The following is a 239,018-nucleotide window of genomic DNA, read 5'->3' on the forward strand; positions in this document are numbered from 1 at the left end:
ATACTAACCACAAGAATGGAGATGCAGACTACAAACTGGAGATGTGAAAACCAGCAACAGGACACACATGTTGATGAAAAACAGAGAGGAAAATGATGGTGAACAGGCTGTGGGGAAAGCGTTTCCCAAAGAGCCATATGCTATAATGTAGGGGAGACGCTGACCAAAGGGGCATACCAGACTCGGACCCATGCTTGGCAGGGGGGACCTGGCCAAGAGGGACCAGTCTGAATGACTCGATCTGTGGCCCCCCAAACCCACACCTTCCCTGTGCCACAAAATGCCCATGGAGCTGTGCATCTGAGGTTTATTGAAAGGGGAGGCCCGCTGACCAAGGGGTGACCCATGGGAGACGCATGCCAAAGTGATGGAGACCTGCTAATCAACCATGGGAGACGTGATAATCGGAAAATGAGGAGATACTCAACAGCCCCTTGAGGATGGTGCTAAGCGAGGAGGATGCAGCTGCTGAGAGGCACACACCATTCTCAGGGCTGAGCCCAACCCACTGACACAGCCATGGGGTTGGGAAATGAGGATATGAGTGATGGGGTGAACATAAGGCAATGGGCTCAAAACATGGATTTTAGAGGGAAGATAGCCCTGTGGCCACTCTGAGGGAGAGAGGCAGGCTGAATTAGGGGAGTTGCAGACAGCAGGAAAGTGGGAGTGGCCTAGCAGAAGGCCGGAGAAGTGACAGAGGGCAGCCGGTCTGGGCGGGCATGGACTGAGACAGCCTCTGACCACAGCTTTCTGTGTATGCTGAAGAACCAACAAGAAGGAGCACAGCTCTTGTCATATTAGGACAGGTAGAAGTTGGATATCAGAGAGAGTTTCCCCACTGTGAGGGTTGGAGAGCCAGCAAGTGTTACCCAGGGAGATGTAAGGGTGTGCACTGTGTGTGTCCGTGTGTGTATCTGTGCACGTGTCCCTCCGTGTACATATAGGTCTTTGTGTGTCTTTCTATGTGTGTCTGTTTGCGTCTGTGTGTGCTTGTGTGTGTTTTTGTGTCTGTGTATGATGTGCATGTGTATGGACAGGAGGCCAGGAGAGACAATGTTTTGAGATCTCTGCCAACCCAGTACAGGATTGGAACCAGGATCTTGTCTTCTCTTCTTTCACCCTACACTCTTTATAAGCACACTGCTCTGCCCTCACAATGACCCCGGAGAGCTGCAGATGGAGGGAAGTTACTCAGGCTGGGTGTGGGGGAGGTGGAGAGCAGGAGAGTGCCTAAGGTATCTATGGATGGCGTGGGCACTCCATGGACCTGTCTTGCCTTGGGATGGGATAATTCCCCAGGGTGCCTGTGTCTAGCCACAATACAGGGGCCAGTGTGGTAAAGATGGTAAAGGTGTGGCAACAACCTTCAACAGGTCGTGGTGTGCCATGAGGGCCATGTAGAGAGGGGATCTTCATGGGGAGGGACACTGTCACTTTTTTTCGTCTTTCTTCAGATGACTCAGCTGACTTTCCTCCAAACCACACAGCATCAGAGGATCGGAACCAGGAGGGTGTCAGCCAGGTCTCTGCCCTCCTTCTGCCAAAGTGGCGCAGGGGGCATCAACTCAGAGGGCAGCGAGGGCAAGGGCAGGGTGAAGGGAGAGACGAAGGGAGAGAGGGACAGGGGGTCCTGGAGTCAAGGCGGAGGAGACAGGTTGACAACAAGACTGAAGAAGCAATTGAACCAGGAGAGAGGGAGTCTTAAGGAGTTGAACTGGGAGACCTCTGGCGGGCCTTCCAGTCCTGTGATGGTAGATTCTATAGGTTAATGAGGAAAGTTTGGGCCCTGCTCCCATTTTATAGATGGGCAAACCTGGAAGGAACAGGTGAGCTGAGAAAAGGGAGAGTGGAGGCAGGAGGATGACGAACCTCTCCCTATCCACTGTCCTTCCCACTCTGCCTCCGAGGACTACGCTTAGCTCAGACCAGGGTTGGACGACAGAAACACAAAGATTTTGGCTGTCCCCTGAGGACCCTTTGGGTGTGTGGAGGCTTGAGAGCGTAGAGGGAGAGGGCTTGTGGAGGAGGCTTTTATGAAAATCTGTCAGAGAGTGTGCATATATGTGAGTGTGGGGCTAATGTGTGTGTGTGTGTGTGAAAGAAAGAGAGAGAAAAGAGAGAGAGAGAGAGACGTATCTAAGTGGTTAGGAGCTCATCATGGTGTGTGAATGTAGGTGTTGATGTGTAACTATGCAAGGTGTGAGCCAGGTGTGTGTGGAAATCTGGGAGCCCAGGTAAGGAGAGGTGATGTGACCAGTGAGGGGTAATGGGAACAGGTGAAAAGAGGTATGGAGGGGCAGAGGGGAATGGAAGGGTCAAGGGATGACAGGATCAGAGGAGGGGGCTGAGTAAGATAGAGACAGAGAGATCATGGTGACAGGTGAGGAAGTGACATGACCACGAGAGGGGTTTCTGGGTGACAGTTGAAGGGGTGAGGAAGTAGGTAAGGTGGCTCATGGGAGCAATGGAGGGACTGAGGACAAGGGAGAGAGGCTATGGAGCCAGCTGAGAGCGACTTGTCAGGGGTGACAGGAGAATGAAGCCATAGGGACAGGGGACAGAGGTGAGAAGTGAGGAGCAAACCCCCTGGAGGACAGGTTGGAGAGGGTGGGTATGTGTGCTAGGGGGCAGGGAGCGGTTCCAGGCCTCGGGATGCGGCCCAGGCTGTGTAGGCCAGCGTCCCAGCTCGGGCGGAGACGGCACAGGGAGGGGGAGCTGGAGAAGGCTGCGCTGGGAGGTGAGCCAGGCCCGGGCGGGATGAGCCCACAGGAGGAACCCCCTCCCGGACCCCCGCTCGGCCCGCCGGCCGGCCCCGCCCCGCCTCACCTGCTCTGTGCCCGCTGCGGCTGCGGCTGCGGCGGCGGAGGCAGTGGCTCTGGGCGGCGCATCCCCCGGGGCCGGGGCGGGGCGGGGGCGGGGGTGGCTCAGTGCGGCGCTAGGCGGCCCGCTCCCTCCGGCGGCAGCGGCGGCGGCGGCAGCCTCCCGACCGGGACCATCCCGGCCCGGCCCGGCCCGGCCCCGATCCTCCTCTGGTGACGGCGGTGGCAGCGGCAGAGCGGGGAGCTGCCCACAATGCACTGCGCCGCCAGCATCAGCACCAGCCCTGACATCACCGCTCCACCGCCCCGGCTCTTACATCACCGCCCTTTCTCTGACATCACATTCTACTCTACTCCTTTCTCTACTCCTGCAGCCCTAAGGTTCTCTCTCGGATGATCCTGCTCTCCTCGCTGGTTTCTGCATTCCCTTGACCCCCATCCCTCAGCAGGGCCCCATTATTCCTTACCTGTCCCTGTAAACCTCACCTGTCTCTATCACCCTTTATTGTCTCCACTCCCAGCATGTCCCTGTCCCTCCTCACCTGTCCCCATCAGCCTCAACTGATTCCCCCACTCCATCCTCCATATATGTTCATCTGACTTTCTTCTAAACTCATTTCCCCTCACCTGCACCAATCCTCCCCTATGTCCCCACCCCCGTTTCTTGTAACACCATCTCTCACCTATGATGCTCACTTCACCACATATACGCCTTACCTCCTCTATCAACCTGGCCCTCTCTTTCTTTGGCCCTTCCTCCTATCTGTTGACAAAGTCTCTCATCGTTTCTTACTGATTACCAAATAAGATGCACACTCCACTGTGACATTAAAAGGTCTTCCCAACCTGGGTAATAATACCATATAGAGGCTCCCACTACTCTTCTGACAAGTTAGATTACTCAGCATTCCCCAAACATACTTTCCACTTTGTCTCTCTCAGGTCCTTCCTTTCATCCTTCATGCCTGCAGCAAATGCATACTGAGCACCTTCAATAACAACAACAATAATAATAACAGCAGCAACTATTTACTCCTGCCAGACACTGTTCTAACTTTACACATATTAACTCACTTCATCCTCATAACTCTGTGGGGTAGCAGTACTGTGTTGTACCCATTTTATAGACGAGGAAACTAAGACACAGAGAGGTTGAATAATTTTTCCTAGATTACACAGCTAGCAAGTGGCAGAGCTGGGATTCAACCCCTGGTTTCAGAATCCACGTTCCTAACTACTCTGCTTGGGGGAGTGATCTTTGAGTCTCCAAGAGCAGTAAAAGGAGGCTTCTCAGAGGAAGTGCATTCAACTGTGATTGGAAGTATTAGAAGGAGTTTTCCAACAGACAAGTGAAGCCAAGGCCAAGGGTGGGAGAGACTTCCAGGCTGAGAAGACAGCATGAGGTGAGCTGGGAATGGGCATGTGCAAGATGATGAAGGGCCTTGTGGGCAATGCTAGGAAGATTGGATTTTCTCCACTTAGTTTTTGGAAGCGTAGTGGATAGTGTGGTGAGCCATCCAGATCCCCTTCGGAATCTGGAAACTCATTCCCCCAGCTTCCTGGCATGCTGAAGACTGACTGCTCTCAGCTGACTCTCTCTCTGGGAGTTACCCTTGGCCAACAGAGCTGCCTCACCCAAGATCATGCACCCTTCCTGGGGCATCCCATATCCAAATGATGATCAACCTAGGAGTACAAAGGCCCCCTCACCCCAATTTGGGACAGATCTGAAGGGACTTCCCATTTTCAAAACTCCTGATAGGGTCAACTGAGGCTTCTGTTGAGACTGTATCAAAGTCCAACTTTCCCTCTGCCCAATTCTCTTTCTTCACTCCTCCACACATGTTGATCCCCAGCGCACTTCCCAGTAAATCTACTAACTTACTGCACAGTAATCTCTGTCTCAGAGTCAGCGGTCAGGGGAATCGGACTTTTAGACAGGAAATCACTGAAGAATTTTCTTTTTTCTTCTTCTTCTTTTTTTTTTTTTGGAGGAAGATTAGCCCTGAGTTAACATCTGCTGCCAGCCCTCCTCTTTTTTGCTCAGGAAGACTGGCCCTGAGCTAACATCTATGCCCATCTTCCTCCATTTTATATGTGGGACGCCCACCACAGCATGGCTTGCCAAGTGTTGCCATGTCCACACCCGGGATCTGAACCAGTGAACCCCAGACTGCTGAAGTGGAACATGCAAACTTAACCGCTGTGCCACCGGGCAGCCCACACTGAAGAATTTTGAGCAGAGATAAGACACAATCTGATCTGAGTATTGGGTTAGAATTCTAGGTTGACAATTTTTTTTTCCAGTACTTTAAAAATGTTGCTCCACTGTCTTCTACCTCACAGTGTTTCTGGATTTATCTGCAATTATCTTTATCTTTGTTTCTCTGTATGTAATGTCTTTTACTCTTCTGGCTACTTTGAAGATTTTCTCTTTATCATTGATTTTAAGCTATTTGATTACGATGGAACTTGGTGTAGTTTTATTCATGTTTCTTGTGCTTCGGGTTTGTTGAGCTTCTGGTATCTGTGGATTTATACTTTTCGTCAAGTTTGGAAAATTTTGGCCATTATTTTCTCAATATTTTTTCTGCCCTCCCCTTTCCTTCAGGAACTCCAGTTACCCTGTATATTGTCTCATAGCTCACTGATGTTTTGTTCATTTTTTTCCCAGTCTTTTTCTCACAGTATTTCATTTTGATAGTTTCTACTACTATGTATTCAAGTTCATTGATCTTATCTTCTGCAGCATCTAGTCTGGTATTAATCCTATCCAATGTATTTTTTATTGTGGTTTACATCTCTAGAAGTTCAATCTGGATCTTTTAAAAATCTTTCATGTTTGGGGCCGGCCTGGTGATACAGTGGTTGAGTGCGCACGTTCCACTTTGGCAGCCTGGGGTTTGCCGGTTCGGATCCCAGGTGCAGACATGGCACTGCTTGGCACGCCATGCTGTGGTTGGTGTCCCACATATAAAGTAGAGGAAGATAGGCATGGATGTTAGCTCAGGGCCAGTCTTCCTCAGCAAAAAGAGGAGGATTGGCAGCAGTTAGCTCAGGGCTAATCTTCCTCAAAAAAAAAAAATATCTCTCATGTTCAATTTTTCTTCTAATTTCTTCAACATATGAAATTGTTATAATAGCTCTTTTAATGTACTTGTCTACTGGTTTTATTATCTGAGTAATTTCTGGACCAGTTTCAATTGATTTTTCTTCTCACTATGGGTCATATTTTTCTGCTGCTTTCTGTATCACATTTTTTTATTGGATGCCAGATTTTGTGAATTTTGCCTTGTTAGGTCCTGGATATTTTTGTGTTTCAGTAAATATTCTTGAGCTTTGTTCTGGGATGCAACTAGTTTACTTAGAAACAGTTTGCTCCTTTCAAGGCTTACTTTTTTAAGCTTTATTAGGTAGAACATGGGCAGCTTCTAGTCTGGGCATAAGTTCTCCCCACCACTGAGGAAAAGCCTTCAGCAGAATTTGCCCCATGCCCCATGAATTATGAGGTTTTCCAGGTCAGCTGGAGGGAACAGCTGTGTGAGCTCCAGAGATTGTTTGCTTTTCTCCTTTCAAATGGTTCTTTTCCCACCTCAGGGTTTCCTCACACACGTGTGCTGATCAATCCTAAGCTGACTGTCACAGGGAACCCTCTGAAGATTCCAGAGCTCTCTCTCCTATCTTGTGCTCTGTCCTGCAAACTATCTGCCTTGGCCTCTGTGGACTCTCCACTCTGCTCCCTCAGCTCACGGAGACAGCGGGGCTCAGCCTGAGTTCCTCCTGGCTGAGGCCTGGAAACCCTGCAGGCAATACGCTGGGGCAAACGCAGAGCTCACCCAGCTTTTTTTAGTCCTTCGGGGATTGCTGTCCTGTGCTGCCTGATGGCTGATGTTCAAATATCATTGTTTCATATGTTCTGCCAAGTTCTTTTGTTGTTGTTAAACATGGAAGGGTATACAGCAAAGGCATCCATCAACAAAATGAAAAGGCAATCTATGGAATGGGAGAAAATATTTGCAAATCATACATCTGATAAGGGGTTCACTTCTAAAATATATAAACAACTCATACAACTGAATAGAAAAAAACACAATCTACTTTAAACATGGGCAGAGGGAGCCAGCCCCAGTGACCTAGTGGTTAAGCTCTGTGCACTCTGCTTCGATGGCCTGGGTTCAGTCCCCTGGCGCAGACCCACACCTCTTGTCTATCGGTGGCCATTGTATGTGGGGGCAGCTCACATACAAAATAGAGGAAGATTGGCAACAGATGTTACCTCAGGGTGAATCTTCCTCAGGAAAAAAAAAAGGCAGAGGATCTGAATAGACATTTTTCCAAACAAGACACGCAAATGGCCAATAGGTACATGAAAGTATACCATACTACACAAAGCCATCCATAGATTCAATGCAATCCCTATTAAGATCCCAATGGCAATTTTTACAGAAGTCGAAAAAACAATCCAAAAATTATTTGGAACCACGAAAGACCCCAAATAGCCAAAGCAATCCTGAGAAAGAAGAACAAAGAGGGCGGCATCATACTTCCCGATTTCAAGCTATACTATAAATCTATAGTAATCAAAACAGTATGGTACTGACATAAAAACAGACACATGGACCAATGGAACGAATCGAAAGCCCAGAAATAAACCCATGCATATACGGTCAACTAATATTTGGCAAGGGAGCCAAGAATACTTAATGGAAAAAAGACAGTCTCTTCAATAAATGGTGCTTGGAAAACTGGATATTCACATGTAAAAGAATGAAAGTTGACCCGTATCTTACACCACTTATAAAAATTAACTCGAAATGGATTAAAGACTTAAATGTAAGACCTGAAGCCATAAAACTCCTAGAAGAAAACCTGGGAAAAAAGCTCCTTGACATAGGTATTGGCAATGATTTTTTGGATATGACACCTAAAGCACAAGCAACAACAAAAAATAAACAAGTGGGACCATGTAAAACTAAACAGCTTCTGCACAGCAAATGAAACCATTAAGAAAGCGAAAAGACAACCTATGAAATTGGAAAAAGAATTAATACAACTCAATACCAAGAGAAGAACAAATAATCCAATTAAAAATGGGCAAAGGACCTGAATAGACATTTTCCCAAAGAAGACATATGAATGGCCAACAGGAACATGAAAAGGTGCTCAGCATCTCGTCATTAGGAAAATGCAATCAAAACCACAGTGAGATATCACCTCATGCCTGGTAGAATAGCTATTATCAAAAAAACGAGAGATAGCAAACCCTGGTGTGGATGTGAAGAAAAGGGAACATTTGTGCATTGTTGGTGGGATTGTAAATTGGTGACGGCACTATGAAAAACAGTATGGAGGTTCCTCAAAAAATTAAAAATAGAACTACCATAAGATCCAGCAATCCCACTTCTGGGATTATATCTGAAGGAAAAAAAAACACTATGTTGAAGAGATATCTGCACCCCCGTGTTCACAGCAGCATTATTTACAGTAGCCAATACAGAAAAACAACCTAAGTGTCCATCGACAGATGAATGGATGAAGAAGTTGATGAATGGAATATTGTTCAGCCATAAAAAAGAAGGAAATCCTGACATTTTCAACAACATGGGTTGGATCTTGAGGGCTTTATGCTAAGTAAAATAAGTCAGAGAAAGACAAATACTGTATGATATCAATTATTTGTGGAATCTTAAAAAAAAAAAAAAAAATCAGGAGCCAGCCCAGTGACATAGTGGTTAAGTTTGATGCTCTGCTTCAGCGGCCCCAGAGTTCACAGCTTGGAACCCCAGGCATGGACTTAAACACCACTTGTCAAGCCAAGCTGTGGAGGTGTCCCATATACAAAATAGAGGAAGCTTGACACAGATGTTAGCTCAGTGACAATCTTCCTCAAGCAAAAAGAGGAAGATCGGCAACAGATGTTAGCTCAGGGTCAATCTTCCTTACCAAAACAAAAAACAAAACAAAAAAACCCCACAAAAACAAAAAATCATAGATACAGGGAACAGATTAGTGGTTGCCAGAGGTGGGAGGTAGGCAAAGTGGGTGAAGGTGGTCGAAAGGTACAGGCTTCCAGTTATAAGATAAAAAGTTCTGGGGATGTAATGTACACCATGGTGACTAGAGTTAGTAATACTGTATTGTATATATGAAAGTTGCTAAGAGTAGATCTTAAAAGTTCTCATCACAAGAAAAAAAAATTGTAACTATGTATGGTGATAGATGTTGACTAGACTTATTGTGGTTATCATTTCACAATATATACATATATCAAAGCATTACGTTGTACACCTAAAAATAATACAATGTTATATGTCAATTATATCTCAATTAAAAATATTTTTAAGAATCCACATAAGAGAAAGCATGACAAACCAAAAAAAAGGACTGAGGAAAAAGCATGTTAAATATGAAGCAAAAAGAGGATAACAGGAAAAAATCCAAACACGTAAGTAATCACAGTAAATGCAAATGGATGAAATTCATTGATTAATAGAGCATCGACTTTTTAAAAATGCAAGTTTAAGCTGCTTACTAGAGACACATTAGGAATACAAAAAGGCTGAAACTAAAGAAATAAAAATATATACGTCCAAAAGAATTTATTAGGAAAAAAGGTCAGTCACATCCTAAGTACAAAAAAGTATGCCACCAAGAACATGTAACAATTCTAAACTTGTGGTCACCTAACAATAATCTCAGAATACAAAGTAAAAATAGGCAAAATCAGAAGGGAAAAATTTAAAATTCATTGTCAAAGGGAGATTTTTACAAAATTACCTCAGTAATTGATAAATCAAAAGGGGGGGGAAGTAAAGCTATAGAAGATTTGAAAAATAAAAATATAACTAACAACTTGGATCTAATGTATATGTGTGTATAGACTATTATATAAAATATAAATAATAAATTATCTATTATATCTATTAAATTATAATATAATTTAAATATATTATCTATTACATACATAGATATCTATTATACATATCTATTATATATGTATACATAATAGATAATATATGTATATAATAGATACATAGATCACATTATATTTATAATAGATATTATAACATATATAATATACATATATAGATCTGAAATAGATATAAGAAAATTTTAAGATTTGATAAACCTGGGTAGTTGATACAAGGATATTTGATATACTGGTCTTTATACTTTTCACATACTTGGTATGTTTTGTAATAAATTTTAAAATTAATAATTATTCACAAGAAAATCTGAAATTGAGCACTAAGGCTGAATTCCTTGTTTTGGCCTCTACAGATGGCTGGCACAGAAGAGAGGACTAGGAGGCCAGATGCCCCCCTCTTTCACAAAATTCCCATCATAAGTGATGTCACTAGCAAGAAAACGTCCTAGCAACTGGGGAGGAGATCAGCCTAAGAACGTACGTAGGTAAGGTGGACAGGGTGCACATGAGGGCGGAGATGCTCAATTCTGTCTCCTCTAAACACATCTGGGAAAGGAAAGTTACATTTGGAAAACAAACAAACAAAAAACGTAGGCGGGTAAATCTGGTCCCCGCTACTGCTTTTCGGCTGGAAGCAGACGTCTGACCTGGGTTTTAAATGGCAGGAGTGTGAGGACAAACTGGAAGGGATCCTCCACATGCTTGATGTCTGCTTTCTTTGAATCGCTCCACCTTTTGCGCGTCCCAGCACAGCTTTAATCTGACTTCTATTCCTGAGCTAAGTCTCAAAGCCAAACGAGGTCTAAAGTCTCAGACACTTCTTGACTCCTTTTTGTAGCTTGTTTAGTGCCCACTGAGTGTCTTGCACAAAAATGCTTTAAAAAATGTATCGCCGAAGCTGTATATTAAAAGACACTTAAAAGGCATATAAGAAAAGAGTAAGGTTAAACCATATGTTAGGGATATACATTTGGGTATAAAACCACAGAGAAACATAAGGAAGTTTATTTCTGTCCTTCTTTGTTGTCTTGACTATAACACTAAGGGCAGTGGTTACTCTTGGAGGGAGTAAGGAGGCTGTGATCGGGATGGGGCTCATGGAAGCTTCTGGATGGCTGAAGGTCTATTTCTTGACATGAGTGATGGTTACAAGAGTATTTATCTCCTAATAATTCATTTGCTTTAAGGTGGTGCTTTTAAGTTGTCTGCAGGTGGGTTTTACTTTACAATAAAAACATTTTTATGAGTGTGTCCCCTGAATGACTGAACAAATGAATCAATCTGGGCACAAGCATCAGTGGCTGCTAATATCAAAAAAGAGCAACATCCAGACATTATGCTCCCCGTGACGGGAGGACACACCAGCGCCTGTGAAGGAGACTGGCCCAAAACTGAACCTGAATCTGATCAAGCCTCTAGATCCAGTTCCAATTAACAGGACAGAGGAACACTTTAAATGACACTATAGGGACAAGGTCGGCAAACTCCAGATTTGGAGTCAGGAAACTCTGCAGTGGGGGACAGAGTATACAAGGGGAGATTAAAATAGACTTAAAAGACACATCGACCAATCACAACATGTAGACATTATGTGGCTCCTGCTTTTAAACAAATAAATTACAAACAAACATTTATAACATTTCTGAGACAACTGGAGATTTGAACACTGATGGAATATTTAATGATGTTTAAAAAAATCTTGTTAAATTTTTTAGCTGTGATAATGGTATTTTGGTTAGTTTTTTTTTTTTAAAGAGAGTATCTTGTAGAGATACACATTAAAATATTTACAAATGAAATGATGTGATTTTGAATTTGCATCAAAATAGTACAAAGAGGAAATCGGATATGGGTACACATGAAACAAGATTGGCCATAAATGGATAATTGTTGAATCTCACTATATTTTTTTACTATTTTCCATACTTTATTTTTGCTTTTTTAAAAAAGTTTTATGAGGTATAATTTACATATCAATAAAATTCACCAGTTTCAAGTGTACAATTTAACAATATTTTGTACATTTATAGGATTGTGCAATCGTCACTACAATCCAGCATTAGAACATTTCCATTACCCCAAAAAGTTTCCTTGGGGCCTCTGTAATCAATTCCCACTCCCACCCAGCCCTCCGCTGGTGTGCTTCCTGTCTCTCTAAATATGCCTTTTCTGCACATTTCATTTAAGTGGAATCATATAGTACGTAGTCTTCTGCTATTGTCTCTACTAGTATATAAGTTTGGTATTTTCCACAGTGAAAACAATTTTCTTGAATTGAACAATGACTTACATTTCTATAGCATTTCGTGGTTTGTAAAATGCTTTCACATACTTTATCTGAATGGCACCACACTCAAACAAAGGGCCTAAGTAAGGCAGGATAACATTTCTTACTAATCTTATAGATGAGGAAACTGAGGCTCCGATGGTTTAAGGACCCCAAGGTCACAGAGCTAGCAAGTACCGAATTAGGACTCAATTCTGGCCTCCAGTCACCTGGTGAGATATTTTCCCCTGTCATGCTGCCTTGCTATACTGCCCACCGCCCTTGTCCCCCCATCCCATCACTTAGTGCCCCATCCCTCCAACTCAGGCCTCTCCGCATGGAGCCGGAGGATCTGAGCTGCAAGCCTCGGCTGGCTCTGCATCCACACCCAGCTAACAGTGGATGTAGAACCAGTCTCAGGGCCTTGTTTCCTATCTGGAGAAAAAGACAGAATCTCTCTTCTACTCTTTCTTCTTCAGCCTGAGGTGGAAAGGGGATTCCAGCCAATCAGAGGTGTGGACCCTAAGGAGATGAAGGCTGGTTTATCTTCTTTAAGACAGAGGCAGAAACAAGGTGTTCTGTGTGTACACGTGCATGTGCATTCCTCAGCAGTGGGGAGAACCAGAGGGAAGGCATGAGCGAGGACAAGGAGGGTGCAGGATCAAGCCAGCCGGCACATGAGGCTTCCTTCCTGAAGGTGCGTGTGTGAGTGTGTGAGCGGGTGCCTGGGGGCACTAGTGCACAGCTCTGTATACACGTTTGCCCCATGGTCTGTATCTTTGCAGCTAGACTATCAGAGGATGGAAATATCCTGAAATCTCTTTGCCTTCTCTTTGTGTCTTTACATTTTTTTAAATGATTATTGTGTCTGCTCTGTAACCCCATTCTTTGGCATTTTATAGTTAACACTCAGGCAGAGCTCAGAAGAAACTACCAATGGCGCCTTCCTCTGGGGAATGGGACTGGGGATCTCAGGACTCACTTCCCACTGCAAACCCTCTTGCTTCATTTGAACTTTTTGTCCTATATTTGTGGTATTTTCATAATAAAATGAGGGGAAAACCATCGTTATTACCAGTAAGCAGCAGTGTTTCCCTGAAGAGCCTGCTTCTGTCAGCCTACTATAAGGCTGAGCGGATTACAAGTGCTGTCAAACGTAACTTCTCATGTAATCCACTCGTTCATTCAACAAATACTTGATGTTTCCTATGTGCCAGGCAGGCACAGCTCTAGAAGCCGGAATACAGCAGTGAACAAAACAGGTACAAATTCCTCCCCTCCTGGGGATCTACATTCTACTGGATGCAGAAAGACATACAACAAAATTAATAAATTACATGGCACATGAGGAGAAAAGGCAAGGCAGGGAAGGCTGGTGGCAGTACTGGGGATGGGAGGATGTCATATTGAGGCGGGTGGTCAGGGAAGGTGACCCGGGAGCAGACTTGGAGGAGGTGAGGGAGTCATCCAGGGAGCTAGGTGGGAGAAAAGGGCTCCAGGGAACAGCAAATGCAAAGGCTCCGAGACAAGAGTGGTGGCCAGCACGCTTCAGGAACAGCCAGGAAAGCAGGGTGACTGCAGAGTAACAGGAGCTGAGGTTGGAGGGGTTGGAGAGTCATCAGATCATGTGGGGCCTGGCGGACCACTGTGGGGTTTTTGAGTCTTACCCCAAATGAGATGGGAGCCACTGGAGAGTTTGAGCAGAGGAGGGTCATGACCTAATATGTGTTCACAGGGTCAGCCTGGCTGCTGCGTGGAAACCAGCCTGTAGCCGGGAAGTGGGGAGCCCTGCGAGGAGATTGTTGAGAGGTGGTGGAGGCTTGGAGGGTGGGGGCAGGGGAGGTGGGGGGTGGGCATCCAACTCTGGAAATAGCTAGAAGGGACAAACGACGAGAGTTGCCGATGGATTGGATGTAGGGTTTGAGAGAAAAAGCAGAGGAGAATGACTCCAAGGTTTTGGGCCGGAGCAGCCTGGAGGATGAGATGGGGAAGACTGGGGGGCGGAGGGGAGCAGAAGTAGGTGACATGGGGAAGACCACGAGCTCCGCCTGAAGAAGTTAAAGTTAAGAAGACGGAGGCGATGGGTTGCCGCACATGGGTGTCGTCAGCGTGTGAATGGTAATGCCATCCTCCGAACTCGTCCCCATCTCACAGGTGTGGACGCTCGGGAACCAGGGCTCTGAGTCCGGGGCGGCCCAGGTCACGTGGCCGCGAGCTGGCGCCCCCTGGCGCGGGAAGGTGGGCGGCGGCGGCGGCGATGGCGGCGACGATGGCCGCAGCGCGCGAGCGCGGGGAGCCGGGCCGCAGGGCCCTGTACTTCTGCGGGAGCATCCGCGGCGGACGCGACGACCGGGCGCTGTACGAGCGGATCGTGTCGCGGCTGCGGCGCTTCGGGACCGTGCTCACCGAGCACGTGGCGGCTCCCGACCTGGGTGTGCACGGTGAGGCCACCGGGGCGCGGGGCGCGCGCTGCGGGGCGGACCGGGGAGGGCTCCGGCCCGGGTCCCTCCACCAAAACTGCACACTCCCCGGCGGCGGCCGCCCGCAACCCTGCCGCGCGCCCCAGCGGCGCGGAGCCCGCCCTCCTGCCCGAGAAAAGGAGCCGCGGCTCAGACTCCGTGTGTCCGAATACGCCAGCGGCTGTGAGCCCGGTCTCCGCTTTCAGTTATTATCTTGACCTGTGGTTCCTTCTTGGAGAACTTTCTTCAGCTCTTTCCAGGGGCGTTTTGTAGGGAGGACCAGCATGGGAGTGGACGGGGCTGCTTCCGTTCCCACCTCACCTGCTGCACCTTCTCCCCAACCTAAGACAAAACTTCTTCTGCTTCCCCCTTTACGTCCGGATATCCGCCCTCTCCTAGACGGACAGACCCCAGTGCTCCGCCCACCACCTGTCCCGCCCTCTGATCAGGCTGTTACTATAGTGTTCTGCTCCTTCTGGCTTCTGGGTCTTTCTAATGCCTGGCTTTGATCTGCTGGTCCGGAATCTCGCTGACTCTTCTAGTTTGAAAATTGTGCCTAGAACTCTTGTATTTCTTCTGCTCAGAAAACCTTAAGTGGGGGGCTGGCCCCGTGGCCGAGTGGTTAAGTTCGCGCGCTCCGCTGCAGGCGGCCCAGTGTTTCGTTGGTTCGAATCCTGGGCGCGGACATGGCACTGCTCATCAGACCACGCTGAGGCAGCGTCCCACATGTCACAACTAGAAGAACCCACAACGAAGAATACACAACTATGTACCGGGGGGCTTTGAGGAGAAAAAGGAAAAAATAAAATCTTTAAAAAAAAAAAAAAGAAAACCTTAAGTGGTTCCTCGTTGCCCGACTCAGGAGCAGATTCAGGATTTGTGGGACCTAATGTAATTCTGGGAGACTTTTTTTTTTTTTTTTGAGGAAGATTAGCCCTGAGCTAACTGCTGCCAATCCTCCTGTTTTTGCTGAGGAAGACTGGCCCTGAGCTAACATCCATGCCCATCTTCCTCTACTTTAGATGTGGGACGCCTGCCACAGCATGGCTTGCCAAGTGGTGCCATGTCCGCACCCGGGATCCAAACCAGCGAAGCCCGGACCGCCAAGAAGCGGAATGTGCGAACTTAAGCTCTGCACCAGCGGCCCAGCCCCGGGGCAGACTTCTTTAAAAAAATGAAATCACGAAACAAAATTGCTAGGGCCTTGGAAAGGGCCTGTGCAAGTGAGGGACCCTGAAGCTTAAGGTTCCTTGGTTTCAGGTCATATCCACCCTTGCCTAATGATTCTCGAACCTTAGTGTGCTCAAATATAATCTGAGGGAGCTTGTTTAAAATGCCGATTCTCTGCGATGAAGACTTAGACTGTATTTTTTAACAAGTTCTCCAGTGATTCTGCTCTGACGCCGGTGGCTGTGAGCCTCAGGTCCCAGTGGGTAACGTTTAATCAGGTAGGGTCACCGAGCTCCTGACCCTTGGACCCCAGCATGCCTCTCCTACCTTAGCTCCCACCGCCTCCTGCTGGTCACGCTCTGCATTCAGGCAGTGGCTCTCCAAGGTCGGCGCGTCTCAGAAGCACCTGGAGAGCTCATGAAGCAGCCAAGACTCAGGTTCTCAGGCGATTCTGCTCCCACCAGAGCTTGAAGCCAGTCTGTTGGGCTCTAGTTGTTCTCCAGCCTTTCCTTGCACGGGCCTCTCTTGCAGCTGCCTGCCCCTTCCCCCACCTGGGATGCTCTCCTCCTTCTCTTCTCCTCTAGTCATCCTGACCCAGTGAGTCAGTCCTTCCCTTCACCTCATCTGCATCACTCATCTGGCCCTAAGCACACATCCCACCTTGCACAGGAGTGAATTTTTCTTGCGGCTGTTCCGCTTCCTCACTCCTTTTCATGGAATCTTAGTGTTGGGCAGGCCCTCGGAGGTCATCTAGTACGTCTCCCTCCCTCCCTGAGCAGGGTGGACATAGGGGTGGCGAGGGCAGGGGAGAGGGGCTGAGTGCTGAGGACAGGGCCGGGGTGTGGCCTTGACCAGCTTTCTTTCCACCACAGGGGAAGAGGTTGCTGGGGGTGACAAGCTCATCCATGAGCGAGACCTGGCCTGGCTGCAGCAGGCTGATGGTGAGTGGCCCTCCCTCCTACCCTCCAGCTCCTCTGGGGTGTTAGATCCCCTGGACGTGCCTGGCCTCCCCACCTAGAAGGGATGCCCTGGAGCTGCCTCCTCACCACACCCAGACTCTGTCATCTCTCCCTCACAAGCGTTCATCTCACCTTTCTTCCCAGTGGTCGTGGCAGAAGTGACCCAGCCATCCTTGGGTGTAGGCTATGAGCTGGGCCGGGCCGTAGCCCTCAATAAGCGAATCCTGTGCCTCTTCCGCCCGCAGTCTGGCCGAGGTGAGCACTCCAAGCCCTGGATGGCCACACCCTCCCTCCCCAGCTTTCTGAGGACCCAGCCCTCAGCGCCTTCTTTGGGGCCTCTGAGTACAGTGCCTACCCGTAAAAAGGGAGGAGGAAGGGAGCGGAAAGGGGGGAGTATGGAAGGGAGGCCCCTTCACCTTCCTCCACCCCTCCTAGTGCTTTCAGCCATGATCCGCGGAGCAGCAGATGGCTTGCGGTTCCAGGTATGGGACTATGAAGAGGGAGAGGTGGAGGTCATGCTGGATCGATACTTTGAGGCTGATCCTTCTGAGGAGGTGGCTGCCTCCCCTGAGCCAATCGCTTGACTTAACCTCACTTCATTAAATTCTTCGAATCCCAGACTCTGCTCTAGTACCATTCCTGCCCCTTAGCCCCAGTACCAAATTAAAAGGTATGTTTAAAATTCACACGTTACATCGGTATGTGTGGCAGGGCGGGGCAGGTCCTCAGTAATAGCCTCTTCCCACCCCACTTCACGTGACGATGGAGAGACCCTTTAAAAGGCTATGGGCCCCCAGGAGGAAGACCCTTCCTAATACCCTCAAGCCCCTGCAGGGACTTTCAAGAGTTTGGAGGAAGGCTGCTCACGGGGGAGAGCCATTCCTCTCTGTCTCCTCTGACACTGGGCTGACTCTGGGGCAAGTGGACAAGCCTGCGCCTGGCCCTCCACCATGTGGACCTGCATTTCCCTTTATCAGCTTGGGGCAGATGGGTCTGCCTTGGGCTTTCTCTGAGGACAGAAGAGTCCAGAGGTCTAAAGAAAACAGTAAAGAATGAGGAGGGCTGGGGTGAGGGGAGTTGAACCTGGCCTTTGGGGAGGCTGCCCAGCCAGCTTCCAGAGAAGTGTGTGAAAAAAAAGACGTTTATTCAGTAAACAGAAGAAGGAGCTGCAGGTGCTGGGAATCGCCTCCCCCCACGATGGTGGGAAGGGGTGAACTCCCCACCCCCGAGGCCCATGACTCCGGGGTGGCCCCAGGTGTTCCCTGCGTCCTGCCCCCTCAGTCATAGGCATCATCATCATCCTCCTCATCACCAAAGAAGAAAGTCTCCCGGTCCAGGTTCTCAGACTCCTCATCATAGGAAAAGCTGTCATTGTCCAGCTCCTCATCAAACTCATCCTGCTGCCACTCAGGGACATCCTCCTCATCGTCCTCCTCCTCTTCCTCCTCCTCCACCTCCAGCCCCGAGGAGCCCTGGGGCCTAGGGAGAGAGAGCCACACTCAGCCCCACAGGAAGCCTGGCATCTCCCACTCCCCGTCCACGCTTCTGCCCAGACTACTCACTGATGGCCAGGCGTGTTGGATCCTTTCGCCTCCCAGGCCTCTGATGATGGACTCTGGAGACCAACCCGGAAATCCTGGCCAGAAGAAGGAGGATGTAGGGAGTAGGAGAGCAGAGGACATGGGGCCTCTGTGACCAGCATTCCTTCACCCACGTTCTTTGAGGGCCTACTAGGTGCCAGGCCCCTGGGAGGAATGCTCCCTCCTCTTCTCCCTCCCTCGCCACAGCACTTCACAAGCCCCCGCCTGTGTGTAATCTAACTCCGAGGTGTCTCCAGGAACACAGGACACGCCCGTGAGCACACCACCCTGCGCTTCAGGAGCCCGCAGTGTATGCTCACGTCCTTCCTGTCCAGGTTACATACTAGTCCCTGAGCTCCCTGAGGGCAGGCTTCATAGGTTAGACTCAGCGTCAGTGTATCAGAGCTAGAAAGAACCTCAGAGATCCCTTACTCCAGTGGATCCCAATTCCCTGGCCCCTATTCCCGGGATTGTGAATCCACCTCTGGGAAATATGTCTGAAAAAGTTACCCAAGTGATCCTGACGAGCAAGCATTTGGCCAAATCTGGGCTAACTCCTTTATTCTGTAGGAAATGCCAGGTGGTTAAGTGGCAGGATCCAACAGCATCCAGCAGGCTGGCCTAGGAGCTGGAACGCACACCCAGGTCTCCAAACATCCCTTCGCCCTTGCTGCCTTTCCTTCTGGACTCCCCCAGGCAGGGGCTGTGCTGGCACAGGAGGTGCAGGGCCGGGGTAGCATACCTGGGCGGAATGCTGCAGGATAGCGAGCAGCCTCTCCTGGATCCGCCGCAGCAGCTCCAGGCCTGTGTTGAGGCAGTCTGCCCGAAGGAGGCGCAGGGACGAGGCCAGGTCTCTGCACCGCAGCAGGGTCTCCTCTGCAGGGGGGCAGGGCACAGGGGCTCCCTCCCTTCTTTCATTCCTTCCACTCCTTCCTTCACCCAACACCTACTGAACATCTACCAAGTTCTACTAACGTCTACCAGGCACAGGTCCAGACAGGCCTTCTCCTGGGGCTCATGTACTAGTGGTGGGGGGCAGATGGCAATGAAATGAAAGGTCAAGGGAAGATCTGCGCCTTGGGCATGTACTGTATACCTTTATAAGGGAATTGTAAAGGCCCGTGGTGATAAGGCTATGAAGAAGCAGGAGGAGTAAGAGGACAGAGTGAGGGTGGGGAACTGGGGGGCGCTGTTTCGTCCACTTGTGTGTCTGTTGGGATGGGCCGCTCAGAGGGGAGAGGTGGGCAGGAAAAAGGACTGACCAGGCGGGGGCCAGGCCTCACCGAGGAGGATCTGCAGGGCATTGGTGTGCAGCTCCAGGTTCTCGGTCTGCTGCTCCACCACGTCCATGTGCTCCGTGTCCTGGTTGTAGAAGCTGTACACGCAGGCATAGGCCAGCACCTAGGGGAGCCCAAGTCAGCCCTGCCCCTGCTGAGGGGCGGGCCTCCCCTCCACCGCTCCCTCCTCATTCCTTCCATTCAGGCAGGTGAGAGGAAAGTGGCCCAGCCCACCAGACCCCCTTGGCACGTCCCTCTCCTCCCTTATCACCCCGCCACCACCTTTCGAGCCTGCTCCAGTCCTCGGCAGGCATCGCTGAGGAAGGTGAAGGATTTGGGTGGGGGCACCTCATGGATGGCAGACACACGGTTCCGCAAGTTCACAGCAAACACCTGTGCAGAGGAAGGTGGGTCAGCACCCGTGCCTGCAGCCCCGCCCCAGCCAGTCAGAACAGCCCCCATCCAGTTCGGGCCTGGGGCCCCTGCCCAGCTGTCTACCCCAGCCCTCTGACCTCATGGACCCAACTGTTTCCTCGCTGCTCACCCGGGCCTGGTGGTGGAAGGTACACCTCTCGTTATAGTCCTGAAACCGCTTCTCCTGGCGGGCTGCTTTGCTTACCTGGTGAGGACACATTGAGAGGGCTGTCGGGTACTTTGCTGGGCAGCACAGGGTTAGTAATCAGACTAGCTACCAGTCAGGGAGGCCTTTGATGCTTCACCCAGATTTCTTCATTTAATCCTCGTAACTCTGTGAGGGGGGGTCACATCCTTACCCCTTTTTACAGATGAGGATGCTGCGGCTTGGACAAGTAAACTGGCCCAAAGCCACACACTAAGCAGAGAAGCGAGGCTCTGACTCAGAGTCCTTGCTCTCCTCCTCTCTGTCCTGGGGCCTCCTGAGAATGCCTAGCCTGCCCCAGCCTTTCTGTAGCCCCCTCAGTGTGAGCAGTCCGATCCTGGGCTGGAGGTCCCTATGCAGACCTCTCATGACAGAACTCTGTAGGTGCAGGTGGCTTCTGTCTTCTCCCCACTGAGCCTCTGTCCCAACAGCTGCTCTGGACACAGAGCCCTCTCTGCCCATCCTGCTGCCCTTGGGCCTCCGCCCTCCTCCCGGGGCCCGGCCACTCACCATGGCAGAGCAGTTGTAATAGTCCTTGTGATTGGGCTTCCAGGACTTGAGGCAGCGCCAGCAGAAGCCATGGTTACATTTGGCACAGGTCATGCTATGGAGGAAGCTAGCTGGTCAGAGGGCTCCTGCCTCTGGCCAGGGCCACACCAGGAATGCCAGGGCCTGGAGGTTCTACTGAAGATGCCCCTGGCCCCTCCCATGCCCTTACTGTCTCCTTAGCCTTACCAATCCCTACGACACGCACCCTTGCTTCTGAATTCCCCCATACGGTATAGACTGAAAAATGGGGAAAGGAACATTAAAACCCAGGAATCACTCTGGAGAGTGCTAAGAGAGGGGTGCCTGAGTAACTGCCCTTGTTTGCTGAGCTTTCCGGCAAGCCCCACTGCCGCTTCCTTACTGCCAGGTCTCCCACCCTCTCCCGTGCCCTCTGACTCCCCGTGCCCATAGCACCCCCTTCTTACTGTAGACACCCCTCGTTCTTCTCGATGGGAGCCTGACAGCTGGGACAGCGCTTGGAGATGAGCTTGGCCAGGTGCTTGCTCTGGGCCTCCACGCTCATGCCGTCGTAGTAGCCGCCATCATCGACCCACTGAGACATGTGGCCACAGCTGGCAGGGTAGTGTGCCTAGAGTAGGAGCGGTGGTAAGGACACAGCTCAGCCCTTACTGAGGGTGGCACTGCTGCTGTGCATGCGAGAGGGAGGGAGGTCACATCTGGAGGACTAGAGGAGGAGGAACAGAGCTCACCTGGGTGGCAGAGGATGAGGACAAGGCAGAGTCTATGTGTGGGAGGCAGGAAGGGGTGTTGAGCAGGGGAGGGGTGTGATTCTGGCTCAGGGTCAGGGCCCACCTCAGGGAAGCTACAGTTGAAGCAGGAGGCCCAGCCACACTTGGAACAGGTGGTCCCACAGCCCAGGCCCTGGCGGCACAGGATGCGGTCACAGCCCTGGGGGTTGGTGCACCAGGTCAGGTTGGAGCAGCTCTCCACATAGCCACGTAGGAGGGCCTTCTCGTACTGTGGGGACGTAGGTGCCATGAGGTGAGGGCCTGGCTCTCCAGGGTGCCACACCTCCAGGCCCCTCAGCACCCCACATGTCAGTCCATTCCCTGGGGCCCACTCCTTTGGCTGTGCACTGGCACTTCTCTCAGAGGGTGGGGCTACCTTGGAGATGACCTCTGGCGAGGAGACGATGGCACGAATGAAGGCTCCGGTAGGCTGGGCAGGGCAGTCGGCAATGGGGCAGGTGCAGTTCAGCACGAGGTTCTGCTCAATTCGAGTTGTCAGATACTCATTCCAGCAAGACTGGGAGGGAAAAGGAGGGGCCGCTCAGGGACAGCGCGGGAGCAGCACAAGAGGACGGTGTCCTGGTAACTAACCCAGTGCCACTCCCCAACAACGTGGAAGGCCAAGACAAGCCTGCTTCTAGATCAACCTCGAAACTGACAGTCATCTTTCTGGCTTCCATAGGTTTTCCTGGGATTGGCCCAAATTACAGTTGTCTTTGAGGATGTGTAGGCCAGGATAGTAGCCTAATTACAATTATTGTTGGGCTGGACATGGAGGGAATGGGTAAAGAGGATCACAAAAAAGGAGAAGAAAGATTCAAGTTCTAAGAAAGAATTAGAGAAGGCAAGAAGCTCAGAGAGAAAGGAGGCCTGGGGAGGTGGGAGGCCTTTTCCCCAGGGGGTGGCTGGCCTGGGACACTGTAGCCTCTCTTCCTCGCTCCACTGGCTCACCTCAGTGCTGTCTTGATGGTCCCATCTCCCCAGACTCAGCCTCTTCTCCACAAAACAAACTTGCCCATTGATCCCCCAAATCCTGATCCATGGCACCAGCGCTCCCCCAGTCACCAGTGTCGGAACCTTCACGTCTCTTGAATGCTTTTCTTGCTCGCGTGTCACCGCCCCACCCTAAACCAGGCCATGATCCCCTGCAGGAGCCTGTCCCAATAACAGTCTTCCTACCGCCATCTCTCCCCACGCAGTCCACTTGGTACATGCACGGTCAGCAGCCTGAGCCTCCTAAAACCCTCCACTAACAACCCCCTTCCTCACTGCCGACTGCCGAGCCTTCCCAAACGATGCATCTAAGCCCCCAGGAGAGTATGCATATCGGTGGCACCAAAGCTCCAGAGTAAATGGGCAGCACCTCACTGGACTATTTTACTCAGAGGAAAGTACTAAACAAAACAAAACAAAACTCTTTTTATAGTGAAACAAGCCCACATAAAATGGGAAGCTGAATGCAAAATTCTTGCATTGTCAATATAAAACATCTTCCCAAAGATGTAAATCAGATCATAGCACTCTCCTGATTAAAACCCAGCATGGCTTCCCATAAATTAAACCGTCTGCCAGTCTCAACCCAATCGGGCCCTTGTCCACCTCCCAAATCTCCTCCTCTTCCACTGTCCCACCACTTTACTGTGCTTTAGCCACTAGGCTCAGCTTCTTTGCACTTGCTGTTCCCTCTGTCTGCAACACTCTTCCCCCGGATATTCACCTCCTCAGACTGGCCTTCCCTGACCTCCCCAATCTAAAGTCCCTGACAATCCCCCTCATCCCACTCTCAGCCTCAGTCACTTCCTATGACATGAGCCCTGTATCTTCTTCCCTACACTCATCATGAGAGTGTGGAGGGCAGGCCCTGGAGTGAGACTGCCAAAATCCAAATCCTGACCTTGGGCAAATTACTTCTCCTCTGAGTGCCTCCATCTGCCATCTGTAAAATGGGGACAGTTAAAATACCTTCCTCAGAGAACTATTATGGGAATTAAGCAAGATAATGTATGTAAAACAGCAGAATGGCCCAGAGGGAGTCCCCCTAAATATCAGCTGTTGTTGTTATTAGCACCCAGGTCATTTCTTGCTTGGATTTTCCCACTCCCTCATATGGCACCCAGTACTATGCAATAATACAGTAAGTCCATGACAAGTATTAGTTGATGAAAAAATGGAAGTATAAAGGAAATAATTAAGAACCTGGATAAAAGGAAGCACAGGCAATTATGTGAGAAGAGTAACTTGAAGCTGAGCAAAAGGGAAGGAGAAAAAGCACACGTACACACGCATGCAAGTGCGCATGTCCCAGATCACCCACCACTGGGAGACGCTGGTGGGAGAGGCAGCTAGAATTCATGGCAACCAGGGCGCTCATCCTGTTAAGCTGATGTGTTTGGGCTTGGCAGCAGTTCTACGAGCTGTGAGGCAGGGAATATGAGACACTCAGCACCCTGGGTCCCCGCGCCTCAGTCCCTCCCCGCATCCTCACTCCCCATCTACAGCCTTCTCTGCTTCAGCCTCACAGCAGCAAGCCCTGATGTCCCATAATTCCCTTCATTTTTGTGTTATTTTCTGGTTTACACCATTTCTTTTTATTTTTGTATTAAATGAGAGCACATGATAAAAGAAGTGATGATGTTCTGAGACAGAGAATTGAATGGTGATAAAGGAACCATAAACTATAGTCATCACCAATTTAATAATACTTCTCATTTACAAAGTATCTTGACGTATATGTTATATATGTGTGTGTACATATATTCTTTCTATCTGTCTGTCTTTCTGTCTATCTATCTATCATCTATCTGTAGTTCCCAAACTTGGCTGAACACTGGAATCACCTGAGGAGTTTTTAACTCTCCAGATGCCTGGGTTTCACCTCCAGAGATTCGGATTTAATTGGTCTGGGGTATAGTTTGAGCCTCAGGATTTTTTGAAAAGCTCCCAATGATTATAACATGCAGCAAAGTTTGAGAACCAGTGATACATATCGCTGGATTCTAACAACCACACTTCAGAGTGTCAAGGCAGGTGGCACCACTTACTGATGACAAAACTAGTTTAAGAGGGACTAAGAGACTTGTCCAACACTGCCCAGGTCAGGAAATGGCAGTGCTGGGGCTGGACTCGAGTTCCCAGGAACTGTGCTGGGCCGGAAAGCCAGGGCAGGAGAAGCCGGCGGAGCCTCACCTTACAGCAGTAGTGCATGCAGCAGAGGGACGGCAAGTCGTCGTCGGGCTCCAGCGTGCTGACACAGACAGGGCAGTGGTCTGGGCGTGTGGGGGCAGCTTGGGCCTGGGGTACACACAGCCCAGCCGCCAGCAGCAGTGGCTCTGGGTTATCACTGTAGCTCTGCAGCAGCTGTTCGGCACCCCAGTGGGAATGAGCCAAAAGGTGCTGAGCCACATCTGGCTCTAGGTTCAGCGTCTCCTGCACCTGCCGCACTGTCTGCTCCATCAACCCTTCTACCTCCTGGGGGCTCATGGTGCGGCCTGCAGGCAGCTGTAGAGATGCCAGGGCAGCCACGGCTTCTGGGCTTGTGGGGAGAGAAGAGGTAGCAGTCAGTCTCCCTGCTCTGCTTATCCAACCTACTAACTGAACCCCACCCTGACCCCAGCTTCCTGCTTGAGCACCCCTGCTCACACTTGCTTAACCAGCCTGAGGATAACCACTCAAACCAACTGTCAGCGCATGGCCCTCCACGTGGGGCTGTGTGTTGCAATAACTGGAGCACTACAGGAATCTAGTGGGCGGTGGGCAGGATGCTAACTGACCCGCAGTGGATGGGACAATCCCACTGTAGGTCTCACCCAAAATGCTACCAATGTGTCTGGTGAGAAACAATAGTCTTACTACTGCAGCCTTACTACCCCAAGTGTGCTCTATGGACCAGCAGCATAAGTATCACAGGGAACTCTACTGAATCAAGATCCCCACATATGGACAAAGAGAACTGATCGGTGGTTGCCAGGGGAAACGGGGGTGGGGGGAGGGCACTAGGGGTGAGGTGCTGTACCTACAACATGACTAATAATGATGTACAACTGTAATTTCACAAGGATGTTAACTTTCATAACCTTAATAAAAAAAAAAAAGATCCCCAGGTGATGTATCTGCACGTGAAAGTTTAAGGAAGATTACTCTAGAGAACTCACTCTACACACAATGCAAATAGCAGGCGGAAAAGTAGTGCGATAACAACTTCTGGTGAACTGGATCTGATGTAAAAAGCTTTACGGGTGCCAGCTACTCAGGGGAATCTCATGGCAAATTCTTCTGTAGAACAGGCTTCCTGAAAACTAGTTTGTATATTTCACCAAAAAGAGTGCACAGTTAGCACTCAGTACACATTTGTGTAACATTCCATATTTGTTTAGAATGAGAGTTGTCTATAAAGAAGCTTACATGTCTGGGTCCCTTGCCTAAGGGTTGGTTCTTGGAGGATGGGGCCAGCAAGGCTCCTGATTGGGAAGGCAATGCTGGGGGCAGGAATGAGGACTAGCAAAGTGGGGGAAATAACAGGGACAGGTAAAATGGGGTGAGACAAAGAAAGAAATGAAGTGTTCTTCCATGAGGAAGCTGAGCTTTGGCACTGCAACCCCTCCCAGGTGACTGCTGCATCTGTCCTGGGGAACCCATCCCTCTCTACTAGTTTGGAGCCCTTGCAGCAGAGGGAAGGAGCTGGGGGCCTACCTAGGCTTGGAGGTCTTGGTGGTCTGGGTGCCACAGAAGGGGACCTCTGCCTGACCCCGGCAGGGCCCCATGGGCTCTGGAGTGGCATACATCAGGATCTGGGGCCGGTCATCACGCCGTTCCACGTAGCCCTGGCCCAGCAGATGCAGGATACAAGAGAGGACATCTGTACTGGTACAGGGCACGCCCCCAGCAACAGCACAGCCCAGGCTTCCAGGGGGATTTGGACCCTTCTGCCAAGCCTCCAGCACCTGGACAGGAAAGAAAACAGGCAGGCCACTTTTTACCTAGAGGAGCCAGCATGCCCGGCTCTGACTATGGATAAGGTACTGACTCTCTCATGCCTCACTTTTCTTATCTGTCAAATGGGGATAATAATAATAATAATATCACCACCTATCTCCTAGGACTGCTGTGTGGATTAAATGACTTAATCATGTAAGCTCTTGGAACAGGGCCTGGCACATGGTAAACACTCATGCCTTGTTTCTCCCTTCTGTCTAACTGCCCTATCGGAAACAGAAAACGCAGATGGGAATGTCACCATACACAGTCTTATACTAAGAGAGTTTATCTTCCCTTGTGATGATCCCTGGCTCCAACGCCCATCCTCTAGCATGACTCCCTCCCCCTGCAACCTCATGAGCCCCTCTCTGCCTACCAGACAAACCAGCTGATCAATGTGGAGGCCCTTTTCTCCATGGGCTTTGAGAATACGGACAAGAAGACAGCTCAAGAGGTTTCTCTTCTGTTCCAGGGTTCGGCCCTCATCCTTCTCTACATTCAGGTACGTCTGGGGAGGTATCAGCCACAGGGCCTCCCCACGGGGTTGGAGCCGAGGCTCACGAAGCCGCAGCACACCTGGAACTCAGTCTCAGTCAGTACCGGAGGAGGGGAAGGAACAGAAGAGTGGGGACGAAGGGGCCCCATTTGCTCATTCCCTACTATACCACACCCCACCCCCGAGAGCCCCACCCCCTAGGAGCAAAGGCTCCATCCTGCCCCCATCGACCTACCCCTGTGTGGAAAGTCCGGACCCTCATGCAGGGTCAAAGGGCCATTTTCAGAGGTGAGGGGCAGAAGGGCCTGAAGCAGCAGCTCTGGGGTGAGGTCAGAACTCTTCAGCAAGGTCTCTACTGACACCTCCTGGTGACGAGAAACAGGGCCAGTCAGGAGTAGATAGTCAAGGGAAAGGAAAATAAGAGGGAGGGAGGATGGAAGGAGGAACAAAGTTCAGGAGAACAGTGACAGAGAGAGACTAAGGAGCTGAATCACCTCCATCTGATTGAAATTCAACAGCAGCCACATCTGCACGGTGGACACATGCAGGGTCTGGTCCCCAAAATGCAGTTCAGCCCGGCCCAGCCACGTCCACTTCAGTCGTCGATGTGGTCCCATGTCCAGGACTGGATGGTTCTGACCTGGGAAAGTGTCAAGCAGAAGGATGGCGACAAAGAGTAGGGAAAACAAGCGGGTTAGGGGTTGAAGCGAATGTGCGCCATTAGTCAAGCTTCGCTCCTGCTAGTCCTTGTGGGGAGGAGGGCCCCAGCATCTACAGACATAGAGGTGCCTTGGTAAGCTTCCAGAGCTCAGCCTCCTCTGTGTCTGCCTCCCTGGCAAGCTGCAAGTATCTGGGAGCCCACCCTGTGCCAGGCAGGCTCCATGGAAGACGCACAAGAGAGAGGAGACCTGGGTTCTGCCCTCATGGAGCTGACAGTTTTAAAGACCAACTAGGCTGGGTCTACTCCTCCTCCCTCCTCTTCTTCCTGCATCTTCCTCCTCCTCCTCTTCCCTCTTTCCCACCTCCTCAGGCAAGGTGAGCCTGGGATGTTTGCTCATACTAGAAAGCAAGGATGCTGTCAAAGGGAGAGTATCAAAAGGAGCCAATATGAGGGGTGCTCTCTAGCCAAAGATGGGGCAATTTGAACATCAAAAAAAATGCCAGCTGTGATGGATTGAAACACATGAAATATTTAAAAATCCATGAGTTTCATAATGATATTTTTTTTAAAAGACCTCATTGGTCATCTTGGAAGGATGCTAGAGAACTAACACATTATTTTGAAAACTGGTTAAAAATAAGGAGGAGAAGGAGGAGGAAAGAATCAAGCCTTTCCTGTATAAACTGTATTTCAGTGTAATCAAAAAGGTGATGAGAGGAAATTTTCCCTTTATAGAGAAAGCATTCCAGCTAATACACGAAGAAGGATTAACAAAACTAGACTACCGCTAGTTCATAACCCCTGATGAAATGACATACCTAAGCAATGATAATGAATGACTCCCTAGTAAAAAGCTGGTGGGAAACTATATATAATGTAGAGATTAGACTGACAACACTGAAATCCACTGACCCATCTTAACATCACAAAGCAAGATGGCTAGAGGTAACAGACCTCCTGGGGGAAGTACACAATACCACCTATCAAGTGATCTTGCCCAAGAAATCAAACCCGAATCTGAATAAGCTTCTACATCTATCAGTTTTCAGGAAATAAAGGAGACAGAGGAACATGCTAGAGGACACCATATGGATACAAAATCCAGAAAAATTCAGCCTGCGGGCCACTCTATTTGGCAAACAACCCAGTTTCCTCCATAAACAACTAGAAAGGGGACAAAAAGGGAGGCAGGAACCTACAAACTAAGAAAACAAAAGATACAACTCAATCAAATGCAGTATGTGGGCTTTGCTGAGATCCTCAATAAATAAAAAAAACTAATTTTAAAAACTCAAGACAATTAAGGAAATATGAACACTGACTGTAGATTTGATATTAGGAACTATTAATTTCTAAAGGGTTGATAGTTGTAGTGTCCTTGCTTTTAAAAAGAGAGTCCTTATCTTTTAAATTTGAGGGCTGGGGAAAGTGGGTGGGGGTATAGATGAAACAAGATTGGCCATGAATTGATGTATGTTGATACAGTGGAGTTTATCTATTCTGTCTATTTTTGTATATGTCTGAAATTTATCATAATTAAAAGATTTTTTCAATGAGGGTGAAAATAAGCCATTCTCAAATAAAAACTGATTAAGTTTTTCACCAATACTCCCTCAATGAAGAAACTTCTAAAGGATGTACTTTAGGAAGAAAATTGACCTTAGAAAGAAGAAGCAAGATGCAAAAGGAAAGATGACTAAGCAATTGGTATGATGGCAAATCTAAACATCAACTGAATAAAACAATAATAATGACTAATCGGGAGGTAAAAAAGACAATTCGAAAATACTGAACAATGGTAACAAGTAAGATGGGAGCTGGATCTGTTAGGATTTTCTATGGTCCTTTTATGGTCAGGAAGGCGGGAAGTGATATGAACAAATCAAACACATAGCTTAAAAATATAAGCGTAATCACTATAGAAACAGAACATGTAACTTCCAAAACTGATAGAGACAAAAAAGGCATTAAAAAAACAAATCCAAAAGAAGAAAAAAATGCACAAAAACCCAGGGTAGAATCATATTGATAAAGGTGTTCAATTTTTTATTCTTCTTTTAACTGTACATGTTTTGTATATTCTATTATATGTCAAATAACTAAAATTTAAAATTATAAGAAGGGTAAACTAAAATATGAAATAAGAGGTTAGAAATAAAAGTCAAATATATCATTACTCGTAATAATTATAAATAGGTTAAAACTGACGACTCAAAAAGAGACTTCAGGTTGAATAAAAAAAAATTCTAGGTATTTACAAGACACATGCCTAAAATATAAGCACATGGCAAAGTTGAAAGTAAAATAATACTGGGAGATTTGGATGAGAGTAGAATATTGGCATGGTATTGAACTATCTCCCCCGACAGACTGCTTATTAATTGTAGCAAGGGGAAAAAATATTAACCATACAGTGGAGAATCAAACCACCTCTTGACCAGGTTGTCAAAATTAACATCATAAAACGGGCAGGTGGAAATTGTGCACTTCCAAATACAACACCCTGAGAAGCATACACAGTCACCGAGTATTCTGGCCAGGAATGCTTAACCTGAATCCAAATGAGGAAACAGCATACAAATTTAAAATGAGGAACTATTTAGAAAATTTAAAAGGGCTGTATTCTCTAAAAATGTCCATGTCATAAAAGACAAAGAAAGGCTGAGGAACTGTTACGGATTAAAGGAGACTAGAGACATGACAACCAAATGTAACAGGTGATCCTAGACTGGATCCTGCCCTGGACTTAAAAAAAAAAAAGACATCATGGAGTCAACTGACAAAACTGGAATATGGGAGGTCGACATAGCAGTGCTAAATTTTTGAGACTGATAAATGAACTGTGATTATCTGAGAAAATACCTTTATTCTTAGAAAATATGTATTAAAATATTTAGGGCAAAGGGCCAACACATATACAATTTATTCTCAATGGTTCTGAAAAGAAAAAGTGCCTCTCTCTACATACATATATACATATACATATACACACACGTTTATATATGTGTATATATACAGAAAGAGCAAATGATAAAAGCAAATGGGGCAGAATGTTAACAAAAGGTGAACTTGGATAAAGAGTATGTGAGTATTCTTTGTATTATTCTCACAGTTTTTCTGTAAACTTGAAATTATTTCCAAATAAAAAAAGATTTTAAGTAAAAGGATAACTGAATTGTACACTTAAAATGGTTAAAATGGTAAATTTTATGTTATTCATATTTTACCACAATAAGAGAGACCGAAAAGAATTATCAAAAAAAAAAAAAAAAACCCAAAAACTAAAAGGATAGAAAAAGATAGGCTAGAAAGATGAACAAACCAAAGACAGCTAGTATGCTATTAAAACCAAAAAGACCTTAAGAGAAAAACCTTAACTAGAAAGAAATAAGGTCACTTAGTAATAATAAGGTTGAATTGACCATGAAGATTCTAAACCAGCATAGTCCATTATGGTAGCTACTAGCCAGATGTGGCTATTTAAATTTAAACTGGTTAAAGTAAATAAAATTAAATATTCAGTTCCTCAGTGAAACTAGTCACCTTTCAAGTGCTCAATAGCCATGAATGGCCATCATATTCAACAGTGCAGAAAATAACTTTTCTATCACTACAGAAAGTTCTATTGGACAGCACTGTTAAATGATTTTAAACTTGTATCTAATAACATAGTCAAAAAATAAAAGCAAAATTGACATGATGAGAAGTTTAAAAATTCATTATCATAATGGTAGATTTTAGTACACTTCTCTCAGCATAAATCAAGCAGACAAAAATGAGTAAGCCTATAGAAGACCTGAACACAATTAATAAGGTCATTTTAGTGGAATATGTAGAATCCTGTATGCAGCAGCTGAAGTATATACATTTTTCTTAATCACACATGGAACACTTATAAAATTTGACCATCTACTAGGCCATAAAGGAAGTCTCAATAAATTGCAAAGATTCAGAATCAGACAAACCATGTTCTTTGGCCACAATGGAATGAAGGTTGAAATATAAAACAAAAAGATAACTTAAACCAAGAAAAATTCATTTGGAAATTTTGAAAATATACATCTAAAAAACAAATAAATCAAAGAAGAAATAATAATGGAGATTAGAAAATTCTTAAAACAATAATAAAATACTACATAATAAAAACTTATGCAACATCCCAAATATCCATCAACAGCAGAAATGGTAAATGGTGTTCATACAATGGAATATGACTCAGAAATACAAAAGAACAAAGTAATGATACAGCTGACAACCTGGGTAACTCCCATAGACATTGTGTTGAGTGAAAGAAATTAGACATAGCAAAACACACACTCTGTGATTCCATTTACATGATGTTCACATACAGGCAAAAATCTATGGTGATAAAAGGAAGAACAATGGTTTCTCTTGGAAGAAGATACTAACTAGAAAGGGGACATGAAGGAGGAAGCCTTCTAGAGTGCTGGAAATGTTCTGCATCTTGATCTGGGGTGGTTATGGGAGTTCATACAGATATAAAATTCATTAAGTCATAATTAAGACATGCACTCTACTGAATACTAATTATACCTCAATTTAAAAAATCTAAAAAACAAAACCAAAAAACTTACAGAATGCAGCTAAGGCAATATTGAGAGGGGAATGAATAGCCCTAAACACTTCTACTTGGAAAAAAGTCTGAAAAGACTAAAAATTAAGTAAGCATGTGACTTCAAGTTAGAAAAAGAAAAACAAAACATATTCACCAAAGTTGAAGGAAATGATAAGAGAAATTAATGAAGATCTAACCCACACTTTTTCACCCTTCCCTAGGAGACTGTTGTCCCTAGACTATTTGTCTTCATATCTACACATTTCTGTCCATAGGTCCTCTCCTCTTCCTCTCCTGCCACCCCAAATCTCACCCCGATCTCCAATTGCCTGTCCCTATCTCCTCACTCTGGCTGTAGAAATTGGAGAAGCAGTCAAGGGCATCACACAATTCTGTGGGAAGGCACTTTCTGGGATGGTACATGTAGCAGAGCGGGGAGACTGGCCAGCAACGTGGTGACAGGACCAGTACAGAAACTGCTGGACTTGGATCTTCGATAAATAGTTCTTTCTCAGCCTCCTCTTCGTCCTGAGAGAGAGAAGGATTTTTAGGACTCCTGGGCTCCCTTCTTTGGTCCAGTCTTCTCTTGCCAGCCTGTTCTCTCACTCTTTTCCCTTGCTCTTACCTCGTCTTCTTCCAGGCCCTGTTCCTCATCATCCTCCTTGTCCAAGAGCAGCTTGTCGAACCACTGGAGCTGGAAGAGGTGGAACTGGCGCTGCAGCTCCTCGGAGGTGCTCAGACTCCGCAACATCTGCTGGGGGAGGCGGTTGGGGAAGCAGAGGCCGATCTGCTCCAGCACGGCCCCCTCCAGCCAGCGTGAGCCCAAGCTCAGGAGACGGTCTGCCATGTAGTGCCTGCAGCACACACAGCCCGGGCGGAGCCTCAGTGTGGGCATGCGGCACGGCCTAGGTCCAACCTCCCACTCCAGAACATAGGTCCCTCTGTTGCAGCCTGCTGAGTGACCGGCCCTACCTTCCCACTCCCTTTCCACCGGTGCCACAGCCATCTCTGTATCTTAATCTCTCCTCCCCACTGTCTCCTCCCTCATCTGCCCTCTAAGACTCAAATCTTCACCCTCTTTAGACTCTAGGCCTCCCATCCCCTATGTCTCCAGACCTGCACTTACTGGTAGAAGTGCTCAAAGGTAGTGGCCAGCTCAAGGCCAGAAAGAACCATGATGGGCTCCAGGTGCCGCTGAAGCCGCCCCAGCACTTCCACTCCAGGGGCTCCACCCATCAGGCCACCCTGGATCTGTTGGTCAATGTGCCTGGCAAACTGTTCACTCATCTAGGGGCAATGGAAAGGGCAAACCATGAAGAGAGAGTGGAGTAGGGGAGTAGGAGAGTAGGGAGTAAAAGGAGGTGAAACGGCGGAGAGAAAAAGAGGAGCATCAGCACGAGCTTAGCCTCATTGACTGGGAGGCTGGTTGGTGCTACTCACGTGAGCAGCGGTGAGGAAGGACTGCTGCAGCAACGCGCCTGAGAAGCCACTGCGCAGAGCCAGCGTGAAGGCTGCCCGAGGCCCGAAGAGCTCTGAGCCTGCTCTCTGCAAGTGCTCATAGAGTTCACAGTAACGAGGCACAAAGTCTGGGGCCCTCCAGGCTGCAGCCAAGAACCTGCTGACCTGAGAAGAAAGGAGAAATAACATAAAAGGCACAGTCCCAGCATGTGGACAGTTTAGCAGCCTGGCCCCCTCCCCAGATGCCAACTTCCCTCTGCCCACCTGCTCCTGCACCACACTCAGCCAGCACTGGGTTATGTTCCTCAGGCTGCTGCTTGGAAGAACTGGTGAAGGCACGGGGCTCCGATCCCGACCCTTACTGTTCTTGCTGACTGTGGAGACAGATGGCAAAGGAAGAGTTTTCATCTCAGTCCCTGTGTGAGTCCAGGGGTCTTGGGTACTGACCCGCGGAAAGGCCCATAGCAAGGCAGTAAGGAAGAGTAAAACCCAGGATGGGGAGGAGCCAGGTATCACTGTTGCCCAGATTCTTAGTTCAACCGGCCACAGCTGGGACTCACAGGGCCGAGTGGATGGCTCAGGAGAAGGCCCCGGGGGAGGCTCCACATGCACCAGCAAGTGGCAAAGGCGACGAACTCGAGAGGCAAAGGACGCTGCTCGACTCAGGGGGTTCCGAGAGCTCTCCCTGTGCTCTAAGTACTGATCCAGCAGCCATCCCAGGGAGCTCACACCTTCCGCATCTAAAAGAAGACAGGTCAGGAACAGGTCTCCATGAGAAATAGGGATACATACACCCTGGGAAGAGGAGAGAGAAGGAGCAATTGTACAGAAAGATTTAGGGGCAGCAGGGCCCTCGCCCCCCCCCCCCCCCCCACGGCGGACTTCAGCTGGAGTCTGGGGATATGGTGACAAGCTGGGGATGGGTTGGAGGGGAAGATTCAAATACCAGAGTCTCAGGGAGCAGTCCCTGGGGCAGGAAGGAGAGGAACAGTGAAGTGACAGGCCTTCAGGGATAAGACAGGAACCCAGAGCACCAAGAGCATGAACTCAGGTGACCCCCGGGAATAATTACGAGGAGCTGGTTAGTGGGGCCAGGGGTCGGGCTGGTTACCGGGGGAGGTGATGTTCTGCACCAGGGGGCTGACCAGGGCCTCCCAGCAGGTCTTGCCCAGTGCTTGGGCGGCCTCATCGTCAGGGAGGAAGCGATCAGCAAAATTCTGCTCATGGCGCAAAACCCTGTTCAGTCTGGGAACAAACAGTGTGTGCTTAGGGATTAAAGGCACAGATTTCTCTGAGGCCTCCACTCAAGTGCAGTCAACTCCCACTCTCCCCATGCTCGGGCCCTTACCCAGCTCTCCCCTCTCAGCACGGACTTCTCACCTATGTTCACTTTCCCCTCATGTCCTGGCTTTACCTTTCAGACTCCACAGAAGTCTCCCACCACCTACTTATTAACAGTGTCCTGCTCCCTTAACCATCTCCCCTTCTCCCTTCAGCCCTGCCGATCTCCTGCCCCACCCACCTGGGACAGAGCTGGAGGAGACGCTTGCGGTCCTCTGCTATGTCCTGGCTCCAGGCTTGTGCCCGAATTGTGTAGAAGAGACATGTACGGCGACATAGCTGTTCCCGGAATAGTGGCCAGAAAGTGGCCTTGGGGCCTAGGACCTCCACACCTCGAACTCGGGTGTCAATGCCGCCCTGTAACATGCAAAGACTGATCTGTCACCTAAGCCACCCAGCCACCGAGCACTACCAAAGCCAGGCCTCACACCCTGAGCTCCCTAGGGCCACTGGAGACATTCCCACATCTCTGGAACTCCACAAGTTCCCGGGCCATCTTCAAGCAGACCTAGGAGGAACTGTGCCTTGAGCCTGGCCCCCAAATGCTAGAAAACCCAGCCACCATGGACACCTGTGCTATCTCCTGATCCCCAGCTCCAGCCTCTTCCCTCGCTCTACCTGCTGACAGCGCTTTATGCGGATCTGGATGATGGGCCAGAAGCGGTTCAGGTTCTCCAGGAGGATCACACGGCTGGCAGAGGGCATCACATTCACCTAAAGGGGCAGGGGAGAAGAGGTAGAGAGAGAGCTGTCACCTCTAGAAGTGGGGTTGGAAGGACTATCGACAACAACCAAGTTCGTGAAGGTGCATGCCCTTCACTTCTCCTGCACTGAGCCCATGGATCTACTCAAATCCACATCCCAAATTCCATGCTCCCTGCTTACAAGGCAATGCCTGCCCAGGAGGAAGGAATGTGGGAATTCTCCAGGGACTGGGTCCTTCTGAGAAGGCCCTGAGACAAACAGAAGGATGGGGGTTGAGGGGTAAGGTGAAGGAGGGCACCAGGATTCCCACCGTGTTGAGCTCCGTGCTGATGCAGCTGGTGTTGTCACCTCCAAACACCACCACCCTGGCTGGCATGTAACTTGAGTCCTCACTGGCCACCAGCAGAGTCAGCTGCCTGGGAGAGGAAAAAGGAATCAGTCAAAACCAGGACACTTGTCTTTGTTCAAAACAGTTTCAACCCACCGAAACTCAGACTCCTCAGACTCCTGTCCCTCTGCTGGCTCCTTAAGCATTAGTCTTCTCCAGACCCTCTGCTCTTCCCTTTATCTTCCCCCAAAGGGACTTCATTTAAAACCATAGTGTCAACTGAAAATTAATACCCTAATGAATCCAAATACACATCTTTACCCTAGACCACTCTCCTGAGCTTTCAAGCTGTGTATCCAACAGGCATTCCATGTCATGGCCCACAGGCACCTCAAAGTCAACATGCCCAAATGGAATGATCATTCACCCACAGAAACCTGCTCCTCTTCCTGGATGTCTCTCCTGGGAAAGAAAACTGCCATCCACCCAGTACTTAAACTAGAACACTCTCTCACTGTGACGTCCCCCTCTCATGGCTTCCCTCATTCAGTCAATGGTAAGCCCTGTGGATTCCACCTCTGAGATCTCCCAGTCCATCACCTCCTCACTATTCCCATTCCCTCTGCCTAACTAAAGATATTCATCATCTCTCAACTGCATAGGCCACTGCATAAACCTTCCAACTCTTTCTCAAAACAAATGTCCATAATTGCCAGAGTAAGTTTTCTAAATAAAAAATCTAGTTTTGTCTCTTCCCTTCTTAAAATCCTTCAATGACTCCCTAAGTTTCAGAATAATGCTCAAACTTCTTAGCTCACAAAACTCTGTGATTTGGCTCTGCCTACTTTTCTGGCTTTACCTTCTGTCACTTTACTACACACACCCTTCTTGCAACCAAACAATGACTTGAAGTTCCCCCAAACACATCACTGTGTTTCTTACTTCCATTATGCACATATGCTATCCCTCTGCCTGGAATATCCGTTGCCCTCTCTTTATCTAGCTAATTTCTACTTCAAAACTCAGCTCAGTTGACCCCTCCTTCTGGGAGCCTTCTCTGACCTCTCAGTTGCCCTCAGGATCCAGTGCACATGTCAACCATAATGCTTTTTCATACTCTATGCTCTTACTGATTTTCCAGCCTGGCTCCCCAACAATACTGCAAGTTCCCTGACGACAGGTACCCTATCTTATCGTCATTAGAACTCCAGACTCATGCGCAGTGCCTGGCACAGAGTGTACATTAAACAAATGCCCATGGGAAGAGTGGATAAGTGAGTTGTCAATCTCCCTCAACACCAAGCGCAGGCAGCGACACCTGTACCTGTGAGGGAGCACGTCACCAGGCTTAAGGAGTGAGGGGCTGTCTATACTTCGCACAGGAAAAGTAGATTACTGTCTCCAACTGTTCACCGCACAAAATGAGTCTGAGTGTGTCCCTCAGGCACAGGGGTTACAGATGGGGTTGTGTGCATGTGGGTGCTTTGAGGATGCATACTGGGGTGTATCAGAACATTTGTGTGTGTGTGCACATGTGCACATGAGTGGGTTCACACCTAATAAGAACACCGCGATGCATGTGCAAGGTGATGTAGTGGGAGCCGGTGCTGCCATTGGACTCCCAGTAGGTCTTGGGGTTGCGGTCCGTCAGCTTGCTGGCCCGGTGCGGGTTGGAGGACACCTCCACCTTCTCCCAGCACTTCTCCTCCTTCACTTCCACACTGGAGCCTGGGGGCAAGCGGGAGGGGGTGGAGGTCACAGCCTGGTAGGTGTGGAGGGAAAACAGACGTAGGTGTGGGGATGTGGCGTAGTGTGGGGACAGGCACGAACCCTGGCAGAGATGCCTGAGGAACACGTCAAAGAAGGGGATGTTGATGGGTCGGTGGGTTCGTCTGTGGTCTTCGATCTGGCCCAGCACCATCTGCAGCCGGGACATCAGAGAGGAGGGGTGCGGGGAGGAACACGGAGAAACACAGAGAAACATGTATGGAGAGAGTCAAGGGACAACAGAACACTCAACTCCTTTCTTCCCAAATTTTGGCAGAACAGGACCGTGTCAGGTAAAGGTTGGGGAAGAAGTGCCCAGATGTGCTACCACTGATGGCAAACAGGGATACCAAATAGGGCCACACACTGAGTCCCGTTCTTCTGCTTCTGGCTTATGTTCTCCCTCAGCTCCAGATTGACAGGTCTCCTCACCTGAATGCAGCCAGCCAGGATGCTGGAGGTGAGGTTGCTATAGAGCTGGGCATGTTTTTCACACTCTGTCACCAGGTCCCGAAGCTCGCAGGCCAGCACCAGCTGAGCTGAGTGCTTGTCCAGGACTTTGGAGAGGGCCTCTTTGGCTCCCAGGCAGCAGAGAACCACTGCATAGTCCTTATGCATTGAGGCCAGGCGATGCAGGAAGCAGAGCAGCTCCTGAACAATCTGTGCCCAGAGCCACAGAGATTAATGTATGGGAAACAAAGCGCAGGCCACACAAGAGTTGAGAGTGGGTTTAGTAAAGGGAATGTAGTGGCTGAGATTTTGGAGAAACTTGAACGCCCAGGAAAAGAATACCAAAGACAGGTGGGAACAGAATATTGGGGTGCTGCAACTGTGGCACGAGTTGGCAGGAGTAGAGCCTGGGCAAAGCTTCCCAGGTTTCTTCCTGTCGGGACCAAGCTCTCTCAGGAATCAACCTGGGTGCCTGAATCTCGCTCCTGAAGGCACAAGCCCCAGAGGGCAGAGAGCAAGCAATGTCTGGATTGGTGACTGAGGGCTTCTCCTAAACCCAGAATCTAAAATCTAGGTACAGCAAAACGGTTAATACTTCAAACGCCTCAGTTCTGGAGACTCTTAGATGACATTAGCCTTCTCTTTCCTACCTACCCTTCCAGTGTCCAGACCCATCCAGAAAGGCTGTGCTGTGCCCTCCAAAGCCTCCAACGTAGCTGGTGCCCCAGAGGCTGCTTTCCCCTCCCCTCCCCTTGCCATGGCTCTGGTACCTCAGAGTCACTGCTGGGGCCACTCAGGCAGTTGAGGCAGGGCTCCAAGACCTCGTGCCAGGGGAGGACCATTGCCTCAGAGTGATCCAGCAGGCGGGTCATGACTCTGGTGAGGGGATGGAAACGAGTGAAGCTCCTGCAGTCTGCCACCTCCCCTAGAGCCCAATGCACAGGTGCCTAACAGGCCCCTCACCTCAGCGCAGTCAGCAGCAGAGTTTTGTTGGGCCCTGGGGCATCTAGAGTCCGCAGCAACAGGAGGAAGGGCTGGGTCTCCTGCTGGAGGCGCTTGAGGAGGGGCCTCACAGCGCCCCCAGGGCCGCTCTCACGGCACAGCACGCGCTCCAAGTCCAGGAGGAGTTCCGCAGATGGGCCCCCCACCAGGGATCGGATCAGCAGCTCAGGGGACCCATCCAGGCCCTGGACACTGGGGGTCTCCAGTGTTGCTGCCCAGACATACAGGAGGAAAAAAACATTTATGAAGAGGAGTCATATAAGTTAGTCAAACCAAAAACTGGGCAGGTCCAGAAAAATCACCCCCAAATTTTCCTCCAGTTTGAAAGATGTCTGCAGTTTCTACCAAACTGTGGGGGATTTTCTTTTCTGGCCCCAGATATAGACCTAGCTACATCTAAAAAAACGTCTAGTATGGCAAACACTATCAAGTTAAACGTAATACATTTTTAATCTCACATAGTAACACAATTACCTTTTACTATTAAATGGTAGCTATGCTGTTACATAAGCCAATAAATATTAGCTATTATAATTACATTCCTATGCTATCTAGCATGGTGGCTTTAGATATAGAGACTAAAAGACACACATTGCTTATTTCAGTCTCCCCTCATACTTCCAGGTTTTCACTTGCTTGTTAAACACAAAGGGTTTCTTCCCTATGACATCAGTATTTCATGTTTCTAGGCACAAACTTTCTGTACCATAAGTTACAAATTCTCCAAAGAAGGCCTCTCTAGAAGTCACTTGAACCAATTTCCAGTGTCCAATAAGGCTAGACCAAATCTGCCCCAGAGAGATGGGAATCCTCATATGTTTACAGCCATTTAGAAAAGCCAATATCCTTGTACCTATTTTAGACTCTGCCTCCCTCTTGGTCAGGAAGTTATACTTAAGACCTAACTTGCACACCAAAACCCTCACTTATTTCCCAAAGATTCATTGTGTCCTTCCAGTAAGGTACTAGTCATAAACCTAAGCCCTCCTGGCCACAGAGTGGCACTGATTCCTGAGCAGAACCACCCCCTATGCAACAATACCTGTGTGCTCAGGACTGCCCGGTGGCTCTGAGTAGCGATTGAGAAGCATCATGAGGATGGTGTGTGTGGTGGGCATGGGTTCTGTCCCCGGTGCTATCCCTGAGTGCCTAAACAACGTGTCTCTCAGCTCTCGGGTTATAATATGGTCTCCCAGAGTGTGGTGGTTGCACAAAAGCAGGTTGAGCAGGAGCAGGCCATTTCTCACTGCGGAGGAGCACCTGCAAGGAGGGAGGTGATCCAGGAAGAAATTGAAAGAGAGTGAATGCAATGGAAGCGGGAAGGAAGTGCAGAGGGGTGGAGCCCTGCGGCTCGGGAGGACAGGGTTCCAGGGGTACCTCTGAGGCCAGGATATCTGCCCCCGACCTCAGGTCACTCCTCCCAACCCCAGGAAGGAAGGTCAGGCTGTCCCTGCTCTCTCTGGGAATCTCCCTACCCCCAACCATTTGGCCTCTCTTCCAGGGGCAGTCAGAGAGAGCCACCAACATTTCATCCAAAGGTAACAACGTGAATGGAATTTCTGTGAAGCACATGAGGCTTAGGCAGAGGAACAGTGGGGCTCGGAGTTTGGAGGGTGATGCCCTGACCCCTCAGTGTTCAGCATCAGGATCACAGCTGCAGGGAGAGTAAGGAGCAGACTCTCAGAGCCCGGGCGGGTGGCTGAGTCGATGCTGGCAAAGATCTCTCTGGTCATCTGGGCATCAAACAAAGGGTGGATAGATTCTCGGCCAGTGACAAAAGTAGGGATCTCCGAGGAGCTGGCAATGGCCATCATCTTCAGTGCCTATGAGGGGAATGTGGAAGCAGAGTTAGAAATGGGCACAGCCACCATGCAGAGGAAAAGGAGAGACAGGCCATCATTCTAGACCTCAAACTTTGGGGCAGCTGAGCTGTTTGCAAATAGCTCAAGTAGGAGACAGAAATGGACATGTAGTCATAGGAGATCAAATGCTTAAAAAAAAGAAAGAAAGAAAAACAAAGCAAACAAAAAAATCTAAGACTCAGTGGTAAAAACAGCCCACCACTTCTCTCTGCCAGCACCAAGGCTAACCAGGTGGGATCACCCTTGAGTTCCATGACTTCCTATCCTCCTGGTTGTCCTACCTCTCTGGAGTTCCTCTGCCTGGTCCTTCAACACGGAAGTTCCTTGTTCCCTTCTCTTCTCACTCTGCACTCCCTCTCTAGGCAACCTCATCCACTCCACAGCTTCAATTACCACCTATATGCCAACACTCCCAAACCTAAGTCCCCAACCTCCAAAGCCAGCATCCAGCCCTCCTTAACAAGACTATCTGGGCTGTCTCACAAGCAGAGTGGTTGGAATCACAGGAAAAACACATGAAATTTGCAAACTTGTTTGCTGATACTATAGAGAAGATTAAATTAAGATGCACACTATACCATTAGAATGGAAAATGTCTCTCCCAGTGAAAGGATTGACACTTGAGAAGAAACCCTCTAGGAATGGAGTAGGTTAGAAATAATTCTCAGGACAATCCCCCTAATGAGGCCTGGACCCTCCAAGCAAATGCTACCTCATAATGAGGCTTTCTCTCTTTGCTTACCCCAGTCTCCCCTAATTAGCTGAATTCTGTAGACCTTAAGTTATAAACAAGATGATGCAATGTTGTTACAGGGCAAGAGTTTGAATTTAAGAGCAAATACTGTATTTTGGTCATGCAATTTGAAAGGGTTAGGGAATTCTTTGAGCAAACAAAGCCTAGACTATGAATGCTTGGATTCTGTTGGGAGGAGCAGCACCTAACTGGCCTCATACAGGAAAGAGCCTCCACCCTCTCCCTGGACAGCCTGCTCCAGGAAGACCTGTGCCCCCGTCCATGCTGTTGCCATTATACCACTGGAATCCATTCTCAGAACTGCTCTGGACGAGGCCTACCCATCACCCTCAGGAACCCTCAGGCTATACAGAGCACACCCTGCCCATACCTCCTACCAACCAGCACTTCTGTCTGGAGTAGTCAGGAAGCCAATTCTTCTGTAAGCTCCCCTGGGGGAGGGCCTCCCTTCCCCATGCTCTGGGTTCAGGGTGATAAGGCATTGGCAATGCTGGCTCTATTTTACCCACATCTGGTAAGGGGATATCTTCTGTGTAAGAGTACCACTCAGATCAAGGTTAAAAAATTACTTTGTCACATACAGAAAATTAGTCTTTAACCAGATACCTAATTGTAACTAAAAAGACACGGGAAATTCAACACAACTAAAAACTCAACTCCTGACTTTCTCCCCATACCTCTTCCTCTTCCAACATTCTCCCACTTGGTAAATGGCCACCTCATCCACCCCGCTGCTCCATTTTAAACCTGAGAGTCATCCCTAAAAACATCCTTTTCCTCTTCTCCAAACACATTCAATCTCCAAGACTGTCCAGTTGGAACTCTTCAATCCACTTGCATCTTTCTGTCCCAAGGTCTCCTCCTTGGTCTAAATGACCCACAGTACCTCCTCAAGATCAAGAGTCTCCCCACCTGCCCATCTCACCCATCACTCTCTTTCGCCAGGCCCAGTCCACTCACCGCCAGGCCTGCCTGCTGCACCAGGACGGAAGTCTTATGTTCTTGCATGCAAACCAGTACAGCGTAGATGCCACCCTCCCTGGCAAAGAGTGGGCGCCACTCATGCTTGGTCACGAGCAGGTAGAGGAGGCGCAGGGCCAGCACTACCACCATCTTCTCTCCCACCTGGCTGGTCAGCAGCTCCACCAGCGTCTTCACCATCTTCTCTCTGAGAGAGAAAAGACATTGGAGTTCCCCATCCCAAGAGTCAGGCCTGAATCCCTGCCCCGCCCTATTGACCAAGACCCAGTCCATCCTCCCCACCTGTCTCCAACCTGCTCTCCTTGCCTTAGTCTCACTCCTGATCCCCCTCTCCTCTGTAACCTAACTGCCTCTGGTTCCTCCCCTCCTGAAGGGAGCAAAACGGTTACGAACACTACCTCATCTTCCCAAATAAATCTATAAATTCAATGTAATTCTAATCAAAAGGCCTAAAAGTTTTTTTAAAAAGTGACAAGCATGGCGCTGGCCCCATGGCCGAGTGGCTAAGTTCTCGCACTCCGCTTTGGCAGTCCAGGGTTTTATCAGTTCAGATCCTTGGTGTGTACATAGCACCACTCATCAGGCCAGGCTGAGGCGGCATCCCACATGCCACAACTAGAAGACTCACAACTAAAAATATACAACTAGATACTGGGGGGATTTTGGGAGAAAAAGAAAAAATAAAGTCTTTAAAAGTGACAAGCAGATTCAGGCACAGGAAGAGAAAATATGCAAGAATAGTCAATAAATGTTCGGAAAGAAATAATGGTAGACTTGCCTACTAGCTATCAAGATATAAGTATAAAATTATAAAAATTAAAACTCTGGAAATCGGGCTGGCACCCTGGCCAAGTGGTTAAGTTGGCGCGCTCCGCTTCAGCGGCCCAGGATTTCACCAGTTCAGACCCTGGGTGCGGATCTGGCACCGCTCATCAAGTCACACTGAGGTGGCGTCCCACATGCCACAACTGGAAGGACCCACAACTGAAAATATATATAACTATGTACCAGGGAGCTCTGGGGAGAAGAAGGAAAAATAACATCTTAAAAAAAAACCAACTCTGGAAATGACACAGTGCAGAGGGACAGATCAACAAATGAGAAGAGAGATAAAGGACGTATTTCAGCCCATGAGGACAAGAAGGACCATGCAAAACGCGAGGTGGAAACACCTGGCTATCCACCTGAAATAAAGCTGGAGCTCTTGGGGCCAGCTCCAGGGCTGAGTGGTTAAGTTCGCACGCTCCACTTCAGCGGTCCAGGGTTTTGCCGGTTCAAATCCTGGGTGCAGATATGGCACTACTCATCAAGCCATGCTGAGGCGGTGTCCCACATGCCACAACTAGAAGGACCCACAACTAAAAATACACAATTATGTACCGGAGGGCTTTGGGAGAAAAAGGAAAAATAAAATCTTTTTTAAAAAAAGCTGGAGCTCTGCTTCACTCCATTTGCAAAAATAGACTGCAAAAAGATTTTAAAACAAAGGTAAAAAACAAAATCATATATATTTTTAGAAAATATAGGGAAACATTTTTATAACCCTGGAATAGGATAGACCCTCCTAAAAACTAGAAGCCTTAAAAATGTTGAAAAATACAGCAACGTGAAAATCTAAAACTTCAGCAAAAGGAAAGACACTATCCACCAAGTTAAGAGATAAGCAACGTGAGCTAGCGGTTCCAGCAGAAATGCTGATGTGCAAGAAAGGAAGCAGTGCCTCCAGAGTCCCTAGGTCACAGTGAGTGTCACAAGAGGAAAAGAGCCAGAACTGACATCTTTCTCCATAGGAACAGAGATGCATATTGAGGAGGTGGCCTGGGAACTATGAAGGAAAGGAACACAAAAGGAGAAATTCTGGGAAAGAGGGCAAATAAAAGTACAAGGAAAGCTCTGTCTTTTCTCATGAGTTTTATGATGACTACAACACAAATCAATATACTTTAAATATGTATATCCCCTTCTGTAGCCATGACTTATTATAAATAAGGTGATATACATAAGTAATATATATGAAGAGATATAGAAACATAAGGATTTTGTTTTTTTAGAATAGACTTTTTTATTTATTTATTTTTTGGAGGAAGATTAGCCCTGAAGCTAACATCTGCCACCAATCCTCCTTTTTTTGCTGAGGAAGACTGGCCCTGAGCTAACATCTGTGCCCATCTTCCTCTACTTTCTATGTGGGACGCCTGCCACACCATGGCTTGCCAAGCAGTGCTATGTCCACACCTGGGATCCAAACCTGCAAACCCCGGGCCGCCAAAGTGGAACATGTACACTTATCTGCTGCGCCACCAGGCCAGCCCCCATAAGGATGTTTACCAAAATATTAACAGTTAGCATCTCTGCATTAAACGATTTCCAGATGATTTTTATCTATAGATAATTTTCTAATTTTTTACAGTGAGCATATATTATTTTATAGTCAGAAAATAGTTAATATGATTTTGAAAAAAAAGACAAGCAAATATTTGATACATAATAGATTAATATCCAGAATGCCTATAAATCAGTATGAAAAAGATAAAGACAATAAGAAAGTGGGCAAAGGATAAGAAGAGATTATTTATAGAAAAAGAAACACAACAAATGCATGCAAATATGCCTAACTTCACTACAACTAAGAAACTAAAACAAGGAGATACCAATCTTTTTAAATTTTGCCAATCTGATAGATTAAAAAAATGGTAATACCCAGTGTTGGCAGACGTGAGGAAAACAGATCCATTAGAACACTGTACTGCTTGAACTTGGATGTAATCATATTGCAGCGTCCTACACAGCAGTGAAAATAATGAGGCAGCTCTGAGGACTGACATGCAGAGCCCTCTTAGACACATTGAGTGTCGGGGGAAAGTTGTAGAAACATGTAGAATGTGATTACATATATTAAAACACAAACTCAGAAAATGTCCTCTATCCATACACACTAACAAATGTAAATCTACAGAAGGTCTGAAGGATACATGCCAGACTGACAACAGCGCTAAAAAGGAACATTGGCTTTTCCTTCTAGGTTCTTCTATATTCTTCAGATCTCTTAAAATAAGAATGTATTTGTGTATTATTTATATAATTAATAAGTAGTTAAAAAAAAGCCTTTAAAATAGAAAGAAAGTAGCTGGGGAGGGAAAAAGAAAAGAAAAAAACTCAAGCTCTAGAGCCAGAAGGACCTGGGTTTGAATCCTGGCTCTGCTCTCTGTCAAACTCTGGGCAAATTACTTAAATTATCTAAACCTCAGTATCCTCCCCCGACCATGGGATAAGAACAGTATCAACTTTTCCTCAGGTGATAGGAAGATTATTGAGAAAATGCATTTAAAACTTTCAGCACAGAGTAAGTGCTCCAAGAACATTAACCGTGATAGTAATAGTCCATCCTCCCGTTCAGCCGCTCCTCAGGCTGACCCTTCTTTCCCCCCTAGCCTTTCTAATGCCTATCTCATAGCTCCTTCCCTCCCTCCCACCGCCCTCCCCCGCCACCACCCTCCCCCGACACCACCCTCCCCCACAGACAGCTTAAACCAAAACCTCTTCCATCCCCTCCATTCTAACCTCAGGGATCTGTCAGGATGGACCAGGGGGTGGTCCCGCTCCGTGACCTCCTCCACAGCCTGAGAGAGGGCATAGAGCCCTGAAAGCTGCAGGTTTGTGTCCAAGCTGGATATCTGCACAGTGGCCACAACCGCCACCACGTGCTGATCCAGGGAGCTGCGTGGACCAGGACCCCTCAAGGCTCTGGCCATTTCTGAAATTGGTGAGGGAAAGGCAGTGGCTTAAAAAATTGCAGCACCTTTAAGTTGGAAGTCTTTATAGGTCAAATCCAGTTATGCTACTGACACTTTAATACATTATCATTACTGTAGCTTGCATTCAGACTTTTCCAATTCTATGTAAAGGATTTAATAAGCAAACAATAAAGATGAAGATACTCTGGAAAACAGATCCTCCTTTTCCAGGGATACTGAAGAAAGGGAGCAGCGACTGATTAGATATAATCAAGATCAAAGGAGGAAGATGGATGCATGCTTCCAAAGTGTTTTCCCATGCAAAAGTGACCTTAGTCCACGGCTTTCCCTCTCCCCTGACAATCCACTTCTATGGGTACCACCCAGGACTTGTTCCAACTTCTTTGCCCTCCCCTCCCAGCACTTGACTCACCACGGGCTGCCTCCTTCATCTCAGGAGACAGAGCCATCCCCTCAGTCACTAGAAGCTGGTTAAACAGCTGTGAATCACTCTGTGCCATGGGAGGCTCAGTTTTTCCCTTGGCAGACTCTGCCTCTGCCTTAGGGGGCTCAGCCTTTGCTTTGAGGGACTCAGCCTCTTCCCCTGAGAAGGTGACCTCTGACTTGGACTCCTCTTCTGCATCTGGGGTACAGGAGTGACTTCGTGAAGAAGATGAGCTGCTGGGTTCATCAGGTAGCAGCCCATACTTGGTGTAGATTTGGGAGTTGAGCAGGTCACTGAGGGTGCTGCCCTCAAACCGATTACTGAGAACCTGCAGCAGACCCTCAGCCATCTCTATGGGCACAGAGGTTTCACCTAGGGCCTTTTCACTCAGACTCTGTCAACAGAAGGGGGTACGCATTTCAGGGACCAGCAGACATAAAGGTCCTGGGGACAGTAATAGGAAGGGTGGCCACTTCCTGCCATGCCTTGCACACCTTCTACATACTAGACCCTCAGAGCATTTGTCTCCTCCCCCTGCAGGACCCCTCATACCCTCTAACCTCGAGCCCAGCCTCCCCCTAAGCAGTCCCACATCTCTAAGTCCCTTCAAGAATCCCACCTCTAAACCCACTACAAACCCAAGTACCTCAGGCCTATATTACCTCATCTAGGTTCTCCCGAAGATTCTGAAAAATTGACTGCTGCTCACATACATCTAACTTCTTGATGAAGAAGAGCAGCTCCCACCACTCAGCCTGAGTCAGGTATCCCAATTCTTCCTTCTTCTGAGGCTCGGGCTGGAGGTATGGCAAAGAGTAGAGCCCATCCACCGGCTTCCAGTCCCAGGAGGGAAGAGCTGAGGATACAGGCATAGGGGTCTCAGCATCCATCAGGAACAGAGTGGCTTTCTGAATCTCTGGGGCAGCTCCTGGTCAGGAGTGACTGCATCCCAGTCACTACTCCTCTATTCAGGGACATACTGTCCATGTCCCCTCCAAGGCTCACCTGTGCCCAACATAGTAGCCCCTGCCCCCTTCTCCACAGCTGCTGAAGCCCTATCCTCAGCAGCTTCCTCAGGGCCCAGGATCTCCAGCATGTGCCAGTGCACCCAGTAGGTGCGGCCTGTCGACTGCCAGAAGACCTGGTATGGAGGGAGGAAGAAAGAGGGGAGAAGAATAGAGACAGCTCAGCTCTCTGAGCCCTGGGCTGTGCAGGCTTGAGGGGACATGGCCAGGCCCAGACCTGGGGCACACAGCCCTCAGATACACACTCAGCTAGGCTTGGAAAAGCCTCCATAAAGCAAAAACCTCCCTTCCCCATTGGGGTCGGCCCTGCCTCTCCTCTCTTCCTAACCCTGATGGCCTCTGTTCCAACACTCCCTCCTAGCCAGCTCCACTGGGTAGGGAGTGAGGGCTGTCTCAATATATCATTTCTGCTTCCTGGGTATGAGTCTCTCCTTGATCTCACAGCCCACCCACTCCCGCCAGGTTTTCCCAGCCCTCCAAATGACCCCTCTCTCAACTTCTGATCCCCTGTAACCATTCCAATTCCCTTGGGGGTTTTCCCTATGGATGGCCTGTCAGAGTCCCAGACATGGAAGCCCCAGCTATGCTCCAACCAAAAAAGATCCCCAGCAGCGTCCCACCACCATGCACTCGCTCACCTGCACAGGGGGCACGCCATTGTTGCTCTGACGGAACTCGCCCTCGTCCCCAGCACTGATCTCCTCGTAATCATCCAGCATCCGCACTCGCATCCCTGGCCGCAGGGTCTGCTGCACATACTCGCCGTAGCCACTACGGCTAGAGAATTCAGAGCGCTGGCGGAAGGCCCGCCCTTGCCTTCTGGGAGTGGCAACGATGGTGGGGAGCAAAAGGCTGGGGCCTGAAATGCAGGGCTGAAAGATGGACCGGGTTGGCCGGGGCGGCGATGTGCCCTGTTGGCTGAGGTTGCGGGTCCAGCCCATGCTCCGCACCAGCTCTGAGATGAGGTTGCCCACAGCCATACTGAACTCCAGTTCCCGCTGCCCACGGCTCTTCTCCTGGCTGAACTCTCTTGGGGACGGGGAGCCTCGGTCTCCAGTCCCTGGCTCTGGACTGTTATTCAGCTTATCCAGCAGGGAAGTGACACATAGGTAGCGCTTCACCAGGGAGAAGAGCAGCTTTCCCGGGATCTGTAGGACACAGTCCGTGGTGTAGGGTCATCTTCTCCCAGCTTTACACACCTTTCCTTTCCCCTCAATGTCATCCTCTACAGAAAAATATAAAGGCCTCATCCCCACACCTGTAGTTCTCAAACTTTGATTTATATAACACACAAGGAGTGTCTTAAAACACAGATTCCTGGATTCTAACCTCAGAAATTCTGAGTAGGGGTAAGGGCCTTTAACCTTCACTTTAACAAACTCCCCAGGTGGCTCTGGTGCTGACGCACAGTCCTGAACCACATTTTCAGAAATGATGCCCTAGGCCTTGTACGCAGCATTTCCCCAACAGCTGCCAGAGTACCTGAGGCAGATGAATGCCCTCAAAGGCCATGCAGTGTTCTTCAGAGGACGTAGTCTCTGCAAACAGCTCCAGCAAAGTATAGCGGCTGTCGAAATCCATGTGCTGCTCGATGCCATCTTGCTGGCTCAGTGACAGAAGGACGTGAGCCCGACTCCCTGTAATCCACACCCAATCCGTATCTTCTCTTCAATCCCCAATACGTTCCCCCTGCCTTTCCTAAACTCTCTGTCCCTACTCCGGTGGCTTTCAAACATCTTCGTGACTGAGACTCACAGTAAGATATACATTTTACATGGTAACCAACACAAACATACACATGTACAACTGAAACCGATATTCAATGCTACAAAACTTCCCTTACTAACTGCTACATACTGGCTATTTTACATTACCGAAAAAACGTTGGTTGTAACCCACCAAACTGATGGCACAACCAACTAATAAATCTCAATCCAGTTTAGAAATATAAACCTATCCCATTCTCTTCTCTGCCACTGCACTGAGAATGGAAAGATAAACCAGGTGCTATCATTTTATCCTGTTTATGTACCTGGAATAGCTTATTAATCTTTTAGCTAATTAATACTTTTCCTTTGCATTGAATTGATATTCACCAAATACTCGGTGCTCTTAGAGAGTTGAGAAATCCCTCCTCTTTCTGTTCTGACTCCTTGTGGCCCCATTCTCTCCAGCACTTTCCTTCTTCCCCTGCCTGTCTCTTACCAGCATCGTGGGCAGCCAGAGCCTGCAGCATCTTGCCCGCACTCCGACGGATCTGAGGTTCAGGGTTGCACAACATGTGCATGAGCAGGTCCAGAGCTCCCGTCTCCCTGAAGACCCCAGTGAGGGGCCTGATGCTGGCATAGGCACTGAGTACGTGGATGGTGTGGAGCACAGTGGCTGTGAGGCTCGAGGTCCCGCCTTCTGCCAGCTGCCTGGCAGCCCTGCGCACCAGTGCCCGCACATCAGCCTCCATCTCTCCCATTGCTACGTCATCCAAGCCTCCTGGATCTCGAGGAAAGCTTCCTGAACCCCCAGTTGGTTCATGCTGAGGTCCCTTAGATACTGCCGGCTCACCTAACAGCATGGGGCAGTTGGCGTAGACCTCAGGGGCTGACAGCCACATAAGGATGTGTTCTGCCTTGCCCTCTTCCACACCCACTCTGCCCACTTCCCCACACTTCAGGACACTCCATCGGATCAGGTATTCAGGACGTCCATCGTGCCCAGGCCGCTGTCGAATAAGTTCTTCAGGATATGCCTGCAGCCGGGGCCCCAGGGGCACCATGAGGTCCCCAGTGCGCCGTTCCCCCACCATCTTGACCTCCTGGGACACACAAGAAGAAAGATAAAGGCAATATGGGAAAGGAAGAAGACTACATGGAGGGGGTGGAATCTTGAGACACAGATGGGGTGGGTGATGACCAGTAGGTTGCATGGTGGAATTCAGAGGCCAAATAGAAAAGGCCAAGAATAGGATGGAATAAATAACTTGAACATACTTTGGGATTTATAAGAGAAAGAGAATGGAGTGAAAACAGCGAGAGGATGAATTGAAGGGGTTTAAGAAATGGAAGAGGTTACGAGAGAGGATGAGAAGAATAATAGCTAAGGTAACAAAAAGAGTGCTAATTAATAGGGGCAGTATGAGCAGAACAGAAGGGTGGCTGAGGGATACAAATCAGGACTTAAGGAAGAGTTATATGGGTGAGCAGGAAAGACAGCAGCATGTATGATAGTGGGGCTAGAGCAAGTTAGGAAAGTCAGGGTAGGGGAGAGGTAGGACAGGGAGTATAAATGACAGAGTAAAGCTGGTACGCGGCTATAAAGGGGTGGGCCATGGCAGATATGGAGAAAAGAGATGAAAGGAAGGCCAGGGTTTGGGTCCCCACATCCAGATGGCTGGATGGGAAAAGGGTATGAGAGTGAAAGGGAGAGGCCCAAGAGGCCAGATAAAATTACGGAAAAAAAAAGACAGGTCCCACTGTGCACTTGTGCTGTATACATGGCGAGGGTCTAAGCAGGTGTATCCAGATGGAGGTGGTAATCATGGAGTTAAAGGGTAGGGAATGAGGTCAGGAGATGGTGGAAGTATTAGAGAAGCAATATAGTACAGATTACAGAGTCACATAAATGTGACTCCGAATTCTGGCTCTTTGACTTACTATATTCATAGTCATGGACGTTACTTAACCTCTGAACCTCAGTTTCCTCCTCTGCAACATGGTAATGATATTCATACCCATCTCATGAAGTTGTAATAAGATCATGTATGTAAAGCATTTAGAACAGCCTCTATCACATAGTGAGTGCTCTGTAAACACAGTCTGATACTACTACTCTTAAATGGAGAAGGTAGGAGCAGTCCTCAGACAAATGGAAAGATATTAAGCCAGAAGATTGTGAATGGGAGTAGGGTGATGGCTAGCGGTCAGGAAAAGATCTGTGTGATATGAAGCAGTGTAAGGGCAACAGGGAGTGGTGAGGGTGAAAATGGAAGGGAAACCCAGATAAGAAACGGTGATCAGGGCAGGGGTCCTGTTGGGGTCACGGAGAGAAGATAAGAGTAGAAGAAAGGCATGAAGAAGAGGGGAAACATAGGAGGTGGACCTCGATGGGAGGAGGGGTCCAGTTAGCATGGGGGGCAAGACTGGGAAGGAACCAGTGATGCGATGGGCCACTGATGAGCAGGGTGGAGGACTAAAGTAATCAGATGGGCCTGAGAGGGGAGCAGCGGGGGAACTCTCATGGGCCTGGAACAATAAACTGAGGTGTGCAGAGGTGTGGACGCAGGGATGAGACAGCAGGTAGGCGCAGATAGCAAGGTCACGCCCAAGCCTGCAGACCAGCAGGGGCGGCGGCGGAGGCCAGGGCAGCGGTGGGAACGGGTTTGGCGGGGCGGGGTGAGGATGGGGGGGCGCGGTCCGAGGTTGACAGGACCGAGCTAATCTCAGAGAGCAAAACCTGGGACCCGTCGTCAGCCCCACGGAGAATGGGTAAGGGACGGGGGGGAGAGACGGGGCGGGGACTGGAGCGGCGCAGGACTCTCTTCTCACCTCCCACCGCCCAGCTCGGCCCTCGCTGGGGCCCAGCTGCCGGTCCCGCCGTCCTGGCCCCGCCTCCTCAGCAGCTCCCTTCCGGGTCACACGGGAGTGCGCGCGCGGCCGGGCGTCTACGGGTCCCACCACGGCCCACAGCCGAGCGGGCGGAGTGGCGCATGCGTAGTGCCCGCGGGCCGCTGGGTAGGGGCGCTCTGCAGGCGGAGCCCGCGTCGTGGTCCCCTTGCTCCCGCGTGCAGCGGTAGGTAGCCCTTTCCATCCACAATCAGCTGTGAAGCCCCCTTCCCCTTCAGTGAGTCGACTTTCCTCATCCCCCTGAAACCTAGTAACCCACACTCCCCGCCTAAGGCGGTCCTTTGAGTTTTCACTGGGTAACGAGGGCGTGAGTTTCCCAAACCCCTCGGCAATGCTTTGGATTGGTTGAGTCACTTTTCCTATTAATTAAAATTGTTCATCTCTGTGTTGGCCCAACACCCGGCAAAGCCATGCACAGAGATAAAGCCCCCACCCCCCTTAAATGTTCCTTAAATTAAATCGTAGAGTTCAGCAGCCCAAAGCTCTCCTTAGCATTGCCGATGTTTCCGTCAAGCAGCCAGGCTTGCTTCTCAGAGCAGCAACTTTTGGGGTTTGATTCGTATTCATCCCTCCCTCCCTCTCTATATGGAAAAACGGAGGCAAAGACCCCACAGTCTGTGCACAAAAATGATACATTTATTGAAAGAGTATTTTTTTTTTTAATACAAAAGAAAGCTCTGTACATAGGACTGTGACCATGTCCACTATTCCTGGGTCAGCATCCCAGGGGAAGTAGAAACCACTGACATACACACTCCACATTCACACACACACATTCACTCAGGCACACACACACACCCCAGAGCCATCAAGGAAGGGAAACACCAAGGGTCACTGCACATATAATCGCCACCTCATCCCTGACGCACGCATGTTCTCCCCAAGGCCACGCTCACACAACACCCATTATAAGCACTTTGCCTGATTCACTCACTGGTTCTGTCTTTTGTGGGAAGGAGAGGAGGAATTCATCAGGGTCTCCTCCCCTGGGTGGGGGAGTGGGGAGTGAGTGAGTGAGTGATGGTGGAGTGAAAGGAGAGCAGAGCAAAGGGGCTGGGCAGTTACAGACCTGAGTCCCAAGCTCCCCCACTCTCTGGCCCCTGATTTGCCATGCCCCAGCCTTGCAAGCCACCCATAAGCCCCAGCTATCTCCAGGAGAAAGCCCAGAAAGGTGACTTCCATTTTGGCACCCCAAATTGGAGCAAGATAGCAATGGGAGTTAGAGGTTAGGGGGTTCTCAAACATGTCGGCAAATCATCCCCTCAATAGGCTGTGCGTAAAAACTTCCCCCACCCCCTCACCTAATCACAGCAGCAGGCTTGTTCCTACTGAAGGCAGTCATGAGGGGTTAATAAAACCACCCCAACTACTGCCCTGTTCTGAAAAAGCTCCCTCTCTGGATATAGGTGGTGAAGGTAGGCTCTGACACAGGGTAAAAGACCCTCCCCTTACACTGGCCCACCCTCAAGGTCTACCCCAAGGCGGGCAGAGGGGGTAGGGCACAGCCCCTGTACAAATTACATAAATACTGAGGTTACACTTAGAAAAATAAAGTCATTTTCTTCAAGGCTTTTTGTCTTAATTTAAAAAAGTTACAGTAGCTGCTCACTCCCTGGGAGAGCTGCCCATTTCTGGCTCCCCTATCGCTGCACTCAGCCCAAGAGCTGCTCCCATTTCTTTCGACCCCCATTCCTGCCTCTCACCCCCTCCCAGACTCCACCCTGCTCACTGCAACTTGGGCCCCAGGCTGCTGCAGGCCTGGGGGAGCACAAGGCTGCAATGCCCATGCGTGTGGCACAAATGAAGTCAGTTGCCTCAACCTGACCCCCTCCCACCCCACCCCCACATTTGGTCTCCCTCTTCCCTCTCCCTAGCAACAGCCCTAAAGGGCAAAAAGAGGCCCAGAGCTGTGGGTCACCCTCCCCACCCCGTTGGGGCATGGCCTGAGGGCCCCTCCCCCGGTTTTCTCCTGGAAACAACCCAGGCCCGGGCAATCCCAGAATCTCCCCCACACACTGGCGGGCCCCGAGCTCTTGGGGTGGCTCTGCCCCCAGAGGCCCAGCCAGTTCCGGGGAGCCCCAGGGTTCCCCAGGGAAGGGGAGCTTGGGCAGGGAGGGGGACGAGAAAAACGCCATAAAAAAAAGTTAAATATTTTAAAAATATATATTTATAGATTTGTTTTCACTTCGTCTCCTCAAATAAAAAGTTCAAAATCAACTTTAAGTAAAGCAGCTGGGAGGAGAGGGGGGAAGACAGGGGGAGAGGGAACCCTGGTGGTTCCCTCCAACCCAGGAGCCCCTGGAGTTCCGAGGGGAGCGGCAAGGCAGGGCAGGTGGCCCTGGGAACCTGCTCCGTGCACAGGCCCAGCTCTCAGGAGCTGCAGGGGCAGTGGGCAGCGTGAGGGAAGAAGCCCCATCTCCCCAGCTGGCTCCCTGAGGGGCAGGGGCAGGGCTGTTTTGACCCAGCCTGTGGCAGACACAGTGCTGACATGGGGTCAGCAAGGAGGCTGGGCAGACCCCACTGCTTCCTCAGGGGAACACAGTGCCTAGTCCCACAGAGGCCTGTGTGTGGGAAGGTGGGGCACGGTCCCATTGGGTAAGCTAATACTCATGGCAAACATGGAGCCAAGCTGGCAAAGGGAGTCTGAAGAGGAAGGACAGCCCACCATCAACAGAAATGGGAGGTGGAGCTAGAAGGAGGGGAGGGTGAGGGAGGATGGGGTGGAGGGCAGGCCGGCCCATTTCTTTGGCTGGAGTGAGAGGGCTCAGTCCCGTGGCTGCCCACTCCTCCTCCCCGCCTCCCTCCTGCGGCCCGTCAACGTGTGTGTAAAGAAAACGTGAAAAGGCAACAATAAATAAGTGGTGCCATCCCTTGGGCCATCTGTCCAGGGTGGCAGGGCGGATCAGTCACTCTTGGTGCTGTGGGCGGCGTCCAGGTTCACCACCTGTAACTCGGTGAGGTTGCTGCTGCTCCCGGCCTGCTGCCCTATCACAGCCATCTGGAGGGAAGGAGGTGTGTAAAGAAAGGGGGCGGGAATTGACCAGCCAGCTCAGGCTCCCCACTGCGTGCCTGCCTGCTCACCACAAGCCTGACCAGGTAAACAGATAGGCCTCCCAGCTAGGGATCTTGGCTTCAACCAACTGGTAATGGAATCCCCAAGGTCAACATAAAGAAATGGCTGGCCGGCAGGGATGGGGTAAAAAGTGCTTCCACCTACCTGGTGAAGCTGAACTGCAGATACAGGGATCTGCACTGTCCCAGAGGGTGCTGTCAGGAACACCTGGGGGACGCCACCTGCATTGGGAAACCACAGAAGACACTCGAATCGCTTCCAGATATTGGAGGAGTGGTGATAAATGCACAAGTGACCAGGTGTGTCTCAGATATAAGTGCCCAAAGGTGAATGTCCAAATGTGTCCAAGTGTGCATGTGAGTATGAGTGTTCAAGTGTGCATGAGTATCCAAGTGGACAATCATGATGGAGTGTGTGTGCAAGCATCCATGCATAGATGTATGTGTGTGTGAGTGTGTACATCTGAGTCTGCATAGGGGCATTTAAGTGTGTACGTGCAGGAAAGGTAAGGAGGAAATGGTCCTCCTTTCTTCAGCCCTGCTCCCCAACTCACCTTGTTCCTGGACCTGGCTGTGAGACACCTGCATGGTGGATGGTGCCTGGGAGAAGGCATTGAGCACGGTGAGGCTGCCATCAGCCAGGCCCGAGGTGGGTGCATACATCACCGCATGGGGGCTAGGGTACATCATGTGGCCGCCCACGGTTGTGGGCACGGATGACGTCATGATGGTGGCGGGCAACGTCACTGGCAAACACAGACACATGTCAGGGAGGTTGGAACTGGTCCCTACTGATATCCCCCATCCCACCTCCAGGAACTCCAGGTCTCCAGAGCCCTCTTGCCATTTCCCAGGTCAGAAGCTAGACAAGACTCATTCCTCTGCTCCCTGTCATCAACTAAGCAAAGCCTTGTTTTTTCTTCAACACAACAGCACCAACCTTTAATTATATCCTATCACAGCATACTATTCGATTATCTATCTGCTAAATTCTCTGTTCCAAGACCCTAAGGCCCTTGGAAAAACAAAGACTACCAAGACTGACCCACTCTAAGGAAACTTGGATACTCCCCTTCTGGGGAGCTCCACCATCCCATTTTTCATATGTTCTCACTCCTCCTCCCTCTTCCTAAATGTGTGGCTAACAAATCCATCTTTTAAACAAGCACTTCTCAAATGTTAACGTGAACACAGTTACCTGGGGATCTTGTTAAAATGCAGATTCTGATTCAGGAGCTTTGAGGTGAGGCTTAAGAGTCTGCATTTGTCAAGCTCCCAGGTGATGTTGGTCCATAGACCACACTTTGTGTAGCAGGGTTGTAAATAACAAGAACTTAAAAGTAATTATATTTTGAAAGTGTCTCATCATTTCTGAAATGACTAGAGACACCAAGGGGAATTATGACTACTCAAAACCTAGGACACCCTCCCACAGGGAGAGAACTGCTCCATAAATCCTTCCTGGTAATTAAGCAAATGTGCGTCTTTAGGCAAGTAACTTCTCCTTTCCAGGCCTCAGGCTTCTCATCTGAATGAGGAGGAGGGTGGCTTCAATGGTCCGTAATTTCTTCCTGGAATCCACAGCCCTACTGCAGGGCAAGATTCCAAACCCAGCCATCCTCACCTGGCTTTCCCATAGGGAGTAGGATAAGGGTTAAGCCAGTCTCCACATTAAGAAATTCTCTGATGTTAGTTATAAGAAGGATACTGCTGGGTACCTGCTGCTAGGCCTCATGAAGGAGGCAGGGCAGGGAAGTAACAGAGCTTCGAGCCATACCTGTCCCGCTGGAGGAGGTCTGAGTGAGGTCTGTGCTGCTGTCGCGAGAGGGAGACGCTTGCTGTGGGGCCTGGTGCACCTGAATGGCCTGCACTGGGACCTGTTGGGCCACTGCCCCACCTGTGAGACATAGAAACTTACTCATGCTCTGTCCTACCCAGCCACCACCTGCCCCAAGCACCCTCAAACAATCCCAGGCCCAGGGTCTGGCACACTGGTCCCCGACTCCCATCACTATCTTTCCTGGGTGCCAAAGAGGCCCTTCATATCTTGAGTCTGGTCTCCAGGGGCTTCCACACTCTGCTCTTGCCGTTCCCTTCTCCTCCGTCCTAGGTCTTGCCTCTACCCTCTTCAGTTGTCACAGGAGCTGGCATTGACCCATCAAGGACACATGATCTGCCGTCCAGGCAAGGTAGGGAAGTGGTAGAATGTCTGCTGTCCCTGTGGAACTGAGGGCACAGGGCTAGACTAGCTAGATATGGCTAGAGTATATGGTTGAAACTTACTGACAAAGATAGTAGGGGTCCCAGTGGGGAAGGCCATGCATGTCAGTGGGACATAAGAGGCTTTTCTCAGGCTCTGGCCCCTGTGCACCCTTCTTCTGAGCAGGAAAAGAGATTCTCCCTGTGCCAGCCCTAAACCCACTCTCGGCATGCTCAATTTGCCCCGTATGACTCACCAGGCATGAGGGTGAAGCTGGTGGGCAGTTGCATGAGGCCCCCAGAGGAGACAGGGCCACTGCCTGTACTCTTCAGCACAGTCCCGTTGGCACTGCTGACAGCACTGGGGCTGACGCTAGCAGACACTGGTGCCAGGTAGTTGGTGATGGGGAAGGAGGGGCCACTGCTGACTTGCATGGTGGTAGAGGTGCTGGGTGCTGTTTGGATGGTGGAGGTGGTACCCGGCAGGTTGGTGACTGTGAACGCCGGTTTCAGTGTGTCCTACACCCAGAGTAAAGATGGAGCGGTGAGCCTCTACCAGACCCTGCCCCTGCAGAGGCTTTGTGTAGACTGACAGCCCAGACTGGAACCAGTGTGCTCGGGTTCAAATCCCAGCTCTGCCATTTACCTACTGCTTCCCCTTTCAGAGCCCCAGTTTTCCTCTTCTCTAAACATGAGGGGGGCTGTGCTACTATGTCTTCTTTTTTTTTTTTTTAAAGGTTGCCACCTGAGCTAACAACTGTTGCCAATCTTTTTTTTTTTTCTGCTTTTTCTCCCCAAATCCCCCCAGTACATAGTTGTATATTCTAGTTATGGGTCCTTTCAGTTGTGGCATGTGGGACGCAGCCTCAACGTGGCTTGATGAGCAGTGCCATGTCCGCACCCAGGATCCAAACCAGCGAAACCCCGGCCGCCAAAGCGGAGGGTGCGAATTTAACCACTCAGGCAGAGGGCCAGCCCCTACTACGTCTTTAAAAGAGTCCTTCCAGCTCTGATTGGCCAGGCTTCCGAGACAGACACGAGAGTTTTTCACCGAACTTAGGGTTTGAGAGATATCTTGGGAGTTTGGCAATGAAGCACTTTATGACAAATACTGAAGATTTAAACTACCAAAGGAATTTATTCATTCAGCAAAATTTCCTGAGAATAAATGATCCCTACTGCTAAGATTTTAAAAATTATTAGATGATAAGTCACTAAGAGAGAAGGGAGCCCAGAGCACTGATTCTCCCCTCAGGGAGCCTTTGTTCTTAGAAGGGGAAGGAGGAAGCCACGAGCTAAGAATCAAGCTCAGAGAACTGAGGGGGCTCAAATACTGGGGGTGGGTCAGCGCGGGATGTTTGCTAAGCAGTCGAGCTCGAAGCCCCTGATTGGCAGAGGCGTTGCTAAGGCAAACAGTGCCGCTTCCTCTGATTGGCCTGTTAGTGAAGGCCACCCGGAAGGTGGAGCTCCCCAGAGGAACCGTGGAGGAAGCCCCGCCCCCTCTCCTTACCGGGAAAAGAAAGGGGGAGGCGTAACGAGGGCCGGCATGCCTAGCAGCCTGCGAATTCGCTCCCTAACGTGCCCAGGCCCGGACATCCTGAAGAGGTAGGCGGCTGGCTAGTAAGGTAGTCTCCAGCCCAGTCACCCAGCCTGCCTGCCGACAGTGCTGGGTTCCCAGGGCCCTGGAATCTATGAGTTCTTCCTTCTTACTCCCTGGCGACCCAGCCTGCCGGGAGGGCAGGACTAAGCTACGCCCCCGCCCCCAGCGGGGAGACAGCTGGCGGGAGGAATGCAAGGGCCCTGCCAGGCAGGCGGGCTGCAGGCGGGAGGCCGGCGTGGAGCCGGAGCCGGCCTTATATGGGCACGGAGGCCGCCCGCTTATCTAGGGGGCTGGCCTCCTGTCAGGATAGCGAGGATGGACACCTGTCCCCTAGGATGAGGGGCACTAACCCGGCTCCATTCCACATCCGTGGGCCCCTATCCACCTGTCCTAGACAAGGGAGAGAGGCACCCCCTCCCCTCTCTGCCGGTCAAGTCCCTCCCCTTCCTTCCCCTCCCATAAGCAACCCAAACACACCTTGGTCTCCCCACTGCTGTCGGACTCCGACACCTGGTAGGTGAGGTCGGTCTCTTCAAAGCCCGTGGCACTCATTCTCTGGTCAGTGGTGGGGTCTGAGCGGGGTGGAGAGTCTGGCGAGTTGAGGCAGGTCTGAATCAGTGCCTTGCCCGTATCACTGGTGATCATGGGCTGTAGTTTGCGGGTGGCAAAGGTATACACATGGCCTGTCTCACTGGCCACCAGCAACAGCACCTGTGTCCCTGTCAGCGTGGACAGCTCATAGGCCTGGGGGTAGGGGGGAGGAGATGGGTAGGTCAGCAAACTTTTTATCTCTACCTTCCTTGGGAAGTAGGAAACTGAGGAAGTACACGGTGATCTCGAGCCCCACTCCCATAATGACCTCTCTCCAGCGACTCTGGGGGGTCCTATCAGGATATCTGAAGGTGAGCTGGAGAGCAGAAAAACTAGCCATCCTCCTCCTTTGAGGAGCAGCCCCACTGACCTGCAGATACCCCAGAAAACTGTCACAGCCCCCTGGTGACAGAATATATAACCTCACGGGACATGGAGGAGCCAGGTAACTGCTCCTTACTACAGCTTGGTGCCCAGAACCTCACGAAGAGATGGCTCCCACCCTCTCTTCACTGTCACAGGGACCAGGATGAAGTTGCTACCATACTGGAAGTCACATGAGACATTAGGGATAAGGGGCCACCTAAGTTCTAAACTGTCCCATGTTTCTTCCCAGAAACTGCACAGGCCCTAACCTGTTGCCATTTTGTCCTTCTGCCTATAATACTGTGCTACTCTTTTTTTCTTTTTTTGTCTTGATACAACCGTGTCTGGAGTGATGGGAGATGGGGGCTAGATTAGCAGCTACCCTGACATGAGCCTAAGAAGGGGACCTTCAAGGATGGCCCCATAGATGGCATCCTCACTCCCAATAAAGTTCCATAACCCACCTTGGAAGCAGCTCTGGTTTCTATATGGGACATTATAAACACCAGCAAATGTTCCCAGGGTTCTAGCTTCTTGTTTCCAGGTCCTCTGCTTCCATCCATTCCCATATCTTCTACACCCCTAAATGACTCCTTTCCTCACCCCTTTTCCCTGGATAATCAGCTCTAAGAGGAGAAATTTCTAAGTACCTCTGTAAATCTCCCTGCCTCCTCCCCAACTCCATGCACAGCTTCTCCCTGGGGCTGGAAATCCCACTTGTCCCAAAGGCAGATGGTTCTGAAGCCTGTGCTGCAGGGAGTGTGCTGGCTTCCAGTGGATGGGATGGAAGACACATGGCCACCGCTGGACTTGGTCCCTGCTGCTCAGGGCAGCATGAGTTCTGCTCTGCTCCCTTACCTGAAGCTCTTGAGCCCCATTCGGTCATCAGCCCCGCCTGTCCTTGCAGCCAGCACTACTCTAGTGGTGCCCACCTTCCTCCCACACATGCTCGCTCATTGTTGTTATACAGCTCCAGCCTCCTCACCTCCATACCTCCTCTCCTGCTCCCTGCTTTTCCGGCACCTCTCCCGAACACCAGAGCGCATTGGCCCTAGTGACCCCCGCGTCTCATTAACCACCTCCTGGGCAGCCTCGCGGCCTCCCATTACCTCTCTTCACCCCTTCATTCTGCACGGGCCCTGTTACTCTCGCGCGCCCGTCACTCCCACCCGGGCGCCTTTCCCCTCTTTTCCTGACGTTCGCGGCATCTCCCCTCTCCCCACATTTCCCTAGCGGCCCCTCCCCTTTCACCCTCCCGGGGTAACAGCCGTCCCCTCCCACACACCTCCTGCGGACTCGCCGCCTCTCACCTCCGCATCGGCTCTGCCTGTCTCCCGGGCTCCCTCTGCGCGTCCCCACCCTCTGGGGCCCCCGTGGCCGGCCAGCCTCCCGGCCCAGTACCTTCTTCATGATGCCCGTCTTCCTCTTGCTGAAGGTCGTGTAGCGCCGCAGCTTGTTGTCGATGAACTCCATCTTGATCTTCACGCGGCCCCGAGTCTTCTTACCCGGCTTGGCCCCGCTCACCGCGCCGCTCACCGGCCCGTAGCCCCCGGTGGCCGCCGCCGCCGCCTCGGGCCCACCGACCACCACGCCGAGCTCCATCTCGCTCAGGCTCCGCTTCAGGCCGCGCCGCTCCGCGCCCAGCTCCTCCTCCTCGCCCGACTCCGAGTCGCCCTCGCTGCCGCTGTAGAGGGGCCCCGCGGCAGGCGCCGGGGTGGTTGTCGCTGCTGCAGCCTCCCGCTCGAGGCGGCCCGGCCCGAGCCCCGCGCCGTTCCCGGGGACCCGGGCCCCGTTAGCCCCGCGAGTCCCGCCGCCGCCGCCGCCACCTCCACCGCCCGGCCGCCCCGTCGGGGTCCGGTTCAGGCTGCCCCCCAGGGCCGAGCCCCGGCCCAGCGCCGCCGCGGCCCCAGCTTGGCTCGGTAACATGGCGCTCAATGCAGGAGGGCGGACGGGCAGTCAGCGAGGAATCGGAGCCGCCGCCGCCGCCGCCATCGGCTTCCCGGCTCAACCCGGCGCTCCCGCTGCTGCTGGAGCCGCTATCACTGCCGCCGCCGCCGCTGCGAACCCGGGGCCCCTGCACGCCCGGGCCGACCTGGGCCCTCACTTTCTTGCCCCTGTGGCCCGGGTTGCCCCAGGCCGGGCGCAGCGCCCCCTGTCCGTATGCTAGGGCGGCGCGCCGGCGGCCGTCAGCGTCCCCCGGGGGGCAGGGGCTGCTGGCCGCGGTGGAGACGGCGGGTGGAGGGGGCCGGGACCACGCGCTGGCGGCGGAGGGATCCCCCGACCCTTCCCCCCATATAAAGAGATACAATGTTTCCTTTTATGGCGAGGCCGCTCCTTATATGGTGAGCCCCTGCGCCCCCGCCCCATTGGTCGGCGGTTCCGGCACCTCCGCTCCCCATTGGCCCATAGGGGGCGCTTATTTGCATAGACATACCGAACTCGCTGCTGTCATCCCGCGTCAGACGGCGACTCCGAAAAGGGAGGAGCCGACGTCTCTTAAAGGAACAGAAGAAGAGAGACGACTCCGCCCCCTTGACCAGAGAATGGTAGAGAGAATTGGGAGAAATCTGCGGAGGGGAAGCCTGGGAGGGGACAGGAGCGCAGTCTTGCGGAGCAGAGGGAGCAGCAGTGGGAACCCGGGACTGAAAGGACTGGAAGCAAACACTGGGGTAGTCCCTGGGAGGATTGTACTGGTTGCAGTAAATGATATAATACAGCCCAAATTCCAAGGGAGTGCAAAGACTGGAGCACTTATCCACCCCTTCCTGAGGGAGCCAAAGTTACTGCCCGAGCAGAGGGGTCTTGAGTCCCCGGTGTCCAGATTCGTCTTGCCCCTGCCACTGGGCTCCAACTCATCCCCTCCCCCCGACTTCCTTTCCCTTTCCCTCTCTTCAAGGCGACGACACGTTCCCACCAGGCCAGCTCCCCGGTCCTCATTCATCATCCTCTATACTGAGTGTGGGGGTGGGGGGGTCTTCGGCAGACGTACATCTGGAAAAGACCGCAGGAGACAGTCGGCCTCCCGGTCCCCCAGGGGGGCAGGGAGGCGAGATGGAGATCAGTGAAGACTTCCAGCTGTGGGCTGGGCTGGGGGAGGGGGTGGTCCGGGGATAAAGCCCACTCCACAGTCAGTGTAAGGGCCTGGGAAAAAGTGTAGACAGGCAGAAAGTTTAAGCAAACACACACACACACACACGCCCTTCTCTGGAAAGCCCATAAGAGGAAAAAAAAAAAAAAACGGTTAGAACTGGGGTGCTGCAAAGCCCAGGTTCAGGGTCCAGTCTGGGTGAAAATAGCTTGAGCTTTGCTGTTACAGAAGTTATTCAAATATGGAATCTGCCTCTTCCTAGTCCTGTGTCTGGAAACAAGTGTTTGACCTCTCCAAACTCCATATTCCTCCCTGTTGGTACCCATCCATGAGGTTAATACAGATTAAATGAGATAAAGGCCAAAGCTGAATCGCAGCGTAAGTGGTCAGTGACTAGTTAATAGGAGCTACCTGGGGTAGTTACCCCATCCCTGGGATAAACATCCTGCTGTGTTTAAGGGGATGGGAGAGGGTGATGATTCCTGCCTTAAAACTTGTGAAAATTAAATAAAGCAGTTGGTTGTGACCCATTAGTGGTAGTCGTAGTGAAGTCAATTTAAGGTACTGCAACCAGCATTTAATGGTTATCACAGAAACCAAGGGCAAATATTGTGGCATAAAACTTTTGGTTTGCATTGGTTTTAGGCTTAACAGTACAAAGCTGCCATCTTATAGGTCAAGAGGGTGGGATATTGTTGATTTCATATGGTTCACATTTCATATAGTTCAACATGTGTGTACTGGATGACAATGTCAACTGCATTTCTTACTGAGTCACAATCCAAAGACTTTGAGAAATACTGACAAAGAATGTTCAAGTGTTTTGTGATATAATGTATGTATATATACATATGTAAACATACACACATAAATAAAAACTTGGGCTTGTTAATCAAACTCCTAATACAAGAATTAAGAGCCCTCTTCTTCCTCCATTTCCAGTAGTTTTAGTGTTTTTTTTCTTTTCCTAATTTACTCTACACAACAGGTAAACATATGGAACGCGTTAGCTTAAGAGGAAGAACAGGCCAAATAGATAAATAGGTTCCAGAAGTTTAGGGGCCACAAATGGTACTTGGGACTGTGATTTGTCTGAGCTGCATAGTCTTAGAACCACAGGCCTGGCTTCTAAAGACTTTTCCATTTGAGACCCCTAGTTTAGACACATGCAGGAGGGACAACCCTCAGCAGTGGCACCCCAGAGGACAACTGCTATCTGCCACATCCTCAGGGTAGGGTGTCGGGATGAGCACAGTTCTCAGCTTCCCTTCAAACAGCCTGCCCTCTCTCCAATTTCACCCAACCCCCGGGGTGAAACACCAGCATTAGTGCCACAGCTCCTTCACCTGCTTGGGATGGCTTCATCTTTGCAGCCCTTTGTCACCACAGGGCAGGGGGAGACCTACACCCACACTATATTGGATTACTGCAGGTTCAGGAGCCAAAACTGTTGATATGGATCAAGTCAAAATCAAAAACTAGCTCATAGTTTAGTTTCATTTGGACCATATTTTAAAACCAGGAGATGTTACATAAAACTCTGAATATCTGGACTCTCAAAAAATTGCAGTTTTTAGCAACTCTGGGTCTACATACCCACAAGAGCTCTATAGCCTGGAGCTGAGTTGCGTGGTGGCCACAGAAGAGGCATCCACTCTCAGGTTCACTATAGACGCCACACAGCCCACTGAGCTCAGATAAGTCCCCTGCTTGGCTCCTCTGGAATGTGAGTTTGGAGCTCCTCCGATAAGGCCTAAATCACAGTAGCCCCATGGAAGATGCGAGCTCACGTCCACCCCAGGCCATGAAGGACCTCCAGAACGGCATCAGAATTTCAGCAAGATCCCCTCATACTACACCATTCCCACCTTGACCTTTATTTCTTTCTCCTGATTTTTATCATCCAAATAACATCAGAACAAAAATGAAGGATTGCTTTTAAAAATTACTATCATCAAAAAAATAAATAGGGGGACTGCCCTTTGGCATAGTGGTTAAGTTCGTGTGCTCCGCTTTGGCGGGCCAGGTTTGCAGGTTTGGATCCCGGGCATGGACCTAGCACCACTCGTCAAGCCATGCTGTGGCAGCATCCCACATAAAACAGAGGAAGATTGGCACAGATCTTAGCTCAGCGACAATACTCCTCACAAAAATAAATAAATAGTCACATGTCACTTAACGATGAGGATTTCAGAAATGCATCATTAGGCAATTTCGTTGTTATGCAAACGTCATAGCGTGTACTTACACAAACCTAGATGGTACAGCCTACTACACACCTAGGCTTTAAGGGGTTAATCTTACGGCACCACCATCGTACACGCAGTCCGTCATTGACTGAAACGTGATGCAGCACACGACTGTAAGTAAATTACTAACATTCTAAAACTATTTTAATTTGGAATTAACCTTTACACAGAGATTCTTAACTTCACGTAGAAGAAAAGAGGTCTCAATTGTGCTGGCAGCATTAGAAGGAATGGAAAAGAAAAGAAGTTGTGAGTCAGTGTGCCAGGAAGTCTGGAAAGCCATGTTCCAACACTAATAGGGATTACCACTGGACAGTGGGTCAGGGGCTAGACGAGGCGTTTTTTGCCTTACATGAGTCTATACCATTTGACTTCTTCCATGATCGGTATTCCTTTTATACTTTTTTTTTTCTCTTAAAATTAAGCAGAGACAGCAACAGGGCAGAGGTAGAATAAATGGACTTGGTGATGGGCTGCATGGGGAGGGGGGTGCACAGAGAGGAGGACTCAAGATGGATTGAGATTTTGAGTAAGGGTGACTATTCTTCATACAGTGGTACCATTGGTGGAAAGAGGGAACCTGGCTGGAGGAACAGGTTTGGGAGACAGATAAGTTCAGTTTGGACCCAGGGAAGCAAGCAGAAAGAAATGTCCTCTAGGCAACAGGAAGTGTGCATCTGGAGCTTGAGGTAGGGGCTGAACTGGAGCTAATGCTTTGGGAACTGTCCACACTGAAGGGCCAGTTAAAGCCATGTAAGGTGGGATGAGACTCCTGAGGGTAAGAACATACAGAGAGGAAGGCCAAGGACAAAATCCAGGAGAACAGCCTGGGGGAGGCAGAAGGAGGAAGGCTCAGTCAGAGCTGGAGAAGGGCTGGTCAGAGAAGGCGGATACAGCATACCATCACCAAAGTCAAGAGGGGAGAGTTTGACATAGCAGATGTGACCAGTGACATTAGCCACAGCAGACTGGTCAAGGGAGACCAGGAGTGGGAAGAGAATTAGTGATCAATGATCTTCTAGAGTAGAGCCTTCCCAATGCTTCTGAGTACAACCCACAGTAAGAAATCATTGGCACATTGCAACCTATGGTGAATTAGATTATTGCTCCCAATTCTTCATACCGTCTTGGAATTGGACATCCACATCCTTTGCCATGTGACTTTGCAGTACCTCCTAATGGTGTTCATGTTAGGTTTTGACAGGTGATTTGCTTTGGCCAATAAAATGTTAACAGACCTGTGGTTTTCAATGCGCTTGCATGATCTGGCTTGACCTCCTGTGCTCCTGCCACTGCATGAGAGCGTGCACTGAGGCCAGCAGAGCAGACCCACACCTACAGGCTGGAGCCAAGCCCAGCTGAGTCTAGCCTTACTCAGCTAAGACCAGGCAAGATCAGCCAAACCTCAACAACCTGCAGATCCATGAGTGAGAAAAATAGCTGTAAGCAACTGAGATTTGGGGGTTATTATGCATCACCACCACCCACCCCAACAGCTGACTAATACCCAATATACACAAACATCTATCAAATAGTGCAAAGAAAATTTCATGAAACAAGACTTACCCTTACGGTATACAATGTACTCTGATAATTTCTATTATGTTTCTTTTTTGTGTGGGTGAGGCACATTGGCCCTGAGCTAATATCTGTGCCAGTCTTCCTCTTTTTGCTTGAGGAAAATGGTTGCTGAGCTAACAGCTGTGCCAATCTTCCTCTGTTTTGTATATGGGACCCCACCACAGCACGGCTTGATGAGCAGTGTGTAGGTCCATGCCCAGGATCTGAACCCACAAACCCCACACTGCCTAAGCAGAGTACATGAACTTAACCACTATGCCACAGGGCCAGCCTCAGTTTCATTTTTTAAAAATGCTGGTTGCAACCCACAGTTTGAAAAACACTTCTCTAGAAAAATTGTTCTTGGGTTGTTTTCACTCCAACCCACCTGAGGGATGTAATACTCTGTACAGCAACAACAGTGGCTCACTTACTATCTGTGTGACCTTGGGGAAACTACCTGACCTCCCTGAGCCTCAGTTTCCAAATCTGTGAAATGGGAACAATAACATCTGGCTAATAGAGTTATCACAGAGATTAAATGAGATAATGCATGTTAAGTGCTTACAAAGTGACTGGGTACCGAGCAAGTATTCAATAAGTATTAGCTGTTATTTTCATTACTGAGAAGTTTAGTGAGGAACAGGAGGAACCAGAACAATTCAGAGGACTCATTTCTTTAGAATGGGGAACCAGGCTGAAGTTCCTGGAATAACGTAGAGTACAACTGAGCACACAAGGTCTAGGTGACGAAGGGGCAGGAATCACACCAGCAGAGGGCCCTGGAGCGGTGAGGCATTAAGCACTGTCTCTCTGCTCAGTGAGGACTAGGGCAGCCAGCAGAGAATAGGCAGTTGGCAGTCAGAGAGGAATACAGGGTCACACGGACAAGAGGTGGCCTCATGTCCTCCCAGCCTACATTCTCAACTGCTCCAAGAACCAGAGAGTAGGACCAGTGTCTGCCAGTTATTCCTGTCCAAGACCCACCAGGCTCCAGGAAGGCACACGGCCAATTCTGAGAAGCGAGGGAAGAAGGGACATCGTTCATGGACAACGGCAGGGAACGAGCATCAGAAGCAGGTTGTAAAAAAGGCTTCTTTATTGAGAGCAGCGAGTGTAAAAAAAAAAAAACAAAACAAACAAACAACAACAACAATAAAGGTGTGAGGCAGGGATGGCCCACCCTCCCCAGCGCCTCCAGGGCTCACCCCTCCCTCCCATACCCTCCCACCCCACGCTGCAATTACATACAAAAGCCGCCCATGGTGCATACAAAAAGGGCGGGTTATATAGTGTCAAAAGCTCCTGAATACTCCTTCATCTGCCAGGCACTTAGGATGAGGAAAGGAGAGAAGGGTGGAGAGGAGGCACGGGTCCAGGTCAGCACAAGTCCATGGAGGGAGGACTCACTGGCAGTGTCCTCCAAGATCCTGGTGCACACCCCGAGGTGGGCCCTGTGGGCCAGAACTACCCAGGAACTTGAGTATATTAAGGAACTGCCCTCAAACCCAGCTCACCTCCAGCGTAGCCCTCCCTGGATAGAGTAGACAGGTGAGTGGCATAACTGGACCTGGTCAAGGGGAGCAGACCCAGGCCAGAAATTGGGGTTACCTGAGGCACCCACACTGTCCCTGACGGGAGAAGGGGTAGCAGAGAAAGCTGCCCGGCCCAAGGCCCGAGTCACCCAGTCTGGGTCCGAGTCAGCCTCCCCAAGGGCTGAGGGTGAGGAAGAGGAGGGAAGCCCAGGCCTGCCCAGACCTCAGCAGTGCCCATGGTGCCAGGGCAGGGCCCCTAGGGCCAGGGAACACCAGGATCTTGCCCAACATGCTGTGGGCGCCCCTCAGGATGTCCTCCCCTGCCCATGCCATCCTGAGGCACAGCCTGCCTGGGCTCCCTCCTCACGGCTTGTTGTCAGCGGGGCTGTCTCCCAGGGTGTTGGCGATCTCGCTGAAGGAAGGTCGGTCTTTGGGGCTGAGGGCCCAGCACCGCTGCATCAGCCGGTAGAGCTTGGAAGGGCAGCCCTCAGGCTGCGGGAGTCTGGCCTTCCCAGCCTGCAAGTCTGCAGGAAGATGTTGGGAGGAATGTCAGTCAAAACACCTGTCCAACACTCTCTGGAGCCTGCAGTTCCCACAAGCAACCACACGAGGGAGACTCTAGGGGGCGCTGGCCAGTATGGGCGAGTCAATACTCAAGGAGTATACTTGCAACAATGTTGTAACCAAAGGGCACTCCCCCGGCCCTAGCTCTCTCTAGCTGGTGGGGCAGGGTCCACACAGCACAGGAGGCAGCCAATGCATGGGGGCTGCAGTGGGGTCAGTGGGCAGGCATCAGAGTGGCTGGAGTGAGCACTGGGGACAAGGGCTATTTACCAACCAGCATGGAAGTATTTCAGTATTCTAACCACTGAAGTGGCCATATCTGTGTACCTGCTAATACTAAGCCTGAGAGGGGAGACGGGCTGAACCGGCCTCAGGACCCTGAGCAAGCTCTCCACCTGGAGAACATCTGGAATTGTCCCTTGGAGACATAGCTGCCTACCTGCCAGCACTTCGTCGTCTGCCTGCCCACCGTGAGGCATCTCTCCGTGAGTGAACACTTCCCACATCAGTACACCGAAGGCCCAGACATCAGACTTGGTGGAGAAGTCGCTCTCCAGGATGGCCTCGGGGGACATCCAGCGCAGGGGCACCCAGGCCTGGCGGAAGTGGTAGTACTCACTGCAGGAGAGAACCACACAGCCATGGCGGTGGGGTGGGGTGAGGGACACAGCCCAGATCCCAACCTCATCCCAGGTCTGGGTCTCATACCCGGGCTAGAACCCAACTCCTCTACATCTAGGCATTTACGGAAATGGGTAACATTTATGCTGAGCATAGAGGCATACGGGATGAAGTCTGGAGGCATCCACATGGGGTCTGATGGTTAAAAAATTCCAGTAAGAATCAAACTTTGCCTAAATGTTAATATAAGAAAAAACACTAATTATCATACATACTTTTCTGTATTGGCTTAAAAAAATGTGAAAAACGGACATGTTAAATGGAAAGAAAATTTAAAGAGCTTTACTAGTGATAAACCAATCATGACTAAACCATGAAGTGGGGTGACTCAGAACTGGGGTGACTCGAGGGGAAGTTCCCAGAGACACTATGTAGTGTGTGCAGGCATTCCAGAGCAATCTCTGGCCGTGGGTGCTGAGCTTCACGTCTTAGGCTTCAAAATAATAATTACTGAATTCAGTACTTTACAGAGGGAACCATATGAATAAATTACACATAAACCATTATTAAAAAAAGAAAAAAGGCTTGTAATTTTTTTGTGTGTGAGGAAGTTTGCCCTGAGCTAACATCTTTTGCCAATCTTCCTCTTTTTGCTTGAGGAAGATTGTTGCTGAGCTAACATCTGTGCCAATCTTCCTGTTTTTGTATGTGGAAGGCCGCCTCAGTGTAGATTGATGAGCTCTGCTAGGTCCGCACCTGGGATCTGAACCTGCAAACCCCGGGCCACCTAAGCAGAGCACATGAACTTAACCACTATGCCACAAGGCCAGCCCCTGTAATATTTTTATCATTAGAGAAAATTTGTAAGTGTCAGGGACCTTGGTCCACTGGCTGGGAAGCTGCTGCACCACTGGAGAGAGGATGGGAAGGCTCTGCCCGCTCCAGCTTCGGACTAAGCAGACACTAAGCCCTTTCCCACCCAAGTGTATCTGCCCTCTGCCCCTCGCCCTACCCCGCCCACGTCCTTCTACCTGTTGTACACGTCCTTGCTGAGCCCCAGGGCTGACACCTTCACCTGTCTCTGAGCGCTGACCAGGCAGTTGCGAGCAGCCAGGTCCTTGTGCACAAAGCGGTTGTTGGATAGGTGCTCCATGCCCAAGGCCACCTGGGTGCACAGGGCCACCTGAAGCGAGAAAGGGGCCTGTCAGAGCAGCCTACGACTAGGGGATCGAGGCACCCACCCTCGACACAACCCTTGGTGGGGTCTCGGTGCCACCCATGTGATACTTAGGAAGCCCCAAATCAAAGGCACAACAGCCTCAGTTTCCTTATCTGTAAAATGGGCATAATAACAGTACCTGCCTCACTGGGCTGTCAGAAGAACTGAATTGAATGAAATAAAGTGCTTGGCACCACTCTGACACACAGCAGGTGCTAGATTAAGTGTGTGGCACATGGGACAGGAAGAACACAGTAACCACTTGTTGGGTGAAAAATAACTGGGCAGTAATCAGAGCTCACATCTTTATGGGTCGTTCCTTTTTTTTTTTTTTAACTTCAAAATTACAAATTTTCTACTAGTTGTGTTTTATAAAAAACAAAACAGACAGACATACATATACATATAAAATATGTGTGTAAGTAGATACACAAATGACTGGTTGCCTCCAAGGAGGGGAGCTGGAGGCCAAAAAGTAGAAAGGTAGGGGAATTTTTGGTTTATATTCTTTTAAATTGTGAACTACATATAGGAAAGTTTATAAGACATATGTCTATTTTCACAAATAATCGTAAAGCTCACATCCAGGGTTCTTTTTCATCATGAACATACCATAATTTATTCCTTCTAATGCCAATGGGTATTTGGTTTTTTTCCCCATTTGGGGATTTTAAGAACAGTGCAGCTATGAATATTCTTAAGAGTGTACACAGGAGTTTCTCTAAGATATCTCGGTGTGGGTCATGGACTATGAGTATCTCTAGCTCTACAAAATAATGCCAAACTACTTTCCAAAGTGTAGGAGAGTTAGGGAGATTTTTCACTGGTACCTTTTTAAAAATTTTGAGCCATGTGAATTTATTATATATAATACCTTATGTAACTACATATAATTGTAATTATATTAACACTTTAAAAGTCTATATCAATGCACTGGATATTAATTGAGCATCTATGTATGCCAAACACAACTGGGTGCTGGTGGAATGTAACAGGGATGGCAAGACAGGGCTCCTGGTGAGAGGGCAGTCTAGCAGGGAGACAAAGACTATATTCGCCACCACCTGGGAGAAGGTGGTCCACAGAACAGAGGTAAAATGTGAGCGCCAGGAGAGCGCTTGTAAAGACCCAGGGCCCCCTCACCTCTATAGCCGTATCCAAACCTTGGAAGCAACCACCCAAGGACACGTGGGACCTCTAGCATTTCCTTGTATATAAAAACACGGCAGACAAAAATTGCAAAGAGGTCCCTGGGGAAGATGATTTAACAAGTTACGGGCCAGCTGTCTGCTTCTTCTGGCATACAGACTCACTCTCAGGATCCACAGGAGAGAAGTCACCCACCACATAATGCAATCGTGGAGAGATGGTAAGAATGTGGCTAGTAACAAGTATCACCAGTGATCAAGGAAACACAAATCAAGGTCCAACGAGGTATCATTTGATACATATCTGACTGCAAAGGCCCAAAGTTGGCCTCACACTTATCTCAAATGGTTCAGAAAAAAAGCATAACAAATACTAATATACACAGAGAGAGAGAATGATAAAATGGGGCAAAATGGAAGCAAGTGAATCTAGATAAAGAGTTTGCAGGTGTTCCTTGAACTATGTACGCTTTTTTAAGTTTGAAATATCAAAATAAAACTTACCAAACACACACACACATTAAAAAACAACAATAACTAAGTTAAAGGAGGCACATGTGTACCAATAATGAGGGTATGTCATAGATTAACTGAAGATTATGGCTGATTCTATGTTCCTGAAGTTCAAAAAGGAAACAAAGTGAATGGGAGTGGTGGAGGGGCTGCTGCCAAGTTACCTAATGCCAGTGAGAGGCCACCAATCAGAGAGAAGGGGACCGCAACCCTTGCTGAGCACCTCCTGTGTGCAGGGCTCTGAGCTACACCAGCTCCCTCTCCTCCATGCACCCTGTGAGGTGGGGCTCACCCTCAGCTCGGCCCACGGTCCCACACAAGGCTCTGCACCAGCCGAATGTCAAAGCCTGGCTCTTTCCTCAACACCGCAGCTGCCTCTCCTGTGTCATGGCACTGGTGATGGGGGCACAGGAAGGGCTGTGTGCCCATCGCTGAGCCCAGAGGTGGCAAGCGGCTACAGACTGGCCCTTCAGCATCCCTGGCTGGCTCCAAGCAGCTTTACTGGCCTGGCTCCGAGGGTCACAGGAAGGTGGCAGAGGAGCCGAGCCTAAACACTGGGAGAAGGCCACTCCAAAGACAGGTCTTCTCAGCCTATGCACTGGCCAGTGACATCCCTGCAGCCCCATTGCCTCCACTGGTGGTTTGCTAACTGTGGTCACAACCTATTAGTATGTTGTGAAACCAATTTAGTGACTCTGAACCAGCATTAAAAAAAGTAAAAAAAAAAAACAATAGAAAACATCAGAGTCCATCATAGTAAGGGTAAGTATCATTCATGAAACGCTTTTCATTTTCTAAATATATACATATGCCTATGTATATACATATACATATATGTGTAGGGTTGTGATGTAAAATGTGCTTTTTGCTACTGTGGCTCTCAGTCAAAAAAGTTTAAAAAAAATGGTCTAAACCTATGCTGTCCAAAACAGTAGCTCCCAGCCCCATGTGGCTATTTAAATTAATTAAAACTTCATAAAATTATGGGGGCCGGCCCGGTGGCACAGCGGTTAAGTTCACACGTTCCGCTTCTCAGTGGCCCAGGGTTCACCGGTTCGGATCCTGGGTGCGGACATGGCACTGCTTGGAATGCCATGCTGTGGTAGGCGTCCCACATATGAAGTAGAGGAAGATGGGCACGGATGTTAGCTCAGGGCCAGGCTTCCTCAGCAAAAAAGCAGAGAACTAGCAGTAGTTAGCTTAGGGCTAATCTTCCTCCAAAAAAAAAAAAAACAACTTCATAAAATTAAAAATTCACTCCTCAGTCACTCTAGCCACATTCTAAGTGCTCGGCAGCCAAAGGAGGCTCATGACTATCGCACTGGACAGCACAGAAATGGAACATCTCCATTATCGCCGGAAGTGCCACTAGACAGCACTGATCCAAACCACCACCAAATAGGTATGGACTGACGCTGCACATGCAGAGGACCTGAACGAAGGATACCATCGAGAGCTGGGAAAATCTCATCTTCTTGGTGCATTTTCTTTGTCAAAAGTGAAGACACAAACTCTCCAGACAGCTTCCAACCAAATGTGTGCAACCAGTGAAGAGGGTTAAAGAAGCGGTCAGGCGAACAGGTCTGCCAGGATTACCGGGATGCCCCCCCACCCCCACCCCGCCGTCCCCTGGAGGCAGAGCCTGCACTGGGTCTCCAAGGAAAAGTAGAGGCCACACTCCCCAAACAGCCCCCAGACCACTATCTTCAGAAGGCCCCAAGTGCCTGTCACTGGTGGGAAAAGGGCCAGATGACCATTGAAGTGGTCATCATAAATGGACAGGCTCTACTTCAGGCTTCAAAACCCCAAGGCATCATCCGGCCTTGCCCGGATATCTGTCCGAGGCAGACAGAGGTTTTTGTAATGTGTCCTCATCAGACTTGCCATTCTCCTCAGCCTGCTCTCTTTGGTCCGGCTCCAAGCGAAACAGTCTACTGCTGGTCAAGGGAAACAGAAGAGAGTGGACTTGGCATGGTGACTAACTTGCTATCGTTCCAGTGAGGCAGAGCTTCTGGAAATACTGGCTAAGCAAGGGCAGTAAAAGGGAATTCTGTTAGGCCCAAGCTACTTAAGTGTTTCCCTAATACTGGGCAAGACACCATCAGATGGCCACAGGATTATTTCCAAATACTGTTATAAAGACCTGCTCTTTGGTAAAGACCAGACCCACCCCTTCCTTTCCAACTCCCACAATCCAAGGGTTTGCCCAAGTTCTGGCTAACTCATTGTGACACTACTGAGTTCTTATCACAACGGGCTGTTTCCCATCAAGACATCTGAGTGCATGAGGCGCTGTCCACCAGGTGTGCTAAGCTGACCCTGCTCCTCGCCTGTCATTAGCTCACAGGTGATCCCAGGAGAAATCACAGGTCACAGTCCTCTGACTTCAGAATCTCCACCATCTTATCAGATACTCTAATAAGCATTACCTACCATTACGCCCACACCCAGGGCCCGTGTCTCTGATTTCTAGCACTATCCCACTGCTGTCTTGGAATCCTCTTGCAGCTTCCCCAGGCCCACCCACACCTCGTTCCAGCTCTGTTTGGCCAGGGAGCACCCTTGCTTACCACTCCACCTCCCTTTAAAGACTTAACTTTTCCTCCTCCCATTCCCCCAGGATCCTAGGAACATAAAGAGACACAGCAACTCCCTAAATTATTAGCACAAGAAAGTATCTACATGTTTTAATCTATCTTCCCTAAGAATTTTCATTTTCATGGAATCCTCAAAAAGCAGTATTTTTCAAACTACTGATCAAGACCCACATGAGTCTCAAAATCAATTTAGTGAGTTAAAAAAAAAAGGATAGGAAATATCAAGTGCATCAAATATAGCGTCACGAATGTTTAACTTTAGTTGTGTGTGTGTGTGCGTGTCGTGTATGTGTGCACTGGGTCATAAAATGCATTTCTTACAGGCGATCCTAATCAAAACACATTTCAAAGCTACTATCCTACACTAGGCTCCTCAAACTTTAATGAGCTTAAGAATCAGCCGGAAAGCTTGGCTGGAAAATGCAGGTCCTCAGAGCCCACTCTCAGATATTCTGATTTCCTCAGTCTGACACACGGTCCAGAAAAAAAACCAGCTTTTTTTTTTTTTTTTAACCCCCATCTGATGCAGAATATTGTCCTTGGAGAGTATGGAACTCAACTTATTGAAGTTCCTCCATCAAATCTAAGATGCTCTAGCAAAAAAAAAAAAGAGGCTAGGAGAGATCTCTAGCAAAGGTGGTGATGACTTGCAGCCAAATAGTCCCTCAGGTCACGTGACGGAGGTAAGTGACTTCCTGTCAGCCCGTCTACATTCCCTGTCCCAGCCAGAGAAACCTACCTTGACTCCCCTCTCCCCTGAAGCCATCTTCTTCCTGCCATTCAACTACTTCCTGTCCTTGACAACTGAACTCAAACGGCTTTCTCTACCAGGAAACCTTCTTTGTTAATGACACCATTTGTCTACCTCAAGGACACAGCTGTCTTCAACTTCTCTTAATTTATGTCTTTCTTTTGCTTTCTGTGTCATACCTGAAGCCTGCAAAGCACATGCGATACTCATTTACCCAAGCTCCCTGACTAGATCCTAAGCGCCCCGAGGATGCCCGGCAGTTTCAATTTCGCATCCCCAAGGGCCCTGAGGGCCATGGCTGACTCACTAAAGAGTTGCTGGCTCCATATGTGTCCTGATTTGTGAGCTCTGGGGTCCTGACATCCCACCTAGCTGGAGTAGCACATCCTGTCCTGTGGCTTCCCATCTACAGCCACTGCAGACAGTCCTGTGGCTTCTCAGAGATGAAAGCAGGGACACAGTGTTGGGAGGCCAGCTCTGGTGATCTGGTGACCTTGGTAAATTCGCCTGTAATGGGAGGAGGTCAGTCTGAAGGTGGCAGAGCTGCTTCCCCAGAGATCAGGGCAGCCAGGGTCCCACTTGCCTGACTGATCAACTGGCCATGCCCTTCTGCCCTGCCCCCAGAGTCTGTGAGCTGGGTCACAGGCCTACAGGGCAGAGAAGTGTCCCCTGCGCGGGAGGGCCCTACCAGTCTCTGCCTACCCGCCCTGAGCTCTGATTGGTTTATAAGGTGACTGCTGTCAGCTTGAAAGCAGAGTGTCCAGTCACGTGGAAGGAGGTGGGTCCATTTCAGAGGGGAGGGGAGGAGGCTGGGGACAGGAGGAGCTGGGCTCCAGAAGGGATGGCTGAGGTGGGCAGAGGATAGGAGGCAAGCTTTCCCTTCTTCACTGTTTCACCCTAGGTCTGCTCCACCGTGGGGCCCAGCCAGGGCTCTGTACTCAGAACAACCCTCTGCCCAGAAGGCAGAGGAGAACCGGAAGGAAAGGCTGAGCAGCCCACAGCCCACGTGAGGGTGAAAGTGTGAAAACAACAGCAGGTGAAACGTGGGCAGCCCAGTCACAGGAGAGTCTTCCATGCTGGGGGCCACACCCAGCCCAGCAGGCCCCTAGAGCAGCAGCTGCTTGCTGCTCCTGCAGCCCTGTGCTCACTGCAGGGGAGCAGAGGGCCCGCTCAGGCAGCAGAGGCGAAGAGCAGCTCTTCTACGTGAAAGCAACACGTCAATACAAAGCCACCTGCAGGCTACACGATCTGGGCAAGTCACTTAAGGTCTCTAAATCTCAGTTTCTTCATCTGCAAAATGGGGATAGCAACATATACTCAGGATCGCTGTGATCAGTGAGACAACCCCTGTAAAGTACTTACCACAGGGCCTGGCCCACAGGGAGCTCTCCATCAGGGGACCTGTCAAATGACTGCCCTTGCTCCTGGCCCACCCTGGGGACCTCTCCCTCCTGTCCTCACCTTTTGCTTAGTGCTGAGGGGCTGTGACTTCAATTTTTCATCCTTGCTCTTGGAAATCCTCAGGAACTGTTTGAGGTCTCCCTGAGGGAACAGCCAAGTGTCTCTGTCAGGTCCAAGCCCAGTCATTATCTCCAAAGCATCAAACCAAGCAGGTGCGCATGGGGTTCCCACCCGGGCAGGTGGTGAGAAGCCCTGACCTGAACACTCACCCCAGACTGGGCCCCCTTCCCAGGGGATAAGTCCAGCAGGAATTAAACACATAGGAGATGTCTCCTGGAAACTCTCCCAGTCCCAAAGAGAAGAGGACTGTCCTTCCTACCCTCAGAGGAGCCCCCAGACACGTGGGTGACAAAGCCCCTGCCCTCAGGGAGCCAAGAGGAAAACACAGTCCCCACCCTCTGTCTTCTGGGACCCCTAAGAGGAAACTCCTGCCCTCCAGGGGTTTATTATCTAACAGACAGGAACAAACAGGGGGAACACCAGCAGCAGAAACACGTGCTAGTAGAAAGATTAAGGATCACGCCTTCCTGCTCCTGAGCTCGGGGACTGGATAAGCAGCAGTCTGAGAACCAAAGGGACTAGGCCGGGATCAGTCAGGGAATGAAGGGGCAGATCTGGGCATGACAACTGGAGTGGAAGGAGAAGGCTAGTGACCAGGCTAACACGGGGCCTCCAATGTATGGGATGCTGGGAAGGAAAGAAATCCAGGTTCTGATAAGTTTATCCTCAAGGGGTGACAAGCACTGGGGAGAACGGGAAAAAACAAACCAAAGAAAACCAGAGTCAGGGAAGAAGACCTGGAAGGCAACCATGCAGTGTACAGAGTGCAAAGCCAGCAAGAACTTGGGACCAAGCACCAGACACAGACAGGACTGGCTGATGGGAAAGATGCGCTGATCAAGGAAAGTCAGGTGTTAGAGAGCTGGGGGGGCAGGAAGTGGAGCGCCAGTCGCAAGGTGGCAACAGCAGGTGGCCGAGGTCTCGGCTGAGACTGCATGAGACAAGATTCCCATGGTGCCCCGCTCCCGCCCCCGCCATCAGGGCACTGCCCTGCCCGAGAGGCCCAGGTCCCCCGCGAACAGCATACCAGGTCCACATACTCCAGCACCATGTAGTGGGGCTCTGCCTCCCGGCACAGCCCCAGGAGCCGCACCACGTTGGCATGGTTCAGCTTCCCAAACATCTCGAACTCCCTCCGGAAGTCCAGCTGCTGCTGCTCGTCCCGGCTCTGCAGGCTCTTCACAAGCACCAGGGTCTCCGCCACCCCCTCCTCCAAGCCCTGTGCCTTCGCCAGGAACACCTCCCCAAACTCACTTTTCCCTGTGGGTACAGCTCTGAGTCAGCCAGCTGCCTTCACCCAAGCAGAGGGAGCCCCTGACTTGGGGAGATGCCTCACCTGCCTATGTCACACCATGGGGAGTCTTTGCTGCACCCTACTCACCTGGACTGGGCAGTGGCCCCGGTTCTGCTGTGTGACCCTGAGCAAACCACCCCCCAGCCCGCCCTGGGCTTCCTGGTCTCCAACAGTAAAATAAAGGGGTGGGATTCATAGTCAGCCTTTTCTAAAGGGTGGTTTGTACGAGAATTTTAGGTGGTTCATGATAAGCATGTCTTCACATTTTAATGTGTGCTCAGAAAAAACTTAAATTTCTCATTTTTTCCTAGAATAAAGCTAACTTTAGTTAAGTTAAAAAGAAAAGGAGGAGGGAGTCAATCTAAAGAAAACCTCAAGTAAATAATACGCAGAAATGATGAAATCTGTGAAGTAGGGTCTGAGAGAGGCACTGGGGACACACTGGATTCGATCCCCCACACTCCCCTCCATCTCTAGGGTTCTAGGTTTCAGGGACTTCAGAGCCACTGCCCTAATCCAGCCTCAAGACTGAAGGGGTAGCCCGTAGTTAAGCAGGGACAGCGGTGGCCAAGCCAACACACCCAGTGTGGTGATGGGCTGCAGGCTGGCCCGCGGGAAGTGCATCTTATCACTCGTGCTATGGCGCTTGTTGGCGGCTGCGGAGCCAGAGCCCAAGCTGGTCAAGGCCACCTCCTCCTGGATCTCTGCTGAGGGCTGCCCATTCTGCAAAGGCCCACCTGGGAAGAGGGAGCAAGGGGGAGGGTCAAGATGAGACCTGACACTCTGGCCACCATGGGAACCTCAGTTCTCTCCTCCAAACCCCCACTTCCACCAAATGGGTCCAATCCCGGTGTTCCATACCAAAGGGCCAATGCAACAGATAAACTGATGGGGCTAGAGGCCAGGGTGACAGACATCCCTTAGGGTAGGACCACTTATTGGTGCAACTGATTACGACCTCTGAAATGGAACAAACTGCATGTGTCATCTGAATCCTGGGTCCCTGGACACCATATTGACAGAAGGGTTTTTGCTTTCATAGGACCTCCTATGTGCAAAGCTCTAAACAGGCACAAAGGGGAAATCAGATGAGGGAGACCAGGCCCTGCTCCTGAACCCCTAAGCTAATAGGGTAGACCCAGCAATGCCCCAGGGAGCTCCCAGTCGGGGGAGAGGGAGGGCAGGAAGAGGGAAACAGACAGACTGCCCTTGGGGGAACTCAAAGACTAAAGTGGGGAGACAAAGATGTGTAACAGAAACATGACTACATGTACTAATTCTATCTGAGGCTCAGTGCTCTGGGGAGGAGAAGGCAGGAAAACGTAGGAAGCTGGCCCAAGAGGCTCCGATGGGGGAGTCTTGAGCCAGGCTCCTCAAAAGCCAAGGCCCTGGGAATCAGCCAACTCTATAGGCTTCCAGCTAGGGGTGGACAGCTCTGCTCTGGCCCCAGCTACCCAGCGCCACAGCTCTCTCCTCTGTGGCCGCGGGAGGGCGCTCAGCACCCGCACACTGGCACTGCCTCCCACCTCCAGGGGCCCCTCACCATTGAGGCACTCCATCTCTGGCTCCTCGCCCTCAGGCTGCTTCTGAAGCCGCTTGGCTTTGCAGCGCTTCTTGCAGTAGAACATGAGGCCCAGCACAGCGATGATGTAGGCCACGGCGGCACCCACGGACAGCCCGATGGTCTGGATCATCTTGTAGGGAGGAGGGCTGCCTGGGCCCTCGGACTCCTCCAGCACAGGCTTGTCTGAGAGAGACACAGGGAGGTCTGCAACGGGGGCCACTGAAGCAAACCCAGCCCTACTTCTCTTCCAGCCCCTCCCCACCACGCACGTATGACAAACTCCCAGACACTCGATGGCCTGACCAAGACAGAGACCCAGGGAGGGTCATCACTGTCACTGGCTTCAATAAAGGCCAGGTCCTCAGGCCCTACCAAGGTCATATGGAGCTCTGAGGGACATGGGGCCAGTGATTCCCAAGTTGGTTGTGCATCTGAACATGAGGCCGGTGATACACATAGAAAACACACCTGTCAGGGTGCCAACACAAACCTACACTGTTTCTTAACAAGCTTCCTAAGTGACTTGATATCGTGAGCCAGGCCCTGAAGAGCAGCATGTGGGAAGTTTTGGTTTAGAATCCCAGACCCTGCCTAGCACAGAGCAGGTCTTTCAAGAAATGTGGTTTAGAAGGATCTTCTAATCCAGGGGCTTTCAAAAGCCTAGGGTCCCACGGAGAAAGAGGTGCCAGGAGTCACTGGGGAGCTGAGGGAGAGAGGTCCAAAGAGGAGACCATGCAAGATCCCCCAACTCCCACACACACCCACTGGCTTCAACCAAGGGGCCTCATCACCTCACTGTGATCCATTTAAAGTCCCATGTGAGACTTTGTCTAGAAAAACACTTCTGCCGCTAAACCAAAAAAGCTTGAGAACTTCTCATTTAAACTACTTTCATCTTATGTGAAACAAGCCCCTGAAGAGGAAATAACACCTCCAAAGGCATAGTCAGGAGAGTTCTTGACCCTAGTCAGGGCCTTTTAACTGAAATATCATCCTCTCTGGGCCTCCAGGGCAAAGGGAGCTTGTCCTGCTGCATCCCAACTTGATGCCCTCCCCGCCCACCCAGGCAGATGTGTGGATACTGCAGGGGACCTGGGAGGAAAAGTTTTAGGACAAGAGCTCTCCCCCAACAGCTCACCCCCCGCTGTGGAATGTTATATAAGTGACAGCACAGCTTTAGGCAAGGAACCTGAAACTGAGCTGTGCACGGTGGGGGGCACAGCTGGATCCCGGTCCCCAACACAAAAACGGAGTAAGTGACTTCTGTGTACAGGGGGCCAATGCATACAAAGATGAGAATAAGTCTGGCCCCACCGCTTCCTGTGCAGGACACCCCTCCCTGCCCCTACCCACAACGTAGAGGGGGGCCTCTGTGTGCTTGATGTTGCAGCTGTTGCCCGCGATGCAGGTGTAGCGGCCCGAGTCCTCAGGGGCCACATCATGGATCACCAGGGAGCCGTTCTGGAAGATGTGCATCCTGCCAGGAGAGAAGCCACAACACTGCCCACCTTGCCAGCTCCTGGGGAGACCGGGCTGCAGGAGAAGTGGGGTGGTGTGGGAGGGAGATGGCCCTACCTGGGTCCTAGCTTGGTAGGGTCCAGGATGCGGTCTTTGCCCTTCCACTGAATGAGTGGCTTGGGGTCCCCCTGGGCCTCACACCGCAGCAAGGCTGTGTGGCCCTGGTACACAGTCGTGCGCTCTGGCTCCACTTTGAAGGTGATGAACACTGGATGGGAAGAGCCCAGCAAGGGGCAGTGAGCAGTGTGCAAGGGGGTTAGCAGGGGCCTGCCAGCCCCAGCCCCAGGCCCTGCCCCAGTCACACCTGCCACAGTGAGCTGGACGTGGGCGCGGATCTGGCCCTGCAGACCATTGGAGGCGATGCAAGTGTAGTTGCCGGCATCATCACGGGTTACCCTGGAGAAGTGCAAGTTCCCGGCGTTGTCTGTCACCCACTCTGGGAGGCTGCTCCCATCTACAGAGGCAACAAAGGGAATTGTGGGATTGACCAGTTACATGAGTGGCTGGCAATGTCCTCACTCACTCACATCAACTCAAAAACACGTTGTTCCTCCTGACTATGCAGAAAGTCCAAACTCCTGAGCCAGGCATTGGGAGTCCCCCATTATTAACCCCTTTTCCAATTCTTCAGTCTCACTTCCTTCCACTGTCCTATATAACATCACTTCTGCCAGCTGGACTTCTGATAGGCCCTCGATCTGCCTTGTTCTCATCCTTACTGCCTGTCACTTCTCACTCCTAGAACCCATTCCAGCTCTTTGCCACCATCCCAGGATTCAAATCTATTTTGAACCTCCCACAGAAAGCTTCCCCAGACCACCTGAGCAGAGAGCCCACGTCCTCCTCAAAACCTACAACCCTACTCTCCAACTCTCACTGTTAATGGGAATGTAAAAACTAGTCCAGCCCTTTAAAAACAATTTGGCAATCAGCATCAAGGGTTGTAAAAATGTGCATAGCCTTTTATACATAATTATTCCATTTCTGGGAATCTTTCCCAAAGGAAATAAACCCAAATCCAGAAAAAACTTTGGCTTAAAGACGTTTATTGCAGCAATAAAAAGACAGAGAGAGAGAGAAAGACAGAGAGAGAGGGAAGGACAATGGTTAACAACCCAAATCTCCAACATTTAGAGAACACTTAAGTAAATTAAGTGAATCCAATCATTGGAATATTATTGCAATCATCAAAACCAATGTTTATGTATAAAAACATGGAGAAATGCTAGATAATGTTAAGTAAAAGAGAATATAAAATGACATACGGTTATCTGCATCTTTTATTTCTATAGTAAGGGTGACTTACTCATGTAAGTTAAATAAGTGAAAATTATATGTACATACAGTTGTATAATAAAATTGCTGTGTAAAAACAAAAAGATACACATAGAAAAAGAAAAAGGAACAAATCTAATGATGATGGATGGTGGGGTTATGCATTTTTTTCTCCCAAAATGTTCTAAAGGAGCCCGTGTTGCTCATATGTCGGAAAGGATGACTATTTTGAAAAGGGGGAGGGAGGACCTTACAGCACCGTCTGGACCAATCCAATCACTTGTTGCCTTGAGTCATCTTCTATGTTGTCTAATGCTGTAATCTGACCTCTTTTGTGTCTGGCTTTTTTCTTCCTAACTGGACTACAAATCGGCCCTACATTTCTCGTCTATCCCACAGTTCCTGGCATGGAACTGGGCGCTCAGCTGGTCCTCAGACACACACACATCTGACCAGTGGACTATCCTGCCTGCCCCCCAACCCCTGCCCACACAGTTCCCACCTGCCCGTATCCACTTAATAGTGGGCTTCTCTCGTCCTGTGGCTGAGCAGGGCACTGTGGCCTCCTTGTCAAACTCCATGCACTGCTGCGGCCGGGGCGGCGGTGTGAACTTGAGCTTCTCTGTTTCAGGAGAGGAAGGGCAGGTGGGTGAATGAGGAGGAATTGAGGAAGCTAGACAGGCTGCTACAGGCCTGAAGACCCTGGACCCTGCTGCCCCTTCCCCTTTACTCTCCTGCCTGCCAGGCAAAGTGCTCTCCTCGCACACGCCAGCTCACCCAGCACTTGGACGCGGGCTTGGGCCTCGATGCTGCCAGCTGGGGTGCTGCTCACGCAGCGGTACCACGTTCCATCGTACACCTCCACGCTGTTGATGCGCAAGGTCCCATTCTTGGAGACCTCGAACCGCGAGTCCTACAGCAACACAAGATGTGATCAGAAAAGGTCTCAGCCTGAACCCCTACCAACATCCCCCTGGGGACAGCCTCTGGGGAAAGAGTGCTACGGGTGTGAGCACAGTCAGCAGCAGGAGGGGCTTTCGCCCCATCCACCAGCAATGATCCTCGTTCTCACCTCCGAGATGAGCATCTGGTTTCTGTACCAGATGACTGTGGGTTTGGGTGTGGCCTGGGTCAGGCAATGCAAATAGCCTGGCTTGCCCTCCTCCAGCTGGCTGTCTTGGGGCTTCTTCAGCCACGTGGGCACAGCTAGAGAGACGGGGACGAAACAGAAAGTTGATTAACATGTCTGCAAAACCAAAGGATCCAAATCCAAGAAATTCTCATACCCTGCTAGGCCCTGAGTCCAGAAACCCTGTCTGCTCTGGTAATAACTGCAGCAATTACGCCTTAGTGAAGCCCCAGGCGCCAGCATCTTCCAAGTATTATCTTTGTTAATGGTCACAACAAACCCCCAAGGGACATATTCCTGTACCCATTTTACAGCTGAGAAGACAGAGGTTCAAAGAAGTAATGGCCATTTGCTAATAATACATGATAGAGAGAGGATTGAAAACTCCAGTCTGTATGACTCCAAAATCTTTGTTCTTTTCATTACCCCATAATGCTCCAAGGCTTGGTCCTCAGATCTCTGCTCTGTTTTAGCCATACTCATTCCCTGAATGATTTCATTCGGTCCACGGCCTTCAATACCGTCTGAGTGGATGATTCCCAAACCTATACCCTGACTCCTGACCTCCCCCCGTGAGCTTCAGACTTGCACATCTACTATCTACCGGCATCTCCAACTGGATATCTAATAGGCATCTCAAGCTTTATATGTGCAAAAGAGAACAGTTGATTTCTCCCCAAACCTGCTCATCCCAGTTTTCCCTATCTCAGTAAATGGCCCACCATCAAGCCAATGACAGAAGCCAAAAATCTAGCCTGACTTCTCAGTCCCCCCATCACATTCATTCTACACAAACCCTGCCTACCTTAGCTCCAAAATATATCTGGAATACGACCACCTCTCACCTCCACTGCTCCCAGCTCTGTTCAAGCCCCTTCAACATCTCCCCTGGATGATGATGGTCATCTACTAACTGGTCTCCCTCCTTAGACTCTTGCCCCTAACAATCTGGTCTTCTCAGAACAGCCAGAGTAATCTTGTGAAAATGCCACTCTCCGACTTAAAACCCCGCAAGGACTTCCCGTCCTCCAACTGTGTGTGGGAGATTGTTAGCAAAGATGGCCATTAACGGTCCTCCCATCTCTTGAGTCTTTGTAATGTGATGTTGCCCCTTTCCCACCAAAAGGCAGAGTCTAGGGGCCGGCCCGGTGGCACAGCGGTTAAGTTCGAATGTTCTGCTTCAGTGCCCCAGGGTTCACTGGTTCGGATCCCGGGTGCGGACATGGCATCGCTTGGCAAGCCATGCTGTGGCAGGCATCCCACGTATAAAGTAGAGGAAGATGGGCACAGATGTTAGCTCAGGGCCAGTCTTCCTCAGCAAAAAGAGGAGGATTGGCAGCAGATGTTAGCTCAGGGCTAATCCTCCTCAAAAAAAAAAATTAAAAAAAAAAAAAAGGCAGAGTCTGTGTCTCTACTGTCTGGATTCTGGGTGGCCTGTGACTTGCCTTGTCCTACAGAATACACTGGAAGTGACACTGTGCAACTTCTAAGTCAACGCTTTGAGAAGCCTTACAACCTCCACTTTAGCACTCTTGGGACCCAGGCCCCAGGTGAGGAAGCCTGAGCTAGCCTGCTGGAGCAGCCATATGAAAAAGAACCCAGGCACCCTGGTCAACATCCTCAGTCAACTGGCAGGCATGTGAGTAAGGATATCAGAGAACAGCCAGCCACCAGCCGACCTATGGGCTGACTGCAAACACACGCGTGAGCCCAGCCCTGCCGAGACGGAGCTGATGAGCGTCCCACCTGAACCCTGCCCATTGAATCATACACAAATCAATGGCTATTGTTTCAAGTCACTAAGTTTCGGAGTGGTTTGTTATGCAGCAGCAGATAACAGATACACTGAGAATACAAGTCACAGTCCCTACTCTGTTCTTACAGGGCCCCCAAGATCTCACTCTACCTCTCAGACAACTCAACCACACTCACCATCACTCACTCAACTCCAGCCACACAGGGTACTGCCGTCCCTCCAAGATACAAGCCCATTTCTGTCTCAGGACCTATCCACACGGCTCCTTCCTTAATTTAAGTATCAACTCAAATGCCACCTTCTAGAAAAGTCTTCTCTAAACTCCCCCTGGCCCTCATGCCATCTCTCTGTCACTTACCCTATTTTATTTTTCTTCATGGCTCTACTGCCACTTAAAATTATACACTTGCTCATTCACCTGTTTTTCCTGTTTGCTTTGTTGCTCCTTTTAGACTATGCGCTCCACAAGGGGAGGGATTTTTGTCCACTTTGCTCACTCCTGCATTCCCAGTACTGGGAGCAGCGCCGAGCACAAAGAAGGCACTTGATAAATCTGTTGACGGAAGGCAGTCACGGAGCTCTCCCTCCTGCAAACTCTATCCCCTACCCCTCCGCACCTGGATCTAGCCCTGCCCGCATCATGCACTCTCTCTCTAACTTCACAGGCCTCCTCCTCAGAGCACAGTGCAGGGAACAGGGCACGGCTCACTCAGTGCCTGTTGAATGACGGATCAAAGCCGGCATCCTCCACCCTTCTGCATGCATAAGCATCACCTGGCGCACTTGTCCAATGCTCTCTTCGTCATATCTATTGCTTTTTTCCTCCTCTTATTTCACAAGTAGTATGTCCATTGTAGAAATTTAGAAAGAATGACAAATAAAATTATAATCACCTATAACTTTGTCCACCATCACCTTCCCAAAAGAGAAAAATCTCTTTTATCCACTTCATTTGATCTTGCTGACCATCTTGTAGGGTAGGCAGGGAGCTATTAGCCCCAATTTATGGATGAGGAAACTGAACCCCAGCAAGGCGGGTGACTTGCTACCCATAGTCACTTAGCATTGGGAACTCTAGACTCCCAGTCCATTGCTCTTTCCTCTGAAGCCAGAGGATCATTTTCTGTGAGGGCTGTCACTCCAACCTCTGTGCCTGGCTCTCCACTGTCTACTCCAACATCACCTCCCAGCAGCTGACTGATTCCCAGACCGCAGGGCCCAGAGCTGACAGGGCCTTGGGTGAACACCAGGGAAGCCTCTGTCTATCACACCCAGAGCCCAAGACCTCCTAGGACCTGGGCTCCCCTCCATCTCACCTCCACCTTCAGAGCAAAGGTACTCACTGGCCACGGTGATGTTGACCTCCTGTCGCCGTTGACCAGCCAGGTTGGCTGCATGGCAGGTATAGACACCAGCATCGCTCTCGGCAGTCCTGGCAAACACCAGCTCATGGCCCTTCTGGTAGACTCTGCCGTGGGCAGGTAGCCGGACACCTGCGTGCTCCCACCACACACTGGGCTCCGGCAGACCCTGGGGGGGCAGGCAGGCCACACGCTCCTCGCTGCCAGCTGTGAACACCCGTGGCTCAAATGGTGGCATGTCTTCAATCTCTGCAGAGGTGTGAGCAAACAGCTGATTAGTGTATCAGGGTACCGAATGTTCTCCCACGGCAAGCCTTTCCAGCACAAACCCTCCCCTACAACCCTCAGCATCTTCTCTCCCTAACCCCAGCATCCTCTTCCTACCTCTGCCCTCCAAGCTTCCCTCCAAGGGCAAACAGGAGCCTAAATCTCTACATGCCAATAAAGCTGACAGCAGCCCCGCCCTCGGCACCCCAGACCCAGACACTCACCTGCCAGGTGAAGCGTGGCCTCCAGGACGATGGGAGGGCCCCTCTGCCCCTGGCCTATGCAGCGGTAGAGCCCTGCATTGCGTGGCCGGACCTGGGTCAGCAGCAGGGACCCGTTGGCAAACACCGTGGCTCTGCGGAGGTGGGGGGGACTGCGGAGGGGAAAGAGTGTTATGTGGAAGAAGTGGCCCACAGGCCTACTTCTGGAGGGAAATGCCAGGGAACCTTGTCCCACAAAGGTCAGAGATGTAGGAAGCAGTCGGCCAGGCACAGGGCAGAGAGAAGGAAGCTGACACGCCACGTTGGTGTGTGTGTTCAAGTGCATGTGTGAGTGTGTATTCTAACTACAAGAGACTCGGCTTTTGGGGCGGCAAGGTGAGCAGCAGTGCAGGGAAGAGACAGCAAGTAATCAACAATGTGCAACTGCAGAGAAGGAGGGGCCCCCTTCCCGCCGGGTCAAGATAAGCCTGCTGCTCAGGCACCCAGCTCCAGCAATCAGAAGCCCCTTGGCCATACCAGATCAACTACTGATGATGTCCTCAGGGCTGACGCCAGGTGGGACCCAAGCCCCTAGCCTAGGGAGCCACATCCCCAAGGTCCACGGCCACACCTGGCATGGCAAAGGTGCTCTCTGCTCTCATAAGGCCTGGGTGAGGACAGAAGTCCCTACAGAAGGGCTGCCACCTCCCAGCACCTTCTGGAAATGTTTGCTTCCTCCAAAAAATATGCGTTGTGTGTGCATGTGTGCACATGTGTTAATAAGGTGTCCTTGCCATTCAGGACCTTCCTATTCAGACTGTGATCACCAGGCCCCCTCCATCCCTCAGTCTCTACCCCCATCCCAGAAGACCCACAGGGACAGGAGAGGAGGGAGAAAGAAGTAGAGCCACCAGTAGCTCATACAGTGTCTTTGTGGGAACTGGGAAAAGATGCCCTTCTTGGAGACTCTTCCCTTTGTTGGACTCGTTTTATAACAGCAAGACATTCTACTGCCATCTGCTGGAAATTTGAAGTAATACAGTACAGACCTATCATGTCTGTGATAGGAATCTCATTCCCCTTTAGAGAACACACATGTGCAGTACACAACCTGTACCACTGTACATGAAGGCCCCCTGCCAGATGCCTTACCGGCTGCGATTAGTGATGGGAGTCTCATCTTCAAAGACCCACTGCAGGCTCGGGGGTGGCTGGGCTGAGAACTGACAGTGGAACATGGCCTCCTCATTCCTCGCCACTACCACGTCCTGGGGTGCCTGGACCACCCTGGCAAAGCTCTCATCTTGGGTGGAGGAAGCACAACATGTGAACAGGCAGGGTGGGGAGGCCACTCCCACCCCCACCTTACCTTCTCCACCCCTGCCCCAGGCTCACCAGCAATGCTCAGAGTGAAGTTCTGGCTGCTGCAGACCTGGCCAAAGGCATTGTGGGCGCAGCAGGAGTAGAGGCCACTATGCTCAGGGCTGGCTGGCCGGAGCATCAGGTTCCGCTCCTTGCTGCTGACTGTGTGGTTGCTCTGACCATCGGAGAGGGGGTTCCCATCTCGGAACCACTGGTAGGTGGGCCTGCGGGGCCAAGGGGGTCAGCAGCAGGGAGCAGGGGTACTCAGGTGGCCAGCGGAGAGGATACAGAATGAAGGGGTCAGGGCTAGACCCCTCAGTTTACAAATGGGGAAACTGAGACCTGGGGAGAGGAAGTGACTTGCGCAAGGGCACACAACAACTCAGGGGCAGAATCAGGTTGAGATTCTAATCTCTCAGATCCCAGAATCCAGGATCACTCCGCAGCACAATGTTGCCCCTCCTCAGTCACCAGGGGCTGGTGTGGGGCAGCTTATGGGTAGGGTGGTTACAGGATGAAGGTGCATCCGAATAGAGTCTACCATCTGGGGACACATCCCTGCCTGTCTGGAATAACCCTCTCCATCCCCACCCTCAAAGTCAGCTCCTTACCGAGGGTGCCCATCAATGTGACAACGCAGCGTGACCTGGGTCTGTGGCTGGATCTCGGCTTCTGAGGCTGGATGCTTCAGGACCACAGGACCAGTCTCAATCCCTGTAGCAGAGGCCACGGTTGCAGAGTGATGGACGGAGCAGAGCAAGGGTGGGAGGGCAGAGGGGAAGGGAGACAAGCAGGAAATGATGGAACCTAAAGGCTCTGGAGCCAAGAGACGGCACAGGGAAGCCCTGTGAAGCTGAGGGCAGGGCTGCAGACGAGGACCCCAGGGACCAAGTGCCTGCCGGGTCCCTGGTAGGCCAAGCCTGACACTTGGCCACATTGCCTCATTGCTCTTGCCATTTGCAAAAGCATCTAGCAGATAAATGGGTCCAGACTTGAAGGAAAAAAACACATTTGGAAAAATTAAAAAGTTTCCTTTCCTCTGAAGAAGAAACTCTGAAAGACCTGACCACGACTGCACCTGGCCTGCCCCATTCAACTGGAGACGGGAGAAGCTGAGGGAAAGGAGGGGGCCTGCAGGGCTCAGGAGGTGTGGGTGTAGCGAGGGGCGGGCACAGCCCCCGGCTCTCACATTTGATGTTGAAGGAGGCATTGGCACTGCGGGCTTCCTCTCCAGTGGCGTCATCCCGAGCCACGCACTGGAAGACTCCTGAGTCCTGCAGCCGGTCCACAGCTGCGAAGCTCAGGCTGCTGCCCTGGGCGAAACGCCGCTCGGTGTCCTGGACAGGGGCCCCATCCAACAGCCAGTACACGTGTACTGGGCCCGGGGCCTCGACCTCACAGCGGAGCAGCGCCCGGCGCCCCTGCAGTGCGTCCTGGGAGGACGGCTCCTTGATGAAGACAATGGCTGCCTGGGCACCTGCAGGTGGGGACACAGGAGAAGCAGGGTCAGGAGGAGCTGCAGCCACAGTCCTAACACAGGTCACCCATCACCCTGTGCACAGGAGGAGGAAAGGGGCTGTGCACACAGGAGGCGAGAATAAGTGCAGGTGAGAAGGATCATGAGACCACAACTGCCAAGTGTCCACTGAGGAACTTTTAAACTGTGATGGGTACTCCACAAGATACAAAGACGCAGTACCCTCCAGGAGGCCTGTCTAGAGAGGGACACAGGAAAACAATACAGGACGTGGCAAGGCTCATGCAAAATGAATGGTGGGGGCACTCAGTGCCTCTAGAGCACAGAAGAGGGAGGGAGACTTAAGGGCTGGGGTGGGGGGCCTGGTGGCACACACAGGAGGCTCCCTGGAGGAAGAGAGCCTTGGATATGCAGGACCAGATCACAGGAGGTCTTGATGCCAGGGATGTTAGCAGGCAACCCTCTCCACCATCTTCAGAGTCCAGGACGTTGAACAAACTTAAATCATGATTTAAAGAGCATCTTAGAAGGATTCCAGGCACTCACACCCACTGAGGGTGCAGCGTCAGAGGCGGCCACAGGTCGGATAGGGTGCTCTGAATCCAACCCATAGACCTTCTTCAGCCCAGCATTCCCCAGGGGCCTCTTTGGGAGAACCCACTCATCAAGGAAGAAGCCAATATTCTCTAGAACTTGGGTTATTCCCAAAGACATGCCAGCGCCACCCGACACCTACTCTCTATCCCTAAGGATGGTCTGTGGCCAAGGCTGACTTCCCTGGGCTAAATTGAGAGGTTGGCCAAGTGGTTCCGGGTTTTCAACTGACTCCATTCTCCCTTCTGCATGGCTACAGTTCAGCCCTGGCCGGGGCAGGGGGCAAGGCACCCTTGGAAAAGAGGGGCCCTGCAACCAAAGGTGGAACTGCAGCCAGTGGGAACAAAGGGAAGAGTGAGAAGGCTGTGCTGAGTAGCAGATGGGTTGGGGAAGCAGAGGGCAGGGCAGGGCAGGCGGCATGGTTATGGCGGCAGGAATAACACATTGGTCTTTGTTCCCAGCCCACGCGGGTGCCCTGCAGAGGCCTGGGGCTGCTGGGCCTGGAACACCAGTTGCCTGCCAGAGGTGGGTGATAGCACAGAAGAGGATGTTCCCCACCAGGAAGAAGCAGGTCACTTGTGGCAGCTATGTGAAGAAGCAGGCTCTGCCTCTGGCCAAACTGGGCCGGCAGGACAAGAATGAAGAGGTTAATGGTGTCCTGCCCATTCCCTCCCAAACCAGTGGAGAATGATCTTGGCCCAAAGAGTACCCTTCCAGGGCCAGCCCTAGTGGCCTAGTGGTTAAGTTCAGCGCACTGCACTTTGGCAGCCCGGGTTCGGTTCCCGGGTACAGACCTACACCACTCGTCTGTCAGTGGCCATGTTGTGGCGGCTCATATACAAAAAGAGGAAGATTGGCAATGGATCTTAGCTCAGGACAAATCTTCCTCAGCAAGGGGAAAAAAAAAAAGAGTACCTTCTAAATCCCTAGAGGTGGGGTTTAGTTCTTTAGGGCCTAAGAACAGTCTCCTCATAAAGTCAGTGTCAAGGCAAGTGCAGGATCCCCCTGGGCTGGGTCCAGATGAGGGACAGCCCCTGGTGTTGGTCTATCTCCCAACATTCTCAGAGGGGCCAGCCATTAAGGCACAGAGAGGTGGAAGTGGCTCAGACCATCTCTATCACTGCTCGGTGGGTACTGCTGGCTTTCTAGATTCTAGGGATAAATCTCCCCCATGCCGGGCTATCTCGCCAAACGTGCAAGTTCACAAATCTGCCCCCTGGACACTACTGATCACCGTGACAATCCAAACACCCCCACTCATTTCTAATCACCAAAGAGGAGTGGGCCCTGCCCTGACTGGGCAACTCGGTACAATCTCTTTGTAGTACAAATGGGTAAACTGAGGTCCAGAGAGATGAAGGGATTTGCCAGAGATAAGACAGCTAATTTGTGGCAGAGCCAGGACCATGACCCGAGGAAGCCAACTCCTAGACCCGCATTCCTCCCAGCCCCACAAAGGAACTCAAAACCAACCCTGGAAGTATCTGCTCCCACAGCCGGTCTCACTCCCCGCTGCCAGGGAGCGAGAGGTGAACACACCTCCTGCAGACAATGCCAGGCACACAAAGGCACTCAGCAAACACTGGCCGAACTGAGGTTAACCTCACAGGAAGTGTGGGGCCAAAGCTGGCGAACATGGAGGGGTCCGGAACACTTCCTGACCGCCTTTCACGACACAGATGGGCAGACTTGAGCTGGGGTCCCAGTGGGCCTCTGCCTAGGGGACTCACCAAAATATTGGGACCCTCGACCCAGAACTCCAGGACGCTCGTCAAAGGCCAAAGAGAGACCACCTGCCTCAAAGTGTGGGCCAACCCCCACTTCCCAGCTCGGCTTGTCCAGACACAGTGGGGAGACGGAAGTCTCGCCCACGCAGAGGAGCATTAGTTAAGGGTTTGGAATCAAGACAGGTCTGGCTCAAATCCTGACCGTCATACTCAGTGTGTGACTGTCACACACAGTGTGTGTCTTAGCTTCCTCTGCCTCTCTCCTGAGATTGTCATGAGTCACAAAGGCAGTGATGTGTGTGAAGTGCCTCGGACAGAGCAAACTCAGTGAGCGGCTGCTACCCTTACTATTATCATTATCACCCTTCCTGCCCAAGGACTCGCACTGTAAGGACGTGAGAAAGCTCCCCCCATTGCAAGGCCCAGGACCACTCTCAGACCCTGGATGGGGAGGAGTTTAAGGGGGATAATCAGCTGCAGGGGTGGGATGGCAGGAAAGGGGCCGTGGGGCTGCAGGAACCACAGACCACTTGCCACAGAAACCTGAGCTGGGACAAGGGATGGCATGACTCAGAGGGACCCCAGCTCAGCCTCCTGGGGCTGGGGCTGCTCCATAGCTGTGGTGAGAGATGCTGCATTCCCAGACTGCCACTCAGAGCCCCCTGCGCCCCCACGACAGGGCCTGGGAAACATCAAAGCCGGCCCCGCGGGGCCCTCTGTCCTGACGTCAGCTCACAGCAGGTCCTGGTTAGTGCTTGGCTGGGGCAGACTTTAGATGTTACAAAAGGCAGGGAGAGCAGCCACCAGGCCTTCTCCAAGCCCCCAGGCCCTGCTGTGAGCCCGCATCTCGGCCACGAGGCTCCTCGCGCGGGAGGCTGGCCCAGCACTGTGGCACCTACGTTTGCTGAGAGGACAGCGTGAGGTGTGCCCGGTCTGGCCATCTGTGCGGTTTGCAGGAGAGGTTGGTCTGTTGTTTTGTTTGGGGGAAACGGGGAGGAGACTCAGAGGCAGACCGAGGAGCCCCCAGCAGAAACGCCAGACTCCAGAAAAGGAGGGACAGGGGAGGGAGGAACTCTTCAGAAGCTACGGCTGATACCAACAAGAAAGGGAGGACAGCAAAGGGAGAGGAGGAAAGCTTTCGGGGATTGGGATGGTACCTGCCTCAAGGTGGTCCAGTCACCAGCACATTCCTGTTCCTCTGACTTGAGGATGCCCCCAGGGCTGTGGTCTGGGGAAGGCCTTCTCTGGTGGAAGGCACACTGGGCCAGGGCTTCCCAAAGCTGCGCCCTTTCACAGTCCAGCCACACCGTGCATCATGCCTTCTACACACAGGCCCTCACGGAACACATCGCCGATGTGCCCTCAAGGCAGCCGACTCAGGTGGCAGCTTCGATGCCGCCCAACAGCCTGGCTGCTCCCTAGCAGTGCCACCTTAGCCTGGCCTCTCTGCACCCTTTCTCTTGCAGTGGAATGGGGACCCTAGCCCTAGCACAGGGGTTGTGTGGGGCTAAGTGGGTTCACATATGCAAAGCCGACAGCACAGCACGGAGCACACGGAGCGCAAGAGGGCACGGGCTGCCTCGCTGGGCACGGTGGGCTCAAAAAGCCACTCGGCAACGACAGGCAGGCAGAGCCATCTGCCCACACCAGGTGCCAACCCCAACAAAGCTGGAGCTGCAAATACCCAATAAGGACATTTTCCAAGCCATTTCGTTGGCTCCCCAGCAGCCATCTGTATGCAGACACTCACTCTGCCTGTGCCCTGCCCCAGTCCCTGAGAAAGGGCCATGCGGGCAGCAGCCCAACTCCTGCTCCCCACCCCCCAGCAAACGCTCCCTACCCCCCAGCAAGCATCTGGTCTGGTGCCCACCCTCCGTGCTGGTCTCTGGGCTCCAGGCCCAGTCGACCCACTTGTGTATACGTGTGCATGTATGCATACACATATGTGTAAACATGATTTTATGGAGAGCAGAGAATGACAGGAAGTTTTTCTGCTCTGAAGTAATTTCAGCTACTTTGGTCCAACTATCCATCTGGGCCACTCAACTACCCATCTCTCAGGGCCTTGTCCTCCTGATCCAGGAAAAACACCCCCAGGACCCTGAGCAGTGTCCAGAACCTGCCAAACCTGACCAGTTGATTCTGTCTACCTTCTCTCTCTCTTACTAAAGAAATTCCATCCTTCAGACAGATGCCGTAGGCTCAGGCTGAGATACCCAGATGATCCCTGTGTGGCCCTGGCATGGGCATTTTGCACAGCTGTGTGTGATCGTGCAAGTGACTGTGACCTCTCCCTCGCCCCAGGCCAACCAGCCACTGACTCCTCCACACCTAAGACTCAGTCTCTGGCTCTAGGGCCAGGTCCCTGTGGGGACATCTTGACTCCCAGGTGACCCCAAGAGCCCAGGCCAAGGTGGCTCCTGTTGGGGCAGAGAGACCCCTGAGGGAGAGGTTTGCCAACTTCCTGTGCCCCGTCTGGGGTGATGGCATCAAGACACAGGCCAGGAGAGGTAGCCCTCAACTCGAGACGCACCAATGATCCAGGAGAAAGAGCAGCCCCCAGGGCCCTCACTCACACAAGGACAGCCCTCCTCACAAGTCCCCTCCATCCGGAGACTCTAAGGGCACCAAGTGGGAAGCCCCTGGGGTATGAGGGCCACCCCCCTCCCCAAGGGGCCGACACTGGACCGCAGACCCTTGGCCTTCAGGGATTTCACTGGCACAGTTTCAGCTGCTCTGAAGCCACTTCAAAGGTCCACGGCCTGTAGACATTTGTGGGTTTTTTGAGGAACAAATCTCAATTGCTGCAGGAATAAGTCTGTTGGATGAACAGCAAGCCCACTCATCCTCCCGTTCACTGAGGTCGGCAGAAAAAGAAAATGGTGCAGCAAGATTTGTGAATCTGGGGATCTAGAATGTCCCTCTCAACCACCACTGGTGTACCACCAACATACTGTACTGGTTTTTGCACCAGCAACCCAGACTGTCTGATGATGAGCTCAGAACATTCAGAAGGGCACTGAAAATCAGCCACAGCTGACTCCAAGACCCAGAGGCAGAGCATGAAGTTCCATCCCCCTTCCATCCTCCCAGAGTCTACAAAAGGCCCCAGGTCCACTGACAGGAGCCCCGCAGCCCTCCACGAGCCATCATAGCCCCTGCTTGGAGCAGTGCAGGAGGGAGTGAGCCAGGGACTCAGCTGAGTTTTCCTGTCCCAGGACTTAACCGTAAATATCTGGAGAGGCTCCCACATCCGGATTAGAGGAACAGAACAAAATCATCAGGGATTAGGGCAGAAACAATCTAGTAAGCCAGCTCGCCTACCTTAGATGAAAACCACAACTCGGACCTGCTCTGTCCATTCCTGGAGGCCCGACAGGGGGAAGACCAACCCCTAAGGCAGGAGCGGGTCCTTGTGTCCAACATCACATGGCATCCGAGCCCAGAGGGACAAATACACCAGCCAGAGATGTGGTTTAAGATGCTCCCCAGCCGGGAGCCATATCACCCAACCCTGGAACCAGCCTGTCTTTTGTTGGGGCTGAAGGGGCCATACCCGGACAGGTCTCTCACCCTTAGCAATCCTTCAACAGATACAATGTCTCCAAGGAAGCAGCAATGAATTAAAAACCCAGCCAGAGTGAAGCAGTGTGATCAGGCAGAAGGAACACCGGGTTGGGAGGCCTAGGTTCTAGTCTCAATACACTAACAAGCACTAACCACTGACAAGCAGAGTGACCCTGGCTGATGACCACCTCCACGCCAGACAGTTTTATTATGTCACATTAGAGAAATGAGAGGATACAACTGGACAGTCACCAGGACCTAACACCAGACTTGCGGCAATCAGCCTCAGAGGCAGCTACAGAAACAAAGGGCTCACTCCCCAGATCCCCCTCCCCACCCCCCAGCCTCCAGCTGCACAGCCAACCCCTGGAGCCACGTGGCAAATGGAGGGCCAGCCCCAGGAGGGATTAAGAGTGATGCTATAAATGGCAGGTGTGCAGGTCAGAGGCAGCTGGGGGTTGCAAACAGGGATCCAGCATCACTTCTGACAAGCTGCTGCCATTCCTGCGGCTCAGCTTGCATCCCGCCTCTCCAGGAGATCCCGCCTCTGCCTTGGCCACACACTTGCACTGACAGCTCACTGCCTGCGGCACCCCTGATGTTCCCACCTGTGCTGTGACTGAGCGCTGCATCCCCCAAGCTGGCCTGTAAGGTCGAGGGGAGGGCGCACACTCATGCCCAGTATGATACACTGTGCCCCTGCTGTGCAATAAATACCCCACGAGCATTTACCAGGGAAGGAAGTCACTTAAGAGTCTATCTGACCTAAAATCTTGTCCTGTGTCTCCCTTTATCCAGTCTTGGCCAACTTAATTTTCCTCTCTAGGTCTCAGTTTTCTCACCTGGAAAACGGCAGCCTTGAAATTGATTTTAGTGATTCTTTGTCAGGCCCTTAGGATGTTCAAATGAAATACACACACAAGAGCCTACATTATTTTTCAGGGAAGTAAAAAACCCCAAAAGTTGTAGGGAACTGTAGGCCCCAGATTAAAATGTCCTTGGATAAGGTGATCCCTGGGGATCCAAAGGCCCGGTGAATGGGGGAGGGGGGCTGGAGCAGAATTGCCAGGGAGAACCAGGAGTTCTCTGCATCCTCTATGCCAGGGGACAGATCCACTCTCAGCCCCAAGGTTGGTGTGGGGGAGCAGCAGCCAGCTGTCTCCTGAAGACACCAGTGAGGGGCCTGAGGAAACAATATACATCGCAGGGAAGGTGATGGGGCCGCTGGACCAAGAGAATGGGAAATGAGCCAGAAGCTCAACCCCAGGAAGACTTCAGGATGCTCAGCCAGTGTGTGCAGGGACCCTGGAGGGGATGAAGAGTCCAGCCCCTCATCATCCTCATGGAAAAGGACTGGCCGCAGGCTCACAGCCATTCATTCAAGCCTGCAGGCCCAACCAGGTCTGACGCCAGGTGCACTGGTGAGGGGCTCTGGGAGACCAGTGAGAAGAGCTCTGCAGCGAGCCTGGGAGTCAGCTTCCCGTGGTCTTTCCTGTGCAAGCAGGGGGCAAACTAAATGACAGCCTGGGGACCACAACCTTGGGACTTGCTGGACTTGGACTGAGCTTTAGTTTATTAAATTTCAAGACAGGCTCAGAAAACTCTGTGAGACTCCGTTTTCTGAGCTCTTTTCTACCCATTTATGCCTCAGCCCTGGGAGGCTGATAAGGCAGTGAGCACAGACCCCAGACCTAACTAGAGCCGCCACAGCACTTCACCCCAAATTCCCTGTGGAAAGGAGACCATGATTCCCTGCCCTTTAGATGGAGTGGCCTCAACTCCATTCAATAATGAAAACTCTCCTTGGCTCCTAAAGAAGTTAAAATCTCCCTTAGACCTGCTCTGTCCAGTATGGTAGCCACTAGCCATGTGGGGGTATTTAAATGTAACCTTATTGAAATGAAACAAAATTGAAAATTCATTCCCTCGGTCCCACTGGCCACATTTCAAGTGCTCGGGAGCCACACGTGGCAAGCAGCCGCTGTACTAAATGGTGCAGCAAGAGAACAGTTCCGCGCCTGCAAAAAGTCCTACTGGGCAGTGCTGCCTCAGCCCCTCTGTCTGCTTCCTGCCGGCCCTGTGCACAGGCACATTGTTTCTCATCCAAAGAACCCTCATCACGGGTCAGCCTCCTTTTACAGAGGAGGAAACTGGAGCCAAGGCTATCTCAGTAAATGGCACAGTCAGGAGCTGCCCTTGGATCGGTCTGGCTCCTACATCTGTGTTCTTTCCATGATGCCAAGCTGGCTGCTTTTCATTTCTTTGACTTATTTCCTTTTATCCGCACTCCCCCCACAACCATTCCATCGTGTTTAATGTAAATCCTTCCCTTTGTATGTGCTCTGGTAAAATGTGATTACTGTTTCCTGTGGGGGTATTTTTAACTTATGTAATGGTCTTGAGTTATCTCTCACTCTGCTTCTTACTTTTTTCTACTTAGCACTAGGTTTTTAAGATCCTTCGCTGTGGCCATCTCCTACATCCTGCTCTTCTCTCCAGGACGTGAACATACTGTTGGGTTTGGGGAGGGAAGAAGCAAACGAAATTTTTTAAACAAGTAAGCAGATGAACACAGCTGGCCATAGTTTCAACATCAGCCTTTGCGTCTACACCCTCCTCTCTGGATGCCCCCAGTACCCTGCCTGGCCTCCGTGACCACACCTAGCCCCACGCTGCCTGTTTCCCCCACTCATCTGGGTACGTGCAGAGTCTGGTGCAACACACACGCACGGACACACACACCAGATTCTCCTGTTGCCCTTCCTCCTCCCCACAAACGCAAAAAGTCACTGAAGAGGCTGGACCTCAGCTGGTTTCAAAGGGATGAGAGAGTCAGTCTCATACTTTTATATTTAGAAGTGCTCTGCAAACCACTTCCCGAAGCAGACAAGAGCGGGGAATGTGAGGAAATCACTCTGCTATGTGTGATGTGGAAAGCACGAGCCACTCAGGGCCTGCGGCAGCGGGCTGCATTTGCCACACACCAGATGACACGCAGCAATGCCTAACACATGTGCAGGAGACGAACGCACCCCTTGGCAGCCTGGAGGAGACCCTGTCGGACAATGCACTCGGCAGCCTGGCTGTCCCCTCCGGGCCAGGCACCAGGAGTCAGAGCCAGACACCATCTTCAAAGTGCCCCTCCCCCAGCCTTCCTTTCTTTCCTTCTCCACCTGTCTGACCAACAGCTGCTTTTGGAAACCAACCCTTCTCTCCAGGGAGGGGTCTTAGAAAAGGATGCTCCAGGCTTTAGGCCTCAACCTGGGACACAAAAGAAGAATTCAGACTGAGGGAGGAGGCTTGGAAGAGCCATTGGCTTGAAGAGGCAAGGGTGCCCTCCTGGACTCTAGGCTGCTGGGGAGGGATGTGGGGGGCAGGATTTTGCACAGTGCCCACTGCCTCCTTCTGAAGACAGATTTGCTCCTGCCATCAAAGCTTTCCTCTCAGTCACCTCTGCTACCATGGATGGCTGGGAAAATGATGGAGGGGTAAGATACGTTGTAGTGGGGATAAACTACTATAGCCATGATCATTGCTCAAATATTATTCAGATGTAATGGAGTCTGGCCCAGTGTCACTAGGTGTGGGGGCAGGGCTCAGTGGACAGAGGGGGAAGTGGAAGGCAGACCAGCTGCTTAATTAGTCAAACCATCAGACAATTCCTAGAATCCTCATAAACCTCATTTTACTGCTTAAAATGTAAACTTTCTAATAAGGCAAAACTAATTTTATTCTTTTATTTAATCTTTTAAGTGCATTACTAATGATTTGCTCTTTTATTTTTTAAGGAAAATATCCAAAAAAGAGTTTTTTAAAAAAAAATCAGCTGTTTAGAAAAAGCATCTGGCTCAAGATGGCAAAATAAGTATTTCAATCTCCAAATCAATAACAACAGATGAGAAAAATACAAACTGATGAAAAACAGACAGAAACAATTCCTTGTAAGTTATTTTTAAAAGCACTGAAAACTTGCAACTCATCATCAGATGCTTAAAAGCCTAGGGATAACCAACTTTGGGGTGGAAAACGTTATAAAACATAAAGCACACACAAATAGCTGAAGGAAAAAAAAAAGCCCCTAGGAGTGGCTGATGCAATAACCGAATTGAATAGCCAGAAAAATGACAAAGACCTAAAGTTTATTTCATGCCTACTCGCTCGATCTTTAAGTCAGGGTCTGGAAGGCACGAAAATCTGGCTTCACTTAAATTTGGAACTGGCTGTCCCTCCATTCCAGGAGGGGCCTCTTACAAAGCTCTAAAGTCACGCTTGTGGCTGAGGCGAGGCGGGGGGGGGGAGAAGGGGGGGGACACTGCCAGAGAGACAGAGGGAGATGGGAAGATGAGACAAAGGGCACTGGAGGGAGATTGACAGAGAGAAAAGAGAGACAGAGGGAGAGAGAGAGAAGGACATAGAGAGAGACACTGACTGATGGACTGAATGACAGAGAGATCTACAGCCTGAGAGGGAGACAGATAGAGAGAGACAAACAGAGGGAGACTAGCAACTGACAGAGAGAGACAGAGACAGCGACAGAGACAGAGGGAGATCGACAGACTAAGAGAGAAAGAGATACTGGCAGAGAGAGACAAAGAGAGAGACAGACCTGACAGAGGGAGAAGGTGGGAGATCAACAGATAGAGAGACATGGACAGAGACAGAGTAACAGAGTCATAGAGAGACCCAGAGAAAGGAACAAGAAAATGAAGACAGAGAGCACACGTATGTACACACACACGTAAGCACACACAGGGCCCCCCATGCCTGTAGAGCAGGCCCCAGCCCCACATGTACCCCACTGTCCCCCGGCAGATCTGTCCCTGTGTCTCTAGCACGGAGGTCCTCCCACCCGCTCCAGCCACCCTCCCCAACAGCTGCAAGGGCTCCAAGTCAGACAGTCCCTGGCTACAGGCCACATGGCTGCCCAGTAAAACACTAGACACGAAAGGTTACAGCTAGCCTGAAGGTGGGAGACCTGCGGATCGAAAGGAGAGGGGAGGGGGTTCTATATAAGCCAGATCAGACCATTCATATTGGAGACCCCTCAGATTAGAGGCTCCTGGTAAATAATTCACCAAGAAAAGTACAGTAGCTTCCCCGGGCTCATCCATTATTCACCAAGATAAATGTACCATATTGTTATACTTCCTGACATCTAAAAATGGTCTGAGCCATTAGGCCAGGAGCAAGAAGACAGCGGGGCAATTTCTACCCACCTTTTCCAGAACCCCTGACCCAGCAGTCCTGCTGCTTTTGGAACTCAGTCTGCGGCTCCTCACGCAAGGGCAAAGCATTCGACTTTCAGAAAGGCCCATGAGATCCCGAGAGCAGGCCCCCAAACAGCCCTCAAGAGTCCAGTGCCAGAGATCAGAGCTGTGCCCAGAAAAGTCCTGAGTAAAACCGCCAAGTTCAAGACCCCAAAGGATTTGGCCTTCTCAAAGGCAAAAGGCAACTGCTTTGTTTGTATCTGTCTAAGGGCAATTCTGCTCCTAGAAGGTACAGAGTTTGACTTTCATGTCAAATGAGTGTCAGCTACCAAAAGCAGAAAGACCTGCATCCTAGACTCGGCTCTGAGCAAGCCACGCTGTTCTTCGGGCTTTCGTTGCCCCATATGTAAAACCAGCGAGCTGCTTTTCATCCTGCAGGGCCTTTACAAGGATGGAACACCCTCTGGGAAGCTGGAGAGGTACACAACTTTAGGGCCCTGGCCTACAGCGTACAGGCAGGATGCAGCTGGAGCAAGAGCTCAGAGTCTAGAGTCAGATGGGCTGCACTCAAATTCTACTCTCCCACTCACCAAGTGGATGACCTTGGGCAAGCTGGTTATCCTTATGGTGCCTCCATTTTTGTATCTATAAAATGGTACCAATAATTCTATCTACCTCCTCGGTTGAGAAAAGTAAATACACATGTTAACAAATGTAGCATGTTTGGAACAGTGCCTGGCACACATTAAGTATTATAAGAGTTTGGGCTCTCAGCTATTATTTATTGTCATTATTATGTTTTTCATCTCTTAGGAACTACATCCCATCGCAACATCTCTTACACAGTGTAGGCCTCCCTTGGCATTCCTCTCAGGCAAATCATTGGGAGCTAGAAAAGTGCCTGTTCGATTTGCCACTCACCCAATCTACAATCTGGGTATAGTGGGTCTCTCTGGACAGACCCTGCAGTCTGAAACTTTGTCCCACCAGTGCCCGACAGAGCCTCAGAGCCACCTGGTCACCGGATGCACATATGTGGGGCTGTGCCATTCAAGGGGTGCTGCCCTGTGGTGGGGAAGTCCTGCAGGGGTAGCTGCTGACGGCTGCGAGCCTCCACAGCAGTGCCCTACCAGCTGCTCATAGTTTCAATCACTCCCCTCTAAAAGCTGTTCAAATCAGAGGCACCTTCAACACAAATAAGAATCAGAGCGAGTCCGTCTGGGTGAAAACGGATCCAGGCCATCTTAGAATGAGGGAGTCACTGGCCTCAAGAACACAACTGTAGTGAGGTGCGGGAAGCACAGTGAATGTTCATGCACCAACTAACGTCTGGAGGTAACTATCAGACTTCAGCTTTCCGATCCCATGAGGCCCCAATGACAGAGGCCTGGAAAATTCTATGCTTTATAAAGGAAAACACCTGACTACATAAAATAGAAGTTGTAAACACTCTCAATGGCAAACAAGAAATTAGGAAAATGATTTCCAGCAAATGACGGAAGAGAGATTGCTGGCCTTGATATATAGTTACAAATCAATCATAACTACTAAAATTTTAACAGTGACATGGTCAAAGCATGTAGAGTCCTCAAAACAAATATAAACGATTGATTGATAAATATAAAAAACATTCCAATGCACTAGTAATCTAAGAAATGCAAATTAGACTAAGTTATTCTGCCCATCAAATGAACCCCAAGATTTTAAAAATAACATTCAACACTGGCGAGCGTATGGAGAAAATGGTCCTCATACTTTGCTGACAGGAGTGTAAATAATAATTCCCTTCTGAAAAGTAGTTTGGTAAAATTGTACCAATAGGCTAAAAAATTAATGCCCTTCCTCACTGGAGAAGGTCCTGATTCCAGGTCTGGGGCAATAAAGGTGCAAGATGAGCCTGGAACATCTTATCACACGAGGAAAGACTAGCAGGGTCACGTCAAAAGGTTCAGGGCAGGGGCCGGCCCCCTAGCTGAGAGGTTCTAGCGCTCCTCTTCAGCGGCCCATGCTTTCACCGGTTCGGATCCTGGGCACAGACATGGCACCGCTTATCAGGCCATGTTGAGGCTACGTCCCACATGCCACAACTAGAAGGACCCACAACTAAAAAAATATACAAGTATGTACTGGGGGGATTTGGGGAGAAAAAGCAAAAAAAAAAAAAGAAGATTGGCAACAGTTGTTAGCTCAGGTGCCAATCTTTAAAAAAAAAATAAAGGTTCAGAGCCAACTTAAAGAGGCTCCCACAGGCCAAAGACAGGCCCACTTAAGCATCCATGAGGGTAAGAACCACATGGACTTAAACACAAAGAATAAATTGAAAATTCATGAGTTCAGAATGATTAAAAAAAGCGCCCAAAGCCTTCCACTGGTCCCTTTTCTTTCCTTTTTTTTTTTCTTTTTTTTTTTGTGAGGCCATTGGGCCCTGAGCTAACATCTGTTGCCAATCTTCCTCTTTTTGCTTGAGGAGTATAGTAGCTGAGCTAACATCTGTGCCCATCTTCCTCTGTTTTATGTGGGATGCTGCCACAGACCAGCTTGACGAGCATGCTAGGTCCGCACCCGGGATCTGGCCCGAGAACCCCAGGCCGCCGAAGTGGTGCCCGTGAACTTAAGCACTATGCCACCGGGCAAGCCCCTCCATGAGTCCCTTTTGAAGGATGCTAGAAAACCAACTCATTATTCTAAAAACTGGTAAAGAATCAAGCATTTCTTTTCTCCTTCTTGCACAGCTATGCCTCAGGGTAAGTAAACAGTTCATGAGGGGAGGTTTGTCTTTATAGAATTCTCCAGCTAATAAATAGAATATCACCATGTCACAACCCCCAATGAAAGAATGGATCTAGCAAGGATTACTGATGGCTGCTAATTCCAGAGACACAACCAGATGTTACGTGTCTACTGAGGAAAGTACACATGGAAAAACAAATCAAATCTGAACCTCATGAAGCCTCTAGATCTAAGTTTCGTTACTAAAAACTTTAAGAAGCTTTCCAGACCGAATGTGGAAAATGAGGAAAAAGTTAGATAACAATGTGCCACCAACTGCAATAGTATCTGTGAACGCACATTCTCTGTCTTCTACTGCTCCCACAAGTGGTTATTAAAACCTAATACTGGTGTTTAACGTTTCACACGCTCACAGCCTGTCTTCCCCCACTAGATCCTAAGCTCCCTGAGGACAAAGGCTGGTCTCACTCTCGGCCGTCCCCTCCAGTGCAGGTGCTCAGGAAACACCAGCTGGTCTGTGGTCGTCTCACTGAGCCAGACATTGGGCCCCATTATTGCTGCATGGTGTGGAACCAGCAGACGGTCAAGCCTAATATGGGATCCTGGCAGGCAATTACGTTAATTATCATTATTAATTCAACAAACATTTATTTAGAGCCTACCATGTGCCAAGTACTCTACAAGACACTGAGGATGCAGAGAGAAAAACACACAATTACTGCCTTTAATTATTGCAGTTTAGTAGGGGAGTCAGACAAGTAAACATATAATTACGATAATAGCTACACTTACTGACCGCTTACTATGGGCCAGGCTCTGTTCCAAGCACTTAAACCATCTTAGTTTGTTAATGCTTCAACCACCCAGTAAGGTAGGTACTAGGATCCCCATTACGCAGATGAGGAAAGTGAGGCACAGAGAAGTAAAGCAACTTGCTCAAGGTCACACGGCTTGTAAGCGACAAATGCAGGATTCAAATCTCAGGGGCTCCAGGGGAACGCCCACCACAATCAGCAGCCTTCACTGCGTTATCACACAGCACACGATGGATGGGTACACGAGACAAGCTTCTAGCTCAGAGTGGAGGGCTGTGGGGACAGAGAAGAATCCTGGAAGAAGGCTCTTCGAAACAAGGTTTTAAGAAGAAATGGGGCTTGGCAAATAGAACAAGACAGGAGCACAAAGACAAAGCCATGTCAGAGAACTCCGGATGACTCACAAGGCTCAGAATTTAAGGGATGATGATGGGGAACGCAACAAGAGGCCACCAGCACTGGTGTGGGAGAGGGAGGCAACAGAGGTGAAACACAAATTTACCCTGCTCGGGCTGTCCTCTGACGGAAAAGTCACCAGCACAGTGAGTCCCTGTTTCCAGGGAGGCGGTGGTGAGGGCAGAGAATGGACTGAAGCAGCTCTTTGTCATGGAAAGGGCAGCAGGCGCATTCACAGAAGGCACGACTACGGGATAACAATGCCATACCTGTTCTATTAGTTTCCTAGAGCTGCTGTAACAAATTGCCACAACTGGGTGGCTTAAAACAACAAAAGTTTATTCTCGCACAGTTCTGGAAGCTGGAAATGCAAAATCAAGGTGTCAGCAAGGTTGGTTCCTTCTGGAGGCTCCGGCGAGAGTCTATTCCACGCCTCTCTCCTAGCTTCTGCCAATCCTTGGCATTCTTCAGCTCGTAGACCCATCACCCCAACCTCTGCCTCCGACGTCACATGGCTGTCTTCCCTCTGTGAATGTCTCTGTGCCTCTTCATCTCTTCTTGTGAGGACACCTCCAGTCATATAGGATCAGTGTCTACCTTAATGACGCCATCTTAACTTGATTACATCTGCAAAGACTCTTATGGTCACAGGACTTGAACATATCCTTTTGGGGGACACAATTCAACCCACAACACCTGCAACTTGCTTTTTCAGCTGTACAGTTGACCACAGATATCTCTTCACGTCTTCACACAATTCTAGTTCATTCATTTCAACCGCTGTGTATTATTTCACTGTATCAGTGACTTCTCATCTATTTGTCCAACACCCTAATAATGGACATTCAGATGGTTTCAGTATTTTTGCCATTACAAACAATGCTCCTACGTACATTGGTAATGAGAGTGTTTCTGTAGGACAACTTCCTAGAAACAGCCCTCTTCTGTTTCTACAATTCAAGTTTACAACTCAAGAATACAATTTCAAGTTTTTGATAAATGACAAACTGCTCTTTAAAAAGGTTGTGCCAACTTATGCTTCCTTACCAACATTGATACTTACTCATCTTTGTCAATTTGAGATGCAAAATAATACTTTGTTTTAACTGGCAATTCGTTTGGGACACTCAGTTTGTCCTGAAGATAAAGCCATCTTTCACGGGTTCACTGGTTGGCTAAGTTTCCTACTGTCCATTTTCTATTTAACTTGTCGATTTTTTTCCTTGTTTCTTTTTCACTATCTTTTTATTAATTTGCAATCAATAAGGCCAGGAATATAAGGCCTTTTCTGCATTACATGTTGTACCTTTTCCCCCCGAGAATGCTCATTAAATTATCAAATGCCTACTATGAGCCAGGCATTGTTGTTAACTGCTGGGAAGACAGCAGCAAACAAGGCCAGGAAGGTTCCAGTTCTCAATTATTATTTCACTTCTCTGAAGAAAATATTTTTGCACATGATTTGGGCTGGGAGATAGATAGGAAGTGAATATCCACCCTTGGGTACAGAGTTGCCTTGGAATTAATTTAAATACTGTCCTGTTTGGATCCGTCTGAGAGCCTTCTGGGGGAAATCTACTCTGCTCTCCAGGTGTCCTGGAAGGATCCACAAAGGAGCAGTGTGGTTAGCGAAGGTGGAAGCAGGAAGAGCTGAAAAACAGCTGCGCCATTTCCCTGGAGGGAAGAGCCACACCCCTAAGCGCCCACAATCAAGGCGTCCAGGGCCTTCAACGGTTAAGCCGCCCCAGAGTTCAGAGAGCAAAGGGAGAGAAGTTTCATGGAGAAGTAACTCCTCGCACAAGCCCCAGGGAGGGTGACGTCTGATTGGGCAGGTTTGGCTCTGATTCCTCCTCCACCCATTTAGGGTAGGGGGGATCTGCCCCCCCACACACACACCTCCCTGCAGACAGGACACATTTTATATAGGCAGCCTACACATGCACACGCACGTGTGCACACATACACACGTCCCCCACTAACTCAGGGGTGAATTAGACAAGCTTATCCTCTTCAGATTAAAACCCTGTTTCTCAAACTAGCCTTTATTAATAATAATAAAGATGATACACTGATCTCCATCTGTCCAATTCCTGTGTCTCTCTTTCCTTCCTTCCTCCACTGGTTTCAGATTTAGAGGGGAGAAGGATAATATTTATCGACTTCTGCAACATATAGTTTCTATTATTTTGCTTTATGCCTGAGTATTTTATGTCTTTTTATTGGTTTAGTGAATGGGGATAAATGTTTCCATTCTATTTTCTAAAAGGTTCTAATTGGCCAACCTTCTGGGTTTTGTGTAGTTTTGTATTTGGCCAAATGACTCAACTCCCTTCTTGATTTTGGTGATTTTCAGTTGATACTTGGGTTTCATATGTAAAAACTGATACCATCTGCAAAGAACATTAACTTTATTTTGACTTTTGCTTTCTTATAGTATTATTTCAACTGCAATTTCCAGAATGTTAAATATAGTGCCTTCGTTACTTTAATGTAGTGATTTATTTTAATGAGAACAGTATTATAGTTTCATTTTTAAGTATAATGTTGGCTGTGGTTTGAGATTTTTTTTAAAAAATCAAGAATGGATGTTAATTTGTATCTAATTGCATCTATTGAGATAATTGCGTGCCTCCTCTGACTTCCCATTTTGATGAGTTATATAAGATTAAAACATCCACGCGTTTTTGGAATAAATCCTTTAGTTATTTATGGCACATTACCCTTTAAAGTAGTATTAGATTTAATTTGACCGTATTCTTTTTTTTTTTAAGACTTTATTTTTCCTTTTTCCCCCAAAGCCCTCCAGTACATAGCTGTATATTTTTTTAGTTGTGGGTCCTCCTAGTTGTGGCATGTGGGACGCCACCTCAGCATGGCTTGATGAGCAGTGCCATGTCCGCGTCCAGGATCCAAACCAGCGAAACCCTGGGCCGCCAAAGCAGGGCGCACAAACCACTCGGACACAGGGCCAGCCCCTCAACCTTATTCTATATGAGACTTTTACATCAGTATTTCTAAGGAGTGTGCTTTTTTTTTCTGCACTCAGTCAGCATTTGGGAGCAAGGTTATATCAACCTTACGACACGCACGGAGTGGCCATCCATCTGTTCCTCGACTCTGTGAGTCTATAAAGCATCACAAGGCTCTATTTACTCAACATTCTTTGAAATTTCCCCTCAAAGCCCTGTGATACAACAGTTTGAATTATATGTTTTGTTTTATTTTGTTTTTTACTATCTTTCAATTGTTTTTAATAGTTACTGGTCTATTTAGTCATTCTAATGGCTCCTGAATAAATTTCAGCAATTTATCTTTTCCGAGCGTAGATTTCTTAGCATAGCATTGAACACGCTGGCCGACGATATACTTTACAATCTTTTCCACTGCTATTATCACAATTGTAATTATCAGTATACATTTTCATAAGGCGTGCCCAGCTCCATCTCATTCTCTGACGTACGTCCCCTTATGCACCAGGTACCTAGTACGTGCTCAAGAAAATGGTGTGAAACCAGGAAGGAAGTTAAAGTCTCCTTTTCCTTTCTTATTTTGCCTATGGACCTTTTCTCTCATTTTCTTGACCCCACTTGCCACAACTTTCTTTCTTTTATTGTTTTTTTCCTAAAGCAATGGATCTTAACTTATCAATTCTATATTTTTTCACTTCAAATTTATTAATTTCAAAGCTGTATTCAGAAGAAAATCAATAACTTACATTACTCCCTAAATAATGAGTGAGATAAATTAAATTATTGGCCTAAAGTTAAAAAAAGAACAATAAAATAAACTGTCACTATTTTCGGTTTGTCTGGTGTCAAGAACATGAAACTTTTTTTACTCAGTTTTGTCTTAACTCAGTGGAAGACTTATGCCACTGAAATTTATCATCATAACTGATATATTTGTCTTTGCTTTTATCTGTTTCATGTTTTAATACTACAGCACTGCTTCCCTTGTGGCAGATATTTTGTGTTTTTTTTCCGTCACCTCATAAGATCTGCAAGGTATACTTTTGCTTTTTCATTCTACTAGTATACCCTCTGTTTATTACTTTTTAAAATCTCAAATCTATTTCTCTAATTATCACTTTTTTTTTTTTTTTGAGGAAGATTAGCCCTCAGCTAACATCTGCTGCCAATCCTCCTCTTTTTGCTGAGGAAGACTGGCCCTGAGCTCACATCCGTGCCCATGTGCCCCTACTTTACAGGTGGGACTCCTACCACAGCATGGCTTGCCAAGCGGTGCCATGTCCGCACCCAGGATCCAAACTGGTGAACCCCGGGCCACCCAAGCGGAACATGCGCACTTAACCATTGCGCCACCAGGCCAACCCCATCACCTTTTTTTCCATCATGTTCATGTCACCATACATTTTCCTCTGGATTCTGAGAGCGCCTCGACTGTGTGACGTTGATTCGATTAACTGCAGGGCTGATTCGGCCCTTTAAAGGTTATACTGGAAACTTCCTTCTGCTATTGCATTTCTGCCTCCTTATTCTCACTCATTTTCTCAGCCAGCCCCCTTTTTATCTCCTCACCCTTCTCAGTCAGCTTCCTTTTCATCTCAGTCTGTTGTTTCTCACCTGATTTTTTTCTCAAGTTTCATAAAGTATATGTCTTCTTGATACTGTTCAGGGGAAAAAAGATGCTGCCTTCAAAAGTTCACTTCTTTTTCCAAGCAGTATTCCAAGGGAAAAATGACAAGAACTGACTAAGCCATGGACAATGGGATATAAGAGGAGGGAACAGACAGAGAGCAATTAAGGGGAGAGTAATTAACGGAGAAGCAGAAAACACAAATCTAGCCCAGCTCGCAATGCCTTAAGGGCTCCCAAGAACATGTCAATGAGGAGTGACCATATATGTCAATTCAAGTGTCCCTGAGGCTCACATCCCGAGAACAATGGCAACACGACCACACCCCAGCACAAACTACCTCAAGAGACCCTCACCACAGCCAGAAGAGGTGGCGATTATCATTTTCATCCTCCAGATTAAGAAACGGAGTTCAGAAAAGGTAAACTGTTTCCAGGATTTGAATTCTGGTCTTGGGAATCCAGAAACGACTTGAGCACCCATTGAGCATCTGAAACAGGGTTAGGCTTTGTGGGAAAACAGAGGACAGGAACTCGACCCACCCTGTCAAGCTCATCATCAAGTTGGGGGTAACAAAAAGAACACGTCTGATGGAATGGAAAATAAAAAGGAGCAGGTATTCAGAGCTACACGGTGTGGAAGAGAGAACACAGAAGGTCTGAGACCAGGGAATAAGGTCCTTGGTGGGCACTGGGCACCATACTCCCAAGTTACCTGGAACAACCTTGGCTTACGCTGGTTGTCTTGGCATAATTATTAACAACGCCCCTGTCTAGATGATAAGTTCTCTGGTCACCCCGGCAATGCCCCACATTTGAACCATGCTTAGCAGCTTTCACGCATTAGCCCGTGTGACTTTCACAAGCCCACTGTACAGCAGTGACTCAGAAATCTGATGCAAGCTATAGACTTCCTCCCCAGAAAAATAACATACAGAATGCTGTACACAATTTTGATATGTTCATATCCTTTGACAGAGCAGCTCCACTTCTGGGAATTTATTTTTCAGACAGACACTCACAAGGGGAAAGACAGGTATGAGGATAACTGTGGTGGCATTGCTTAAAACGGCAAACCCTCAGAAACGCCCTCAAGACCATCAGTAGGGACGTGGTGCAATAACCCAGGAAGGGAGGTGGGAGTCAGGGGGAAAACGTAGACAGACTTGCTTTAGGCCAAGCTTCCCCTTAAAATCTGTAGCAGCCTTCCTGCCCCCCTCCTGTGCCCCCAACTCAGCAAGGTCTCAGGGGAGGAAGAGACACCAGCAAGCGCACAGGAGGCAGCTAAATAATGAACTGGCAGTGTGTGTTTTCTTTGGCCAGGGCAGTCTGGCCAAGCTCTGGGGGCTGCTGGGCAAACATTTTTCATATTTTAGTAGCTGGCTTATGCCCAAAGCAGTCAGAAGTTAAGTAAGCTTTGAAGGAGCTGCCCCCGTCCTCTCCTGGCCCCAAGAATTCTTAATGAGGTCCTAAGGCAGCAGCCTCCAGCAAACCCATCCAGTTGCCTTAAATATCACTCACCCGTCACTACCTTTAATGAATGCAAATGATTCAGCAACAAAACACTTAGCCCGGAGTGAAATCCACCTTTGTGTGGCTGGTTTCACCAGCTTACAGCCCAGCTCAGGCAGGGCCCTACCAGGCTGGCGGCCCAGCAGAACCCAAGGTGCCCAGGCTAGCCCAGGCAGACCCCTGCACACCCAGGGCAGTGGGAGCAGAATGCAGGAAGTGCACAGCATGAGGGAAGACACTCCCCTGTCCCCATTCTACCCACCAGCCCAGCCACCAGATGCAGACCCTCACAACTCCACCTCTTTACGACTTTGGCTCCAGGGCAGAGGAAAGTGTGAGCGGAAAAACAAAAGGTATTTCTTTGATCTAATGAAAGGGGCTGGTCCCAGGCACCTCAAAGGCCTGTCCGGTCACCACACTTCCTGTATTCAAGGACACTTCACCCCGACACGCCCACTCCACCTCCCCTTCACCTGATGCCAGGTACCTGAGGAACTGAGCAACGGGGATCCTGAAAACTCACTTGGATTGGCGCCCTCCTTCACCAACTTCATGGAAGCAACAAAAACAGAGACAGTGTAAATAACCCAATTTACACCCTGTTTTCAGAGTTCTCTTTTGGCAGCAAAAACTGAAAGCAATTTGTCAGGAGTCTAAGAGCAACTTTTAACTAATTTACTTCCAACCTGGGGCTCAGGGGGATTTGCTGCTCTGTCAGCCTGATCAACACCTCTCCCCAGGGCTAAGGCAGTGGCGGGACCCAGAACAGGCAGCTGTTAATTCAGCTGCCACCGCTGTCACCCCCAAGGCCAACAGCTGGCAGGAGACCCACGGAGGTCCATCCAAGTCCTCTCTACTTCTCTGGCCATGGATGTACGGAATGAAGGGTGTCAGACCCAAACTGGGCTACTGGCTAAACTAAGGAAAACTAAGGGCCCACAAGTATCACTTGGGGTGCCTTAGACTTAAAAAGGGCTTCAAAGTATTTGTTGAAAAGAAACACTCCCTCTTTCAACCCTCCCAGGACAGAAAATGGGAAGATGAGCTCCCCCAGAAGAAAAGTCACACTGAGCTTTTAGAATTGTTTAAAAATAATTTTTTAGGGGCTGGCCTGGTGGCATAGAGGTTAGGTTCAGTGCACTCTGCTATGGCGGCCCAGGTTCATGGGTTTGGACCCTGGGGCGCAGACATACACCACTCATCAAGCCATGCTGTGGCAGCGACCCACATACAAAATAGAGGAAGATGGGCACAGATGTTAGCTCAGGACCACTCTTCCTCAAGCAAAAAGAGGAAGACTGGCAACAGGTGTTAGCTCAGGGCCAATCTTCCTGACCGAAAAAAAATAATAATAATTTTTTATATCATCAAAAATGCCCTTACCAGTATATCAAAGGCTTTCAGGAAAAGAGCACTGGAATTTTCTTAACCTCAATATCATTCTTCCTGATTGTTCAAGGCACATCAGCCACAAGATTCTTCTTCAAAATGTTCCCAAAGGAAGTAACAAAGGGCATCCACTCCACAGAGGGCCTGTGTCTCCCCAACCCTGGGACTTCTGAATTCTTGGCTCCCACCTGGTCCATTAATCAGCCCCTTTTCTAGCTCGGCACACCTACCAAGGGTTAAAATTCTGGGCGACCACACAGAGAGAATGCATCTCAGACCCCTATCAAGTGGAGTGCCTAAGCCTACAGAAGTGAACATCTGGAAGGTTTGAAACATAATTCTACACAGCAATCCATTTAAAAGCAAACAAACAAAAAAACTTTGCTCTCGACATTCACTGATACATACAAAAGGGATATATCTTCCTCTTTTCATATACCATCTAAACCCCAACCCTACAGCCAAGTCATCCCACATCAAATGAACCAGAACTCAACCAAATGTAGAACTCCCCGGCCTTTGGGCTACTTGTGTCCTGAAGGGGGAAGTGCCATTCAGCAAATGTTTGGGTAGCACAAAGCAGAATGAACAGCACCAGTTGTCTCCACAAAGCTTGGATCAACCCCACACAACTGTGCTGCCCAGGAGGGGAAGAAAACGCTACCGTCTCCTGCCTGCCCCACTCAGGTCTCCATCCTCGGAGCACCTGGCATTTACTGCGTCCCCCTCTTTGGTGCTTCTCTATGTCCTTGCCTTGTTAATTACTCTCCTCTGGTTCTGTCTCAATTTGCCTGCCAGACAATCCATTCCTGGAGTGAGTCTCCCGTCTCCCCCAGAAATAGTTCAGCCTTTTTAAAAGGAGACTCTACCATCAGAGAGGCATTTTCCTTCCATGACAGACTGTTTGCCCTCTTAGGGACATCTACTTCCTCTTCTGGACATCTCCTCCCTTCTAACAACTTAAAAGTCCCCCACCCCACCCCAAACACATGACCTAGCATGATGCCTTATGCCTTAAGCATCATTTGTTACTTATGGGCCAGACTAAAAGGAAAAGTTTTTGGTGAATAGGAAATAAAAACAGGCCTGTAAATAAATCACCTTCATCCCATTATAACTATCTTTTATTGAGTATTCACTATATGACAGACTAAGTCCTTCACAAACAGTGAATTTCAAAGATATCACAGATTTTAAGATGCAACATTATTTATGTTCCACTAACAGGAAACAGTACCAGTTAAACTAAGACACAATACTACATAATAAGGTTACAATCCAATTTCAAAGATGTGAAACCACGGGGGAAAAAAAATATCTTAGGGTTCATGAAATGTAGTACTATCTCCCTTAATTCTCACAAGAACTGTAATGGTATCGCTATTATTATCTGCATCTTAACAAAAGAGGAAACTAAGGCTTAGAGAGGTGAAGTGAACTAAGGTCTCATGGGGAGCACACTGTGAAGCCAGAACTCAGTTCCTAAACAGATTTCTGAATTTCCCCAGGAGGGGAGAAGAGGGGCAGACCATCCCTGGTTAAGCTGCCCCATCAAAGGCAAATAACACTTGCTTGGCTGATTCCTAAAATCAAGGTCTTTTTACAAATTGCACCTTCACAGCTCCTACTTCCAGAAACAACAACCAAAGGAAAACAGGTTTCCCTAGCTCCTTCCTCACAGAACTGGCTACAAGAGAGGGGGGAACCTCCCAGCCAACTCGTTATATATAAAGCACATTTAACGAGCCTTTCAAGCCCTGGGAGTGGGAGAAGGAAGGGTTCATTGGAAATCTGATACTTTGGCAGCCAAGCGAGAGGGACAAGGCCCTTAGCATCAGCCCCGGGGGATAAACACCATCCCAAACCCCTTTGTCTGCCAGAAGGAGATACTTCCTGGGGGGCAGGAGGCAGCAATACTTTTTAGACAAAGCCCACCTAACAACAACCCTCCAACGGAGACCTGGCTGGGGTCTTTGTACAACCCACCTAACCATAAACCCTCTGTCCTTTCCCAAACCTGCTGGGGTCCCTCTTCCCACAAATACCTGTGACCGCCATAAACGCCCTTAAACAGCCCCCGTTTACTGCCCAGCCTGCCTGCTGCTAAATGAGGGCATTTGTTTCAAATTTGCAAATACCGAAAGCAGTGGAAACCTAAGTCCACTCCTAAAATGAAATGTTCTGCATTCCTCGGGGCCTGAAGCACCGCGCTTCAAAAGCTGCAAGAGGCCCTGGTTGTTTACTCACTGGTGGGGGCTTTTGGGAGAGGCATTTCCCTGTTCCCTGAGGAGGCTCCTTTGATCTGGGCCGGGTGGGAAGGGGACCGAGAGAGGTGCCACCCAAGCCCAGGCCAGCCCAGGCTCTCCTGCCCGCTGTCTGGGTCGCCGGCGGCAGCTCTCGGGGGCATGGGAAAGTCAGTCTCACAGGGAGGCTCAAGTAGAGACTCGCCTAAAATTGCTGCCAGAGACAGAGCAGGCCAGCTCGGCAGGACCTCTCAGACCATCTTCAAAAGGCCCTCGAAACAAAGGTAGAGTGAGGAAGGCACAAGAGGCCAGAGAAGCACCCCAGCCTCTTACCCAGAAGGAAAGGGGCAAATTCCCCACCCCAGCCCCCAGCACACCAAGCAGCTCAGGACACTCCATCAAGCCTGGGTGCCGGTGTTTACTAAATAAAAGCCTTTTGTTTTAAGAAGAAGTCTTCGGTAAGGGGGTAGGGAGCAGTAAAGAGAAGACAGAGATCCTCCTCCAGGCCCCTAAGGCTGTTCCAGAGCCCAGCGCCCCCCCTCCCCTAGAAGCTCCTCCAGCAGGAGACCCGGACCCCTGGGGTGGAGGAGGAGCCCGGATCACAGGCCACAAAGCTGCCAGCAAGTTGGGCATTTTCTAAACTGGTCAGTTTAACAATTGCTTAATCTGCTAAATTAACCAAACAGATAAAATGATTCGCTCTTTGTAGCTGGAGCTACATGACCCACAGCATTTCCTTTTTCTTCCCCCCTAAGGCTGCAAGACAACTGTTTTCTTTGTTTGTGATTTGTTTTGTTTTTCAAGAGGCTGGAAATGAACTTGAGATCTGAAATGCCATCCTCACCTCTCTAAGGACCTGCAGGCCTGAAGGATCCTTCCTTCTTTTCTCCCAGCCAGGAAACAGCTCCGCTTTGAGTTTTGTCATAGATGAGCCACGACGGAATCAGAACACCCAAGTGTCACTTTGCATCCTTCCATGACAGAACACAGGTTCCAGCGTGGGAACCTGAGGACTTGAGAAGCAGAAGAACGAATTCAGCAGGACTGCCGAAGGCAGTCAACTGCTTGGCCCCAGGGAGACAAACCTGGCACCAAAAAACTTACACCTCCCAGAATGTTCAGTCCAACAACTTCTGCAAACCCTTGAGAACTAAAAGACTCACCTCCCAAGTCTGAAATGGAAGGGAAACCTACACCCACTGTGCCCCTACTATGTGCCAGCACCTGAACCACCAAGCGTGGGCACATCTATCTACACGAAAGCAGTTATAGGCAGCAAACTAGTCACCACAGCAGGGATGACTCTTAGCACCTATGTGGCCTCCACCACAGCCTAACCCAGCTGGAATGTGGCAGCACACCTGCAAGCCGGGGCCTGTAACTGCCCCTGACCTTCCAGAAGCACCAGGCGGAAGAGACTAAGAACTTCTGGGTTCATAAGAAAAGCTCAAATCTTGGGGATTCAGGCACAGTGTTCTGGACTTCTAGACTACATATAGTCTGTCCATAACTCTAAAAACTAAGATGTATACAAACCTCTGAATGGGCCACTGAAAACCCTAACCTTGCTGTTTTGTAACAGAAAAAACGGGTGGGGGGGTGGGGTGGGGGAATTGGCAATCTTGAATGCTGTGGCCCAAAAGACCTCTCCATGGTTAAGTTATTGATATACTCCTTATGTAGAAAGAGCAAAGGTTATTCCACCCTCTGACTCTAGCAGGACTGCTCCTAAACCCATCCAGAGAGTTATCTTGTCTGCAAAATCCACTCCCCGATGTTCAGCCTGCTCCAACGGATGTGGGTGCACATTTCATAGCTTCTAGTGATGACAAACACAGAAGGTCATCCGAGAGCACGGAATCAGCTCTGTTCCTTACCAGCTCTGCAGTCCTAAGTGGATCATACTTTGTGCCTCAGTTTCTTTACCTGTCAAATGCCTCCCACCTCTTCTCCTCCAAAAAAAAAAAAAAATACCACCCTCATCCTGCCTACCCCTGAGCCTTGTTGATAGGATCAAACGTTAGCGTGAGTGAAGCACTCTGTCAACTGCAAAGCTGGGTGCGCTTGTCGGTCCCTTCTTCCCAACTTTCAGCCTTCCTTCAGTTGTCCTCCCTTCTGTGCAGAAGAAAAGGTCCTCCCCACCCAGGCACTAGTCCCTCAAATGCCTGAGGACCAACCAGGTAAATATTTCTGCCTTCTCTTCTTACTCAGATAAAAACTTTTTTTCCTTATAAGAACTCCCTCCCAAACCTCTCCAAAATCTACTCAGACCTTTCCATTCCCCTTGGCACCCAGGGAATTACACCCTAATAGCCACATCACCAGTCAGTGGAGTGTAAATGCAGCTGTGCCCGTGCACTAGAGACTCTAGAATAAAATGCAGCCCTTAGATTCAAGTCCTCTCCCTCAAACCAACGGCGAGGAGGAGAGGCTGTAAGGTGAGACGGAAACACAGCTGGAGACTGTGTATGGCAATACTGGGTCAGCCTCAAAAGTCACCACAGTAAAGGTCTTCTGAGGTCTTCTATCCTCAAATTGAGGCCCAACAGGCAAGTGGGACTTGCCAAACATCACATGCATGATCTGGGGCAAATATGAGAGCAGGGTCCACGTCTCCCAACTCCGAGCCCAGTGTTCCTCCCATGCCTCTTCAGGCTAAGAGGAACATAAACCTCCAGGGGACCCAGGACTACAGCCCATCAAGAACAAGGACCCATCTTTGTGACTAAGTGACACCACTTCTCCAGCAGGACTGCCTCTAAATCAGACGCCCACACATTTTACCTGGGGCCATGGGAGGCCCAATGTGCCCAGGGAGAGAGGACACAGGAGGGGGGAAGCCTGAGCTCCGTAAGGAAATGTGAAATAAACTCTAAGCAGCCCCTCTTCCCTGAGCACTCAGTCAGCCTTCTCCATCATTTATGACATAAGGATAGAAGCCCGTATCTACAAGGCAGCAAAATCCTCTGGAGGGAAAAGAGCCCAGAAACAGCCAAGACCTCAGCAGCCACAGACGAGTACTGAGGAGGGGGTACAGCCCTGGGGCACCAGCCTCCCAGGCTTTTCCTACTGCAAGTTAAGAGCAGCAGTGCCCCACCCCACCACCACAGGAGGCAGAACAGTAGTGAAAAGGGATCACCTGAAACATATTATTAGAATAGAGATCACCAAAATCACCCTGGCACGTCAGCTGAGAAGCACAGAGCCATGTGTTTTAAGGCCCTCACTCCAATGGGACAGCCACGTATGACTGTACAGGTTGTGCACTACGAGATGCCCAGCCAAGGTGTTAATACTGAAATACCGCCTGTGCTCCACAGCCAAAGCGCCGTGTCCTGGGGCAGGGCTGCATTCACTCAAAGGAAGGGCGCTCATTTCTAATTCGCACAAAGGCACTGTATGTGCTAGCTGCTGGACACCTCAGCAGTCCCAAAAGCAGACAAGCATTCTCCTCATTGCCCCACTGCCCACCGTGAGCAGGGGATCAAAGAGAGCCAGTGTGTCTCCTGGGGGAGAGGCAGTGCATGGTGGTGCCCACTCTGGCCACCTTAACCACCCATAGGGAGACCACACAGCACCTCGGGAACCTCCCCGTGGCACTGACAGAAGTTCCCACAAGCTACACAGTGGCTGACTGCGGAAACCCCCATAGCCATCCTGTGACGACAGAAGCCCCTCCCTTGGGTATTATAAAAGTCTGCCTTGGCTGCAGGAAGCACAGTTTACTACTCGCTCCCTGGAAGAACCTCAGCAGGCCAGGGGAAACCGTGGCCCTGAACGAGCCCTAACCACCCTGGGGAGAGTGTGCTACTGGGATAGAGAGTAAGAATCCCCACCAGGAAATGCAAAGTGGCTGTGCCCACATTTCTGAGCTGCTGTGGAATACTGAGATGCATTTAGAAAACCTGTGCTTTAGAATGAGGAAATCATTTCTAAAGCTGCCAGTCAAGACGGACTTTGTTGAGCCCTTGCAAACCATTCTGGAGACTGAGGACTGGAAAGAAAGGCTAACACCTTAAAGGGAGACAAAAGGTCAGGACAGTCTCTGGGAAGAGATACCAGGGCTGGCCAGAGGGGCTGCTCCCCTGGGTCAACCATCTTCACAGCCGGAAGCTCTACACCATAACTCCTTCCCAGAAGCAGGCAAGGGATGGATCAGCATTATTTGCATTTTGCAGATGAGGAAATCGAGGCTGGGAAAGGTTAATTAACCAGCTCAGGGTCATGTGGCTAGGCAGCAATTAAGCCGGGACCAAAAGACAGAAAAACAGGTGTCACAGCACCATAGACGTCACTTCTCTCATCACGCAGTGATGTGTGTGATATTAGAGAAAAACCACCCAAGTTTTCAGACTCTTGGTCCAATGCCTTTACATCATTCTGATCCATCACAGCAGCCTACATATACCAGCAATGTCAATCCTCTCTCCTGTCTGAAGCCCTCCCACGCCCCATTTGTTCCTGTGTCATGGACTTACCTTCCTATACATTCTGGAATGTTCTTCTATCTATTTAGCACTTTACCATGTGGTGTCTTTTATTATACTTTATCTGATTCACATCTCCCATCTTGTCTCCTTCCTTCCTCCTGCCCCACCTGAGACAGCTTCACCCATAGAAGACACGCAAACACTTTGAAATGATCCCATCCTAAGCCCCTCGATAGTAATACCAACCTCTTTCTCATCACCACATCTCCACATCAGACTGCAAAATTCTCCTTATGGCTACCCAGTGGTTCTGAAACTTGAGTGTAGGTAGGAGTCTCCTGGGAAGCTCTTTTAAAATGCAGTTTCCTTTTTTCGTCCATTTTTGGATTTGGGGGGGGACGTTGTTTTTTGTTGAGGAAGATCAGCCCTGAGCTAACATCCACTGCAAATCCTCTTCTTTTTGCTGAGGAAGAGCGGCCCTGAGCTAACGTCTGTGCCCATCTGCCTCTATTTCATACATGGGACACGTGCCACAACATGGCTTCATAAGCAGTATGTAGGTCTGCCCCAGGACTGGAACCAGCAAACCATGGGCCGCCAAAGCACAGCACACGAACTTAACCACTCGGCCACCAGGCCGGCCCGTGCAGTTTCCTTTTGAGATTTGAACTACACAACTGAACTGGCCACTCAAAAAATACAATATAGGGGCCGGCTCGGGGGCACAGCGGTTAAGTTCACACATTCTACTTCTCCGCGGCCCGGGGTTCACTGGTTCAGATCCCGGGTGTGGACATGGCACCACTTGGCAAAAGCCATGCTGTGGTAGGCGTCCCACGTATAAAACAGAGGAAGATGGGCATGGATGTTAGCTCAGGGCCAGTCTTCCTCAGCAAAAAGGGGAAGATTGGCAGTAGCTAGCTCAGGGCTAATCTTCCTAAAAAAAAAAAATACAATATAATCTAACAAATAAGAACATAAAATAAACCTTCTGCCTCCTCCCACAATGACTCTGATGGGCAGGTCTGCAGTAAGGCCCAGGCAGCTCAAATTTTAACCAGTACCTTTGGTTGTCTACCCTCCCACTATATTCTCCGATCTCCAGACATTTTTGAGCAACACAAATCTACATCTTCTTAACGTGTGACCCACAATCCCTACCCCACGACCCCAGTTTTCCAAAGTTACATCCACACCTCAACCAGCAAGTGCACAGCCTGCTCATCAACATCTAAGCTTCTAGCAGGAACTCGGGATCTAGGACGCCTGGTTGACTGTGTCCCACTCACCTGTACACTCATTCACTCAGTGTGAATGTGCACAGACACTCGAGAGCTTGGTGACCCAAACCAAGCTGCAAGAGGGAAAAGGCGCCTGCGTATGTCAGCCCTGCCAACACAGCTCCCTCCCTGTCCCACTGCTGCTTGGGTAGCATTACTGAGAGGGAAACGGCCTAAACTCCGAGAAGAAAAGAGGATGGAAAAAGTGACACAGTACAGAGGGCTTCCTCAAACCGCAGATTAGCTGCGGCAGCCCCTAATACCAAAGCATCAGGGGTCTCCGCAGGGCCAACGGGCACTCCACAGTGAACTCAGAGAACCCCAAGACAGGACGCTAACCCAGCACCTCGCCACCCGGGCAGAACTTCATACTCTTGGGGAAAGGGACCAGGCGGATGGGGGGCCAGAGCAGGATGCGAGGAGAGAAGGAGGCCAGTAGCCTGAGGGCAAGAATCAGTGCCAGCAGCTGTGGCTGAGCCTGTAACCCCACCATGTGGCTCTGCCAGGGGGTAGTGCCAGGGGCACAGCAGCAGAGAGGCACACCACTGAGGTTGGGGAGAGCAGAGAGAGGGCGAGGGAGGCCAAAGATACCCAACCCTGCTTAATGACCCTTTCTTCCATCACAAAAGCACCAAAGACGGACTCCCTGGGCCCAATCTGCTCTTGGCTCAAATGTTAGAGTCCGAACTGGCCAACCTCCATCCCAGATGAGTCTCACAGAAGCTGCACTGGCTTAAACACAAACTCACACAAACCCCCTCACTCCAAAATCTGAAATGCTCCAAAGACTTAACAAAGCTACGACCACTGAAGCCCCACGGAGACATCTCCTCCCTCTGTGAACCACACGGACTCCTGAAAAGTCATCTGTTGACCAAACCTCTGCCTAACAAATCCAATTTCTCCATTAGCTTTCATTACAAAATGAGACACGTGCTTCTCGAGCAAAAGCTGAGGCTTCAAGAGGAAATGAACATCACACTTAATGTTGCGAACCTTCTCCAGTCACACATTTAAGGGATAAGTTTCCTGACAAAATCTAATTCAAATTCACCCCAAAGTGGGGTAATTTTTAAGTGCACACATCACACTGAAGAGTGTGCACATGAACTAAAAGTTATTCACGGTAAGTCTTCAAATTCTGCGCACCATCTAGGGCCCCTAATTTGTACTGCTCCAACGGGCAAGCTCTGCACCTTGAGTTTCTGTAGAAGGAGGGATGCCCAGAGCAGGACTTCTGGAACTTTGGGTGCAGTCACCTGGGGAGCTTGTTAAAATGCAGATTCTCACCCATGCCCCCAGGGAACGCTGATGCCACTTGTCTTTGGACCTTATTTTGAGCAGCAAAGTTGTAGGTAATCTAGGCCCCTGCACAGTTCACGGTTTTTAAGCTGTGGCCTTTTGAGGCAGGTCAGCTTCACGGGTAGAGGTGGCTGCAGATGCCCAGAACTCTTGGAGAAAGCCAGACACCATGCCGCATCAAGACTCCAAAAACACAAGGAGAGACAGCCCAGAAACAGGGAAGGAATGTCTGGTCCCTTGATTGGGTCACGGGAGAGCGGGCACAAGGAGGAACAACTGGGAACCTGAACCCAGAGAAGCTGAAAAGGACACAAAAGACCCCTAATGCCTAAGAGGCAAAGGGGCTGTTTTCCTTTGCCCTTGGTTACTCGGCCCTGTACCCAAAAGCTTCATTCACCTTTTTAATAGACCTAGATAGGAACTTGTTATAAATAAGATACTGTAATGAATTCTACAGAGGGAGCCCTTCGGTAAGTCAAAACCCAACTTCGGGCAAAAATATGGAAGGTGTCTTAAGAGTCCAGAAGTTCTACAGGCATCCACTTTCTAGCAAAAGAGAGAGGACAGCTTCAGGGAGGAAGTGGAGTGGGGCTGGGCAAAAGAGAGATGAGGGAGGCAATACAAGCCAAGGGACTGGCCAGAGAGGAAAGAAAGGTCTCAGAAACCATGTTTGTCTTAGGATACGGGAAAGAGACTAGTTGGGCTGGAACGGAGGGTTCCAGGAGGTGGAAAATGTTTATTGTTGGGGATGACTGTAAAGCTGGAAAGGTATGCTGGAAGCACACCACAGGAGAGGGAGGAACAAGAAAGAGGCCCTTTATATACTTCATTACGTTTAATCCTCAGCACAACTCCAGGAAGTCAGTCCCTTTATAGAGGAGGCAAACTGTGAGGTCAAGAAATTTGCCCAGGGCCACGGGGCCTATCAAAGAGTCTGAGTTGCTGTTGTGCCAAATACTTCATCCCCACAGCCTGAGCTCTCTCCACCACTCAACCCTGCTCCGAACACCGGGAGTTTGACTTGATCCTTTGGCAAGTGATGTGCAGAGATTATCCTGCCCTCCCAACATACTTCCCAACATCTGAGAAAGCCCATCACTGATAACAGCAACTCCTAGGCCTGAATTACAGGCTGCAGAGCCTTGAGGAAGCTGCAGGACAGCCTATCTCAGAATGTGACAACTCAATTTCCCCAAAGAAACAAGAGCCTGGAGGAAAGAACCCAGAATCGGGGATGGATAGTGACCACAACCGACCGTTCAAGAGGTTTGGGCTAAGAATCCCAGGTTTCAAACATCGAGCCCTCTCCTACACCACCGTGTTTATCACAACGGGGATCTCAAAGTTTGGAAAGTTACTCAGCCATTTACAGCATAATTACCCAAACTTCAAAATGGTCTAATCCACAAACCTAGCCAGTGTAGGTCCCTTATTCCAGCTTTACTAACGGTGGAGTCTCACTACAATTCCAGTTAATTACACAGTTAAACAATGAGATGAAAAAAAATCTACTCTAATCTATTAAAAAATCATTGCCCTCTGAAGTCACGCCGTCGGGGGTGGGCTCAGTCCCCCGACTTCCCCGGAAGACAGCAGGGGCCTCCACTGGAAGTGTTTACAGCGCATGGACAGGTTCCACACCAAGGCACATTTGGTGGAACTGATTTAAGGTTCTCATTAAAATGTTCCTTTGTTGAGCACAAGACATCTCCCCACCCCCAGAGGAGATTCCAGACCTCCAGTCCCAAGCCCTTAGCCTGCCCTAACTTCCCCCCACACGACTCCCCCTCCACTAAACACCCGTCACCGGATTAACATCGATTAACATCAGAGTCGTCTTCTCACGGAAGGAATTTAGGAATTTAGCATTTGTTGAACAAGAGCCCTGTCTCCACCAGAATCTTCCCTAGACTCCAGAACTCCAAACATCAGCAAGGAAGGCAGCCATATCGGGCGACTGGCACACCAAAACCCAAACAGCCGGCCAACCTAGGAAGCCTGTGAGCTGAGGCTGCTCACCCATATGGCTGGGCCCCCGATCCCAGCTGCACAAAAAACTTCCATACTTCCTCTGGGAGCAGATGTGGGTTCTGCCATGAGCAATAACCACCCCGCACATCACAAGGAACACAGGGCAGCTCCAGAAACACCTCCTACACATTCCCGGACCTTGTTCGTACCTCTGCGTCCTGGGTTACAATTACCTCTCCATTTACAACTAGGGGTGGGGGAGACGTTGATTCCATCAGCACCAAAACCCCTCAAACAGCTGGCAGGCCAGGGCGATGTCAGAAAGGGCAATTCCCTACCCAGCCCCCCCCCCCCACCACCACCACCACGGCCACTCTTCAAAGAAGTGGGAAAGTGATAAGCTAGAACCAGGTCCCCTGGGCAAAGGTCCCCCAGAGAGGTGTGCGGCCAGGATCATCACCAAAGATTTTGTGTTTGGGGGGACAGGGAGCATATTTCCAGTCCAGGCTGTGTGGGGTGTGCGGGCAGCTTGCTGCTTTCCTGTAACGCACTTCAACACCTCAGTAGTAACTCTCAGGTGTGACCAAGCCTAGAAATAATGTGGCGAGGTGGGGGGAGGGGGGGAGTGGGGCTCAGGTCCTGTCCGCCCTGGGGATGCGGGCCACACCCTCATCAAAATGCTGAAGCCCTCCAAGAAAAGACAGAATGAACTCTTTTTCCCTTTCTACCCGTAGAATGAGAGATTTCCTTTCGCCGGCGACGAGAGATAGGATGGAAATCCAGGAAGGGGCAGAACAAACCCCGTCCGCACCTTTGCAGGCCGGCCATGCCCGATTTTGGCAGCGGCCTTCACACGTTAGTCACCGCGACAGCCTGGGACTCTCCGCTCCCCGGATTCGACCCTGGCTGGGAGTGGGCTCAGGGCTCGGGCCCAGGAGCAGGAGGAGATGAGGTGACCCCTAATTCTTCCCTTCCTCCGCCCTCCCCAGCAGGGCCATCAGGGGTGCCCGCTTGGCCCAGGAACTTGGAGGAGGGAAGCCGGGAGCGTCGGCCGGCGTAGGTAACAAAGCTCCGCGCCCTGCGCGCCGCAGGTCGGTCCCGAATCCGGCCCCAGGCCGGCCTCCCTCACCTAGGGTGAGCCTGATGGGGGACACCGTGCCCCCCGCCTCCAGCCACCTCACTGCAGCCTCCTAAGTGGGGGGCAGTCGTTCCTCTCCCGAAAAGAAACTCCCTACCAGGGCCCGGGAGCCCGCAACTCCCGGCAGTTCCCGAGCAAACTCTCCGCGCAGGCCGGGAAAACTCTGGAGGCTGGAAACGCGTCCTCGTGGGCGCGGGTGGGAGAGGGGCCCCAACCGAGTCCGCGGGGGCTTCGCCACCGCCCAGGCGCCGGGACCGCGCAGCCCCAGCGAGCCTCTCCAGCACTCCAAGGTGTCTTCCTCGCTCCAGCCACCCCCACCACCTCCCCGGCGCCCCTCCTGCCCGCGGGGCTCCCGCGCTTCCCGAGCCCGGTTCCCCCAGCGCGCTGGGACTCACCACCCAGCAGCGGCAGCAGCAGGACGCTGAGCAGAGGCAGCCGGCGGGGGCGGCTTGGGGCTCCCCGCGCAGCTCCCATCGCTGCGGGCTCGGGGGAAGGAGCGGGCTGGCGCGCCGACTGCGCTCCGCGGCGGGCCCAGGAGGCCGAGCGCACTGGAGCGCGGGGTCCGCTGCAGCCGCCACCGCCGGAGCCCGAGCCCGAAGCGTCCCGAGCCGGAGCCGCGCGCGCCCGCACCTCCTAGTGCTCGCGCGCCGCCGCCGCCGCCGCCAAGCCCCGCCCCGCGACGCCCCCTCCCCGCCGGCCGCCGCCAAGCCCCGCCCCTCCGACGCCCCCTCCCCGCCGTGGCGGGGAGGAGCTCGTGGTTGGGGGTGGGGTCTGGAGATGGATGAGGGACCCAGGGAGCGAAGCCCCGGGATGTATGGGGACCTGAGCGAGGTTGGGGAGCGCAGACTGTGCCTGCCGCCTAGACTGCAGGGACTCAGGGGAACCAAAGTGACTTTTATGATTCCTTGGTCCCTAGGGAGGACAGTCGGTTCTGGGTCTTCCTGAGGGCTCTCACCAACAGTTCCCCCAAATTCTCGGGGTAAGGGAGGAAAACGTGGGATCTGAATCACTTCTCAGCAACTTGAAATCCTGAGGGAGACCTAGAACAGAAAGGTGTCCTTGGTGTCCCCAAGCAAGGTAACCTGGAGATACTGTGGAGCCCTAGGAGAGATGGAGCCTCGAGAAGTGAGGGACCAGCGCGTGGCTGTGGTCTGCTTCGGCTCTGGACCAATCTGAACCCAAAGGTAGAAAAAGACTGGGCTCTGAACGGCCGGCTGAAGGCTGTTAAACTGACAAATTCATCCCAAGTCCATCTCCAGGCAGTCTGGGCTGTGTCAGGGCATGGCCAAGTCTCCAGCTGTGGGGAGGCCCAGCACAGCCCTTGTTCCAGGCACCCCCCCCCCCCAGCGCCACCACCCCCACATTCTTTCTTTGTTGTGAAAGCAGCAAGGGGTGTAGGAGGCGGGTCAGGAGGAGTCAAGCTTTAGAAGATGGGCCCCAGCTGCTGCTCAGGCCTCCAGGATATGCTGAGAAGGGATGGATAGTGAGTGCCTGGTCCCCCTCTGGCTCCGGAGGGCCCCCCCAGGCCTGCTTAGACCTCCCTTCCCCCAAGCAGCTGGGAGGAGGAGGGGCAGCCACAGAGGGCCTCACAGGCCAGGAGCAGTGGCGCCAGGACTCCAGGGTCCTGCCACATGGCCACCACATGTCCCTGACAACCCAGTCCACAGCACCTTCTCCTTGGGTTGTGGGCCTCCTCCCCCATCCCCCAGATGCCTTCCTGATGGCCCTGCTGGAGAGGATACAACAGGGGAAGGAAGAGAGGAGAGATCCAAGAATCAACACTCCTCCTATGCCCTATCCATCAATGCCCCTCACCCTTCTGTGAAGGGCCCCAACACAACCCGTGCTTCCTACCCTCTTCAATCAGGACTCAAGTGGCAGACTGGTTACCTGATTCTTTTATTTAAGAAAAGTGAAATACATGGACCTGAAGTGAGGCAGCCGAGGGAACAAGAGAGGCCAGAGCAAGGCAGCTTGGCTGGCCAGCCCCAAACCCTCTGACAGAAAAGCCAGCAGCAGGCTGCATCTCTGAGGTGCATACCTGCTCCTTACCCACCTTGGGAGCCTTAGAGCTAGCTACTCTAGAGGACCACAGGGTGGGGAAAGGACGTCCTGAGGGTCCTTCCTGGGGGGGATTCCTGAGGAGGGAGCCGAGACCCTAAGGGCAGCAGCAAATCTTCTGGTTAACTGCTCCCCCTTCACTGTCCCACCTTGGGGTTGGAAGAGCCAGGAGCAATAGGGAATGCTGTAAGGGCTGTGGGGGGACCCAGCAGACCTGGGGGGTGGGTTGATTGTCAGCTGCTTGAAGAGAGGTCCATAGTGCTGGCACTGAGACCCCGGGAGACCTGAAACAGACAATACCATGCCATCAGCCCAGGCACCTCAGCCTCCCAAAGACTGTCCGCTGGAGTCTGTCCATCTCATGGCTGCAATCTACCTCTGGACCTAGGATGGAACCTGTAACCTCAACCCCAAGCTCTAGGGCTTTGTTTAGCCTTTGCTAGGGTTTTCTAGAAGACAATGCTCTGGTGGAGAAATACCTGGAAGAGCCACATGAATACTGGCATATACTTTGAATGTGTTGATACAGTTGGTTATTTCCCCTTAAAATATCATTACTGTTTTCTCAAATAGAGATGATTTAATACTTTTTTTCTTTTGCCCTTCTCATCTACTATGAGTCCCCAGGGTGAGGAGTATGGTGGCTGCAGGAAGAAGAGCAATTAGTATCCCCAAATTATTCTGTGTGTGTGTGTGAGGAAGATTGGCCCTGAGCTAACATCTGTGCCAAGCTTTCTCTATTTTGTATATGGGATGCTGCCACAGCCTGGCTTGATGAGCGGTGTGTAGGTCCATGCCCAGGATCTGAACCCATGAACTCCAGGCTGCCAAAGCAGAGCACACAAACTTAACCACTACACCGCTGGGTCGGCCCCTCCCCAAATCCTTCTTGAATTAGTCATAATTCCAAAGTACCAGTTTAGAGAACATCAATTCCTGTTCCCCTCTTGGTTAATTTATTTGCCACTATCTCTGGCCCGAAACTGTTCCCTGGTGGTCACCACCCCCAACGAGCTGGCTGTCCAATTGCTGTCTGCCCAACTCCAATTCCCTGGCTAGAGTCTTCATCCCAGATGACTCTCCCCTCTTCCCTAACTCCTGCTGGGCTGGCTCTGTGGCTGTCCTTTCTCACCCACCCACATGCTCACAGCACTACTCTTACCTGGAGGGGTGCTGAATTGGGTTGGTTCAGATAGTTTAAGGAGGCTGCCCGCTTCATGTTGCTGCTACAATGGAAAAAGAAAGAACTGAGGCCTCTTCTCTTCCCCATGAGTGGCTCTAAAGCTCCGGGCCCCTTGCACACTGCCACAGAGAATCAAATCACTGACTCCCTACCATCCGACGGCCCCAACACATAAACACACACAGACTCTTATCTTCATCAGTTACCAGCATCTCCTCAGGTATTTGTTTTCCCCCTGGGGCACCCATTTTTCCCAAACTCTCTCTCCGTGGCCATGCCATTGACTTCCTCCATGTTTCTCTCCAACAAACTTCTCCTCCAGAGAAGAGGAGCCAAGAGGAGCTGGAGGCAAGGGCTTACTTGCCTGCTGTGCCATATCTCAGACTCACTGTGTACCTGGAGGGCCGAGGCTCAGTCCCTTGGAGCTTCCTCACCAGGAGTTCGCTGCTTCTACGAAGGACATCCCGAATCTTGCCCAGAGAGCCACTCCTCTGCAGAGTCCCACTGCCATCCTGGCAGAGAGGGATAGGGAACAAAAGCTAAGGGGATCCCACACAGACTGGCTTCTGAGTCTACTCCTGCCATTTATTCTGCACACATCTCCCCTCCCCCAAAAAGCCCTGTGAGTGAAAACAAGAGCCCTGACGATAGCTGGCTTGCAGAGATGCCCCTGAGAGGTTTAGGGTCACTGGAATGGGGACAACATGCCCTCATGTCCTGCCTGGACAGGCTCAGAGCCTCTCACCACCACCAGCAGGACGGGGCAGGACAGACCAAGGGGCAATAACCAGACTTACCCCTGACCACTCCACAGCCACAGAGGCATCTTCACCTCCCTCGAATTTCACACTGCCCCCAGAGCCCTCCTGGGAGGTTCTTCCACTGTCACCCTCCCCAAGCAGCTCAGCCACCTTGGTCTGGCTGATAGGGTCAGTGCCCTGGAAGGAAAAGGAAGGAGCTGGGACTTCCCACTCCCGAACTCCTCAGGATGGGGCTTTCAAAGTTTTTTTCACCATCGGCCACAGCAAGGAAAACATTTTTCCTTGTGATGTCCCAGTACATACATCCTGGAACGATACTCACCCTTTCTATTTGCAATGCATTCCTACATATAGATACATGTATGTTTTTAGCCATGGCCCACACTGAATTGATTTCATGACCCACTGAGTCAAGACCAGCAATTTGAGAAACTCTGACTTAGGGCTCCTCTCACCCTCAACCCCCTCACCTACACCCCCCATGCCCCTCCTCAGTAGATTCTGTGAAAGAGCAGGGCTTCCCTTCTAATAGTCCATTTAGTGAAGTGAAACTTGGAGTCTTGACCTCAAAGAGCAGATGGAGGGTAAGAACACACTTGAAAACAACCATAACCACAAGAGTGTCTCACCTTCCTTTCTCTGTCTTCCTCTTCAGCCTCTCCTCTTGTTCTTCAAAGACTCACAAGAAGCCTCAGTGATCCCCCATCCCCAAGGCCCTACCCTCCGGGCCCTCCTTCCCCTCCTAGTCTCTGACCTGTTTCCGGGAACGCAGGGCACATTCCTCCAGGGTCTCAGCTGCCTCCAGCTTTCCCTGGCGCCTGTACAGAGCTCCTAGGTTTCTCAGAGTAGTGTTCACTGTGGGACTATGGGAGGTGAGACCAGGGAAGGAAGTGAGGATGGGTTCAGAAAAGAAATAGGAGAGAGCTGGAGCAGAGCTAAGGCAGAGGGAAAGTCAAAGGGAAGGAGGGAAAAGGTCCAGGAGGCCAGGATCAGGGATTGGATGGAGAACATCGGAGGCCAAACCAGCTTCTCACTGGCTGCTCACCTGCTCACTTTGCAGGCCTTGTACCAGCCTCCATACTCAGCGTAGGGTGTGCCACCCTCACGATGCCGGCTCTGCAGGAGGACAGAGAGGGAGGGGAAGCCAGAGATGAAAGAACAGAGATGCTGGGGTGCAGGCTGGTGCAGCGCTGGGGTGCAGGCAGGGCTGGGGAAGGCACCATGCACCTGGGGCTGGTGCTCGGGTGGGAAGTAAGGAGCTGGGCTAGTGCCAGGAGTAAGACAGAGGCCCTGGTTGCCTCGTGCTCCCCAGGCTGGCCCCCTGCACTCACTTTGCTCATCTCCTCCCGCTCCTCTGCATGCATCCAGATGGGCTTGTGGTCGTCTGGAGGTGATACATGGGAAGGGGTGGCAAGGTTAAAGAACAGAGCTGGACAATATGGGGGAGCCAGGACCCAGAGGTCCACAGGACTGGACTAAAGGGGTCTGGCTCGCCCTGGGAACCACTGTGGCCTAACCCCCCACCTCTGGTCTGCATTTTTTTTCCTCTCTGCAGTTCCCTCCCCAGGCCCTCACCACTCACCATCCACAGACCCAAACTCCTGCACATGAGCACGGGTCAGGATCTCTTTGTAGAGTGTCTCAGCCTCGGCATATTTGCCCTGTTTCAGGTAACAGGAAGCCTGGGGGCAGGAAGGTAAAAACACCGGAGCAAGAGATGGAGACAAGGTCTCAGTCAAGCTCAGGGATGTCCACTTCTTGGTCTCTTTATGACTTTCCCCGGAGATCCTCCCCACATCTCCTTTTCTAGCTGCAGGGTCAAGCGTTCCCACTCCACTCCCAAGAGGCTATGGAATTTCTGCCATCCAGCTGGCATGGAGCAGATCCCTCTGCCCCAGAGATGAGCGCAAAGGCACTGAGGTTAGTGTACCAGACTATGATGCTTCCCCTTCCTCCCTTACCAGGTTGTTCTTGGTCCGGGCTACATTAGGGTTGTCCGGCCCCAGCTGCCCCTCATAGATGGCCAGGGCCCGCCGGTAATAGCGTTCCACGGCCTCATACTTGCCCTGGTTTTGGCACAACAGGGCCAGGTTGTTCAGCTGCTTTGCCACATCTGGGTGGTCAGTGCCCAGGACCTGAAGGGGAGCAAAGGAGCAATAGATGGCTATAATTATGTGCGTGTGTGTGTGTGCATGTGCTTGCACGTGCCCATGACCGGTGAAGGGGGAAGGGAACAATAGAGGTGGGAACAAGGCAAAGATGGGGGTGAGAAAAAAAGAAGTGAGGGAGGAGGTTAGACCAGAAGACAGTGGAGGAGGGGCCACAGCAGCAGGGAAGAATGGGGAGAGGGCACAGGCACCTTTTCTCGAATCTCCAGTGCCCGCTGGCACAGTGGCTCCGCCTCCTTGTATTTGCCCCTTTTGCCATAGAGAACCGCCAGATTGTTGAGTGTGGCAGCCACCTAGGAAGACAGGCCTGTCTGCTGAGACACTGGTGCTTTCAAGGACCTTGAGAATCAAAGTTCCTCCCACCGCACAGCAGGGCCCCATGCTGCACAACTCCAAGAGAAATGGACTCTACCACCCTAGCCAGAGTGGGGGAGGGGGAACTGCTGAACCTGATATGAGGTTCTCTCTGGAGGTGGTATCGCCCTCTAGGGGGATTTTTACACATTTCTGGAGGTGTTTCTTTTGGTTGCCATAAAGATTAGGGGCAGTATCACCTTTGGGGAGGCAAGGATGCCACAGGTGTTCTGCATGTGTGAGACAGCTCTGCCAACTTTTGAATGTCCCGCCAGACATTCAAACACTGAATGTAAGCTTTGACACTTAGTGGAATATCAAGATAGGAGTTATTTTTTCTGAGATACATCATCCCTACCTATCACATGTCATAACACAGGGCATTATTTTCAGCTCATGTTCAAAAACATCTTATTTCTCATTTTTTCCACTTTGAAAATCTATTATTTGTCTTGGTGTGCTACCCCTACTTAAGGGTTTTTCTTTCTTTCTCTTATCATATACAAACAAATCTGGTCTGTCATTACTTATTCCAATAGTGGATTTTAATCTCGTATCTACCAATACTTCTGCTCTGTCATTTTTTAGTAGTTCTTATACAGAATGGCTTACTGGTAATATTTCTTCTAAATCTAAAGTTATTCATTATATATCAGACAACTATATTATGTCTTTGAGCACAACTGTACTCCTTACAACTGTTACTATATTGTATTTTTATTTTATTGTAATGTATTATATATGATATTTTATTATAAATTACTTTCCTTGTTTCTCTTTTATATTAATAGGGTATCATTCAATTTTTTTGGAATTTATATGTGTGGGTAGGTTACATTATCTATGAATTAAGTTTCAGGAAAATATCCATTATAAGAAGGAATCATTGGGTCTCAGAGAGTTGAGAACCACTGGATCAGTAGACAGTGCCTGGAAGAATGGAATCCTCATGCCTCCTTCCTGAGCACCCCTAGTGGGTGGGCTGAGGGCAGCAGATGGACAAAGAAGGGGGCCAAAAGAGCATGGGGGAAGGAGAGCAAGGAATACTGACAGCAGGGTGGTCCCGGCCCAGGGTGCTCTCCCGGATGCTGAGGGCATCATTCAGCAGGTGGGCAGCTTCTTTATACTTATTCTGATCCCTGGAAAAGGAAAAAAGTGACAGGGGTCACCCTGAAGTCTGCCCCCAAGCCATCTCCTGTCCTCCTTCCCTTTAGGACAACTGAGGTACATTTAGGGATTGGGGACCACCATGAGGAGACAGGAAGCCTGATATGAGCAGTGAGAGGGGTTCACCAACACACCCATACCTGGATGCAAAACACTGCCACGCCAAGAGGAGGCCACAAGTTATAGGACACAAGAGACAGAAGCAGAGAGAGAAAGACACCCTCCCCAGAGAGGAGACTGGAGAAGCAAAGAACCTGAGAGATGAGTATTCTCTGGGGTCAAGGGCTCAAGTATGGAAAGACTGAGAGGTCTGGTACAGGAGAAAGCCCCCCAGTGGGGTGTACCTGGGAGGCCCAGCAGGGAGAAGAGAGACCTTGTGGAGAGGAGGAATAGGAACCAAAAGAGGACCAAGGTGGGAATCTGGAGGCAGATTTGTGGTGAGGAGGAGGGCTATACTCACCGATACACCAAAGCAAGGATGTTGAGCATGGTCGCGACATCAGGGTGGCCACGGCCAGATGTGCGCTCCAGGTCCTCCAGCGCCTGCTTGCAGAGCGGCACGGCCACCTCATAGCGACCCTGGGCTGCATACTGTATTACCAAGTTGTGCAGTGTCCGCAACCTTGCTGGGATCTCATATCCGCTGTGCTGGGCACCCTGGCCACGGGACACTAAATGATCCCAGAAAATGAACAGAACTCCCTCAGGGGACCCTTCCTCTCCCCTTTCCTGTCTGCCTTCCCTACCCCACTCCATGTCTTGCTCCATGGCTGTGCCCACCCCAACCAGGCTCTCTCCTGAGACCCACCTCAACTGCTATTCTTTTGCCTACTCCCTTACACCTGTGCCCATCTCAATCCAGTTGGTTCACCCAATAATTCATTCATTCAACAAACATTTACTAATGAATATGAGCCAGGGATACAAAGATAAGAAAGACCTAGTTCTTTCCCTTGAGGAGCTCACGCTTTTCCACTTGAGGGTCATTCTCACCTCAACTGTGAACTCCTTATTGGGGGGACTTGCGTCATTCTCATCTCAGTATCCCTAGTGCCTAGCATGGTGCCTGGAACATGTTAAGTGTTTCATAAATGTTGACAAATAAGGGGGAGGCTGAGGAAATCAAAGTACTAGCCCAGGCCCTGCCCATCTCCAGAGCAAGTGGAGAACTTATTTCTGAATGGTGAGCATCCTGTGTACAGGGGGGCCAGGGCTGGGACCAACCTCCTGCTGCCCCTCTCCACCCTCCAGCTCCAGAGGCAGACTCACAGCCATTGCTGGGGTCTTCTTCCTCCTCATTGGGGAAGAGGTCATCCAGGGAATCCTTGGTGGCATCGCCCTCTTTCTCCTCCTGGAAGGGAAGCAGCAGCATGTCTGGGCCAAGATATCCCCAGTAGCCTCCTCAGGCCCACTCTACACCATGAAATCACTGGCAGCTGGGGCCTAGAAGACTCTTGTTCATGTCCCTGGCCCTGGGAGGCCAGTGTCTGTCTCGCCAAGCTCAGGCCTCTCTCGTTTGTAAATCTCATGACTTTCCCTTCCTTCACATCAAGAGTTTCCTTCCTACACATCCTCCTTCTCCAGCCTCAACCTCTCTCCCCCTCAGTTCTTGTAATTATAGCCCTGTGCTGATTCCTCTGTGTTTACATTGATTACAGGTCTGTTCTGTCTCTCCTGAGGGCAGGGAGTGTGTCTGATCTGATTGACATGTACCCAAAGTGTCTAGCTCAGCCTTGCACCCATCATCTGCCACTGCTCTCTCTGGACTTAGTGCCCAACACTCACTGTCTACCTTTCTTCCACACTGGGCAAATTTGCTTTACCCCACCAGACACTGCTGCCTTGTACAAACACCTCCAACCCTCCTGCCCAGCTTTACCAATGTGTCCCATGCAAATCATCCCACTTTCCTGGAGATAAACTAGCTTTTCAGCCCTGGAGTCTTATCTACGACACACACCCACTTGGAGTCTAGAAAGTGCCTCACTCTCCACCATCCATCAAAAGCCATCCCAGCTCCTAACCCATTCAAATGAAAAATCCAACCTAAGTCTTACCCACCTCACCCGCCAGCCTTTCTCAGACCATTCCAGCCCCCAGGAACCTATATTCTTGGAATTCCTCCCACACTGACTGAACCATTCATCCAACACTAAGCACTTGCATTGTCACCTACGTGTTCTCATGTGTAAGCCTTGTCCCTACAGCCACATTATAATCTTGAGACGACAAGAACTCTCTTTTGTAGTTCTTTGTTTTTGGGGTTTTTTTTAGGAAGATTAGCCCTGAGCTAACATCTGCTGCCAATCCTCTTCTTTTTGCTGAGGAAGACTGGCCCTGAGCCAACATCCGTGCCCATCTTCCTCTACTTTATATGTGGAATGCCTGCCACAGCATTGCTTGCCAAGCATTGCCATGTCCGCACCGAGGATCCGAACCCGCGAACCCCGGGCCACCAAAGTGGAACATGCAAACTTAACCCATGCACCACCAGGCCAGCCCCATCTCTTTTATAGTTCTTTACATCTCCCCTACGTACATCTTCTTGCACTGCCTCAGGCAGAGAGATATATAAATGTCTTTTGAGTGAGGGTTAAATTTCACACATTTTGAGAGCAAATTTTAAGAGGATCTTGCTCAACTGGGCTAATGCTTTCCCTAATGGTAGTGCTTAGGATTCTGGATTGGAATTGTCCAGGCGCTTATATGTTTCCCCCCTACATACCTATCATTGTGAGCGCAGGACTCTCTCTGCCTCATTCACTGCTGCATCCCCAGCCAAGTGCACAAGGCCTGGCATATATAGTAGTCACTTAATTAAATGTTGATTGAATGAGTGAATGTTGTTTTCCCCTTGCTATCATCTGGAGTTGGTGTCAGGACCTCTATTCTGCCAGGTGGGGGCAGGGTGTGTAGCATTGCTGGCCCCTGCACATGATGGAGCAATTGTCCCCATGTTTGTGGTGACTCCCAGCTGTCCACCCACCAGCCAGCCCTGCCTGCACACACTTACTGCCGTGTGCCCATCCTCATCGTACTGCCGCAGTTGCCCCAGGAACTCCAGGTGCTTCTTTTCCTCCTCCAGCTGAGCCACAGCCTGTTCGCTGCGCTGTAGCCGCTGCTGGGTGCCCGCCAGCTCGTCCCGGAGCCACTGGTTCTCCTGGCACAGCCGCCGTACCTGAGCCCTCAGCTTCTGTTTCTCCGACTCCACTGTGCTCAGGTGGCTGGCCAACGCCAGCATCACCTAGGTAAGCACATCCTGTGAGCACCTGGGTAGGAGTGTTCAGGGATAGGCGGGAGGGGAGCCTACCAGGAGGCAGGAAGACTGGCAGGGGCCAGGAGGCAGGGTTGGGTAGCAGTGGCTCTACCTTCAAAATATACCCTGAATCCAATTTCTCACCACCTCCATAGCCACCACCTTAGGCCAAGCCACTGTCAGTTCCCACTGACAGTGAATTACTACAGGAGCCTCCTCCCTGGCCTCCCTGTTTCTGCCCTTGTTTCCTTAGAGTACATTCTCAACCCATATTTTCAATGTTAAATTAGACCACATCACTCCTCTGCTCAAAACATTCCAAGAGTTTCCATCTAACTCAAAGTAAAAGCAAAGCCCTTATGATGGCCTACAAGTTCCACATGATCTGTCCCCCACTCCCCCAACCCCATGACCACTCAAACTCCATCTTGCTTCCCCTCATTTACTCTACTGCAGCTACCCTGGCCCCTCACTGAACTCACTGGGAAGGCTCCAGTTCAGGGCCTTTGCACTTGCTGTCTGCTCTGCTGAGGATGCTCTTCCCCCATTTATTGTACGACTCATTCTCTCACCTTCAAATGTTTGCTCAAATGTCGCCTTTTCAGTGAGGCTTTTTCTGACCACTCTATCGAAAATTGTATCCTCTCTCCATGCTCCCTAATCTATTTCCTGCTTTATTTTTATCCTTAGCAATTATCATTCTGGCATGCTGAATCGTTTACTTATTTATTTGTGTATTGTCTGCCTCCCCAAGCTAGATTCCAAGATGGCAAAGATTTTTTGTCTGATGTGTTCAGTGACGTGTCTCCAGTGCCCAGAAGAGCAATGCGGGGCACATAGAAGGGGCCTAATCCATATTTACTGAATGAATAAATGCAAGCATCTAGCACAAGGAGATCCTAAGTGATCCCAAACCTCCAATCAGACAACTGCTGCTCCATGGGCCATGTGGTACCACCTCCTCCCTCTCACCTGGGCCTCACTCAGCCCCAGCTCGATGTTTTCCATGGAACGGCGCAGCTGCCGGGCCTTCTCGTGCACCAGCCCTTCTTCATGGCCTCCCTGCTGCAGACACTCGATGGTATGGGACAGACTTTGCAGCACAGCCTGGTGTTCACTGTGTAGGGCCTCTAGGCCTTGGCTCACCAGCCGCGTGCTTCCCAGGATCTCCTCCTGGCTGAGCCGGTGCCCTGCAGGCTCATCCCGCTGCCCCAATACCAGGCCCGACATCCTGGCCGAGGGACCTTCCCTGGACTAGAGAGAACAGCCAGAGCTCAACAGGGTAAAGATAAGAAAGACAGGCTGAGCCCCTTGGCTAGAGGGTGGTGGGGATCCAAGAGAAGGGACGAGAGAGAGTACGGGTGACCCTTTGGTCTAACTGGAGAGACTGACCAGGGAGGAGGGAGTCAGCAACACTAAACACAAAGCTAAGGTGTGGGAGAGAGAGAGGGAGAAGAATTGACTTGAATGACGAAAGACTATAGAAGGAACAAAGGTGCTGAGAACTAGCAGAGGGTTTTAGAACTCAGGAACAGAACAGAAAAGGAGTTGGAGAAAGAGCTTGGGTTAGGAAAAGGAATCAGGAGATGAGAGACAGCACTATAGGGAACACAGAGGGTGTCTGGGGAGAGTTGCAAAGGAAAGGGGGTTAAAGCAGACAGGAGATATACAGAAAATAATGCAGAGGTTTCGAAAAAAGGGAAGGAATAGGTTTCAAAGTTAAATCAGGGAAGAGAGGGAAAAGACGAAAATAAGAGCCTTCATCGCAGGGCCCAGATGAGAGGGCCCCAGAAGGCTCAAGGTCTTCAGGCTGCGTCACTCACGGAGCTAAGCCCAGCATCTCCAAACCTGGTCAGCCCTGACTCTTCCCCACTAGCCTTCAACCCACACTTCCCACCCCCCAGGTGTCAGGCTGTCTTCCTACTTCCTCAAAAGAGCCTTGTTTCTCATCTTTTAAGTCCTCTTACCGGTATACACAGCAGAGTCCTTGGCTGTGGCGCGCAGGCCGGAGCCCGGAAGAAACTCTATTCGGCAGCCAGGGACTCAAAAGGATCTGCCCTGCCCAAAGTCCAGAAGTCCAGCGTTCCCACCCCTTCTCTTACCACTTCACAGACACACAGAGGACCTGACACAGAGCCCCACCCAGGACAAACACCCTCCCTTGCCCTGCTTACAGGTCTTCAAAGACGACCAACGTCCCTCCTCCTTCCCCAAGTCAACCTCACATCCCAGGCCTGGGGAGCTATTTTCTCGCAAGAAAGGAGTGAGACGTGATCCGAGACCTGCGGCAAGGGGCGTGTTTCGGAAAGGGTGTGGAGGGAGACCTGGTCAGTCCTAGCCCAGGCACTTCCAGGGCTTTGTCTGTGTCATGATCACCTACTAACAGGCTCTGAGAGGAGTCACCTTAGGGTGCTTCCCAGACGCCTGATGATGCAGGGAAGAACGGCGGGTCTGCTGAGCGGCTGCGGGGTCACAGGGAAACAAGGCGCTGGGAGTTAGTCTCCTGGGCCCAGGAATGCGGTTGAGAAGTGTCCCAGGCAGTGGACCTGCCCTGGGGCCTAGGGTGGGGATGGAGTGCGATGGGCGGGGGCGACGGGGGAGGTGCAGGTGGACTGCCGAGGTCTGGGTCGCGGGCAAGGACGCAGGGGCCCGACAATCCCGAGGCCACAGACTAGCGCAGGGGGCGGGGCAGGCCGTCTGTCTGTCTGTCTGGACGCCGAGGGGCGGGAAGAATCGCAGGGGGCGGAGTTTTTGAATAGGTCTGGAGTTGTTTGAGATCGGTCGAAGGGGGTTTGTCCCTCTGTCCGGGAGTGCGGGAAGGAGGTAGCGGGACCTCAACCCTCAGTCCCAGAGGTACCTTCAAAGACTCACCCGCAGTCTGTCGATCCCGCTGCCGCCCTGGCCGGTGCTGCCCCTTTAAATCCATCATGGCTACCGCTTGAGGCAATTGTTTTGACGGCTCCTAGGGGCGGGGCCTGTTTCCCAGTCACGCGACCTAGGAGCCGCCCGAGGATTGGCCCTGACTACACGCTGGGGAGGAAAGGAGGTGTGTATCCAACTCGGTCTCGGGTTCTCTGCCTGCCTCTTTTTACGTCACGATGGAGCGACGCCACCAGGACCCGTTAGCGTCATCCAGGAGCGCCAGGCAGTCTGGCTAAAGGTAACGGTGGCGTGCTGAACTCAGCGGAGCTTGGCCACCGTCATGGCCCTGCGGGTACTGACCCGCGCTCTGGGCTCCCTGAGCCTGACGCCCCCAGCTGCTGCCGCCTCCGGCCCAAGCCTGCTCCAGGCCGCCCAGGTAATCCTCCTGGAGATCAGGCTGTTTCTGTTCGGGGTGCCGGAGAAGGGGCACCGGGGATGGGAGGCGCGGGACGCGAACCTGGTCAGAATCATGCCGGCCCGTGACTTTGGATAAGTCACTCTCAGTCTCCGCTTTCTCCTCTGTAAATGTTGCTATCTCACAGGGCCGCTGGATTCCTCAGCCGAGCTATTGGAGGCGAAAGTGCTTTACAAATCACCAGTCGTACAGGTTTCAATAATTGATATTTATTGAGTGCCTATTATAGGCGAAGCATAAATAATAGACGTTTTAAATAAATGAACTCCTTGCAACGATTCTATGAGGTAGTTATTATTCCCATTTTGCATATGAGGAAACTGATAAGCAGGCCAAGGTCATGTATCAACTATCCGAGCTAGGTAGTCTGGCTTTAAAGCCTGGGCTCATAACCATTATTGATAAGCATTAAGGATGAGTTATTGCTGAGATTAGAGAATGCAGGGCTAGATACCAAGAATAGAAGCCTAAAGTGAAGGCATTACAAGGTCCCCAGTGGGTGATTAGTGAGTCACAGAAAAGAGAAGTTGTAAATTTTGCCCCTCTAGACCTTTCAGGCTGATGGTAGTTTGGCAGGTGCATACTTAAAATTCAAAACCAAAGCAGCCTACTCCGAAATGCTGGGAATGCAGCAGGGAACAAGACAGATATGATCCCACCCCTCCATTCAAATCTGAAAAACTCTCAGAAACATAATGCAGATGGCCAAAAAGGTATTGGTGCTAATGGTGGTACATGGATCTGTGGAAGTTACCACCTCAGGAGAAGGGAGTTGTTTAGGGAAGGAGAAGTTTCCTGGAGAGAGTTTTGAGCCAAATTTGGAAGGAAATGCACCAAGGGGAGAACATTCCATTGAAGAAATGCTTCAGAGATGAGAGGATCAAATGAGGAGAGGTAATCAACACACACACCTGGATAAATGTTCTGCATTGGTATCTGTGCAAGCTGTGAAGAGTGGAGTTTTGGGACAGCTAAAGGAGGAAGTGGGCTACAAGCTAAACTTGGTCTGTGCCCTCTCCCTTGGTTCTCTGATGCTTTTCCTCCAATTAGCTTTAAAGTGAAAGAGGTTTTTGTTTATCTCTAGGTGACAAACAATGCTCTCCTCCAGCTGCCCTCTGCCTCGATGTTGCTTCCCTGCCGCCCAGTCCTTACCTCTGTGGCCCTTAGTGCCAATTTTGTTTCCTGGAAGAGTCAAACCAAGTACACCATTACACCAATGAAGATGAGAAAGTCTGGGGGCCGAGACCACACAGGTGGGAGCAAGGGCAAGAGGATTTAAGCAGTAAACAGGGGAACCATGGTAGGACCCTAGGTCTATATATTGATACAGGCAGAGGAATGTAATTAAAAAGCACTTAGGAGACTTGCATATAGTATATGTGTAAGAGCGAGAGTAGAATTCAAAGCAACAGACAAGTGGTCTGTACTCCTAAAGACAATCTAAGTACTTGAAGAAAACGACATACACAGGAAGTTCCACATTTTTCTTCACACCCTTCAAAAATTTGTAAAAGTTAAAACTGAGCACTGTTTACATGCTCAGTAATCCTTACTGAATCCTTATTCAAATCCTCGGTAAACTTACTGAAATCAGTAATTTGTAGAGATTTTATCTGAAGTTTTATCCAATTTCAATATCATACAATTATGTTTTTACCCAGCTCCTTGTAGATGTTTCTCCACCCTCTTTGACCCCATTGTGTTGTGCAAGTTTTTATAATTTTCTTCTTGTGTCATAATGTTGGGAAGCAGTGCTCTCTGCCCGGGACAGGCCTGTTCCCAATGCTGGGAGCTGATTTGTCTGACCTGGGTCATGTCGCCTGCCCCACTGTCCTGACCACAGGCCGAATCAAGGTGCATGGTATTGGCGGGGGCCACAAGCAACGTTATCGCATGATTGACTTTCTACGCTTCCGGCCTGAGCAGGAAACCAAGTCAGGACCCTTTGAGGAGAAGGTCATCACTGTCCGCTATGATCCCTGTAGGCAAGTTTGGGACGTGCAGTGATAATGGCATGCCTGAATGACTGCTCTGTGGCTTTTCAAATGTGGGGCTGCCTAGACGGTCTGCTCACCTGAACCTCATCCTGAACAGGTCAGCAGACATAGCTCTGGTTGCTGGGGGTAGCCGGAAACGCTGGATCATTGCCACAGAAAACATGCAGGCTGGAGATATAATCCTGAACTCTGACCACATAGGCCGAATGGCAGGTGAGAGATGGCTTCCAAGTGTGTGTGGGCTGGGAGGCTGCAAGGGTTCTGGTGTTGATGAAATTCCATCTTTTAGTGGCTGCTCGGGAAGGAGATGCACATCCTCTCGGGGCCTTGCCAGTAGGGACCCTCATCAACAATGTGGAGAGTGAGCCAGGCCGGGGAGCTCAGTATATCCGAGCTGCAGGTATGAGGAAAGGAGCTACTTGGGGTCTTAAAATTTGGAAGGCCAAAGAGTACCTGAGGTCAAAAGTCTCTGAACGCCTGGGCCCACCTCTGGTCCGCTGGCAGAGAGAAAGAAGGAAAATGAGGGTGAAGAGGTGCTTGTGTTTTGACCTAAAACATTGCATGCATCCTGCTTCAGTATATCTGCTCCCAAAGGGCAAAGCAAGGGCAGTGTGGGGTACGGCCCCCTGTAAATCTGTTCCCCACCTCCTCCTTTGTGGAGGGTGGCAAAGCTGCTTCTCCCTTCCCCAGGGACATGTGGTGTGCTTCTGCGGAAGGTGAATGGGACAGCCATCATCCAGCTGCCCTCTAAGAGGCAGATGCAGGTATGTGTGCGGCTACAGGTGGAATGGATCAGCAAAAAAGGGATTTTTGGAACGTACCTTTCCTGTCCAAGATAGCTCCCAGGTGTTTTATGTTAGGCACTGCCTCCAGTTGGGTCTGTCCTTTTCTGCCACGTGACTAGGCACGCCTTGTCAGGCTGATACCATGATGGAACAGGAAACAGTGTCTGGTTTTTAGCGACAGTAGGACCTGCACTCAGGTTCAATTATGTTGTGCTTTTCCCCTGCTCTCTCCCTTCTCTCACTGAGTGTAGGAAGCCTCCTAAGAGTCCGTGCCCTCAACAGTATCAGGCTCTTTCCCCCCATGGTGTATTCTCCATCTGCTTTCTCTGTCAGGTGCTGGAAACATGCATAGCAACAGTAGGTCGAGTATCCAACGTTGATCATAACAAACGGGTCATCGGCAAGGCTGGGCGGAACCGCTGGCTGGGCAAAAGGCCTAACAGCGGGCTATGGCACCGCAAGGGGGGCTGGGCTGGCCGAAAGATTCGGCCGTTGCCGCCTATGAAGAGTTATGTGAAGCTCCCCTCAGCTGCTGCCCAAAGCTGATATCCCCGAATTCTAATAAAATGGCCCTCCACTTTTATCTGTTACTGGTTTTTTGGGCGGGAGGATGGTACATACTGGACCGGGAAAAAACCAGGAGCAAACAACTGCGGGGGGAGGAGAAAGGAAAGGATAATATGGGCAAAGACTGAAGCTGCTCCCCTTTCTTTTCGAGCCCCTCCCCCATCCCCTTGTCTCACTTCTTCACGTGTAATGGAGGAGGGGGAATAAATGACCTCCAAGGACTTTACCAGTTCTGACTTTGGGAAAGGGGAAAGGCACTTCCGGTGGCAGGAGGGAGGACCAGAAGGAAGAGGAAAGGGCGGCGCAAAGAGGAGGTGCCGCGCGTCGCCGAGGTGGCACGGGCGGCACCGCCCCGGCGCTCTCCCAGGGCCCCTAGCTTTCCGCTGGGTCCGGCGGAAATGAGCCGCGGCTCCGGGCGGGCGCCGGAGCCCCCAAAGCTGGGGGGGCGGTGCCGCTGGGGGGATCAGGCTCCGCCCCGCCCCGCCCCAGCCGCCGTGGACCTGCGCGCGGGCGATGACAGCGCCCGGCCCCAGGGCCCTTCGTCCCTGCGCGCCACGCCCCCTGCCCGCCTGCCAGTCCTCGGGAGGCACGCCCCCTCCCACCTCTCCGCCTCGACCCCCTCGGGGGGCGCAGGCGGGGCCCAAATCTCTGCCAGCGTCGCCGCCATCGTCTGCGCCGCGTCCCTAGCTCTGCGAAGGACAGGCCTCGCGCCAGGACCCCCATCGGCTTCTGAGGTGGCCAGAGCCCCGTCGCGGCCCCCTGCCCCTACCCTGCGTTTTCCTCAGCCCACTCGGCCACGGAGCCTCGCGCTCACCCGACCTCGCGGCCCCCCTTCCGCCGGGCCTCGGGTTTCTCGCTTATCCGGCCTCGCTCCCTCCCCCTCACCTTGCCTCGCGCTCCTTGCTTCTCGGGCCTTCGACTCCGGCCATCAAGCTTCGCGCCCCTCGCCCATCGGGTCTCCTGTGACCCTTGTCCCGGGTCTCGCGTCACCCTCCAAGCCTTACTGCTCCAGTGCCTCCAGTCATCAGCTCCTGCAGCCCACCGGCCCCTCCTCCCAGCCCGTCGCGCCTTGCGCCCTCACCCCACCACCAATTCCATGGATCTGTTGTCTCTGCGACTCACACTCCTGTGCTTCTACCTTTAGAGCTAGGCCCGCCTCCCGTACACACTCGGGGTCTCTCTTCCCAACGCCCCGCAAACACACCCCCCTCTGGGCTTTGCATATTGCCTTCCCAGGGCTGCTGCTGCCGCTTGTCGCAGGGCCTTGGGACTCACTTGTAACTCCAAGGCTGCCCTGCCCCCACGGTCCCCTTCCCACAGCTCCAAACCAACCCCCTCCAGGCTGCAGGGCCTTGGACCCTCCTTTTAGCCCCCGATTTTTGTGTTCTCTCAGAACAAACACCCCAGTGTTCCTCTGCTTGGGCCTGACCCCACCCAGCCTGTAGCAGGCAACTCCTGGGCCCTGCTTTACCCCACCCAGCCCCACAGCTGTTCCCACAACTCCTGGATGTCCTTGCTTTTCTGACCTCCCCTCTCACTCTAGCTTGCCTGTTCTCTTTTCCTTGTGTGTACCAGGTGCCACGATGGTGGGGGAGCTCCGCTACAGGGAATTCAGAGTGCCCCTGGGGCCCGGCTTGCACGCCTACCCTGATGAGCTGATCCGCCAGCGGGTGGGCCACGATGGGCATCCTGAGTACCAGATCCGCTGGCTCATCCTCAGGCGTGGGGATGATGGGGAAGGGGGCTCTGGCCAAGTGGATTGCAAGGCTGAGCACATCCTGCTATGGATGTCCAACGACGAGATCTATGCCAACTGCCACAAGATGCTGGGCGAGGATGGCCAGGTCATCGGGCCCTCCCAGGAGACTGGAGGGGAGGCTGGGGCCCTGGACAAGTCTGTGCTGGGGGAGATGGAAACTGACGTGAAGTCTCTGATTCAGAGGGCGCTTCGGCAGCTGGAGGAGTGTGTGGGCAGCATCCCCCCTGCTCCTCTGCTTCACACTGTCCATGTGCTCAGCGCTTACGCCAGCATCGAGCCCCTCACTGGGGTGTTCAAAGACCCAAGGGTCCTTGACTTGCTCATGCACATGTTGAGCAGTCCCGATTATCAGATTCGCTGGAGCGCGGGCCGGATGATACAAGCCCTGGCATCCCATGATGCTGGTGAGGAGTAGCGTGGGGAGGAAAAGGGAGCAGGAGAAGGGCTGGGCTGGCTTAGGGCCTGCCAAGACACAGTGGCAGGAACCTCTGACTTCATCAGTGTGTAAATGATTCTGTTGCCCTTCTCTTAGAGTTGGAAAAACGGAGATGGGAAGGTGGGTGCAGGCAACTCTACAGAAAGAGGAAGGACTGAGTTCTCAAGAACTTCATATTAGTTGGCTTTCTTTGCAAAGGAAGAGTTTAGCATTTACACTATTAGACTGTTGTAGGAGATAGATACATAGGTAGATATGAAAAAGATAGTCACTTTTGGCTTTTTTTTTTTTAACGATTTTATTTTTTCCTTTTTTCTCCCCAAAGTCCCCCGGTACATAGTTGTGTATTTTTAGTTGTGGCTCCTTCTAGTTGTGGCATGTGGGACGCTGCCTCAGCGTGGTTTGATGAGCAGTGCCATGTCCGCGCCCAGGATTCGAACCGACGAAACACTGGGCCGCCTGCAGCGGAGTGCGCGAACTTAACCACTCGGCCTCGGGGCCGGCCCCTCACTTTTGGCTTTTGAAGCAAATCGTGTCATTCCTAGTGTGTCGAGGCAGAGGATTGGACTGAGAGAATAGAGGATCTAGGAGAGATGCCTGGGAAGGGAGAGGGTAGGGAGCAGTTACTGATTGGGGTGTGGGTTACAGGCACCCGGACCCAGATTCTTCTGTCACTGAGCCAACAAGAGGCCATTGAGAAGCACCTGGATTTTGACAGCCGCTGTGCTCTGCTGGCTCTGTTTGCACAGGCCACACTCTCTGAACACCCCATGTCTTTCGAGGGCATTCAACTGCCACAGGTATTCTGTGGGGGCATTGTGGGAGAGCTATGAACAAGATCTAGAGACCAGGCCTTTGCACCTGTCCATAGAGGATGGTGTAGAGAGGGGCTGAAGGTGGGACAAGGTGGACATAGTCCACATAGGCAGACAAAGGTTGTGTCCTACAGGTCCCGGGAAGGCTGCTCTTTTCCTTGGTGAAGCACTATTTGCATGTCACCTTCCTCCTCGATAAGCTGAATGACAGTGCTGCAGAACCAGGAGTGCAGAACAACTCTGCCCCCGAGGAGTTGAGTGGGGAGAGGGGTCGGCTGGAGCTGGAGTTCAGCATGGCCATGGGCACCCTGATCTCAGAGCTGGTGCAGGCCATGCGCTGGGACTGGGCCTCAAGCAGACAGGGGCCCTTGGCACGGTCCTCCTGTTCCATCTTCCAGCCCCAGCTGACAAATGCCGGCCCAGGGCTGCCACCTGCCCAGGCCCAGCCCTCCCTCAGGAGGTCAAGGCGGTTTCGCCCTCGCTCTGAGTTTGCAAGTGGCAATACCTATGCCTTGTATGTGCGGGATACGCTGCAGCCAGGGATGCGAGTGCGGATGCTGGATGATTACGAGGAGATCAGTGCTGGGGACGAGGGCGAGTTCCGTCAGAGCAACAGTGGCGTGCCCCCTGTGCAGGTGAGCGAGTGCATGGTGGTGGGATGCTGCTGGGGATCTCTCTTGGGTAGGGCATAACTGGGGCTTCATGCAGTGGTCTCTGGCAGGCCACCCAGGGAGAAAACCCTCAATAGGATTGGGATGGTAAAAGGGGGGTCAGCAATTGAGAGGGGGGCCATTTGGAGGGCTGAGAAAACCTCAGTCTAGGAGGCTGTGAGGTCAGGAACACTCTCCTAGGAAGAAGCTTATATAGCAAGACTTTCCCAAAGGTCAGAGGAGACAGGGTGGTTGAGGCCAGGAGGAAGTGTAGGGGCTTACGCCATCAAGGATAGGGTGAGAGGAGAGGCAGAGCCCCACCCCTAGTAGTGGAAGGAGTCCTTTGTGTGTATTTTGTGTCCTCCATATGCCAGTGTTTTGCTATTTGGAGGTTTTTGCAAACCTGGCTGGGTAGTCACCCTGAGGGCTATATGTGCTCATCACTGGGCCACAGCCAGTCATTAAGTGAGCCCTTTCTTCCCCTTCCCTCTCTCTCTTTCCCGTATCCTCCAGGTGTTGTGGGAGTCGACGGGCCGTACCTATTGGGTACACTGGCACATGCTGGAGATTCTGGGCTTTGAGGAAGACATTGAGAATGTGGTCAAGGCTGATGAGTACAAGGGGGCAGTGGTCACTGGAGCCCTGGGTGCAGGTAAGCCTAGAGAGGAGGCAGGGGTCAGCTTTGAGCACAGGAGCAGTGCTCTGGCAGGGTAGGCAGTGACATCCCTGTGCCCTATGACCCATTTCCATAGCCTTGCCATCCTGGCGGTGGAAGCCCATGACAGAGCTCTATGCTGTGCCCTGCGTGCTGCCTGAGGATGAGGACACTGAGGAGAGTGAACACCTGACCCAGGCCGAGTGGTGGGAGCTCCTCTTCTTCATCAAGAAGCTGGATGGACCTGACCATCAGGAGGTTCTCCAGATCCTCCAGGAGAACCTGGATGGGGAGGTAGAGCCTTCCCGGAGATGTACACAATTTGGAGGGCTCCACTGCAAGTGCTGGAATGTCGTAGAACATTCGGAAGGCTCAGGATGGGAAGCGGAGTTCAATAGTGTAAGGGGCTGCAGGGGAGGGGTCTAGAATGTTCAGAGGTGTTGGTGAGCTGTTTGGGAGGAGCCAGCTGCCAGCCATGAGAGGTTCAGGATGGAGAAGGCATGTGCAGAGATCCCCACCTCTGCCAAGTGCCCCTGGAGCCTCTGTGCTGGCAGGCCTGCCTGCAGTGAGAGCTTCTCCTTGATGACAGATTCTGGATGACGAGGTCCTGGCTGAGCTGGCCGTGCCCATGGAGTTGGCCCAAGACTTGCTGCTGGCTCTGCCACAGCGACTTGATGACAGCGCTCTCAGGGACCTGTTCAACTGCCGAGTCTACAGGAAATATGGGCCCGAGGCCCTGGCAGGGCAGCCAGCTTACGCATCCCTGCTGGAAGCCCAGGCCCAGCCTCAGGAATCAGCAGATGCAGCCAGAGTGGAAGGTGGGGTGCCAAACAGACTCAGCAGCTCTGCAGACTGGCTTCTAGGAGGGCATTAGCCCAGGAGAGATGTTTGTGCTGATTTTTGTGCAGTGCTGTCTGGAAGAGATAGCACCTTAGGAAGAATCTAAAACTTAGAGATAAGCAATGAATGGAGCAGACATTGTACTCCCTCCAAAGAGTGAAGGCGGATGTACAGTTAGAAAATCGCAAGAGATCTGAAGCCTTGAAAAGCTCCCACATTTAACTTTTTCTTTTGTAGAGAAAAACAAATTATTGCATGCTTTTAGATATAGGGAAATGCTCTGCTGTTTGCAGACAGGAAGTTCCTTTGCTATTTAAGAATACAAAGTTTGTTGTGAAGCTCCTTATTAGTACATTAAGAGATGTTTTGAGATCCGCAAACCTAACTTTTAGAGGGACAAAAAAAATCAAAGACATTTTTAGAAGAAATTAGGAAACAAGATGGAGAGTTAAGAGTCTGTCCTCTGATCCTTTGCGTGACTAACGATGCCCAACTCTTGTGACTTTCCCTGCCTGTAGCAAAAGAACCCCCGACTCAGTGCCCCAACACTCCCCTGCGGCGTCTGGCAGAGGGTTATGGTCAGCCTGGGAAAATCTTCCTGGATCTGGAGCGAGCCCTCAGCTCAGAGGGGGCCCGGGACAGTGAAGTCAAGCCATTGCTGCTGCAGCTGCAGAGACAGCCCCAGCCGTTCCTCGTGCTCATGCGGAGCCTTGATACTCCGGCGGCCAACAAGTCCCTGCACCTGACCGTTCTGAGGTGAGGGGGTGCTGAGAGACAGGGTTGGGCAAAGGGGTCTCTGAGGCTGGCTGCACATCTCTCCCCTCCCGTGCTCTGCTCCCCAGAATCCTCACGCAACTGGTGGACTTTCCCGAGGCGCTGCTGCTCCCCTGGCACGAGGCCATGGATGCCTGCATGGCCTGCCTGCGGTCCCCAGACACTGACCGAGAGGTACCCTGCCCTGCTCAGGGGAGATGCTGAGAGGGAGAGGACACGAGGCAGCCTGTGCCGAGGCAGACCCCAGGCGAGGCTCTGGAGGGCACAGTGGAGCCTTTGTGCACTTGGTTTGGGTTTTGTTTTTAAAACTGAATTTTATTTTTTTGAATAGGTATTACATTCACACTGTTCACAAATCAAAATGATCTAACGAGGTATACACTGAGAATCCTCACTCCCACCTGAATCCCTGTTCTCCCAGTGCCCCCACACGCCCCTTTGTTGGTAACCACTTGTATTCATTTTTGTATCCTTGCTGTGTTTCTAAACAAACCCAAATGCATGATCTTATTTGCCCTCTCCTTTCTTACACAAAAGGTTATGTCTATATTATGTTAAGATCCTCAGTGACTCCTGTTTGGCTGGGCCTGTGGGGAAAGGGGGATGAAGGAGGCAGAGGGGATCATCACATCCCAGAGACCCCTGCCACTGAGAGGTCCTGGGCATGGAAAGCTTTGGGAAGGGGTCAGAGAACTAGGGTCATAGTGGCAGTGGGGGTCTGCAGTACACACCTTTGGCTGTTACTCAGATTTTGGATTCTGCGGTGGACTCACTGAGTGCCCACACACATATCTGGTCCCTCTCGGTCCCCTCCCTGCTATCAGGTATCTGTGCTTGGGGCCTGAGCATCTCAAGATGCAGCCCCACAGCTGGTTCTTAGGACAGCTAGGCCTGAAAAGAAACAACCTGGGATGCTCTCTGCAGCTGCTGCCAACATAATCAGTAGTCGAGAACCCCAGGGTGGCAGGGCATGTCCCTTTCAGTTTGTCTTTAGTTCTCTGACTCCACCCAGCCTTCGTGTCTCTTCCATCCCTGTCTTTTTACTTCCTCACTCTGTCTTGTTCACTGCCGTGACCCCAGCATCCAGCACACAGTGGGTGTATAATAAATACTACTGCAATACCCTGCGGCCCATGCCTTGTCCCCTTTATTCACATCCCCCTGTCCCATCCCAGGTGCTTCAGGAACTGATCTTCTTCCTGCACCACCTGGCCTCGGTGAGCAGGGACTATGCTGTGGTGCTTAATCAGCTGGGAGCCCGAGATGCCATCTCCAAGGCCCTGGAAAAGCACCTGGGAAAGCTGGAGCTGGCTCAGGAGCTGCGGGACATGGTCTTCAAGTGTGAGAAGCATGCCCACCTCTACCGGAAACTCACCACCAACATCCTGGGAGGCTGTATCCAGGTCAGGAGGAAGGGCAGGGGAAGCTTGTGGGTTCACAGCTGGGTAAGAATATGAAACTGGAGCAGCAGCCGGGGCAGGGGGTGTGTTCCTGAAGTTGGGAAAGGCAGGTGAGTCCAGTGGCCCCGGGGCGTCTGTTCTCCGCCCCTCTTCCCCATTTGGTCCTGCTGTGCCAGTGTCATGAAGAAAGTCCCATTGCTGCTGGGTCTTTTCTCCGTACTTGTTTCCATGTTCCTCCTCTCTCCCCGCACCCCTCCTCTCTGATGTCCCGGCTGCAGATGGTGCTGGGCCAGATTGAAGACCACAGACGAACCCACCGACCCATCAACATCCCCTTCTTTGACGTGTTCCTCAGGCATCTCTGCCAGGGTTCGTGCCTCTCCCCACACTACGCCACATCCCCACACCTACGTCTGTTTTCCCTCTACACCTACCAGGCTGTGACCTCCACCCCCTCCCGCTTGCCCCCAGGCTCCAGTGTGGAAGTGAAGGAGGAGAAGTGCTGGGAGAAGGTGGAGGTGTCCTCCAACCCGCACCGGGCCAGCAAGCTGACGGACCGCAACCCCAAGACCTACTGGGAGTCCAATGGCAGCGCCGGCTCCCACTACATCACCTTGCACATGCACCAGGGTGTCCTCATCAGGTATCACATTCCACGCATATGCTTAGCTATAGACCTGCACTTTCTCGTGACTTCCCTGTGTTTGGGAAGCACCACCCCCTGAAAGTGACCAGAGTCCTCTCCGTTCTGTCTGCAAAGACATGACTGGTTCCAGTTCTGATTGCTTCCCCTTCTCCACTCCCAGGCAGCTCACTCTGCTGGTGGCTGGCGAAGACTCGAGCTACATGCCAGCCAGAGTGGTAGTGTTTGGGGGTGACAGCACCAGCTCTCTTAACACAGAACTCAACTCGGTAGGGACCCCCGTGCCATTAGACCACCCCTCACAGGATCTGCTCTCCTGCCCAGACTCCTAACCTCCTATATTCCTCCCTGTCTTGAGCCTCATAGAAAGTTGAGTCGTTTATCCCTGTTCCTGTGTGATGGCATCAGGCCCTGAGCAGTGAGGGTGGCATTAGGACCCTGTCCATCCCAGGGCTGAGGGAGGAGAGGGACATAGTGAGGGGACCGGAAAAGACTTGTGTGCTCTCAGCATTCCCATCCACATGTGTGGAGGTGACAGTCCTCTCTGCCCACCATCAGGTCAATGTGATGCCCTCTGCCAGCCGGCTGATCCTCCTGGAGAACCTGAACCGCTTCTGGCCCATCATCCAGATCCGCATAAAGCGCTGCCAGCAGGTATGGCAGGAGGGTGAGGTGTGGCCCCAGGCTTGGGGCTCTGGACCCTGTACTGTTGCAGATCTTGGGCCAGAGCTCCCGCCAGGGTTGCGAGCAGCTCCAGGAGTGAGGCCTGAGGGTGTGGCTGACACTAGCCCGTCCTGAGGAGGATGTGGGGCAGGTGAAAACAAGCCTTTGGGCGTTGCAGGGTGGCATCGACACGCGCATTCGGGGATTGGAGGTCTTGGGCCCCAAGCCCACGTTCTGGCCAGTGTTCCAGGAGCAGCTGTGTCGTCACACACGCCTCTTCTACATGGTTCGGGCACAGGCCTGGAGCCAGGACATAGCAGAGGACCGCAGGAGCCTCCTGCACCTGAGTTCTAGGTGTGTGTGAGCATGTGAGTGTGCCTGTGTGTGTGTGAAAGGCAAGAGTATTACAGATGGCTGCCGGGCGGGGTTCTGTGGAGGGCATAAGATGGAAGGTCAGCATGCTTGGGGTGGGGGCTGGAGTGTTTTGCAGTTGGGGAAGGGAAGAAAGGCTAAAGAAAACAGATCTCCGTGATGGGCTGGGAATGGGATGTGCAGTTAACCTAGGGGAGTTGTGAAGTTCCCAGCAGGGATTTGGTCTGGTTGCTAGGGGTTAGCTGGCAGTCTCAGGCTGGGTGGACACTGGGGTAACTTAAGCCTCAAGTTCCTGACACCTTCCTTCCCTATTCTCATCCCCAGACTCCATGGGGCTCTGCGCCATGAGCAGAATTTTGCTGATGGCTTCCTCCCTGACAACGAGGCCGCCCAAGCTCTGGGCAAGACCTGCTGGGAAGCCCTGGTCAGCCCACTGGTGCAGAACATCACCTCCCCTGGTAACCAGCCTGACCCTGGCCCCCTTTACCATCTTATTGCTTGGCCCCACTTAGCAGCCCTTCTTCCTCTGCCCTGAGGGTTGTGCTCTTGGCCCTTCAGTACTGCATTCCTTTGGTGCCCCGGTGCTTTCCCGTGTCTCCCTGATACCACAAGGTCAGGAGGGGCCTTGCCACTTTCTTCCCCATATCATCCATCCATCTGCTCCTCTCTGCGCTCCTGTGCAGCCCAGCCTCTCCCACCGCCCTGCCTTGCTTGTTTTTCCCAACCTCTAGATGAGGATGGTGTCAGCCCCCTGGGCTGGCTGCTGGACCAGTACTTGGAGTGTCGGGAAGCTGCCCACAACCCCCAGAGCCGCGCTGCAGCTTTCTCCTCGCGGGTGCGCCGCCTCACCCACCTGCTGGTGCATGTGGAGCCCTGTGAGGTGCCCCCTCTGGTGGTGGCCACTCCTCGGCCCCGTGAGTACTGGGGACTCAGGTGGGAGCTCAGTTGGGGCATTTCCCTGTGTTCCCCACTCGCATGCTACAGGCTTCTGTCCCTCCTCATCCTTCCCCTCCGTATGTGCTCAGCCTGTTCATCTTCCAGGTTTGTGTCACCCCCACCCAGGAGCATCATTTTGGGTGGGAGCATGTCAGGAAAGGCCCCAGGGTTCACCCTTGAATGGGGACCCAGGAGCTGAGGGATTGCCCCCTCCTTGCCCCTGCCCCTTCCTCTGTCTCCACAGAGGGCAGAAACAGAAGCCATGACTGGAGCTCCCTGGCTACCCGGGGACTTCCCAGCAGCATCATGAGAAACCTGACCCGCTGCTGGGGAGCCGTGGTGGAGGAGCAGGTGGGCAGGAGCAGGTGCGGCGGAGGGAGGGAAGAACTATAAAGGTGGCATGTTGGCTTGCCTCTTCACGCTGCTGCCACCTCCCTCCAGGTGAACAATTTTCTGACCTCACACTGGCGGGATGATGACTTCGTGCCACGCTACTGTGAACACTTTAATAACCTGCAGAAGTCGAGCTCCGAGCTGTTTGGGCCACGGGCAGCCTTCTTGCTGGCCCTGCAGAACGGCTGTGCTGGTGCCTTGCTGAAGCTCCCTTTTCTCAAAGCTGCCCACGTAAGCCTTGCCAGCTCACCTCACCTCCGCAACTCTCCCTTCTCCATCTCCTCAAAATGGCCCACCCTTCCATTCCCATTCACCAAGGAACACGTATTTGTATATAACCATGTTATCAAAAATTCAAAATATGGAAAAAAGAGGGGCTGGCCCCATGGTGTAGAGGTTAAGTTCAGTGTGCTCCACTTCGGTGACCCAGGTTCCTGGGTTTGGATCCTGGGTGTAGACCTACACCACTGGTCAGCCAGGCTGAGGTGGTGTCCCACATACAAAATAGAGGAAGACAGGCACAGATGTTAGCTCAGGGCCAATCTTCCTCACCAAAAGAAAAAATTTAAAAAAAAGTGACCTGCAGCATGCCATCCTAATATATCTTGATAAACTTTCTTCTGTTTGTGTGTGAGATTTCATGTAGTTTGCTCGTAAGTAGCTAAAATGCTTTACCCTGTTTTCTTTTGACCATTACATTAAAAGCCTTGTTCAGTGTTGCTATTTGTCTTCATTTTTTATATCTGCATAAATTCCATCTAATGGATGTACTATAACTTACTCCACCATTAGCATTCATTCCATAAATATTTAATAAGTGCTTAAAATGTGTCAGGCACTGTGATAAGAGCTGGGATAGATCCTGTCCCTCCCCTCAAAGTTTATAGTCTCCTAGGGAAGACACACAGTTTAGCAAATGATAAACTAAAATATGATACTCACCCTGGTAACAAAGAACCATGCAGCAGGTACATGGAGCAATGGCTCCTTGAGTTGCTTCTGGTTGTGCTCTTATCAGTAACACCACAGTGGGACCATCTTTGTGCACTTAACTTATTTCCTCACTTTAAATTATTGTTATCGGTTTGATTTTTAGACACGCTCAATGTGAAAAAACACTTATTAATTGTTAATATTAATTTGCACAACTGTTAATGATTTCATAGAAGCATTGACCCAATTATGAAGCTGCTGGCCATTCATGTCTACTTCCTCTGACCCTGTTCACTGCTCCCCCTCACCTCCTCCACTTGCTCGTTCATGGTTTTCCTGTGCTCTTCCCACTGTCCAGGTGAGTGAGCAGTTCGCTCGGCACATTGACCAGAGGATCCAGGGCAGCCGGATTGGGGGTGCCCGGGGAATGGAGATGCTGGCGCAACTGCAGCGATGCCTGGAAACTGTCCTGGTTTTCTCTGGCCTGGAGATAGCCACCACCTTTGAGTATTACTACCAGTGAGTGTGGACCTAGGCAGTGGGAGGTGGGAGGAGGGAGGATGACAGGGGCAGAGTCAGCTCACAGGACCTGGGAGTCTGGGGTCCAGGCAGACTGGTGTCCTGGAGCAGGAGGCCGGGTCGTGCCGCCTGCCCAGACTGAGGCTCTGCCCGGGCTGTGTGTGCTGCAGGCACTACATGGCAGACCGTCTCCTGGGCGTGGGCTCGAGCTGGCTGGAGGGGGCCGTGCTGGAGCAGATCGGCCTCTGCTTCCCCAACCGCCTCCCCCAGCAGATGTTGCGGAGTCTGAGCACCTCCGAGGAGCTGCAGCGCCAGTTCCACGTCTACCAGCTCCAGCGGCTTGACCAGGAACTCCTGAAGCTGGAGGACACAGAGAAAAAGATGCAGGTGGGTGTTAGGAGGGATTAGCAAATGGGAGGGCAGGAAGGAGAGAGGCCTGGAGCAGACCAGAGGAGGCTTGTCGGCTTTTGGGAACCCTGTGTTCCTTCTTCAGGGGGGCCATGGGGCCAGTGGCAAGGAGTATGAGAGAGAGAACGAAGAGGAAGCTGAGGAAGCTGGGGCAGCGGCAGCAGCAGCAGATAAAGCAGAGGTGGAGGAGGAGGAGGAGAATGAGGACCTCTACTATGAAGGGGCAATGCCAGAAGTGTCTGTGCTAGTCCTGTCACCACGCTGCTGGCCCATTGCCTCCATCTGCCACACGCTGAACCCCAAAATCTGCCTGCCTTCCTACCTGAGGGGCACTTTGAACCGATACTCCAACTTCTACAACAAGAGTGAGGAGCCGGGCAGAGGGAACTGGGGGCTGGGAAGAGGATGGGATACCAGGAAAGAACCTGGGGTTGGGAGTCTTGATGGGGTGGATTTGAGAAGAAAGGGGCAGGAGCTTAGGTTTGGGATTGGAGCAGGGATGGGGGTGCTGTCAGGCACCAGATCCCCAAACTGTTGCCTTTTCTGTCCTTAAAATAAGACCCGGGATTTTGCTTTATGGGTGGTGGGGAGGATGGAGGTAGGAGGCACCTGAGGCTACCAGAAAGGGCTTTCCCTCAGTGGTAGGGGTCTGTCTCCTGGTCAGTCCCTGTAACCTGAGCTCCCCGCTGGGGGCTGATCCTGGGCTGGGCAGCCACCAAGGAGGGGGAAGAGACTCAGACCCTGCCCTCAGGGAGCTCCCAGGCTAATGGGGGAGACATTGTTTCCTCTCTCCAGTCTGATGAGAGCCCTAGTCCTTCCTCACTTCATGGTTTTGTCACTAAAAAGAGAGGGGAACTCCTGGAAGGACTGATCAGAGCCCACCTGGTGCAGGGCTAGGCACAGGGTGGGCTCCCAGATAGCTGGGGCTTACCTGGGAGGCAGGCACAGAGCAGGCTGAGGTCTGGAAACTCAGACCAGGAACCACAGTGCCCATAAACACTGGGCCGCACCCTGCAGAGAATAGCAACGGCAAAGCTCCACCAATTGTGTGTCCTCACAGCCATGACTCCCTCCTTCTCCTTGACCTTCTCAGGTCAGAGCTACCCTGTCGTAGAGCGGGGCCCACAGAGGCGACTGCAGTGGACGTGGCTGGGCCGGGCTGAGCTGCAGTTTGGAGACCAGACCCTGCATGTGTCCACCGTGCAGATGTGGCTGCTGCTGTACCTCAACGACCTGAAGGTGGCCCAGCCCCTCTGTGCCTCCCTCTGTCTACCACTTGTCCCTCACCTTTATTCCCTACACCTCGACTCCCTCTCCTTCCCTCCACCCTTTCTGCTCTACCCCTTGAGGAGGCCCTGAGTATTTCCCTCCTCTTCTCTCAGGAGGTCTCTGTGGAAAGTCTGCTGGCTCTCTCAGGGCTTTCTCAAGACATGCTGAATCAGGCAATTGGGCCTCTTACCTCTTTAAGAGGCCCCCTAGACCTTCACGAGCAAAAGGACGTCCCAGGAGGTATGCACTTAGGACAGAGGGGCCTCTGTTCTGAGCCAGGGCCAGGCTCCTCGTGGGCCCCCCACCGAGTGACCAGCACTTATTTCAGGGGTACTCAAGATTCGAGATGCCAGTGAGGAGCCCAGGCCAAGGAGGGGCAACGTGTGGCTCATCCCACCTCAGACATACCTGAAAGCTGAGGATGAAGAGGGCCGGAACCTGGAGAAGAGACGGAACCTTCTGAACTGCCTCATTGTCCGAATCCTCAAGGCCCATGGGGACGAGGGGCTGCACATTGACCAGCTTGTCTGTCTGGTAGGTGGGGTGGACAGTGGGTGAAGGAGCTTTGGGGTGGAGAGCAGTCTGACACAGGAGGAGGTGGGGCCACGTCTGAAGCATCTGGTTCACTAGGGAGCCTGTGGGTGTGAGGAGTGAGGTTGGGTACACGTAATGTCCTTGCGGCCTCCTGTCCTGGCAGCTTGTGGTCGGAGTGGCAGCTGGAGGTGGGGTAAGCAGCGTGTCTTGACCAACTGCTTCCCCTCCTCTCCACACCAGGTGCTGGAGGCTTGGCAGAAGGGCCCATGTCCTCCCAGGGGTTTGGTCAGCAGCCTTGGCAGGGGGTCTGCCTGCAGCAGCACCGATGTCCTCTCCTGCATCCTACATCTCCTGGGCAAGGGCACAGTGAGACGCCATGATGACCGGCCCCAGACACTGTCCTATGCAGTCCCCGTGACAGTGATGGAGCCTCACACCGAGTCCCTGAACCCAGGCTCCTCGGGCCCCAATCCACCCCTCACCTTCCACACCCTGCAGATTCGCTCGCGGGGTGTGCCCTATGCCTCCTGCACTGGCACCCAGAGCTTCTCTACCTTCCGGTAGCCCTGGAGCTTGGGCCAGGGCTTTCTACACAAGTAAAATGCAGGAGTTCGATACGTGGCCTATGTGTGTTTGGTGACTGCTAGGGATCTGAGAGCAGAAGGGAGGCTTTCCTGGCTGAGAGGGGAAGACAGCCCTCTGGCTCTGAAGCTGCCTCATGCCACACCAGGAGTCTCTCTTGTTAGGGAGAGGGTGGCAGCCTGGGGAGAAAGGTACAGAGAGTCGAGTGTGACGTGGCCCCCTCCTCTCGACGTGGGGATCAAGTGGACAGAGATGGATCTCAGCCCCTTCCCCGGGCGGGGCGGGGAGGAGGTGTGTGGTCAGAAGTGCTTTCACCTGGCAGGCCGGAGACCCAAGCCCACCTGGCCATGCACCAGACGGCTTGTACGTTGGACAGATTATCAAGCAGGGCTCCATTTTCCTCGTTTGTGAAATGGGACCAGAGTCGCTGTGATACTCTGCCCAGCACCAGGTGTGGGAGCATTTGACACGGTGAAGGTTTTGCCAGTGAGTCCCTCATTTGGCCACCTCTCCCAGAAGTGTGTGCAATACATAGCACCTTCCCTAAGCAAGGCTGGGAGGGTGAGGTGAGCTAAAGGACCCTTGCAGCCACTGTAGGCACCCAGCAGCAGCAGCCTGAATGTGTGTTCCATCAGGATGCTTTAGGGTCTGAGTTGAAAACAGACCCAGAAGGAACTGCAGCTCCCATGAGCCCCTTGTTGCCCCTCTCTTCTGGCCATGCAGAGCTACATGCTGTCACCAAAGCTGGACCCCAACTAACTCCATAGGCAGGCTGGTGCTATGTGCTGCTGACTGGCTCCTCTGGCCCCACCCACACTGAGGCGGGGCAGGTCTGGCTAGGGGATTCAGTGCCAGGGATGGCGGGCGCTCTGTCTTGGCAGGGGCCAGCAGGGGAGGAGGGAAGCAGTGACCCAGGTAGGCATGCTGAGTCCATGGTTCTTGCAGTGAGAGGTGACTGGGAGAAAGCTAGAGGAGGAAGGAGTGAGGAAGATTTAGATGGTGAGAGGGCACAGAGGCCAGACAGAAGGAACTGGGTGCCACCAGGACTGAGATTTGGAATAGAATCTGTGAGGGAAAAGAGGCCAGGGCTTGGGAGAGTCAGGATGCTCAGGATGAGGCAAGAAAACGACAAAGGGGGCCCTGGTGGACACAGAGGGCCCACGCTTGCTTTGCAGTATGGTTCTCACAGCAGAACCATCCTGCTGGTGTGCGCTATTCTGAGGCAGAAGACAGGCTGGAGCAGTGCTGGGCTGCAGGGCACACTGGGGTTGCTGCAGTTTGTCACTTAGGTGCCTCTTCACTTTTGCTCCAGAGATCACAGCCTCACTTACTGGCCAAGGCCATGCCCTTATTCTTGAGGAAGCTCTCAGGGGCCAGAGCTTATAGCCCTTCTCTGTGCTCTCGTGCTCTTCATGAGCCCATCCTTCCCACCAGAAACCCAGAGAGCCCCTGGGCTCCAGGAGCCAGGCCAGCATAGACTGCATGTAGAGGATAGGATGAGACTTTCCCCCACTGCCACCCCGTGCTGGGGGCAGCTTCTGTGTGGGCTGCGATGTAGGCCATGAGTCTTACAAGCAGCACTTGCTCAACCCCCTATTCATCCCACTCAGTCACCCTGCCCCTCAGCCTCCCACGGGGTACCTACGTGCTCATCTGCAATAGATGAGTTTCCAATAATTATTAAGGGAACCACACACCAGCTTTAGCCCCAAAACTCTGTATGTTCCTGCCTGCAGCCCAGCTCCTGTGCTGCCCGCTGTCCTCAGCACACCTTCACCCCACCGCCAGACCAGCCTGGTTGATCTGCCCAAATCTAACCATGCAGAAGAGCAGTCCTGACTTTGTCCTTCTCTCACCAGTGCCAGTAAGGACCTGAGCCTCTTCCTCTGCCCTCATAACTTTCCATCCCTACAGGGCAGACACTTCCCAGATGACTCATAGGGACAGAAGTTTGCTACCCTGACCCCCTCGTGAGACCATCCTCACAGCCTCAATCCTTATATCCCTACAGCCGGTTTGCACACAGAGAACCATATACTGATTCCATTTACATGAAATGTCCCCAAATGGGCAAACCTAGAGAGAGAAAATAGATTAGTGGTTGCCTATGGCTGGGGGATTGGGAAAAAGTGGGGAGTGACTGCTAAAGGATATAGGGGTTTCTTTTTGGGGTGTCGAAAATGTTATGAAATTGTGGTGATGGATGCACAATTCTGTGAATACACTAAAAACCAATGAATTATACACTTTGAGTAAATTGTATGGTACGTGAATTATTATGTCAATAAAGCTGTTATCAATAAAACCAAAACCAACCCACAGCTGCTGCTGAGCTTTCCAATGTCTCCTCTGGGTCCTTGTTGATGGGGAAATAACAGTTTGGAGGCTTGGGGGGCACATACAGCCCTGCAGCGGGCATTCATCATGGTTTTTTGGTTCACCCATCATCTGAACTCCCTTCTCATGATTGGAAACTCCCCACCACAAACCCAGAGAGAAGGGAGAGCCCACCTCCCACCATATAAAGGACCAGATTGCTTTCCCAGTGTCCTCCTTGCAGCCAAGTGACCAAAGCTCAGCTAATGAGATGCCTCTGCAGGGAATTTGTCAAGAGCAAAGCAGGGGGACAGTGGTAACTTGGTGGCAGCAGTGACATCTTCACATCAACACTCTTGTTCCGAGGTCAGATTTAGAGGGCTTTAAGTGCTCACTTTATTCCCCAGCCCGCTCCTCCCTTTTTTTGAGCTGCTCTCCAGCCTTCTCAGTGGTTCTGTGAGCTCCATACTTGAATAGTCTTTCCCTGCTTTTACCAGCCAGTCTGTTCTTTGGCTTTAAAGTAGGATGACACATGACAGTGGGGACTCTGTAGCACTGAGCCCCTCACTCAGTCTGAGCAAACTATCCTGGCAGCTGCAGGCCTGGGCTTACAATCACTGCAAGAAGCGCATTTTGTCCTTCATCTCACATTTCTGTCATCAGAACTGTATCTTTTACCCCAACCCAGAAGCATCAAGCAATAGATGTCCTAGCATCTAATTCTACCTTTCTTGACAACTGCTTTTTAGATGTTAGTCTTTCTAATGTTCTGTAATTTCTTATGATTTATGGAGTTCTGGGTTCTCTTTTTTCAGTTCTGCTTGGGATTAACTGGGTTGCCTGAGTCTTAGCTTACAAATTTTATCAAGAAAATTCACAGCCTCTTTAAAATACTCTCTCCTTCTGGAACTGATTATGTGTGTTATACCTTCTCACTCTATCTTCCATGTTTTTTAACCTCTTTTCCTTAGTTTCCATTTCTCTGGATCCCTGGGCTCCATCTGTATAGCTTCTTCAGATCTGCTTCCAGTTCATTCTCCTTTTAGGTGTGTACAATCTGCTGCTTAACAATAAAGTTTCTAACTACAAAGATTTTTTTTTCTGCTTTTTTCTCCCCAAGCCCCCCCAGTACATAGTTGTATATTTTAGTTGTGAGTGCTTCTAGTTGTGGCATGTGGGACGCCGCCTCAGCATGGTCTGACGAGTGGTGCCATGTCCGTGCCCGGGATCCGAACCAGCGAAACCCTGGGCCGCCAAAGCGGAGTGCGCAAACTTAACCACTTGGCCACAGGGCTGGCCCCAAAGAATATATTTTTCATTTTTAAAAGTTTTACTTTTTATCAAATCAATTTGGTCCTTTTTGATATTCTTTTCATTAGTCATACTTCTTTAAATATAAGACATTTTATATTTCCTATTTTAGACTTCTAACATCTCAGTCTTTGCTGGTCCGTTACCTATTGTTCTCTACCGCTCATGGTGGTTTCTTTCCTTGTGTGCTTGGTGTTTTTAAGCTTATATTCCTTGAAATTTTATCTGAAGGAATTCCTTAAGGCCTGGGTTTAAAGTATAATCCTCAAGAGAGAAACGCATTTACTTTTGCCAGGCACCAGGAGGCATCACTAACCTGAGACTACTTTAAACTGAGTTATTAGCTTGAGGATTTTCCAGTCTACGTGGATGCACAGTATGAATTCTAGACCCCAACAATACTGAGAACCAGCTGTGCTTACATATTACTGGAGAAGCTTTTTGTCCCCACCTCCTATCTCCCCCCGCATCCCAAACCAAAGCTAAGTAGGTGAGCTGTGGGATTGGTTCACTTTTTAATTGATCGTGTCATCTTCTGGATTTTAGCAGAGTGGTCTCTGATCTGACTTCTCACTCTGTAGGAGCCTTAGGTTTGTTGCCTACCCCTACACGTGGCTCACTAAAATAGTAGTTCTAGGCCACCAACAAACCCCACAAAAAAAGCCAAATAATAAAAAGAAGAATGACAAGGATATGTATGAACTGGCTGCCACATAAAGTCTCAGCCCTGGGAGCCATTGACAGACTCCATGGCCTTCACAGGCCTCAAGGTCACTCACTAGCCCCTTTCTTTCTGTAATGGAATCACTGGTTTAAGGCAAGGATGAGAGAAGAACACGAGAGACATAATGAACCAGAGCCAAACAGACGCAGTGTGGCATGGTAGAAGCTGACCTGCTCTTGTCCAGTCTTAGGGGCATTCCAAGAGCCCTCTAGTCTTCTCTGAACCAACCTAGTTCAAGAGCAGCTGTGATCCCTGCCCTTGAATGGGAAAGAAGCAGAAGAGGTCAAGCCCAAGTCTGTCCCCACAGATCCATTTCTCACTGGGGCAGCGGCAGAGCTGGAAACAGTTCCTTATTACTCCTTGCCCAAAGGAAGATGCCTCCTGTCTTTGCCTGCATTTCGGCGCCTCTTTCGACTCAAGAAGCTCTCCAGCTTCTTGCTGCGTTTCAGCTCCTTGAACTTCTCAGCTAGGGCCAACTGGCGCTGCTCAGCTAGAGGACAGGGAGAAAGAAAGTTGGTAAGCAAATGAGGAAGCCCCCCTCTTTCCCCTTCCCCAGGTCAGTAATCCTCAACCACTATGCTGGGACACGTGAGTTCACCAGTGTGTGTAAACAGGCTGACTGTTTCTATGATTTCAACAGCGAGGTCCTTCTATGTGCCTGGCCCAGCGTATGTGGGGGGTGGGGGGACAGAGATAAAAGCGGCAATCCCTGCCCATCATCTAATTACAGATATAAGAATGGTTACAAATAACTCCTCCCTGCTATTTCTACTTTCCTCCAAGTTACCATGGGATCCAGCCTTCACGCCTTCCTTAGGGAGCCAACGAACCCGCCAACACAGTATCCTGCCACTAGAGCCACCCTGTCCCTGTAACCAGCCTGTAATGATCTGTCCCACTCACATTTCTTCAGGAAGTACGGCCGATGGCCCTGCTGGGCCTGAGCCCGCCGCTGCTGCTTCAGGGCCAAGTGCAGCTCCTGCTGCCGCCTTCGTTCCTGCTGTGCCATTTCTTGCTGCTCCTGAGAAACAAAGATGGGATAGGTGAGATGGGTGAACAGGAGGGACTATGACTCACCTCCCGCCTTGAACTGCTCTCACCACCCACCTGCGATTCTGACTCACTCACCATTCGATGAAGCAGCTGCTGCAGTTTCTCATGCTCCTCCCCTGAACGGTGCTTCTTCAACTGCTTTTTCACAAGCTCCACATTGGAAAATGAGTATGATGGTTAGCATTCTGTAACTGTTAGTGTTACAGAAATGTGTGCCAAGCATTATTCTAAGAGGTTCACATATATTAACTCACTAACACTATTAGATACGAATCGTCTCTTTTTATGATTAGAAAACTGATACACAGGTTAGTAACCCGTTAATGGTCACAGAGCTCGTAAACTGATGAGCCAAGATCGGAATATAAGAACCAAATCAGAGAAAGTTAAATTAATGAAGAAGAATTAAATCTGCCCACCACCATGCTCCCTGCTCCCCTCTGCCTGACTCTCTAACCTGTGTCCCAGTTTCCCACCCTAAAACCCCCATGAACCAGTCCCATGCTGCAGACCTCTTTCTCTTTGGCTCGGATGTCATTCAGGAATTGATACGTTTTGTCAAACACCTCAGGATTATACTCCCCTGATAGATCATCAAAGCGGGGGTCCCGGGCTACCTTTGGAGAGAACAGAAAGAATATAAAAGAACCGTTCAGTCTCCTTTCACTGAGAAAGTGCTTCCTGCCTTTACCTCACCTTCTTACTGATGGGGACAACTTGACGCAAAAACGGCACCCGGACCTTGGCTGACATTTCCAGAGGCCTACAGAGAAATTAAAGGACAAGTTAAGAGGACTCCAGTTATGGTCAAAGGCCTCCCACTTGCTACCCAAGGAAGCAGACACCCACTCAAAGTCCCAGGTATTCTCCAACTCCTGGACAGGCCTTGCTGCTCACCTGTGCTTATCTGCAACACATGCATTTTGGACAGATGGTCTAGAGCCTTGCTTCTTAGTGCTCTTTCCGGCTACCAATTGTTTGTATGTCTTAGTCCCCACTTGGTTCTGCAATTCCAACAGCTCCTCAAATGACATGTTAGACGTGCCTGTGGAAGTTGGGGGGTCGGGGACACACAACTCAGCTTAGCATCTCCCACTGCTGTAAGGACATCATCCCCGCTTCATTCCTTAGGTAATTGATCCTTTCCAACATCCCCATCAGACCAATCACTAAGAGCCCCTGGGCGGCAGAGGTTGCAATGGTGCTACACTGAACCTAATTCCCCAACTGTCCCAGCTACCTGGTGCCTCACCTTGCTAAGGAAGGTGTCTATGTAAGGCTGGAAATGGACCAAGCCACAGTCACTCTCTCTTAAATTGTTCCTTCACAGGTTTCCCCTCAGGGCCTCTGTCTCCCAAGCTCCGTTACCACTGCCAGTATTCTGGTTCATCCTCTCACCTCAGTCAGTGCTCTAGCTTCCTAACTGGTCTCTCAACCTCCAGTCACATTCCTCTCAAAACTATGCTCTCTTGGGGCCAGCCCAATGGCGCAGCGGTTAAGTATGCATGTTCCACTTCGGTGGCCTGGGTTTCACCCGTTCAGACCCTGGGTGTGGACCTAGCACTGCTTGTCAAGCCATGCTGTGAGAGGCGTCCCACATAAAATAGAGGAAGATGAGCACAGATGTTAGCTGGGGGCCAGTCTTACTCAGCAAAACGAGGACTGGCGGCGGATGTTCGCTCAGGGCTAATCTTCCTCAAAAAAAAAAACCAAAACTACACTGTCTGCTTCAGCCTGAGAGAGGTATCTGAAATGCAGATCTGATCTCATCACACCTACCTAATTTCTACACACACACACTTTAGACCATGTCACTCCAGAACTCAAAACTCCCCAATGGCTTCCACCTTGCTCAGAGTAAAAGCCATAGGCCTTATAAGGGCCTGAAAGTCCCTCTGTGACCTAGGGTGGGGCGCTGCCACCCCTACCACCCGCCCCGAAGCGTCCTAGCAGCTCCTGAGCAGGAAGGAATGTTCCTGCTTTAGCTCCTTTGCACCGGATGCTGCCTCTGGTACACTTCCTCCAGATATATTTATCGCTTGCCCCCTCACCTCCTCCAAACCCTTGCTCAATGTCACCTATTCAGTGAGGCCTTCTCTGATTACTTAAAACTGTAACCCCTCCCCTACTTTCTTTCCATAGCCCTTATGGCCTTTCGAAAAACTGATAACAATTTGCACACCATAAAACTCATCCTTTTAAAATATACAATTCCATGTTTCATTGCCTTTTAATATATTAACGTACTTTTTTTTTTTTTACTGCCCTTCCTAAAAGGTAAGCTCCATGAGGACAGGAGTTTTCGACTGCTTTATTCACTAGGGCATCTCCAGCATCTAGAACGGTGCTTGCATACAGTAATGCTCGATGTTTGCGCAATTTGCTGAAATCTGACCCGCTAACCTTTCCCCAGCTACCCACGCCCCTTCCTGACTTTGGGCATTTGCACAAGCCTTTTCTCCCTGCGGAAAACCCTCACCCTCTCTTTAAGAAACTGCTCAGGATATCCCAACCCAGGAAGTACCCCCTTTCCCTCCCGACTTTCCATCGCGCTGGGGGGCGCTTGCCGTGTGTAACTCTTTCAGGGAAGTTCGTAGTCTCACGGTAACTGCAGGCTCGGAGCCCGCGCCGGATGGTGAGCTCCCTCTGCGGGGCGGGCGCCGCCGTCCGCCCTCCTCCCCGCCCCCGGCCCCGGCGGAGTGCCCTCACCCTTCTGCAAGTCCCCGGGCCCTGGGCTCCCGCAGTCCTCCCCGCCGTCCCGGGCCCCGCGGGGAAACCCGGCGGCCGCCGCGGAACGGGCGCTCGCCCTCGGCATTCGCTCGTGCACCGCAGGGAGCACAAAGGGCGCCACTTCCGCCGCCACAGGGGCCGCCCTGCCTCTTCCGGAGGCGGAGTCTGCGCCACGTGACGATGGAAGCGCCAGACACGCCGACTCGGGGTGGCCGCGTGCTCAGAAGAACGCCGCCGCCTTTTCGTCGCATGGCGCTGGACTCCGCGCCGAAGGGAAACTAGGGCCAGGCCGTGGTGGCATTTGGTCTCTTAATGCTCTTGGCTGAGAAGCCTGAATCTTAGCACCCTGCCATCCCCATCGCATCCACAAAAACAGATCACACGTTTAGAAGTTTTTAATTCCTTTTTATAAAATCTGAGCTGGCTGAGAGCGTCAGGGAACAGCAACAGCTCGGGGAAGGGAGGGATCATCTGCTGGTCCTCGCCTCCCCAAGTCAGGGAGGCGGTGGTTTCATGCCAACAGCTGCAGCTCCTCTCAGCTCCCAATCAATGCTCAGGGCTCAAGCAGGGGGAGGGGTGGAAACGGGTTGGGGGAAGCTTCTGAGGCTCAGACACTGCTTGCTTCTCCCTTCTCCCCATTCCCTTCACTTCCCAGCAGAGCTTGTCTGGCCTGAGGCAAAGCAGAGGCCCAGGAGCAGCTGGAAGGAGATGGATGGGACAGCACCAAGGGAAGGGGCCCTTGGCCCAAGGGAGGAGGAACCTAGCTCTCCCCCCTACAGCTCCCCAACGAGTTCACAGCACGGAAAACACCTCTAGTCCAACAACTCCATGTGGAGGTAGCGGCAGGCGGGTGAGATGGGCAGGGGTGGTGAAGACAACAGCAGGCTCAGGAGGGGAAGCAGCAGAAACTTCCTCCTACCCATGGGAGGAGACGATGGGGCGGCTGATATTGCTGTTGGTGGTCATGGCATTCAGCTCCCACCTGGAAGGCCAACAATGAGAGGCAGAAAGGACAAAAGGTGGAGCCTCCACCCCCAAGCCCAGAATTGCTCGAACAAAGCTCAACCACCCACAGCCACCTCTTCCTTACAGCCTTACTAATAAGTTTAACAATCAGACCCCACCCACAACCAAATCCATTACCACCCACTCCTCCCCCTGCAAGCTCATGTGGACTTTTTATCTATATATTCTTGTGCCCAACACCTGGAGAAAAGCATCTGTGTACACATCTCAAGAAACTTCCCAATCTACCTTTCCTCTGCTGGGACCCAACCAGACAGCCCCTCTGCCTTCTCCCCCACCAGCAATGCTCATTTTTGCTCTCAACTCCCATCCCTTTCAGGCCCTGTCTTGGCTCTCCTATCCTCCCTGAGGCCTTCCCACCCATCCACCATATTAAAATGAAATCCCTCTCTTTTCGACAATTCTGTCATTCTACAAAGATTTACCACGTATCACCTTATGCCAAGACCCTCAGTACAGTCTGCTTGGTACTAGGTACTTGCACATGTGTCAATCCTGGCCAAGCCTAGGATCCATCAGTTCAGCCTTGTATACTATGTATCACCAAACACTGAACACTCAGACCCTCAGCAAGTAAGAGCTAAGCAGAACTGATACAAGGAGAGGGAAATGTCACAGAATGACCCAGAAGAGCACAAAATATATAAAATAACAGAATATTATTATATACAAAATAACTTTTGGTGCTTGGTTTGGACCTAAGAATGGAATTCAAAGGGAAGTAGCTAAGAACCACCCTTTAATTCTGAAACGAATGTGATCCAGAGGCTCCTAAATTTGTCTTTCCTTTGCAGCTAGGTTCTAAAATTTAATCAAACTTTCTCAGCACGTTAACAAAACAATGGTATAGGCTCAGGTTTTAGGAAGTGATGCTTCTGAGCTTGTTTAAAAAAAAACTGGGTTTTTTCCCCATATACTTCACCCAACTGAGTTTTATATCTCCTTCCGTCTCCTTCTCCACAAGTACACTCCACCTCCAGCAGAAGAGAAACTCCTGTCTCCTCCATCCTGCGATCAGGCTAATCAGGTCATGCCTGTGCTGCCCACTCACCCTCAACCAATCCCTCCTTTCCAACCACTCACTGTACCTGATGTCATGGGGCAAACAGGACTGGTCCAGGTTATGCTGAATCACAGCCAGTTTGCACAGAGTCTTCAGACTAGGGCCTTTAAAGGAACAGTGGGGAAGAGGGAGATGGTCAAAGCCATGGAAAGGGTTCAATCCTGGATGTCCCCACCCAAAGACAAGGACCTTGACGGCAGCAGCCCTTTGGCTAAGTGTACTTACTAAAGTCCAAAATGTGTAAGTCAGAATGATCTATGAGGTCAAATTCATCTCCCAGGCCTTCCTCAGGAGATGGACTGTAGGGATCAAAAAAGAGATGAAGGAAGGAGGAAAGACGACCCATGAGAGCCTCTTGCTCAAATACCTCCCATGTGAGTCACAGACTTAGGCCCTTCCCTGAGCCCTCCCCCTCTCCTCCGAACCTGGTACCCCCAAAGAGGACAATCTTGTCACCAACAATACAGCAGCACTGGCGCCGGCGGGGACATGGCCCCTTCCCCTTCGGTTCAATCTTTTTCCAGGTAAAGGACACTAAAGAGAAGTTTATATGGAGGTTCAATACCTGCCCAGTCTGGATATCCTCTCCACCCCTCTCCCCTTACCTACTCAGGATTCTTCTTTTCTTTCCTCCCCCCTTAATTGCTTCTTGTTTTTCCCCTAAAGGTAGTGTTCTTTACCAGGGTTAAACTTCCAGAGGTCATGGAAGTGCCGGTTCAGCCTTGCGTTATAACCACCAAAGATATACAGCTCCCCATTATAGCCAACTGGAAGGAGAGAGGAATGTTAAAAGTGAGGACAATGGGCGGGAAGGGGCCTCCACAGGGACGTAACAGACACTCACAAGCTGAGTGGCTCCGGCGCCCCTCAGGCAGCACTGGAGTGGGCGGACAGTCCAGCCAGGCCTCTGTCCTGGTGTCAAAGACGCGGATGCGGTTGCAGTAAATCTCATTGTTGGAATGGAATGGCCCAAAGCGGTCAGCACGGCCCCCAAAGACATACATGTGACTGCCCAGCATCGTGGCTGAGTGGAAGTCCCTCCAGCGTGCAGGGTTGCCCTGGGCAGAAGCAGAGATGACGGGGACGGGGGTCAGAATGGAGGCTGGGAGGGGATCTACTCTCAGTGTGAACTTCCTATGGTTTCTTCAATTGAGGGTAGGGAACTGGAAGAAAGAAGAAGAGGCAGACCTTTGTACAGATAAGGGTCCATGTCATGGTGCTGGTATCCAGCTTGTGAATGTCATTGGAAAAGCAGTCCGCCTGAGTGGCAAGAGAAAGGAAGGAAGTGGAGGAAGGAATATAAGAAGCGGTCAGTGGTCACGCTCTGACCCTCCATCCCTCCCTTCAAAACCTGCCAACAAACCAAGCCTCCCATCCCACCATCCTCAATTTCCCTTCCTCTCTCATCCCCACCCTAAACCTCTAGTTTCTTCCCAGACCTACCAGCTGCTCATAGCCCCCAAAAATGTACATAGTCTTGCCCAGGACACAAGCTGAATGTCCGTCCCGGGCCCCAGGAACTGTTCCTGATACTCGGGGTGTGGACCACTTGTGAGTATCTGAAGGAGGTGAGAGAATGGGCCAGGTAAGCAACCTCTGACATTCCCTCCTAGACTCCGGGGTGCCCTTCCCCAAACCCCTCAGCTCACACCCTTCCCAGCCCCCTGAAGCACCATTTGGCAAAACACAGCCTCTCTGATACCCATACTCACTGACGTCAAAGGCATAGAGCACATTGCAGGCCCCTTCAGTGTCATTCCGCCCACCCCAAAGGAAGACTGTGTCGTCGATGAGGACGGTTGAGTGTCCATACCGCATGTAGGGTACCACGGGAGCCTGCCCGCGGACAGCGGGCTTCACCGGGGGCAGCTTTGTCCAACGCAGGGACACTGTAGGTACAATTCTGCTCAGCCCTGGGAACATCCCTACAGGCTGTCCACCTTTTCCCAAACCAGATATTCACTCCCCCATCCCTTTGGCCACTGCGTCCACCACCAAACCTCATTCAGCCACCCGTTCCCTCCCTGACAGACACCCAGGGATGGTCTCAGCATTAGCTTACCTGCATTGAAAATGTGCACATCAATCTGACGTAGTGTCTCATAGTCTTCACCAGAGCAGTAACCCCCAAAGGAGTAGACCCGGTGCCCGACAGCCACTGCAGCATGGTTCACCCTGCGGGGCCCGCCCTCCAGGTGCACTGTCCACCGTAACATCCCCTGGGCCACTGATTACAGCAACATGCCCCCCCGGCACGGCCTGCTGCCTCTGCTCCCTGCACACAAGTTAGGGCCACAGGCTCCTCAGGCAAGGCCTTTGCCTGGCTCACTGTGACTCTGCCCTGGGCCAGCCCTTGCCTCTAAGTGTCACCCTGGTGGCCCTCCCACACCACCCCTCACGGCTCAGTTGGCTGGCCCTGCCCCAGGGGAGCTGCCGAGGTCAGGGAGCTAGCCCTGGCCCTGTGTTCTCCAACAGCAAAGGGTGGGGCCACTTCGTCCTGATTGCTAGCTCAGAATCTGCTGATCAAGGCTCTCAGTGTGGTCGCCCCCTACTCATGGAGGCTCCACTCTGACCCTGGCCTGGCACAAGCTCCAAGCCCCCTTCCCAGGCCGGTGTGTTCTCCTGTCTCTCTGGCTCTCTGCTCCGCTTACTGCCACCTCTCTAAGAATCTCTGTGCTCTTTAAGGTGGGGAGAGGGATCTCAAAATACTCAGAGCTATTAATAGCACAGCCAGCCCCAGACGGTCCATTGAAAGCTGGCATGGGTGCTTCCAAGCAGAAAAGCTTTTAGGCTTTTAGAGTGGAACAGTCCCTCTATCCAGGACAGGGTAGGAGTGATCCAGGACAGGGGCTTCCACGTTACCATGGATGGTTAGCCCCTCACAGGAAGCTCTTGTCAAGCTGAGCAGTTGTCATTGGGGTCACCCAGGGCCCCTCACAGGCACGAGGAGTTCCTTTGACAGCTGTGCCTGGTATGCTGCCAAGACTAGGAACTTAAGCCAGAAAGGTATGTGTCTGCTGGGGATTGAGGGGGTGGGGGTGGGGAGAAGGGTTTTCTCCTGTCACTTTCCCAGCCCTGCCTTTGGGGTATAAAACAAGCTGTTTCTAACAGCTCCTCTCTCACTTGGGTCCCTGAAAGGGGGGATGAGGTGGGGGCGTGCACTGGAAAGGGGAAGGGAAGCACAAATAACCATGGGCAGGACAAGAAAAAGACCCAGGCATGAAGGTCCTGGTCTTTTAAAGACAACTTGCCAACCTAGTGATAATGGGTACGTTTGAAGGCTCTGTCAGGCAAATCTTCCTGCAACTGGCACTGCCGTCCCTGGCAGGCACCTGCTGGGTTTGGGTGGATCATCTGCTCTCTTTACAAGAAGCCCTGGCAGAGGGAAGAGCCAGGCAGAACCTCAGGCACAGAGAAAGCACAAGTAAGGGAGGCCCCTTGCAAGAAAGAGACATGGCTTTTAGCTGGCTTGCCAGCCTCACCTAACCTCCCTGAACCCTCCACCCCTCCCTTTCAACAGCCAGCCTACCAAACCTGAAATAGCTCCAGTAGGAAACCACTCTCACTTCACTACCCTGCCCTCGATCCAAAAGATCGTGGATCTGGGCATGTGGGGACAGACAGGAGGTTGAAGGGCTTAAGAATGGGAGTCCTTCACCTTCCCTCCTAGCTTCTACTCCCCCGTTCAGCTATGTCAAGGTAAAAAATTCACAGGGGAAGAGAGAAGCAATTCTATCCAAAGGTGGAGAGAATCTCAGCTTCTCTTCCATCAAGAGAACTCAACCTCATGGAGGACAAGTCCCCAAGGTCTCAGGGGCTCTGCTTCTCTCTGGGTCTCCCGGATGCTCCATCATCGCAGCATTCTCAAGCTTCTTCAATTCCCTTCTCGTACCTACCTACCCACCTTCCCTGGTCTCTCCCAATTTCCACTCCCCATTTCTGGTCCTTCTTGATCTCCTGAGAGCTTTGCGGTTTTCTCCTTTTTCCCTCTCCCACCACTCCAAGCTCCACCCCGACAGCCCTCCATTTTCCCTCTTCCACTGAGGGAAAAAGCTAAGATTCATTGACCCCTTTCAGCCGGAGATATGCCTCCCTGTATACAACGCTATCCCTATCTTCTTCCCGTCAGTCCAACCTCCCCTCCCCAACAACGCCAGCCGCCCCCCCCCCCCCTTCTTCCATTATCCTCAGCTGCCTCGTTCTCCTCATAACCCATTCTTCCTCCCAATTCCCTTCAGTGCCTCCTCCAGCCACCAGGTCTCTCCCACCCGTTACCTCACCATCCTCCCCCAGCCCTTCTTTCCCCATTAACACTCTCCTTTCCCGTCATCCCCCTAGTTCCCTCCCCACCCCCACCCATCACTCTCAGGCCCCTCCCCCACGACTCCAGCTCTAGGCATGGGCGCCCCCAGCCCCTTCAATTTTCCTTGTCCCTCAACCCATCCCGGGCTACCTGCCAGGCCGGGCCGGGGCGGGGCCGTGGGTCCTCGCGCTGCCTGCAGCCTAGAACCGGTTGCGCGCCAACCGACGGCTCAGTCCCCAGCGAGATAAACACAGCCAGGCTCGCTCCCTCGGGCGGGCCCGGTGTGCGCACAGGCAGTCAGACGAGCGCCGAAGCCTACCGGGACCTGTAGTCCGCGGGTTTCGGGAGGGCCGGATCGGGCAAAGCGGGGGGCAGGGGCCGAAGGAGAGGCCGCGTAGGTCCACCTGTGTCAAAACGGGTTATTGGGTAATGTAGTCCTTTGTTGTCAGGGCGGGGCGGTGGGGGGGGGAGGCGGGGACAGCGGCGGGCCGCGTCCTCGCTCGTGTCAATCATGGGGCACGGGGCGGGGCGCCCCCGCGCGTCCTGCTCCGCCGGAAGTGAAGGCGCGGTTCGGGCGCGGGCTGGGAGCAGGTGAGGCGCGCGGGGGTACCGGCGCTGAGGGTCGGTGGGGGCGGGTGGGGGACGCCGCGGTCGGGCCCGTTTGAGGGGAGGCCCTGGGGCCTGAAGGGCGTTTGTCACGCGGTACAGAGGGGAACCCCTTGGGAAGGGGAGAAGGGGGCGGGTACGCCCTGTCTACGGGAGCTTGTTTTGGTGATCCGGAGTTCCCAAGTCGGGGGTGAGGAGGGGCTTCTGGAAGGAGCGTCTTTTGGGAGGTGGCATGGCCTCCGGCTGGGCTGTTATTTAGGAATTGACGGAGCAAGGCAGATGGGCCTCGGCTCGAGATAAGAGCCGACTTAAGAGGTTGAGGGCCCAAGAGAGGCTGGGGTGGGGTGGGGTGCAGGAAGCTTGGGGGGCATTTAAATGTTTTGTGGACGCAGGAGGAGATCACAAGGAACTGGATGAGAAGCTGAAGATGGACCTAATTTCATCTGATCCCTATCTTGATGCCTCCCTGTTCTTGCAGCCCCTGCCCGGATGGCAGCAGTTGTTCTAGGTGGAGACACCATGGGCCCTGAGCGTATCTTCCCCAATCAGACTGAGGAACTAGGGCCACAGCAGGGCCCTACAGAAGGCACCGGGGATTGGAGCAGTGAGGAGCCTGAGGAAGAGCAGGAGGAAACGGGGGCAGGCCCAGCTGGCTACTCCTACCAGCCCCTGAACCAAGATCCTGAACAAGAGGAGGTGGAGCTGGCACCAGTGGGGGATGGAGAAGATGTAGTTGCTGATATCCAGGATCGGATCCAGGTATGGTGGACGTGGCATTGTTCCTGAGCAGGTGAAGCTGGGATCCCTGAAGGGCTGGCCTTGACCTATCTTCTCTCTGTCTCTGCAGGCCCTCGGGCTTCATTTGCCAGACCCACCATTAGAGAGCGAGGGTGAAGATGAGGAGGGAGCTACAGCATTGAGCAACCACAGCTCTATTCCCATGGACCCAGGTAAAAGGGATCGTTCTTTCATTCTGGAATAGTTACAGAGGAAAGGGCCTGGCCAGAGCCAGAGGAGGGAAGTCACAGAGGAACACTCTGTTGTTAAAACAAGTTTGTAATAGAAGATTTTGCAGACTTCAGAATCCAGATGAAATGCTCTTCTGCTAGACTTGGAGGATGCGCAGGCTTGCCTAAAAATAAGATGGATTTGGTGACCTTGCTAGCCAGAGGGTTCTGGGTACTTCAAGGAGTGGGGAGGGGAGCTGGTCTCATTTTTTGTCTCCAACTGGTCTCTGCCTATGATTTCAGAACACGTAGAGCTGGTGAAAAGGACGATGGCTGGAGTAAGCCTGCCTGCACCAGGGGTTCCTGCCTGGGCTCAGGAGATATCAGATGCCCAGTGGGAAGATGTGGTACAGAAGGCCCTCCAGGCCCGGCAGGCATCCCCAGTCTGGAAGTGACCACTCTGAGAGCTGCCTTATCTCCCTGCATTCCAGGCCAGAACCAACACAGGACTGAACACATCCCTGGTTGTACTGTTCATCTCCATCCTCCCCACCTCCCTTTCCACATCAAGGCGAATCAGACCTCTTCTCAGAGACCCACTTTATTCAGTTCTGTACATATGGGGACATCGGCCCAAGCCCAACCCACCGTAGCATGTATCACTCTGTGGAGAATAAAGCACCCTATGTACACAGCCAAAAGCTGCACTGCCTGTGCCCCTGGAACCTGGGTCTGGCCCTCCTCAGCCCCTTGCCCCTCCAACGTGCCTGAAGGGGACAAGTGAGGGCCTGCCCAGCATCAGCACAAACAAAGAAATAAATAGGTGTTGAGGGGAGCCATGCTTGGGGCACTGCTCCCTGCTTCCTTCCTCCTCGATTTGGGAACCAACAGCACAGGAAAGCAGTCAGCCACAGGGTGGTCCCTTCCATGTCTGTGATCCCAGGGCTGCTGCTCACCAAAGAGAGGGCACAGGTCGGGTGTTCATTCACCCCCTTCTCTTGGTCCATCTGGGCCCTGTATTCATCACCTGCTGTCCATAACCTAGGCTTTTCTCCTTTTGACCTCCCACGTTGTCTTGGTCAGGCAGGGGTAAGAGGAAATAATATAGCCCCATCAGCCTGCACAGTGCTGGGGCTGGGGGCCTATTTGTGCTGTTGGGGGTTGGCTCCCCTCCAGCTTCTCCAGGGGCCAGTGGGGCTTGGCATAACTTTGGTGAGAATAATCTCCTGCTGCTCCCAAATGCTTCTGCAGGGAAGGGAGAGAAAGAAAGACCCCTGGAGTTCAAATGAAGATGAAGGGAAGGGGAGAGGAGCATATGTATTCCTGTATTTCTCAGAGCAGCCTCAGGTAGCTGTGGGGTTAGGAGCAGGAGGGGGATGGGCACCCCCAAGTTGTCTGAGCACTGAGCATCTCAGTACTCAGCCTGTCTACTAGCCACAGGGAGGCATGAACACATTTTGGGGAGAAGAGGGACCACTCTGGGTGTCCCTGCTTCAGTGCCGCATCCCCCTCCCTGGAGTAGCTAGAGAGGCACTGCCTTGCCCCAGGTCAGTCAGTGGGGAGCAGAGGGTGGAGGGCTATGGCAGCGTCCCAGGGCTGCGTGGGCTGTGGCCCTGTGGTGGGAAGGTGAGGGGGTCAGAGAGCCTCCTGGCTGGCAGTTAGGAACTCTTCCGCCCGCTTGTGTGCCTCCAGTGCCTTGATGGTGTACACGTCCTGGGGCAGCTCTGACTTCCGCCGAAGCAACACTTTCTCCTTCTTGATGTCCTTTAGCATCTGTATGTGGATACAGAGAAGTCGAGGAATGGTGACCAATTCTCACCAAATTCTCTTGTTTCCTCCCTTATTCCTTGGCTCTGCTGCTCCTGTCTCCTTTCCCTTCCAGAGCTGTCTTTTATTTCTGCTCCCCCTCCCCCTGTGCCCTCCCACCTGCACGGCCTCTGTCTCCACTGTCCTCTTCAGAAGCTGGATGTCCTCTGCCGTGGGGGTCTCTGTCTCCATTGAGTACACAGGAGGCAGTGGTGGAGGAGCTCGGAACATGGGATACTGAGAAGGAAAGAGGCACGGACAAATGGTGAGAGCCATGTCAGAAGTCTGTGAACCTGTCTGCTTCACGTTCCTCAAACGAACCCTCCCACAGCCCAAGATGGGCCCCTCAGTTCAGGGCAGTGGCAGAAAAACCTCACCTGGGGATTAAGTCGGGCCAGCTCCTCGATCTTTTGCCACATCTCTTCCCTTTCCTTCATTCGGAACCGGCCCCTGAGGGAGCAGAGACAGGATTGGGGTTGAGCTTGAGAGAGAAGCAAAGAGGGGCTGGTGGTCGAAGGTGAAAGCCCCCCAATTGGAGAGAGACTCACTTCTGCTTCTCTGCCTTGTACTGTTGTGTGCAGTCATCAAACAGCTTCTGATTCATCTCCATAAACAGCTTCAGGGCATTATAGATGAGTCCATGGATTGTCCTGCCACCAGGAAGAAAGATGAGGTAGAGGCCAGAGCCTGGCCCTGGTGCCAGGACCCCAGTCTGCTCTCTCCTAGAAGGTGTCTCTGCTAAGAGCCTTCTCGTTTACTGCTCCCATTCCACAAACCTCTGTACAGTGTAAGCTTATCTCTCTGGCCAAATCATGTGACTTGAGATTGGCATTTCAGGGTCTTTACAAATACTGGTCTGCCTGTCCATCGTCCCCACCCCCCCACTTCCTACATTCCAGCCCACACTGATGGCCTCCTAGCAGCATGATGGACTGCACATGCTTTTAGCAGGAAAGCCTTTTTACAACACTGGGATTCAGCACATACTAAGAAGATCACATCAGCTTCTCACAGCATGGAATTAAGTCTCCAAAGCTGCAGGATATCTGACCGCAAGCAGAGATGTAATATAGGGCACTGCTCTGCTGCTTGCTGTCACAGAGATCTCTCACACAGGGATCCTTTCTCCCCAGGCAGGCCCTCAACAAGGTCCTATCTATATGCAGTGGGCACCAGCCCCACTTGCTGAGTGACCAGATGAGACCACTAGCTCTTTAGTTCTTCCACACCCTCACAGGTTCCAAACCCAGAGCCCCACTGCCCAGCTCCCCGCCAAGCCTCCTACTTGTTCCAGTGGCTCTTGGAGTTCCTGTAGAGTGCAGGGAACATGATGGGGAGGACTCGGGCAGCATTGTCACTTATCAAGCTCATGATATACTCATTGTTCCAGTAATAGAGAGCACGCTCTGCCACCTGGTGGGAACAGGTGGAACTCAGTGGAGATAGGGCTCGCTTTGCTGAAGACCCTCAATTTCTGGGAGGCAGGGGCTGGGAAATGCTGAGTGTAGGTCTCACCTGGAAATGGGGGCTGGAGACACACTTGGCAAGCTGGCGGAAAAGTGGTTCCATCACTTTGCTGAACTCTGAAGGTTCAATGACATCCAGAATCTCCTCTAATTCATTCAGGAACATCACCTCCTTGGGGCTGTGGGTCTTCGGCCAGAACTTGAGAAGTCCTACAATCACCTGTGAGAAGGGGGGATATGGGGATACAATGCTCACTCAACGACTGCCTGCTTCTCCAGGAAGCCTTCCTGCCCTCTCTTCCCCACCCCAGTGAGCACAGATTGGGTGGCCTCAGCTAACTGCTCATGTTTCTCTGGCCTGTATCTGTTTCCTTGGTGTGTATAGGTTTTACTTCTTCAGAGAGGGAACCGTGTCACCTGCTGGGCCACATCCCTCCTGAACACCTGCTTATGGCACTGCTTGATAGGTACAGACTCGCCAGTGCCGCTGCCAGGAAGAGGTGGGACCTGGGGCCCAGAAGGGGAATTACCGGCTCAGTGAGACTGCTCTCCTTCTCCAGGAATTGTACCACGCAGTATGCCAGCTGCAAAAGGGCGAGGCAGAAAGGAGGTGAGGTACAAGGCCCAGGTCTCAGAGAGCTCAGTGACAGAAACAAGACTCCAGAATGGAAGAGGAGGTCCAGAGAGGAATTATCCCACCCGCATCCCAGCTGGAATACCTGCCCTTCCCCTCTCTTCTCTGCTGCCAGAGTCAGAGATGCTCAGGAGGAAGGCAGCTCACCTGAGGGTGGTAGACACTCAGGGACTTGACCTTGTGAAGGGGAAGCAGGACACGGATGAGGAACATCTTATGCTCTTCCTTAAGGGGCAAGGCAAAGCCATTGATGATGCTAAGAGTTAAAGGCGGTTTGTTAGGACCAAAGGGCCAGGTCCAAGCGCAATGCACCAATCCTCCCAAGCTTTTCATTTTTCAGCCGTCTGCGCCTCCACCCCACCCCGCCTCACCTGCCCAGGATCTCCAGGAGCTCCGCAATCCCATTGTGATGCTCCGTCTCATAGATGAACCTGAGGGAAGAAAAAAGGCTCTCTTGACAACCCTGATGCCCCTCCAGCATTCCTGCAGAGTCCCACCTACCTCCCTTCTCCCACCCCACCTTAGCGGAGGCTTGCTTTGCTCCTGAGCCTGGGCTCCTGCCTCACCTGTAGAAGATGTGGTTGATCTGCCTACGGATATAAGCTCGGAGCCCCAAAAACTTGCCATAGATGCGATGCAAGATGGTCTTGAGGAAGTCCCGCTCTCGAGGATCCTCACTGTCAAACAGGTCCAGGAGCTGGGAGCAGATGGGAGGAAAGGCGGCTAGTGAGGCAGGAGCCCAGGAACACCAGGGGGGCTGGGGTGACAGGGGCCTGGGCAGGGGAAGCCCAGAGGGTTTCTGGAGATGGGGAGTGGAGACAAGTCTCTGGAAAGCAGAGTGATTCCATTACACTGCGCTACCCAAGGTGAGGTCTGGGAAGCATGTTTGCAGACCCCATTCATGGGGAAGAGGTAACCATGTTGCTCTTTTGTTTCCTTCCATTATGCTGGAAGCTTCTTAAGGGCAGAGCAGGTTTGTCTAAGCCCCCATAGGTCCCTTGTACCAGACACAGCTGAAACCCAATATATTCAGCAGAAGGAAAAAGAGCAGTTGAGACCAGACTGAGGGGCCGTGGGGCCAGAGTTCACGGACTGGAAGGAGGGAAAGGACAGAACTTCAGGGACTCACAGCAAGGACAAACTTCTGGTCAATGTACTTCTTGGCTATGTTTGGCTGGAAATCAGGAGACTCAAGGAAACGTAAGAAAAACTCGTACACGAGCTGTGGGGGGAAGGAGCATCGCTGAGGGGGTATTCCCCAAGGACTGGGAGAGACCCCCTTGCTGCAGCTCTCAGAGTGCCCCACTCCCTGCAGCCAGACCAACCTGCCCCCTCGCCCTGGTACCTGGAGGTGTGGCCAGGCAGCTTCCAGGGTGGGCTCATCTTCCTCTGGGTCAAACTCAGCCCCAGTGGGATTTGATGAAGGTGGCAGCGTCCGGAAGAGGTTCACTGAAAACTGAGGGGTAAGGCCCAGGTGAGAGCTCCGTAAAGGCTTCTCTGGCCCCCGGCCCTGCCTCCTCTCCCCTCTCCCTGTGCCCACCATGGTGACAGCCTCAGGGTAAATGGCCTCGGTGACAACATCGCGGCTATGGGTGATGTACTCCACCATTTCGTTGAGTCCTGCCCGCTTCACCTCCTTGAATTTGAGGTCACTGAGTGGGTCTGACACGAAGTCAAAGAGCACACAGCACTGGCGCAGCTTCTGGATAAACAGCTCCTCCCGCTCCTGGGTTGGCGAATCTGGGGAGCACCCAACAGTCAGCTTCTCCTCCCTAGTTCTTCACTGCTGTGTCCTACTCCCCTTACAGGGCTTCCCCTGCCCCATCCTGCTGCCATCCTGCTCCCCTGGCACCCCCAGCCCCAGCAGAACTCCCATCCTCCCAAAATACCCCAAACCTCCATTCCGCCAACACCCAGTGCCCCCTAGGCCTGGTGCACCAGCCCCCTCAAAGTTTTCCAAGTACCTTTCAGGGCAGGAAGCTTCTGCAACTCCCGGTTCTTGCTGAGGTTGAAGCGAGAGGAGCTTTGCCGACGCTCCTTCTTGACAATCTGGGGCCCCCCTGAGTACTTGATTTTGCTGAGCTGTGTGGGGGGTGGCGTGCTGTTGCTGGGACGCTTGTTGGATGACGGTGGTTGAGACTGGGGCTGGGGTTGGGGCTGTGGCTGCGGCTGGGGCTGGGCCTGGTCAAACAAGTGATTTATTGAAGTCCACTCCCCAAGACATGCCTCCCATCCAGGGCCTGGGCCACCGTCCATCCCCCAGTCAGTTTATGCCTGTACAGGTCTGGGCGGCGAGCAGCTGTCTCCTGCCCTGAAGGAGCCAGGGCCACGGTCAGACATAACTAAGGGTTCTCCTGGAAGGGAGTGGTCAAGAAGTCACGTCTCCCAAAGTGATGCCCACTTCCCGTGCATCAGGAGCCTTCAAAATGTGCATTCCAGTTCATGAACAGGCAACACTCATTGATGGATTGATGGTAACAGAAGTCAAAAAAGTGGCCATCTGGCGAGGGCCGAGGTGGCAGTGGTGGTGGTAGGGAGATGCAGGTACTGACTGAGAAGTGGGAGGAGGAACCTTCTGAGTAATAGAAATATTCTATATCTTTTGTTTTTTTTTGAGGAAGAATAGCCCTGAGCTAACTACTGCCAATCCTCCTCTTTTTTTTGCTGAGGAAGACTGGCCCTGAGCCAACATCCATGCCCATCTTCCTGTACTTTATACATGGGACGCTTACCACAGCATGGCTTTTTGCCAAGTGGTGCACTCGGGATCCAAACTGGTGAACCCCGGGCCGCCAAGAAGTGGAATGTGCAAACTTAACCACTACACCACTGGGCCAGCCCCAGGAAACATTCTGTATCTTGACTGGATCTGGGAGGTGGTTCATAGCATAAACATACATGACAATTCATTGAGCAGGATACCTAAGCTTACTGTACTTTACCACTTTACTGAATGTATGACATTCTTCAGTTACAAGTTAAAGAAATTCATTCTCATGTCTCAGTAGTTTAACTACCAGAAATATAGCTTAAGAACAATCCTAAATATAAAAAAAGGCTTTGTGTGCACTTTTCACAGCCTTATTTATAACAGCAAATAAATAAATGGGAAATCATGGAGTTAAAATTATGTTTATGAAAACTGTATAAATGTAATCATACATGGCTCAGCTGTGAAAAATATTTACACAGTCATAGTAATTTACCCCAAATTGGCGACAAGTACTTTGGGAGGAGGGGAAATGTCTGCATGGAGGTATAAGACACCGAGGCCTTAATTTTCCACAGTAGGAAGTCAACAGATAATATTTAAAGTTCAAAAAGGGGGAAAAAAGCAGTGAAAGAACCTTATTTGGAAATATAGAAGTCAGTCTGCAAGGAAAGAGTTAGGAGTTGAAAGTGGCTGCCACAGAGCACAGGAGAACAGGGGCCTGGGTGGGGCTGCCCTTATGATCTGACCTTCCGAATGATGGACATGTTACCATGTTGATAAAAATGTAAAATAAAACAAAAAGCCTAAAACTATATAATGGCAGAAAATTGCTTCCTATGCTAAGTTAATAAGGACAATACAAAACTGTATATGCAAAATCAGCTCACCCATGTTACAGCGCATGCACAGAACCCCAAACCCGGTGAGGAAAAGGACAGAACAAGAGCAAGCCCACCACTGTGTTCATGATGGTCTCCCACGGTACCAGAGGGATACAGGATGTTTTTCTCCTTTTCTAAATTTTCTACAAGCTGACACTGCTTTTATAATGGGAGAAATACAACTAATTTCTAAAAGCTCTCTCTTTACTTCCTCCCAGAAATGGGTGTCAGAGGACCACGAGGCCCATTTTCAGAAGTCTACATGCTGGTGTTTGCAGTGCTGTCAACCCACAGCGACTGTCCAGGTAACCCCTGTAGGGAGAGGAGAGAGGCTGAGCCACAGGACAGCCCTTGCCCCCACCAGAGACTGCAGCAGGGCCAAAGGAGTGAGGCCACATCCAGCCAGGTACCCACACCACAGGAAAAGCTGTCCCCCCCGTCCTCATACCTGCCATCCCCACCTCTCCAGCTCCCTCCACAAACTACTTCATACAATAAGAATGGGAGAGGGGCTGGCCCGTGGCCGGGTGGTTAAGTTCGTGCGCTCTGTTTCGGTGGTGCAGAGTTTTGCGGGTTTGGATCCTGGGCGTGGACCTAGCACTGTTCATCAGGCCATGCTGAGCCATGTGGCGTCCCACATACTCAACTAGGAGGACCTACAAGTAGGATATACAACTATGTACTTGGGGGCTTTGGGGAGAAGAAGGAAAAAAAAAGTGGGAGAATTTGAAATCCTCTGGGATTGGGGCAAGGAAGACAGATATGCTGTGCTTTATATGCTCTGAATTTTTTATAGAAACAAGTATGTCAAGCTTGTGACCTATGTGGGGATCAAAGAACAGGAGAGGAGCACTGGGCCCAGTGTAGCTCATTACCCCTCTGGCCACATGGCCCTCTCCTCCGCCTGGAATGACAGCCCCAGACATCAGTTTGACGAGAGGAACACAAGGAAGTGGAGCACGAACAGCCCTCACACACCTCTCCCGCCGTGACCAGCACTCAGCCAGTGTGATTTTGGTTAGAAAGGGCAAGGCACCCTGGAGTCTGGGGTCTCCAGGTGGATCCCACGTCAGTGGAGGACTGGGCAGAGATGGAGAGAGGCAGAAGTTTGACGCACCAGTGCCTGGTGTGCATCAGACTTTCCCTGCTTTGGGCCTCCATTTCGCTGTTGTAGGAACAACCAAACCCTTAATGGTCAAGAGCAGACTCAAGTCTGACTGCCTGGATTTGACTCCTGGCTCTGCCATTTATTTATTTGTTTATTTAAAGATTGGCACCTAAACTAACAACTGTTGCCAATCTTTTTTTTCCCCCCCTGCTTTTTCTCCCCAAATCCCCCCAGTACATAGTTGTATATCTTAGTTGTGGGTCCTTTTAGTTGTGGCATGTGGGATGCCACCTCAGCGTGGCCTGACGAGTGGTGCCACGTCTGTGCCCAGGATCCGAGCCAGCAAAACCCTGGGTCGCCGAAGCAGAACACGCGAACTTAACCACTTGGCCATGGGGCTGGCCCCTCTGCCATATATTATCTGAGTAACCTCCAGCAAGTCACATGGCCTCTCTGTGCCTCAGTTTCCTCATCTGTAAAATGGGGGTGACAATAGTACCTCCTAGGGTTGTAATAAGGATTTAAATGAACAATATTTGGCAGACAAAAGAGTTTTATAAGCAATATCTTCTATTATTATTATTACTATTTCCCATCCCTGGATTTTAGGAATGCAGCATAGAAATTCCTGATATTAGCACACCGCAAATGTTCCTTAGAGTCCATTATCCTCCTTGCTTTAAAATGGGGGAACCCAAGAAAGCATTGCATCTTTCAAGACCCAGCTTAAGTCTCAGCTTCTTCCAAAAAGCCTTCTCAGATAACTCCTGGCCTTGAGTGTCCACTCCGCTCCCACCATCCTGACACTACGTATCTGTTCCATTGGCTCTGTGATCATCCCCAGTGACACCTCTTGCTCAGTCTGTTCATGTGTCATCCCCCAACTAGATAGCAAGTCCCTGAAAGCCAGAACCCCGGTTTGTACCCCTCTGGGTCCCTTCAGCACTAGCACCTGACAGGCATTCAATGAATGTTTGGTTGCTTGATTGACTGGGGGCCAAGCCCAGGCCCCTCCACACAGGCCCTTCCTGTCCTGACTCGGGAGCTCTCAGAACAGAGCCCTGTACAGTGGCAGGAGCAGAGTGGGAGGGAGAAACAGCAGCGATACTAGGGTGAGGGGCTCAGTGGCAGCTGAGGAACAAGACTCAGGAAGAACACGTCTCTCCATCCTCCCAGATAAGACGCAGACACCCTGCACCTCCGTGAACCTCATACCGAGGGGACCTCAGAGAAAGGAGGCATTCTTCCCAGAAAGGGAAAAGCAAGGCCTCAATTTTCTCTGCTAATGAGGAGGGGGCTGGGCTAGATCAGTGGTTTCCCAACCACTCTCCAGGTAAGGTTTCAAGAGAACAGAGGGTTGCATGCCTAAAAATAAAAGTTTAAAAAAACACCCAACGAGCTGATGCCTAAGGCCCCTTCCCCACTAGGCTTGCATTATTGAAGACTGGGGCGGCTGGAGAGCAGCTGAGCCTGCCCCACCCCCAGCCCACTGGGCCACCCTGGTTTTATGAGGACCATTGGCTCCCAGGCCCCATACACAAGAAGCATCTGAGAGACAGCTGGTCCAGCCAGCAAAGGCCTTGGCTGCCAGAACTCGATAAGGCATCCTCTGGTCTGTTCACCTTTCACCAGGAAACATGCTTGTCAGAAGGGAAGTATGAGGAGATGCCAGCACCCCACTTCACGTTCAACCCTTTCTGCTAAAAGCTCTAGCTTCTAACTTCTCTCCTGACTTGGGCTGGAGGTGGGAGGCAGCTGATCCCCTGGAGAACCTTCTACAGCCATCAGGGCAGGGATGCACATTGACCAAAGGCAACCTGGCCAACCTGCCCGCCGCCTCCTATTATGTCCTGCCTGGTCCCACTTCTGAGGCTCTGTAGTGGCCATCTCCTCTGCCTGAAGTACCTTCTCCCACTTCCACACTCTCAAGAGGATCTGGACTCCAAGAAGCCTTCCCAGATTCAGGCCTCCAGCAATCAAAGGGCACTTTGAATTTACACACTATGCTCACACTCAGGAGACTGCAACTACACTTGCCCATTCTGAACCAGTCCTGGTCCAACTTGATGCATTAATAATTAAACCATATATTTAAACACAAAAAGTAGGAGATAGAAATATAATTTAAGCACTATGGAAAATATTGTAGGAGAAAGATGAAAAATAAAATTAACAGTGAAAAATGCAAAGATTAATGTTATAGCTTTTGCATAATGAAATAACTAGCCAAATAAAGATCATTTTAGTTTAAAACCCTGAAAATCACAGAAGCATCCCCTGCTATAGTGTCATCTAGAGCTCTATCTAGCTGTGCTTAATTCCTTCCTTCATTTATTCAATAAACATCATGCTAAGCATTAGAGATTAAAAGGTGAATAAGACATGGCCCTTGCCGTCAAAGAGCTCACAGTCCAGTGGGTGAGACAGACATGGAAGCAGCTCTTAGTACAAGGGAAATGCAAAAGCTCCATGGGCCACAAAGGATAAGGGAACACAAGAGGGCTGAGCTGCACACTCTGCCTGAAGAATTAGGGAGGACGTCCCTGAAGAGGTGACTTTTGATATGGCTCCTAAAGGAAGAACGTGAGTTTAGTTGGCAAAAGAAAGAAAGGAGAGAAATAAAGCAGTCCGGGCCAAAGAAATCAAATCAGAACGGGCCCTGAGTCATAAAAAGGCTTGTCACATCAGAAGATGGGAAATCCTGGGGGGCAAGAAACCAGGATAGGGGCTAGAAGAGTGGGGTGAGAGGAGCCGAGAGTGTGAATTCGGCTTTTAACTTGTAAGCAATGAAATGCCAACAGAGGTTTTTAAATAGAGGACTGATAAGACCAAAAATGTTTTTCAGGGTAACAACTCTGGCTACAGGGAGGACAGGCTGCAGTGGGGGGACTGGGATTTCTTCCTCCTTCTGTCCCCACTCCCAGACCTCAGGACAGAGCACAGCACATAAGAGTCCATAGCATTGAATTTTTTTCTCCCAAGACAGACCGAGAAAGCCCCTTGCCTACAGTGGCAGGTCAAGTGAGTCTGACGTAATCTCTCAAGGCTCCTTTCCGTTCTAAGTTTCCGAGAACCTTAGAGCCAGCACACTGTCACGTCATGAAGAACACAGAACTGGCTCCTGAGCCACACAGACCTGGATTAAATTCTAGCTCTGCTGTTTACTCGCTGAGTGAAAGCTATTTAACATCGCTAAATCTGTTTCATCTGTAAAATGGGGATGATGATAGTAACAGAATGACCTAAGGAGAGTGTTGTAAGGATTAAATGAGAAGATTAAAAGATGAAAGGCATGCAAAGTTCTTAGCACAGTGCCTGACACATAGTGTACAGGGTTGAATAGTGTCGCCCCGAAATTCACGTCAACCCGACATCTGTGCATGTGACCTTATTTGGCAATAGGGTCTTTGCATATGTAATCAAGTTAAGATGAGATCATACTGGATTAGGATGGCCCTAAATCCAATCTGACTGGTGTCCTTCTACGGAAGAGGGAAATTTGGACACAGAGACATAGAGACACACAGGGGAGAATGTCCAATGAAGATGGAGGCAGAGATTGGAGTGATGCATCTACAAGCCAAGGAGTGCCAAAGACTGTGGAAAGCCACCAGAAGCTAGAGAGAGGCATGGGACAGATTCTTCCCTAGAACCTCAGAGGGACATGCCTGCCGAGAGCTTGATTTCAGACTTGTGGCCTCCTGAACTGTGCAAGAATAAACTTCTGTTTTTTTAAGTCACTCACTTTGTAGTAATTTGTTATGGCTGCTCTAGGAAACTAACACACATGTAACTGCTCAATAAAACAAATGTTGGCTGTACTTATTAGGATCAATCGGAAAAGTTCTGGCAATTGCATGACATGTTAAATTTGGCTGTAAGAGCCCCAAAATCTGGACTAGAAAAAGGGCAAGAGAAGGACTGTGCCAAACGGCTTTTGGCGACGTGGGCCTCACAGCCTGGCCCCCAACTTTTCCACTGTCCCTCTGCCTGGGGCCACATGGGTGCGTTTCTGGAAAATCAAGGAGCAGAATTCCTGCAGCTTCCTCATACGGGGAGCCTGAGCAGTGTTTCATAAAACAGAGCCCAAGGTGAACTCAACACTCTCCTTTCCCAGAGGGCTTGATATCAACCCACTGTCTTTAACAGATATGTCAAGAAAGGTAGTGGAGAAATCCTAGCAGCTGGTCTGTTTGAGCCTTCATCTTACATCTTTGAAAGGAGAGGGCTAGACTCTAAGGTTCCTTCCAGCTCTAATTTGCAGTTGGTTTGTCTGCTCCTTAACTCACTCACTCATTCACTCACTAATGCATTCAAATGCTGGTGCCTGCGGTGTGCCAGGCCCTTGGGCATTACACGAGAGCCTCACGTGCTAACACAGGAGACCACTGAAAAACAATGAATTCACATGGAATTGTTTCATTACAGCTGCGGGTATGTGATGCTGGGGAGTGGTACTGGTACTGGATGCCGGAAGAGCAAATAGCAGGAGCCCCAACCACGTCCTGGGGATGGGGGTGGGCAGTCAAGGAAGGCTGCTTTCAGGACAGGACATCCAGCCTATCTAGTAACTGAACAAGTAGGGGTTAGTTAGGCAAAAGGCAGGAGCGGCCTCCTAACTATTCCTTTCTGTCCCTTTAAATCCTGTTTCTAAGTCTCTCTTGCTGCTTTAAATGTCAGTTGCCAGCTCCCAGCCACCTTCCCTGTGGGTCCCACAGATGTCATCATTACTGAAGGGGAGACTGAGCCCAGAGGAGTGTTCCCCAGAAGCATTTACTGATGATCTATATGAACCGAGCGCATGAGCACACAGGGGCGAGGAGGAAGCAACACCGTGCAGCTCCTCCCCTCAGAGTTCACAGTCTGCTGGGGAGAAACACACATGGGAACAAATAGTTACATGAGGGATAAGGACTATCACGGAGACATGTTCAGATTACCGTGTAAGTGCAGAGGGAGGAGGAATTTATCTTTTGTAGTCCTCAACAACCAGGTCTGTAAAATGGGGAAAACCTACCCTGCTTTTTCCAATGATTCAGGTGCGGCCTAAAAGGATGGTCACAGGTGTGAAAAGTGCTGGGAGCTCTTTAGAGGTGACAGGGACCAGAAGTACCCAGAAAAATCTACATCCAGAGTTAACCCTAAACACTTGTTAATCAATCTCATCTCTCCAAAAAACCACATGACCTGCCCATAATTCAAGAGCTGTTTCCTGTTCTCCTCCCTCCCTCTGAACAGTTTAGAACAGGAGAGAGGAAGCAGAGAAACCAAGGCTCATCAGCCCCCAGGTAATACAGGCACTTGCTCAACATGTCCACAGGATCATTCACCATCCTGAGCATCCCACTGTGCACGCTCCCAAACCTTCATGGACATACTCTGGATTTCCTTAAGTCCCTCCACCCTCTAGTGCTCTCTCTGTTTGCCATTTATTGCTTTATAGCCCTAGATTGCTGAGCTGTGCTGGCCTCTGCTAATAACTGTCCTTTAGCAGCTCCCGTCTGATCGGGACCAAGGGCAGTGGACCCAGTCCTGCCCGACTCAGACACCAGCCTCTCCCTAGCCCCTGCCCAACCCAGAGCCATGCTGAAGCCACTCGCCACCACACTGATCACCCAGGTACTTTTTCCCTTCTCCGGAGGACCCAATACCCCTAGCTGTTTGCCCTAAGAAAAAAGGAATTCTTAACACTCAAAGTTGGTAGACAGAGAAACGACTTCTACAGGAATTGCTGAGGAGTCAAAGAACTGGAGAGCTTATTTGGTCTGTACCAGCCGAAGGGAAAGCCTGCCTGAGGGCAGCCGGGATGGGCTGTCCAGGTCCCTCCCAGGCTGTGGACGCCGCCTTCCCTCCTGCCTGGATAACTTCTGGGCCCCTCACCCTACTAGTCATCAAGCAGCTGGAGCTCGTGCCTGCACCATAACTAGGGCTGTGCCCACGTTCATTACCTCCTCGGTGCTCTCGCCTCCACCATCCTTGCCCGAGCTGCTGGGCTTGGCCGTGCCTTTGGCAAGCTTGGGGGGCTCCTGAAGGGAGAAGATGGAGGGAGAGTTAGCAGATGGCAGGGGAAGGGAAGAGGCCTCGTCTGGACCCCATAGGTCTCTGCTGTAATTATCCTCTGTCCAACTAAATCAATCAATCAATCAGAACCACTGAGCATCTACCTTGTGCCCTGCCTGAGGGGAGGGGGGGTTGGGGGACACAAAGGGAGATTCAGTCCCTCCAAGGACTTTAGAATCTGGTTAGGAAGACATCTCTAACACACCATAATTAAACATGATATTGCTCTTTCCCTTCATAAGACTGGTGTATGAGTTAGGGCCTGGGAGGGCCTCTGTCAGGTAAGCACCAGGGTGAGGAGTCGTAGGGAAAAGCATCATGGAACAAGCCGCTCAGATTGGCTTGTGGCTAAAGTGGGCAGAGGGTGCCTGAGGCTCTCCTGCTGGAGCAGAGGGAGCCACCACTCTCCCCCCAAGGCCATCCGGAAAGACCTAGAGGCACTTTTTGGATGTCACAAATAGCTCTCAGACTAGAGGGTGCTACTGGCAAAATCAATGGGGCCCAGGGATGACAACGGGTATAGGAATTGCTCCAAGAAGGCCTCAGTGGACAAGCACAGGGACAAGAATGGGGGTAAGGCCCTGAGGTGCTACAAGGAATGAGCACTGGTCCGAAGCCTCCCTCAGGAACCTGGCCACTGGCTCGGAGTCCTGCCTGCCAGCATCTCTTCCTATGCTTCAGGCCGAAAAAAGCAAGTGTCCAGGGACAGGATGGGGAAAATGTGAAAAAGACTTGGGATTTTGGTCTGACTGCAAGTTCAACACAAATCATCCGTGTGCTGTTGGCTGCCAGGCAGCTCGCATGACCTTCCGTCCAGTGAACAGACCTGTGCAGACTGCTTGGCCCTGGGGGACATGGAAGTGCCCTGTCCTCGGCACTGACAGGGCCATTCTGGAGGATCTGGTTCAGTCGTGAGCACCAGACTTTGGGAGAGACAAAGACAAATCCTAGGTTTTCTTCTGGGGAGAAATACAACCCATCTTGGGAGTGGATTCAAAAGCATGTCCTGAGAGCAACAGCTGCAGGAACTGGGATCGTTAACAATGGAAGGGAGGAGTCATGGCAGTGGGGGAGCAAGAGGGATCCTAACACACAAATGAAGGGCTGCCATGTGGACTAAAGATGCAGCTTGCTCTATGTGGATCCAGAGGCCCCAGAGCCATGGGCTGAAGAGGCAGGAAGACAGGCTGAGGCTCTAAACAAGGAAGAATTTTCTCCCGGAGCAGCTGCACAGAAAGTGGCTGCCAGGTGAGGCTGCAAGCTCCCCAACCCTGAGAGCATTCAAGCAGAGGAGCATTCATGCCTCCTCTAAGGCAAGTTGCAGAAGGGATTCAAGCCTGAAATGAAGGCTGGATCGGAGGACCCTGGAAATCACTTCCAGCTCTGAGATTCTGCGACTCAACAGCACCTGAGCCCCTTCAGTGAGAAGTGTTAAATGAAGTGATTATGATTATGGGGGCAAAAAGATTTCAGGGAGAAGAGAGCTCTGTGTGGGCTGGAAGAGAGGGAAGGCTTCGTGGGGGCAGGGAGGAAGGAGGCCATGCCCAGGTGTGGAGCAGCTCCTGGCAGTTGCACCAGCGGGAAGGAGCTCTTTCTTTGGGCTGAGCATTCTCCCACTGCCTGCTGACCAGGCTGGGCACACTGATCCCTCGCCAAGGGGCCAGGGAGTGGCTCAGAGTGTGGGGTGGAGAGGAAAAGGATGAGGGGGGTGCAGGCAGGACACAGCACTGGAGGCGGCTGTCTGCACACACCCCAGATGTAGGCCTCCGGGACAAAGCTGACCTGTCTTCGCATAGGTCTCATCTCTCTACTTGATCATAAGCTCCTTATTCATTTTTGTAGCCCTCCCACCCACCCTATAGCACTCAGACATATCTCTTCAGGAATGCACCTAAGAGAGAGCCCAGCTGCCTGGGCATGTGAGGGTATGTGAGGGTGAGGGTGGGTGTGGGGAAACCAGGCCCACGGCCCTTGCTCCCTGGCTCGTGCAGAACAGGTGAAGTGCGTACACTTCAGCCCAGCCCTGCATGGCACAGTGGTTTGGAGCCAGCCCTGTGTTTCGGGCCCAGCTCTTACTAGCTGTATAATCCTGGGCAAGTCACCTCGCTTCTCTGAGCCTCAGTTTCCTCATCTATTAGGTGACGACAATCATGGTACCTAATTCCCTTTAAAGATTTTATTTTTCCTTTTTCTCCCCAAAGCCCCCAGGTACACAGTTGTGTATTTTCAGTTGTGGGTCTTTCCAGCTGTGGCATGTGAGACACCGCCTCAGCATGGCCTGACGAGCGGTGCCGTGTCCGCGCCCAGGATCTGAACCGGCAAAACCCCGGGCCACCAAAGCAGAGCGCACAAACCCAACCACTTGGCCACGGGGTCGGCACCCCTAATTCCCTTTAGCACTGTGTCTGGCACATGAAAACCCTAACGTCATTCAATGTTATTACTATTATTATGAACAAGAAGAAAGTGGGAGGGAGCAGGAACCTAAAAGACATAAGTCCCTGATCAGAACATGAGAGAAGAGGAAGGATGCAAATCCCCCCACGGGATTGACTCAGCACCCATCCATTGAGCACCTACGTGTGCAAGGGAGATGCTAAACCAAAATGAGCTTAGTTATTATCTCAAGGGGAACGAAAAGACTTGTCCACAATTAATTCCAGTCCAAGGGAATACAAAAGGGCCATAAATGACCTACCAAGTGTTCTGCAAATCCAGGGGAGGAGGGAGACCTCACTCCTCACCGAGGGTTTGGGAAAGGGTTCACGGAGGAGGCCCTGAAGGATGGCCAGGATTGGGATCAGCAGAGACGGAGAAAGGGGAGAGGTGATGGATGAGCAATAAAGATCCTCCACCCATCCCTCCTGTCTGCCCCCACCCCACCCAGGTAAACCTCAGTCACATCGTCACCTCCCTCCCCCTCCGGACTTGCCAACAATTGAAGCAGGCCAAATGCAACTGGAAATCAAAAGCAGAAAGTTAAACCTTAAAGGGGATGAGAGACGCCCCATGTACCCCGATCCTTCCAGTTTTCTTTTCCAACCAAATACTTATACGTGTGGTCCTAGCAAGTCTATTTAAGAATTTTTCTTCATCTTCTCAATCATCTAATGGAGAAAGGCTTTCTGTGGATGGGATAGCATCTGTTCCATCAGACTATCAACTAAAGATGGGTGGGGACCTCACCAGCTTCCCCTGAATTCCATGCCCCTCCACACTCCTTTAAGGAGGCCCTTAGCCCTTGGTGTGGCTAACTTGTGTGTGCATCACCTACAGCTAAGCTGCTCAAACCACCTTAGCATGCCCAGCCCCCAAGGACACAGGCCCTGGGTGGGGCACACAAACCTGCCCAGCTTGGCACCCCAGGAGGTTCAGTGCCCAGTACACCATCACTAACCCTACACCCAGAACCTCAGGCCCTGAGAGGTTATGGGGACAACCCAGAATCAGAGCTCCCTGGCAAATCTCCAACAGCCCAGGATAAAGAGTTGAATTGATAAGGTCGGAGATGGCAGCCCAGCAACCCAGCCAATCAGAGGACAAATGAAAGCAAGACACGTCTGGGGTCATAAAGTGGGTGAGCAGAACACCAGGCCAGAGCCAGCTCCCACCACAGGGGGCCAGCCCTAGGAGAGGAGAAGCTGGGGGAGGCTGGAATTGGTATCCTAGCATCCTCTGTGAGTCTGTACCTCAAGAGAACCACACCTCTGAGTCAGACCTCAGCAACAGCAGGCAAGAGGGTAGAGAAAGGCAGAGATGAAGAACAGGAGAAGGCACTACGGAGGTAGAAGAGGAAAGCGAAAGAAGACAACATCAAGAAATGGCTTGCTATCAGGACACCATGACAAAGGCAAGGGTTCCAGGGGTGGCTGGCCTGTGGGGTAAGAAGGAAAACTGATCGGATTGTGAGAGCAGATTCCCAATTTGGGGATAGTGTGGCCCAAGAAAGACAAAAATCCAGCACTGGTGCAAAAAAGGAAAAATGCAAAGGTTATCCTAGGATTAGGAATAAGGGCAGGAGCCTGCTCAGAGTAGGAAAGGTGATGGGTTTAGGTTGATGCCTGTTAGGAGGGGCTTTGGTACAGAGGAGGCCTTTAAATCAGGAGACCCGATATTGCAGCTGGGCCTCCATCAGGCTGTGTGACCTTGGCCAAGTCCCTTCCCCTGTCGGGGCCTCAGTCTCCTCATCTGTATCACTAGGGATTGCACTGAATGCGCTCAGAGGTCCCTGCTAGCACTGTCGTTCTGAGGTTCCACCGACAGAAGCAAGGGCTCAGTCCTGGCTTACAAGTTTGTGTGCGAAGGAAGAACTAGAGGGAGGGGCCTAGGCCAGATTTGGTGGAGGAGAGAGAAAGCAGAGCTGTTCTAGGTCAGGGAGCTTGGCGGGGAGGGAGAAGAGGCTGTAGGGGACAGTGGAGAAGGCCGGCCCAGGCCCCGGCGGGTGAGAAGAGGAGGGAAGCGGCTGCGCGGGGAGGGGGGTGTAGTTCTGGAGGGAGGTGCTGTCTCAGATGAGGGGCTGTCCCGAACGGGCAAACGGGTGGGGGATGGGGGAGTCGTTGGGGGAGAAAAAGCAGGCGAGTGACCTGGGAGTGGGGCAGATCTGGAGGGAGGAGGTTACTCTGGGCCGGGGATAGGTGGAGGGAGGACAGGAGGGAGGTGTACGTAGGGGGACTCTATCCCGGGCAAGGTGAGGGAGCCTTCCCAGCTGCGGCACAGGCTGGGGGTGCGACCAGCAGCGGGACGGAGGGCTGGCCCCGGGAGTCCTGCGGGGGCCGGACGGGAGGGTCAGTCTGGGGCTGTCCCGGGCCTGGCTCGGGCCCCTCCCAGAGCTCCACGCAGGCCCCAAGGCGGAGGCGCGGGGAAAAGGGCCATGCTCACCTTCTCCTTCTTCAGTTTATAGGGCATCTCGGCCCGTGCGGACCCGGCCTGGCTCCTGCGACCCCGCTCCGGCTCCGGCTTTGCTCGGCCACACTCGGCCCGCTCGGCGTCTCTTCGCCACCGCCTGCGCGCTGCGCCCGGGTCGAGCGGTGTCTGCGCCTCCAATTGGCCCGAACTCTTACAAACCTGCCTGACAACCAGGCGCCGCCTCCTCGGATTGGTCATTGGAGCCAAGCTGCTTCCTTTTTTTCTCATTGGAAAGGAAGAGTACAAACCGCCAGGGTTCGGCTCGCAGAATTGGCCGAAGTGGGAGGTCCCGCCCTAAAGTGGGTCGAGCTCAGCGAAGGAGGCGGGGGTAAGGGGAAGCCCCAGCTTAGCAGAGTGCCGCACTCCGGCGTCTGTTGTGCGTCGGCTTCGGCCATTCTTCGCAGCGCATTCTCCCCTGAAGCGGCTCTCACGCTTTCCCTACTCTGCTACTCCGTCCAGTCCAAACTGAAGGAAAGAAGCCCTAAAATGAAGGGTACCTTTCTTCATCAGGGTAACGTAGCACTAACTGCATACGCAAAATTGATTGAAATTGCTCCCAAGAGTCCTTGAGGGCATCCGTTTCCTAGACAGGGCTTGCAGAGGATCAAAGGGGAAGCCCGGCAGACCGGGAGCTGGGTGAAATGAAGTGAGAATCCCGGATTTGTTGCAACTTTGGAAAGAGGGTCCCGTTCCTGCTGCGTGTCCTGCGATTGGGAACCAGACTTGAGCACTTGAGAACGCAGTAGCAAAGCTACCTCATCGCTGAGTGTCTCCGGGAAGTACATGCCTTACTCCCCACCCTGCCCAAGCCACTGCCCTAATGGATAAGACTAGTTTTTGCCCTCAAGGATTTCACAGTCTGGTAAAGTTCACAGACGTGTATAAACGGATGATTAAGATACAATGTAATAAGTTACACAAACCTAGAGATGGCTGGAGGAATACCTTTCAGAAAGTGGATTCCAGTAGCAGATAGACTGACTACATGAAGAAACTAGAGAAGGCTCAAGAATAAGCCTGTTGTCCTTGCTCAGGAGAGCAAAGTAATAAGACAGTGGCCATCGATATGGAGAAGAAAGGACAAAATTGGGAAAAGCATAGAATCAACAGGATTTGGTGATTCATCAGATTGTGCAGAGGATGGTAAGGGAAAGGGAGGAGTCGAGGATGACTCCTGGAAGCTGTCAGAGAGGTAGGAGAAAAACTCGTGTCATAATGGCAGAAGAGTGGTCAGTAGTTTCAGAGTCCAGAAAAAGGTTGAGTAAGGTAAAGATTAAAAGCGTTACCTTAACTCTGCAGTTAAGAAGTTATAGGTGATCTTTGCACAAAAGTTTCAGAGGAGTGGAAGGAAGGTTATAGCAAGAGGTATGGAGGTAAAGGCAACAACGTAGGCTCCTGGCTATCTTACAGAAATAGTATTTGGCTTTCAGTGACTAATGACGATTTCAAGTTAATGCAAAATGGACTGCGTGCCAACCATTATTTGCTTGAGAGGAAAGGACATTTATCTGTGGATGGATATTATGTGTATGAGTGCTGACCCCCAGGTGGGATACCAGATGTATTTACTCATTCCCAAGACCTCAAGGAACACCATAGTCCTTAGGCGTAGAGCTTGCCTGCTGCTGTGTAAAGCAGGTGTATCTTCTTTGGACCCACCCTACCATCCTCCCAGTCCTTGGTCCCTCTGGGAGGCAGGGGACAGAGCCACATAATAGTTTAGAACTACCAAATGGGAGCTTTCATCCCTATGAATTCAGGTACATAGTACATTCTTGCATGCTATTTTAAAGATGTGGAACTGGGCAATTTCTGGTTTAGGACTAAAGGTACTTCCAGGAACTATAATCAGATACTTAAAAATATTTTCCTGTCTCTCCAAGGGTAGAAATACTTTATAACATGTAAATCTAATATTCAACTCTCAGATTTTTAGGAATGCATAATGTACAAAGTAGAAGACTGCCTTAAGATGTTCAGCTGTAAAGAAAAGGAGAAAGTTGCATAGTAGCTGGAAGAGAATGCAATGTGCAGAAAGACTAGATTGCCACCAACCAATCCATTGATTCTAGGTGCAGATATATTGCTAACGACTGGAAGTGTGGCCTACCAATGTCCAAGTGCCTTGTACAGAGCAGTAGAGGTGGAGACAAGGACGGAATCTAAGTAACAGCACAGGTGGGAAGCAAGGTGTTGGTTTGGTGCTCATGACTGAAGCCTTCAACCCCTCTCTTCTGCCTGCTCTGCTGCCCACCGCCCTCTAGGGTAGAAACAAGAAATGCGTCTCCAGCCTGCAAGGATTGATGGTGGGGAGAGCAACTGGGTTTTGGAGGGATGAAAAAGCTTTGTCTTCGTTTCAAGTTTAGTGGGAGGAGAATGAACAGGACAAGAAACACTGGAATGCGGGTTTTGTGTAGGATGTGTTGGAACAGGTGTGACAGCACCAAGCACTCCAGGGCTACATGAATCACATGTAGTAATTCATCCAGCAGCCACTACATATCCATAAAAACTGTCTGAGACAGTTTTATAATCCTACCACTCCCTCCTGCAGCCTTCCCCACAACCCCCAAACCTCAGTGCCTACAGTTCCACAGAGGGAACTGTAGGAGCTCCACAGAGGAGTGGACTCCTTCCTAAACACTCCACCCACGGTTCCCCGCTACGGGCCGAGTTGGTCCGGGGCACCCTGACCCTTCATTGATCATTCAATGAACTGTTAAGTACATGGGATGGGGTAGTTAAGAGGACGTTACTCCCCCAGCAGGAGCAGAAGGCAAATCCCCGTAAACACAATCTGAAAGGACGCGTGCGTACACTCTGATCGTGTTACCGCCGTCGAAGCAGCGTCGCATCCCGGCCAAGCCGAGGCGCAGCGCTCTCTCTCAGAGCGTGCTCCCTGCACCCGACGCCCCTCCCCCTTTCCTCGCACCTCCCTGACGGAAGCGGAAACGGCGCGCGCGCCGCCTCGGCGCCTGCCTCTCCGGCCCCGGAAACCGCGCTCCCTCGCCTTCTGGTTGGTGTCCTGTCACCATGGCGCTGGCAGTTTTGCGGGTCCTGGAGCCCTTCCCGACCGAGACCCCCCCGTTGGCGGTGCTGCTGCCGCCCGGGGGCCCGTGGCCTGCAGCGGGGCTGGGCTTGGTGCTGGCCCTGCGGCCTGCAGGGGAGAGCCCGGCCGGGCCGGCGCTGCTCGTGGCGGCCCTGGAGGGGCCGGGCGCGGAGACCGAAGAGCAGGGGCCCGGGCCCCCACAGCTGCTGGTCAGCCGCGCACTGCTGCGGCTCCTGGCCCTGGGCTCCGGGGCGTGGGTGCGGGCGCGGCCCGTGCGGCGGCCCCCGGCGCTGTCCTGGGCGCTGCTTGGCACCTCGCCGGGGCCCGGGCTCGGACCGCGAGTTGGGCCGCTGCTGGTGAGGCGCGGAGAGGTCCTGCCAGTGCCCGGACCGCGGGTGCTGGAGACGCGGCCGGCGTTGCAGGGGCTGCTGGGCCCAGCGACGCGGCTTGCTGTGACTGAGCTCCGTGAGCGGGCCAAACTGGGTCCGGAGCCTGGGGACAGCAGCCGGCCCCCACCCCCGCCCGTGGTGTCCTCCTTCGCGGTTTCCAGCACAGTCCGGCGACTCCGGGGAGTCCTGGGAGGGACTGGAGATTCACTGGGGGTGAGCCGGAGCTGTCTCCGTAGCCTCGGCCTCTTCCAGGGCGAATGGGTGTGGGTGACCCGGGCCGGAGAGTCATCGAACGCTTCCCAGCCACACTTGGCCACGGTGCAGGTCCTAGAGCCTCGCTGGGACCTCTCTGAAAGGCTGGGACCCGGCTCTGGGCAGCAGCTGGAAGAGCCCCTAGCCGACGGACTGGCCCTCGTGCCTGCCACTTTGGCTTTTAACCTCGGCTGTGATCCCCTGGAAGTGGGAGAGCTCAGAATTCAGGTATGATGCAGAACTGAGGTCAGGAATACTTCCTCCTCCTTATCCTCTCTTCTTTGTCTTAACTGAATTGGAAGACCAGAGCTGTAGAGTTCACATCCGTTCCGCCTTAGATCTTGGACTTCTCACTTAATGTCTCTTAGCTTTATTTTATCCATTCTTTACATCAAAATATAATCCTCCATGGTGTGGTGGTGGATGGGAAAGGCTTTCATCTATTCAGGTGAAAAGTGAGATTCATAGTCAAATTACCAGGTGTGTATATTAATCTACTCAATCTAATCAGTTTGTGGAATTGCTACAGTGTATCCAGTATTATGCTGGGTAGTATGGAGGATGGTATCTCACTGCTTTTCTTTGGCTCCTGCTTATCCTTGGCTTCAAATTCCTTCCTATTCTTCTAGCGTCATGTGTTAAAATCCTACCATCCTTTCCTTCAAGGCCCATCTAAAGATGCCACCTTCACAAGGGCTTTCCTAATCTCACCACCACAAATTTAACGTGATTTCCTCCTATAGCGTTTTGTGCCTTTCTTAGGGCATTTATTTTATTCTGCTTTGTTATGAATATGTAATCTGTCTAATCTGCAATTGTGTATTGTAAATTCCTTGAAGAGAAGGGTTCTTTGTTATCTCTAATGCCTGGGGTTTAATGTTAATATTTTATTAAATATATCCAAGAGAAGTTTTTGGTTTCTGCCTTTAAGGAGCTTACTTCAAGAAGATAATTGTATTTGAGGAGACAAATATAGTCCAGTGTTTAAGCACCTAGATGTGTGGTTGAGGCCTCCGCTGTCCAATATAGAAGCCACCAGCCACTTTGTGACTTTGTTAATTAATTAAAACTAAATAAAGTTAAAAATTCAGTTCTTCAGTTGCGTTAGTCACATGTCAAGTGCTCAATAGCCACATGTAGCTATAGAACATTTCTATCACTGTAGAAAGTTCTATTAGACAATGCTGGCATAGCAGTTAGTGCTATGGGATGTCAAGCAGAGACAGAAGATACGCATGAAAGGGAGTCAGGTGTGGGTTTCCTTCTGCATGGGGGAGAAACTACTGGTGTACTGAGACTGGAGCTCACTTAGCTGACCCAGCCCTTTCAGCTTCAGTTACCTTCAGACTGGAGCTCATTCAGCTGATCCAGTCCTGTCTGTCCTTTTCCCACAGCCTAAATTCAGAGTGTCTCCAGTAATGTCCACTTAATATCAATCCCAGTGGCTTCCTGGCGTCACTCAAAGGACTTGGGGGAGTTAAATGTCTTTACCATTTCAGTGGCTCTGGGCCAACTTAAAGGTATCACAGAAAGGTTATCTTTACTGAGAAACTTTTTTGGAGCTAGAGTCAGAAAAGTTAGAAATCTCTTCCTAGTGCCCATTAGAAGGAGAGGTTTCTGTTTTCTAGGGAAGATATAGGTATTCAGCTCTGCCAGCCTAGGCCTCCCCTCCCACAAGCCTTGTGCCTATGGGAATGACAGAGGATGAAAGTAGAATACTGGCTGCTAAGAGAAGGCAGAGCCTGACTCCTTGGGAGAAGGTTATAAGGTGGTGCTTATTTCTCTAATAGAGGTACTTGGAAGGTTCCAGCGCCCCTGAAGACAAAGGAAGCTGCTCAGTGCTGCCTGGGCCTCCATTTGCCAAAGAGTTACACGTCGAAATTGTGTCCTCTCCCCACTACAGCAGTAATGGAAATTATGACCACGTTCTTTACCGACACTTTCAGACACCCAGGTTAGCTGGTTACCCCTTTCAGGTGGATAGCATCTGACCTTCGTTGCTCTCCTCCTATCCTGTGGTATCTACACCCAGACCCACAGAGCCTCTGACTTTAAAAAAGCCACCTTTTAGGCAATATTGTGGCTAGAAGCTTCTTGGTGTGTCAGGCAGACAATAGAAGAGAAATCTGGACCACGAGGTGGATCTGGACCTTCTAAACTGAGAAACCTCTTTGATTTGAGAGGGCCCCAAAAGAACCAGGATCCTGCTTCTCCTCTCTGATCCCCCTTTCTAGCCTCTCCGCCATTTCCCCCAGCTCATTCTAGGTGAGACTTGTTCTCTGGACAACTGCTTGGAATCTCTGGGTGGGCCGCAGGCCCCTAAGAAGTAGTCTGCGTGTTGGGGGTGGGAACAGGGAGAATGTGTCAGGCACGCGATCTTGACTCCCACTGTGAGCTGACCAGGGCCTCTGCTGTGTTGCAGGGCAGTCCAGGAAGGGGATGTTCTGTGTGTGCCAACAGTTGGGCAAGTGGAGATCCTGGAAGGAAGCCCAGAGAAACTGCCCAGGTATGCAGCCACCTCGTGTCTTACAGCTGCGCTTCTTAACCTGGGTGCAGGAGTTCTTTGATCCTCTCCTCCCAGGTGGTGTGGAATAATGTTGTGCACAAGAACATTTTGTTGTCCTGTACATTTTTCTGGAGAGAAGGTACATGATCTTCAGATTCTCAAACAGGCACATGACTGAAAAAAGATGAAGAACCACTGCCTGCTGGCTTTGGAAGGTGTTTATCCTCAAATTGATTGGTGGTCCTAGGTAAAGGGAAGCTTTAAAAATAGCTTAATGGCCTGAACCAAGGTGAGCTTCCTTGCTTTCCATTCTCAGCCACAGTGATATTTGGGCAAAGATTTGGGCCACACTTCTGGTATACTCAACATAGGGAGATCCAGGCTCCAATTTCTGCCCTAATTGATGCAGTGTGCACATGCTACTTTTCAATCCTGTCTCCCAAAGAGGGGGAGTGAAGGATTGCTGCTGTCCTTGAGAGGCCTGCTCTTTCCTTGTCCTCAACAGAGAATGAGAAATAGAGCGTAACTGAGCCAAGAACTCCAAAACAAGGAGTACACCCTTCTCCTCCTGTTGACTCTGACCACAGAGGTAAAAAGAGGAGGCAAAGAATTCAGAGACTCCTTTGGCCTTATATGAAGGGGGAAGAATGTGTAGCCCCATACCCCAGCCAGTCCCTCTATTCAAGACCAATTTTCTGTAGGGGTTTACCAGAAGAAGAACACTGGTACACACGCTAACTCAACTTTCAGGAAAATCTAAGTGAAGTGGTGGGACTGCCCTGCAGGAAGCTGGGCATAAGAGCCGTCAGGACCAAAGTCCTTGGTGTTGACCATCCCTAACCTCAACCCAACCCTAATTTTACTCTAAAGACAGTGGTGGCCAAATATTTAGCCCCCACTTCCTCACTCACCCCCTGCAGTAAGCCCCAGCCAAGACAGAGATGCCTTGTCTGGGGCGCCTGATTCATCCTTGGTCAACATTCAGAGCTTAGTTCTGGCCAGTGCTCTATCTCCCCAGTCTCAGGGCTATGGTACCCAGGTGAAGGGCCCGGTAGTGCCCTGGGTAATCTCATTAAGTGCTCCACAACACCCCTTTGAGCTTTCCCAGATCAAATCTACAACTGGGGCCTGGTGGAAAATGCCAGGCTGGCAGTATCAGTCACTTCCCACTTCTTCTTTTTTTTTTTTTTTTTAAGATTTTATTTATTTATTTATACTATTTTATTTTTTTGAGGAAGATTAGCCCTGAGCTAACATCTGCCACCAATCCTCCTCTTTTTGCTGAGGAAGGCTGGCCCTGAGCTAACATCCATGCCCATCTTCCTCTGCTTTATATGTGGGACGCCTGCCACAGCATGGCTTGACAAGCGGTGCATAGGTCAGCACCTGGGATACGAACCCCAGGCCGCTGAAGTGGGATGTGCGAACTTAACCACTGCGCCATCAGGCCGGCCCCTAAAGATTTTATTTTTTATTTTTTTATTTTTACTTCTCCCCAAAGTCTCCCCAGTACATAGTTGTATATTTTAGTTGTGGGGTCCTTCCAGTTGTGGCATGTGGGACGCCGCCTCAGCATAGCTTGAGAATAGTGCTGGTCCGTGCCCAGGATCCGAACCAGCGAAACCCTGGGCCCCTGAAGCAGAGCACGAACTTAACCGCTCAGCCATCAGGCCGGCCCCCTCCTTCTCATTTCTACCTCCCATCCTAAATATTGTAAATGTCTATGAGCTAGCTTTCTGTAGGAATACTATAGAATGCCCATCTTTTGTACTTTCAAAGGAAAACAGGCACTAGGCCCTCCTGAGACAGACCAGCAGGCCAGTTCTGCTCCTGGACCTCTGCTGTTGCAGCCCTCTAGAGACCTGTCTCCCTCCTCTGGGTGCTGAGTGCATAGTTCTTCCTCCTGAGCAGATCCTGGAAAGCAGGGTTGGGGTGGGCAGATGGGTCCAGGGCCAGATAAAGATGAGTGCTTTACCCTGCGTCCCTAGCCATGGTAAGGGAGGCCCTACAAGGAGGCTCCTGTGATCTTGGAAAAGAGTTCTGCTGTTGGTAGTGTAGCCTTTGCAGACTCTCCCCTGTGTTCTGCTGCCCAAAACCAGGCCAACGACATCCAGCTTCACACTCTCCCATCTGGCTCTTGGAACACAACCCACTGTTCCCCAGCAGTGTGCAGATGTGTTCCAAAGGTCTGGCCTTGTTCTCACCGAGGTGGTCTAACCACCCTCCATGGGAGAGGGAGTCTCCCCAGCCCCCCACAGGGATGTTCCGCCTTGGATTCCAGTGCTTGCCAGATGCACTCTGACTCAAGATGCTTGGCTTGATTGGGATTCTAGGTGATAGACCCACTCATCATTTATTTATAATGAAGAACACTAGGACACCATTTTCCTTGTATTCTAGTTTTTACCACAATCACTGCCTACAGTAATAGTTGCAAGAATTTCATAATACCTGGTATGCTTCCCCCCTCCACCTGGAGGCATTCCCACCCCGCCTTTGCTGCCAGGGGGAGCAGCTTTGTGACTGTGGGACACGGTGAGCAAAGGAATTTGCACCCTGATTTACCTTAAGTAGGCCCAGGTCATAGTCTAGCTGTGTCATTGCCTTGCTGCATGCAGATTAAAGTAGGGAGTCGCAGGGCTGGCCTCATGGCGTAGTGGTTAAGTTCGGTGTATTCCACTTTGGCGGCCTGGGTTTAGGGGTTCGGATCCTGGGCATGGGCCTGCACCACTCGTCAGCCATGCTGTGGTGGCAACCCATATATAAAGTGGAGGAAGATTGGCACAGATGTTAGCTCGGGGCTAATCTTCCTCAAGCAAAAAGAAAGGAGAGTGGCTCATTATTTCTCTATGTGGAAAATTGGGCTAGTAACTGCTACCTGCTACCCACCCTCGGCCCCCTTAGTAGGCTGAGTAACACGAACTCACTCGGATACTAGCCAGTGACTGCACAGCCCTGGTTATGGCTGGGGGAGCTTTCGAAAAATACAGATGCCTGAGTCGCACCCCAGAGCTATTGGAGCAGAACCAGGGTGAGGCTGGGCCTGTGCAGTCTTTTTGTTTTTTTCCAAAAGAGGGGAAAATGTTAATTTTTAAATTGAGATATAATTCACATACCATAAAATTCATGCTTTCAGAGTGTACAATTCAGTGGCTTTTAGTATATTCACAAGGTTGTTCAACCAACACTGCTGTCTTATTCCAGAACGTTTTCATCACCCCAAAAAAGAAATCCCCACCCATTAGCAGTCACTCCCTATTGCCTCCTTCCCCCAGCCCCTGGCAACCAGTAATCTGCTGAATGGAATCCCACACTGTGAGAGATGTTGTAAAAGTCTGACCAATAGTTCTAGTGTGGGTATGTGTTTGAGGGAGAGACTGTACTCTGAAGCCAGTGGAAATGGTCAGATGCTCATCACTTGGTGCAGCAGTAGCTTCTCCCATTGGGCTGAGTGGGTGGGCCCTTTACCTGGAGAAACACCCCCCAAGGCTCTCTGATGGTTGTCATGAGGGGTGCGGAGGACAGGCATAGCTTCCGCCCCTGAAATGTATATGATCCAGTCAGGGAGATAAGAAAGACCGTCTGCTCTCCTTTCCCCCTACTCCCCTGCCACCGTGTCTGAGGGCATTTATCTGTGCTGCTCTTGTCCCTGCAGTGGCCCTCTGTGATTCAGACAGCCACCTTTCCTTGGAGAGGGGTGTATGTGGGTTCTGGATAGGGGGTTCATTGGGCCTCTTTCCTGCAGGTGGTGGGAGATGTTTTTTAAAGTGAAGAAAACAGTTGGGGACGCTCCGGATGGGCCAACCAGTGCCTACTTGGCCAACACCACTCATACCTCCTTGTACTTGGTGAGGCCCTGGGGGTGGGAGTGGACCTGGGGAAAGGAGCAGAAACAACTTCTAGAAACTAAAGCTTCCTCCCACCTTTCACAGGTGGGTTCTACCCTGAGCCGTGTTCCAAGGCTCCCTTCAGAAGAATCCACTCCCTGGAGCAGCTTGTCTCCTCCAGGCCTGGAGGCCTTGGTGACTGAACTCTGTGTTGCCCTGAAGCCTCGCCTCCAGCCAGGGTGAGTGAGGGCACTACCTCCGGGTGTGAAAAAAGCCTGCTCGGAACATCCTTGGAGGGGCAGCAGGCCAGACAAGTAGTCTAATGCCCTGGCCAGAGTGGGATTGGGTGGACCTCCCTGAAACCAGTATGCCCAGGCCAATAGCCCAGGTCCTTTTTGTAAGCAAATTCCCAGGCTCCTTTCCTGGGATAACCTCCCTTCTCCAAGGTCAGCTATGGAAGAAGACACTTCAACAGGCACAGCTGTCTCTGAGACTGCCCTTCCCCTTGGGGAGCCCACCAGCTAACCTGGCCTTCACTACTCTGGCCCTGAAAGACACAGCTTCTTAACCACTGGCCTAAGTGTAGACAAAGCCCCCTCCCTAATTTCTGTCAATACAGTCCAGACCAGACATAACAGTCAAGGCCTTATTGAAGGCAGTGGTGACAAAAGGGAATTAGTCCCTGCCCTGCCAGAGCACCATAGGTGGTGTGGGAAATACGGCCTCACCATGTGGAGACAGCCCTGGGGGAGAGGGGGTGTCTCAGGGAGAGAAACAGGGTGTCTGCCTTCTAGATCCAAGGGTCCCTGTTTTACTGGGGACTCTCAAGTGGGAGCAGAATGGAGGAGACAAGTGTCTGTTCTCTGGTTGCAGGTGTGCCCTGCTGACAGGAACTAGCAGTGTCCTTCTACGGGGCCCCCCTGGCAGTGGGAAGACCACAGCAGTTGCTGCAGCCTGCGGCCGCCTTGGACTCCACTTACTGAAGGTAGGGTTCCTGGAGAGTGGAACCCCAACTATGTCTCCTCCCCAGATCAGATGCTCCCTCTCTCCCTCTCCCCTCTGCCTACTAGCCTGGCCCTAATGCCTCAGCCCAGTGGGCCAGTGAGTCAGGCGTGTTCCCATGATGCTCAGCTCCTGAGAGATATTTCAAGAAGGAAGGGGTTTCAAGATTTTGGTAGATTGCCCAGGGAATGAGGTTAGGGTAAAGAAGAGGTAGGACTCGGCCAGTGTTACCTTCTTCCCCCATCCCTGCCTTCCAGAAAGAGATGGCTGCATCTTCTTCTGACATCCACCCCCACTGACCCCTTCTCCTGCCCTAGTCACACCTGCCGCTTGCTCACAGACCCATCGGCACCCGCTCCCCAGGTGCCCTGCTCCAGCCTCTGTGCAGATAGCAGTGGGGCCGTGGAGATGAAACTGCAGGCCACCTTCTCCCGGGCCCGGTGCTGCCGGCCAGTGGTTCTGTTGCTGACAGCCGTGGACCTTCTGGGCCGGGACCGTGATGGGCTAGGTGAGGACGCCCGTGTGGTGGCCACGCTGCGTCACCTCCTCCTCGATGAGGATCCCCTTACCAGGTATTCTACGGAGCTGGGCCTGTAAGGGGCGAGGCCCAGCCCTCCTCCCTCTCAGCCTTTCGTCCTCTCTACCTCACCCCCTCAGTGGCTTCTCAGACATCTAATGCCCATTTGGCTGCCCTCCAGACAGCCCTGAGCTGAGGAACTTAGGGGTACCCAGAGGGAAGAGGATGCGGTCCCCAGTATTTCTTGAGGAACACTAGGTTGGAGAAAAAGTGCAGCCTCTGCCCTCAGTGAGCTCCCTGTGTGAGGGGGAGCATAGGGCCCCTTCTCAAGGTATTCCGACCCCATCCAGGAAGTTTTGGGGTGCTCATCTTCCTATCCTAGCACCTACCCACCTCCCTGCCCTCCTGCACCAGCCTCAGGACAAGGCAGTACTCAGGGCTGCCAGCCACGTTGCTGCCCTTAGCGCCCACTCCCCGTCTGCAGCTGCCCTCCTCTCATGGTTGTGGCCACCACGAGCCGGGCTCAGGATCTGCCTGCTGATGTGCAGACAGCGTTTCTTCATGAGCTGGAGGTGCCTGTGCTGTCAGAGGGGCAGCGGCTCAGCATCCTGCGGGCCCTCACTGCCCACCTCCCCCTGGGCCAAGAGGTGAACCTGGCACAGCTGGCACGGCGGTGTGCTGTAAGTACCACTCAGTCCTGCCACCCTGCAAGTGAGGGTAGAGAAATCTGAGGCCTCAACGGTGGTCCTCTGCTCCAGCTGGGGGACCAACCCCCAAGGGTTCTTGCCTACTGTGTCCTCTCATGTGACCTTCCCTATGGTTCCCTAGGGCTTTGTGGTGGGGGATCTCTATGCCCTTTTGACCCACAGCAGCCGGGCAGCCTGCACCAGGATCAAGAACTCGGGGTAAGGAACTTGGGCTTAGGAGGGGAAAGGTGGCGAGAAGAAATATGGGCCGGCTGGGGGCTGCTGAGGAAGACAGAAGGGAACAGGACTCTGCTGGGGAAGAGGCCTTAGGGCAGGTCCTCCAGAGGCCTCCCTCTGGGTTTCTCTTTGCAGTTTAGCAGGGGGCTGGAGTGAGGAGGATGAAGGGGAGCTGTGTGCTGCTGGTTTTCCTCTCCTGGCTGAGGACTTCGGGCAGGCGCTGGAGCAGCTGCAGGCAGCTCACTCCCAGGCCATCGGAGCCCCCAAGGTAGGGACTCCAGGTCCTTGGAGGGAGGGCCAGAGCTTCCTCCACCAGCATGTCCCCAACTGTGCACTTTCCATCTCCTAGATCCCCTCAGTGTCTTGGCACGATGTGGGTGGGCTGCAAGAGGTGAAGAAGGAGATTCTGGAGACCATTCAGCTCCCTCTAGAGCACCCTGAGCTGCTGAGCCTGGGCCTGAGGCGCTCGGGCCTTCTGCTCTACGGGCCTCCTGGCACTGGGAAGACCCTTCTGGCCAAGGCAGTAGCCACTGAGTGCAGCCTTACCTTCCTCAGGTGGGGAGGGGGCCTAGGAGGGATGATGGGTGGATTGGGAGCTGCACCAGGCTCTGAGGAGCAGGACCAGGGGCTGGCCAGGAGATCATTGTGTCTTTATGTATCTGACCCTCTCACATCCCCTCCCTCAGCGTGAAGGGGCCCGAGCTCATCAACATGTATGTGGGCCAAAGTGAGGAGAATGTGCGGGAAGGTGAGTGAGTGGGGAGGAGCAGGGCTTCTAGCCCTTCCCAAACCCCAGTGACCCCTGTGCCACCCCCACCCTCAACCTGCTCATGATCATTCCTAGTCCTCCTTACCACAGTCAGGTTCCTGCCCAGTAGGGCCTAGTACCTGGAGTGTTAGTGAGGAGTTGTCGAACCTGGGTTTCCTGCCCTATCTCCTGACTTCACACCCCGCTGAGCTTCCCCCTCCTGTGGGCCCCTCTCTCTCCTCAGTGTTTGCCAGGGCCAGGGCTGCGGCTCCATGCATTATCTTCTTTGATGAACTGGACTCCTTGGCGCCAAGCCGGGGGCGAAGTGGAGACTCTGGAGGTGTGATGGACAGGTGAGGAGCTGGGCCAGAAAGGAGTCTGGGGTGCAGGACGGAGGGACGTGAGACAGGCTGCAGCAGCCTTCAGAGCCCTTTCTGGTTTGAGACAGTATAACGGAAGCTGAAAGGGGCCATGGAGTTGGGTGTGGGACATTGAGGAGAATGGGGGCCTGTACAGAGGGGTCCACAGGGCACAACTGGACAGCAGGCCCTGTGGAGAAGACCTGCAAGGAGAGGCACCACAGGCAGGGGAAAGACTGAGGATGGGCCAAGGACTCTCTCGCCTTCGCTTCCTCCTTGGCAGGGTGGTGTCTCAGCTCCTGGCCGAGCTAGATGGGCTTCACAGCACTCAGGATGTATTTGTTATCGGAGCCACCAACAGACCAGATCTCCTGGACCCTGCCCTTCTACGGCCTGGCAGGTGGGCAGCCCATACCTCTCACCTGTGCCAGGCCCATTTAGGCCTGTCACTTGACCCCATCCTGTGGCTCCTCCACCTCTCATGCTGGCTTCCTGACACTTATGCCCACCTATCTCCCTAAAGGTTTGACAAGCTGGTGTTTGTGGGGGTGAGTGAGGACCGGGCCTCCCAGCTCCGTGTTCTGAGTGCCATCACACGCAAGTATGCCCTGTCAGAGGGAGACTCCAAGGGCTTGGGCCTTGGGATGGTGAGGGGGTGAGAGCAATGAGAGAACAGCCTGCTCAGGGATGCCTTCTGAGGGAGGAGGGATGCCAGGGAAACTGTTTCTTTCTGTATCCCCACAACAGATTCAAGCTAGAGCCCTCTGTGAGCCTGGTGAATGTGCTGGATCGCTGTCCTCCCCAGCTGACAGGTGCAGACCTCTACTCCCTCTGCTCTGATGCCATGACAGCTGCCCTCAAACGCAGGGTTCGGGACCTGGAGGAAGGTGAGCCACTCGCCAGCTCCAGAGGTCAACCAAAAAGCTAGTGGGCATCAGGTGCCATTCTGGATTTCAGAGGAGTCTGGGGGACTCTGGGCAGGAACGTACCTCCCACAGGGCTCTCCTCTGCTTGGGTATAGACCACACCCTGTTCCCCAGCTGGCATGGGACCCTGGCCTCACCTCCCCCTTGTCACCCGCCCAGGACTGGAGCCCGGGAGCTCCACCCTGCTGCTTACCATGGAGGACCTGCTGCAGGCCGCAGCCCGGCTGCAGCCCTCAGTCAGCGAGCAGGAACTGCTCCGGTACAAGCGCATCCAGCGCAAGTTTGCTGCCTGCTAGGAGCCGTCTGCAGTCTGGGGCCCCACCCACAATGGCTAAAGGTACCTAGGGATCCCCACAGAGACCTGAAAGAGCAAAGAGCTCTTTCTCAGGCTGCTGCTGGCCCACCTGAAGGCTGCCTCCCTCCAGGAGATCCCCTGGGTGCTGAAGGGCATCAGGAGCCCTGCAGGAGCTCACAGGCACTCGCTGCGCCCCTGTGCGTCCTTCCAGGCCAGGCCTGAGACCAGGGCCCCTCTGCTTGGGAGAGCGGTGGGGCTTGGAGTGTGGGGATTGGGCCCAGGGAGGCGATTCTGTGACTGAAAATAAAGTGTATGCTGCCCTCTGCTGGTGCTGCGGCCTGAAAGGTTGGAGTAGGGAAGAGCAAGATTGCAGGAGGAGTCCCCAGGGGAGGGCAGAGTGGGCGCCACAGGAGCTTGGTCCTTCTGACATTTCTGACACAAACACAAGGCTGCAGGAACTGAAGAAGGCACTCACTATATTGTCCACCCCTCCATTGGCCTGAAGCCAAATCCCTGGCCTGAAGCGGCAGTCAGCCCCTGCCCACACCCCCAGGATCTGCACCAGGGGCGGCCGGTCCCCACCTCCCTAGACAGCCCAGCAGTAGACAGGGTTGTGGGAGGTGAGGCCGTGCTCAGTCCGTCCTCTTGAGCACGTGGATGAAATAGCAGGGAATGTAGGCCTGGCCCGGCTTGTAAGGCTTGAAGTCACCCAGGACACTGTGCTGGCACTTGCCCCCGAAGGCTGCTTGGAGCAACTCCGTGAAGGGCGCCAGACAGTGCGGGTAGTAGGAGAGCCGGAACTTACTGCAACAGAGCCCCCAGACCACCGTGAGGGCTAGTGGCTTCAGCAACCCCCACCTCATCCCCTGCCTAGCCAAGTGGGTACCTCAAGCGAGGAGAAATGTCCTGGCCAGCCCCCGGCACCTGCACCGTGTAGTCCAGGGTCACCATGTGGGCCTTATTGTTCACTGTCAGCACTGATGTCTTGATGTCCTTGGTCATGTCACTCTATAGATGGTGATGCAGGCCATTAGCCTCTGCAACCACTGTGGGGCCTGGACCCCAGGCTCACACCTCCCACTCTGGGCCCTCCATCCCCCAGAGGCCCTACCTTATAGTAGATGTTCTTCCCTGGGGGTGCACAGCCTGTACTGAGGATGTGGTCATAGTTGCGATGATCAATGATCAGCAGGCCCCCTGACCGCACCATGCTCGCAATGTTCTTCAGTGCCAGCCGGTGCTCACTCTGGTCCCCTGAACTCCAGGCAAGGGCAGAGAGGCTGCGTCTGCTCAGGGCCCCCAGTACCATCTCCCTCCCATCTCTCCTCCCCAGGGGTGCCAGTGCCAAAGCAGAGAGGGGAAAAGCAGTCTGCTCTGGCAGGAAAGCAGACGCCCAGGGGTCTGGGGAAAGGGGTACAGCTCAAAGCAAGCCATTCCCAAGGCAACACCTCTCACCTTTGCAGTCTGGCAAGTGGGCAAAACTGTTTCCAAGGCAGATGACGGCATCAAAGCCACCCTCTGGAGGCCGGGGCACATCTTTGTCCAGAGTCATCCAGTTGGCTTCTTCGATGACTGGGGGCCAGGAAGGGAAAGAGGGATCAGGGTGGCACCATGGTACCAGCAACACCCACTTCCACCAAGAGCTGTCCTGCCTCAGTTTCACCTTCAAGACACACCGAGGGACTCCCCATCCAGAGAGGGGGAAGAGATCATTATGGACTTGGAGGGGGAAGGGAAAAGAGACGTCGAAGGAGGAGGAAGCCATGGTTGGGAAGGAGGGCTCTTATGGGTTTTTATTTGGGGGGAGGGACAAAACACTATAAACATAGTTAAAACCAGCCCCTCATAACTGATTCCTCATTCTGGTGCCTAAGCCTCCCTTTTCAGGGAAATGACCGTAATTTTGCTGTCCCCTTGAGGAAAACAAAACACCCTACCGCAGAAGCTAAAGGCGCCCAGGGCAGAGAGAACTGTGTGCATGATGGCTGGGCTGGGAGGGCCTGGCTGGACCACGTACCCCACTTGTCGAAGGCGGGCTCGTGCCGCCGGTTCCAGCGCTCTTTGAGTGCGTACTTCAGCATCTTGTCACTGGCATCCACGCTCGTCACACTGAAGCCCTCTTCCACCAGCATGATGGAGTCCACCCTGGGCAGGGCCAAGGATGAGGGGCGGGGAGGGCCAGTCAGAGGCCTGGGAAGGCAAGGAGGAGGCCCTGTGCTGGACCCTCCTGTCTCCTCAACTCTCCAGAGCCCATTCCTCTGCTTCCTCTCCACTGACCTCGAATGACCTGGCAAATCTGTTTCTTATCACCGGGTGGCAACCTTATTTTTGTTTTTTAGCACCTGTTGGGAGTCAGGCACTTTACAAACTGTGTATTAATCCTCATGGCAATCCTGTGAAGTAGATACTGTGTTACCCTACTTGAGAGAGGGGCAAACAGCTCCTGGAAGTGAGGTGAGCTATGCACAAGAGGTATATAGCATGGTGCTTTAGAGCACAGGCACCCTAACCACCCTACGTCTGTATTTCCTCTCCACTAGAGGGAGGCCCTTGACTTGTCTGAGGCGCAATTTCCACAACTGTAAATGGGCTATCACCACCCTAATCCTGGTGGGGTTTTGTGAGGATTTTTAAGATGGCTGTACCAACAGCTCGTGGCACAGCACTTGGCAGGGGCAAATGTAGACAAATGTGAGCTGTTAAGGCTGACCAAGGCCACCACACAAGGAGAAATGCTGGAGCCAGGACGCGCGCTGACATCGGTCTGGCCCCAAAGCCCGGCTCTGGCGAACTGGCCCTTCCCAGCGCGAAGTGCCCACACCTCGCTCTCATGCTGGGTCTCCTCGGCCCCCTCCTCCTGCCAGCCTCTCCCAGGCTCTTGCTCTGCCCCTTCTGCTCTGGCAGACACCCTCCCCTGGCCCTGGCAGCCCGCCCTGCCCAGCTCCGGGCTGGTGAAGGAAGCCGCTCCGACGGGCCGGCTGTGGTCCTGCGGTCCCGCCGGGGCCGAGCCGGAGCCCACTCCCCTGGGCCCCTGACCCCGCTTGGGCTCACCCGGTGCCACAGGCCACGTCGAGCACCCGCTGGCAGCCGTGCTGGCGCAGCAGCCCGAGCAGCCAGGCCTTATACTCGGCCGTGCGGCTGCGGGTGTCCCCGACATAGAGCTGCCACACGCGCGCTGCCTCCCCGTCCGCGTACTGGTCCGGGAGCCCTTCAGCCGCCACCCCCAGGGAGCGGGTCCGGTACACGCTGTCCACCATCCTGCGACGTGCCTGGGCTCCCGGCCGCCTGCTCCGCCTTTATACGATGGCCCCTCCGGAGGCCCGGCCGCCCCACCTGCCCAATGGCAGGTGAGCGCGGGGACACGCCCCTGCTGGGCTCCTGGCCCGGCGCCTGCCGCTGCCCGCGCCGCCAGGAGGACGCTGCCTCGCAATCCTGGACCAGCCCTTCTCACCGGCCTGAAGATCCAGGCCTCTAGACGATCCCATGGCCGGGAACGACTCTCCCGACCCCCTATCCACTTAGCTCAGGTCTCAGGAGGACCGGGGAGGGGCCAGGAGAGCCGGGAGCAGTGAGATTGCCCACTCCACCTCCACTCAAGCTGGAAAGAAAGGAAAGAAAACTTCACAGTCCACACAGAACTGAGGCCCAGGACTGGACCATCCCCAACGAATGAAGATATTAGCGTATCTAGAGAAAGAATGTCCGACTGAAGGAGGCCTGGTCAGCTAGGGAAGGGAGGAATGGAGACTCTCTGGGGATAATGCAGGTCTGGCCATCCAAGTCCAGGAGCAGTTCCGGACCAAGGGATCACCCCACCCACCTGCAGGCAGGTGTTCCTCTGTCCTGTAGGTGATGCATCAAGCTTTTCCCTGAGCCACCCACGGCGGAGTCTGGTCCTTCCTTCCAACTCCCCACCAACTGGTCACCCTTCTAAAGACCATCTGCTTTCCACCGAGGCACCGAGCCCACAGGGTGGGAAGTCCAGGGTCAGGGACGGGAGTGCTTGGTGTATTGTTCATTGTCACTTCATAAATTGCTCTTTTGGTTTGGTTAGTGTCCATCCACCCTTTCTCCCAAAGCAGAAGGTCTCAACCTAGGACAAAACCCTGGATTGAGGTGGATTCAGGAAGATGATGCCACCCAGCGAAGCCCAAAACAGCCAAAACAGACTTCCCCATCTGTCTTTGTTCTTCTGGCTTCAGAAAGAGGGAGTATGGAATTTAGAACAAAGGAGCCTCCCCTTACTTGTTTATTGTCTATGGAAGTTAGGAGCTGAAGCAACCCCAGAGATCATGTAATCACTCCTAACTTCCTGTTTCCAGCACATGGCCTCAGATGGACTTGTCCATGTCCGAGCAACAAAGCTTGTGCTCACGCTGACCCTGCAGATAGGTCTTTGGCGACAGACTTAGAAGGCACTGTGCTGGGGGGTGCAAGCAGGCCCAGAGTTTTCCTTTGTCAGAATATTCTGCAGGAAATCCTCTCCACCAGTCCTAGACTTTGAAAAGCATTTCATGTTAAGAGAATTATCCTCTCAGTGGTGGGCAGCAATCTGGTGCTATGTCCTTGCATCGAGGCATAATATGCAACCACTTCTCTCTATGGGGTGGACTGTTTTTAAGTATGAGGGCACCAAGAAAATTAGTTCCTTCCTTGGGTAGGAAAATGCATTCTTTACTTGAAATAAACTTGATATTTATTTTACCCTAAATCAGGAGGAAAGTAATTAATTGTTTGGCTATAAATTGATGAGCTGATGGTTAAATTGTTAATTAAGAATTTGGTCATATAAGAAATGAAATTTTAAGGAAAAATAGACCTATGAAATTATTTACTTTAGTGATTTTGGAGTTCTGAAATGCACTTAAGAAATCTGAAGAAAAATGAAGGATGATGTTAAATTGGAATAGCTACCAAAATGATGGGGAAATGATTTATTTTATTGGCTGGACATAAAATAGTTGAAAAGTTAAGTGGCTGGCCTGGGGCAATTTATTATTTTTTCCCTTACTATTGCTTTCTTTTTCATTTACTTTTGCCTCTTAACTCTCTCTGAATACTTTTTTTTTTTTTTTTGAGGAAGATTAGCTCTGAGCTAACATCTGCCGCTAATCCTCTCTTTTTGCTGAGGAAAGCTGGCCCTGAGCTAACATCAGTGCCCATCTTCCTCTACTTTATATGTGGGATGCCTGGCACAGCATGGGTTGCCAAGCCATGTCTGCACCCGGGATCCGAACCAGCGAACCCTGGGCCGCCAAAGCAGGACGTGCGCACTTAACTGTTGCACCACCAGGCCAGCCCCATGAATACATCTTTTTTTAAAATTTATTTTTATTTAAATTCATTTAATTTAATTTTATTTAAATATTTGGTTTTATTTAAATATTGATACTTATGATTTTTGAGAAACATAAAATTTTACCCACAGAACCGTAATATGATCTTTTAAAAAAATATGAATGCCACTGGTAAATTTAGATTAGAAAAATTATAGGTTGTGAGTATCTTCTAAATATCCTTTCCAGGGGCTGGCCCCATGGCTGAGTAGTTAAGTTCATGTACTCCGCTTCAGCAGCCCAGGGTTTTGCTGGTTTGGATCCTGGGTGCGGACCTAGCACTGCTCATCAAGCCACACTGAGGCGGCGTCCCATACGCCACAACTAGAAGGACCCACAACTAAAATATACAACTATGTACTGGGGGGCTTTGGGGAGAAGAAGGAAAAAAAATAATAAATAAAATCTTTACTTTCCATTTCAAAGACAAGATTTTTGTTCTGAAGTTAATAATTATGTGATTTCTTTCTCATCCAGAGGCGTTAAAAAAAATGTCAAGATCATAGTGCACGTGAAATTTCATGGACCTTTGTTTCTCTTTTACTTTTTCCTTTTAACTATCAAAAGCATATTTTCTTCTCTTGACCATAAATGATTTGGCCTTAAGCACCTTTTCGATGGCTATGCCGAGTAGCTGTGCTGCAACATGTTTAAGCATCCCCCAAGTTCTGGACATCTAAAGTGCACCCACAATTAAGAGTGAGCATGTGCATGATTATGATCAAATCGTTTTCCAAATGGAAAGTTTCTATTAATTGATACTGTCACCCAAAACAAATGTTTGTTTCAACTCTTCTCTACACGAAGATGTTATTTATTGACATTTCATTGGGTAGAAAATCATATCTAATTGCTGTAATCATCTTTAATTACTACCAAAATGTACCAATAATTGCAGTCCTTCATCTCTGAACTGTTTGCCCGTGTCCTCTGCTCAGTGACATATATTGAAACTGCCTTTTGTTTTACTTGATTAGTCCCTGTGAATTTTAGATCACTCAAATCTGAGGCCCTGGGTGATGGAAGAGGTCACAGAATATAAATCAATCTACAGTTTGACTTAATTGAAAATAAGAATAGGTGATTTTTTTTTTTTAAGATTGGCACCTGAGCTAACATCTGTTGCCAATTTGTTTTTCTTTTTCTTTTCTTCTTCTTCTTCTCCCCAAAGCACCCCCCCCCCCCCCCCCCCCCCCCGCCCCCAGTACATGGTTGTGTATTCTAGTTGTAGGTCCTTCCATGTCTTCTATGTGGGACGCTGCCTCAGCATGCCTTGATGAGCAGTGCCACGTCCATGTGCAGAATCTGAAGAGGCGAAACCCTGGGCAGCTGAAGCAGAGCGTGCGAGCTTAACGTCTCAGCCACGGGGCTGGCCCTAGAACAGGTGATTTTTTTTTAAAGAAGCTCTTTTAATTTCAAAATACATACAAGATTTGTGTTTTACAGTTTTGTATTCAATTTTTCTTGTTGTTGAGGTTATGATAGTTTACAATGTTGTGAAATTTCAGTTGTACCTTATTTGTCAGTCATGTTATAGGCACACCACTTCACCCTTTGTGCCCACCCCACACCCCGCTTTCCTCTGGTAACCACTAATCTATTCTCTTTGTCCATGTGTTTCCTAATCTTCTACATATGAGTGGAGTCATGCAGAGTTTGTCTTTCTCTATCTGGCTTATTTTGCTTAACATAATACCTTCAAGCTCCATCCATGTTGTTGTGAATGGGATGATTTTATCCAGAATAGGTGATATTTTTAATATGCAACACTTATTATTTGGAATTGGCTGAAAAGACTAAATTCTTCATCCCCAAATGTATGTGTTTGCAAAAAGACTTCCGCATTAGAATATGGCTGCACCTGGACAAACTTCAAGGACATTCCTATTTGAGGACACAGGAAAATTCTAGAATTGTGAATTATGTATATACAGCAACTGCAAATGGAAGATCTCCTGGCTGTTTTTGTTTTGATTCAGAACAGGCAGAAATTCATTTTTCAGAGGCTAGATGCCAATTTCCAAACTCCAGTCCAAGCTGCTGAAAACAACTGCTCTGCTGACGGTGTCTCCGCAGATTGAACAATGGGACACTATGGGAGGGGTGGGAGCCCCCCACCCGCGTGGACTCTGCTAGCAGATTTATCACAATGGATCCCTTTTTGGATCCTTTAACATACCACATAAGACTCAATCTGCTTTAATAAAGTCCCTTTAAGTGAGTGTTAAATTGGTTCCTATATCAGTGGGTGGTAACGATAATTAATGGTGGCTACATTACTATTAAGCTAAGTGCACCTATGAGAATTCCACCAACATGTAAGGAGAGGTTCCCTTTGACCATTTCACACTTTGTTAAAAGCAGTTTTAAGGTATGCTAACTTCCGATAAGAGCTGGTCAGTATATGATCTGCTCACTGAGCTGTCTTCCTATGTAAAAATGATATGCTATCTGAGCCCTGGTAACAGGCTAAACATTGCTCATTGAAACAGGTGACTTAGTACATGCCATCATCACATCCTTTTTTGTTTTTTTTTTGAGGAAGATTAGCCCTGAACTAACATCTGCTGCCAATCCTCCTCTTTTTTGCTGAGGAAGACTGGCCCTGAGCTAACACCCGTGCCCATCTTCCTCTACTTTATATGTGGGACGCCTACCACAGCATGGCCTGCCAAGCGGTGCCATGTCCACACCCGGGATCCAACCCAATGAATCCCGGGCCACTGAAGCAGAACGTTTGAACTTAACCACTGCACCACGGGCTGGCCCCACCATCATATCTTGATGAGATGAGGAGTAAAATACCAAGACCACTTTGGTGAGTAATTCCTAACAAAATAGCATCTGGCTTTTTGAGTATATTTTTTGTTTTGTTTTCTTTTTGGCAGAGAATTTTTTATATTTTAGGGAGGTTTGGTGGTGATAGCTCCAGCACCCCTGGAGCTGGTGGTGGCATCAGCCTGTTTCTCTCCCTTCTCAATGAATCACAATCATTTTAATGGATGTTTAAATTCTGTTGGCTTCTACAACTTTCATAAATGGAGAGTACAATTTTAAAGAAAGAATGAATAAAATTGGATTCCTCTTAACGAAGTTGTAAAGAGAAGCCAGCCATTGAGGGCAGCATAAGAGTTAAGCTGGCTTTAAGCTATATGCAACTGTAAACTTTGAAAAGGGAGAAAGAGGGGCCAGCCCCGTGGCCAACTGGTTAAGTTCACGCGCTGTGCTTCGGCGGCCCAGGGTTTCACTGGTTCGGATCCTGGGTGCAGACATGGCACCGCTCATCAGGCCATGCTGAGGCAGCGTCCCACATGCCACAACTAGAAGGACCCAGAACTAAAACATACAACTATGTACTGGGGGGATTTGGGGAGAAAAAGCAGGGGGAAAAAAGAAGATTGGCAACAGTTGTTAGCTCAGGTGCCAATCTTAAAAAAAACAAAAGGAAGAGAAGAAAAGGGAGAAAGACTAGAATGGTAACTCACTCCTAATTGCATTCCCAACATTAAACTCTGATGACATAAATAGACCAATGGACAGCAGCTGGCCTGTCTTCTAGAAGAGAGAGCTGTGTAAGGGGAAGATGGTGTCCAACCCAACAAGCTGTAGCTGCAGGGTACAGTGGCATTCTGGCTATGCCCCAGAGCACTGAAGCCATTCTACCTGGGCTCATCACCTGGTTGGGCCACTTACTAAATGTGTGACCTTGGGCAAGTTTTTTAACCTTCCTGTGCTTCATTCAACTGATGTTTATTGAGCAGCTACTCTGCCAGGCACTGTACTAAATTCTGGGGATACAACACTGAACAAAATAGATGAAAATCCCTGTTGTTTTGAGTATGTGTGTGTGTGTGTGTGGGGGGGGTGTCTGGGGGGATAGTAGTAATGTTTCATGATCTGGGTGCTGCTGATGGATATTCAGTTTGTAAAAATTCATTGTGCTGGGGGCCAGCCCTGTGGCCTAGTGGTTGAGTGCAGCATGCTGCGCTTCTGCAGCCTGGGTTTGGTTCCCAGGTGCAGACCTACACACTGTCAGCAGCCATGCTGTGGTGGCAACCCACATACAAAATAGAGGCAGACTGGCAACAGATATTAGCACAGGGCGAAACTTCCCCCCAAAACAATACATTTCACTGTACATTTATGTGCATGTTTCTGAACGTGTATTTTACTTTAATAAAGTTTTTAAAAATCCATGGCCTTGTGGAGGTCACAGCTGCATTAAATGAGTTAATTATGTAAAGCATGTAGAGCTGTGCTTGCCACGTAGTAAGCACTCGAAAAATAGTGGCTACTCTTATTACTCCAGTGAAAACTCTTTACAAACTAGGCCATCAGGGGATGTTCAAGAGATTCAGCTGGCTCTGCCACTAGGATTAGTAGAGTCCTTCCATAGACAGTTAGGCATGGACCATGCATCTGTCGTGAAGAATGTGGGTTTTTCTTTCAAGGTCAAAAAATAAGAGGAATTTTGTTCATGCTTGTGAACTAAAGCAATGCAGGGCTGCTGGGAACATTTGGAAAAACCTGGGAAGCTGGATCCTGCCTTCTGCCTTGCATAGGTTGGGCACCGGGAGAGGCTGTCTGCTGCTGCAGGTGGGTGGGCAGAGGGCTAACAGTGTGCCACAGGCCTGGCCCTTGGGGGGCAGGGGGAGGGAAAGGCCGCTCATCATGCAGCAGCCACAGGTCAAAGAGCAAAGCAGTCAGAGTGCTGTGCCCTCTGGTCTAGGCCTGGGCCTGGGATTGGGCCCCAGCGCCAACACCCCAGTAAGGGGATAGGTCTTTACCTCATCCTACTCTAAGGACAATGAGCTCTGGGGACAGACATAAGCCAGGTACTGAAGTCCTGTGGTAACATGAGTGACAGCATGGGGGATGGTGGGTAATCAGAGACTGGCCACCAAATCCTAGATAGTCCAGGGGGCTGCAAGCGGTTCCCCAGCCCTGGGTTCCAGCCCCTGAACAAAATCCAGGATGGGACCTGAGCCCAGCCTGGAATCTCACTGCCCACGGCCCCTTCAAGAGGGGGCAGTATCCGTCCTGGAGATGGGGAGGTGGGGGCTAGACCAAAAAGCATCATCCTTCAAGGACCTGTTCCAAGCCTCACAGGCTGGAGGAAAAAGCTTCCAGTTTGCTCCCCTCTCCACGGCCGTGGCTGCCCCAACTTGGGGGAGGGGAAGAGGGGCTTGGCCCAGGCTATGAAGGTGCCCCTCAGCCCCAGTTCAGGCCCTGGAGCCTCTTTTTTTTTTAAGATTTATTTTTCCTTTTTCTCCGCAAAGTCCCCCGATACATAGTTGTATATTTTTAGTTGTGGGTCCTTCTAGTTGTGGCATGTGGGACGCCACTTCAGCATGGCCTGATGAGTGGTGTCATGTCTGCTCCCAGGATTTGAACCAGTGAAACGCTGGGACGCTGAAGCAGAGCACGTGAACTTAACCACTTGGCCACAGGGCCGGCCCCCAGGCCCTGGAGCCTCTTTAGCAGAAGCTAGAGTCTGGGGCACTTGGCAGCGCATCCCCTCCCACCCACTGGGCCAGCCCAGAAGTGTGAAGGGGTCTCAGTGTGGGTGCTCACAGGGACCTGGTGGGACCTTCCACCATTCTCCTCTTCCAAGCAGCAGTAGCTGCTTCCTATTTTCCTTTTAAAAGAGGCTTATTGGTGGGGGTGGGTTAAGGCCAAGAAACCAAGCCAGTTCACCATGAATCACAGTGCCAGGTGTTGGGGGAAGGGGCCCTGGCAGCTGCGGGGCAGTGGAAATACAATGGACTTGAGTCAAAACCAGAGTCTGAGTGCCAGGACTTCGGGCATGTCACTTGACGTTAGCCTCAGTTTCCTCTCCCACGAAGTGGGGCTAACAGCACCCACCCCACAAGTGTGTTGTAAGGTTAAAAGCACTGTGAATACATGCAGTTGTCACCATTGCTATTGACTGCCCTTATCTCTGCCCTCAGGACAGAATGGGCGGGGCCTGAGCCTCCCACCCCTTCTCCCCAGAGGCCGGTCTTCCTGTTCCTTCCCTGCTCCCAGGGAACATGCCGTAACCAGCTGTTGTTGGGGGACTGGGGTGTCCTCCCCTCTGGACTCCAGGCACAACAGCTACGAAGAGCAGAGGGATCAGCTGTGGTCATCAGGGAACAAGGTTCAAGACCAACAGGCAAGGCCGGATGGAGGCGGGAGGGAGGGGTGAGGGGTGGGAGCAGGTGAGGTCACCAGTAAACGTTTTACACAACAAATGACAAGGCCTTGAGGGAGAGAGGGGAGGCAGGAGGGAGGGAGGGAATGAGGGCAGCTGGGTGCCCAGGCACAAGTGAGGCCCCTCCCAGCCTGGGGAGCTCAAGGGGACCAAGGCCAGTGAAGGGCAGGGCCAGAGCACTGCGCCGGGCCTCACGCCATGCCCAGACCCACCCCTCATCCCAAAAGTACACAGGCCCTCCCTGCACACGCGGTTCCCCACAGTTGGAAGGTCCAGCCTCAAAAATGGGAGGAGGAGAACCACCTCCGCACCCTCAGCCCAGACACTAGAAGGTAAGCAGCAGGGAAGAGCAACAAGGAGCTCCAGGCCCTTCTGAGGAGCTGAAGGGGACTCAGAAATCGGAACAAAAAAGACCAAAAGGTTTTTACTCTGTGAGCCCTGGGGAGGGCCGGGCAGAGCACAAGGTGTCCACAGGAGGGGGTGAGCAGAGAGGAGGAGTTGGGGCCTGCAATCTTGCTTCCCTGTAGGGGAGGAGTGAGGGGAGGTGAAGGCCAGGTGTGACCTCTGCAGGGCTCCGGAAGGCTCCAGTCCTGGGGTCCAGCTCGACACCTGCCCCTCCTGCGTTCACACCAGCACCCTTGGCAGGCCTGCAATCGCACGGCCTGCCTGAAGCCTGGGTCAGGAGAGAAACGCTCAGCAGAGGGAAAAGGCCAGCGCGTGCTGATGGCAGCCCATCTGAGTTCTTCCCAGCTCGTGTCTGTCCCCGTGAGGAAGAGGGCACAGCTGAGGCAGGGAGGCCCCAAGGCCAGGAGAGCTGTCTCTGCCTGCTGGCGCCATGCCCCAGCTCTTCAGCTGCCCGGTCACGGCTCTTGGTACAGGGGCACTGGGTTAGGCTCAGAGCTCATCAGGGGGGCTGTGTGTGAGCGGGGATGCCTTCTGGATGCCCTCATCCTCCTCGGGGCTGGGGTCTCCCTCGAGGTCCCCCAGCTCCTTCCTCTGTTTGCTGCCACTGCCCGAAGCCTTGGTCCTGCTGCTCTTCTTCTTGGACTTCTTCCCTCCCAGGGCGGCTGTGTCCCCCTTCTTGCCAGACCACTGCTCTGCCAGGCAACCTGGGGTGAGGAAGAGAGAGACCCTTAACAGACTGGATTGCTAGGTGAGGAGCACTGATTAGGGGGCCACTGGAAGTGGCGGCTGAGGTCACCATCCCTACCTCCCGCCTCACTGCGGCCCAGGCCCCTCTGGGGCAGCCGAATTGTCGCAGGTTATTCTGCACCTGGTTTCAGTGCCTCTTCCCCCCACCCCGTCCCATCAAGCTCCCTGTGGGCAGAGATGCTATGATGACCCCTATTCCTTATTTCTTTTCCATCCTTTCCCTACCCACCTCCCCTGAGGGGGAGCAAGCAATAAAATCGAGGGCCGACCCACCCTGCCTTCTCCCTGCCTCAGACTCACTGGTGTCCTTGCCCTTCAGCACGTGGTTGGCGCAGAGGAACTGAGTGAGGTCCTCCTCCTGGTGGTTCCTGTACCAGTCCTCGATCACCTCCTCAAACTCTTCCACCAGCACGTCGCACTATTAATCACAACACCTGGCGTTGGCAAAGCCCCCACGCTGACTCGCTCCTGGCAGAGCTCCGCGGAGCCTCACGACCCACAGCAGGGGCTGTGATTCTCCTGAGGAAACTGAAGCCAGAGAGGCGAAGCACTTGACCAACGTCCCCCAACTCTTGGTGGGCTTCCACAGCTGCAGCCCCGATCCCCACCCAGCCCTGTGGGCCACAGCAGCCTCTGAGAGCTACAAGGCCTGTACCTGCTTTTTGAGGTCGGCCACCTCTGCAGAGGTCTCGTTCCACAGCTCGTAGGGGATGTCCATCACCACCTTGACCCCTTTGTGTACGAGGTTGTGCAGCGTCTCAAAGGTCTCTGACATGCCCTGGAAGAAGCGACCAGACATGAGGCGCAGAGACACTGCCCTACCTCCCACCCTCCTCTCCTGGTGGTGCGGGGGGCCCAAGCACCCAGCTCTAAGTCAGGACCCTCGAGGGCTCTTCACACTTGACCTCACCTTCCTCTCCCCTTTTAGGCCTGCTTCCCATAACCCCTACAAACACACACACACACCCCCCCTGTCCTGCCTCTCCACACCTCCTCCTTTCGAAAAGGTCTGCTCTTGCCCTCAGATCCTTTGAACGTACAGTTGTTTTCCAGGAAATAAGTTTGTCTTGGCTCTCTCCCCTCAAGGGGCTAGGCCCACTCCCTGTTTCGGGTTCTTTCTAGGGCTTGTGTCTTTCCTCGGTGGGAGGAGGGCACAGGTGAGGCGGGGAGGACTCTGTTCAGTAAAAAATATTTCTGTCAGCTAACCTAGGTATTCTCCCTAGAGACAACATAGCATCTACTTCCTCTATCTTTTCAGAGATAATGAACACAAATACAAGCAGAGATCCATACAAATATATCCCCCTCCGCCGCTTTCTATGTTAGCAGTAGTATGTTTCATGTACGCTGTTCTGCGCCTTGCCTTTTGTACTCACTAGACCTGGGAGATAACTCTAGTTCAGTCTGTAAAGAGCTACCACATTCTGCTTTACCGTTGCAGAGCAGTCCACTGAATGGCCAGATCCATTTATTTAACCACCCCCTACTGGCCAATGGTTAGGTTGTTTCCAACTTTTTTGCTACAGAAAATAATGTTAAACACTTTTACATTAAGGCAAACATGGATATATTACCAAGTAGAGGACAAAATTCATACAAATTAGAAAAATAAAACCTAAGACTTCTGCTGCTTGAGACTATCCCTCTAGGGTTTGCAGGGGTTTCTGACTGATCTTTGTTAGAAGGTACTTAGGTGCACCAATGTGGGAGACAACCGTCTTAAAATGTGCCAGGCCCTGAAGATGTAGAGACCAAGAAATATGGGCCTTGTTGTCAGCAGCTCATTCTCCAGGGAGAGAAGAGAAGCATTTATGCACATAGTAGGTGCCTTAAAGGTCACATAGGCAGCCTGAGGGAGGTCCAGGGCCCTGTGGGCCGAGAGGAAAGACAGGGCAATCTGTCTCTAAGCCTGGCCAGTTTGTATCTCCTGAGTTCTTCCTGCACAGTGCTTAGGCCTCCACGGGGACTGCCAGCCTGCAGCATTTCTGTCTCAGGCTGAGGCAGAACCCTGATGGGCAGGCCCAGGCCATTAGGAATGTGCCGACTGCCACGGAAAAGTCAGGCCACTCAGGAGGGGAGGAGTGCAAACAGCAATCAATGAAGCATGGGATGAGGCCAAGGAAGGAAGCTCCCAAGGCACTGATCTTCCAATGACACCCATATCAGCAGACACACTTAGATGCATGCAGGCCTGGCCCCAGCGGGGATGAAGGACAAGCACAAATCCAACCTTGGCAAAGCGGTTGCTGCCGGTCCTCTCCTTGTGCAGGCTGTAGTCCAGGAGCCTCTTGCAAATGGTCTCAGTGACTTCGATTAACCGCAAGTCCCTGCCGAGACAGCAGCACAAGAGGGACTGAGTTCCCCTCCTCGCCCCAGAGGATCAGCGGTCCGTCCCTCCAGCCCTGCTACCCCAGCACCTGCGCATCTCACCAACGGGAGGTCAGAGCTGGAAGGAAGATAGGTCATCTGGTCTGGGGGCTCTGAGATGCTGGAACACAGACCAGAGAGACAAAATTTTAACAGCTCTATGGGAAGGAATTTTTTCATAAAGCTAAAGGATTCGGTATTCAGATATTTTTTATAAAGCAAAATGAATTAAATTTTGATGTTAAAATATCATTTCATTTTGAAAGGATGATCATTGCTGATGGAGGTATTTGTTGGTTTATTTGTAATGTTTATACCTGGCCAAATTAAAAGCTGGTAATCCTATGTTATTTGTACTTTTTAAAATTGCAAATCCAAGAGTCTGGGAATCACTGATGAGGTCCAAGAGTCTTGCTTTTACAGATGAGGAATCTGAAGCCCAGGGAGTTCAGGGATGTCTGAAGGGGTTAAGGGATTTCTACCCCCACACTATTAGCTGGGGGTAGAAGTAGTGGGCTAACTTAGTTCTCAGTTAGAGCTGCCTCCCTTTGGTGGTTTTGCCTAGCTGGAAGGGAGAAGGGAACTCCAAGCCACTGAAGCTCTAAGGAACAAAGCAGGCCAGGCCAGTGGGTCCCCCCATTCACTCACGACTTGGTGTACTTGACTCCGGAGGCCTTCCGGTCCAGGATGCCATAGCCAGTGTCAATCACCTCCTTGGTCTTGCCAGTCTCCTCGAAGGCTGACTTCAGCTCCACGGCGACATATTTACACACTGGGGGAGGGAGACACAGCACAGCCTACTGAGTACATGTGAGTCTTCGACGGGAGCCAGCTCCCAGCAAAACAGACTCAAGTGGCCACCTCTCCCAGACTGCGTCAACGCTCTGGGCGGGGAAGGAGGTAGCACCAGACCACCAAATGGAGTCCACTGGGTGAAACCTGGCTCCAAGATCCACTGTCCCATGTCCACTCCTAGCCCTCATCCTACTCACGTCATTTCTCTCAGCTCCCAGCAATCATTTTTCTTTTAAAATTTTCAAACATAAAAAAGCTGAAAGAGTACCATGAATAAGTATATACCTTCTGCCCGTATTCAACAGCTGCTAATAATTTACCACAATCTCTCTCCAAGGCACAAAATAATGTGACAATAATCTACCTCAACAATATATACACTGTTTTTGCTAAGCCACTTTGAAAGTTGCAGACATCATGACCTTTCACCCCTAAATATGTCATCATGCATCTTGTGAGAACAAGGACCTTCTCCTACCTAAACACAAAATAATTATGATACTCGGAAAATGAACAATAATTCCAATATCATCTAATACTCGGTCCATATTCAGATTTCCCCAATTGTCCCCAAAACGTCCTTTACGACTGTTTTATTACTTGGTTTCATATGTTGTTCCAACACCAGCTCTCTATTCCTACCAAGTTAATTTGCTCCATTCCCTCCAGAGGCCTTGTTTCTGCTGTTTCTGTTCATTTATTTTCTCATTTCCTCTTACACTTCCTCTAAGAGTTACTGAGCGACTCCTGTGTGTCAGGTACTGCCTGGGGACACAGAGATGAAAACAAGGTCCCTCCCTTCCAGACACTCAGTCTAATGGAGCAGAAAGAAGTATAAACAAATAATTGCCACTGCATAAGGATGCTACCACTGAAAGCGTGAAGTACCTGAGACCTCGGGAAAGTGCTTAAGGTTCTCTAGGGGCTGTGGGGCTCTTCTGCCCATTCTCCCAATCTCATCTTAAAAGCCTCCTCCCCCAGGAAGCCCTCTGGACTAATCCCACCTGCTCTTGATTTCACTCCTGGACTCTGCAGGATCCAGGCTCTCACTAAAAGCCTTCGGTCACCTCATGTGTCTCTCCAATTAGACTCCAAGGATACCCGAAATGAGTATCATGTACTGGAATTTTCCTGCCTTCTTCTAGGCTGGGACTGTGTATGTGTTGGATAGTTGATATATTGCTGAGAGAGACTGTGTTCGTGGGTGAACAGCTTCCAGTGCCTCTGAGTGGAATATGGTCTGCAGGCTAGATGCCATCAGCATCGTTACAACATTCAGTAGAGTTTGGTAGAAAATCAATTTACCACCAAAACAAATACATCCCCTGGAGGCTTGCTTGGTGAAATTCTGTAACATATACATTAATGGATGGCTTGGAGAACTTGGAACACAACAATTCCAAAATATAAGCTGGTGATCTCAGATCTGCAATGAATTGAGGGTGCCTCACCTCCCTGGCTCTCCATCCAAAACCGTCTGGGCTCCCCCCCACCCTTTTGTCCTGTACGCTGTACAAGCTCAGCATTTTTCTGGCTCCTTTGCCCCCTTCTCCCATGCCCTCAATATGTAGTGTTCCAGGCCTGGGGGGTTGGAACCTATCAACCCATCTCATACCCATCAACTACAACCTTGCTTCCCAACTCTTGCAAACCCTACCTCTTCAAGAGCCCCTCTGGGGATCCTACCCAGAACCAGACTTGGAGGAGACTCATGGCACAGACCCCAGACCCTCGTGGGCACCCACCCACTCTTTTTCAGGGCAGGTTCTCCTTCCTCTGTGCCAAGGTCTGTACCACTCAGGCTACTGAGCCAGGAGGCAGGCTTTGCGAGCCCGACATGGTCAGCATTTAATAACAAAGGTATAACAAGGATAAAGTGAATACATTAGTAAGAGGACCCTAGCGGTTTGAGTTTGCCAAGCCATCCTGTGACTGAAAATCCCTTTTAAATTAATCTTTATCAATAACCTACAAAATGAGGTTGGATGAGACTGATCTCTAAGATCCTTACTGGTTGTATGCTTCTATGAGTGGATGCCTCCTAAGGAAAAGAAATGTGAGCTTCTTAGGTTATGAGAATAATAAGAGGAACACCAGGGGCTCTTTGGTACCAGAATGAAATAGAAAACGAAGAGAAGAGGAAGTGAAACCCCCAAAGGATATGGGTAAGGACCAGTGGAGGGGAGAAAGGAAAGCACCATAACCCGACTGTCTACTTGAGGAGTACAGGCAAAGGTGCAGGCTGGAACCCACGCTGGGAGCCCAAGCAGTCGGTCGCTCATCTCTAAAGCATCTCACCTTTAATCTCTTACAGGGAAGGATTATGTGTCCTAAACCTCCCCACCCCCACTTTCCAGCGCTCAGGGAACATCTGGCCTGCTGAGAGCTTTGAATTGGGATGAAATATATTTATCGCCAACTTTCTGGGGGGCCTGGGGCTAGGAAGGTGGGAAGGAAGGAGTGGCTGTAAAGGGCTAAGGAGAAACCGAGGAATGGAGGGGAGGAAGGAGAGGCAGACCCTTCACAGTCCTGGATCACTGGTTTGTCTGCTGACACTCCCCTCAAAGTTCCACACCTCCACTCCTACATCTTTGGGATTTGCTCTTTCTCCATATTCCTAAAATCTCCCTCCCTCAGGCTCTATCCTTCTCCCACAGTGGCCCCTTAGACCTCAGACCCTCGTCCTTCCTCTACACACACCCACAGGCCCCTGTTTATGCATATTTACTCGAAAAACATCTCCTGGGCACCTACCAGGCCCTGCGTGAATAAATATTTGAGATAAGGTCCCTGCCCTCAGGAGCCCACAGCTAGCGCGGGAGACAGCCACTTACACAAACGAGGTTGCAGTGAGGGCACAAAGGGGAGAGTCTCAGGGTCTCCTTCCCCCAAGACCAGTCACACGGATCGTTTCAGTTCCTCAAACGTTTCCTTCGCTTCTCCGCTTGCAGGCCGCTGCCTATGTGGTTCCCTGAGCGGGACCCTCTCTTTTCTCTTCTCTTCACCCGGCTAACTCCTAACCACCCTCTGGGCTTCTTGTACGAAGCCTTTCCGGACTTCCCTCTACACACAGCCTTTCTCCCATCTCTAAGATAGATGAGGTGCTCCTCACCGGGTCCCCAAAGCCCTGTACTTCCTCTATCACGGCATCTACTATCCTGGATAACTGCTTCTTTTTAACGATTTGTAAGCTCCAGATGCACCGAGACCTGCTCTCTCGCCCGCTCCTGGGTCCCCAGCGTCCGGCACGGTGCCAGGCACACAGTAGTTTCAATGAACGAAGAGACTCTCGCTCAGAAGCCCAGGACCTTCCATCCCCCTGACCCTTCTCCGCAAGCCCCGCCCGCCGGCAGATACTCCCCGCGGGCCCCGCCCCCTCACCTTCGCATTTGCTGGGCAGTCGAACCCAGTCGGTCTCCTCGGCCTGGGCCTGCCTCGGGCCCAGGTCCGGCGCGGGCAGCAGCAGCAGCAGCAGGGGGAGAAGCAGGACACAGCGGGGCCCAGGCCCGGGCCGGGGAGCGGGCTCAGCCAACGGCTCCATGGCCCAGCCGGACCCAACCCGAGCGGACCAGGCTGCGCTCCCTCCCGCGGCGCGCGCTGGGCAGCTTCCCGGAGCCGCTTCCGGGACTGCACACGTGCCTCGGCGTAACCGGAGCAACCGCGAGCCCCTCGCGCGCTCGCTCCGCGGCCCGCCCCCGGAGCCGACGGGGGCCCGCGGACGGCGCAGCCAATGGGCTTTTCGGGGCTTGTCCTTTAGCGAATGGGAGGCCGAGCTTTTTTCGGCCTCAGCCAATGAGAGGGCGGATGGTGTCCTCAGCGACCTATGGCAACATCTTTTCCCACCCCCTAACGGTGGCTCTGGGCGGGGCTGGAGGACCAGGACAAGAGGGAGGGAAGCAGCTGACAGGGCCTGAGTGGGACGTGGTCCTGCACGCTGGTCCTGGAAGATGTGCGAGAGGCCGTCTTCACTGTCTTCTCCGCCTCCTTGCACGTCGTTTCCCTCCTGGAGTCATAATGCATCAAGCTCTTACTGAGCACCTGTTTTTTAATTTTATTATTATTACTTTTTTGGTTATTGTTATTGTTCTAACTACCAGTCACTCTAATAGGCACTGTGGGTGAGACCAGGACGACTCAAACAGTCCCCAGCCTTCAAACTTAGTGCCAGTAACCCTAGATTTTTCCCAGTGAGAACTAGAACAAACCATTTCCTCTCTGAGCCTCAGTGTCTGTCTGTATGATCACTTTGTGATCCTCCCAGCTGCTATTCGAGGTTTGCCTGTTGCTGGGAAGCTCAAATAGGTTAATGGAATAAAGCTTATGGAGCAGATTGTAAAAAGTTCACGCATTAATTTTCTTTTTACGTGTGTATTTTCTGTATGTGTGTAACCTCAGCCCTTTTTACTGCCCTATTATTTATTTCTGTGGATTCTGAGCTCCCAGAAGGCAGAGACTTGATTGACGTAGGCCCACAAGCCGTCCTGGGAAATAACATTAAGCCAGCCACAGGAGAGATTCAGAGTCTGGCGCAGGGCAGGATTGGCGCAAGATGGGGAGGGGTGTTGAAGCTAAGGGAAGCCCTCTTGCAGAATGAGAAGACATTTACTGAGGTAAGAAGTAGTTTGGCGGGAGCCCTGGGCTTAGCATCTCAGCTGAGAGCTGGGAAGGGACAGTGGCTGGAGAAAGTCTGAGGAGATAGCTGGACATGCCCCCACCCCACCCCAGCCTACCTCCTCCCTCAGTCTGGTGTTGGGGAAGGAGCAGGCCCTATGGGACGGTGGACAGATTCACCCCCAGAAGTTGTGGGACACCCTCCCCTGACAAAGAATCCAAATAAGGGGTAGGAGAATCTTCTTACAGGCTGGTGAGAGGCGAGCAGGGGAGGAGACAGTGAGAGTTGCCATGGAACAGCAGCTGAGAGGGCACAGAGGCTCAAGGAAGCTGGAGGTGTCATTGACACCACGTGTGTGGGGGGTGTTAAAGCATAGTTCCCCACTGACGCCTTGAGAGAAGGAAGACTAAAGGAGCACCATTGATCCGGCAGACTGTCCTATGCTGCCCAGGGGACATCTAGATTCACATGAAAACGCCCAGACGTTGGGGTGACTACTAGCGAGGAATCCCTGGGAAAGGTTGGATTTCTGGCCAGTGCTGGAGAACAGGGGACACACAGTGTACCCTCCAATGTGGGAGCCTCATATTCTATCGCTGCAAGAACTCTCTTTAGGAAACAAAACAAAACAAAAACCTCCTTAGTGCCTGGCTCAGAGGTGATGCTCAATGAATATTTTTCAAATGAATAATGACCCTTAATGGATTAATAATGTGCAAGTTTGAAATTACCATCTATGGTCTTGGCACTGGACACGATCCCGTGACCCTGGGATCCTGGCCCTGTTCACTTCTGCTGAGTCTGTACAAGACTTCACAGAGGCCTAGCACCTCGCCTTCCTGGGTCTCTGGGCTCCTCGCCCTGACCTCTCACAGAGGTTGGGCCACATGAGGAGACAGAGAGGGGGCCTTGCCCCATGCCTGGCTGTGGGGAAAGGAGACAGAGGTGGGACAGGGTCCTCCCCAACCCCAACCCCACTCTGCAATTCCCAGGGTCTCACCCTCAGGAAGCCCTCTTCCTCAAGGGAGTCTTCCCAGATTTCTGCCTCCTTTAATTCTGCCAAATTCACTCCTCCCAGGGCAGATTTGAATCAAAATATTGTTCATTTGTTTGTGTCATTTACGCTCTGCTTTAATTGTTCTCAGTTATCTGCACCCTAAACGTCCCAGTGCCTGAGTCCATCAGCACCCTCAAGGATCTCCCAGTCTGACGGGAGAGACACAGCCTTTTCCCTCAGAAAGCGTTGGTCTGAGGGGGGAGACAGAGCCCAGCCCCCAGGACGCTCCTGTCCGCAGGAGGAGGCAGGTCACATACAAATGCTCCAAGGCTCGAGGCAGGAATACTGAGGGGGGTCCTGAGCCTCAGGCCCAAGCTCGGTTGGCAGAGACCATCCCCTCCTCCCAGACTGGGCTCCTGGGATCCGGACGCGGACGGAGGGTGGGAACTTCCCGGCCGGCCCTGGGCTGCAGCGCCGGCGGGGTGGACGGGGTGAGCGCTCGGCCTGTGGTCCCCCCATCACTGCGGCGAAGCCAGTGGGCGGGGGCTGAGGGCTCTCCTACGGGCAGAGGCTGCGGAAGGAAAGGACGGTCCGCCCTCGGGGCCGCGGGGGGCTCGTGGGTCGCGGGGGCTCGCGGGCCAGGCGCCCGGGCCGGGTACCCCCGCGCGGCGGGCAGGGCGCGGAGGCGGCTGCAGGTCAGGAGCAAGTCAAACAGCAGCAGCTTGAAGAGCAGCAGCCGCAGCGCCCCCAGCCGCAGCGTCTGGCCCCGTGTCCCTGCGGGAGAGGGAAGGAGCGGGTTAGGGGCCTGGAGGCTGGCCCTGAGCCCCCCCCCCCCCCCCCCCCCCCTTTTCCCCCCCCCCCCCCCCCAAATCCAAGGAAAGTCCTACCTGGTGTCTAACCTCAGCTCTTACTGGTCATAATAACAAATACCTTCCTAGCCTTCATTTTATTTGATTCCCCAACAACCAGGGGGATGTAGGCCAGGCAGGAATTAACATCTGATGCAGAGGAGAATAACCAGCTCAAAATTCTCTATTTGGTCAGGAAGGAGAACCTGACTCATGACTCTGTCCAGCAGGTGGTGGGACTTGGGACAGTTTCCCAAGGCTCCCAAGAGACTCCCAAGGCTCTAACACTGAGACCATCCATCTGGGCTGCGCAAGGAGAGCTCCAAGGACCCTCTGTTAGCTCTCACCTGCGCTTCTCAGCTGTGTGCAAGAATTAGGCTGGGGTCGGAGGATCTATTCCGGTCTCACCCACGGGAAGACAGGGGTCCAGGCTAGCCAGTGCCCCAACCCTGCAAGGAACCCACCAACACTGGGTGGGACCCACAGGCTAGAGCCCAACATGGTCTAAGGTCCTGGTCCCCAGTACTCACCCCTGAGAGGCTCCCGGAGGCAGATCCTGGCTGAGGAAGCCTCTCCTGCCAGCCAAGGAGAAGGGAGTGAGTCCTTTGGGATGAGCCGTGCCCTCCCCCCGGATGCTATGCCCTGGCCCTGGCACAGGGCAGCTCTTCATGGCATGTGGCTAAATGGACAAATGAACCAGCAGCAGAACCTGAGCCATTTGCTAAATGTCCTCGGAGGGGCCCAGCTCTCCCTCCCTCCTCGCTGGCCCCCCTTCTGTGCCCCGGGGAGGCTGAGGTGCCTCGGCACTTTTAGACAGGGAATCAGTTTTCTTAGCAGCCTTCTTTGGAAGCCAGGGCATTTATTCAATAAATAGTCTCATTGCGAAGATGACAAAATTAACATAATCCAAAAAGAGGAAGAAAATCATCTGGTCAGTAATAATAGCTGGATTTGGACATGTTACTCAACCTCTCTGTGCCCATAAAATGAGGAAAATAATATGACCTACTTCATAAATGTAAAGTGTTTACAACAGTGCCTGGCATTAAGTAAGTGATAGCAATTTATTATTTAATTATATTTGGCTCTAATAGGTAGGGTGTCATAAATAGGGTGATATATATAGATATAGATATTAACACTAGGTATAGGGCCAGCCTGGTGGCGCAGTGGGTTAAGTTCGCATGTTCCACTTTGGTGGCCCAGGGTTCGCAGGTCCGGATCCTGGGTGCGGACCCACGCACTGTTTGTCAAGCTGTGCTGTGGCAGGTGTCCCACATAAAATAGAGGAAGATGGGCACGGATGTTAGCTCATGGCCAGTTTTCCTCAGCAACAAAAAAACAAAAACAAAACATTAGGTATATAAAGAGAGATATTAACCCTCAGTGATAGGGTTAATATATATACCTCAGTATGTATGTATATCTCAACCCCAGGAGGGAGGAGTCATTATTACCTCTTGGAAGTCAAACATCAGCCTGGATTTGAATGAGATATTACAGTTGCAAATCCCAGGACTCAGGGCCCTTAGGCCACCCTGCTCTGAGCCCAGGAATCACTTCACCTAGATGTCAGCACTTGGACACCCTTCATGCCCCCAGGCCTGGAGCCTGCCCTCCCTCCCACCATATCCTCGTTCCAGGGTGTGTTCCAGGGCAGGGAGCATCCACAGGGGCCCAGGCTCGGTCCCCACCTGAGAGCTGTAGGGGCTGTGTGCTCCGGCTGTGGTCCCCAGCCCCAGGCCCAGTGTGGCAGACCAAGGTCTCCCAGGCTGCCAGTTCCTCAGAGGGCAGGGAGAGCTGGGCCAAGCTGGTCCAGGTGCCATCTTCTGCTAGGGAAGGGCCGTAGGTGAAGGCGTCCAGTGCGCTGCCATTGCCAGCTGAGAACCAGATGGAGCTCTCAAGGCCAGGGGGTGCAGCATCGAGGACCAGGCAGACCACCAGTGTCTGCTGCTTCCCATCTACCAGCAGCGTGATTGGTGGGGCCAGGGAGGGGAAGGGGGTGCCACGCACACCTGCAAGAAAGCACACACTTGTTGGGGGCTGCATCTGTCTGTGCCCTCCCAGGCCAGCATCTCATTGCAGACTTCTATCCTTGCGTCTGAGTTTCTATCCTTCCATCTATCCTTCTACTATCCATCTATTTATCCTTCTACCCACTCATCCATCCCTCTCTCCTTGCATTTACCCATCTAACCACTCTTCCTTCCCTCCATCTTTTCATTCATCCTTCTATCGCCATCTTTCCTACATCTATTCTCTCTACCTTCCATCTGTATGTCCATCCATCCATCCATCCTCCCATACACCTATCTATCATATCTGAACCTTTCTGTGCCAGGCACTGAGGAAACAACATTAATTAAGATATTGTCCCTGCCTTGAAGGAACTCAGTCCCATGGGAAAGATAGCAGATGCATAAACAAATACTTATAATACCTTGTCGTGCCAGCCTCAGGAGAGTGGTTACATCTGGGGAGGAAGGGAAGGAAATAGGATCTGGAATGAAATCAAAAAGGGCTTCAAATTTATCTGTACATTTTTGTTCCTTTAAAAAGTATATCTGATTCAAATATGGAATAATTTTAACCATTTGTTAATCTGAGTTGAGTATGCATGTGTTGTATTATTCTTGAGTCTTTTCTATAAGTCTGCAGTATCTTTAATAGCTTTGTTTAGATGTAATTTACATGCCATATAATTCACCCATTTAAAGTGTATGTCTGTATTATTTCATAATTTAAAAAAAGAAAAATAAGTCATCTCTGTCCTATATTTTCCAGAATAGTCCTGATTTTACACAAACTTATTCTTTTCAGTAAAGATGACTCATTTAATATATAACAAAATGTTATTTTTGAAAGGTTGGGTATCTTGTCATATCAATAAAATCTCAAAGGTTAAAACCTACAAACTGGGCTGGCCCAGTGGCCAGCGGTTAAGTTCGCACGTTCCGCTTCGGCAGCCCAGGGTTCGCTGGTTCGGATCCCGGGTTCAGACTTGGCACCGCTTGGCATGCCATGCTTTGGCAGGCGTCCCACATCTAAAGTAGAGGAAGATGGGTACAGATGTTAGCTCAGGGCCAGTCTTCCTCAGTAAAAAAGAGGAGGATTGGCAGCAGAGGTTAGCTCAGGGCTAATCTTCCTCAAAAAACAAATACGAAAAACCAAACAAAAACACAAAAAACAAACAAACCTACAAACAAATTCACACCATGAGTTAAGCACAGCCAGGCTAAGGAAATGCCCCAGGGTGTGGGAAGAGTGCCAGAGAATCTCATGGGGAGATAGGACAGGAGGCTGCTCAGGAAGGAGTTCTTGAAGGTCAAATAATTGACCAGAAGCACATGGATGGTAACTCAGGATTTGAACTCGGGTCTCTGTGACCCCAAATCCAACAGACCACCCCACCCTTGGAAGGATAACTAAGATTTTGCTATGTGACACAGTGGCCCAAGCCTGGGACAGGCCTCAGACAGAGTTGGGTTGATTACTGACTCCTCCATTTATTTATTTAATTTTTTTTTATTTTATTATTTTTATTTATTTATTTATTTTGAGGAAGATTGGCCCTGAGCTAACATCTGCTGCCAATCCTCCTCTTTTTGCTGAGGGAGACTAGGCCTGAGCTAACATCCATGCCCATCTTCTTCTACTTTATGTGTGGGATGCCTACTACAGCATGGCTTGCCAAGCGGTGCCATGTCCGCCCCCAGGGTCCCAACTGGGGAACCCCAGGCCACTGAAGCGGAACATGAGTACTTAACCGCTGCGCCACCAGGCCGGCCCCCTAACTCCTCCATTGAATTTACTGAGTCTCAATTGTCCCATCAATACAACGAGGTTAATAATACCAGCCCAATAGAATTTTGTTGTAAAGATCATGAATGTAAAATGCCTTAGCAGATAGTTATTAGTATTATTATCGATACTAATATTAATAAGGTATCACAAACAAAGGGAGTAGGGAAGGCTGGGAGTGAACTCCAGGACCCTCAAGCTCCTGAGCCTTTTCAGTCGTACAGATAGAGACACTCTCCAAGTCAAGCTCAGCCTCCACCTCCTCCAGGAAGCCTCTCAGTATTGCTCCTTCTCACCCTGGCTGCTTTCTTCCCAGAGCTTGGGCCTCCTGCCATGGGCTCTTCCTGCTTCACATGGGTATGGTTGGTCTCCCTAGCGAGGGAGAGCCTGTGTCATACTGGGGCTAGCTTCAGATCAAGAAAACACCCTGACTCAAAGGTCAAGGACCTTTCCCCCTGACACAGGCAAACAGGCACCTGCTTCTAACTGAAGCTGGAATTCTCAAAATTTGAGTCATTTGGCTCCAACCTTGTTCTGTGGAGGACTGGGGGTAAATACCCTGGGGAAGTCACCGAGGCCTTGGGACATCTCCTGAGAGCCCACTGATAAGGGGGAGCTGGGAGTGAACCTGAGACACTCTGAGCCCTGTTGGAATAAGGCACCCTGAGGGCAGGAGGCCAGGCCAGGAAGGACAGGAGAGGGCCTCACAATGCTCATGTCCCATCACCCATATCGCATAACACAGCCCGGCTACACCCTCCCTCCAAGCTTACCCCCCCCACCGCAGTGCACGCCCATCCAGCTTGCTCTTGTTTCCCTATACCTCCAAGAGGTGACCGCCCTCCACCACTGTGGACTCCAGGGGAGCAGGACCTGGGGCCTGGAGCAAGGTAGCTGGGAGGTGGAGTACACTAGGGAAGGCAGTGATGGGCTTCTGTGGAGACCGTCCCCGCAGGCCCCCGTGGCTCTGTCCTGCTTCCCTGCATCCCACCCACCCCCAGGGAGGCTCAGAGCCACGCAGTGGGCTTGAGTAGACTAACGGACGGGGCACAGAGAGGCATGCCGGGAGGGGGCTCACCTGTGGGCAGGGCTGGACACCCGAGGGCCAGGAGAAGCAGCAGCCAAGTCCGGGCCATGGCGCACCTGAGAGGAGGCAGGACCCAGCTGCAGACCTGAGGCGTGGGCTGGGGGAGGAGGCGCCCACAAGACCGCCTCCCAGGCCGCAGGCCCAGCTGCACCTCAGCTGCTCCACCACGGAACCGTTTACCCCGGTGAGCCCCTCCCACCCCCAACCTGGCCCCTAAACCCAATCCTCTCTCATGGTACCAGGGGGGCTCAGGGTGCCACTCCCACACCAGGAGGCGGATGCCAAACTCCCTCCCGTCTGAAGAGCCCTTGACAGTCCGCAAAGGCTTTTCCCAGTCACTGGCCCTGCTAGAGGGCAACTGTCCTCTCGGGGAAACAGAGCACCAGGCTGAACGGCAGGGGCTTAACCTACGCACTCCACTCCGTCCACCCAACCACTGCAGTTCCATCCCACGGGGGAAGCAACTGAGGCTCAGAGAGATCAAGTGACCTGCCCGAGGCCACACGACAGGAAAGTGGCAGAGCCAGGGCTTGATCTGTTCCCTATGGCTTGCCTTACTACAGCCCAAAAGATGCCCAATAACTTACTTCCATGTTGTTAGAACCCCCGCCCCCGATATACATTTTGATAGAATTTACTTTTTCAGAGCAGTTTCAAGTTTGCAGCAAAATTGGGGGGAAGGTACAGAGATTTCCCATATATTCCTTATCCCCTCACATCAAACCTGTCTTTTTTTTTTTTTAAAGATTTTATTTTTTCCTTTTTCTCCCCAAAGCCCCCCGGTACATAGTTGTATATTCTTCGTTGTGGGTCCTTCTAGTTGTGGCATGTGGGACGCTGCCTCAGCGTGGTTTGATGAGCAGTGCCATGTCCTCACCCAGGATTTGAACCAACGAAACACTGGGCCGCCTGCAGCGGAGCGCGCAAACTTAACCACTTGGCCACGGGGCCAGCCCCTAAACCTGTCTTTAAAAATAAATATTTTAGGGCCGGCCCCATGGCCGAGTGGTTAAGTTTGCTTGCTATGCTTGGGCGGCCCGGGGTTTCGCAGGTTTGAATCCTGGGCGCAGACGTGGCACCGCTCATCAGGCTACGCTGAGGCGGCGTCCCACATCCCACAGCTAGAAGGACCCACAACTAAAAATATATACAACTATGGGATTTGGGGAGGAAAAGCAGGAAAAAAAAAAAAAGAAGATTGACAACAGTTGTTAGCTCAGGTGCCAATCTTTAAAAAATAAATAAATAAAAATAAATATTTTATAAATGCCATTTTCAGTGACTCCATTAAATTTTAGCTAGAGCAGTCATTTTGACTCTGGAACTTCACACCGAGGCATATACCCCAATGAAATAATAAGAGATTCAGTCATTATAAGACAAAGATTTATGCACAAAAATGTTCTTGGAAGTATTATATTTTAAAAAGAAAGAGAAATTGAGCCAACAACCTAATTGTTCAATGCTAGGGGGAGGGTTGAATGAATTAATGTTTGGTGTATTTTTATTAGTGACTATTACGCAGCAGCTTTTAAAATCCTGTTTTCAAAGAATGTTTAATCACCTGGGATGTAAAAAAGAGTTTGAAGTGTGGACTGTGAAGTCAGAACACCTGGCTTTCAATCCTGACTACATCACTCAGGAGTCGTGTGACTCCCACCAACTTCTTCCCTAAGCCTCAATGTCCTCGTCTGTACAGAGGGGATGGTCATAGTTCAAAGGTGTCCTGTGAGAGTTAAACGAGATAATCCATGAAGAGGCCTTAGCACAGTTCCGTAGGAAGAAGTCAATAAATGTTCTCTCTCTCGGCATGCGTGTGTACACATAGTCACATAGAACTCAAAGTCGCATGTTTGTAAACTAAACAGGATGCCAGTGTAAGCAGAGAAGATAGACCCAATTTTGTATACGAAATAAGTAACTATCCCCAGAAGAAAGCAGACCAAATGCTAGCAACGGTTATCTCGGCATGTTAGCATTTTGGATAGTTTTTATTTTCATCTTTATAATTGTTTATTTCTCAAATTTTCTACAATGAACCTGTATTATTTTAAAAATTAGAAAAACAAACATTATTAAAAAGTAAAACTATAGATGTACTATAGTTTATTTAGCCATTCTTTTATTGTTAGACATTTGGGTTTTCCAGTTTAGGGCAACGGATATCTTTGTTTATAAAGTATTTTCCAAATTCATACTTATGTCCTTAAAATTATTAAGACCTCTGTGACTTTTTAGGTTTTTTTCTTAAAGATTTTACTTTTCCTTTTTCTCCCCAAAGCCCTCTGGTACCTGGTTGTATATTTTAGTTGTGGGTCCTTCTAGTTGTGGCGTGTGGGACGCCGCCTCAAAATGGCCTGATGAGCAGTGCCATGTCAGCGCCCAGGATCCCGAACCAGCAAAACCCTGGGCAGCTGAAGCAGAGCGTGTGACCTTAACCAGTTGGCCACGGGGCTGGCCGCCTCTGTGACGTTTTTGCTTTTTGTTTTCTGTTTAACTTAAAAAAAAAAACTGAGGGGCCTGCCCGGTGGCGCAGCAGTTAAGTGCACCTGTTCCACTTGGGTGGCCCGGGGTTCGTCAGTTCGGATCCTGGGTGCGGACATGGCACTGCTTGGCAAGCCATGCTGTGGTAGGCGTCCCACATATAAAGTAGAGGAAGATGGGTATGGATGTTAGCTCAGGGCCAGTCTTCCTTAGCAAAAAGAGGAGGATTGGTGGCAGATGTTAGCTCAGGGCTAATCTTCCTCAAAAAAACCCAAAAAACAAAAAACAAAACTGAATTGTGGTAAAATACACAAAACATAAAATTTACCATCTTAACCACTTTTAAGTGCACAATTCAATGGTATTAAGTACATTCACATTGTTGTACAACCATCACCATCATCCATCTCTACAATCCTTTTCATTTTGCAAAACTGAAACCCTGTACCCACTAAACACTAACGCTCCCTTCCCTCTCCCCTCAGACCCTGGCAACCACCATTCTATTTTCTGTTTCTATGAATTTGACTGCCTCATTAAAGTGGAATTATACAGTATTTGTCTTTTTGTGCCTAGCTTATTCCACTTAGCATGATGTCCTCAAGGTTCATCACCCATGTTGTAGCATGTGTCAGAATTCCCTTCCTTTTTAAAGGCTGAATAATATCCCTTAATATGTATATACCATATTTTTCTTCTTATGCATTCATCTCTCAATGGACATCTCTCAATGGCTGCTTCCGCGTTTCAGCTATTGTGAATATGCTGTTATGAAATTGGGTTTACAAATACCTCTTCAGGACCCTCCTTCGCGGGGCTGGCCCCAAGGCCTGGCGGC

The 239,018-nt window shown here is 51.3% G+C and overlaps 14 protein-coding genes across 27 annotated transcripts; 5 read left to right on the forward strand and 9 right to left on the reverse strand.

The window, feature by feature from the left end:
* The first annotated feature begins 11,723 nt into the window (after positions 1 to 11,723).
* On the forward strand, positions 11,724 to 17,290 carry DNPH1 (2'-deoxynucleoside 5'-phosphate N-hydrolase 1). The gene is made up of 4 exons (XM_046639458.1): positions 11,724 to 14,457; positions 16,518 to 16,586; positions 16,749 to 16,859; positions 17,040 to 17,290. Exons 1-4 carry the CDS (start codon positions 14,274 to 14,276, stop codon positions 17,186 to 17,188), a joined length of 513 nt encoding a protein of 170 aa, XP_046495414.1. The 5' UTR covers positions 11,724 to 14,273; the 3' UTR covers positions 17,189 to 17,290.
* Positions 17,291 to 17,727: 437 nt separating this feature from the next.
* CUL9 (cullin 9) lies at positions 17,728 to 52,538 on the reverse strand. 5 transcript variants are annotated; one of them, XM_046639455.1, is made up of 42 exons: positions 52,476 to 52,538; positions 50,143 to 50,746; positions 49,420 to 49,574; positions 48,888 to 49,085; positions 48,576 to 48,809; positions 47,918 to 48,053; positions 47,575 to 47,768; positions 46,901 to 47,306; positions 46,295 to 46,487; positions 42,713 to 42,920; positions 40,763 to 40,959; positions 40,179 to 40,396; positions 39,098 to 39,347; positions 38,905 to 39,010; positions 38,117 to 38,344; positions 37,748 to 37,838; positions 37,474 to 37,645; positions 35,900 to 36,005; positions 35,503 to 35,598; positions 35,066 to 35,241; positions 34,655 to 34,788; positions 34,104 to 34,283; positions 33,808 to 33,917; positions 33,526 to 33,708; positions 33,212 to 33,372; positions 32,711 to 32,939; positions 32,433 to 32,613; positions 27,343 to 27,488; positions 27,084 to 27,213; positions 26,729 to 26,928; positions 26,068 to 26,318; positions 24,565 to 24,910; positions 21,755 to 21,895; positions 21,443 to 21,607; positions 21,055 to 21,218; positions 20,591 to 20,684; positions 20,006 to 20,080; positions 19,744 to 19,854; positions 19,468 to 19,585; positions 18,927 to 19,060; positions 18,167 to 18,240; positions 17,728 to 18,083 (listed from the first exon to the last, which is right to left on the reverse strand). In XM_046639455.1, the coding sequence occupies exons 2-42, from the start codon at positions 50,735 to 50,737 to the stop codon at positions 17,882 to 17,884; spliced, it is 7,488 nt and encodes a 2,495-aa protein (XP_046495411.1). In that variant the 5' UTR covers positions 50,738 to 50,746; positions 52,476 to 52,538; the 3' UTR covers positions 17,728 to 17,881. The 5 variants fall into 5 exon arrangements, 4 of the variants coding, with proteins under 4 accessions (XP_046495411.1, XP_046495410.1, XP_046495412.1 ...); XM_046639454.1 differs by having other exon boundaries at positions 48,576 to 49,085; XM_046639456.1 differs by lacking the exon at positions 38,117 to 38,344 and having other exon boundaries at positions 48,576 to 49,085.
* Positions 52,539 to 53,166: 628 nt separating this feature from the next.
* On the reverse strand, positions 53,167 to 62,669 carry SRF (serum response factor). Its single transcript, XM_046640715.1, has 7 exons — positions 61,783 to 62,669; positions 59,902 to 60,168; positions 58,082 to 58,343; positions 57,403 to 57,522; positions 56,180 to 56,371; positions 55,771 to 55,847; positions 53,167 to 55,551 (listed from the first exon to the last, which is right to left on the reverse strand). The coding sequence occupies exons 1-7, from the start codon at positions 62,305 to 62,307 to the stop codon at positions 55,456 to 55,458; spliced, it is 1,539 nt and encodes a 512-aa protein (XP_046496671.1). The 5' UTR covers positions 62,308 to 62,669; the 3' UTR covers positions 53,167 to 55,455.
* Positions 62,670 to 68,466: 5,797 nt separating this feature from the next.
* On the reverse strand, positions 68,467 to 126,500 carry PTK7 (protein tyrosine kinase 7 (inactive)). Its single transcript, XM_046640110.1, has 20 exons — positions 126,242 to 126,500; positions 90,663 to 90,950; positions 90,085 to 90,187; positions 89,507 to 89,697; positions 89,264 to 89,414; positions 88,136 to 88,284; positions 87,627 to 87,893; positions 84,471 to 84,604; positions 84,176 to 84,311; positions 83,901 to 84,020; positions 82,428 to 82,577; positions 82,181 to 82,331; positions 81,955 to 82,082; positions 80,585 to 80,788; positions 79,623 to 79,778; positions 78,775 to 79,007; positions 77,688 to 77,768; positions 71,030 to 71,181; positions 69,817 to 69,995; positions 68,467 to 69,337 (listed from the first exon to the last, which is right to left on the reverse strand). Exons 1-20 carry the CDS (start codon positions 126,318 to 126,320, stop codon positions 69,177 to 69,179), a joined length of 3,213 nt encoding a protein of 1,070 aa, XP_046496066.1. The 5' UTR covers positions 126,321 to 126,500; the 3' UTR covers positions 68,467 to 69,176.
* Positions 126,501 to 127,728: 1,228 nt separating this feature from the next.
* On the reverse strand, positions 127,729 to 139,769 carry KLC4 (kinesin light chain 4). Of its 4 annotated transcripts, none has more exons than XM_046639916.1 (16): positions 139,668 to 139,769; positions 137,769 to 138,050; positions 136,554 to 136,784; positions 134,810 to 134,891; positions 134,001 to 134,211; positions 133,425 to 133,512; positions 132,211 to 132,312; positions 131,813 to 131,986; positions 131,434 to 131,533; positions 131,183 to 131,235; positions 130,897 to 130,967; positions 130,606 to 130,714; positions 129,888 to 130,028; positions 129,487 to 129,602; positions 129,070 to 129,133; positions 127,729 to 128,191 (listed from the first exon to the last, which is right to left on the reverse strand). In XM_046639916.1, the coding sequence occupies exons 2-16, from the start codon at positions 138,024 to 138,026 to the stop codon at positions 128,141 to 128,143; spliced, it is 1,851 nt and encodes a 616-aa protein (XP_046495872.1). In that variant the 5' UTR covers positions 138,027 to 138,050; positions 139,668 to 139,769; the 3' UTR covers positions 127,729 to 128,140. The 4 variants fall into 4 exon arrangements, with proteins under 4 accessions (XP_046495872.1, XP_046495875.1, XP_046495874.1 ...); XM_046639919.1 differs by lacking the exon at positions 139,668 to 139,769 and adding an exon at positions 139,200 to 139,592; XM_046639918.1 differs by lacking the exon at positions 139,668 to 139,769 and adding an exon at positions 138,971 to 139,183.
* A 45-nt stretch (positions 139,770 to 139,814) lies between these two features.
* MRPL2 (mitochondrial ribosomal protein L2) lies at positions 139,815 to 143,498 on the forward strand. 2 transcript variants are annotated; one of them, XM_046639922.1, is made up of 7 exons: positions 139,815 to 139,956; positions 141,218 to 141,386; positions 141,977 to 142,118; positions 142,228 to 142,343; positions 142,420 to 142,530; positions 142,821 to 142,894; positions 143,249 to 143,498. In XM_046639922.1, exons 2-7 carry the CDS (start codon positions 141,257 to 141,259, stop codon positions 143,459 to 143,461), a joined length of 786 nt encoding a protein of 261 aa, XP_046495878.1. In that variant the 5' UTR covers positions 139,815 to 139,956; positions 141,218 to 141,256; the 3' UTR covers positions 143,462 to 143,498. The 2 variants fall into 2 exon arrangements, with proteins under 2 accessions (XP_046495878.1, XP_046495876.1); XM_046639920.1 differs by lacking the exon at positions 139,815 to 139,956 and adding an exon at positions 139,963 to 140,094.
* A 323-nt stretch (positions 143,499 to 143,821) lies between these two features.
* Positions 143,822 to 158,098, forward strand: CUL7 (cullin 7). 2 transcript variants are annotated; one of them, XM_046639910.1, is made up of 26 exons: positions 143,822 to 144,216; positions 145,058 to 145,645; positions 146,326 to 146,477; positions 146,627 to 147,127; positions 147,656 to 147,794; positions 147,895 to 148,196; positions 148,387 to 148,615; positions 149,156 to 149,393; positions 149,480 to 149,585; positions 150,587 to 150,814; positions 151,090 to 151,180; positions 151,283 to 151,454; positions 151,618 to 151,723; positions 152,013 to 152,108; positions 152,296 to 152,471; positions 152,814 to 152,947; positions 153,221 to 153,403; positions 153,670 to 153,776; positions 153,867 to 154,049; positions 155,110 to 155,270; positions 155,441 to 155,657; positions 155,764 to 156,043; positions 156,772 to 156,917; positions 157,061 to 157,187; positions 157,276 to 157,481; positions 157,722 to 158,098. In XM_046639910.1, the coding sequence occupies exons 2-26, from the start codon at positions 145,066 to 145,068 to the stop codon at positions 158,043 to 158,045; spliced, it is 5,184 nt and encodes a 1,727-aa protein (XP_046495866.1). In that variant the 5' UTR covers positions 143,822 to 144,216; positions 145,058 to 145,065; the 3' UTR covers positions 158,046 to 158,098. The 2 variants fall into 2 exon arrangements, with proteins under 2 accessions (XP_046495866.1, XP_046495867.1); XM_046639911.1 differs by having other exon boundaries at positions 143,824 to 144,216; positions 147,895 to 148,091.
* A 4,460-nt stretch (positions 158,099 to 162,558) lies between these two features.
* Positions 162,559 to 172,563, reverse strand: KLHDC3 (kelch domain containing 3). The gene is made up of 15 exons (XM_046639928.1): positions 171,542 to 172,563; positions 170,349 to 170,561; positions 169,999 to 170,175; positions 169,730 to 169,845; positions 169,475 to 169,546; positions 169,131 to 169,344; positions 168,967 to 169,053; positions 168,712 to 168,820; positions 168,512 to 168,585; positions 164,365 to 164,512; positions 164,164 to 164,230; positions 163,980 to 164,084; positions 163,543 to 163,617; positions 163,318 to 163,435; positions 162,559 to 162,904 (listed from the first exon to the last, which is right to left on the reverse strand). Exons 2-15 carry the CDS (start codon positions 170,500 to 170,502, stop codon positions 162,768 to 162,770), a joined length of 1,653 nt encoding a protein of 550 aa, XP_046495884.1. The 5' UTR covers positions 170,503 to 170,561; positions 171,542 to 172,563; the 3' UTR covers positions 162,559 to 162,767.
* Positions 170,580 to 174,843, forward strand: MEA1 (male-enhanced antigen 1). 3 transcript variants are annotated; one of them, XM_046639924.1, is made up of 4 exons: positions 170,580 to 171,292; positions 173,674 to 173,954; positions 174,043 to 174,145; positions 174,446 to 174,843. In XM_046639924.1, exons 1-4 carry the CDS (start codon positions 171,154 to 171,156, stop codon positions 174,595 to 174,597), a joined length of 675 nt encoding a protein of 224 aa, XP_046495880.1. In that variant the 5' UTR covers positions 170,580 to 171,153; the 3' UTR covers positions 174,598 to 174,843. The 3 variants fall into 3 exon arrangements, with proteins under 3 accessions (XP_046495880.1, XP_046495881.1, XP_046495882.1); XM_046639925.1 differs by lacking the exon at positions 170,580 to 171,292 and adding an exon at positions 173,085 to 173,180; XM_046639926.1 differs by lacking the exon at positions 170,580 to 171,292 and adding an exon at positions 173,270 to 173,291.
* Positions 174,728 to 194,032, reverse strand: PPP2R5D (protein phosphatase 2 regulatory subunit B'delta). The gene is made up of 16 exons (XM_046639915.1): positions 193,689 to 194,032; positions 188,699 to 188,776; positions 180,013 to 180,229; positions 179,589 to 179,788; positions 179,394 to 179,504; positions 179,178 to 179,270; positions 178,615 to 178,745; positions 178,420 to 178,479; positions 178,196 to 178,304; positions 177,945 to 177,998; positions 177,464 to 177,634; positions 177,234 to 177,361; positions 176,497 to 176,598; positions 176,326 to 176,398; positions 176,069 to 176,185; positions 174,728 to 175,915 (listed from the first exon to the last, which is right to left on the reverse strand). Exons 1-16 carry the CDS (start codon positions 193,941 to 193,943, stop codon positions 175,778 to 175,780), a joined length of 2,037 nt encoding a protein of 678 aa, XP_046495871.1. The 5' UTR covers positions 193,944 to 194,032; the 3' UTR covers positions 174,728 to 175,777.
* A 1,989-nt stretch (positions 194,033 to 196,021) lies between these two features.
* Positions 196,022 to 208,832, forward strand: PEX6 (peroxisomal biogenesis factor 6). Of its 3 annotated transcripts, XM_046639913.1 has the most exons (17): positions 196,028 to 197,633; positions 199,196 to 199,359; positions 199,828 to 199,911; positions 203,657 to 203,759; positions 203,844 to 203,977; positions 204,612 to 204,723; positions 205,104 to 205,312; positions 205,742 to 205,937; positions 206,086 to 206,162; positions 206,316 to 206,448; positions 206,530 to 206,735; positions 206,867 to 206,928; positions 207,173 to 207,281; positions 207,571 to 207,687; positions 207,811 to 207,888; positions 208,035 to 208,174; positions 208,373 to 208,832. In XM_046639913.1, the coding sequence occupies exons 1-17, from the start codon at positions 196,749 to 196,751 to the stop codon at positions 208,507 to 208,509; spliced, it is 2,946 nt and encodes a 981-aa protein (XP_046495869.1). In that variant the 5' UTR covers positions 196,028 to 196,748; the 3' UTR covers positions 208,510 to 208,832. The 3 variants fall into 3 exon arrangements, with proteins under 3 accessions (XP_046495870.1, XP_046495868.1, XP_046495869.1); XM_046639912.1 differs by having other exon boundaries at positions 196,024 to 197,633; positions 203,657 to 203,977; XM_046639914.1 differs by lacking the exons at positions 199,196 to 199,359; positions 203,657 to 203,759 and having other exon boundaries at positions 196,022 to 197,633.
* Positions 208,833 to 209,075: 243 nt separating this feature from the next.
* Positions 209,076 to 211,793, reverse strand: GNMT (glycine N-methyltransferase). The gene is made up of 6 exons (XM_046639927.1): positions 211,560 to 211,793; positions 210,526 to 210,653; positions 209,964 to 210,080; positions 209,620 to 209,762; positions 209,395 to 209,516; positions 209,076 to 209,312 (listed from the first exon to the last, which is right to left on the reverse strand). The coding sequence occupies exons 1-6, from the start codon at positions 211,763 to 211,765 to the stop codon at positions 209,141 to 209,143; spliced, it is 888 nt and encodes a 295-aa protein (XP_046495883.1). The 5' UTR covers positions 211,766 to 211,793; the 3' UTR covers positions 209,076 to 209,140.
* Positions 211,794 to 220,435: 8,642 nt separating this feature from the next.
* Positions 220,436 to 228,006, reverse strand: CNPY3 (canopy FGF signaling regulator 3). Its single transcript, XM_046639923.1, has 6 exons — positions 227,733 to 228,006; positions 224,205 to 224,328; positions 223,420 to 223,516; positions 221,845 to 221,967; positions 221,490 to 221,607; positions 220,436 to 221,146 (listed from the first exon to the last, which is right to left on the reverse strand). Exons 1-6 carry the CDS (start codon positions 227,890 to 227,892, stop codon positions 220,932 to 220,934), a joined length of 837 nt encoding a protein of 278 aa, XP_046495879.1. The 5' UTR covers positions 227,893 to 228,006; the 3' UTR covers positions 220,436 to 220,931.
* A 2,318-nt stretch (positions 228,007 to 230,324) lies between these two features.
* On the reverse strand, positions 230,325 to 235,745 carry PTCRA (pre T cell antigen receptor alpha). Its single transcript, XM_046638933.1, has 5 exons — positions 235,688 to 235,745; positions 233,249 to 233,281; positions 232,503 to 232,823; positions 231,339 to 231,383; positions 230,325 to 230,734 (listed from the first exon to the last, which is right to left on the reverse strand). The coding sequence occupies exons 1-5, from the start codon at positions 235,743 to 235,745 to the stop codon at positions 230,325 to 230,327; spliced, it is 867 nt and encodes a 288-aa protein (XP_046494889.1).
* Between the last annotated feature and the right edge of the window lie 3,273 nt (positions 235,746 to 239,018).

The sequence above is a fragment of the Equus quagga genome, chromosome 15 (genome assembly GCF_021613505.1).
Source record: "Equus quagga isolate Etosha38 chromosome 15, UCLA_HA_Equagga_1.0, whole genome shotgun sequence".
Classification (NCBI taxonomy): Eukaryota; Metazoa; Chordata; class Mammalia; order Perissodactyla; family Equidae; genus Equus; species Equus quagga.

Coding starts and splice junctions, on each gene's coding strand:
- DNPH1 (XM_046639458.1), top strand. CDS start 14,274: ATGGCGGCGACGATGGCCGCAGCGCGCGAGCGCGGGGAGCCGGGCCGC. Junction 16,587..16,748: donor CTGGCTGCAGCAGGCTGATG/GTGAGTGGCCCT, acceptor CTTTCTTCCCAG/TGGTCGTGGCAGAAGTGACC. Junction 16,860..17,039: donor CCGCCCGCAGTCTGGCCGAG/GTGAGCACTCCA, acceptor CACCCCTCCTAG/TGCTTTCAGCCATGATCCGC.
- CUL9 (XM_046639454.1), bottom strand. CDS start 50,737: ATGGTGGGGGAACGGCGCACTGGGGACCTCATGGTGCCCCTGGGGCCC. Junction 40,397..40,762: donor CTGATGCTGAACACTGAGGG/GTCAGGGCATCA, acceptor CCCTCCTTGCAG/GTGCTCCTCCGCAGTGAGAA. Junction 33,373..33,525: donor CCTTCCTCACCGCTGCTCAC/GTGAGTAGCACC, acceptor CATTGCCCCTAG/ATGAGTGAACAGTTTGCCAG.
- SRF (XM_046640715.1), bottom strand. CDS start 62,307: ATGTTACCGAGCCAAGCTGGGGCCGCGGCGGCGCTGGGCCGGGGCTCG. Junction 57,523..58,081: donor CAGCTTCACCCTCATGCCTG/GTGAGTCATACG, acceptor TATGTCTCACAG/GTGGGGCAGTGGCCCAACAG. Junction 56,372..57,402: donor GACCTCCTCCAGCGGGACAG/GTATGGCTCGAA, acceptor TGTGTTTGCCAG/TGACGTTGCCCGCCACCATC.
- PTK7 (XM_046640110.1), bottom strand. CDS start 126,320: ATGGGAGCTGCGCGGGGAGCCCCAAGCCGCCCCCGCCGGCTGCCTCTG. Junction 80,789..81,954: donor GGCCCCCCTCTACGTTGTGG/GTAGGGGCAGGG, acceptor TGTCTCTCTCAG/ACAAGCCTGTGCTGGAGGAG. Junction 77,769..78,774: donor TGCTGGAGTATGTGGACCTG/GTATGCTGTTCG, acceptor CTGTTCCCTCAG/GGAGACCTCAAACAGTTCCT.
- KLC4 (XM_046639916.1), bottom strand. CDS start 138,026: ATGTCGGGCCTGGTATTGGGGCAGCGGGATGAGCCTGCAGGGCACCGG. Junction 134,892..136,553: donor ATGAGGATGGGCACACGGCA/GTAAGTGTGTGC, acceptor CTTCCCTTCCAG/GAGGAGAAAGAGGGCGATGC. Junction 130,029..130,605: donor CCCTGCGTTCCCGGAAACAG/GTCAGAGACTAG, acceptor TTTTCCTTCCAG/GGCACTGACCCTATCAGCCA.
- MRPL2 (XM_046639920.1), top strand. CDS start 139,999: ATGGCCCTGCGGGTACTGACCCGCGCTCTGGGCTCCCTGAGCCTGACG. Junction 141,387..141,976: donor TGGGGGCCGAGACCACACAG/GTGGGAGCAAGG, acceptor TCCTGACCACAG/GCCGAATCAAGGTGCATGGT. Junction 142,531..142,820: donor TCAGTATATCCGAGCTGCAG/GTATGAGGAAAG, acceptor TCCCTTCCCCAG/GGACATGTGGTGTGCTTCTG.
- CUL7 (XM_046639910.1), top strand. CDS start 145,066: ATGGTGGGGGAGCTCCGCTACAGGGAATTCAGAGTGCCCCTGGGGCCC. Junction 155,271..155,440: donor ACCTTTGAGTATTACTACCA/GTGAGTGTGGAC, acceptor TGTGTGCTGCAG/GCACTACATGGCAGACCGTC. Junction 156,918..157,060: donor TGTACCTCAACGACCTGAAG/GTGGCCCAGCCC, acceptor CTCTTCTCTCAG/GAGGTCTCTGTGGAAAGTCT.
- KLHDC3 (XM_046639928.1), bottom strand. CDS start 170,502: ATGTTACGGTGGACAGTGCACCTGGAGGGCGGGCCCCGCAGGGTGAAC. Junction 168,821..168,966: donor CCTCTGGAAGTTTAACCCTG/GTAAAGAACACT, acceptor ACTTCTCTTTAG/TGTCCTTTACCTGGAAAAAG. Junction 163,436..163,542: donor AGCAGCTGCTTCATCGAATG/GTGAGTGAGTCA, acceptor TTTGTTTCTCAG/GAGCAGCAAGAAATGGCACA.
- MEA1 (XM_046639924.1), top strand. CDS start 171,154: ATGGTTAGCCCCTCACAGGAAGCTCTTGTCAAGCTGAGCAGTTGTCAT. Junction 171,293..173,673: donor TAGGAACTTAAGCCAGAAAG/GTATGTGTCTGC, acceptor CTGTTCTTGCAG/CCCCTGCCCGGATGGCAGCA. Junction 173,955..174,042: donor ATATCCAGGATCGGATCCAG/GTATGGTGGACG, acceptor CTGTCTCTGCAG/GCCCTCGGGCTTCATTTGCC.
- PPP2R5D (XM_046639915.1), bottom strand. CDS start 193,943: ATGAGAAAAAAAGGAAGCAGCTTGGCTCCAATGACCAATCCGAGGAGG. Junction 177,999..178,195: donor TGAGTGTCTACCACCCTCAG/GTGAGCTGCCTT, acceptor GCCCTTTTGCAG/CTGGCATACTGCGTGGTACA. Junction 176,186..176,325: donor TGGCCCGACTTAATCCCCAG/GTGAGGTTTTTC, acceptor TTTCCTTCTCAG/TATCCCATGTTCCGAGCTCC.
- PEX6 (XM_046639912.1), top strand. CDS start 196,749: ATGGCGCTGGCAGTTTTGCGGGTCCTGGAGCCCTTCCCGACCGAGACC. Junction 206,163..206,315: donor ACCAGGATCAAGAACTCGGG/GTAAGGAACTTG, acceptor TTCTCTTTGCAG/TTTAGCAGGGGGCTGGAGTG. Junction 206,736..206,866: donor TGCAGCCTTACCTTCCTCAG/GTGGGGAGGGGG, acceptor CCCCTCCCTCAG/CGTGAAGGGGCCCGAGCTCA.
- GNMT (XM_046639927.1), bottom strand. CDS start 211,765: ATGGTGGACAGCGTGTACCGGACCCGCTCCCTGGGGGTGGCGGCTGAA. Junction 210,081..210,525: donor GCCCGCCTTCGACAAGTGGG/GTACGTGGTCCA, acceptor CCTGGCCCCCAG/TCATCGAAGAAGCCAACTGG. Junction 209,517..209,619: donor GGAAGAACATCTACTATAAG/GTAGGGCCTCTG, acceptor CACCATCTATAG/AGTGACATGACCAAGGACAT.
- CNPY3 (XM_046639923.1), bottom strand. CDS start 227,892: ATGGAGCCGTTGGCTGAGCCCGCTCCCCGGCCCGGGCCTGGGCCCCGC. Junction 224,329..227,732: donor ACTGCCCAGCAAATGCGAAG/GTGAGGGGGCGG, acceptor TCCCTCCCCCAG/TGTGTAAATATGTCGCCGTG. Junction 221,608..221,844: donor TGGCCGACCTCAAAAAGCAG/GTACAGGCCTTG, acceptor TGTGATTAATAG/TGCGACGTGCTGGTGGAAGA.
- PTCRA (XM_046638933.1), bottom strand. CDS start 235,745: ATGGCCCGGACTTGGCTGCTGCTTCTCCTGGCCCTCGGGTGTCCAGCC. Junction 233,282..235,687: donor GTGTCCAGCCCTGCCCACAG/GTGAGCCCCCTC, acceptor CTTCCTCCCCAG/ATGTAACCACTCTCCTGAGG. Junction 231,384..232,502: donor ACAGCCCCTACAGCTCTCAG/GTGGGGACCGAG, acceptor CTTGGCTGGCAG/GAGAGGCTTCCTCAGCCAGG.